Source organism: Hyperolius riggenbachi, chromosome 12 (genome assembly GCF_040937935.1).
Source record: "Hyperolius riggenbachi isolate aHypRig1 chromosome 12, aHypRig1.pri, whole genome shotgun sequence".
NCBI lineage: Eukaryota > Metazoa > Chordata > Amphibia > Anura > Hyperoliidae > Hyperolius > Hyperolius riggenbachi.
In genome coordinates this window covers 49,681,020-49,953,425 of record NC_090657.1, presented here as the reverse complement: position 1 = coordinate 49,953,425, position 272,406 = coordinate 49,681,020, and the positions used below count along the sequence as shown (strand labels likewise).

At 45.3% G+C, this 272,406-nt stretch overlaps 2 protein-coding genes across 5 annotated transcripts; both read left to right on the top strand.

Annotated features, from left to right (window-relative positions):
• The first annotated feature begins 48,274 nt into the window (after nucleotides 1-48,274).
• Nucleotides 48,275-195,231, top strand: NDRG3 (NDRG family member 3). Of its 2 annotated transcripts, XM_068263740.1 has the most exons (17): nucleotides 48,275-48,389; nucleotides 117,148-117,240; nucleotides 125,294-125,329; nucleotides 130,881-130,986; nucleotides 132,454-132,574; nucleotides 135,526-135,588; nucleotides 139,570-139,630; nucleotides 143,579-143,665; nucleotides 145,185-145,241; nucleotides 150,728-150,831; nucleotides 162,931-162,993; nucleotides 166,712-166,763; nucleotides 168,445-168,492; nucleotides 171,679-171,714; nucleotides 174,839-174,890; nucleotides 178,052-178,090; nucleotides 190,873-195,231. In XM_068263740.1, exons 2-17 carry the CDS (start codon nucleotides 117,184-117,186, stop codon nucleotides 191,052-191,054), a joined length of 1,164 nt encoding a protein of 387 aa, XP_068119841.1. In that variant the 5' UTR covers nucleotides 48,275-48,389; nucleotides 117,148-117,183; the 3' UTR covers nucleotides 191,055-195,231. The 2 variants fall into 2 exon arrangements, with proteins under 2 accessions (XP_068119841.1, XP_068119842.1); XM_068263741.1 differs by lacking the exon at nucleotides 178,052-178,090.
• A 15,591-nt stretch (nucleotides 195,232-210,822) lies between these two features.
• On the top strand, nucleotides 210,823-256,086 carry SLA2 (Src like adaptor 2). Of its 3 annotated transcripts, none has more exons than XM_068262012.1 (8): nucleotides 210,823-210,920; nucleotides 238,146-238,265; nucleotides 241,352-241,448; nucleotides 246,194-246,280; nucleotides 248,904-249,007; nucleotides 252,670-252,819; nucleotides 253,424-253,553; nucleotides 255,673-256,086. In XM_068262012.1, exons 2-8 carry the CDS (start codon nucleotides 238,190-238,192, stop codon nucleotides 255,809-255,811), a joined length of 783 nt encoding a protein of 260 aa, XP_068118113.1. In that variant the 5' UTR covers nucleotides 210,823-210,920; nucleotides 238,146-238,189; the 3' UTR covers nucleotides 255,812-256,086. The 3 variants fall into 3 exon arrangements, with proteins under 3 accessions (XP_068118113.1, XP_068118111.1, XP_068118112.1); XM_068262010.1 differs by having other exon boundaries at nucleotides 241,349-241,448; XM_068262011.1 differs by lacking the exon at nucleotides 210,823-210,920 and adding an exon at nucleotides 222,574-222,625 and having other exon boundaries at nucleotides 241,349-241,448.
• Nucleotides 256,087-272,406: the final 16,320 nt, after the last annotated feature.

Sequence of the window (272,406 nt, the reverse complement as noted above, 5' to 3'; positions counted from 1 at the left end):
CCTACAGTGTGTTAGAACCGGGTGGACCTGGCAATTCACACTGAGCTAGATTACTCTCGTATGTTATGCTATAGACTAGTTCCAGGGTGTTGTGACTACGGACCTCACACCCAAGCCTAGGATACTGTGTCAATGCTATGTTATGCTATAGACTAGTTCCAGGGTGTTTTGACTACGGACCTCACACCCAAGCCTAGGATACTGTGTCAATGCTATGTTATGCTATAGACTAGTTCCAGGGTGTTGTGACTACGGACCTCACACCCAAGACTAGCACTGAGTACTTGTATTACCTTAGCCCGTCTCCAGGGTGTAGAGAGCTAGGATCTCACATCCAGTTAGGGCAAGTCTGTTCATCTTCGCAGCAGGGCATCCTGCAACCTAGCCTAGGCCCCTCTCCTAGGGAGCCTTTAGCCTATAGTGATTCACCCATAGTCTGGGGTGAATTCCTTCCTTCTTCTAACCTCCAGCTCCTCTGGTGGTGCTCACTCAAAGTGCTATTGTTACACCAAACACTCATATTGCAGGTGTCCAGAGGTTAGACATACCTGGATTATTGGTGATTCTGCAGATCATCCATAATCTATTGTATATCTGCATTACTGGTGATTCTGCAGATCACCAATAATCAAATTCTCTCTGCGTGTTGACACCAATCGTTACAATATATATATATAAAAATTGCGCAAAAGGTGGATCAGCGCAACACCAGGCCGCCTCCGAATGGCCTCCAATCGGAGGTGCGCTGAGCCCCCCCAGAAACTACAAATGCACCTTGAACCCAAACAGAAGCTCTGCATATACACCAAAAGCATGGCTGTTAAGTGGGAGCAGCTGACCAAAAGCGAAATAAATTAGTACATAGCAAGGAAATGAACAGCGCTACTTAAAAACAGACAAGTGCCTACCTGCAAAAGAGTGCAAGCCCCACTTGTGGGATATAATACACACCGAGCATACACATGACCTGTCTACCACTAGAGGAGGATGTTAGTTTCCTGTAACAGCTTGCATGCAACCTATTAAGTACTCGTCCCTCCCACTGCATAGAAGTCGATCCTCCATGGGAGGGGCCTAACACTAACTAAATCCTAACCTAGTTATTTTAAAGAAAATATGAAAATTATCTCCTCAGAGATAACGTGGGGAAAAAAGTTAATTGCATATGGGCCTTACACTGAGGAACATTAGTACCCTCTGCTATGTCACTATTGCTGATTTCATTGTATTTATGCATATTTACAAATGATACATAATTTTAGCTTTTGAGTGAAAACTCTAACCCAAGAGGTTGGTGGTTTCAATATTTATAAAATCTTTTAAGATATCAAGCTTGAACTTATATTAACTTCTCTCACGCTGCAGTAAACGCCGCTAAACAAGTTTCCTAATTTAAGGACGTTTGAAGAACTTTAATAAATATTGCATTTTTAATTTTATTTCAGTGGTTCACTTGTCCTTGAAAGGGGCCCGTCCATATATTTGAACATCTCCATTAATAGGCTGTTGTAGAAGCAGTCATTTGTTCACTCTATTGAGTGGCACCTGCAATTTCCAGGATGTAGAATTAGCATTTTTTTGCTTCACATACCTGGAAATTTGTGTGGGAAGACGTAGAGAATGACTCCTTCCACAAAAGCCCAGTCACAGAGATAATTGGCTTGGTGATATATTCCTTTTAAAGAGAACCTGTACTGAGTAAAAATATTTAAAATAAACAAATGAGGTAACTTCAAATGAGCATTACATAGTTACCTTGCCATCAGTTCCTCTCAGAAGCTCACCATTTTATTCTGACAATGATCCCTTCCAGTTCTGACAATATTTTGTCAGAACTGAAATATATCAGTTGCTGTCAGTTACAGCTAAGAGGAGAACTGATGTGTCCATGTTTCCCTATGGCTCAAGTGGGCGATGTTACAGTTTAACTGTGAACTGACCAGAAAGCTGTTATGGGTAATGGCCATTTTCAAAATGGAGGATGGAAAATTCCATTGATCACAGTGAACAAACAGGACACGGGACAGGAGAAAGACACTGGGGAGTAGATTACATGGAAGGTAAGTATGACATGTGTATGGTTATTTTGACTTTTAATTTTCAGTTCAGGTTTTCTTTAATGTGGAACTGTAGTGAAAATATTATAATGAATAAAATTGCTTATTGTTTACAGTATTAACTTATACATTATTTAGTCAGTGTTTGCCCCTTGTAAAATCTTTCCTTTCCCTGATTCACATTCTGACATTTATCACTGGCGGTGACATCTTTAGTTCTGTCAGGTGATTTGTACGGAATGTTGGTGACATTTTTAGTTCTGTCACGTGATCTGTGTGGAATGTTCTTTACTGAGAGTTCTATACACAGGGAGATATTGCTTGCTTGGCAGTTAGAGAAAGCCGTTATTTTCCACAATGTAACAAGGTTCACAGACAGCAAACTGTCAGGGCCTTGGTCATGACATCACACTGTGGGAGGGGTTTCACCACAATATCAGTCATAAACAAGAGATTTCTTGTGGGATAAATATGTGGTGATCTGCAGAATCACCAATAATACTAGAATAGCTAGACACAGGACACCCAATGTGGTATAGTGTTTTGTGCAACAGTAATTGGAGAGGTTATCTCTCGAGAAGCGGGAGATAGAGACACTACTGCAGCCAAGGATTCCCTGAGGGGCAGGGAATCAGACTGTACTGCAGCCAGTGGGCACCTGAGGAGCAGGGACCACTGACTGGAGTGATATGATGAGGATTGGTCTGCAGCTAGGGATTCCCTGAGGAGCAGGGAATCAGACTGTACTGCAGCCAATGATTCCCTGTTAGGCATGGAATCAGACTGTACTGCAGCCAGTGGACCTTAGAGAGGTAGAGACCCACTGACTGTGCTGCCCGATGGTCTCCAGAGGAGCTGGTGACCATAAGCCTGATATTGCAGCTAGTAACCACCTGAAGAGCAGGTGTCACAGGTGTACAGTAAGACTGATCACCCAAGGGCTAGGTGACAGCCAGAAAGGTCAGACAAGCCAGGTCGGCAACACACGGACAGACAAAGTACAGAAGCGGAAGACTGATTCGTATCCAGGTACAGGCAATGTTGGCAACAGATAATCAGATGGACGGAAGTACCGAATCAAAGATCAGGAGAGTAGTCAGGAAAGCCAAAGGTCATAACAGGTAACAATAATGTATCACAGTCCTAGTCTTAGGTGTGAGGTCCTTGGTCTCAAGACCTGTCTAATAGATAAACAGTAGCAATGTAGTAATCTCCTAGTCTTAGGTGTGAGGTCCTTGGTCTCAACACCTGGGAACTAGTCTAACACATAAACAGTAGCAAGCAATAGTACTTTAAAGCTATCAATGGAATCTGACTCAGTGTGAATTCCCAGCTCCGGCTGGTTCTAACACACTGTGGGATCTGACTCAGGTCTTATATTATTTATATTTGCTGAAAAATCTATGTATCGCTATTGAATGTTGAAAGTACATATGGTGGTGTGCTCTAACATATTGACAGTATACAGGAACAAAGTCTAAATAAGGCTTATTCGCAGAAAGATTACTTTTTTCCTTTTAAGCCAATAAATGGTATCATCCTGATTCAAAACTCTCTGCTTTCACTGATGGCTAAGATGATACAATGCTTTACTGCTACAGGAAAGGAGAAGGATGCCAAACCATACACACTAGCATAGAGGTAGCAACAGCTCAGGTGACAGTGACAGTTTAGCAATGAAAGGAAAGCAAACAGCATTTTTATTCCTGCAGTTCTCATAGATGGTAGGAACTGAAGGACAGAAAATGAGTCAGGAAAAGAGTTAACTGAGACCACTGCTGGCTAGGAAGAAAAAAAAACCTAAAGCCATACATTTAGGTAGACTAGAGATAAGAAAGTGTAATTTACAGCTTGTCAGGATTGATAGGGTTACCTCTGCAGCAGGGAGCGGTGCGGCCGCCGCTCCGGCGTCTGACGTCACCGTAGAGCAGGTCTTTCCAGGGTGCATCAAAGCAGAGCGCGCCAGGAGACAGGACCTTTATGCTTTGAGGAGGCGGGTCAGCTGACAGCAATGGGTTGGTTCTCGCCGCCGATTGGCTGGAAACCGCGGGGCGGAACTTTCTGAATGTCCTTTTATATTTAAGGCCTGAGGCATCAGTGGCTCATTGTCTGCTGTTGCTGAAACTTTGCAGTGAAAGCTCTCAGACCTTAGTCAGATCCGTGTGTGTGCTTGATCCGGCAGGATCCCGGGGATTCGCACTTAGACTAGGAAAAAACATATCATTGTATTTATTTATGTGTATGACTCTTTGCCTGAACTTTCGATTATTCTTACTGCCTCTCGATTCTATACCTTGCCAATCTGATCTGTCGCCGACCCCGGCCCGAACGCCTCTCTGATTTAGCCTTCTGATTCTGTACCTTTGCTCATCTGATTGTTGCCGACCTCGGCTTGTATATTGACTACGTATTTACCTGACGGTACTGTACCGCTGCCTGACCGATTTGTTACCGACATTTGCCTGTACGACCACTCTATCCAGTGATAGTCCCTACAGCCAAGGGCTATCACTTAGGAGTACTCCTACATCACTTACTGTGCACAGTAAACACGTGTGATCACACTCTGAATAAAATACTGACTATTGTACTGACAGAGGTAGCTCTGTTCTGATTTACGATCTGCTAGTGCCCCTACACTAGCAGATCATTACACAGCTACTGGGGTCAGTGACACAGCTGTAAAGGAGAAAGCGAAGAAACTAGCAGAGCTCACTATTGTCTGTGAATGCCTGCATTAAAACTCAGCGGAACTTAGTTCTATCTGCTTTGTAATGTAAATCCCTGGTATTTCTCACATCAACTTGTATGTCCATGATACAGAGGAAAAGATTATCAGGAGTAGAGATGTCGCGAATTTCCGATTTTCGGTTCGCGAACCCCGAACTTTCGCGGAAGGTTCGGCTCAAGCGAACTTTCGCGAACCGCAATAGACTTCAATGGGGAGGCGAACTTAAAAATTTAGAAACATTTCTGCTGGCTAGAAAAATGATAGAAAAGATGTTTTAAGGGGTCTAATACCTGGAGGAAGACATGGTTGAGTGAAATACACATCAAAAGTCCCAGAAAAAAATCTGGATTTGACACAAAGCAGTGTTTTAAGGTCAGAAATCTCATTGAATGTTCAATTGCAGGCCTACACTGCTTTACAACATCAGGCAGTGTATCCTCACTCCTTCCTTCTCGCGGAGGGAGGAGGGTCTTGTCTTCTAGGGAATTGTAGCATTTCAAAAGCCAGCTTACATACCTTGGCCGGGAGTTGAACCCAGGTCTGAGTGCTTGGTAGGTAGCTCTCTTCACCACTAACACTACATGCTGAAGCCAGCCTAGCATGTATCATTATGATATATCCAAGAGAAAAATGAGCTTGCTTAAGGATTTGTAGCATGTCAAAAGCTAACTCACATTGGCCAGGAATAGAACCCAGACCTACTGCTCTGTAGGCTGCTATCCTAACCATTATACCACCAACACAACACACTACAATGCTACATGCTGAAGCCAGCCTAGCATGTACCATTATGATATATCCAAGAGAAAAATGAGATTGCTTAAGGATTTGTAGTATGTCAAAAGACAACTCACATTGGCCAGGAACAGAACCCAGGCCTACCGCTCTGTAGGCTGCTATCCTAACCATTATACTACCAACACAACACACTACAATGCTACATGCTGAAGCCAGCCTAGCATGTACCATTCAGGTATCGCGTGTTGGCCTTGGGGCCCCGGTCAATGAGAGAGGTCTGGGGCCCCTGGTCATCGTGTGAACCAATCGTGTGTTTTTAAACATTTTCTTTCAGCTCTAGGACATGGCGGACAGGTGAGCGGTTAGGGAGGGACCCCTGTGGGAGGGATGCCTGCTCGGGGCGGCCCTGCTAGCGACGCAATCTTGTGATGGCGTCCAACTGAAGCCTCCCACCTGAATGCTAATGCCTGCTAGATGTGGTATGGCAGGTAAAGGGTGTATGACAGTGCATCCTGATTGGCTGACGAGCACCTGCTGACCACTTTTAAATGTAGCTGGATGCATGTACTGCTGTGTTCTATTGTTGGTGTGTGTTGAATTTAGCATTCAGTATGGAGGCAGTGTTGGTGGGTTTTCTGATGTGAGAGGTCCAGAGCCTGGGTTGTGAGAGGTCCAGGCCACCTGCACTCCCCTCCAGGTATCGCGTGTTGGCCTTGGGGTCCCGGCCAGTGAGAGAGGTCTGGGGCCCCTGGCCATCGTGTGAACCAATTGTGTGTTTTAAACGTTTTCTTTCAGCTCTAGGACATGGCGGACAGGTGAGCGGTTAGGGAGAGACCCCTGTGGGAGGATGCCTGCACGGGGCGGTCCTGCTAGCGACGCAATCTTGCGATGGCGTCCAACTGAAGCCTCCCACCTGAATGCTAATGGCTGCTAGATGTGGTATGGCAAGTAAAGGGTGTATGACAGTGCATCCTGATTGGCTGACGAGCACCTGCTGACCGCTTTTAAATGTAGCTGGATGCATGTACTGCTGTGTTCTATTGTTTGTGTGTGTTGAATTTACCATTGTGATATACCTAAGAGAAAAATTAGCTCTCTCTCTCTCTCTCTCTAGGACTTGATGCCATTGAAGTGAATTTGCAGCTTAAAACCATCAATGGATACTGGCAGAATTTCACAGGCAATTTCGGAATTCCGCTGGATTGAAAAAGCAATTCCGTTCTGACCAAACGGAATGGAATGACCAATTTCCCGCCTAAAATTGCTGAAAATACAATTCCGCGGAAAGCGGTGACCATCCCTACTAGAGAGAGAGAGAGGGCCATATGCAATTCACTTTTTCACCTGGGTTTTCTCCTAGGTAATATTTTTAAACGAAGGCAAGAACATGCTCAAAATAATTTTGATAGTACTTTTGAAGCAACTTTTTGGTACATTTTTAGTTGAAAAGTACTGGAAAATTATTTAAAATCAAAGATGAAAAATTATCTCTCTCTCTCTCTCTCTCTCTCTCTCTCTCTCTCTCTCTCTCTCTCTCTCTCTCTCTCCTCTCTCTCTCTCTCTCTCTCCCTCTCTCTCCTCCTCCCCCTCTCTCTCCTCCCTCTCCTCTCCTCCTCTCTCTCCTCCTCTCTCTCTCTCTCTCTCTCTCTCTCTCTCGAGAGAGAGAGAGAGAGAGAGAGAGAGAGAGAGAGAGAGAGAGAGAGAGAGAGTGAGAGAGAGAGGAGAGAAGAGAGAGAGAGAGAGAGAGAGAGATATGAATCTACATGGCTATCTGGGTTCTCTTCGGACAACTGTTGAACACAAAAAGGCAAGGCCATGCCTGGTTGGGCTTGAACCACCAACCTTTCAGTTAACAGCCAAACACGGTAACAAATTGTGCCACAGAGACTGTGTACCATAAAGACTGTGCACGCAGTTGCTGTTGAATGATTTTATGGGGATGTATGTGTGTCTTTTGGAGGAAGGAAGTAAGTCTGCTCCAAGAAGTTTCAGCATGTAGTGTTGGTGGTATAATGGTGTGGATAGCTGCCTACAGAGCAGTAGGCCTGGGTTCTATTCCTGACCAATGTGAGTTGGCTTTTGAAATCCTACAAATCCCTAAGCAAGCTCATTTTCTCTTGGATATATCACAATGGTACATGCTAGGCTGGCTTCAGCATGTAGTATTGTAGTGTGTTGTGTTGGTGGTATAATGGTTAGGATAGCAGCCTACAGAGTGGTAGCCTGGGTTCTATTCCTGGCCAATGTGAGTTGGCTTTTGACATACTACAAATCCTCAAGCAAGCTCATTTTTCTCTTGGATATATCATAATGGTACATGCTAGGCTGGCTTCAGCATGTAGCATTGTAGTGTGTTGTGTTGGTGGTATAATGGTTAGGATTGCAGCCTACTGAGCACTAGACCTGGGTTCGATTCCCAGCCAATGTATGTAAGCTGGCTTTTGAAATCCTACATTTCTCACTAAGCAAGCTCATTTTTCTCTTGGATATATCACAATGGTACATGCTAGGCTGGCTTCAGCATGTAGCATTGTAGTGTGTTGTGTTGGTGGTATAATGGTTAGGGTAGCAGCCTACAGAGCGCTAAGCCTGGATTCTATTCCTGGCCAATGTGAGTTAGCTTTTGACATACTACAAATCCTTAAGCAAGCTCATTTTTCTATTGGATATATCATAATAGTACATGCTAGGCTGGCTTCAGCATGTAGTGTTGGTGGTGGTATAGTGGTGAAGCGAGCTACCTACCAAGCACTCAGACCTGGTTCAATTCCCGGCCAAGGTATGTAAGCTGGCTTTTGAAATTCTACAATTCCTCCCTAGGGAGGAATATAAGGAATAACAATCAGCTAGGAACAAGCCTACAAGAGCCTAAGTAAGTTTTCCCGAGCAGAGTCTGTCAGCAGCTGTCCCTTAAAGCGGATCCGAGATGAAAAACTAACTTTAACAAGTAACTTGTCTATGTATCTTATCTAAAGTTTAGATGGTTTACACAGCAAATCTAGCTGCAAACAGTTTTAATAGAATATGATTATTTATTCCTGTGATACAATGCAGCAGCCATGTTGTTTGTAAACATTACACAGAGGCAGGCTTATCTGTATCTTGAGCCATTAGCCGAATCCCTCTCCTCCTCCCCTCTGCCTCTGAAATCAATGGCTAGTAACACCTCCCCCTCCTCCTGCCCAGACTGAGCTCCCATGAGCCCTTGCTACTGCCAAGGCTCTCTGAAAACCAGTGGGCGTGGGCTTTTTTTAGTTTATAGGGAATTCGAGTATTAAAACAAAACCAAAAAAGTATTTGGCTTGAGGAATGCCCTATAAACAATAGGAAAGGAACACATAATGCAATGTGAAAAAGTTCACTTCGGATCCACTTTAACTAATTACTGTAGGCAGACGAGTGAGTAAAACGACAGGAGAACCTTGCCTTTTATAAGGGGGGTGGGGCTCCAGCAGTGAGTGTAGTCTGATTGGCGACAATGTGCCTGCTGACTGTGATGTAGAGGGTCAAAGTTGTGCTCAATGGAGCATTATGGGGCAAATCGAACTTCCGCAAAAGTTCGCCTTCGCCGGCGAACACGAACCACCCAAGTTCGACTGGAACTGTTCGCCGGCGAACCACATGGGCCATCTCTAATCAGTAGGTGACAGCAGATGTTGATTGTCATAACACAACCAGAATTGTGAGAGAGAGATGCAGGGATGGGGAACTGTGGAATTCAGCTATTAGTGCAGAGCAGGCGCTGGCTGACTGCTGTGCCGGACAAGAAGAGGTGATGACCTCTTCTCTGCCGCCCTTCTTATCTTATCTGATGTTATCGCCCTAGGCCATGGCCTTTGTGGCCTTCCGAGAAATCCGGCCCTGAATCAATAGGGTCAGGCAGATGACAGTCACAGATCACAACAGATGCTGGCCTGTACACAGTCAGTAACTAAAACAGTACTGAAGCTAATAAACTCACAGACTACAGCAGTACAAATTAACTAAACTAGTACTAGTACACAACTAACTATAATCCTTAATAGAGTTGGGCCGAACTAGCCCCTGGAGCCACTCCCCCCCTAATAAAAGGCAGGCAGCGGCGGCCATTACGCTCACTCGTGTGCCTGCGTTAGTGAGAGTAGGGCGAGCTGCTGCAGACTGTCTCTCAAAGGGAAAGATTAGTTAGGCTTAGCTGTTCCTGGCTGCATACCTGTTCTGTTCAGTGAGCCACCATACCTGTTCTGTTCAGTGAGCCCACTGGATACCTGCATACCTGTTCAGTGAACCTGCCACTGCATACCTGTTCTGTGAACCCACCACTGCATACCTGTACTGTGAACCCACCACTGCATACCTGTCAGTGAACCCACCACTACATACCTGTTCAGTGAACCCACCACTGCATACCTGTTCAGTGAACCTGCCACTGCATACCTGTTCTGTGAACCCACCACTGCATACATGTTCTGTGAACCCACCACTGCATACCTGTACTGTGAACCCACCACTGCATACCTGTTCAGTGAACCCACCACTGCATACCTGTTCAGTGAACCCACCACTGCATACCTGTTCAGTGAACCTGCCACTGCATACCTGTTCTGTAAACCCATCACTGCATACCTGTTCTGTGAACCCACCACTGCATACCTGTTCTGTGAACCCACCACTGCATACCTGTTCAGTGAACCTGCCACTGCATACCTGTTCTGTGAACCCACCACTGCATACCTGTTCAGTGAACCTGCCACTGCATACCTGTACTGTTCAGTGAACCCGCCACTGCATACCTGTTCTGTTCAGTGAACCCGCCACTGTATTCCTGTTCAGTGAACCCACCACTGCATAACTGTACTGTGAACCCACCACTGCATACCTGTTCAGTGAACCCACCACTGCATACCTGTTCAGTGAACCTGCCACTGCATACCTGTTCTGTGAACCCACCACTGCATACCTGTTCTGTGAACCCACCACTGCATACCTGCTCAGTGAACCCACCACTGCATACCTGTTCAGTGAACCTGCCACTGCATACCTGTTCTGTGAACCCACCACTGCATACCTGTTCTGTGAACCCACCACTGCATACCTGTTCAGTGAACTTGCCACTGCATACCTGTACTGTTCAGTGAACCCGCCACTGCATACCTGTTCTGTTCAGTGAACCCGCCACTGTATTCCTGTTCAGTGAACCCGCCACTGCATACCTGTTGTGTTCAGTGAACCCGCCACTGTATACCTGTTCAGTGAACCTGCCACTGCATACCTGTTCTGTGAACCCACCACTGCATACCTGTTCTGTTCAGTGAAGCCGCCACTGCATACCTGTTCTGTTCATCAGCCAGGCGACCATATGGGCTGTAAAGCCACCAAAACCTGCACTCTCGCCATGGTGCGCACCAGTCCAGCACGGCCGTCACTACACAAACAGCTGTTTGCGGTGCGTTACACGGTGAGTTTGGTGTGTCAGCAGTACCTTAATTACACTACCTAATATATGTATACACATGCAAGATGTTTTAAAGCACTTTAGGCCTGTCATTTAGCATTTAATGTGATTTCTGCCCTTAAAACGCTGCTTTGCGTCAAATCCAGATTTTTCCCGGGGACTTTTGGCATGTATCCCACTCCTCCACCTGGGGGTCCAGGTGTTAGACCCCTTGAAACATCTTTTCCATCACTTTTGTGGCCAGCATATTTTTTTTTTTTCAAAGTTCGCATCCCCATTGAAGTCTATTGCGGTTCGCGAACTTTTACGCGAACCGAACCTTACGTGGAAGTTCGCGAACCGGGTTGGCGAACCTAAAATCGGAGGTTCGGCCCCACTCATTCCTTAACCTACCTAAGCTAGTAGTAGGCTAAGGCTACCTAGGCTAGCAGGCCTAGCCTGCACACAGACCTAACACTAGCCTAGCACAGTATAGACTAGCTGACTGAAAACAATCAAATTACTAGCTATCTAAAATGAGTACAATATAAGTGTTCAGGAGGTGTAAATTAGCAAAAACGCTGGGTTTAGCACAAGAAAAGCACTTGCTAAGACACACAGCAGCACTGGAGATGCTCTCAGTACCGTAGTCACAAGCAAAGACGGGCTCCCTAAGATGGCCGCTGCCTTATATAGAGGAGGGGAGGGCCAGGCTCCCCTCCTCTGATTGGTTGCTAGTGCCTCGACTGGGGGCCTTCGGATTGGCCCAATAACGACATCCCCTGGATACCGAAGCCGAATTCGTGATCACGTGTGATCCGGTCGAATTCGAGAGTGACTATTCGGGTACATTCGAATTCGGCAGCATCATCGCTCTTCAAATTCGAATTCAAGTTCGACAACCATGAAAATCTACCCACGATCACGGGTAAATTCAAATGGCGATCTCCGGAGAGCACCCCAGGTGTGTATATACATATATATATACATATATATATATATAATATAATTAATGCAGAGGGGCTGCAGCACACAACAGGAAACAGTTTTATATGCTTAACTGTGCTAGAGGTGGGCGTGGCTATACAGGCTTACATGGGAAATTATAAACAAATACCAAGGGGTGAGCAGCACAAACCAAAATTTAATGCAATTTTTTTTGCAAAGTATGCAAGCAGCAATGGAGATCCCCAATCTCCACATAAAATATATAATTAATGCAGAGGGCTGCAGCACACAACAGGAAACAGTTACAGGGGCTCTTGGTTACGCTTAATGCGCTTAAGCTCACCAACTGCGCCAAAGTGTCCCCAATCTGGTGAGTCCTACTCTACCATGCAAAATGACAGTTTTTATAAGCAGTCTAGTGGAACTAATCCAAAACCCAGAGTCCACTAAATGGAAGAAAAAGAATTAAAAACACCTCACCTTTCACTAGCTACCAAATGAACTCTCTGAACATGTGCTATGCACTAATTTATATGCTTAAAGAGACTATGTAACGTCAAAAAGATCCCCTGGGGGGTACTCACCTCGGGTGGGGGAAGCCTCCGGATCCTAATGAGTCTTCCCACGCCGTCCTCTGTCCCACGGGGTCTCGCTGCAGCCCTCCGAACAGCCGGCTACAGAGCCGACTGTCAGTTCAATATTTACCCTTGCAGGCTCCAGCGGGGGCGCTGTGGCTGCTCTCGGCTCCAAAACTACACGGAAATACCCGATCTCAGTCGGGTCCGCTCTACTGCGCAGGCGCCGGAAACTTGCGCCTGCGCAGTAGAGCAGACCCGACGGCGATCAGGTATTTCCGTGTAGTTCGGAGCCGACAGCCGTCAGAGCGCCTGCGCAGGAGCCAGGAAGGTAAATATTGACGTCATTATTCTCGGAGGGCTGCAGCGAGACCCCTGAGGGACGGAGGACGGCGTGGGAAGCCTCATTAGGATCCGGAGGCTTCCCCCACCCGAGGTGAGTACCCCCCAGGGGATCTTTTGATGTTACAGATCCTCTTTAACTGTGCTAGAGGTGGGCGTGGCTATGCAGGCTCACAGGGGAAAATTATAAACAAATACCAAGGGTAAGCAGTACAAACCAAATTTAATGCAATTTTTTTGCAAAGTATGCAAGTAGCAATGGAGATCCCCAATCTCCACATAAAATATATAATTAATGCAGAGGGGCTGCAGCACACAACAGGAAAACAGTGATAGGGGCTCTTGGTTATGTTTTAACGCATTTAAGCTCACCAACTGTGCCAAAGTGTCCCCAATCTGGTGAGTCCTACTCTAACCAGGCAAAAATGCTAGTTTTTATCAGCGTTCTAGTGGGAACCATGCCAAAAGCCCACGGGTCCAGGGCGTAACTAAGAGCCACCGGGCCCCCCTGCAGAAATTCTGAGCGGGCCAACCCCTCCCCCGGGCCCGCTCGTGGCTGTTTTGGGGGGGCTGGAGGGGACACAGCATGAGGGGAAAGCTATGGCCACACTCGGCGGGGAGGGGGGACGGTCCCCTCCCCCCCCCCTCTCACCTCGGGTTTTCCCCTCTGCGCTCCCTTCCAGCTTCAATAGCTATATATGTGCAGCGGAGTGGCGGGCAGTGGCAGGCAAACATACCTTCCATGCGTCCGGGCGCTTCTCGCTCTAGTGACTGATGGGACTTCCTGTTTTGTACAGGAAGTGTTACTAGAGCGAGAATCATCCGCGCTGGAACGCACGGAAGGTATGTTTGCCTGTCGCTGCCCGCCGCTCTGCTGCACATATATAGCTATTGAAGCTGGAGGGGAGAGCAGAGGGGAAAACCCGAGGTGAGGGGGGGGGACCGTCCCCCCTCCCCGCCGAGTGTGGCCATAGCTTTCCCCTCATGCTATGTCCCCTCCAGCCCCCCCAAAATGGCCACAAGCGGGCCCCAGGAGGGGGGCCGGGCCCCCCGTGGGCGCAGTGGCTGCATCCCCTATTGTTACGCCCATGCAAGGGTCCACTAAATGGGAGAAATGAAATTAAAAACACCTCACCTTCTACTAGCTACTAACTGAACTATGAGCACTGCTCATTTATATGCATAAAGAGGAACTCCAGTGAAAATAATGTAGTAAAAAAGTGCTTAATTTTTTTACCATAATTATGTATAAATGATTTAGTCAGTGTTTGCTCATTGTAAAATCTTTCCTCTCCCTGATTTACATTCTGACATTTATTACATGGTGACATTTTTACTGTGGGCAGGTTATGTAGCTGCTCCTAGCTGTTTTGGCTGTTAGAGACAGCTGTAAACAGCTAATTCCTGTCTGTGAACATTGTTACATTGTGGCAGTTTGCCCAGAGTACCGCGGTACTCAGAGCTTCTTGTGAGAGGGGTTTCAGCACAAGATCAGTCATACAGCGCCCCCTGATGGTCTGTTTGTGAAAATCATTATATTTCTCACGTAAAAGGGGGTACCAGCTACTGATTGGGATAAAGTTCAATTCTAGGTTGGAGTTTCTCTTTAACTGTGCTAGAGGTGGGCGTGGTTATGCACGCTCACAGGGGAAAATAATATATCTCAGGGGATGAGCAGCACAAACCAAATGCATAGTATATATATATATATATTTATTTTTATTTATTTTTTTTTCAGCACTAAGCAGTGCCTCAATTTATAGCTTTAAAAGCACTTTAGGGAGCCACATTGACATAAAATGATAAATATCATTTTGACATAAAACGATATTTATTGTTTTATGTGAAAACGATTTTTATAATTCCATAACACTTTAGCGGCGCCATCATTTAACCGGCACCATTTTTCACTGTATACTACTACTACTACTGCTACTGTTACTACTAGTAATACTACTACTACTGCTTCCTGTGACGTCACAGGAAGCAGGAAGATCAGAGGAGATCCCGGTACGCAGCGGAGAAGCAGTGGTAAGACTTACTGCCCGCTCCGCTGCCCATATTACTGTGCGGGGGGAAGGGGACACTGGGGGACATATTAGGAGGAGGGAGAAGGATAATGATGGTGGCGGCGGCCATCCATGCCGCATACCGGGCGGGCTGGTGCCTCGATCGGCTTTTTCCCCCCTCACTCCCCAGCGGCCGGGACCAGGGGGGGGGGGGGGGGGGGGCAGCGCGGGACAGCGGGGCGGCCCCCCAAAATCGGGACCGTCCCGCCGAAAACGGGGCAGTTGGGGGCCCTGCTCTTAGTCTATTAGCAATCAGTGTATAACGGCTCGGGAGGCAGGGATGGAGGGGCGCACTTTGTTGTCTCAGCCTTGGGTGGTGGAGGACCTTGTCCCGGCTCTGCATGCAAGCAAATAAATGCTGCCAGACCCTGCTGAGCGAGTCCTTCCTTGGTGTCATCAGGGCTCAGCCTCCCGGCAGCAGTCACATCCGCCAGCTGAACGGCTTGCTTGCACGGGCCATGTCCTCCCAGCTCCTCCCGTACTCCTTTGTGCAGGAGGGGAGCGACATGCGTGTGGTCCTGCAGTGTGCAGTACCGGATTGGCCAATCCCCAGCCGCCACTATTTTGCACGCACGGCCATGCCAGCACTGCACCAGTTTGTGGGCTAGATCATTCGGTGGGTGATCAGGTCCACGTGACCATGGACTCATGGAGCAGCTGGTTCAGGACAGGCTGCTACCTGTCCTTCACGATGCATTGGGTCGCTTTGATGGTAGGGGGTGAGGAGGGAACAGCAGCATTGGGCACAGCAGCAGCACCATCAACCCAGTAGGTGGTGCCACCCGCAGCAGTGTCAGGGGAAGTGCAGCAGGTTCCTGTGATCAGGTTCCATCCTCCGGCACAACCGCCGCCAAACACCCCCGCCTCAGCAGCAGCGTGAAGGCCCGCCACTGCCAAGCGCTGATGGAGATGGCCACCCTGGGGAAGAAGAAGCTGACGGCAGCCAACTTGCTGCACTACCTCAGGGAGCAGGAGAAGAATTGGCTGACCCCCAGAGGCCTGAAAGTTGGAGAGGTGGTCTCTGACAATGGGGCCTACCTGGATGCCGCCATCGATAGGGGAACCTCACCCACATCCCCTGTCTGACCCACGTCCTGAACCTGGTTGTGCTGAAATTTCTGCACACCTACCAGGGAATGGATTGTCTTTTGAAAGCGGCAAGTAAAACCATGGGTCATTTTCGCCGCTCGGGTGGTGCCTCAGCGTCCCTGGAAAGCGAGCAGGACAAGCTGAATCTGCCACGGCACTGGCTGATCATAGACGTTCCAACACGCTGGAATTCCACCCTGGTGATGTTGGAGCGGCTGGTTGAACAGAGGCAGGCTGTCAACCAGTACCTGGCTGGCCAATGCCACCGTGGCCTCCACCTTGTGGACAGGCACCACCAACCTCCCAGACATCATCCCCAGTGTTGATTGGGGGCGAATGCAGCAGGTGTGCTTGGTGCTGGCACCCTTCCTGGAGGCCACCAACACAGGGATGAGCAGAAACTACGCCAGTGCGAATTTACGCATCATAGTTCGCATCTACGCATCATAGTTCGTAGGTGAAGTTTCAAAACTACGCTTACGAATTTACGCGTAGCGAAGTACCGCTACGCGTAGCTTACACTCACTATGCGTAGTTAACATGTGTATTGCGTAGTGAACTACGAATGCGTTACCCACGGCTAATTTTCCACATGCGATTGTATGCTTGCAAATTTACGCATTGGGAAGGGGAATGTACGCATAGAAGAGTTCCCGGTACAAGCATTTACCAGAGGAATTAATGCGTAAAATTTTCTGCATATGTGCATAAGTATCTGCATACACTACGGTTCACACTACGGGTAATTGCGTATTTTAACGCGTAGTCTACGGAATGCATACGAAGCGAATATTTGATTTCGAAGCCGTAGTTTGGTGAAGCGTAATTGCGTAAAACTACGCGTAGTTCAAGCGTAGCGAAGTTGGCTGACTATGACCATCCCTGCGTGACCAACATGGTCAGCCGGGACCGTGCGTTGGTGTGTGAGTGGGTGACCGTGGTTTGCATGCTGGACAAAGCCCTCTTTGCTCCGCTGGAAGAGGGAGAGACAGCCATCAGCCAGAAGGAAGCTGCACAGTCCACCTCTGTGCGGGAGGAGGAGGAGGACTTGCAGTTGGAGGAGTTGGAGGTCCTTGACCTTGACGATGACCTTGACGATGAGGAGGCACAGCCGAGTGCAGCTGCAGTGGTGCGGTGGTGGAGAGAGCAGAAGGCTCAGGGGTCAGAGGAGGACAGTACTGTCGGCTTTGAGGGTGACGACGATGTGTCTCGTGTGGCGTCCCTCTTCCCCATGGCAGCACACATGCTGCGGTGCCTGCGCAGGGACCCAAGGGTGATTCAGATGCGTGCTCGGGAGGACATCTGGATCACCATGATGCTAGACCCACGGCTGAAGGGGAAGCTGCGGCAGTACGACAGCTTCCTGGAACCTCACTATTTTTATGGTTTAACCGTGCTGTGGTACCAACACTAGGTGCCATGGACTATTTATGCTGCCACACGTTACACTCCTCCTCCTGTCTCCTGCTGTCTGTGCTCCCACTGTCAGGGTGGCTCAGGCCACTGCTGCTGCTGCTACCTATTATGCCCCAAACAAAATTGCTATGGTATTGTAAAAAAACTAAAATTGTGTAATTTTTGTGGAGGTGTCTGGATAGAAAACTGTGCTGTCTAAGTTGTGGGGAGGCCCCAACTGCGGCAGTATGACCGCTTCCTGGATCCTGCCACCAGTCTGCCACCAGCTATTACGCCACTACAATAGCTGCATCTACCTCTTCTTCCTGCTGTGTCAGTCTGTGTTACCCACTGCCAGGGTCCACACCAGAACTATATCTTCTGCTTCCAGTCTGCCACCAGCTATTACGCCACTACAATAGCTGCATCTACCTCCTCCTCCTCCTGCTGCTGTCTGTGTTTCCCACCGCCAGGGTCCACACAGAACTATATTCTGCTGCCAGTCTACCATTAGCTATTACACCACTACAAATAGCTGCATCTACCTCCTCCTCCTGCTGTGTCAGTCTGTGTTACCCACCGCCAGGGTCCACACAGAACTGTATCTTCTGCTGCCAGTCTGCCACCAGCTATTACGCCACTACAATAGCTGTATCTACCTCCTCCTCCTGCTGTGTCAGTCTGTGTTACCCAACGCGAGGGTCCACACAGAGCTATATCTTCTGCTGCCAGTCTGCCACCAGCTATTACGCCACTACAATAGCTGCATCTACCTACCCCTGATGCTGCTGTCGGTGTTTCCCACCGCCAGGGTCCACACAGAACTATATCTTCTGTTGCCAGTCTGCCACCAGCTATTACGCCACTACAATAGCTGCATCTACCTCCTCCTGCTGCTGCTGTCTTTGTTTCCCATCGCCAGGGTCCACACAAAACTATATCTTCTGCTGCCAGTCTGCCACCAGCTATTACGCCACTACAATAGCTGCATCTACCTCCTCCTCCTGCTGCTGCTGTCTGTGTTTCCCACGCCAGGGTCCACACAGAACTATATCTTCTGCTGCCAGTCTGCCACCAGCTATTACGCCACTACAATAGCTGCATCTACCTCCTCCTCCTGCTGTGTCAGTCTGTGTTACCCACTGCCAGGGTCCACACCATTACTATATCTTCTGCTGCCAGTCTGCCACCAGCAATTACGCCACTACAATAGCTGCATCTAATGCCTCCTCCTGCTGTGTCAGTCTGTGTTACCCACTGCCAGGGTCCACACAGAACTGTATCTTCTGCTGCTAGTCTGCCACCAGCTATTACACCACTACAATAGCTGCATCTACCTCCTCCTCCTGCTGTGTCAGTCTGTGTTACCCACTGCCAGGGTCCACACCAGAACTATATCTTCTGCTGCCAGTCTGCGACCAGCTATTACGCCACTACAATAGCTGCATCTACCTCCTCATCCTCCTGCTGTGTCAGTCATGTTACCCACCGCCAGGGTCCACACAGAACTATATCTTCTGCTGCCAGTCTGCCACCAGCTATTACGCCACTACAATAGCTGCATCTACCTCCTCATCCTCCTGCTGTGTCAGTCATGTTACCCACCGCCAGGGTCCACACAGAACTATAGCTTCTGCTGCCAGTCTGCCACCAGCTATTACGCCACTACAATAGCTGCATCTACCTCCTCCTCCTGCGTCAGTCTGTGTTACTCACCGCCAGGGTCCACACCAGAACATTATCTTCTGCTGCCAGTATGCGATCAGCTTTTACGCCACTACAATAGCTGCATCTAACTCCTCCTCAGGGGCGTAGCAATAGGGGGTGCAGAGGTTGTGACCGCATCGGGGCCCTTGGGCCAGAGGGGCCCCGTAGGGCCCTCCCTGAACTGCAGTATTAGCTCTCTATTGGTCCTGTGCTCATAATAATTACTTTTATAGATACTTTGAATAGTGATAATCATTAACAAACTGTTCCCCATCCCCTTCTTGCACCTCTGACACTGTAGTTGCCATTGGCAAGTTTTGGCGCGCTGTATCAATTGTTATGTATAGAGTGCTTGGGGGGGCCCCATGTAAAACTTGCATCGGGGCCCAAAGCTCCTAAGCTACGCCACTGCTCCTCCTCCTGCTGTGTCAGTCTGTGTTACGCACCGCCAGGGTCCACACCATTACTATATCTTCTGCTGCCAGTCTGCCACCAGCAATTACGCCACTACAATAGCTGTATTTTGTTGAAGAAAAAAAATAAAATGTTTAATTTTTTTGAAATGAAATGTAAATATTAGTTAGCACTGTCGGCTATACTAGGTTTGGGGTAAATATTAGTTAGCACTGTCGGCTATACTAGGTTTGGGGTAAATATTAGATAGCACTGTCGGCTATACTAGGTTTGGGGTAAATATTAGTTAGCGCTGTCGGCTATACTAGGTTTGGGGTAAATATTAGTTAGCACTGTCGGCTATACTAGGTTTGGGGTAAATATTAGTTAGCACTGTCGGCTATACTAGGTTTGGGGTAAATATTAGTTAGCACTGTCGGCTATACTAGGTTTGGGGTAAATATTAGTTAGCGCTGTAGGCAATACTAGGTTTGGAGGAAATATTAGTTAGTCCTGGAGGCTATGCTAGGTTTTTAGGTGGAGGGTAGTATTTAGCATCGGGGAAGCTATGTTTGCATTGGGGAAGATTAACATCAGCAACTAGGGACCCCAAGCAAAGTTATCTTGGTGGGGCCCCCAGCACCTCCCAACATGTCTCCCATCCCCCTGCATCATGGTCTGACAATCCACTATCACAACACATCTGTAGAGGCCAGCTGTTTTGCTCCCCCTTTTGTGCAGAGTAAGCACAGGGAGCACTGTTATTTTTACCAAGTCCACCCTGCATCTGGTCTCACCTTCCTCTTGGCATCTGCGCGCTCTATGCTACCATCCTGAGGCACCTGATGATGTCACATGCATCAGTAGCTGGAGGATATCAGCATACAGCGCACAGATGCCAGGAGGAACAGGAGACCTGATGCAATACCCCCCCCCCCCCCTTCCCCCGCGGTTGCTTGGGTATTGTTATGCCATTGATACTGGGAGCTCAAAGGCTAAGTTAGTAAAAACCAACAGTAAAAAGCTGCATTTAAAAACACCAACAGCTCAGATTAAGAGTAGACAGTGTTAAGCTATTGGAATAAAGTTGTCAGAATACAATTTCAAAATCAATTTTCCTGGATTCATCTCAGCAACTCTATGATCTGATTAGACCCAGTTGAAGTCAATCGTACAAAGAAATTCTACGGCGCACGACCAAACATAATGTAATATGTTTATCTCATCATGTCACATATCGCCTCGGGTACACTTTAACTTAATGTAACAGGAGTTTATTACTGTATAAAAAAGTATAAATGTAGATTTATGCATCCTGCAAGGCCAGGATTTTTTTTTTCTGGTCGCTTGAGACTTCTGGTTAACCGAGTTCTGGATAACTGTTTCACTGTATAAAGAAAACTAGTGCAGCACTGCCATCTTGTGGCTGAATAAGGGTAAGAGCATGATTTATAAAAAAATTATTATTATTATTTACATACACCAACAACTTCTGCAGCGCGTACAGAGTATATTGTCTAGTCACTTAAAGGGACACTTAAGTCAAACAAAAAAAATGAGTTTGACTCACCTAGGGCTTCCAATAGCCCCCTGCAGCTGTCCGGTGCCCTCGCCGTCTCCCTCCGATCCTCCTAGCCCCGCCGGCAGCCACTTACTGTTTCGGTGACAGGAGCTGACAGGCTGGGAACGCGAGTGATTCTTCGCGTTCCCAGACACATTAGCACCCTCTATGCTGCTATATGGTATATGATATATGCTATAGCAGCATAGATGGCGCTACTGTGGCCAAGAACGCGAAGAATCACTCGCGTCCCCAGCCTGTCAGCTCCTGTCACCGAAACAGGAAGTGGCTGTCGGCGGGGCCAGGAGGATCGGAGGGAGACGGCGAGGGCACCGGACAGCTGCAGGGGGCTATTGGAAGCCCCAGGTGAGTAAAACTCATTTTTTTTCTTTACTTAAGTGTCCCTTTAACTTTCTCTCAGAGGAGCTCACAATCTAATCCCTACCATAGTTTTATGTCTGTATCCTAGTCTAGGACCAATTTATTTTTTTTATTTTTTTTTAGGGGAAAGCAAATTAACTGATCTGTATGTTTTTGGGATGTGGGAGAAACCGGAGTACCCTGAGGAGATCCACATAGACACAGGGAGTACACACAAACTCCTTGCAGATGTTGACCTGGCTGGGATTCAAACCGGGGACCCAGCGTTGCAAGGCGAGAGCACTAACCACTATGCCACTATACTGTATATTAAAAAAAAAATACTCAAGAATTGGAGGAGAAGGAAAAAATTATGGCAAACATTAGTATGAATCTCAGATGAAAACACTGAACTGTATCATGGGATAGTTCCAGGAAACAGAAAGGCGATAACCTGTGAAATGAGTGAAAATAATGTCCACTGAAAGCCAGGTATAGGGTCATCAGTGCTGACAGGGACTCAGGTAAAGTCCTAAGAAAAAGTAGCCCTTACTTTCTAGTATCAAGAAGTCACCTGCTCCATGCTCCCATGTGTATCCTGCTCCTGCATTTGTCCATCTGTTCTCACCCTTTTGTGTCATGGAATGTTATTAATGTAATTGCTTGCACACTGTTAGACATTTATACATTTTAGTCATCATGTTAAATCAAATTGTAATCAGCAGTGCTGTATCTTGTATCAGTGTTCATATTTGATGTATATCATTGTCTGTATCATTATGTATCCCTTGTTTGTTTTCTTACATTGTACAGCGCCACGGAATATGTTGGCGCTTTATAAATAAATAATAATAATAATAATAATCTGTTATATAGTATTTATTACTAACCTAGTACAGATAACAGGGGCGTTGCTAGGATCCTAAGAGCCCATTTCCATTAAAAGCAGTGCGATGTAGCTACATAACCACATCGCACCACAGGTGTCCGGAACCCAATGCACGGCAATGGAACAGTTTCCACTGCGTGCAGATCGGAGCGATCCGTCCGCTGTCCCCTCCATAAACTTGTGACATGGACGCCATCGGAAGAGATCCAGGGCACTTTTGGACTCCCCAGCCAATAAAATGGGTGTGGCCATGCACCGGAATGAGAGTGTGTTCATAGGTGGAGCCAATTTTACACAAACTTAACAGCGGTCTAAGTAGGCCTGCCCAGCAAAATGTAGGATGAAGCCCACCTCACCCATGCTGGCTGGTCTGGCTTTCTGCTAGGAGGGCTGGCCTGCCGACCAGGTTGTCTGGCAGCCCACCCATAGCATTCCCTGACCTGCCATTAAGGCACCACAGCACCTGCATGACCCCATAAAGGCATCAAGGCATCCCAGCACCCAGCATGGCACCAAAGCACCCAGCATGCCCCCCCCCCCCCCCCCCCATTGATTCACCACAGCTCCCAGGTGCTGCCAGATTCCTGAATCTGCTTGGGGGAACATCCGGGGCACAGCAGAATAGATCCGGGGCATATGCCACTGATCATTGGGGCTAGCAACACCCCTGATGGATAAGATGGATGGATAAGATGGATAAAATATATATTGCCTTTTTCTCCTGGCGGACCCAAAGCACTTCAGGGCTGTAGCTTTCTGGGCACGCTTCCTGGGCAGACAGGATCATTAGGGAGCCTTGCCTGAAGACCCCTTACAGTTTTTCATACTGGCTTGAGAATCCTTCACACAGTTCTGGAAAGTATAACCAAATTTTCCATGTGAAGATTTATTTCCCAGTTTTATGTGTACGTAGTTTCAGTAGTTGCTGAATGCCTTATTCTTGCAGTAATGTCTTATGATTGCTATCATGCCATCTGCAAACCTGTGCACTACACCTCCATTACGAATCTTGGTAGTTGTCGTATTTTGGTTGGGATTGCTTGGCTTGTAGGTGCTCTGTCAACACTTAAAGAGAACCTGTAGTGAAAATGAAATAATGAATTGAATAGCTTATTTTTGGTTTTACTATATTAATTTAAAGATTATTTAGTCAGTGTTTGCCCACTGTAAAATCTTTCCTCACCTCGATTTATATTCTGAGATTTATCACTGGTGGTGACATCTTTAGTCCTGTCAGGTGACTTGCACTGTTACGGAATGTTTGTTACTGAGAGTTCTATGCACAAAGAGTTTGTTACTGAGAGTTCTATGCACAAAGGGACTAAAGCCGTTATTTCCCACAATGCAATGAGGTTCACAGACAGCAAACTGTCAGGACCGTGGTCATGACATCACACTGTGGGAGGGGTTTCACCACAATATCAGCCATACAGACCTCCCTGATCTATTAGAGAAAAGGTAATGATTCCCCAGCTACTGTTTGGGATGAAATTCAATCCTTGATTAAAGTTCTGTAATAAGTACTTTAATTCAGTACTTATGATCTTCACAAAAACCTTCTATGGACCTAAAGCCATTGACCATTTTGTGTGCGATACTGTCCCTCAGTTCAGACTGTCCTGTTCATACTTGTTTGTCTTTCAAGTTATTAATTACATACTCTCTGTTCCCTTACTCCTCAAACCATTTATGTTTAACATGATAACCTACTGTATATCTGTATCTTTCTAACCATTGGCCAGATTAAAACCAAAAACAGAAGTAAGAAGACCTGCGCCACCTGCAGCCAGGGTCCCATTTAGGACTAGGGACTGTAGGCTTGGGCCTACAGGCGCCTTGTCCTTGGATAGGCAGCAGAGGTCATCTGTCACATGCTGACTGATATTATCTGCTTACCACTAAAATATACCATTTACTACTTTCCACTAGAATCAAATGATCCCTGCCTGCCACTAGAATCGCTACCAACAAGCCACTAAAATCAACAGATTACTACCAGCCTGCCACAAGAACCTAACACTGCATGCCACTGCTAATATCTGCATATTGTTGGCATTATCTATTTGTCTTTGTTAATATCTGCATTACCTTGCATGTTTTTATATCAAAAGACAGGGGGTTTGACTTGTGTGGGGTGTGGTCTATACTGAGGGGCGGAGTTTACGGCACCAGAATTTCTGTGTTCATAGGCTCCTGAGCTTTAATTCCGGCCCTGCTTTCAACTTACACCTGACCTCAGTGTGTGTGTACTATGGTACCCTCATTACTGTCTATATTGTTCCTAACAAAGAACATCTGATACACACCAACAAGGTCCTGTTTCTTCTTTACACAGTGGTGACTTCAGCAGGGCCGAATTTACCATAAGGCACTGTAGGAGTGTACCTACAGGCACCTTATGGGGCAGAGGTGGCTCCCCTCCCTTCTCGAATGTCCCCTTTCTCAGCAGAGCTGGAGGGCGATGTCACTCACCACCCAGCTCCAGTCCGGCAGCCGTAGGCACGCACTTAGGGGTTGAGATCCAAGGCTTAATCAGTTTCTCCTGTGGAAGTGAGCGTAGCATGGTGGGCGGTGTGCATCTTTCTACCTCTGTCCCTGCATGCACCAGCTGCAGACTAGATCAGCTGTACACTTTGGCCATACACACTGCCTTTTGCCACCTGCTCTTCACATCTTAGTGGGGGAGGACTTGAGGCAATGTAAGGGGGTGGCTTAGTAATATGTAGCCCCATCCCAGATTCTGTGTAGCCTCTTTTGTAAGGTAACTTGGTCCATATATATTTATATATATATATATATATATATATATATATATAATTATTATAATTGTTTTAATTAAGTAGAGGTGGTCTTACCCAAGATATTGCTGGGCAGGCCCACTCTTTGAATTACACCATTTCTAGGTTCATGTACATTTAGCTCTTTATGTAATGACGATAAGGGCCAGGATTGGGGGTGTGGTCTGTTTAAAGGGGCGGAGTTTAGGGGGCTAGAATCTCTATGCCTACAAGCTCCTGAAGTGTAAATCCGGCCCTGGACTCCAGTATTCCATTCAATTATGGCCCATGGCTCATGGGTAGAGATGGCCCAAACGGTTCGCATGCAAACTTATTCGCGCGAACAGCGGTGGATCGTACACGAACTTTATGCGAGTTCAACCCGCCCCCTATACTACATCATTGGGTTAAACTTTAACCCTCTACATCACAGTCAGCAGACACATGGTAGCCAATCAGGCTACACTCCTTCCTGGAGCCCCCCCACCCCCCTTTATAAAAGGCAGCTGCGTTGACCATGATCTCACTCTGTGTGCTGCGTAGTTAGTGAGAGAAGGGAGACAGTTGCTGCAGAGATTAGGGAAAGCTTAGCTAGGCTGTTGTTAGGCTTGTTAGCTTGCTCCTTGCTGATACTTATTGCTAAAAAGCACCCCAAAACAGCTCTTTTGAGAGCTAATGTTCTTGTGATCTGTTTTTTTTTTTGTGTGGCCCATTGACACTTGCATATACAGCCCTGTCAGTCGCAGCTGGCCCTTGCTAATTACTATACTGTGTCAGGCCCAGCACATTCAGTGCCTACCTTTTCACTGCATCTGTGTGTGACAGCTGCACCTTTGTAATACCAGTCCGTGCACACCTGTTCATGTTCACTGCACCTGCATGACAGCATGCAGTGTTATATACCAGTCACTGCATACCTGTTCAGTGTACCTGTGTGTGTGACAGCTGCACCTTTGTAATACCAGTCCGTGCACACCTGTTCATGTTCACTGCACCTGCATGACAGCACGCAGTGTTATATACCAGTCACTGCATACCTGTTCAGTGTACCTGTGTGTGTGACAGCTGCACATTTGTAATACCAGTCTGTGCATACCTGTTCATGTTCACTGCACCTGCATGACAGCACGCAGTGTTATATACCAGTCTCTGCATACCTTTTCAGTGTACCTGTGTGTGTGTGACAGCTGCACATTTATAATACCAGTCCGTGCACACCTGTTCATGTTCACTGCACCTGCATGACAGCACGCAGTGTTATATACCAGTCACTGCATACCTGTTCAGTGTACCTGTGTGTGTGACAGCTTCACATTTGTAATACCAGTCTGTGCATACCTGTTCATGTTCACTGCACCTGCGTGACAGCACGCAGTGTTATATACCAGTCTCTGCATACCTTTTCAGTGTACCTGTGTGTGTGTGACAGCTGCACATTTGTAATACCAGTCCGTGCATACCTGTTCATGTTCACTGTACCTGCGTGACAGCACGCAGTGTTATATTCCAATCACTGCATACCTGTTCACTGCACCTGTGTGACAGCTGCACATTTGTAATACCAGTCCGTGCATACCTGTTCATGTTCACTGCACCTGCGTGACAGCACGCAGTGTTATATTCCAATCACTGCATAACTGTTCACTGCACCTGTGTGTGTGACAGCTGCACATTGCATTGATACCAGTCACTGCATACCTGTTCACTGCACCTGCGTGACAGCATGCAGTGTTATATACCAGTCACTGCATAACTGTTCACTGCACCTGTGTGGATGACAGCTGCACATTGTATTAATACTAGTCACTGCATACCTATTCACTGCACCTGCGTGACAGCATGCAGTGTTATATACCAGTCACTGCATAACTGTTCACTGCACCTGTGTGTGTAACGGCTGCACATTGTATTGATACCAGTCACTGCCTACCTGTTCACTGCACCTGCATGACAGCATGTAGTTTTATATACCAGTCACTGCATAACTGTTCACTGCACCTGTGTGTGTGACAGCTGCACATTGTATTGATACAAGTCATTGCATACCTGTTCACTGCACCTGTGTGGGTGACAGCTGCACATTTGTAATACCAGTATGTGCATACCTGTTCACTGCACCTGTGTGACCACACACTGTTTTATATACCAGTCCGTTCATACCTGTCAACTGCACCTGTGTGACAGTTGCACATTGTATTGTAATACCAGTCACTGCATACCTTTTACTACACCTGTGTGACTGCACATTGTATTAGTCAAGTCAGTGCATACATTTCACTTCATCCCCCCCAATATGAACAAAACAGGCAGAGGCAGAGCCACCCGGCAGGTCTGTTCAAGGTCGTACTGACATGATTTCGTGCGGCCCTGGATTAAAGTACAGTGCTCAGAAGAAGGCATGTGCCATCAACTCCCAAGATTGTCAGGATGTAGTTGACTATTTAACACAGAACACCTCACCTTCCGCAGCCACCAGCACTACTCCAAGCACCACATCCGCTACATTTGACACTTCGCAGGAGTTATTTGGTATTGAATTAACTGATTCACAGCCATTATTGTTACAAAAAGATGAAGGCGCTAAGCAAGTTACACCATCTCATATGTCTGAGTTAGGCATCACTATGGACATAAGGTGTGAGGAGGATGATAAAGTACCTGCTGTTGGTGCAGTTTATGAGGTGTTTGATACAAGTGAAGCTGTGGAGGATGATTATGACGATGATGATGATACTGGCATGGATGTCACGTGGGATCCTAATAGACATGATGACCAGGGGGACAGTTCAGAGGGGGCGTCAGAGAGGAGTAGGAGGAGACGATTTGTTGAAAGAAGCAGGGGGAGCTCGTCATCAGAAACAGCTCGTGGCAGTGTATGGCGGCATGTATCGCCACCTATGGACAGCCAGCCAACATGCCCTCCACCATCAGCTGCTGACACCACCATAGTGCCATCACCCCAGGGCTCAGCGGTGTGGAATTTTTTGTGTGTGTCTGTCTCAGATGAGAGCAATGCCATCTGTACTCTCTGCCACCAAAAATTGAGCCGTGGAAAGGCCAAGACCTGCGTAGGGACAACTGCCTTACGAAGGCACATGACGAAAAAGCACAAACTGCAAAGCGAAGACCACCTGAGCAAAAGCAGCACACAAAAGCAAAGCCACCTTCCTTCTCCTCTTCCTCCTTCAGGTGCATTATCTTCAGCCACTTTCTCCCTTGCACCTTTACAGCCACCCTCCTCCAGTCTGCCTCTCACTTTGAGTGGTTCCTGCTCCTCTGCCCACAGCAGCAGCCACAGCCAGGTGTCCGTGAAGGAAATCTTTGAGCGGAAGAAGCCAATGTCTGCCAGTTACCCCCTTGCCCAGCGTCTGACAGCTGGCTTGGCGGAACTGTTCGCTCGCCAGCTGTTACCAAACCAGCTGGTGGACTCTGAGGACTTCCGAAAATTTGTGGCGATTGGGACACCGCAGTAGAAGATAGCAGGCCGCAATTATTTCTCAAAAAAGCCGATACCCTAACTGTACCATGAAGTTGAAAGACAAGTGGTGTCATCTCTGGCACACGGCGTTCGGTCAAGGGTCCATCTGACCATGGATGCCTGGTCTGCAAAGCACGGTCAGGGCAGGTACATTACTTACACAGCCCATTGGGTCAACCTGGTGACCGCTGGCAAGCAAGGAGTATGTGGCTGTGCAGCGGACCTAGTTGTGACACCTCCACAGCTTGCAGGCAGGCCTGCTGCCACCTCCTCTGCTTCTCCTCCTACTCCTCCTGCTACATCCTCTTCGCTGTCATCCTCCTCCTCCTTGGCTGAGTGGCAGTGCTACTCTACTGGTGCTGTGATTTCCTCTCCAGCTACACAGCCCCAGCTCCCCAGGGCCTATGCTGCATGCCAGGTACGACGGTGTAAAGCTATCTTAGATATGTCTTGCCTCAAAGCCGAGAGTCACACTGGAGCAGCACTCCTGGCTACTTTGAACAAACAGGTGGATCAGTGGCTGACCGCACCAACTGGAGATCGGCAACGTGGTGTGTGACAATGGCAGCAATCTAATTTCGGCTTTGAATTTGGGAAAGTTGACACATGTACCCTGCATGGCACATGTGCTGAATCTAATAATTCAGAGATTTGTGTGTAAGTACCCAGGCTTACAGGATGTCCTGAAGCAGTCCAGGAAGATGTGTGGGCATTTCAGGCGGTCCTACACGGCCATGGCATGCTTGGCCGATATTCAGCAGAGAAACAACTTGCCGGTGAAGCGCTTGATTTGCGAAAGCCCGACTCGCTGGAATTCAACGCTCCTGATGTTTAGCCGCCTGCTACAACAGGAGAAAGCCGTCAACCAGTATCTCTACAACTACAGTAAAAGGACATGCTCTGGGGAGATGGGGTTGTTCTGTCCGAAGTACTGGACACATATGCGAAATGCTTGCAGGCTCATGCGGCCATTTGAGGAGGTGACAAACATGATGAGTCGCAGTGAAGGCGCCATCAGCGACTTGATCCCATATGCTTTCTTCCTGGAGCGTGCCGTGGGTAGAGTGGTGGATCAAGCTGTGGAGCGTGAACAGGAACAGGAGGAAGAGTTGTGGGATCAATTATCAGCAGAACCAGATGTTTCCTCAACACCTGTGGCAGCACAGAGGAGGGGGGAGGAGGAGTAAGAGTCGTGTGGGGAAGAGGAGTCAGATGAGGAAGGTGTTTTTTTTTAGGAGGAGGCGGAAGAACAACCACAGCAGGTGTCGCAGGGGGCTTATGCTGTTCAACTTTCCCATGGTATTCTTTATGGCTGGGGGGAGAAGGAAGAGAACCTACCTGACATCACTGAGGAAGAGCGAGAGGAGATGGATAGTACGTCTGCATCCAAATTTGTGCAGATGGCGGCTTTCATGCTGTCCAGCCTGTTGAGGGACCCCTGTATAAAAAAAACTCAAGGAAAAATGACCTGTACTGGGTGGCAACACTACTAGACCCTCGGTATAAGCACAAAGTGGCCGAGATGTTACCAACTCACCAGAAGGCAGAAAGGATGCAGCACTTACACCACAAGCTGGCAAGTATGCTTTACAGTGCACTTAAGGGTGATGTCACAGCACAACGGAATAAAGGTGCCACTGCCAGTAATCCTTCTCCCACGTACACGCAGGCAAGGACAGGACGCTCTAGCGATCTCATGGTGGTGCCGGACATGCGGACATTCTTTAGTCCAACACCTCACCTTAGCCATTCCGGATCCACCCTCCACCAACGCCTCGACCGGCAGGTAGCTGACTACCTGGCCTTAAGTTCGGATGTAGACAACAGCGATGAACCCCTGGACTGTGCAGGCTTGACCTGTGGCCAGAGCTGTCACAATTTGCAATCCACCTTCTGTCTTGCCCTGCCTCAAGCGTCCTGTCAGAAAGGACCTTCAGCGTAGCTGGAGGCATTGTCACTGAGAAGAGAAGTCGCCTAGGTCAAAAAAGTTTTCAGTACCTCACCTTTATCAAAATGTATGAGGCATGGATCCCGGAGGGCTACTGCCCGTCCGAAGACTAAGTCAGTCCCCGCACACAGCATCTCTGCCTGCACGCTGTGTGACTGCCTGCCCCAAGACTAAGTAGGTCCCCAGTCCCCACATAGCATCTCTGCCTGCAAGCCACTTGACTGCCTTCTCCGCCACCACCAACAGGGTCCAGGACTCCAGGTGGATTCCTGAATTTTCTCTGGTGCGTGTACATGCCTGCCTAATTTTTGCTGGCTGCACTGCGGCTGCAACAACAAAACAAAAGGCATGTACATGTGTCAATTCCCCTTTGTAATCATTACCTTGTCGCGGTGAAGGGGCTTGCATATCACAATGAAGCAATGACCGCCGGCTATTATTATTATTTATTTATAAAGCGCCAACATATTCCGTGGCGCTGTACAATGTAAGAAAACAAACAAGGGATACATAATGATACAGACAATGATATACATCAAATATGAACACTGATACAAAATACAGCACTGCTGATTACAATTTGATTTAACATGATGACTAAAATGTATAAATGTCTAACAGAGTGCAAGCAATTAAATTAATAACATTCCATGACACAAAAGGGTGAGAGCCCTGCCCTTGCGAGCTTACAATCTAAAGGGATGGGGTGGAAACAAGAGGTGGGCTATATGAAAGTGTTGGGGGAGCGGGGGAGGGCACACCCAAGATAATAAGGTTGCTGCTTCATTGTGGACAGACCAAATTCGATCAGCTGGACAGTCACTGTTATTCTATCATTGAGCTACCTCAGCCCGGCGACCATATGGTCTTGAAAACCACTGTCGCCAGCACTCTCGCCATGATGCGCACCAGACCAGCACGGCCATCAGTGAGTTTGGTGTGTCAGTGTGAAGCAGAACTCTAATTACACTTCCTGATTGATGTATACACATGCAAGATGTTTTAAAGCACTTTAGGCCTGCAATTTAGCATTCAATGTAATTTCTGCCCTTAAAGCGCTGCTTTGCGTCAAATCCTGATTTTTCCCCGGGACTTTTGGCGTCTATCCCACTCCGCCATGCCCCCCTCCAGGTGTTAGAATCCTTGAAACATCTTTTCCATAACTTTTGTGGCCAGAATTAATGTTTGAAGCTTTGAAAGTTCGCCTGCCCATTGAAGTCTATTGCGGTTCGCAAAGTTCGTGCGCACGCAATCTTTTTCGGAAGTTCGCGTTCGAGGCTCGCAAACCTAAAATCGGAGGTTTGAGCCATCTCTATACATGGGTAACGTGAGCATTGCGACGTTAATGCTCATGTTACTTATGTACAGCGAGTCCAGCTAATTGGGCAATGCATGGTACTCTGCTGGTGGTACACTGCTCTTCCCTCCTCCTTATCCTTCTTTCTCCTATATGCAGCTCTAGCCATGACCTTATTTATGCCTTAATTATACTGGCCATCTATGTACCCAATCCAAGCACAACTATGCGGAATTCCAGAGTATACGGTGATTACATCGATCCCGTCCCTACCACAGCATTGTTGCTATGGGAATGCGGAGGCTCCGGGTACTGAACCTGCACACTACTTTTGCGCAGATGCAGTACGTGGCAGGTGACGTGGACGCGTGGGCACAAATGCCCGCACAGGCGCAGAAAACCTGGCCCGCTGACATGGTCAGGACCATTACTGGCAACCAGCGAGACAACACGGAGGACCAGGGCCGCGGCGAGGGACTGAGATGGCTGCGAGAGGCTGGAAGAAGCCCCAGGTCAGTAAAATATACATTAGCTTTTTGACATCGGAAGTCCTTTAAAGAAAAAGCTGATACAAATTCTGCAATAAATCTGCTGCATATCTACTTCCTGCTTTCAAGGAAGCAGACATAGGGTGAACATCCTGTGTTTACAACATACTAGCTCTGCCATGGCAGAGAAGATTCCTGAGCTGACACAGCTGAAGCGATCTAATCACAGTGGCGATTAGTCATACCGTAGATGAGGGACTCATACAGGGTGCATTTCTATATGTTTTCCTTCTTTCCTGTGCAAGATAGTTCAGGTCCACTTTAATAAGCTGTTCCGTCATAGAAACTCTCTGAAAGCCTAAATGCATTTCCATTAACACACCACTTGGTGGCAGGCGTATACCATGTTACTGAGTTTCACAAAGCTCTCATCAAACCAACAAAAGTTGATTCAAGTACAGTAAAGGCGCGTACAGTAGTGTTGGGCGAACACCTGGATGTTCGGGTTCGGGCCGAACAGGCCGAACATGGGCCAGATGTTCGGCATGTTCGGCCCGAACGCCGAACTCAATGGGAGTCAATGGGACCCCCGAACATGCCCATTTTGGGGGCCCCATGGGGTCGCAGGCATAAGGGGGGAGCATGCCCCGGTCGCGGGGGGGGGGGGGGTCGGAAATTCCCCCCACCCCCTCCGCTAGCGCTCCCCCCTCTGCCCGCTTCCCCATACAAAAAGTTTGAAACAAGTTCAATAGTACCTGGGCTGGTGGCACTGGCTGGCAGTGGAGTGAGGAGGAGGAGGAGTCCGAGTAGCAGAGTGACGTTGAGGCCGGGCAGCGAGCGGTTCAGCGCTAGTACCCTTGTGGTACTTCCGCCCTTTCTCTGACCTCACGTCCTCTGCGTGATGACGCATACGAGGGTACGCGTGATGCGTACCCTCGTATGCAGAGGACGTGAGGTCAGAGAAAGGGCGGAAGTACCACAAGGGTACTAGCGCTGAACCGCCCGCTGCCCGGCCTCAACGTCACTCTGCTACTCGGACTCCTCCTCCTCCTCACTCCACTGCCAGCCAGTGCCACCAGCCCAGGTACTATTGAACTTGTTTCAAACTTTTTGTATGGGGAAGCGGGCAGAGGGGGGAGCGCTAGCGGAGGGGGTGGGGGGAATTTCCGACCCCCCCGCGATCGGGGCATGCTCCCCCCTTATGCCTGCGACCCCATGGGGGGCAGTATTCGGCCGAACAGGGCCCTGTTCGGCCGAACAGGGGCCCTGTTCGGCCATGCATTCAGTAGTTCGGCGAACCCCGAACAGTTTGGCCGAACACCACCAGGTGTTCGGCCGAACTCGAACATCACCCGAACAGGGTGATGTTCTGCAGAACCCGAACAGTGGCGAACACTGTTCGCCCAACACTAGCGTACAGACACCATATTTCCGCAAACAACGGGTCCGCCAGGCCCTCCCTTTGGGCGGACGTTCAGAAACAGACCTATCAGTCTGCTGACAGCGCGTACACACGTGCTACTGTCGGCTGAACGTCCGCCCAACAGGAGGGTCTGGCGGACCCGTCTTTTGCGGAAAAAATGGCGACACCTGAAGTGAGAGGGATATGGATGCTGCCATATTTATTACCTTTTAAACAATGCAGATTGCCTGGCTGTCCTGCTGACCCTCTGCCTCTAATACATTTAGCCACGCACCCTGAACAAGAATGTAGATTAGATGTTTGTCTGAAGTCTGATTGAATTATCTGCATGTTTGTTTCAGGTGTGTGATTCAGACACAACTGCAGCCAAAGAGATTATCAGGGCAATGCCAGGTAACTGGTATTGGATTAACCACTTAAGCCCACAGGGTTTTTTTTTTTTTTTTTTTTTTTGCATCTGAGCAACTTTCACCTCCCATTCATTTGCCAATAACTTTAAAGGGACACTTAAAGAGAAACTCCGACCAAGAATTGAACTTTATCCCAATCAGTAGCTGATACCCACTTTTACATGAAAAATATAATGATTTTCACAAACAGACCATCAGGGGGCGCTGTATGACTGATTTTGTGCTGAAACCCCTCCCACAAGAGGCTCTGGTACCGTACGGTACTCTGGGCAAACTGCCACAATGTAACAATGACACACACAGGAAATGGCTGTTTATAGCTGTCTGTTAAAGCCAGAACAGCTACATAATCTGCCCACAGTAACAATGTCACCATGTAATACATGTCAGAATGTGAATCGGAGAGAGGAAAGATTTTACAATGAGCAAACTCTGACTAAATCATGTATACATAATTATTGTAAAAATTAAGCATCTTTTTATATTAAATTATTTTCACTGGAGTTCCTCTTTAAGTAAAAAAAAAAGAGTTTTACTCACCTGGGGCTTCCAATAGCCCCCTGCAGCTGTCCGGTGCCCTTGCCGTCTCCCTCCGATCCTCCTGGCCCCGCCGGCAGCCACTTCCTGTTTCGGTGACAGGAGCTGACAGGCTGGGGACGCGAGTGATTCTTCGCGTTCCTGGCCACAATAGCGCCATCTATGCTGCTATAGCATATATCATATACCATATAGCAGCATAGAGGGTGCTAATGTGTCTGGGAACGCGAAGAATCACTCACGTCCCCAGCCTGTCAGCTTCTGTCACCGAAACAGGAAGTGGCTGCCGGCGGGGCCAGGAGGATCGGAGGGAGACAGCGAGGGCACCGGACAGCTGCAGGGGGCTATTGGAAGCCCTAGGTGAGTAAAACTCATTTTTTTTGTTTGACTTAAGTGTCCCTTTAACCTGCTGGGCGGTCCAGTACCGCCGGAGCCTGCCGCTCAGGCCCTGCTGGGCCGATTTGGCTGAAATAAAAAGCAGCACACGCAGCCGGCACTTTGCCAGCCGCGTGTGCTGCCTGATCGCCGCCGCTCTGCGGCGATCCGCCGCGAGCAGCGGCGAAAGAGGGTCCCCCCAGCCGCCTGAGCCCAGCGTAGCCGGAACAAAAAGTTCCGGCCAGCGCTAAGGGCTGGATCGGAGGCGGCTGACGTCAGGACGTCGGCTGACGTCGATGACGTCACTCCGCTCGTCGCTATGGCGACGATGTAAGCAAAACAAGGAAGGCCGCTCATTGCGGCCTTCCTTGTTTATTCTGGGCGCCGGAGGCGATCGGAAGAACGCCTCCGGAGCGCCCTCTAGTGGGCTTTCATGCAGCCAACTTTCAGTTGGCTGCATGAAATAGTTTTTTTTTTATTAAAAAAAAACCCTCCCGCAGCCTGCCTGGCGATCTTAATAGAACGCCAGGCAGGTTAACACTACTCATCAAAATGAGTATTTTTGATCTATATCTTTTCCGCCACCAATTATGCTTTCTTTAGGTGATACATTTTGCTAAGAATTAATTTATTCTAAATCCATTTTAACAGGTTATTAAGAAAGAAATGGAAAAAAAATCATTATTTCTCAGTTTTTGGCCATTATAGTTTGAAATTAATACATGCTACGGTAATTAAAACCCATGTATTTTATTTGCCCATTTGTCCCACTTATTACATCATTTAACCACTTCAGCCCGCTGGGATTTTTCACCTTATGCATCAGAGCAATTTTCACCTCCCATTCATTCGCTAATAACTTTATCACTACTTAACACTATTTATTGATCTATATCTTGTTTTTTCCGCCACTAATTAGGCTTTCTTTGGGTGGTACATTTTGCTAAGAATTATTTTTTTATAAATGCATTTTAACAGGATTAATAAGAAAAAAATTCATTATTTCTCAGTTTTCGCCCATTATAGCTTTAAAATAATCCACGCTACCATAATTAACCACTTCACCACTGAGGGGTTTTACCCCCTGAGCACCAGAGCAATTTTCACCTTTCAGCGCTCCTTCCATTCATTCGTCTATAACTTTATCATTACTTATCGCAATGAAATGAACTATATCTTGTTTTTTTCCGCCACCAATTAGGCTTTCTTTAGGTGGGACATTATGCCAAGAATTATTTTTTTCTAAATGTGTTTTAATGGGAAAATAGGAAAAATGTGGGGAAAAAAATAATTATTTTTCAGTTTTCGGCCATTCTAGTTTTTAAATAATGCATGCTACTGTAATTAAAACCCATGAAATGTATTTGCCCTTTTGTCCCGGTTATAAAACCATTTAAATTATGTCCCTATCACAATGTTTGGCGCCAATATTTTATTTGGAAATAAAGGTGCATTTTTTTCATTTTTGCGTCCATCCCTAATTACAAGCCCATAGTTTATAAAGTAACAGTGTTATACCCTCTTGACATAAATATTTAAAAAGTTCAGTCCCTAAGGTAACTATTTATGTATTTTTTTTAATTGTAAATTTTTTAATTTTTTTTTAATTACAAAAAAAAAAAAAAATTGGGAGTGTGGGAGGTAATGAGTTAATTTTATGTGTAAAAGTCATTTATTTGTATGTGAAAAATGTGTAGGGTGTAGTTTACTATTTGGCCACAAGATGGCCACAGTAACTTTTTGTTTTAATGCGACCTCCAAGCTTCCTTCCGGAAGCTTGGAGGAAGTATAAGGAGGCTGGACACGTGAGTTTTTTCTCACAATGATCGCGCTGCCCATAGGAGAGCAGCGAATGGATTTTCCCGTTCATTGATCTCCGGGCGAGCGGGCGGCGGCGTGTTTACTAGCGGCGGGCGGCGTGTTTACGAGCGGGAGCGCGGACAGCGTCGGGAACGCGGAAAGTACGTATTTCTCCGTCCCTGGTTGTTAAAGGATGGAAAAAGGGGCGGAGAAATACGTGCGCGCGGGGGTAAAGTGGTTAAAACCTATGTATTTTATTTGCCCGTTTGTCTCGGTTATGACACCATTTACATTTTGTCCCTATCACAATGTATGGCGCCAACATTTTATTTGGAAATAAAGGTGCATTTTTTCCGTTTTGCATCCATCACTATTTACAAGCTTATAATTTAAAAAATGTTCGTAGTATACCCCCTTCAAATGCATATTTAAAAAGTTCAGACCCTTAGGTAACTATTTATGTCTTTTTTTTTCTTTCTTTTTTTTTTAACTGTAATTATCATTTCTAGAGACTGCAGTGTAATTTGTGTTACAAGTTCAGTGTCTGATTGGATGCTTGGTTTGTACACCGCTACCGTGTGAAAGTTTGTGTGTGTGTGTGGCGTTCCCGTATTTTGGCCTAAGCGCGAAGCTGACCCAAATATGAAAACGCTGGACTGAGTGCAGGCCACTTGACAGCAGGGTAGGAATGGTCGAAATGTCTAGCAGCTGCTAGTGGTGGCAGAGTGTGGGTTGTGAGAGACAACAGCCTTGTGTTAGCTTGAATAAGGCTGCCCCCCCTCTCGATCTGTCGAAAGAAACCTGCCAGCGAACACCACTGGTTACTGCTGCAGGCTTGCCGTGGGGCCGGTTCCTGACTGGCCAATCGACCTTTTCATTCAATAATGATCAAATCGAATGCCAATCAGTGCTGCCATGCATTTATACTGTTACCTGTTCGCCGGGCGATTGCCTGCTGAGATGACCATTCATCATCTGCTTTTCCATTTGCACCACACTCGCTGCTGGTGTAAAGGCACATGACATGTATGAGACATCACTCTCCCCTAGTGCTATATGCTGGTAGCCACATGGGGTGGCAATTGGGAAGATGGTAAAGTATAAATGTACGGACAGGGGAGCACATTTACATTAGAGGGGCAGCAACAGAGGCAGCAGATGTGGCATCACAAAGGCCGATTCCAAGAGATTTCATGCTGAAATTGATTGAGAATTGCCCTGCAGTGTATGGGCCAGTATAGGTAACCAGGTATAGGTGCCCCCAGTATAGGTAGCCAGGTGAACAGCCAGGGTACGAACAGCAGATGAGTGGGTAATCAGATACTCACATTGCCGAGATCCAGAGCCACATGTATTAGGAAGCGCTATTACTATGAGAAGGAATGGAGGACCAGGAAGTAAGTAGTGCATGCGGTGCTGGATCCCAGCAATGTGTGTATCTGATTACCCTCTCTATGTGCCCGCTGCTGCGCCCCCCACGTAGGGAGGACAAGTGGGGGCCCCCCTGGGCCTGGTTGCAACAGCGACCTCTGCAACCGCGGCCCCTACACAACTGCCCAAAATACAGTTTATTTGCTATGAAAGCTGCTGTTTCTAACTGTATACTAATTGTAGCAGACAAAGGAATGTAAATGAAAGATAATGTTATCACCTCTTCAGATGTGGCCAGAAGCTGCCCACTGAAGCAAGGAGCTTTCCGCTGAAGAACAAAATGATGTGTTTTACTGTCTGAATGCTGTCCTGCAATAATTTTCTTTGTGGAAGTAGATTTTATGTTGTAAATAATCTTTTAGCATGAGGAAATGTTGCGTTACATACTTTAAACTCTACCCAGACAGACCAGGTCAGCAAGTACTGCTCTATCTAGTCCCGAGACAAGAGGACCAGTCCTCCCATATCAGCTATAGAGTCAGGATTTAATGGAAGGCCTTCCACTGAGAGAAATAAGGACCCTTGCAGCATCAAGCTGGTGGACCGTAATTTAATTATTTTAGATCTTAATAGGATCAGTAGTATCACGCAACAGAAGCGGTTGGGAGAAAAAGGCACCATGGCAGAAGAAATGTGACCCCCCGCGCCTTTTTTAACTGTCTCGTCTGTCACCAACCCAATTAATTGTTGGTTGCAGTAAAGCACACACACACAGGCTGCAACACAGCCCACACAGCTTGTAGCAGCCTTCACACAGGTTGCAGTACAGTACACATCACACAGGTTTCAGCACAGCACATACCACACCGGTTGTAGTACACACAACACACAGGTTGTAGTACAGCACAGGCAGGTTATAGTAGAGCACACATGTTGCAGTACAGCACACACCACACAGGTTGCAGCACACACCACACAGGTTAAAGTACAGCACACACCACACAGGTTACAGTACAGCACACACCACACAGGTTGCAGCAGCCATCACACAGATTGCAGTACACACACACCACACAGGTTGCAGCACACACCACACAGGTTGCAGTACAGCACAAACCACACAGGTTACAGAACAGCACACACCACACAGGTTGCAGCACAGCACACACCACACAGGCTACAGTACAGCACACACCACACAGGTTGCAGTACAGCACACACCACACAGGTTGCAGTACAGCACACACCACACAAGTTGCAGCAGTCATCACACAGATTGCAGTACACACACATCACACAGGTTGCAGCAGTCATCACACAGATTGCAGTACACACACACACACACACACCACACAGGTTGCAGCAGCCATCACACAGATTGCAGTACAGCACACACCACACAGGTTACAGTCCAGCACACACCACACAGGTTACAGTCCAGCACACACCACACAGGTTACAGTACAGCACACACCACACAGGTTGCAGCAGCCATCACACAGATTGCAGTACACACACACACACACACACACCACACAGGTTGCAGCACAGCACACAGAGCCGGATTAAGGCTAAATGGGGCCCTAAGCAAAGTAACTGATTTGGGCCCCCCCATCATGTCGTAATAGAATCAGAAGATGCAGCTGCACAGCAATATGCCGCACACACCGGGGCAGCCGAGCTACTGGTTGCTATGGGCAACAGCCCGCTTTCCTCTGTGGGTGCACAATGCAGGGAATAGCAGCGGCAAAATGCAGAGTGAGAGATGAATGGCTGGGACATTTGCACTCAGAGGCTGGGGCACCCCTGTGAAGAGGGTGCCAGATATCACAGCAGCTGCACTTTCCCCCTGCATCTCCAGCCTGGCAATAGCAGAAAGCTCTGGACACCACCAAACCGGAAGCCGTTCCCCAGACAGAATTACATAACCACTCCCACCACCGAACAACCAATTTCCTCCCAAACTAGACAGCCACCATGCAGCCTCCATCCCAGTGAATACGATAGTCCAGCAGAGAAGGCAGCCGCAGTGGGGGAGAATGACAGCACCAGATGACTCACATTCACCTATTGCAATCCAAGCAATAGAGGTCCCGTCATCCGGAGCCCATCTGTCTCCTCTAGAGTGCTGCCACTCTGTTACTACTACTATTACTACTTCCTGTCTGATCTGAGAATCAGGAAGTTCAGAGCGAGCGGCTGCACTGTAGAAGAGACAGATGGGTTTCAGATGACGGGATCTCTATCGCTTGGATCATGGATAGGTGAGTGAGCGTTTGCCATCTGCTGCTATCATTCTTGCTGCAGCTGTGGTTCTCTGTGGGAAGGGAGGGTGGAGTGGGCAGTGGCAGAGCGCACAGTAGCAGGAGGGGGACCTAGGAGGAGAGCCTGGCTCTGAAGACAATCAGCAGCGCACGGCATCATTTGACAAGACAAGACAAATAACATTTATATCGCGCTTTTCTCCTGGTGGACTCAAAGTGCCAGTGCTGCAGCCACTAGGACGCGCCCTATAGGCAGTAGGAGTGTTAGAGAGACTTGCCTACGGTCTCCTACTGAATAGGTGCTGGCTTACTGAACAGGCTAAGCCGAGATTCGAACCCTGGTTTCCTGTGTCAGCGGCAGAGCCCTTAAAGGGACTCCAAGCAGTGCCTGTGGATATGCCTTTAAGCATACCCACAACTAATTCATTACATCCTCACACCTACCAGCATGATGTTTGTAATTATATCCCCCTGGGTTCCTTATATTTTATTGCATTGTGCTGAATCGAGCTGCCAACTTTGGAGAAAAGTTGTCCTGTGGCCGTGATTTCGATCGCGAAAATATCGAAAACTAAAAGGCATAGAGCAGCCGTTTATATATCATTGGAAAGAGGAGAAAGAGAGCTTTAAAATGATATGCATCTTTCCATAGTTACTGCACTGCTCAGAGTCCCTTTAACCATTATACCATCCAGCCACCGCTGACAGGATGGCAAGGGCTGGTTTATGTGCTGATGGGGCCCCTTTGACTCTGAATGGGGCCCCAAGTGACTGCTTTTGTTGCCTGGTCGGTAATCCGGCCCTGACAGCACACACCACACAAGCTACAGCAGCCATCACACAGGTTGCAGTACAGCACACACCACACAGGTTGCAGCAGCCATCACACAGGTTGCAGTACACACACACCACACAGGTTGCAGCAGCCATCACACAGGTTGCAGTACAGCACACACCACACAGGTTGCAGCAGCCATCACACAGGTTGCAGTACAGCATACACCACACAGGTTGCAGCAGCCATCACACAGATTGCAGTACACACACACCACACAAGTTGCAGCAGTCATCACACAGATTGCAGTACACACACACACACACACACACACACACACACACACACACTACACAGGTTGCAGTACAGCACACATCACACAGGTTTCAGCCCAGAGCACACCACACAGGTTGCAGGTGGCACAGCTCATAAGGTTGCAGTACAGCACACACCACACAGGTTGCAGCACATTACACACCACACAGGTTGCAGCACATTACACACCACACAGGTTGCAGCACAGCAGACACCACACAGGTTGCAGCACAGGCACAGCACAAACCACACAGGTTGCAGTACACACCACACAGGTTGCAGCACACACCACCAGGGCCGGATTTCTGGGAAGGCCACAAAGGCCATGGCCTAGGGAGATAAAAATCAGATAAGATCAGAAGGGCGACAGGACTTGGAGAGAGAAGAGGTCATATGTCAAAGTAAATCACCTCTTCTGGTCCCGCAGTGCAGCCAGCCAGCGCCCTGCTCTGCACTAATAGATGAAATCCAGAGTTCCCCAATCCCTGCATCTTTCTCTCACTTCCTGATGTGTTATTACAATCAGCATCTGCTGTTACCTCCTGATAATCTTTTCCTCTATATGATGGACATACAAGTCAATGTGAGAAATACCAGAGATTTACATTACAAAGCAGATAGAACTAAGTTCCGCTGAGTTTTAATGCAGACATTCACAAACATCAGTGAGCTCTGCTAGTTTCTTCACTTTCTCTTTTACAGCTGTGACACTGACCCCAGCAGTTGCTAATTACACTCTTATCTCTACCTAAATGTATGGCTTTAGGTTTTTTTCTTCCCAGAACACCTGATCTGTTACTACCTCTATGCTAGTGTGTATGGTTTTGGCATCCTTCTGCTTTTCTGTAGCAATAGAGCATTGTACCATCTTAGCCATCAGCGAGAGCAGAGAGTTTTGCATCAGGATGATACCTTTTACTGGCTTAAAAGAAAAAGAGTAAGCTTTCTGCTAATAAGCCTTCTTCAGACTTTGTTCCCGTATACTGTCAATATGTTACAGCACACCGCCATATATACATTCAGCATTCAAAAGAGATACATAGATTTTTCAGCGAATATAAATAAATGTCATTCAGATGCTTTAAAATGGAGCTGAACTGTTGCACAGGACAGAAAGAAAACATAGAGAAATGCACCCTGTATGTATTTAGAGAGTTTAGCCTGTCTAATTTCCCCTCATCTGTGTCTAATCACAAGTTGTAATTTCTACTCTGTGTCATCTGACTGCCGTAACAATTAAGCTCATTTGAAAGCACAGGATGTTAACAATATGTCTGCTTCCATGAAAGCAGGAAGTAGACACACTGCAGATTCATTGCAGGATTTATATCAGCTGTAACAAAGAAATGTTTTTCTTTAAAAGTTATGTTGTTGCATATCTTTTAGAGCAGGGAGGAAGTTCTGAGTTCAGGTCCCCTCTAATTACAACAAAACATCCAAAGTGGGTGTTGACAGGATGGTTGCTACTTACCTGTTCTCCCTGCAATTTCTCGCTCCTGCCCAGATGTGCACTGCAACCGAGGCCAGTACAGTGTTATGCATTCTTGACAAGTACCCACTGGCATACCTACTGGGGATGCAGCCCCATCAGCCGCAGGAGGGCCCGGGGCCGCTCTGGGGCCCGCCAGCCGTGTGCGGGGGGAAGCGCTGCCGCCCCCCCCCCCGATTGTGGGACCTCCCCCAGCCAGGAACTGGCAGCAGCGTCTAATAGACGCTGGGCCAGTTCATTCCCTGCAGCCCCGCAGTCTCCCGGGAGGCAGAGCAGGCGGCAAGATGGCTGCCGAAGCCCTGCACTGGAGACTATTTATATCTCCAGTACAGGGCTTCGGGAGCCATCTTGCCGTAGCCCTGCACTCTGCCTGTCAGCGCAGGAGATGTGCTGCAGGAGGATCGTCGGGGAGCTGCGCGCCAGATGCTGGGAGAGGAGACTTCTGCCAGGTAAGTGAATTGTTTTGTTTTTTCACAGGTGCAAATTTTTTTTTTTTGCGTTCTGCTGCCCACATTGTTATTTTCTGGTGTCTGCTGCCCACATTGCGATTTTCTGGTGTCTGCTACCCACATTGCGATTTTCTGGTGTCTGCTGCCCACATTGCGATTTTCTGGTGTCTGCTGCCCACATTGCGATTTTCTGGTGTCTGCTGCCCACATTGCGATTTTCTGGTGTCTGCTGCCCACATTGCGATTTTCTGGTGTCTGCTGCCCACATTGCAATTTTCTGGTGTCTGCTGCCCACATTGCAATTTTCTGGTGTCTGCTGCCCACATTACGATTTCCTGGTGTCTGTTGCCCACATTACGATTTTCTGGTCACTGCTGCCCCACATTGCGATTTTCTGGTGTCTGCTGCCCACATTACGATTTGCTGGTAACTGCTGCCCACATTGCGATTTTCTGGTGACTGCTGCCCACATTTCGATTTGCTGGTAACTGCTGCCCACATTACGATTTTCTGGTGCCTGCTTCCCACATTGCGATTTTCTGGTGCCTGCTGCCCACATTGCGATTTTCTGGTGTCTGCCGCCCACATTGCGATTTTCTGGTGTCTGCTGCCCACATTGCGATTTTCTGGTGTCTGCTGCCCACATTGCGATTTTCTGGTGTCTGCTGCCCACATTACGATTTTCTGGTGTCTGCTGCCCACATTGTGATTTTCTGGTGTCTGCTGCCCACATTACGATTTTCTGGTGTCTGCTGCCCACATTACAATTTTCTGGTGTCTTCTGCCCACATTGCGATTTTCTGGTGTCTGCTGCCCACATTGCGATTTTCTGGTGTCTGCTGCCCACATTGCAATTTTCTGGTAACTGCTGCCCACATTGCGATTTTCTGGTGTCTGCTGCCCACATTACGAATTTTTGGTGTCTGCTGCCCACATTACGAATTTTTGGTGTCTGCTGCCCACATTGCAATTTTTTGGTGTCTGCTGCCCACATTGCGATTTTCTGGTGTCTGCTGCCCACATTACGATTTGCTGGTAACTGCTGCCCACATTGCGATTTTCTGGTGCCTGCTGCCCACATTGCGATTTTCTGAAGTCTGCTGCCCACATTGCGATTTTTTGGTGTCTGCTGCCCACATTGCGATTTTCTGGTAACTGCTGCCCACATTGCGATTTTCTGGTGTCTGCTGCCCACATTGCGATTTTCTGGTGTCTGCTGCCCACATTGCGATTTTCTGGTGTCTGCTGCCCACATTGCAATTTTTTGGTGTCTGCTGCCCACATTGCGATTTTTTGGTGTCTGCTGCCCACATTGCGATTTTCTGGTAACTGCTGCCCACATTGCGATTTTCTGGTGTCTGCTGCCCACATTGCGATTTTCTGGTGTCTGCTGCCCACATTGCGATTTTCTGGTGTCTGCTGCCCACATTACGATTTTCTGGTGTCTGCTGCCCACATTGTGATTTTCTGGTGTCTGCTGCCCACATTACGATTTTCTGGTGTCTTCTGCCCACATTGCGATTTTCTGGTGTCTGCTGCCCACATTGCGATTTTCTGGTGTCTGCTGCCCACATTGCAATTTTCTGGTAACTGCTGCCCACATTGCAATTTTCTGGTAACTGCTGCCCACATTGCGATTTTCTGGTGTCTGCTGCCCACATTACGAATTTTTGGTATCTGCTGCCCACATTGCAATTTTTTGGTGTCTGCTGCCCACATTGCGATTTTCTGGTGTCTGCTGCCAACATTACGATTTGCTGGTAACTGCTGCCCACATTGCGATTTTCTGGTGACTGCTGCCCACATTTCGATTTGCTAGTAAGTGCTGCCCACATTGCGATTTTCTGGTGCCTGCTGCCCACATTGCGATTTTCTGGTGTCTGCTGCCCACATTGCGATTTTTTGGTGTCTGCTGCCCACATTGCGATTTTCTGGTAACTGCTGCCCACATTGCGATTTTCTGGTGTCTGCTGCCCACATTGCGATTTTCTGGTGTCTGCTGCCCACATTATGATTTTCTGGTGTCTGCTGCCCACATTGTGATTTTCTGGTGTCTGCTGCCCACATTACGATTTTCTGGTGTCTTCTGCCCACATTGCGATTTTCTGGTGTCTGCTGCCCACACTGTGATTTTCTGTTGTTTGATGCCCACATTGCAGCTTTCTGGTAACTGCTGCCCACATTGCGATTTTCTGGTGCCTGCTGCCCACTTTACGATTTTCTGGTGACTGCTGCCCACATTACGATTATTTTCTGATGATTCCTGCCCACATTATGATTATTTTATGGTGACTGCTGCCCACTATACGATTATTTTATGGTAAAATGCTGCCCACTTTACGATTATTTTATGGGGAAATGCTGCTCACTTTACGATTATTTTATAGGGAAATGCTGCCCAATTTACAATTAATTTCTGGTGAAATGCTGCCCAATTTACGATTAATTTCAGATGTAATGCTGCCCAATTTACGATTAATTTCTGGTGAAATGCTGCCCAATTTATAATTAATTTCTGGTGAAATGCTGCCCATTTTACAATTCATTTCTGGTGAAATGCTGCACAATTTACGATTCATTTCTGGTAAAACATTTCTGCATTAGGATTATTTTATAGTGAAACGCTGCCCCATTACGATTATTTGACGCCTATGGGGGGGGGCCCCATCCTCATTTTCGCAGGGGAGCCCAGTGATTTCTAGTTACTCCCCTGCAAGTACCGGTCATACATCAGCGTCATTTCTCAAGTATGCATGCCCAGAACACTATCGGCTGCTGTGCACATTCGGGCAGGAGCGCAAATTACAGGAATTATTTGTTGAATGGGAGGCAGAGCAGCACAACTGAAATGAGCCCATTCAAACCAACGATCGCTAGTCAGAGTGTTGGACAGAATGTTTTTTGGTGGTGGGGCGCGGTTGGTGACAGCAGGCCTAGGGCACTAGAAAGTACAAATCCGGCCCTACACACCCCACAGGTTGCAGCACAGCACACACCACACAGGTTGCAGCACAGCACACACCACACAGGTTGCCGCACAGCACACACCACACAGGTTGCCGCACAGCACACACCACACAGGTTGCCGCACAGCACACACCACACAGGTTGCCGCACAGCACACACCACACAGCTTGCCGCACAGCACACACCACACAGCTTGCCGCACAGCACACACCACACAGGTTGCCACACAGCACACACCACACAGGTTGCCGCACAGCACACACCACACCACACAGGTTGCCGCACAGCACACACCACACAGGTTGCCGCACAGCACACACCACACAGGTTGCCGCACAGCACACACAACACAGGTTGCCGCACAGCACACACCACACCACACAGGTTGCCGCACAGCACACACCACACAGGTTGCCGCACAGCACACACCCCACAGGTTGCAGCACAGCACACACCACACAGGTTGCCGCACAGCACACACCACACAGGTTGCCGCACAGCACACACCACACCGGTTGCCGCACAGCACACACCACACCGGTTGCCGCACAGCACACACCACACCGGTTGCCGCACAGCACACACCACACAGGTTGCCGCACAGCACACACCACACAGGTTGCAGCACAGCACACACCACAAAGGTTGCAGCACAGCACACACCACACAGGTTACAGCACAGCACACACCACACCACACAGGTTGCCGCACAGCACACACCACACAGGTTGCAGCACAGCACACACCACACAGGTTACAGCACAGCACACACCCCACAGGTTGCAGCACAGCACACACCACACAGGTTGCCGCACAGCACACACCACACCGGTTGCCGCACAGCACACACCACACCGGTTGCCGCACAGCACACACCACACCGGTTGCCGCACAGCACACACCACACAGGTTGCCGCACAGCACACACCACCCAGGTTGCCGCACAGCACACACCACACAGGTTGCCGCACAGCACACACCACACCGGTTGCCGCACAGCACACACCACACAGGCTGCAGCACAGCACACACCACACAGGTTGCAGCACAGCACACACCCCACAGGTTGCAGCACAGCACACACCACACAGGTTGCCGCACAGCACACACCACACAGGTTGCCGCACAGCACACACCACACCGGTTGCCGCACAGCACACACCACCCAGGTTGCCGCACAGCACACACCACCCAGGTTGCCGCACAGCACACACCACAAAGGTTGCAGCACAGCACACACCACACAGGTTACAGCACAGCACACACCACACCACACCGGTTGCCGCACAGCACACACCACACAGGTTGCCGCACAGCACACACCACACAGGTTGCCGCACAGCACACACCACACAGGTTGCCGCACAGCACACACCACACAGGTTGCCGCACAGCACACACCACAAAGGTTGCAGCACAGCACACACCACACAGGTTACAGCACAGCACACACCACACCACACAGGTTGCCGCACAGCACACACCACACAGGTTGCAGCACAGCATACACACCACACAGGTTGCAGGCAGCACAGCTCATAAGTTACAGCACAGCACACAGGTTGCAGTACATACCACACACACAAACACTACTCAGGACGCAGCAAAACATAGCGCAGCGCACACAGAGCGCATAGAACGCACAGACTGCAGCCAACTCTACGCGCCGCCCCCGCCTGGCAATCACAATAGCGCTGTGTATTAGCTGTCTGCGCGGCCACACATGGAAATGATGAAGCGGCCAGTGCGGGCCAATCAGCGCGCGTCTCTCACAGCTCTGGCGCGACCACCTGTCACTGACCGCCAATGGGAAGCCGCGTACCATAAAGCATTTATAGACGCGCAGAGGGCGGCGCTGCTGCTGGTGACAGTTTTCTAGTCTCTTCGCCGCTAGTCTCGGTTTGATTAATTACTGCCCCGCATCCGCCCCATCCTGACCCTCACCCGCCAGAGCAGCAGGTAAGATGGGCAGGAGGGTGGCAGCAGGGAGAGGGAGGGGGTGCCTCCTGCGCTGCGCTCACCACTGCTGCTGTAGCCTGCTCGTTCTCCATGGTAGAGTGATGGCAGTGCTGCCCATAGACAGGAGGAGGGTAGGTGCAAGGAGGCTCAATACTCACCTGAGGATGGATTGGGGAGCCTCACAGCCATGCCTCCCAATGAACTACGTTCCCCATCCATCTTCCTACCCATGGGAGTATGTGATGGTACAAGATGGGCGCAAATGGGAAGTCAAGCGATCGCAGTAAATTGCGCAGGAGTTGTCGCAGATCGTCCAGATCCGATCCATTGCGACAGTTATTGCCGCCTGTTGCCAAGTGTCATTTGTGTAAACGTGGCTCAACCAACGCCGTGATAACAAGTGATCGCTGGAAAAAATCGCTCGTTGTTGAAAATCACCTTGTGGGTACTGGCCATTCATCTGATGGCGGATCAGTCATCCCATTTGATGATCTAATCTGATGCAAATCTGTGCCGCCGCAAGCATGCCTGATGGATAACTTGACAGATTTTTTTGACCTGAAATTGGGCGAATATATTGATTGGACTTGCTGGGAAATCTCAGGCTGATGTGGTCAATCTGGTGCATGGTGGCAATGGTGTGCAATTGGAATGAGTGTTGACACCCCTGGTGCTGCCCCACCAATGCAGATGTGCCCCCCTCTGCATTTATACTTTAGCCGTCTGCCCAGTGCCTGTTGCTGTGCTCATCCATCCATCTTCTGCACTTGTGCCATGCTTGCAGCTGGTGTATAGCAAATGGCATGTGTGTGAGATCACACGCGTGCCACTAGTGCTGTATGCTGGTAGAAATATGGGGTGGCATTGGGGAAGATGGATGGGCACTCAGTGGACTGGTAAAGTATAAGGAGCTGGTTCACCCGGACGCTTGGAGTTTACTGCCCAGCATCTGGGACTCGTCTGTAAATGCGCCCATTCAAGTGAATGGGAGTGTTTACATTGCACGGTTACTGTTGATTGTGCAAATGCGTTGTTCCGATCCTGAGTTTTCACGGTTGTTTCAGGTGTCTCTGGACGCCTTATGCAGCTTCTAGTGTAGTTTCACCGCCGTGTCTTCATGTCCCCTTGCGGGGACAAAAAAGACGATCGCCGAAGAAATCCCCCAAATGAGAAGCCGCGAGAGTAGAAAAGATGACACGCCGGAAGCCGCCTGACTGAACTGGCCTGAAATGTGTGGACAGGGCCGCACATTTACATTAGAGGCGCAGCAATGCAGGTGGCAGATGTGGCGTCAAGAGGGCAGTTCCCAAAAGATTTAATGCTAAATTTGATTGAGAATTGGCTTGTGGTGTTACAGGCAGCCAGCAGATCTCTCTCTAAACAGATTCAGAGATCTTTGTCTGTTGGTTGAATCTGCCCATAGATGGCTAGCTGTGTAGGCACATTTACCCAGACCAGCCAATGCACAGTGTCAGCTGGCCTCTTGGACGGCCACGTCAGTTGGCACCTGTTCCATTTGTGTGTTAATATAATGTCCAATTAAAAAAATAATTTAGTGCAAAATGGATTTGCCATGTATCTTGTGCCTTTACTGCAGTTTTCCCATTGGAAGGGTTTCCATTCACTACTCCTAACTTGTATGACATTGACTTGTACCTGAGCTTATGAAATCTGACAGAGTAACTGTGCCCATACACTTGATTGATTCATCCCAGCAGATTTGATCATTATTATCAAATCTGTCAGAGATGTTGGCTGTTGTTCGTGATTTTGATTGAAACTATTGATTGTGCAGGCTAGAAGCCTACTATATATGTATTTCTGGATGAGAAGTTAGTACTGAATGCATGATGGGTAAGCGCCTAGAAATAACTTATTGTTGTTTATTTTGATTAAGCCTTGTAACCTACCACTGTGCCACATTTTACACTATTTGTGAAAAATGTCCAATACCCTTTTGGTGTGTAGAGCACTGTGCTGCTGCTGTAATCGTATTGTATTGTTTACTGTTGTATTGTTTTTGTATCCTTATGTACAGCACAACAGAGGATGCTGGCACTACATGTTGTTAATAATAAGAGTAAAGACAGAGGTGTGGCTTAGGAGCTATGGGTTCAACTGAGTTCTATACATTGGGCCCACTTCAAGCACGCTAGAACAGCCTCTGTGACCTGTGAAGGGCATTTGCCTTGTCAGAGAGGGGTAAGCAGGGGAGGGGAACAGTTTAATGATGATTACCAATAGTCAACAACAACAACAACAACAAATAACATTTGTAAAGCGCTTTTCTCCCGTGGGACTCAAAGCGCATAAGCATGGCTCCGACCATCGTGGTACAGGGGAAGAATTTTATAAATCTGGAAATGCCAGGCTAAACAGGTGGCTTTTCAGTCTGGATTTGAATAGCTCCAGGGATGGTGCTGTCTTTACTGGGTGTGGTAGGGAGTTCCAAAGAGTAGGGGCAGCATGACAGAAGGCTCTGTCTCCAGATTTTTTGAGGTGCACTCTGGGAGTGACCAAGTTTATAGAACTTGCTGATCTGAGGTTGTGAGAGGTGTGGTGCAGCTTCAGCAAGTCCTTCATGTATCCAGGGCCCAGATTGTGCAGGGATTTGAATGTCAGCAGTCCAATCTTGAAGAGTATTCTCCATTCTACTGGTAGCCAGTGCAGTGAGCGAAGGATCGGTGTAATGTGACAGTGGCGAGGCTGGTTTGTTAGCAATCTGGCAGCAGCATTCTGCACTAATTGCAGGCGACGCAAGTCTTTTTTGGGGAGGCCAGCATAAAGGGCATTGCAGTAGTCCAGCCGTGATGTGATGAAGGCGTGGACTAGGGTTTGAAGATCCTCTGGGGGAATCAGATGTTTAATCTTTGCAATGTTCTTCAGATGAAAGAAGGAAGATTTAACTACAGATGAAATTTGGTTTCTGAAACTCAATTCCCCATCGATTAGTACGCCAAGGCTGCGCACAAGGTTGGAGCTGTTTATGTCTGAATTCCCAATCCTGATTGGTGTTGCTTTAGGATAGAGCTGTTTTGATGGCGAGCACTGGCTTTGGACAAACAGGACCTCAGTTTTGTCAGCATTCAGTTTCAACCAGTTATCATTCATCCATGCCTGAAGCTCAGCTAAGCAAGAGTTTATTTTTGGGGTAGGGTCTGTTCCACCAGGTTTGAAGGACAGGTATAGCTGTGTGTCATCGGCGTAGCAGTGGTACGTCAGGCCATGTCGTTGGATAAGTGTACCGAGTGGCAACATGTAGATTGCAAACAGCAGAGGGGATAGGATTGATCCTTGTGGCACTCCGAATTGTAGAGGTGCAGGTTTGGACATTATAGGTCCTAGGGATACTCTCTGTGTTCTGTCAGTCAGGAATGATCTGAACCACTGGAGGACTGATCCACTGATGCCACAGTACTCCTGCAGTCTGTTAAGCAGGATTTCATGGTCAACTGTATCAAAAGCAGCTGAGAGATCCAACAGGATTAGGATGGAGCATTCCCCTCTGTCCCTTGCCATGAGCAGATCGTTGCAGACTTGGATGAGGGCTGTTTCACAGCTGTGGTGTTTCTTAAAGCCAGATTGTAGAGGGTCCAGGATGTTGTTTACTGACAGCCTGGTTTCAAATATATTGAGAGGTAATCTTCACTAGCATAGCGCCAATCAAAAGCTAATACAGCAATTTGAGGGCCTCTGCTTCCCCTTTTGCAATACCACAGAGTAGAAGTATCTTTGTACCGGTTTCCAAAATGGCCACCTTGCTGGGTTCTTTGCTCTATGGTAACATATGGTGGTGGCTTTAACCAACCACGGTCTTAAACACCCCTAGTGACAGGCTATTTTTTTGCAATTAAGGCCACTGCAGCTTTAAAGGCCTCGCTGCAGGGCCGTACAAATCAGCACACAAGTGATTGCCCCCCCCCCCCCCCTTTCCTGCCCACCAACAGAGCCTGCTTTTTGTTATCGGCTGTGTTGAAAGCTCCCAGGATGTTTTTTTTTTTTTTCTTTTTTTTTTCTAAATATTTATTTTTTCTTTTTCAAAAAATAGTAATCTATTTATTTATTTTTTTGGTACCACCCCTCCCCCCGCCAGCCAGTCAGCGCAATTGGCTGTCATAGGCTTCAGCTTATGACAACGGATCGCATTCTTGCCGCCCTGGGGGACAGCCGTGTCACATGGCTGTCCCCAGTACAGCGCTGCCATAGATTGCATCGCTGTACAGAGTACATGGACTCCTAGCCGCAATTGCAGCTGGGAGACTGATGGCGTAGCTCTGTCATTGAAGTGGAGATGCGCACACATAGGCGGGTGCTATCGCCTGCAAAACCCCGCCCCAGGACTTCACGCCAATTGGAGTGGTCCTGGGGCTGCCGTACATTCACGCCAATCGGCGTGAAGCAGTAGGCAAGGGGTTAAAGAGAATCTGAAGTGGAAATAAACTTTATATAATAATTTGTATGTGTAGTACTGCTAATAAATAAGCACAGATATGAATCTCGTATTTCCTGTACAGGAAGAGTTAGGCCTTGTGCATACCACATGCGATTCAGATTTGTGATTTTTGAATCGATTTTCAAATGCGATTCCGATTTTTTTTTTTTTTTTTTTTTTTTTTTTTTTTTTTTAATCGGTACTGCATGCTGTTTTTTTCAGCATTTTTCTTTTGCTAGCATCCATTTTTTGCAGAGAAAAGTTTAAAGGTTCAAAGTAGCCTGCTCTGTGAAATCATTTGAAATGCTGAGTATATTGTGGAAACTGCAGTTAGAGAATTATTTATTTGTTGTATTTATAAAGCGCCGGCATATTACGCAGCGCTGGACATTAGTTTAGGTTACAGACAATATTTAGGCGTGACATACAGCAATATGACAATACAGGAATACAAGAGAAACCAGATCACGCAGCACAGTAGGAGTACAAGGTAATGCTTAGTCAGTCACTGGATGGGAGCATGGGGATTAGGAAAGCTGAGTTCACTCAGATGCATAGCATGGGTGCACATTAATGGAGGTGCATGATCAGGTAGGACACAAAAGGAGGACCCTGCCCGAAGGCTTACAATCTAGAGGAGAATGATGCAATGTTAAAACACTATTTTCTTTGCTACTAATGTTCTACTAATTATCCGTACTACACAACCAATTCATTATATCATGAGTTGTTCCCTCCCCCCCCCCCCCCCCCCATCCTTAGCAATATTAGTGACTTCACACCACTACTGCTACTTGAGCAATGGAAAGATGTCATGGGGTGTGACTAGAGGAGCAACAGCCAGAAGGTCGTTTGTTGGCTATGCAAGTACAGATCATCCCTCACTTAAAAAGGAGTTGGGTTTCAGAGATAGTTGTCTTCGTGTACATAATATACAATACTGGGTTTTTATTGCATGTTTTTGTTGCAACATGTTACAGTATTGTATAAACTGTTAAGTAGTACAAAACACTATAAAAGCACACCCAAAACAACCAAACAGTTTATACTGTACGTTTTACCATGAAGAACCCAGGACTCCACTTACAAATTCAACTTGTTAAGAACAGAACCGGTTTCTTAGTAGGCAGACTGTATTGCTTTTTTTTTTTTTTGCCCTCGAAGGTTACCTATGATTTTTGCGTATGGACGGACTTTTAAGCGCAGCCTTATATTACCTTGTGGTACCTGATTTGGAGAAGGTTTCCCCTGCAGAGCCCTGTTTTGTCACTCTTAGACTTTGCACATCTGTCAAGTAGATGTGCAGGTGCCTCCTTCCACTTACCTCACCCAGCATCTTCCTCTTCATGAATATGGAGGAGAACGGTCCAATGTGAGTCCAACTACCTGAATTCTGACCCCTCTGGCTAATTGATAGAGTAGGTCCTAGGTTCTCAACAGGTGGTACATGCACCTCTAGGGGTACTTGGGCTGTGTTTTGTGCGTACTTCAACTTTTATTAAAGGGAACCTGGACGAGGTAATGGAGGCTGCCATGTTTATTTCCTTTTAAACAATACCAGTTGCTAGCTGTCCTCCTGATCTATTTGGCTGCAGTAGTGTCTGAATTTCTTACCTGAAACAAGCATGAGCTAATGTTATCGGATTTTGTCACACCTCTGATCTGCATGTCTGGGTCCATCGGCAAGCTCAGTTCAGCCTCCCATCTGAAAGAGGCCTAAAATTATACCGAAGCCACAACGTTAACACCTTATTTGTTATAGCCATCCAGCTATCAAAACCCAGTTCTGTCCTCGCCCTTCCTCCCTTTGATTTTCACAGAACAGATGACCAGGACTCCACATACTCCTTGATGGGAGTCTGCAACGTAACTGGTCACAGGGCTGCTCTTCTGCGCAGACTTCCAGTCTTCCTGGGGCAACCAGATACTGGTCCATACTACTAACTGTGAAGGGAGGATTGATTGAATGGCTGCTCGCCTATCCCACAATCCTCTGCCTCACAGCCCAGGAGTTGTTGCTGTGCTGGTGGCTGGTAGGGATGCTGGTTGGCGCCGGTAGCCATGTCGCCAAACTAAGGCAGGTGAGTTGCGTGTGCCACGCTTCTCCCTGACTGTACGGCAGGTGTGGTGACACAGCAGCTTGCCTGCAGACCCCATCACCCATAGTTACTCATATGCAGCAGAATCCTGAAGATGATCAATGATTGGATTGTAGATTGGCATTGAGCCAAATGCTTCAGCTACTTGTGTGATCTGCACGCTAACATGGAATATCTTCATCCCATCAATCTCTTCTCTTGAGATGATGGAGATGTTGATTTTAAGTTTGTTGCGAATATAGCAGTAGCAGGGCTGTAGAGTCTGTCGGAGCAATTTTGGGTACCTGGAGTCGGTGGTTTGGGTTTTTATTTTATTTTTTTTGTTTTGTACAGACTCCCTGGAATATACTGCTACTCGAAACTGAGTGAGGCCTCTCTTCCACAGACGGCTGTACTGATTAATTGTCCAGCAGTGATGGGTATATAGAAGCTGTCCCAACTGCCCCCCCAAAGATCCACCTCAGGTTCTCTTTAAGCAATACCAGTTGCCTGGCCGCCCTGCTGATTTATTTGGATGCAGTAGTGTCAGAATTACACCAGAAACAAGCATGCCGCTAATCCTGTCAGCTTCTTGCAGCCACCCAAAAAACATAGAACCAAAGCACCAGTTTAGCTGCACTCAAAAAGAGAACCATTTATTGCACATCAATATGCTTCACTGTTTGAAAATTTCAGCAAAAACCCCACTACAATATAGGGTAAAAATTGCGTATGTCTAAAATACGACAAGAGCTACCGTAATTAGGGCACCAATTCATTCACCTGAGAACAGCCACCAACACTCGCACCTCACTCACTAATTGCATAGATACAGACTAACCAGCAAGCTCATGGAGACCCAGAACTCATTGGAGTGTGTAAGGGACTACAATGGTCCTAAAAGCCCCCTTACTAAGATGTTAAGAAAAACAAGTTTGCTTTCCTAAAACAGAAAGAATTTGCGATAATCCAGGTTGGAGTGAGCTTGAGATGTCTCCTAGTGCAACACTGCTGAATATATGCAAATTAACCATTGTACCCTTAGAAGCTAAACACACCTCCAGAACCGCTGGAATGCAATGATGTCAGTTTAATTTGTACAGAGCCATAATAATCCAACATGCATACAGACTGTTTCGGATTGTTTGATCCTCATCAGTGCATGCAAGTAGTGACGTGACTGCACACTCCAGTAATGGCTTCCAAATTCGATGTGCCCGGCCAGTGATCCAGCAGCACCCTGGATACTACAGCTCAACAGAAAGGCTGAAGCCGGCACCATCTATTCAATTCTTCTGCTCTTTTATCAAAGCATTTCCAGTAAAGAAAGCAACGTTTCAAGGCTGCACGCCTCTTTATCAAGCTTAGCTGGAAGTTACAAACCCATAACAAACACACTGACATTTATACTATACATGGTAAGTAGCAGCCAATCAATTCAAATCCCTATCCACCAATCATAATGATCCTAAGCTGTCGGACCTGATGGGGAACTTGCATGCAGCTGCTGTGATAGGATATGGAGACTGAACCTTCCCATCTACTCAGCCCCTCCTGGCCGCATGACCCACGACCTCCTGGGTCCGCCTGTCAGCACTACGACTCCATCCACCCGCCCTAGGCAGACCCTTCACGCCAGGGGCGGCGCCAAAACGCCGTCCCAGCGTGTCTAGGCGGATACTTGGGAGGCGCGAGCGGCAAAAGGCCGCTAACGTCATCCGCTAGATGTTGAGAGGACGGAGCCACCGGCCAATCGGCGCTTTCCTATGCTAATGTGACATAGAGGTCGCGTCAAAACATACGGATATACGCGTCCACTCAGACGCATCCACATGGCTAATTTACATATATGCAACGCTACACTCGTAATAGGCATAGAAAGTATTCAATATCAATAGGCAATGAATATGACTATCAATGAAACACATTACTAAGGCTGGGCACAATGGAGCAATTTATAAAAAGGCAACAAATCAAGTTCTCTATTTAGACCTCTAGGCTCCATTGTGTCCAGCCTTTTGATCCAATATGCTTCCCTCCAGAGCAGCTTTCTCAGTCATACTTCTCTTACATATGTTGTATATGATATGTAGATCCGACAGTATTTAATTGCATCTTTATTGAATATAGTATATACCATTGTATACAGTTTGGGTATCTTGAATATTGCTGTGTAGTAATGGTGTACTGACTTTACCTTGACTTTACTTACTTTTTCTCTTCCTTTTGACTCAACCTCTGTCGCATTAGCATAGGAGAGCGCCGATTTGGCCGGTGGCTCCATCCTCAACATCTAGAGGATGACGTCAGCGGCCTTTTGCCGCTCGCGTCTCCCAAGTATCCGCCTAGACACGCTGGGACGGCGTTTTGGCGCCGCCCCTGACGTGATGTCACACAGGGCTCCTATCCGGTCTGCCTAGGGCGGGTGGATGGAGTCGTGATGACAGGCGGACCCAGGAGATCGTGGGTCATGCGGCCAGGAGGGGCTGAGTAGATGGGAAGGTTCAGTCTCCATATCCTATCACAGCAGCTGCATGTAAGTTCCCCATCAGGTCCGACAGCTTAGGATCATTATGATTGGTGGATAGGGATTTGATTTGATTGGCTGCTACTTACCATGGATAGTATAAATGTCAGTGTGTTAGTTATGGGTTTGTAACTTCCAGCTAAGCTTGATAAAGAGGCGTGCAGCCTTAAAACGTTGCTTTCTTTACTGGAAATGCTTTGATAAAATAAAAGAGCAGAAGAATTGAATAGATGGTGCCGGCTTCATCCTTTCTATCCTCATCAGTGCATGGCATGGATTAATTTGGCTCTATGCAGTAGGGCTTGTAACACCGAGAGGTACAGACTAACCAGCAAGCTCATGGTGACCCAGAACTCATTGCATAGATCTAATTAACTGACACTATATGTATAAATTATGCAGTAACCTAATGATGGTGATGTCCATCGTCCATGATTGGCCAATCAAAAATCGATGAGATAAAGTGCACTTTATATTTAGAAAAAAGCATATGCATGAATAAATATATGGTTCCTGAAAGATGCTTCTCAGTACTCCAAATCAAATGTACTTGCTGAAGGAATTCCTCCACCATGATGCTTTCACTTGACAAAGAGCGGTTTATCCGTTCGAAACGGCGACAGTCCGTTGTGACTAGAATTGGGCTGCAATGGAGGCGTAACCTATTCTGGAGGAAGTCCTCATGCCATTGTATACAGCTAAGAGCTATACTTACTACCAAGAGCTATAGTTACATTCTGGGAGTCCGGATATCATGGCTATTTTTATTCACTTTTTTTTTTTTTTTATATGTGAACAAATATTCTGCTTTTTAAGAATTGGCAAGTGCTGGTCATCTTTTTACTTTTTTGCTTGCATCAAGTCTGTATCAGCCACACAGGCTAGACCTGGCACAGCCGTTGAAGCAAGATAGGTGTGCTGTCCAAGAAGTACGAAATATAAAAAAAAAAAGCATACAACCTGGATAAAGAGGAGACCTTTTTTTTTATTTTTAATTTTTTTAGGGGCAGCTCGACCAAGTGCAATTCAGCATACTTCCAAGGTATTTGTGTAAATCACAGAACCTCACCGATTCAATTTGTCATCTTTAGCTGATTGCGGTAGTACCCCGTTACCGGAAGTTCACATGGGGGCGGTTGGGTCACACCATATTCTTCTCCCAACCCTCCAAACGAGTGTACAGACACCTGCCTTTTTCATCTGATTTGTATAGCGTGTAATACTTCCGTATGTGATGTTAGGAAGGGGGGTTTCTACCACATGGGAAATGCCCATACCATAGTCATCCACGAGGCGTGCTAGCAATGGCCATCGTTAATGCATTTCGCCCCCGGTATGCTTAAAAAAAAAACTTTTTGAGCATACCGGCCTTTTTTTTCTTAGCTTCTTGCAGCCCCCTGCAGTCATTCTGTGCCTGCACCATCCTTCTGGAACCTTCCAGTCAGCAGTGGTGATCCCTCACAAAGCTGTCTGGCCATGCATCTCATTGTGCCCACGTGCACAGCAGCGTATGGTGCATGCGCAGTGTGGGGAAATGACTACCACGCAGGTTGCTCCCAGCAACAGGAGTGCTATCAGGATGCAAGGGGCCACGGGGGCACAGTAGCCTGCGACTGGCCAGCTTTGAGGGGGTTGCCACTGCTGACTGGAGGAACCCAGGACTGCCCAGGCACAGGATTTATTGGGGGGGGGGGGGGGGGGGCTGTAAGAAGTCCCAGGTATGTTAAATCCTTCTCTCTTTTTTTTTTTTTTTTTTCCCCCCTTAGTGGTCTGAAACTCTGACATAACATTCACTAAAAATGTGTTTTCCAACTTTTTATAACTCGTACAGTTATCATATTTGCTTTTGTGCATAAGTAATGTTGTCTGTTTACAACTTACAAGTTTCCAAAGTGTAGTTTATCTTGCCCTAAAAGCTGTCATTGCATTTTATTCAAACTGCTTTTTATCCTATATTAACATCTTCTTCTAATTGTTCTGAACAGTGTGTGTGCTTGAAGCACAGAGAGCTTCAGAGAGCTAGTTTTCACTTGTTACACTGTGATTACACACACATGTAGCAACATTGGAATGTAAACCAAGATACTGTTATATCCAGTTTGGATGGGGATTTGAAGTTGAATTGCAGGACAAAGTGCTTTGTTTAACCATTTCAGTGATGTTCTGCTAAAACAAAATTCTGGGTTAGTAGCTTTCAAACTGTGAGGAATCTTTTAGAGCAAAGTAGAAATGCTGACTTTCAGACCACTTTAACAGGCTTTACAGTATCCCTTTAACCCCCCTGGCGGTATGAAAAATACCGCCAGGGGGCAGCGCAGCAGTTTTTAAAAATTTTTTTTTTATTTATTTATTTATTTTTAAATCATGTAGCGAGCCCAGGGCTCGCTACATGATAGCCGCTACTCAGCGGCATCCCCCCGCCCGCTTCGATCGCCTTCGGCGATCTCCGTTCAGGAAATCCCGTTCAAAGAACGGGATTTCCTGGAGGGCTTCCCCGTCGCCATGGCGACGGGGCGGGATGACGTCACCGACGTCGGGACGTCATTGGGAGACCCGATCCACCCCTCGGCGATGCCTGGCACTGATTGGCCAGGCAGCGCACTGGGTCTGGGGGGGGCCCGCGCCGCACCGGATAGTGGCGATCGGGCGCGCGGCGGCGGCGGCGATCGGGGTGCTGGCGCAGCTATCAAAGTGCTAGCTGCGTCCAGCAAAAAAAAATTATTTAAATCGGCCCAGCAGGGCCTGAGCGGCACCCTCCGGCGGCTTACCCCGTGTCACACACGGGGTTACCGCTAAGGAGGTTAAGGCCCTTTAAGAGAGAGTACACTAGACTTGATTTATACTTACCTGGGGCTTCCTCCAGCCCCATGAGCAGCACTGAGTCCCTCGCCTTCCTCCTCAGCCCCTCTGTCCCGGCACTGACTGCTGGTAATCCGGTCGTGTGCACGACCCCTCATTGTGTTCCTGTCCCCTGGAGCGTTCTGTGCCCACGCAGTAGTACTGTGCAGGCGCAGAATGCTCTAGGGGACAGGAGCGCGACAAGGGGTGCGTGCACGGCTGTGCCTCGGATGCGCAGAAGGCCGTGACTGCCTGGATTACTGGGAGACATAGCGGCTTAACTGAGGGGCTGAGGATGGTGAGGGACTCTGTGCTGCTAATGGGGCTAGAGGAAGTCCTGGGTAAGTATAAATAAGCGCTAGTGAACCATCTCTGGACCTCTTTATGTGATCAGTTTGTTCTGGGGAAATTTGTAAGACATTCATTTGGTGTATCTCTATCTGCTTTGGCCTATAAGGAAAAAGACAATCCTGACCAGCAAATCCACTTTCACCTGAATAAACTGACCATGTGCATCCCCATGGATTCTAATGCACATGAGCATTAGAAACTTGCCATAGTAATTCAGTTTTGTTAACCCATTTTACTTTGAAACCTGTTAAGTTTACTCCCTTCTGTGCCACGCCAGGCAGTTGTACATTTTTAATGTTTAACAGGTAGGTGTCTGTGGCATTCAGTTGCTGCTTATGTCATTTGAGACATCATTGGAAGCTTGTATTAATGTATAACAAACTTTAAAAAAAAAAATTCCCCTACAAGCTCTGTTATATGGTAACTTGCAAATGCTAATATTTGTTCACAGTGGGAAATCTGTGCTAGAAATGGGTCCAGTGTACACAGATTTGTTTTGCTTTTGACTTGTGTTTGGGAAATTGTCAGTGGGTTCTGAAGCAGAATCTTTAACTGATCATAACGGTTACGGAATCTAGTAAATGTGTTGACCAAATGTTCACTCAACTGAAAAACTGGCCAGTTAGGTTATAACTATTTCCACATGTTTCTGCCTGTTCCATGCCAATTCACACACACACAGAGGAAGTCAAGTGAAAATAATGAAAAAAATGCTTAATTTTTACAATTATGTATAAATGATTTAGTCAGTGTTTGCCTGTTGTAAAATCTTTCCTCTCCCTGATTTACGTCCTGACCTTTATCACATGGTGACATTTTTACTGCTGGAAGGTGATGTCACTGGGAGAAGCTGCTTGCATGTTTGGCACTTGGAAACAGCTGTTATTTCCCACAATGCAACAAGACCCCCACAGTGTGATGTCAAAACCATGGTCCTGACATCATACTGTGGGAGGGGTTTCACCACAATATCAGCCATACCGAACCCCCTGATCAGTTTGTGAAAAGAAATGCCCCCTTTCCCACGAGAAATCTATCAGCTACAGACTGGGATGAAGTTCAATCCTTAGTTACGGTTTCTCTTTAATGTGTATTGTGGGAGGGTGCAAGGTTTACACATTCAAAAATAAAAGTATAACAGCACTGATCATTTTGATCCGTGATTACTGCGTTGAGTACCAAAGCCTCAGGCTAGGAGCACACTTGTCATGTGTTTGTGTTTTTGTGTGTCTTGCATTCTTAATAAAGATTCATATTCAACAAGGGGAAAATATGCATTTTTTTTCTTACAAAATGATTGCATCTTTGATCACTTTTAGGCAGGGCTGGTGCAAGTCATGCAGGGCCCTGGGGCAAAAGTAACCCACTACCAAGGGGGGTGGTTGGGCGTGCAACATGCAACTCTGACTCCTCAGTTTATGAAACCTCTGTTGTGCTGACTCCGACGCCTTGGTTTAATTTTTACCAGGGCTGTGGAACTGGAACAAAAATCTTACGACTCAGTTTATTGCAATAACTTGATATTTTGATTGGACCTACTGTACACATGCTAGGTTTGCAGCAGGCGCCCTTATCTGATAAAAATCTAGCGTGTACAAGGCTTTACTGTATGACCCCCTAAAGTATTTTGTTTGTATATCTCTTCAGCTGATAGAAGGCCTTCATCTTGGTATATTTAATATTCACCGTTTACACGCAGCAATAAAAGCCCTGCTTACTCTGGCCTGAGAACAGAGAAGGAACATTTCCAGGAACCCCACAGCTTCTCCTCAGACTTGGTGTTGCAGGTCAGAGGGAGGTGTAGGGGGGCCCCTGTAATCCCCCTTTACACTCGCCTGTGACTCTCTGCACATGCCACATAGGCTCACGTCATGTAGAACAATAGAATATTTACATTTTGCTGGACTGACCTACTTTTGGCGTGTCGTCGCCACTACCCCCCCTCCCTGACGTAGTACTATAAATATATGCAGCTTGCTGTGCCAGTAACCTCCTTGGATGTGTGTTCTTTCATTTGTCTTGTGAGATCTATAGGTACAAATAACCTGCTCTCCGCTGTTTGGCAAGAAGTCAGCCACTCTCATAAGAGTACTAGTAGAATGACAAGAGCTGCTGGTTTGCCACAGAAGGTTACAGGAGCATTCTTCCTTAACCCCCTTAGCGGTAACCGAGAGTCAGACTCGGGTTGGAAATCCGCACGTCTGTGATAACCCCCCCCGGCATCTAGACGCTGGCAGCCATTCTTCTTCCGGTCCTCGAAGGCTCTCTCTCCCTCTGAGATCGCCATCTATAAAGCACCACCTGGTGGGCGGAAGAATTGCAGCACTGGATCCAGGGGCGGGGAGTGAGATCTGTGGCAGCCCTGCACTATGTAGCGGTATATTTGTTTTTTTTTTTTTTTTTTCCTTAGTGATTCTTGTAAGCAATTTTTTTTTTTAATATATAATTTTATTTAAAAATACTAAAATAGAACACACATTGGGCGTTGGTTTTTATTGGCAGTACTTATTAAATTGACAATTTTTGTACTATATGCAAATCAATAATTGTGTTTCTTATTGGGTGTGTAAGCCCACCCTTACCACCCATATATTTTACTGAATTTTAATTGGTACTACTTTTATTCTATTGGCACCTCTGTATATTATATTATAATTTGAGCCACCTGGTGGATGGGTGTTGATACCCTGATTTTTTCTTTCTACGGAGAGCGACTTTTTAACCTGAGCGAGGACAGGTCTAATCTCCTCATCTGCGATTTGAAGTGATTGCCCTGCATCGGCAACCCAGACTTGTGAGTAGAATTCCTATCATCCTATCATTTATGCGAATTATACAACAGTAATACACTATCGGGGGCTCTCAATTGTCTTCTTCTTCTTTTTTGTTACACATTGGGACCATCCTACCCATTACATTTCCAGTTGGCAACTGCAGTAAACGTCCACATTCTCTTACATGGTACTTCTAAAGGTGCGTACACACATGCGACTATAGTCGTTTGAAACGATCGTTCCCCGATCGTTTCAAACGACGATCGTTTAAAAATAAAGCAACCAACGATCATTAAGTCTAACGCCGGACGAGCTAGCTCCTTAAAAACGAACGATCTAGCTTGGCGGATTTTTACCAATGACGATCGTTTGCAAAAGTAGTACATCGTTGGAAACGGTCGTTCGTACTAGACTTGACATGCGCATATCGCCATTTCTCCATGAAACTTCTCATTTTTATGCGCAAGCGCAATAGTTGCTTTACGTGATGTAACGTTCGTTCTAACGATCAGATCGTTACACACAATTTAAAACTAACTTTACTTAGGTCGTTCTTTCATCAATTAAAAGTTCGTTCGTCGTTCTCAACGAACGATCGTTGTCGCATGTGTGTACGTAGCATAAGTCTTGTGATTGGGCTAAAATTTTCAAGTCTCAGTAATGCAGAATTCCGATTTTCAGCTTTCCGCTGAAGGGAAATGGATCTGAATTTGCGTAGCACATTGCGCTGTGTGGGAACTGAGCATAAAGCTGGGCTTAATCTTCACAATTAAATTTTGTTGCTAGATTAGACACATTGTCCAATTGGGCAAAAATTGTAGCTTTTTGTTTTTTGGGCGGTACCCTGGTTGACATCAAAATACAGAACTGCAATGTTGGTTCTTGGTGATGCCGATTATGAAAACGTAAAAAAATAAAAAAAAAACAGTTGTATAGCGTGTCCCACTTAAAGAGACACTGAAGCGAAAAAAAATTATGATATTATGATTTGTATGTGTAGCACAGCTAAGAAATAAAACATTAAGATCAGATACATCAGTCTCATTGTTTCCAGTACAGGAAGAGTTGAGAAACTCCAGTTATCTGTATGCAAAAAAGCCATTAATCTCTACGACTTTCAAAGTCGTGGAGAGGGCTGTCTTCTGACTTTTATTATCTCAACTGTAAGTGAACAGTTTTCTTTTTATCTGCCAGAGGAGAGGTATTAGTTAACAGACTGCTCTGAAAGAATCATTTTGAATGCTGAGTGTTGTGTAATCTGCACATATTAGAGAATGATGCAATGTTAGAAAACACACTATATACCCGAAAATAAAAATATGAGAATATTTTCTTTGCTGCTAATCGTCTAGTAATTATTCATAGTACACAACCAATTCATTATCATATATTTTTTTCCGCTTCAGTGTCTCTTTAAAGTGTTCTGAAAGCCAGCATTTCTATTTTGCTCTAAAAGATTTCTCACAGCTTGAAAGCTACTATCCCAGAATTTTTAATTTTTTTTTTTTTTTTTTAGCAGAACATCACTGAAATGGTTAAACAAAGCACTTTGTCCTGCTATTCAGCTTCAATCCGCATCCAAACTGGATAACAGTATCTTTGTTTGCATTAATATGTTGATACATGTGTGTAAACACAGTGTAGCAAGTGAAAAGGAGCTCTCTGTGAAGCTCTCTATGCTTCAAGTACAGAAACAGCTCAGAACCGCTAATTAGAAGATGTTAATAAATAATAAAAGGCAGTTATAATAGAAAAAGAATAAACTGCAATGGCAGGCTTCAGGGCAAGATGAACTACACTTTGGAAACTTGTAATTTGTAAACAGACAATATTACTTATGCACAAAAGCAAATATGGTAACTGTATGAGTAATAAAAAGTAGGAAAACACAATTTTATTGAATGTTATGTCGGAGTTTCAGGCCACTTTAACACTGTATAGGTCTGCTCTGTTGAAAAAGCTGGTCTTGCCTTTCTCCAGTAATGTGAAGCTGATTAGTCAGTTATTGCCTGTCATAAAATTGTCACCTGATGAGCAGGTGAGGTGACCTTTACACCTCTTCCAGATAGTAATGGCCGTGATTGCTGTATGCCTGCATCTGCCTAAGTAGGCGCTTCCAGTCAAGGAAGGTCATTAAAGTGACTTTTGTGGATTTCCCTTCGTCAATGTTGAGTATTATATGGTACTGACACTACCTAAGGCCCGGTTCACACTTGCGGTCGCCCTCCGGAATCGCCGTGCCGGATCCGCACCGCCTGCAGAACGGACGGAACGGACGCACGGCATAGCAATTAAAGCCTATGCGTCCGTTCACATGGGTCCGTTCTGCAGAACCGGAGCCGGACCGGATCCGGGCCGGATCCGGACTCCGGCCTCCGTTCCAACATGCGCTATTTTTTCATCCGGCCCCTCCGGCAGCCGTATCCGGGGCGGAGCCGGACTGCACCATCCGGCCAATACAAACAAATGGGAACCGGAGGCCGCACAACACACTGGCTGAGAAATCCGGATGTTCTACCCCACTTCCTATGCGGATTTTTGCGGCGATATTGGCTGGGGACACATGGGCAAGCATTTTGGAGTGGAGCAGCACGAGCTGGAGGTGTTGGCAGGATGTTGGCAGCATGTCGGAGGTGGAGGTGAGTGCTAAACAGCAGAGGGCCTGATTCCACAGGTCCCCCTTCTGCTGACCTCCCAGACCCCAACATTTTTTTTTTTTTTTACGTTAACTTTGCCAAACGGATCCGGATCGCATCCTGATTACCACCTGATGCAACCTGACCGGATCCGGATCGGATCCGGATCAGAACCGTACGGTTCCGATCCGGATCCGGTCCGGATCCGGTCAGGTCATCCGGTCCGTTTGGCAAACAACCGCTAATGTGAACCGGGCCTTACTTGCCATGCTGCTAATTGTCCCTTGGTTTTTTTTTTTTTTTTTTTTTTTTTTTTGTAGCACAAGATCTCCTCCCTACCATAGTCCTAAGAGCGGTGCGGTCAGTTCTGATGCGCTGTACAGTGTGTCTGAGATTTGCATGGTTACACCGACGTCCTCATAGGCTTAAATTCACTAAGCATTACCGTATGCAGGAAAGTAGAAACTGACTTTACCAAGCATTTTAGCTACGGTAGGTTCACAGTGGGAGTTGTGTTCCATTCCCTGTAACAGCAGGAATGCAATGAGAAAGTGGCACCATACGTTATCTGTGCGCTGCATACAGCCAGTGTGCTTCAGGGCCGCCTAATGGAGGATCCAGGCAGTGCAGGAGGACGGCGAGGGACCGATCAGCCTGAAGGAGGCTGAAGTCCCAGGTATGTATAATTTTATTCATAAATGTGTTATGTTTTTTTTTTTCTTTGTTACTGGTCTCTGGTAAGGGCTAAGGACTTCACACATTTCTGGCACAGCTTTGATAGGTCTAAATCGGGAAAGGTGTGGTTTGTCAAGTAGAACACCTTTCGCCATTTCTTAGACTTCTGCTGCAGTCTCCTTACCCTTTCTATCCTGGCAGCTGCCTAGTCAAGAGCAGAGCCAAGTAATACCCAGAATGCCTGTGGCCAGGGAAGGTGTGGCAGAGCGGAATGTAAACTGGAGATGGTTGGTTTGCCAGTCGGTTTGTTTCACAATATTCATAATTCTACCTCACTCCCATAGTTAAGCTAACACTAAGGGCTGGTGCACACCAAAACCCGCTAGCAGATCCGCAAAATGCTAGCAGATTTTTAAACGCTTTTTTTTATTTTTATGAGGCGTTTTGCTAGCGTTTTGCGGATTGCTGCTGCGGTTTTCAGTATAGTAGATTTCATATATTGTTACAGTAAAGCTGTTACTGAACAGCTTCTGTAACAAAAACGCCTGCAAAACCGCTCTGAACAGGCGTTTTTCAGAGCGGTTTGCGTTTTTCCTATACTTAACATTGGGGCAGAAACGCATCCGAAATCCAAAAAAGGCCTCACCCAGGCATTTTTCGTTTCTGCAAAACGCCTGCCGCTCTGGTGTGCACCACCCCATTGAGATACATTGACCAAGCAGATCCGCAGCCGCAAACGGATCTGAAAACGCGGAAAAAGCCGCTCGGTGTGCACCAGCCCTAACAGATCACCTTCAAGTTTGTATAAGAGGACAATTGTCCAGTTTCTCAAGGCGTTTCCAAACTGATTCAATAGTGGAAAAATCCCTTCAGGACGCTTTGTTGCCCAGAAAACTCATGGAGCTCATGGAATAAAGTTTAGGGTTGACTCATCAATCTGCTGCATAATTTGCTTCAGTTAAACAAGGTATCCTGAGCTTACAGATTGTATAGCCAGAAGGGCTCGATACTTAAAGGTGTGACAGCAATGTCATTTCCTCAAGCTAATGCTTCGCTAACTTGTGTGGCCAGTCTTATTTTTTTTCATGTAGGTCTATGAAACTGTATAACGGCGATGGGACAAACCGTTCGCCTGGCCCTGTGAAGAACTGTTCGCCAACGAACAGTACCTGCAGCCAATTCTGGGTCGACAAGGTTTTTAACCACTTGAGGACCAGAGGTTTATACCCCCATAGTGACAGGCCAGTTTTTACAATTCGGCACTTCACAACTTAAACGGTTGAACGAGGGATTTTTTTTTTTATATCCCTTATCAGCTGATTGTGGCAGGAGCTCGAGGGAGCATGATCTCCTGTCTAATCTTGCTCCTTGTGAGATGGCGGCGCTGAGGAATAACATATCCCCTCTGCCGCCACCAATCGGCGTTAGGCGGTCGGCAACAGGTTAAGTAATGTACTGACCGACAACACGTGTTTTTGATTGTGCAGCCAGGAGCGCTCTGCATGTGCACAATGTTGTCGTATGCCGTCAAGCACAAGGTGCACCTGACCGCATGATGCATGACTGGGGCCACCATCTGCGCATTACTTGAAGACTTGCCGATCCAGAAGTAGCCGATGGTGCTGTTCATTGCCGAACAGCTTGTCACAGGGCCAGGCAAACTGTTCGTCCCATCACTACTGAAGAATGGTGTAGGCAGTAAAGGTGGCCATACACAAATCTGTGTTTGATATTCATCTGATTTGAACAAATCTGCTAGACATCAATGCCCTAAACCAGCCTTTCTCAACTTTTTTTGGGCCGAGAAACCCTTATTTTTTTTAATTTTTTTAACATCTCAGGGAACCCCCTGCATGAGAATGCTGAGAAACCTCGCCATACAATGTAGCAATCACCCCACATATAATTTGCACCAATCAACAGGGGTGCCCCAGTATAGATAACAAGACATGGGGGTTCCCAGTATAGGTAGGCAGAATTAGGGGCCATCAGTAAAGGTAACCAGGCATAGGTATTCCCAGTATAGGTAAGCAGACATAGGTGTTACCAGTATAGGTAGACAGGAATAGGGCTGTACAAAATATGTAACTAGGCATAGGAGTTACCAGTATAGGTAAACAGGAATAGGGCCCCCCAGACATGTGTTCCCATAGGCAGGGAGGCATAGGTGTTCCCAGTAAAGGTAGGCAGGAATGGGGACCCCCAGTAAAGGTAACCAGACGTGTTCGCATAGGTAGGCAGGAATAGGAGGTGTCAGTGTGTGTGTGTGGGAAGTAACAAACTGCCTCCGGTGTCCCGCACAGTCTCTGCTTATCAGCCACCCTCCGACTACAGTGCAAGTCATACTCACCCGGTGACTGCCTCCCGCCCTGATTCCTCTCCCCCGTCTCCTTTCTGCTCACTGCCATCTCCATTGCCTCCTTACGTCCTTCACGCTCGCTATCTTAAGTAACACTGAAGGGTGCGAAAACTGCCCTGTAAGAGTGGCATGATGTGCTGCGGATTGAATCAGATGGTCGCATCAGAGGGTGAGTGGGACTATCTTGTCCCACTGAAGGGGAAAGCGGCACAGATTTATATTGTGCTTTTCTCCTGGCGGACTCAAAGCACCAGAGTTGCAGCCACTAGGACGAGGGTTATAGGCAGTAGTAGTGTTAAGGAATCTTGCCCAAGGTCTCCTCACTGAATAGGTGCTGGCTTACTGTACAAGAGCTGAGATTCAAACCCTAGTCTGCTATGACCGAGGCAGAGCCCTTATTACACTTAGTACACTATCCAGCCAAAAGCCTTGAAGTAGGGCGATTTCAAGTGACTATTCAAGACTTGATGACTATCTGAGAAATGGAACATTCTCATCTTTTCTTTTTTTAATTAGTTTACTTTAGGAGTCGGTGCATTTTTTTTTTTTTTTTTCTAACTCCAGGTACCCAAAAATTGTGCCAACTTCTCAGCCCTGCTTGTAATTATTAGAATGGCCTTTGCCAGAGTGGTGTTTTTTTTTTTAGGTGTAAGAACTGAGGGAATTCTTGGCTATGCAGCTCCTTTGGGTATGTAAGCTTGGACTGGGCATTTCCTCCACATAGAGCTTGGATCCAATGCCAACATATAGCTTTACATAGCACAGTATCTGCTTACATGGCTGGATCAGTTTCCTCCTCTATCCTGAGTACTAGTGAGGTGTTGCGTAAAACAGGTTATGGACATTGGGGTGTAGGTCAGATGTCTGGGAAAGATCTGATGGTTAGCGTCCATAACCTTCCGCTGAGCTATATTTTTGGATGTTGCCTAGTATGTTATGCCTGGCACACCCTATGCAATTTCCTGTCAGATCACCAAATCAGATAAATCCATTTGTGGCATGTCCCATCTGCACCTGATCGAACGGGATCAATTTTGTCCAGTACTGCTCTAAACGTCGATCCAGTTCTCTAATGGGAGCAGATCAGACTTGCTGGAAATGAGTTTTCAACCTGTCGATCTGGTGGGGAATTGCATTGCGTGTGCCAGTCATTAACCTCACCATTGGATTAGGTGTGAATTTTATTTAATTTTTCTTTACTATAGTTGCAGTCCTTTTTTTTTTTTTATTTATTTATTTTTTTTTTTTTTCACGGGCATAGAAAGAGCTGAAATGAAGGTAGGCCTCAGTGAGTAGGCTCTGGACTGGTATCTCTGCCTCTTGCTGCTTACACTGCAATGAGGTGGGGCTCAAATGTGACGTCATGTCACACAGTTCTGGAACTCTGTTCCGGGGAAAGGTGTGACTGAACCTCTTTAGAGACTCTGTAACAACATTTTCAGCCTTAGTTCTTCTATCCTATAAGTTCCTTTGGCTGTTCTAATGTGCTCTGGCTTACTGCAGCTTTTCCTAATTGCACAGTGGCTGTGTTATCTCTGTTATATGATCTAATCTGCTTTCTTCTGTCGGCACAGTCGGGCTAAGGCTGGAATGTGTGGAATGTGCAGGGCTGCTTGTGATTGGTAGAAGCTATACACACCCCCTCCAGGCCCCCTGCAGGATCTGTATGACTCACACACTCTGCTTATGTGAGCCTATCACAAGCTGGTTAGTTTGTAAACACTGCCTAAAACTGGCAATTACAAGCCAGGTTTGCAGCAGAGAGTGGCAGAAACAGCACAGAGGGGCCCAGGAGAACCTAATGAATAGAATGGTGTGCAGATTCTCTAAGTGAACCGAGCAGCATTTTTAGCTCCCAGGGTATCTCAATAGCACATTAAAAATGCATGCATAAAATCCATTCTACCACTTTTTACGTTTAGATGTTTGTTAGAGGCTTTTATTACCCTAATTATGCGGCCTGCTTTCTACAGTAAGAGCAGACAGATGAGGACCACTGTAATTGGCAGTAGCAATGAGCAAAAAAAAAGCCTTCATCAGCAGGGGTGGGGAGGTAGGACACTGTTCTTCAAACAGTTTATTCACACCTTCCCCTGGATAAATAAGTGTGTGGGTGGGTGGGGGGGGGGGTGGGGGGTCATGCATACAAGATCATGAGAAATGATCTTGTATGCATGACCAATCACTGCTACAGAATTTGTGGCACTTAGTGACTTTTAACAGATAATAAACCTGTGATTAGCTCATAAAATTCCTACCCAAAATATGAGGCACTCTGTAGCTGCTCACTTAAAGAGGTTAGATTGCCCACCGTGAAGCAGATGTGGGGTTATTGCATGAAGACCCCTCATCATGGAGTCATTGGTAGAAATGTCCACTATACAGCAGTGGCTGGATAGTGTACTAGATAAGGGCGCTGCCTCTGACACAGACCTAGATTCAAATCTCTGCTCTTCCTGGTCAGTAAGCCAGCACCTGTTGAGTAAGGAGTCATTGGGCAAGACTCCCTAACACTGCTACTGCCTATAGTCTTGTGGCTGCACCTCTGGCACTTTGAGTACCCAAGGAGAAAAGCGCAATAAAAATGTTCGCTTTCTTTTCTTTTTTTCTTTTTTTTGTGGAGTGAAATTTTAACAAGGAACCTTTTCTTTGTTCTACAGTGAGGCTGACCTCCCGTGGGCTGAGTCAGATCTCTGCACAGGTCTAATCCGGTTGTGAAAGTTAATGATTGATCCCTGTCGACTTGCTTGCTTAATTAGCTGTTCAGTAACCATTGGTGTTTGAAAATTCAACAATAGATCATTTAATTCACAGTACTACAGATTCAAACACCCTAGTGGTTGGAGAGCTTGCTTATTTTTAATTCTTATCTTTTATATACCCACGTCTAAACAGGAAAAAGCAGGTCTTAATGGCCATAAACCTACTACACAGTTAGTGCTCGTTCACACTAAGGGCCTTTTTGCCCTTTTTTCAAACGCGGCCGATTTTCAAAATCTCCAGAATGCTTGTGCAATGATTCTGTGACAGTTCACATCTGAGCGGTTCGTTTCCAATCCATAACGCAAAACCATCACAAAATCGCTTTGTGCAGTGATTGCGTTGGCCTTTTTAAGAATAAATACATTGTATTTATTTTCTGGGTCAAAGAGTTTACTTCCTGACTTGCAGGAAGTGAATTAATAAACCGCTCAGGAAAAAACGCTTAGAAAACAGCTTAGCACAAAAACGAATTGCTTACCCCAGCGCCAGGAATCGAAAAAAGATGCGTTAAAAACCACCCAATGCTAACGGCCACGCGAACGGAATGCAATGTGAACAAGGCCTTAAAGCAAATCAGAAGTGGCGCTAAGATCACGACTGATGAAATAGATCTGGTCTGTAGGACCGGTTGTTCTAGTGGAAGAAATATGGCAAGCCTTCCTTTAGTCTAAGACGCACATTTTTCCCCCTCAAAACTGAGAACAAGTCCCTGCGTCTTATAGTCCAAATACAGGGAGTCCCTAAGTTACGAACGCCCCCGCTGATATGACCCGCTGTGATGTCAGACTCCCCTGCCTTCCCCAGGGTCATGCTACTCTCCCCTCGTGCAATGTAAGTAGTAGTGGCAGCTGTGTGCATCACTCACCTGACCTGATGGTGGCTGCGGCGATCTTCTGCTTCTCTCGCTCACTGTCCCCCCCCCCCCCTCTCCCCCCAGTGCTGCTATTTCCTGGTTGCGGCATTATGCAGTACTAGGGGGAACAGCTGATCATCACGGGCACCCTTTGGTCAGGTGAGTGACTGCTGCTACTACTTGCATTACACAGGGGACATGTGGAAGGTCACAATAATTGGGGGGAGAGAACATCTACAAAATGTCCATGGACCATCGACGTACCAGGTCTAGTGTATCTATATCCTATAATGCAGGGGCCAGGAACCTTTTTGGCTGAGAGCCATAAACGCCACATTTTAATGCAATTCCATGAGAACCATACAATAGGTTTCAAACTGGAACAGTGTGCATGCGCACCAGAGAGCTCATGTTCCTGTTGCCATTATGTGTATACAGTTAATCCGCCCCGGCAGCGGAAGTGTCAGACACGTCTTCAGCTTCTCTTGGATTTCAGCAACGTCAGCAATTTCCCCAAGAACCGTACAAGAGACATACCGACTAACCGCTTGTACAATTAGCTAGCTGACTTGGGGGTTAATTCACTTCGTAGGGCGAGATCCCTGCACTTTGGCCCAATAGTCTGCCTGTCAAGTGACAGAGAGCCTATTGGACAAATCAAAGTGCAGGGATCTCATCCTACAAAGTCACTGGACCTGACCGCATCCAGGGTGGGACAATTGAAGAGGCCGTTATTGCTTGCATGCTACAGCAGTAGCGTGCCTACTTTGACATTTTTACTTGTGCTGCCACACTAAGCTTTGTTGCTTCAGCGGTGTAGCTTAGTGCACCCCCTACCCCTACTGATTTGTGTGTGAGCCAGATGTAGCCATGGAAAGAGCCACATTTGGCTCCCGAGCTATAGGTTCCTTACCCCTGCTATAATGTATAACCTATAATCTATATCCTATACTCTATTTTTTTTTTTCTACTCCCTAGTTTTTGTCCTCTAAACCTAGGCGCATCTTATAGTCCGACAAATCGGGAATTAACTCGCCAAAATGATAGACAGGGTACAGTTGTATGTTGCAATAGTGATGTGTCAAAATGAAAAAAAAAATCTGGTACTTGAGGAGAGGGGTTGATTGATGGATTGTGTTGATGGTTGACTATTGTGAATGTAGCAGAGTAAATGAATAAATATAAACACAAACTTGGCCACTAAGATTTAAAAAAACTGAGTATGTGTCGGTGACAGAAGAATGTCATTCTTAGGCAATAATAGGGATTGATTCACGAATGATAGTTCAGCGTAACAGCGCGAGTAAGCTATCGTTGCGTGCAGTAGTGAATCACGGCGACTTAATGTGGCTGGATAGTGGAATGCTTAAGGGCTCTGCCTCTGACACAGGCGACCTGGGTTCGAATCTCTGCTCTGACTGTTCAGTAAGCCAGCACCTATTCAGTAGGTGACCTTAGGCAAGTCTCCCTAACACTGCTACTGCCTATAGAGCGCGCCACAGTGGCTGCAGCTCTGGCGCTTTGAGTCCGCCAGGAGAAAAGCACGATATAAATTTATTTTATTTTTTTTTGTATGTGGTCTCCATGCATGCTAGTGGCAGCGTAGCGAGCGTTACCTAGCAGCGACCAATGCATTAATTGGCCGCGCGGTAGGGACTTATCGCTGCCGCGATACTTCACTAGCGCGACCACTACTAATTAATTAATGTAGTAGCGGATGCACTAGTGAAGTATAACACTAGCAATATGTCACTACTGCGCGGCCAATTAATGCATCGGCCGCTGCTAGGTAATGCATGCTATGATTCCACTAGTGCGTATTAAGTTGGGGTGATACACTAGCGTGCGCAACAATAGCTAACTTGTTTTTTTGCACTGTGCTATCGTTAGTGAATCAAGCCCATAGTGCGGTCACTATGAATTTGATTTTGCTTTTTGTTCCTTAAGTTTTTTCTTTGTTTTTTGTGCATTCCAGTGTTCTCCCCAGACTCTTTTAGCCGGGTGCTCCACCCGGCTAGATTTGGTGACCATCCAGCTGTCGGCTCACCACCTCCTATGCTGTAAGCAGAGTTGCCCTGCATTTTCATCTCTCCCCACCCGGCTAATTTTTCATGCCACCCAGCTACTACTTCATGCCACCCGGCTGGGAAAAAATTCTGGGGAGAACACTGCATTCCCTGTTGGGTATGTGTTTATCTATAATTGAAGCAATAATTGTACTAGAATACCAATGTAAAAAAATTATACAGAATAAGATAAAAAAAATCTGAAGCGATGCAGAAAAAAGTCAGATACTTGTTTTTTTTTTGTTTGTTTTTGTTTTGTTTTTTCCCCTCTCCCTTCAGTGTCGTTTCAGATTTGTGCTTGACCTGTAACTAGTAAAAATCTGTACGTATGTCAGTATTGTAACCCACCACAGTGTTGCAGAACACTTCCTGTGATGAAATGAAGGCTACTTTTTGAACTTCATATAGTTCTTAAAGTGGACCTGAGTTCTTGCACGAGACAGAAGGAAAACCTAGAGTAATGCACACTGTATGTATTGTTTAGCCTGTTTAATTCCCCCTAATCTGACTAATCACAGCTGTAATTTGATCTCTCAGCGGTGTCCTCTCTGGAACCTCGGCAGTCCTCAGCAGAGCAGCTAATTTGTAAATACAGGATGTTAAGCTTATGTCTGCTAACATAAACGCGAGAAGTGGACACACTGAAGGTTTATTTCAGGATTTTTCTTTAAAAGTGGTTATGCTGTTGCGTGTCTTTTTCAGCTGAGAGGAAGATCTTGTGATGAACATTACGGAAGTCGTGCTTAGTCGCCAACGACTTTCGTAATGGCCCAACCCCATTACTGTTAGTCCTGTGTAAACGTACAACAGATGTCTTTTCTTCTCTTTTGAAAGGGAAGGTTCAGGGAGGGGATTAAAAAAATAAAAATAAATTTCCACTTACCTGGGGCTTCCTCCAGCCCGTGGCAGGCAGGAGGTGCCCTCGCCGCCGCTCCGCAGGCTCCCGGTGGTCTCCGGTGCCCGACCTGACCTGGCCAGGCCGGCTGCCAGGTCGGGCTCTTCTGCGCTCCATTTCCTGGCACTTCTGCGTCCCACGCCGGTGCGCTGACGTCATCGGACGTCCGCCGGGCTGTACGGCGCATGCGCAGAACTACTGCGCCTGCGCAGTACCGCCTGGCGGACGTCCGATGACGTCAGCGCGCCGGCGTGGGACGCAGAAGTGCCAGGAAATGGAGCGCAGAAGAGCCCGACCTGGCAGCCGGCCTGGCCGGGTCGGGCACCGGAGACCACCGGGAGCCTGCGGAGCGGCGGCGAGGGCACCTCCTGCCTGCCACGGGCTGGAGGAAGCCCCAGGTAAGTAGAAATTTTATTTTTTTAATCCCCTCCCTGAACCTTCCCTTTAAGAGCTCCATCCCCCAATTTCCTGCATTGCTAGGTAGCGGGAGGAATGTCAAACGTGGCTGGACCTCCTGCTGAGACCACTTGGTGCTTACAGCCCCTCTCCACAAACCAGATAGAACTAGCAGAGATAAGAGATTCCCTCCATAACTGTGAACAGACAATAGACCAATTTCATTTATTAATAATTCAAGATGTAATTATCTAACACAAAAGACAAATTTTCAGGTTCCTAAAAATCAGCCTAATGGCTCATCCAAGTTATAGGAGTACAGCTGCTAGGGAACGAGAGCTACCGTATGTGTCACTAGCAGACCACACATGCTAATCTAACGGTATTTGGTGTCATCGGATCACACATCAGCCACAGGTTACGAATCTGCCCTCGGATTCGCTGTGTGCCAATCCAGACAGAAATGGCGCAAGTTGTTGGCAAATTGTGTCATTTTAGGCTTGTACTTAAATCCTGCCCTTTTTGCTGGCTGGGGGATAAACCCACCCACTTTCCAGGTAAAGCCAGCCCAAAACTCAGATCCTATAAAAGTTGGGGCAGGAACAACCCCGCCAGTTCTCCAAATTTCATCGACCAGGACTATCCATGCATGCGTTCCAGGAGGACCAAACGCATGCATTGTTCCAAGGACTCTTACCATTAACCACCCTGGCGTTCTAGTAAGATCGCCAGGGCAGCTGCGGGAGGGTTTTTTTTTAAATTAAAAAAAAACTATTTCATGCAGCCAACTGAAAGTTGGCTGCATGAAAGCCCACTAGAGGGCGCTCCGGAGGCGTTCTTCCGATCGCCTCCGGCGCCCAGAATAAACAAGGAAGGCCGCCTTCCTTGTTTTGCTTAGATCGTCGCCATAGCGACTAGCGGAGTGACGTCATGGACGTCAGCCGACGTCCTGACGTCAGCCGCCTCCGATCCAGCCCTTAGCGCTGGCCGGAACTTTTTGTTCCGGCTACGCTGGGCTCAGGCGGCTGGGGGGACCCTCTTTCGCCGCTGCTCGTGGCGGATCGCCGCAGAGCGGCGGTGATCAGGCAGCACACGCGGCTGGCAAAGTGCCGGCTGCGTGTGCTGCTCTTTATTTGATGAAAATCGGCCCAGCAGGGCCTGAGCGGCAGCCTCCGGCGGTGATGGACGAGCTGAGCTCGTCCATACCGCCAGGCTGGTTAATGCCCAATTTAAACCGGACTCTTTTTTTTTTTTCTTCATTCTCCAAATGGACTGCTCAGCCCTAACTAAAGCAAGAACTTTCTAATGTTATCCCTTTTATTTTTAGATATGTGTCTGAGTTAATCTGTATAAATGTATGTAATGCAACTTTATTATTAACCACTTCAGGATTCTGCGTACGCATAAGTACACCCCTGAATCCTGAAGTGGTTTCCATGGAGTTCCATGTCAGTTCACGGAGGGTGTCTCCGTGAACACCCAGCGAGCCTCCGATCGCGGCTCGCAGGGTAAATGTAAACACTGTGCACATACATACGGCGCTGCTGCGTAGGCCGGGGATCGCCGGCATCTGATAGGCTGAAGCCTATCTGAGGCTGCGCAGGATGGAAATCCGTCCTGCGCCGCTCACAGGGGGAGGGAGGGAAGGGGAAGGAGGCCAGAAAGCGCTGCGGAGGGGGGCTTTGAAGAGCCCCACGCAAGCGCAAACAGTCGGCGGCGATCAGACCCCCCCCAGCAGGACTTCCCCCTAGTGGGGAAAAAAAAGGGGGGGGGGGAAGTCTGATCGCCCTGACTGCTATCTGATCTGTGCTGCGGGCGGAAGAGCCCCCGCAGCACAGATCAGCAAAACCACCCGAAACCCGGAAGTGGTTAAAACGTTTAAAAATCGTTTAGCGGTTATGACCTGTTGCTGAACATACACAATTGTACTTACTCCTCCGAAAATGTTAACTAAATTTAGTATGCTGTATGACTGGATTTGGAAAATACTGAGACTGTATCCAAGAATTATTATTATTATTATTATTATTATTATTATTATTATTATTTATAAAGCACCAACATATTCCGTGGCGCTGTACAATGTAAGAAAACAAACAATGGATACATAATGATACAGACAATGATATACATCAAATATGAACATTGATACAAGATACAGCACTGCTGATTACAACTTGATTTAACATGATGACTAAAATGTATAAATGTCTAACAGAGTGCAAGCAATTGAATTAATAACATTCCATGACACAAAAGGGTGAGAGCCCTGCCCTTGCGAGCTTACAATCTAAAGGAATGGGGTGGAAACAAGAGGTGGGGGAAGTATACAGTATATGTACAGGCAGTGCGTAATTAGGTTATTTAGTGGGTGCGTGGCCTAAGCTAGAGAATATGCTTGTCGGAAAAGGTGGGTTTTGAGGGAACGTTTAAAGAATTATGAGAAACAAGCATGCTCTTCAATCCAGTTAGCCTGCTCTGATAAGAGGTAGAGTGTAAATTGCGTGCAGCAGATCACATGACCTTTCTGTGTTTAATTGGCCCAAATCCAAGCTCTATACAAGATGGGGTTGATGCATCAAACGCTGGTAATCCTGCGTAGCAGACACAGCGCACATTGTCTTTACTTCTGCCTGCAGCACTGCGAGTTGTCATTAGCACTACTCGTGGTACTAGAGTAACGCAGCCATTGCTGGGGTTACGCAGTGGTGTTACCGTAGCAACTGTAGTGCTGCAGGCAGAAGTCAAGGTAATATTGTGCGCTATGTGCACCGCAGTATCACTGACATTTGATGCATCAACCCCAATCTGTGATAAATGGTCATGCCGGCCAGAATCGGCATCTTGCTTGATACTGTGTAGATTTGTCGGAGAAGACTGTTGTGTGTAGCGGGGCTGTCTGGGTGAATGTTTGTAGATCATGTTCCAGAGATGCCTCTCAGCCAAAGGGAGAGGAAATATCAGTGCCTATAGGATGAAGGTAAACTGGAGCCTAATGTGCAGTATCGTTAGGTGAAGAGCATGTACAAAATTTGTGGGTAGGGATTGGATACTGGTAGTCCCTGATTTATGAACGGAGTGGGCTGGTATAAAGAAAATTTTAATATGCAGAGGTGTCTAACCTCCTATGATGACTCACATAAGAAATTTGGAAAAAGGAGTCTTTAACCACTTTAGCCCTCAGTCGTTTTCACTTTATGCATCCGAGCAATGTTCACCTCCTATTCATTAGCCTATAACTTTATCACTACTTATCACAATTAACTGATCTATATCTTGATTTTTCCGCCACCAATTGGGCTTTCTTTGGGGGGTATATTTTGCTAAGAGCCACTTTACTGTACATGCATTTTAACAGGAAGAATAAGAAAAAACTGAAAATTCATTATTAGTTTTCGGCCATTATAGTTTTAAAATACATGCCTCAATAATTAAAACCCACGTATTGTATTTGCCCATTTGTCCCTGTTATTACAGTTTAAATTGTGTCCCTATCACAATCTATGGCGACAATATTTATATTGAAATAAAAGTGCATTTTTTCAGTTTTTTGCATCCATCACTATTTACAAGCTTGTAATTAAAAAAAAAAATTATCTTTACATTGATATTTAAAAAGTTCAGACTCTTAAATGTTTTTTTTGTTTTTTTTTATTGTAATATATATTTTTATTTAAACATTTTATGTGGGTATTTTTGGGATGTTGGGATGTAAATTTTTTTTTTAATGTAAATTTTTTTTTTTTTTTTTTTTTTTTTTTTACATTTCGATGTATTTACTTTTTGGCCACAAGATGGCAGCCATGAGTTCGTTTACATGACTTCACGCTAAGCGTAACATGTACGCTTAGAGGGCCGCAGGGGTACACGAGGCAGAAAAAGCGAGGCTTCCGAGAGAAGCGGTCGCTTTTTCTGCAGGGGAGAGGAATTGATCATTAGGCACCATGTCCCGATTGATTCCTGGGCTAACGATCCACGGCCGGGAGCAGGCGTGCAAGCGCGCGATCTACATCCAGGAGGCTTAAATGGTTAATTTAATGTTCAAAAAGGGTTATGCTATTAACGCATTTCACAGGTCCTTGCCTACTTCCCCAATACAAAGAAACCTTATCTATGAACTATGTGGAGTGTGGGCATCTATATAGAGGCCACAGGCACCCATGCTGAGGTTTATCTGTTTGTATTGACCTGAGGAAGCAGGCAAGGACCCATGAATCATGATGTCAACAGTGTAACAGTTTTTAACATTGGACTCAAGCCCCCCCCCCCCCCAAATTTTTTGTGAGTAATCGTTGGAGGTTCGACACCTCTTTTTATATAAATTTTCTTCAGTAAACCAACCCACTCCAAACATACACGTTAGCTGCCTTCCCATCATCCCCATTCCCTATTGTCTGGGTGAATGGCATCTGAATCATAAGACTGGCTGAAGAGAATGGCAGATCTTTTAGTCAGCTTAGAACTTTCTTATACGCTTCTTCTAGAGAAAGCAGAGAGTGCTCCCGCTGTGTAGATCTTCCTTTGATAAAGCACACTTTAAATATAGGCCGTGAGAGCAGCTCCATCGGGTGGGAATATTGCGGTTTCCTGCTTTTGTTTTAGCTGTCTTCTCGAGGCTGGCGTTGTCTGGGGTGGTTGGAGGTGAGAATGGCTGCATGGAGCTCTTTTCTTATGCTGTGTAATTATAACTCCTTAATAGGGTATGTTCTAGGTGTAAGTATTACATGAGAGCTTGCAAATTAAAGCCACTTTCAAATCCTCTCATTGGAGCTGTGATTGTATTCATTATCACTCTGTGAGTTAATGCAGCTGTTGGCTTCTGTGCCTTGCTATTGTATATTCGTCGTTCTACAAAACTGCTTTCTGGCATACCTTGTACAATGGGAGAAAATAGGACTCTTAAAGGGGAACTTAAAGAGGAACTTCAGCCTAAACAAACCTACTGTCATTAAGTTGTATTAGTTATGTTAATTAAAATAGGGAATATAATCCCCCACCCTGTTTTAAAAGAACAGGCAAATGTTTGTGATATTATGAGGGTAGCCGTGTTTTTTGAAAGGTAACGGGGAGCATGAGACACATTTCCAACTCTCCTGTGTCCTGATCAACCCTCCCAGCTGCGTGCATTAGGCATTGAGCACATCAGAAATCCCATCATGCTTTGCACAGCATCAGGGGAAAAATGCCCAGGCAGATTTCTTTGAGGCAGAGCTTAGCTTCTATGCAGCTAAAAATGAGACTTAGGTAAAAAATGGTTCTGATGCTGTGAAACTGTTAAACACCAAGCATTTTCAGTGCTGCTGAGTAGATTTTGTCTGGAGGTTCACTTTAACTTAATGTAAATTCATATTTTAAATTTCTTATTTTACAACATTCAAGTTATTTAAAGAGGAACTGTAACAAACGATAGAACGTCATCCCAATCAGTAGCTGGTACCCCTTTCCCATGAGAAATCTTTACCTTTTTTCAAATAGGTCACCAGGGGAGTCAGTATGGCTTATGTTGTGGTGAGACCCCTCCCACAGTGTGATGTCATGACCATGGTCCTGACAGTTTCCTTTCTGTGAGCCTTATTGTATTGTAGGAAATAACGGTTTCCAACTGCCAAGCAACCATTCTCTCACTCAGTGAATATTTATATCTATAAAAAAAAAGTGCAGGCTGATTGTGGCTCAAAAAAGAACAAATTACATGGCGCATATCGATCGTTTCTTGATCTCTCATTCGTGTGTGTATATATGCATATTATCTTCTCACTTTGCAATGTAATGCAAGTTGGAAACCGTTATTTCCAATGATGTGGGCGTCAGAGTGAGGCGCGTTGTGCAGCTCACTCTGGCGTCCGTGATGCCGCGATGCGTACTCTTGGACGCATGCGTCATCACGTGGTCCCGCCAGCCAATCGCCGCACAGAGCGGCACTCCAGGAAGTAAACACTGCACGTCACACCGAGCAGTGAATATTAATTAGCCATGTGCCTGGCCGAGGAGGAGGAGGGAAGACCTCCTCCTCCAACACTACTGAGCATGTGCGCACAGTCAACGCACAGCATGCAGCACTTTCAACGTACGTGCTGCGTTACAATGTAATGCAACGTAGGCACTGTGAACAGCCCATTGATTAATCATTGCTGTGCGGTGGGGTGCGTTACAGGCTGCACTAACGTGCACCTGTAACGTCTTACTGTGAAAGCAGCCTTAAGGGAACCTAGAGAAGGATATGTATTTTTCCCTTTTAAAATAATACCAGTTGCCTGACTCTCCTGCTGATCCTGTGTATCTAATACTTTTAGCTGCAGCCCCTCAACAAGCATGCAGATCAGGTGCTCTGACTGAAGTCAAGACTGGATTAGCTGCATGCTTGTTTTTAGGTGTGATTCTGCTATTACTGCAGCCAAAGAGATCAGCAGGACTGCCAGGCAACTGGTATTGTTTAAAAGGAAATATCCATATCCCTCTCACTTTAGGTTCCCTTTTAAAAAGGGGTGGAGGCGCCCCAATGCATAAAAGATGGACTAATAAGCAGAGAAGCTTGCTTGCTACGCAGCCATAGCAGTTAAAGCGGACCCAAACCAAACATTTTTTTAATTAAAAATATTTAGTTGCACCACTCGGACACATACAAAGATAAACACTCCCTTAAGCCTATGATCATTTCAGTGCATGCTTTTCACCCTTCTCTTTTCATAGCTAAGGGTTATACTGGGGGCAGCCATTAGCAATTCCTCCATTGCCGGACACCATATACTCCACCAGTTTGCCTGGAAAATTCTGGCATTTTGAAAGGAAGGGAGGGGTTCCTCCAATAAATGTAAAATATTTTATTTGTCATCATGCAGCTGAAAAAAAGGCTGCTATTTATTAATATAATTTAGAAAATAGATTTTATTTCTGAAATCTTGTATTTTTAATTTGGGTCCACTTTAAGGCACCTGGTTTTTTTCATTGACCTGAGGAAGCGGGCAAGTACCCGCGAAACGCATTGTCAATCTTATGTGCTTGAATAAAAGACTTTTTTTTTTTTTTTTTTTTTTTTTTCAATAAACTGGTCCAAATTCTTCGAGAGGTAAGATTCCCTCTCTGTTTATAAGAATAGGTTATTAGCCTATCTCTTATGCATTGGGCGCCTCCACCCCTGTTTTAAGTGTCTTGAAACAAAGGTGCCAGTACAAGTATAAATGTTTAAAAAAAAAAAAAAAAAAAAAAAAAAAAAGTTTAAAAGAGGTAGTGCTGGACTTGCTTCTCTTGCTTCTCTAAAGTAGACACAATTCTGTTTTATTAACAAGTAGCATTATTCAAAGTATTGGAGTACTGTATATGAACTAAACTACTTGTTGACAATCATACCAATTATAAGCTTCTTGTTAACAGTAATACTACTACCTCTTAAATGGTTAATACATTTTTATACTTGTGCTGGTGCCTTTGTTCCAGCTTTTACAGTTGATATTACAGTCCCCCCTTGGTGGAGGGGTGCAACCCCCTTTTTTCCTGTTTGAGAGCAACTTCTTAACCTGAGTGGGTTAGATCTAATCTACCCACCTGCCCATATAGTGGTTGCCTGAATGGTAACCCATGTTTGTAAATACTGTGTAATTCATTTATCTTTATTACTCCACACCTGAAATCTAACATACTACACCATTGTGGGATCTGTTTCCTTTGTGTCTCTTGTACACAGAAAACTTAGTCCAGTCAAAACCTTTCTGCTCTGTCTAGTGTGAATTCTCTTCCAGCTCTTGAACAATCCAATCATTTTGGTTCAGAAGATAATTTCTGCCTGAATGCAGCATGTCTAATTGGCCATTCACACGAGCAGAGGGCATTCCGTGAGTGTTCTGCTGGACATCACACACTCTGACCGTTAATTGGTGGCGTGGCTTCCAAACTGCCGCGAAATGCATTGAACTTGGCCACATTTACATTGGAATTCCCCCTTTCTCCTCTCCCTGCTTCCGAACAGTTGGGAATCACCATGGGCTGTGGTTGCTTGTCTGCATCCTTGGCCTTGAGGATTCATTTATGCATTTGGTAGTTTAGAAAGGAAGCTCTTTACTTATAGAGTAGGTCTTAAACTCTTGAGGAGCACTGTTGTGAACCACTCTGTACAAGTGATGGTCATGTCTTTGAGACCTCATGGAGAAGCATTTTATCAGTTTGGTCAGGTGATGGATATGTAAGTATTTGATTTGCTAGTTGTGATCCAAGCAGATCAGATCTTTGCAAACCTATCAGCTGATCTAACAAATGACCTGCTTCTCAATGAGGAGTCCTAGACATGATCATCACTAGGCTGCACTTTTCTTCTATTAGGCCCGGTGCACACCAAAATCCGCTAGCAGATCCGCAAAATGCTAGCAGATTTTGAAACGCTTTTTCTTATTTTTCTATGGCGTTTTGCTAGCGTTTTGCGGATTGCTGCAGCGGATTTCAGTATAGTACATTTCATATATTGTTACAGTAAAGCTGTTACTGAACAGCTTCTGTAACAAAATGCCGGCAAAACCGCTCTGAACTGGCGTTTTTCAGAGCGGTTTGCGTTTTTCCTATACTTAACATTGAGGCAGAAACGCATCCGAAATCCAAAAAATGCCTCACCCCGGCATTTTTCGTTTCTGCAAAACGCCTCCCGCTCTGGTGTGCACCACCCCATTGAGGTACATTGACCAAGCTGATCCGCAGCCACAAGCGGCTGCAGAAACGCTGAAAAAGCCGCTCGGTGTGCACCAGCCCTTAGAGGGAATAAGCATTACAAGGAATGAAGGCACATCTTCTCTATTGAAGATGTCCCTTGTCTGGTTGTCGTCTTTCCCTCCTGTACCGAGCTCTAGCAAGCATCCAGCCAGTCCATGGGAGCCGCTGACAGGTGGTGAATTTGCCGCCTTCAGCCTCCTGACAGAAAGATGCCTTAGGAAACTTGTGTTTGGAGTTGATTTCAGTCCAGTGTAAGGTGAAATCCTACAACCTGTTTGTGCACGCTGATCTCAGACAGGACATAGATTTCACCTCTGAGTCATGCGCTCCCGACGTGATCGCACCGCCGTCACTGCTAACCTCAGCTCTCTGACAGCTGAGTACCATGTGCCAGTCAGGAGTACATTTCAGTGGCTCCTCACCCCATTAATTATGCATAATTTCTGCTGAGCGCTGCAGTTTGGTTTCCTCATACTGAACAAAATGGAGCTTTTATTCTTGCACCTTTGGGGGGAGGAGGAAGGGGAGAAGTGACCCTTGTTACCACCTATAGCAGATGCGTTCCCCGTAATGTTCAGTTTCTCCAATATTTCCTCCTTCAAACCTGGAAGGAGGAAGTCCTGGAATGTGGAACACTTCAGCTATAGGTGGTGACAAAGGTGAGCAGTCAACCCTCTGCTGCAGCTGCAAGTTTAAAGAGGAGCTGTTAGGTATAAGGTCTCAGAGAAAATAAACACATATATCAGTAGCTAAAGATTGGCTGTACTTACATTACATATGCATTTCACTGTCCACGTTTGGATTTCACAGAATTTGTATATAGTATATGCAGAGATAGATGCTCATGGCAGGCTCCATGTTTTTCTGTCAAATGTGTCGTCATGTCCTGCCTGCTTCCTGATCACAGAAAAGCTCTTACTGAATAACACAGTGTGCAGTGAATATTAATGAGCTAATGTGGCTAGGAACAATAGCTGACTCCTGCAGTGTACTCTGCCCGGAGATTTATCAGTGCTACGCGCTGGACTGATTACAAGCTGCTGTAACGTCTCATTAGCAGCCGAGGGGAGGGCCCCAGAATGCTTTGCAGTATAGTATGCGGCTTGCGTCCTGCTTGGGTCTAACAGCTTTGCTGATAAGCACACATCAAAGGTAACTGAGATTTTTATCTTCACTAATGCCTTTTTGGATTCCTTCTAAACTGTTTAACACAGGAGAATAGAGGTTTAAATTAGCTTCTGCAGCCTGACAGTTACTCTTTAAAGGCTCAGTTTTGTTTTGGAACGTGGAATCCAAATTGTGGGCTCATGTCTACCCATTATCACTGTGAGCCAATCAGTGGTCACAATCTAAATCTAAAAAATAAAAGGCACTGGTCCTTAAAGGGGGGCATTATGGCTAAAAATCGTAAAATTTAAAATATGTGCAAACATAGACAAAATATTTTATTTATTTTTTACAGTAAAATTAGCCATAAATTACTTTTTCTCCTATGTTGCGGTCACTTACCGTAGGTAGTAGAAATCTATCTTAACAAGTGACAGGTTTTGGACTAGTCCATCTCTTCATAGGGGATTCTCAGCAAGGCTTTAAATCCTTTTTAGGGAATATCTTTATAAAGAATTAAAGTGAACCACCAGACTAAAAATCTACTCTGCAGCACTGAAAAGGCGTGGTGTTTCTTTAAGTTTCACAGCAGCCTCATTATTGGCTGCACAGAAGAAAACTGCCTGGGCATTTTTCCCCTGATGCTGTGCAAAGCATGATGGGATTTCTGATCTCCTGTTTTGGAGCAATTTTTTTATTTTATTTTGAATTTGACATTTGAAGCTTAGTGCGCGCAGCTGGGACACAGGACAGTTGGACAGCAGGACACAGGTCAGTTGGAATGGTGCCTCATGCTCCCTGTCGCCTCCTTTCAACCAAAAAGATGGCTGCCCCATGAAATCACAAACATTTGCCTGTTCATTTAAAACATGGTGGGTAAGAGATTATATTACCTATTTTAATTAACATAACTAATGTAACCTAATGACAGTATGTTTGTTTAGGCTGAAGTTCCCCTTTAAATGATGCTTGCCAGCTTCCCTGCTTGCTACAGTTTTTTTGGCAGTTGGACAGAGCAGCTGCCATTCACTAAGTGCCTTTGAAAACAAATCCCTGAGAACCCCCCCATGAGAAGATGGACTAGTCTAAAACCTGTCGCTTCTGTCATTTCTACTACCTACTGTAAGTGACAGCAACATAGGAGAAAAGAAATGTATGGCTCATTTAACTCTGGAAAAAGCATACTTATTTGTATGTGTTTGAACATATTTTAAATTTAACATTTTTTACCATAGGGCCTCTTTAAGGGGGGCAGAGCCTTCATGTCTTCAGGTCAAGTTTATACACCAATCAAATGCAGCATTCCGTGCTTTTGTGATTGGCAAAAAATGAAGTGCATCGGTGGAAAAAGGGTGCCCTCGTGATCGGCAAAACGCAGCGATCCAAAAACTCATTCAGAAACGCGGCGGGTATAACAGGGCTGAAAAGCTGATGTGAGCAATGAGGTTTCTCCCCTCGAGCTCTTCTATCTGTTGGGTGCTGTACAGTATCCTGTGTCTGCACCGCATTGTCAGTTTTAATATAGCCCATCAATCTCCCACCAGTGCGGGAAGCCTTTCCTTATTGACTTTTTCCCAATGAGTGTTGATGGTTTTAAGAAGGCAGCATAATGAATCCTCGCAGATGGAACGCAATTAGCTGGAAATCCCATGGCTGGTTTCCATGGTGAGGAAACTCAGAAGAACCGGCTGGGTTTCTGTACTTTCTGCATCAATCTTCAAGACTTCCTTTAGTTTGGGGAACGGAATGGGCAATTAGGAGCAGCAGCAAGCTCGCTACATATCATTTTATTTTTTTTGGGGGTTTTTTTCGTACAGACAAATCCTGTTTAGTTGAATTTCTCTGAAGTAGATTGTATCCCCTTTGGAGGGCTTCAAGTCCCCGGTTATGTAATGGACTATTGGGGACAATAGTCTGTTTAATGTTTTATTGAAAAGGTTCTGAGAGTCCAGTAACTCCATTCTTTCCACTTACCAGTATTTCTATGATTGCTCTCTCAGAGGTGATAAAGGATAAGTTCAATTTATCAGGCGTATACTAAATCCATCCAACTTCTTAAAGCAATCCTGAATTGAAAAATAAACGCAATATCATACAGTACTTGCCTCCCTCGTAGTCTGCTTTTCAGTCTCTCGCCTCTTCCACATCCTTTGTCCACTGTGACTAATGGAATTCTCCATTCTTTGTTTAAAAAATGGCAATGACCCTGTAGCACCTTCTAGGTCAGAAGCCATAGGGAGACATGGACATTATCTTGCTAATTTAGTTGTCCTTTCAGTTATAAATGACCTCAACTGAGTGGAAAAGTGCCCTAAGGCCACATACACACATCAGACCATAGTCTTTTGAAAATGAAAGATCACAGACCAAATTTTACCCCCTTCCATGTAGTATGAGAGCCATACTCTACACAGTCTTTTCTATGGAGCTGAACTCCCCATCAGAAAAAAATCTTTGCAAGATGCTGCACACACAGATGCTGTACAGACACAAAAGATCAGTATCTGCAAAAGATCTGTTCCTGCCAAAAATCCATTCCTGCAAATTGCAATGATAGTTAAATCATGTGTGTATGATGATCTGCAGATCTCATAGACTATCATTGCAATTTGCAGGAATGGATTTTTGGCAGGAACAGATCTTTTGCAGATACTGATCTTTTGTGTCTGTACAGCATCTGTGTGCAGCATCTTGCAAAGATTTTTTTCTGATGGGTATTCAGCTCCATAGAATAGACTGTGTAGGCATGGCTCTCATACTACATAAAGGGTGGTAAGATTGGTCTGTGATCTTTCATTTTCCAAAGACTATAGTCTGATGTGTGTATGCACCTTAAGGCTTTCAGTTCTGACTCAATCTAGTCGGAACTGGAGGGAATCGTTGATGAAAGAAAATGGTACGCTTCTGAGAAGATTTGACTGAGGCAAGTATATAATATCGTTTGGCAGCTACATCTGTTTTTTGTTGTTAATTTTACTTGGTTAAGGTGCCCATTAATGGTACAATTCCATGAACTATTCTTTCCCATTTTTTTTGGGTGGGATTCGATCGATTAGTATGCAAAATTGTACTATTAGGCTGCTTTCACAGTAAGACGTTACAGGCGCACGATAGTGCAGTCTGTAACGCAGCCCCACCGCACAGTAATGAAAAATCAATGGGCTGTTTACAGCGCCCACGTTGCGTTACATTGTAACGCAGCACATCCGTTGAGTGCTGCATGCTGTGCGTTATGCGCGGCTAAGCCGCGTTAGACTGTGCGTACATGCTCACTAATGTTCGGGAGGAGTGGAGAGCGGCCAGGCACATGGCTAATTAATATTCACTGCACGGTGTGACGTGCAGTGTTTACTTCCTGGAGCGGCCGCTCTGTGCGGCGATTGGCCGGGCGGGACCATGTGATGCCGCATGCGTCCAAGAGTACGCATCGCGGCATCAGGGACGCCAGAGTGAGCTGCACAACGCGGCTCACTCTGACGTCCACATCAGAGAGCACCAGGTGTTGCGTTAGGGGCACGTTATGTGCCCTATAAAGTCCCCTAAATGCAATGTCCACACAATACAATCGTATAGTAGCAAGGCACAATCAGGCACTGAACTTGTAATGTAAATTACACTGCAGTCTCTTTCTAGGCTATGAGCTAGTTTAGTACATCAGAAGTCAAACTTATTAAATAAAGATTTAATATTCCAGAAAACAGTGGAACAATGCAGAAGTATATACAAAAGATTTACAAAAACAAAGTAAAAATTACAAAGATACACAATAAGACAGTTTGCATAAAATAAATGGGGATAAACGGTACCAGCATATAGATCTAAGCGTTGCTGCACGGAGAACACTGTTCTGGTCAGACCAGGATAGTCCTAGCATCTTGCTATCTCCAAAGAACTACAACTCTGTCTTCCTAGCTGAGGTTTTGTAGCCAGATTTATGGCCCGTCCCCACTTAGATGTTCAGTCCCAAAACTAATGCAATTTCCCAGATAGTTTGCACAGAACGCTTCTCATATCCTGTCTGTGATATGCAACTTCAAAGCTCTCCTGTTTTAGCTTTCCACTGTCCAGACTGTTAGTCCGGATTGTATATTTGGTCAACAGGTAGCTGTTTACGTGAATACAAAGTTCAAAGTAATGCAACACCTTTTCAGGATGCAGGACAAGAGGGGGTCGTTATCTAATTACCTCTTTCCTTGCTGGGGGCACAGGTTATAAGTGACAAACCCATCGGTGACAGTATTTCCTAGCAGATCAAAGATAAGGACACTGCTGCTATTGGCCTAATTAGCCATCTCCTAATTAGAGGCTAGGTAGACAGTTCCTAATTGAATGTCTAGGTTCATTTGCCTATCCAACGTAATTGATCTTTTCAATGCAGACAATGGTAGCTCTTCCTGCTGGCCACTGAATACAGAGTTAATTTACGTTTACATAAGGAACTCCATTGAGCCAGCTGTTAGACTGGCATACATACACCTCTGAAAGATACACAGCAGATAGAAAATTGAAAAATATGGCTTCCACAAGATACAATATGGCTGCTATGTTCTACACAACCTTACATGGAACATCTTGTATTTTTTTAATAATGCTTTGCACTGTAGCCGCTAGAACTTGAAAAACTTTAAAAATGGCTTTCTAGCCCTTTCCTGACTTGTGAGCAGCAACAATGCGCAGCCACAGGTCATCACTGAGCTCCTTTGTCTTAACCATGACTGCCCACAAACCAACTGCAGAGAGCTGCTGTTTTTCACCTGTTGAGTTGATTAAAACAGCTGTTCCCAATTAATCAGGATAATTAGGATGCTTTAAAACAACTTGGACTATTTGGAATAGTACAGAACTTTGGATTTTCCCAGACAGTTTGTGAAGGGTATGAATGATTTTGGACTGGACACTTTTTGCTCAAATGTAAATAAAAGCTGAGAAATGTTGCTGGTTGAGTAAAAGTAATTACCGTATTTTTCGGACTATAAGACGCTCCGGACCATAAGACGCACCAAGGTTTAGAGGACAAAAACCAAGGAAAAAAAAATATTCTAAACCTGGTGTGTCTGGTGCTGGGGTGTCTTATGGACATTTTCCTTACACTGTCTCTATTTAAGCTACAATATCTAAATTACACTAACCCCTGCTACACCCCAGCTACAGTAACCCCATCTATACTAATCCCCACTGTCCCCAGCTTCAATAATCCCCACTTACACTAATACACAATGCCCCCCCCCGTAAAGTAATCCCCACACCCCTCAACTACAATAATCCCCACTGACCCCAGCTACTGTAACAAACCACCTACACGAATCCCAACTGCCCTCCCAGTTAAAGAACCCCCACAGCTCCTCAGCTACAATAATCCCCACTCACCCCACACTGAGAGAGCAATCTACATATACAGACACTGATGTGACTCCCCGCACCTACGAGGTGTGCGGAAGTGTTCAGAGGTCCAGCTTGTGGAAGGTCATGGTCAGCCAGGTGCCCCAGTCGCGTTGTGGAATATTACAGGAAGTGTCCCATTCAGAGTAGGAGAAGCCGCCGATGTGCTACTCATCCTCCGCTGCAGTGTCTGCACCCGCTATACACAGCTCCTCATCCTCTTTCCGGGCGGGCTCTTTCGCAGCTTCTTGTGTGTTCCTACACATGCTGGGATTACACTGCGCGTTATGCTCTCGCGGGACTACGGTAATCGGGTGATCAAAGGTTGTTGGAGCTGCCGATGCGGTTCTCATCCTCCTCTAGTGTCGGCACCCGCCATACACAGCTCCTCATCCTCTTTCTGGGCGGGCTCTCTCGCAGCTTCTTGTGTGATCCTACACACACGCTGGGATTACGCTGTGCGTTATGCTCTCGCGAGACTACAGGAAGCCGGTGATAGCGGTTGTGGAAGCCGCCAATGCACTCCTCCTCATCCTACGGCTGTCCGCGGCTCATCAATGGATTTCCAGACTCTCTTGTGGCTCTCCGTGTGTGGATGCAGTCGCCATTCTTCAGCCATGCCTGGCTCCCCGACTCCCCCCTCAATCTTCCACCTGGCCAGGCTCACTCGGTAGCAAATCCGAGTACACTCCGGTGCTGTGGCCGACCTCACAGCACAGTTGCCACAAGCGCACCTCTGGCTAAGGTAATTGATCTTCTAGACACTTAGCGGGGGAAGGCAGCAGCGGTGATAGCAATATGCGGTCAGCTGACGCAGGTCCAAATTGTAGTATTCGGACCATAAGACGCACTGACTTTTTCTTCCCTCTTTTGGGGGAGAAAAAGTGCGTCTTATGGTCCGAAAAATACGGTAAGTCAAAATTTGCCAGGGGTATGATTAATTATGGGCAACACTGTATATAGCTGTCTGTTCCAACATCTTGTGACCAAACAGGATTGAAGTCTGACTAAGGCTGCATAGCTGGAAGCTTACTCTTATGCTACGTAAACACTTGCGATGAGTTACAAGGAACGATAATTGCCAGATGATCAATATTGGAATGCAACAATGGGATACAGCAATCGTCATACACATATTAACGATCATTCTCGTAGAAAAGAACGATAAGAGGGAAATGTTGGGTATATATTTTTATAAAATAAAAAAATACACACATGGGGTTACAACAGATGAAAATGATAGTTGACCTGAAAACCGTTAATTTGAAATTTATAACGTAACAATCATAATGGGCTGCGCTACACAGGAAGTACGGAAGCTGGGAAACATACAACGTAGGCGGATTGGCCCATGTAACAATCGTGCTCGGCAGAGAACTGTACACGCTATAGTTTTGTAATGATTGTCCAATATGATCCGTCCTGTTGGAATTTTTCATCATGCCGATATCGTTTGTTCGTCGTCGTACTTCATGATCGTTTGGTAAACTTCTTTAACTGATTGTCAGCAGACTGATAATTAAGCTGCTGCTGGGTACGACCATAGTCATAAGTGTGTACATAGCATTATTCTTTTAAGTTGGCCAGTAAGTGGTATAATCCTCCTGACTCAAAACATCTTGATTTAAATACATGATTGGAGGGGTTTTATTGTTCTTTGCATTATTTTTTCTGCGATTGTGTAAAGAACAGTGGCACTCTTGCAATGTACAAAATGCAAGCAATGCTGGCAACAAATCCAGTGTGAAGGTCGCTTTTTTTTTTTCACATGAGCATCTAAGAATAGGCCGTTCTCTGCACGGATCTGCTGTGTCTTCCCATCTTGTGCATGATTACAGCGTCCCTAAGTGTAGCCACAAAATCCATTGTGAAGGCAGAACAATGGTGGCGGAGGCTGTCGGGGGCATTCTCCTGCGGCCTGTTGCCTTTGTGTTGTGTGCTGTGATCCGCTGCCGCTTCAGCCGTGGTCTTCACAACAGGTTTTATTTCTTCCTCCTCTTTTTCAGTATGAATTATTTATTGGCACCGTCTGTTTGCTATAGGAACAAGGATTAAATTAACTTATCTTGCAGGAAGAGCCTCTCGGGATCGAAAGAAAATTTGATGTTTGGAAAGCAACTCGTGAGACAAGTGCAGCATATTGTAGGTTTTGTAGATGATGATTTGGTGGTTAATAAAATTTGACCTGTGCAATAGTATTGTAGAAGATGATCAAAATCCATACTGTAGCTACTATCTTATCTCCAGCCACTGGTTAAGGCTGGCAGCCCATCGACCATCTAATTCGATAAATATTGAATTGGATGGAAATTTGTGCCCCCAAGAACATGCCTGATCCACAATGTGACCATAATTGGCCCAACATGCACCCCCAAATGTAAAATGTTTCCCCTCGGTGCAGAATGCTTTACCCTTCTGTGTCTGCTGCTGGCTCCTTCTACATACATGCGTACCATGAGGGTAACTGACACTCGCACGGTTCCCAAGAAGACCGCATATGCGCCATTTAAGTCAAACGCAAATTTCATTGCAAATAGCAGAAATTACATTTGAAATTAACTTATTGTTTTTTCTTCCCTGGCTCTGCTAGCAAGCACTGGCAGTTTTTTTTTTTTTTTTTTTTAAATTAGGTGTGTGCGTGCGTGCGAGCGTGCGTGTAGAGCTGCTCTCCTCACCACATGGGACACCCTGGAAAGTTTATAGGCCAACCATGGAGATTAGGTGGACAGAAGTTCATAAAAAGCATCCTTCTCTAGACTGTTAGGAACCGACCCAGCAGGTGTCCGACACGTAGCTGCTTTCTGGCCTGACTTGAAAAGGACGCAGGAGTGATCCTTATCACTTCAGCTGGGGACTCCCAAAAGTTCCACCAACCTTAAAAACTATATTTAATAATATGCAAAGGGTTTTTTTTTTGTTTTTTGTTTTTTTAATATTCCCTGTGTTACAAGGCTACCAGGTCCTTCAAATTCAGAGTGTGTTGGACTTCACGTGACTTTGGTCCTGAGAGATTTTCAACCACCAAACTCCTCATCCATGCCCTCATAATTTCCTGCCTTAACTACTGCAATGCCCTGCTGTCTGGTCTCCCTATGACCCGAACAGCCCCACTGCAGTCCATCATGAATGCAGCAGCCAGAATTATCCACTCCTCCCATTGCTCCACCACGGCAGATCCCCTCCTAGAATCCCTCCACTGGCTTCCTATCCAGTCCAGAATCAGATTTAAGATACTGTCTGACCTACAAATCTGTCCACAAAACCTGTCCAACCTAAATTTCCGATCTTACTCAGAGGTACACACCTAGCCGCTCACTCCGCTCTTCCAATGAACTTTTGCCTAACCGCTCCCCGCATCACCCAGTCCCATGCACGCCTCCAGGACTTCTCGAGCTGCTCCAACACTATGGAGCTCCCTACCTCCACCCATTAGGGCAGCCCCCTCCTTCAACATCTTCAAGAAAGCCCTCAAAACTCACCTTTTCACTCTGGCCTACTACCCCTTACAAGAGCTCTAAACCCACAGCTGAACTCTGGTCCCCTACCGTGTCCTTACCTCTCCCTCTAGATTTTAAAGAGTAACTGTCAGGCTGCAGAAGCTAATTTAAAATTCTATTCTCCTGTGTTAAACAGTTTAGAAGGAAGCCCAAAAGCAATTAGTGAAGATAAAAATCTCAGTTACCTTTGATGTGTGCTTATCAGCAAGTCTGTTATTCTTAAGAAGACGCAAGCCGCATATTACTGCAAAGCATTCTGGGGCTCTCCCCTCGGCTGCTAATGAGACCTTACAGCAGCTTGTAATCGCGTAGCACTGATAAATCTCGGGCAGACTACACTGCAGGAGTCAGCTATTGTTCCTAGCCACATGGCTCATTAATATTCACTGCACACTGTGTTATTTAGTACAAGCTTATCTGTGATCAGGAAGCAGGCAGGACATGACGACACATTTGACAGAAAAACATGGAGCCTGCCATGAGCTGTCAGGAGCATCTATCTCTGCATATACTATATACAAATTCTGTGAAATCCAAACATGGACAGTGAAATGCATATGTAATGTAAGTACAGCCAATCTTTAGCTACTGATATATGTGTTTATTTTCTCTGAGACCTTATACCTAACAGCTCCTCTTTAAGCCTTTGGGCAGGGTCCTCCTCCTTTTGTGTCATACCTGATCATGCACCCCCATTACTGTGAACCCATGCTATGCATCTGAGTGAACCTAACTTGCCTAATCTCCATGCTCCATCCAGTGACTGACTAAGCATTACCTTGTACTCATACTGTGCTGTGTGATCTGGTTTTCTTGTATTCCTGTATTGTCATATTGCTGTATGTCACCCCTAAACATTGTCTGTAACCTAAATTAATGTTCAGCGCTGCGTAATATGTTGGCGCTTTATAAATACAATAAATAAATAAATAAAAAAATCTGGAGCTTCCAGAACCAGTGCTACAAACGGTGGAAGTCAAAAACTGTTATGAGCCATCCATGGTCATCATGTTTAGGATCAAATGATTTCTAAAATTATGCTGAGTGTGAATATGCATTCTGTTTCTTGGTGTGACCTATGGGCACGGAGAGACCTGACAAAACAGGAATTGGGCTAAAATCTCTGTCTCAGAACTGCCCCTATTCAAATTTCACAAGGATAGAGTTGTACGTGTCATAACCCCTCCCAACTACAGTGAGGATCAAAAACACGACACGGAGTCCCAGCGAGGGTCCTTCGTCTAAAATCTTTCTCGAATAACATCCCAACAGCCAGCTGGACACTGGCAAAATCACTTGGGCTATTTCCCAAAAAGAGCATGTCAATCGGCTATCTTGGACTTGCGTTTGCCTTCTGGGCACTGTTCTCGCTTTTGGGGTATAGGCCACCCCGCAGCCTCACTGGCAATCCACTCTCAGGTATCCCAGGTCTGTGTAGGCAAAAAAGGGGCTCCACATAGAGTAAAAGTGTACTAGTTTATTAAAAAACTTTATCTTCAAAAGCAAGTAAAAATGTGACCAAAAAGTTTTAGAGAATTTAAAGTTTAGAGAGCCTATCACATACAATCCTGCCGCGTTGGCCGGCGCTATGCGCATTGACGTCACTCCGTTGCTCCGCCTAACGTTTCGTTGCCTTAGCAACTCTTCAGGGTCTCATGAGTTACTAAGGCAACGAAACGTTGGGCGGAGCCACGGAGTGACGTCATTGCGAACAGTGCCAGCCAGACGTGGCAGGATTGTATGTGCGAGAGGCTCTCTAAACTTTGATGCAGGCAGCTGCGTAGTGGGTATGCTAGATGCATGCACCTTGTCACCAGCTGAGTGCAGTCTGATCCCTGTATCCCCTAAACCCACTATATTAGCGGTTACGTTGTAAATAGAGGGGCTGGCTGTTTTGGAATGTTTTGGTCACGTTTTTATTTGCTTTTACAGGTTTTTTTTTTTTGTTTTTTTGTTTTTAAACTGTACGCTTTTATGCTATGTAGAGCCCCTTTTTTTGCCTACACAGAGCTGGGACACCTGAGAGTGGATTGCCAGTGAGGCTGCGTGGTGGCCTATACACCGAAAGCGAATGGGCCCAGAGAGCCGTGAAGTCTAGTGAGCCTTTCTCCGAAGGGGGGGGGGGGGGGCTGGGCTGTTTGTTTCATCTGCCATTTGAAACACAAGCATTGTAGAGCGCTTATCAATTCATTTTATGAACTTTTGGGCTCCATAGCTGCCCAAGGTTAGTAAACCTTTCAATTGCTGTATTTTTTAACATTTTGTCTCGAGTTCGTGGTATATATTTTGAGTGGGGTGTAGTCTGTATTAGCTAGACCTATTCATAACCTTGAGACACAAGCAACCAGAAAACACTTATCTGGTATAAGCTGATCTCCATCAGTGCTGGGTAACCAAGACACTGCTGTACTTAACATTAAGTGCAGAGTAACGGCTTGTACTGTACATGTTGGGGTTGACGTGTGTGTGTGTGCGCTCAGTAATAGAGGCAGGACAAGTGGCCTGCTACAAATGTTACTGCAGTGCACCATTGGAGAGTGGGTGCAGTCTGCCTGTTGTGTATAGTGTAATGGTGAGTGAACGCACTGGGTCCAGTTGTTCTGCAGCACCTAGTTTCCAGCAGCTGGGGATGAACTGCAGTGGGCAGCCGCTTACTTCGACGCATGTATGGACTGTGGTTGAGGTGCCCATACGTGGTGGTTAACGGAGACAAAGTGGGAGAACGTGCACTGTGTGTGTGAATTATGAAAAGTGGCCATCCGACCGTAGAATGATCTCGCCTCAGAGTAGTGCTGGTTAGCCTGTGTGGGTGTACCAGCTCGCAGCCTTTGTCCCTTTGAGCCAGGGACCAGGCTAGTGGCAGCGGGGATTCCTTCGTTCCTCTCCTCTCGCAGCTGTGGATAGCGCCACTCGCCTTGCAGTCACCAGAGTTCTGCACTATGCAGGAGCTCAGTGGCCATGGCGGACGGAATCCCTGTGTATTGTTTGCACGGATTTGCACTTCACCCTTGCCAACTCCTTTCTACACTACCAGCTAACAAGTGCCTGCAGCGTGCAGGAACCGCTTGTGCTGAAAGGTGGACAGCTTGCACACCGATCCCTCCACTAAAGGGAAGATGCTCATACAATTGGCACTTGCCATGGCCCCTGAGCACCTGCATAGTGCAGAACGCTGGTGACTGCAAGGCGAGTGGTGCTATCCTCAGCTGCGAGAGGAGAGGAACGAAGGAATCCCCGCTGCCACTAGCCTTGTCTCTGGCTCAAATGGACAAAGCCTGCGAGCTGGTACACCCACACAGGGTAACAAGCACTACTCTGAGGTGAGATCATTCTACGGTCAGCTGGCCACTTTTCATAATTCACACACTGAGTGCGCTTTCTCCCACTTTGTCTCCATATATCCTAGCCGTCCTGCACGGAAATTGTGAGCTGCACCAACTATACACAGCACACCTCTGATCGCTTTTCCAGACCTTCCGGAAGTTCATTCTACTTTACTACATACATGGTAGATGGGGCAGCAGATTAAAGCATCAGATCCCTCTCTTATGACCCATTGAGTGGGCAGTGTAGTTTTGGCCCACCTGTTAGCTCATTGTAGCTGCTGATGGGTATAGCTGTGCAGTGTGCCCTCAGTGTAGCTGCTGCTGTGTATAGCTGTGCAGTGTGCCCTCAGTGTAGCTGGTGCTGTATATAGCTGTACAGTGTGCCCTCAGTGTAGCTGCTGATGGGTATAGCTGTGCAGTGTGCCCTCAGTGTAGCTGCTGATGGGTATAGCTGTGCACAGAGGACTCTTGATGTGTATAGCTGTGCAGTTTGCCCTCAGTGTAGCTGCTGCTGTGTATAGCTGTGCAGTGTGCCCTCAGTGTAGCTGCTGATGTGTATAGCTGTGCAGTGGGCCCTCAGTGTAACTGCTGATGTGTATAGCTGTGCAGTGTGCCCTCAGTGTAGCTGCTGCTGTGTATAGCTGTGCAGTGTGCCCTCAGTGTAGCTGCTGATGGGTATAGCTGTGCACAGAGGACTCTTGATGTGTATAGCTGTGCAGTGTGCCCTCAGTGTAGCTGCTGATGTGTATAGCTGTGCAGTGGGCCCTCAGTGTAGCTGCTGATGGGTTTAGCTGTGCAAAGAGGACTCTTGATGTGTGTAGCTGTGCAGTGTGCCCTCACTGTAGCTGCTGGTGTGTAGCTGTGCAGTGTGCCCTCAGTGTAGCTACTGATGTGTGTAGCTGTGCAGTGTGCCCTCAGTGTAGCTGCTGATGTGTATAGCTGTGCAGTGTGCCCTCAGTGTAGCTGCTGATGTGTATAGCTGTGCAGTGTGCCCTCAGTGTAGCTGCTGATGGGTATAGCTGTGCAGTGTGCCCTCAGTGTAGCTGCTGATGGGTATAGCTGTGCACAGAGGACTCTTGATGTGTATAGCTGTGCAGTTTGCCCTCAGTGTAGCTGCTGCTGTGTATAGCTGTGCAGTGTGCCCTCAGTGTAGCTGCTGCTGTGTATAGCTGTGTAGCTGCTGCTGTGTATAGCTGTGTAGCTGCTGCTGTGTATAGCTGTGCAGTGTGCCCTCAGTGTAGCTGCTGATGTGTATAGCTGTGCAGTGTGCCCTCAGTGTAGCTGCTGCTGTGTATAGCTGTGTAGCTGCTGCTGTGTATCGCTGTGCAGTGGACACTCAGTGTAGCTGCTGATGTGTATCGCTGTGCAGTGGACCCTCAGTGTAGCTGCTGATGTGTATCGCTGTGCAGTGGAACCTCAGTGTAGCTGCTGATGTGTATAGCTGTGCAGTGGACCCTCAGTGTAGCTGCTGATGTGTATAGCTGTGCAGTGGACCCTCAGTGTAGCTGCTGATGTGTATAGCTGTGCAGTGGACCCTCAGTGTAGCTGCTGATGTGTATAGCTGTGCAGTGGACCCTCAGTGTAGCTGCTGATGTGTATAGCTGTGCAGTGGACCCTCAGTGTAGCTGCTGATGTGTATAGCTGTGCAGTGGACCCTCAGTGTAGCTGCTGATGTGTATAGCTGTGCAGTGGACCCTCAGTGTAGCTGCTGATGTGTATAGCTGTGCAGTGGACCCTCAGTGTAGCTGCTGATGTGTATAGCTGTGCAGTGGGCCCTCAGTGTAGCTGCTGATTAGCGCTGTGCACAGAGGACTTTTGATTTGTGTAGCTGTGCAGTGTGCCCACAGTGTAGCTGCTGATGTGTGTAGCTGTGCAGTGGGCCCTCAGTGTAGCTGCTGATGTGTATAGCTGTGCACAGAGGACTATTGATGTGTGTAGCTGTGCAGTGTGCCCACAGTGTAGCTGCTGATGTGTGTAGCTGTGCAGTGTGCCCTCAGTGTAGCTGCTGATGTGTGTAGCTGTGCAGTGTGCCCTCAGTGTAGCTGCTGCTGTGTGTAGCTGTGCAGTGTGCCCTCAGTGTAGCTGCTGCTGTGTAGCTGTGCAGTGTGCCCTCAGTGTAGCTGCTGCTGTGTATAGCTGTGCAGTGTTCCCTCAGTGTAGCTGCTGCTGTGTATAACTGTGCAGTGTGCCCTCTGTGCACAGCTATACCCATCAGCAGCTACACTGAGGGCACACTGCACAGCTATACACATCAGCAGCTACACCGAGGGCACACTGCACAGCTATACACATCAGCAGCTACACCGAGGGCACACTGCACAGCTATACACATCAGCAGCTACACCGAGGGCACACTGCACAGCTATACACAGCAGCTACACCGAGGGCACACTGCACAGCTATACCCATCAGCAGCTACACTGAGGACTCTTGATGTGTATAGCTGTGCAGTGTGCCCTCGGTGTAGCTGCTGTGTATAGCTGTGCAGTGTGCCCTCGGTGTAGCTGCTGTGTATAGCTGTGCAGTGTGCCCTCGGTGTAGCTGCTGATGTGTATAGCTGTGCAGTGTGCCCTCGGTGTAGCTGCTGATGTGTATAGCTGTGCAGTGTGCCCTCGGTGTAGCTGCTGATGTGTATAGCTGTGCAGTGTGCCCTCGGTGTAGCTGCTGATGTGTATAGCTGTGCAGTGTGCCCTCGGTGTAGCTGCTGATGTGTATAGCTGTGCAGTGTGCCCTCAGTGTAGCTGCTGTGTATAGCTTTGTAGTGTGCCCTCAGTGTAGCTGCTGATGTGTATCGCTGTGCAGTGTGCCCTCAGTGTAGCTGCTGATGTGTGTAGCTGTGCAGTGTGCCCTCAGTGTAGCTGCTGATGTGTATAGCTGTGCAGTGTGCCCTCAGTGTAGCTGCTGCTGTGTATAGCTGAGCAGTGTGCCCTCAGTGTAGCTGCTGCTGTGTATAGCTGTGCAGTGTGCCCTCAGTGTAGCTGCTGCTGTGTATAGCTGTGCAGTGTGCCCTCAGTGTAGCTGCTGATGTGTATAGCTGTGCAGTGTGCCCTCAGTGTAGCTGCTGATGGGTATAACTGTGCAGTGTGCCCTCAGTGTAGCTGCTGATCAGTGCTGTGCACAGAGGACTCTTGATGTGTATAGCTGTGCAGTGTGCCCTCGGTGTAGCTGCTGTGTATAGCTGTGCAGTGTGCCCTCGGTGTAGCTGCTGTGTATAGCTGTGCAGTGTGCCCTCGGTGTAGCTGCTGATGTGTATAGCTGTGCAGTGTGCCCTCGGTGTAGCTGCTGATGTGTATAGCTGTGCAGTGTGCCCTCGGTGTAGCTGCTGATGTGTATAGCTGTGCAGTGTGCCCTCGGTGTAGCTGCTGATGTGTATAGCTGTGCAGTGTGCCCTCAGTGTAGCTGCTGATGTGTATAGCTGTGCAGTGTGCCCTCGGTGTAGCTGCTGATGTGTATAGCTGTGCAGTGTGCCCTCGGTGTAGCTGCTGATGTGTATAGCTGTGCAGTGTGCCCTCGGTGTAGCTGCTGATGTGTATAGCTGTGCAGTGTGCCCTCAGTGTAGCTGCTGATGTGTATAGCTGTGCAGTGTGCCCTCAGTGTAGCTGCTGATGTGTATAGCTGTGCAGTGTGCCCTCAGTGTAGCTGCTGTGTATAGCTTTGTAGTGTGCCCTCAGTGTAGCTGCTGTGTATAGCTTTGTAGTGTGCCCTCAGTGTAGCTGCTGATGTGTATAGCTGTGCAGTGTGCCCTCAGTGTAGCTGCTGTGTATAGCTTTGTAGTGTGCCCTCAGTGTAGCTGCTGTGTATAGCTTTGTAGTGTGCCCTCAGTGTAGCTGCTGATGTGTATAGCTGTGCAGTGTGCCCTCAGTGTAGCTGCTGCTGTGTATAGCTGTGCAGTGTGCCCTCAGTGTAGCTGCTGATGTGTATAGCTGTGCAGTGTGCCCTCAGTGTAGCTGCTGATGGGTATAACTGTGCAGTGTGCCCTCAGTGTAGCTGCTGATGTGTGTAGCTGTGCAGTGTGCCCTCAGTGTAGCTGCTGATGTGTATAGCTGTGCAGTGTGCCCTCAGTGTAGCTGCTGATGGGTATAACTGTGCAGTGTTCCCTCAGTGTAGCTGCTGCTGTGTATAGCTGTGCAGTGTGCCCTCAGTGTAGCTGCTGATGTGTATAGCTGTGCAGTGTGCCCTCAGTGTAGCTGCTGATGGGTATAACTGTGCAGTGTTCCCTCAGTGTAGCTGCTGCTGTGTATAGCTGTGCAGTGTGCCCTCGGTGTAGCTGCTGATGTGTATAGCTGTGCAGTGTGCCCTCAGTGTAGCTGCTGATGTGTATAGCTGTGCAGTGTGCCCTCAGTGTAGCTGCTGATGGGTATAACTGTGCAGTGTTCCCTCAGTGTAGCTGCTGCTGTGTATAGCTGTGCAGTGTGCCCTCGGTGTAGCTGCTGATGTGTATAGCTGTGCAGTGTGCCCTCAGTGTAGCTGCTGATGTGTATAGCTGTGCAGTGTGCCCTCAGTGTAGCTGCTGTGTATAGCTTTGTAGTGTGCCCTCAGTGTAGCTGCTGATGTGTATCGCTGTGCAGTGTGCCCTCAGTGTAGCTGCTGATGTGTATCGCTGTGCAGTGTGCCCTCAGTGTAGCTGCTGATGTGTGTAGCTGTGCAGTGTGCCCTCAGTGTAGCTGCTGATGTGTATAGCTGTGCAGTGTGCCCTCAGTGTAGCTGCTGATGGGTATAACTGTGCAGTGTTCCCTCAGTGTAGCTGCTGCTGTGTATAGCTGTGCAGTGTGCCCTCAGTGTAGCTGCTGATGTGTATAGCTGTGCAGTGTGCCCTCAGTGTAGCTGCTGATGGGTATAACTGTGCAGTGTGCCCTCAGTGTAGCTGCTGTGTATAGCTTTGTAGTGTGCCCTCAGTGTAGCTGCTGATGTGTATCGCTGTGCAGTGTGCCCTCAGTGTAGCTGCTGATGTGTATCGCTGTGCAGTGTGCCCTCAGTGTAGCTGCTGATGTGTGTAGCTGTGCAGTGTGCCCTCAGTGTAGCTGCTGATGTGTATAGCTGTGCAGTGTGCCCTCAGTGTAGCTGCTGCTGTGTATAGCTGTGCAGTGTGCCCTCAGTGTAGCTGCTGCTGTGTATAGCTGTGCAGTGTGCCCTCAGTGTAGCTGCTGCTGTGTATAGCTGTGCAGTGTGCCCTCAGTGTAGCTGCTGATGTGTATAGCTGTGCAGTGTGCCCTCAGTGTAGCTGCTGATGGGTATAACTGTGCAGTGTGCCCTCAGTGTAGCTGCTGATCAGTGCTGTGCACAGAGGACTCTTGATGTGTATAGCTGTGCAGTGTGCCCTCAGTGTAGCTGCTGTGTATAGCTTTGTAGTGTGCCCTCAGTGTAGCTGCTGATGTGTATAGCTGTGCACAGAGGACTCTTGATGTGTAGAGCTGTGCAGTGTGCCCTCAGTGTACCTGCTGATCAGCGCTGTGCACAGAGGACTATAGCTGTGTATAGCTGATGACTCTTGATATATGGTGGCAGCTCGGAAGCTCTCAGAGCGTCATGCGGTGAGATGTGCCAGGTCTCATCTGGCGTCTGAACACACTGCACACTGTCCTGCATTTAATGTCAGCATAATTCTACCAACTGAACTGGTTGCTGGGTGACTGCAGTGACGCACGCAGCCGCTGATGAATGCGCTCCCCTCTGAGATTTAGGCTATCTGGACAGGCTTATTAAAACGGGAAGATATGGAGTGTTATCTGCAATATTGCTCTACTTTTAATGCAGAAAACTGTAATAGTAGGGCTTGCTGTCTGTATTATTTTTTTGTGTATCAGTTTTTAATGCCTATTGTGTGCAATATCAATGGGCATTTGTATGTATTATTATGATGTATTATTATATATATTTTTTTTATTATTTTTTTTTTTACATTGTCCGGCTAAGTTCATGATGCTGACTCCGAGTGCAGGTGTCAGGTGCAGCTTGTACTGAAAACAAGACTGGGTCAGTCCAGCCAAATGCTACACACACACTTGAAAGATTAATGAAAGATCACAGACCAATTTTACCCCCTTCCATGTAGTATGAGAGCCATACCTACACAGTCTTTTCTATGGAGCTGAACTCCCCATCAGATAAAAATCTTTGCAAGATGCTGTACACATTCAAAAGATTAGTATCTGCAAAAGATCTGTTCCTGCAAAAGATCCGTTCCTGCAAATTGCATTCATAGTCTGATATCTGCAGATCCTCATACACACCTTGTTTAACAGACATTCATCTGCAGATCTGAAAATCCATCCTGGTGGATCTGATCTGCAGATGAATTTTTGTTAAACAAGGTGTGTATGAGGATCTGCAGATCTCATAGACTATGAATGGATCTTTTGCAGGAATGGATCTTTTGCAGGAATGGATCTTTTGCAGGAACGGATCTTTTGCATGTGCACAGCATCTTGCAAAGATTTCTGTCTGATGGGGAGTGCAGCTCCATAGAATAGACTGTGTAGGTATGGCTCTCATACTACATGGAAGGGGGTAAAATTGGTCTAAGATCTTTCATTTATCTTTCAAGTGTGTACACACCAAAACTCTTGCCCCTTGTTACCATGCAAAGTAGAATTATTGGGATTATGTGGCGCTCACTGACCATTTTGTAACGTGTGTGTGTGTGTGTGTGTGTACTGTATGTATATATAATATATCTATATCCTATTTCCCCCTTTAATTAAGACATCAAAAGTAAGCCCTAACAAGAATTTCAAGCACATGCGAAAAACATAAGCTCTACCCCAATGGTGATCCCTAGCGGCAGTAAGTGGGGAAAGCATGGCAACTTGTGTTACTACTGGAGCCGATGGTCTTGCGGGTGGAACCATGGCTCTGTCATTTGGGCCAGTCACTGAACTCGCTGCTGCTCAGTGAGACAAGCGGCTCCAGTAGAAAGACAAGTTGCCATATTAATTCCCCATAGGCTGCAGCTGGGGGAAAGAGGATGCAGTGGAACATTAGGGGACACAAAGATTAGATAGAGGACATGGTGGCTGAGGTAGACACCAGGAGGACACTAAAGGTGAAGGTGCTGCGTAATATGTTGGTGCTTTATAAATACTATAAATAAATAAGGGGGACATGGAAACCCGAGAGGTGGATCCAGCAGAGGAAGAGGCAGCACAGTGTGTAAGGCAGGACACCTAGCAACTAAAATGAGCCCTAACACCTCTTTCAGCGCAACATTAGTCTCCCCCTCCAGGCGCGGCTGGGCAGGGAACACAGGGCTGCTCTCTCATGAGTTCCATGCGAGGGAGCTATGGTTTCTTCTATCTCCCCACTAGCTTTACTTCTGCTAATCGGGGGGGGGGGGGGGGTGGGGGTAGAGTGAGCGGAGACAGAATACCGGAGCTGCCTCTTATGGAACCCAGAAGAGGTGAGTAGTCTTGTGTTCCTTGGCTTGCTGCTGTATTTTCTGGAGGAGGGAGCGCTGAAGGGGGTCAGAGGTGAGCCTCTCCCTCAACGGCTGTGTGCCCACTGTTACCCCCTCCTGCGCTGCACATCTGCCCCTAAACAGCACTGGGTCTGCCCCAGAGCTTGCGCCCCCTCCAGGCATCTTCCAACTACCCCCCCTCCCCCCCCCCTCCCAGTGGCATCCACTAGGCGGGCGATTTATGCTACTGCATGAGCAGCTCCAAGAGCCGTAACGATTAAGAGGGTCCCAGAAAAGTATCCATACGTGCCTGAGGCTTCCTCCAGCTCCCTTCAGGCTGTTGGCTCCCTTGAGGGCAGCCTCAATCCTCCACTGTCCACCCTGTTCATTCTGTCAGTGGCTGTATGGTGCGCATCTGGTGACCTGGTCTTGTGCACTCCTCCATCACGGTCCTGCCGCCGGTAGGGTTATGAACCTGTGCAGTGGTACTGTACAGGTGCAGAATGTTCTTGGCGGGGGCATGTGGCCAGACCGTGCATGCGCAGTATGTGGCGACTGATATACCGATATGGACAGCCAGGCGAGGATCGAGGTGGCCCGGGATGACTGCGAGAGAGCCAGTAGCCTGGAAGGGGGCTGGAGTAGGCCCCAGGTATATGTGGATTTTTTTTTTTTGTCTCAGGTTTCCTTTAAGGGCCCAAGGTCCTCACATGTTTGCAGAGCTCAAGTTAATTGATGGGCAATCAGGAAAGTTGTGGTTCATCACGTAGAACACATTTCTTCATTGCGCAGTCCATTCTATACACTGGCATGGATATGGCCCTCAAGGACTGGACTCGACATCCCTGATTTACAGCATCCAGGGCATTTTCATGTTCCGCAGAACACAGGACTTGATTTACTAAGCTACTGTTGCGCGCACTAGTGAATCAGTGCCTTAATTCTCTCACGGCACGCTACGCACACACGTGGCAGCGTAGCGTGTAATCAGGAGCGAGCGCTAGTAACGGAGTCTGAAGCCTAATAAAGTTCTTTTTACCTGCAACTTATTTAAAGCCATATCAGCAGTGCTGAAACACTGCATTCCTGTGGCAGAACCAAGGGATTTACATCCCCAAAATCCCCGAACCAATAATCGGGGAGCCACCTGTAAGAGGCAGAGCTTTGCGCTGTAGCTCTGCCTTTACTGCAGTCAGTCTCTGCCAATTGCTGCTTCTCCCCGCCCCTCTTTCTTCTTTCACTGAGAGGGGGAGATCCGCACGGAGATTGACTCCTGTAGAGGCAGAGCTACAGTGCAAAGCTCTGCCACCCCGGGCAGCAAAATACACAACCTGGGAAGCTGTGGAATTTTGCCCCGGGATTTGGAGGGTATAACTCCCTCGTTCTGCCGTGGGAATGCAGTATTTCAGCACAGCTGATATTGCTTTACATAAGTAGCCGGTATTAGACTTCAGACTCTCTTGAATGTCGGCTCCACTCCTCCCGCCCTGAGCACCTTCAGGTCCAGTCACATTAGAGAACCTGATTCCCGCACTCTGATTGGCCCAATAGGCTGTCTGTCACTTGACGCCACTTAGTGAATCAAGCCCATAGCATTTCAGCCAGTGTGTGGTAAAATTACATTTTTCCAGAGTGCTGATTGGATGGATTTCAATCCTTGCACAACAGTTGTCTTTTAGTCGTAGCTTCCGGTCATGCAGGCTTGTAGTCCTTGCAGCTCTTATGGCACGTACACACTTGTGACTATGGTCGTTTGAAACAGCAGCTTAATGATCGGTCTGCCGACAATCTGATTAAGAACTTTACCAAACGATCATTAAGTACGACGAACGAACAAGATCGCCATGATGAGAAAATCCAACAGGATGGATTATATTGAACAATCGTTGCAAAACTATAGTGTGTACCGTTATCTGCCGAGCACGATCGGTACAAGGGCCAGTGCGCCTGTGTTGGATTCTGCCCAGCTTCCGTACTTCCTGTGTAGCGCGGCCTGTAAAGATTGTTGCAAACAAAATTTATTTGAAATTTGTAATGTAAGTTAACTAACATATACTTATATCTATTGAAACCGCATGTTAGTGGTTTTTATTATTTTATTTTTTATAAATATGTACGTAACCTTTCCCTCTGATCGTTCTTTTCTGCGAGAACGATCGTTAAAATGTGTGATTGCTGCATCCCATTGTTGCATTCCAATCGTTCCAATATTGTTAGTCTGGTAACTATCGTTGCTTGAAAACGTTATCGCAAGTGTGTACGTAGCATAAGTTTCTGTGTGATGCATATTGTTAGTGAGGCCAGCAGTAGCATGTTAGCTTAGGATGTCCAGAGATGCCTTGCTGAGCTGCCATGTGACACTGAACAGTAAATCCACCTTCATGTGAGACGTCCGGGGTGGTTTCCTCCCCTCTTTATTGGTCTCTTGGTATGTTGCAATGTATGTGTCCTTGAATTTACATTGAAGGTGACATACATCTTGCATGAGGCTGTGCTTTCCTCCCCCACATCCCACAGGAATGAGAGATTCATGGTTATTAATGGATGATGTAGTGCACAGTGTGCCTCCCGTGGTTGCCGCTGTGTGGATTACTACAGTCAGCCATGAAGAGTGAGAACAGGGACACCTGCAGAGGCAACAGCCTTTGTGTGACACTGACACACAGGTAGCTGAAACGCTGCTAAGATTTCCTCACCTGAAGTGAGGGATATGGAGGCTGCCATATGTATTTAGTTTTTGTACACAATACCAGTTGCCTGGCATCCTGCTGATCCTTCTGGTATCAGTAGTGTCTGAATCACACACCTGAAACAATCATGCAGCTAATCCAGTCTAAACAAGCATCAGGCATTTCTGACTGAAGTCAGTCTATGGCTGAGAGTATTGGAGGCAGAGGCTCAGCAGCCCAGCCAGGGAATGCACATTGTGTAAAAAAAAAAAAAAAAAAAAAAAAGTCACCTTTAATATTCCCCCTTAGTTCAGGTGTGCTTTAAAGGGAACCAGAGACTAAGCACCCTCATGTATTTTACCATATATGTCAGTGGGAACATTAGAGAAAACACCTACCCTGCTCTGTTTCATTCTTCACTGCACAGCCTGCTTGTTATCAGCCCTGATAAAATCTCTGACTGAGCATTCAGTCTGGCTTTGCTCAGAAATCATTATAGCGGAGTCTGTCTACTGTCTTTTCGAAGCCCAAGCCTGCACCCTTCTGGCTCTGCTATAATGACTCTGCTATAATGATTCCTGAGCAAAGTCAGACTGAATGCTCAGTCGGAGATTTTATCAGGGCTGGTAACAAGCAGGCTGAGCAATGAAGGATACAACAGAAAACAGGGTAAGGGTTTTCTCTAATGTTCCCACTGATATATGTGGTAAAATACATGAGGGTGCTTTGTCTCTGGTTCACTTTAAGGGCCCGTTCACGTGCACTTTCTTGAAGTTTTTTTTTGTACTGTTGGCCGCTGTGCTTGTTGTTTCAGTGCCGCCAATTCAAGTGAATGAGCAGGGCCAGGAACGTCTTTTACTGTTTGCAAAACAGTGCATTTTGATCCTTACTTTTCCCATCATTTGAGATGACCCTGGTAGCAGCAGGTTGCTTGCAGGGTCGCTTACTCTTGCGCTCCCAAGTCTCCTGTGGAGGTGAAAAACTATTGTGCCGAAAGCCACTAAATGCTTTTCTGCACATTTGCTGAAAAGCATTTCACCGAGATGCTGCCTGAAGCCAGTGTGAACCAGCCCTTAAAAAGCTGCTTTTATGACCACTGCTGACAGTCACTTCTGCAGAGTGGACTTCCAGAGTTCCTGGCTGAGTGTCAGTCCTGCTTGGCTTTCATTGTGCTTTGTAGGCAGGTTTCCAGAGGTTATTGGGCAGGGTGCAGTCAGGCAGGAAAACGGGCATTCCTCCAAAAATGTTCCGCCTGTTGCCTCTTACATACCGTAATGTCTCTACTGCAGTGATCTTTAACCACTTAAGGACCGCGGTGTTAAACCCCACTAGTGGCCAGGCTATTTTTTACAAAATAGGCTACTGCAGCTTTAAGGGCTCGCTGCAGCTCGGTACACAAGTGATTTGCCCCCCCCCCCCTTTTCTGCCCACCAACAGAGCTTACGGTTGATGGGCTCTGGTCTCTGCTGTGGTGCTTGTGTTTTGTTTTTAAATAATGCTATTTTTGTATTTAACCACCTGCCCTCCCCTGTCAGCCAATCAGTGATGGGCTCTCATAGACATTGGCCTATGAGAGCTGATCATTTCCTGAAGGCCCAGAAGGGACAGCTGTGTAACACGGCTGTCCCCAATACAGTGCTTCCTTAGATCGCAGCGCTGTACAGTGTAAATAGACGGCGCTTTCGCCAGGGCTGTGGAGTCGGTCCAAAAATCCACCGACTCCGACTCCTCAGTTTAGGATTCCACCGACTCCGACTCCGACTCCACGACTCCGACTCCTCTAATTTGCATATTACAATTTTGTTGATTAAAAGTATGTAACATGAAATTTGTCTCATAACTGCCAACGCTTAGGAATTTTACAAGACAACTGAAGTGAGGATATGTAGACTACTATATTTATTCCCTTTAGACTAAAACTAGTCCTTAGTAATAGTACTTGTAAAAAGTACAAACCGGAACAAAGAACATCTATCAGGCCCTAGGCAATGTAAGTGTGGGTACATGTAAGAATGATGTGCAGGTACTCTGCAGGGGAATGAGGAGATTGTAAACAGACAACACCTCTGTGTTCAATGTGCACAGCATTCTCAGTGGATTCCCTGCAGCTCTGTGAGGAGTGCTGTAACAAAGTAAACCTGAGACAGATGAAATTAAAGTTTTATACATACCTGGGGCTTCCTCCAGCCGCCTTCAGGATAATCAGTCCCTCGTTGTCCTCCTCCACCACCTGGATCTTCTGCTATGAGTCCAGGTACTTGAGCCAGTCTGGCGTAGTGCGCATGAACACACTCCACCGCTAGGAGCATACTACACCTGTGCAGCACTATTGCGCAGGTGCAGAATGTTCCTGGCTGTGGGAGTGGCATGCGGCCGGACTGCGCTGACTGGCTGAATTACCAGGACTCATAGCAGAAGATCCGGGTGGTGGAGGACAGTGAGGGACTGATTAGCCTGAAGGGGGCTGGAGGAAGCCCCAGGTATGTATAAAACTTTACTTTTCATCCGTCTCAGGTACCCTTTAATTTGTAGTCACCAAACCAAATTTTAATAACATATCAAATTATTTGATTTCATCAGCAAAGGGAGTGCATACATTTGCATAAATCAGCATCAGTGCAGAATTATTTCCATCTCATTGACCATCTCTATTAGTGACACAGCTACACATCAGGCTTTATTCTTACAGCATAGATGTTGTTTAGTATATATAAGAGATTCCTGTGTACGCATCATATATACAGTCACAATCAGATATGTATATCTGACCTTAAAAATACGGGGACTGCTTTATTGAAGCAGCACAAGTAACTAATTTTGATTGGTTTATTTCATTTTTGTGGACTAAGCACAGCTATTACTGTATATATACATTATTTTTAATGACTATTATCTGAGAAATAGAACATTTTATCATATTTTCTATTTTAATTAGTTACAAATTCATTCGGAGTCGGTGCATTTTTTCCCGACTCCGACTCCGACTCCAGGCACCCAAAATTGCCCGACTCCACGACTCCGACTCCGACTCCGACTCCACAGCCCTGGCTTTCGCCATCTAACAGTCCCTAGCGGCGATTGCTGGGAGACTGATGACTGAGCAGGGCTCTGTCATTCCGAGGATGCGCGCGCATGAGCTTGCATGATCCCCTGCTATCTCTGCCCCTAGGACTTCAAGCCAATTGGCATGGAGTGGTCCTGAGGCTGCCGCCACGTTCACACCAATCGATGTGGAGCAGTTGGCAAAAGATTAAAAACTAAAATGGTGTGTACCTAGCATGGCATCAATTCATCAAAGGCTGCTAGGTACACACCCTACATTTTTTCTGTGGGGGGGGGGGGGGAGAGGGGGAAGAATCTGACCAGTAAATCTACAGAAAATGGTATGGTGTGTACCTAGCAGTCAAGCTTTTCAATAAATCACAATACACTTGCAACAAAGGTTCCAGAGGCCATTCTCTGATCGTTTAGAGACACTTAAGCCAGAAAAAAAGTTTTACTCACCTGGGGCTTCTACCAGCCCCCTGCAGCAGTCCTGTGCCCTCGCAGCCACTCACTAATCCTCTGGTCCCCCGCCGCCAGCTACCGGTAATTTCGTTTTTGCCGACAGGCCCGTCAGGACTGGCCATGCATAGCTTTTTCCGCATTCCCGACTGTAATTAGCGCTATTGTGGGCCGCAACGCGTACAAAAATACGCGTTGCCGCATTACGAACGCATAGATATGTGGCAACGCGTATTTTTTTTACACGTTGCGCCCCACAATAGCACTAATTACAGTCGGGAATGCGAAAAAAGCTACGCATGGCCAGTCCTGACGGGCCTGACGGCAAAAACGGAACTAGCTGGCAGCGGGGGACCAGAGGATTAGTGAGTGGCTGCGAGGACACAGGACTGCTGCAGGGGGCTGGTAGAAGCCCCAGGTGAGTAAAACTCATTTTTTTTTTCTGACTTAAGGTCCACTTTAAGGTGACATCTCAGTACTACAAGCTGCTACTTTCCACAGCACAGAGCTGCTTTGCACTTGAGCAGACGTCAGAGTGAGGTAGCCTCCTGTATGCTCTGGAAAAGCACTAGTCTATAGAACTCCTTTCAAGCAACTGAAGGCCCGTTTCCCACTTGTGCATTGCTGCTGGTGTTGTCCGCTACCCACAGTGTATGTGATGCGTAAGGATATCAGAAGTGCATAGACTGCATTGGTCTGCTTTCAACCTTGCATTTCAGTGCGATAACTCAATGCGTGGTTGCCTGCAACTTTGCGCAAACGCAGTATAATTCCAGTCAGGAAGAACCGTAACAACATAATAGAATGCAGTAAATTATTCAGGCTATACACTTTTACATTGTCAGCCATAAAATAAAAATTCCATTTACCGGTACCTACTGCTCCACATTTATTATGCAGTCTACAACCTGACCTATAATCAGTTCTGCTGTAATAAATTTTAATCATATTTGGTACATTGCTGAGGAGAGAGAAGCTTATCTCCCCTCGCACAGTTCTTCTCCTCACTGATTGGCTGAGTTCAGTTAAGTTTCGCACAAGGCTGAGGGAGTAGCTGTTGAAATACGATTTTTGCTGTGCTCGCGTGTTTACAAAGCAAGCTAGATATGACAGTGCAGTTTCCAGGAGAAAAGAGTAAGGGAGGAAATTACATCAGGAATGGCTTCAGTCAGAGATGGTAAATATGGAAAATGCCTGAAACCGTACACTTTGCTATATAAAATTCACTGAAATATAAAATTCACTGAAATTAAAACATTAACAGTATAATACATATGCAAGTATGCAAGTATTTTTTTTGCTTTTTTATTTGGATAATATGACTGTCCCTATGACTTTAAATAGCCTACAGGTTTCGGCACCAGAAACTCTACCTATAGCTATATATTGCTGTATATTGGTATGTAGCCCCACCCTCCCATTGAGGCTTAGCCTAGGCCAGTGATGGCTAACCTTAGCACTCCAGCTGTGACAAAATTAGAGCTGTCAGAGTATTTCAATGCCTCATGGGACTTGTAGTTCCACCACAGCTGGAGTGCCAAGGTTAGCCATCACTGGCCTAGGCTGTTATGCAGCATTCTCCCCCCAACTTCAGAACACCACAAATGATTCGCAGTGATGACCCTGCCAGCAATGAAGGTGTCGCCACCTATGATAAATTTCAGAAGGGGCGAACATTGACTCATTTATAAATGAATATTGTAAAAACATAACATTTTTATTCGGTCATTGACTACAGGTACTCTTTAATTTCAAAGGATGGGATCACAACCCCGCATCGGGGAGGCTCACATAGTGACTAAGGTGCTGTGCGATGCTATGACCACCTGTGTTGTACGCATGCAGAGAAGGGGCTGAAGTTGGTGGCATGAATGAGCCTTTAGCCACTGAATGATCGGTTTATTGTCTATTATTTATAGAGCACCAACATATTCTGTAGCACGGTACAATGTGCAAAACCTAAAACAATGGGGAGCATGGATACATGAGCAGTTGAAGATACTGAACCAGTTAGGACAACCATTGGCACAAGTACTGATACATGCAATTGATGTGCTGTTTGAAATACATCCCCAACACTTAGGCCCCATTCACACTTGCAAAACGCCAGCAATTTTGCTAGAGTCTTGCTCTGGTGATTTTTGGCGATTAATGCCAAAAATCGCCATTCACACATGGGGCGATTTTGCACGATCGCGATTAGCGTTTTTGTAGCACTAAACGTGATCGCCGGAAAATCGCCTGAAAATGGTGCAGGATACAAATGTTTTTTTGGAGCGATTAACGCAAATCGCCTAAGTGAGAACGGGCCCATACGTTTCTATTGCACTAGCGATTTCAAAAGCACTAGCGCTTGTGCGTTTGCCGAAATAGCTGGCAAAACGATCAGGTGTGAACTGGGCCTCACAGATGTTCGGTTGATCAATTGCACAGAAACAGGGAACACAGGGATAAAGTCCTTGTCCTTGCCAGCTTAGCTTGTCTTCTCAATGGACAATTGTTTGTTTCTGTTAAAATGCATTTAGAATAAAGTAATTCTTACAAAAGGTACAACCCAAAGAAAGCCTGACAAAAACAAGATCTAGATCAAGGGTCCCCAAACTTTTTCGGTCAAGGGCCGGGTCAACATACTTCAGACTGCTAAGGGGCCGCAGTATACATAAAATGATGTAGAAAAACATTACATCTTACCTAGGTATTGTAGACAGTGTCTATTAACATGTGCAGCCCTGATGTCTCCCATTTAACCAGACCATTTTAACATGTGCAGATAGTATGCCCCCCAACTTAGCAAGTGCAGATATTGTGACCCTAACATAGCAAGTCATATGATGTGAGCCATAATGTCACCAAATGGCCTACAAAATCCTGCAGTACAATTCGAAGAAGTCTTTGTAGGCCAGACAAAGAAGCATACTCAGGTGACAACCTGCCATCCAATTGGACAACCGTGAATGATTGGAAGCCAGTGAATTACTACTTTCTGGCTTCCATGTGAAAGGGTGGTGCCAGCACTGATATTCTATATGTGGGCTGCCAATATTTAAAGAATCAGTGGTCTGCATCTATAAGTAATACATTTTATGAGTGAGGGGCCGGTAAAAAAGCTTCAGAGGGCCGAATTTGGCCCGTGGGCCTTAGTTTGAGGACAACTGATTTAGATTATTTTGCTGTGATAAGTAGCGATAAAGTTATTGGCAAATGAATGAAAGGATTGTTGAAAGGTGAAAATGCTCCATCCTGTTGTTCCTCTGCCGTCCCTGGTTGAAGTTATTCGACCTGATAGGTCGAATAGTTCACTGGTACTCTTCAGGCAGCCTTTGAAACAGCTTTTGCCCCAGAGTAGTTTGGCAAATGAGTGCATCTGTATTGTGCATGCGCATCCTGGCTCGTGTATGTGCAGTACGGATGCACTTGTTTTTGGAAATACTTGGACGCAAGTAGTTCTGAAGGCTGCCCAAGGAGTGCTAAAGACCTAAGATGAGTAAATTCAAAGGCAGATGGTGCAGGAATGACTGGGAAGGCTCTCTGCTATCCAGAGCCTTCTCTCTACATAGGTATCTTTGAAAAGTCAAGTAAATATGAAGTGAGAAATTCAAACCATTAGGGCCCTTTCACACTGGTGCGCACATTTTTTTTTATAAAACCTTGGCGTTGCGATGTCGCTGCGCACTTGCGCGGAAGCACATTTTTACAATACGCTTCCGTGCCACATACCTGAAGCAGGAAGTGACCGCAAGCGCGTGTCACTTCCTGCTTGGCCCAATGCCAGAGAGGGAACACTGTGTACTGAAGCATTGAGTTCCCTGAAGGCCTGTTATTGGCGGTGGGTGCGTCACACCACACCGCTAACTCCAATACACAGTGTAAAACCAGCCTGAGGCCTTGTTATCAATTGTCGCAGATGGCTGTGCGATCGGAACGCAACACATACAATTGCCAGCCATCTGCGCTGCTGATAGTATTCATTACAGTGAATGGGTCAGGGCTGCGTTTCTCGAAAAAATGCATGCAGCAGTGTGATAGTGCATTGCACTGCTGCGCAGATAACTGTATAAGGGCCAGTGTTCTCCCCAGAATTTTTTTCCAGCCGGGTGGCATGAAAAAGTAGCTGGGTAGGAAGAGATGAGAGAATGCAGGGCCGGTGCTTTTGTGTGCAACTCTGCTTACAGCATAGGAGGAGGTGAGCCAATGACAGAAGGGTGCTCACCAAAACTAGCTGGGTGGAGCACCCGATTAAAAGAGCCTGGGGAGAACACTGAGGGCTGTCTATGCCCTTCTACCGTTATTGCATGTCGCACACTATACACATTGCCGAAATGTGCACAGCAGTGCATATAGTGGGAAAGAGGCCTTACTGTTAACCCGAAATGGCTGTAGCTCATCTGGTTTTCAGCAGTGGTAAACTGGACTTCTCTGTATTTAGAAGCCTTGCTTGGGTGAAGGGTGCTTTGGAAGAGTTTGGAAGGAGCAGGGCAATATCAGAACTTGGAGATGCTGTCTCTTTCAGGTTGAGAATCTCACTTTTCCTGTTCCTCTGAAGGTCATACATGAAGTGAAAGCTCCTCCAAGGACATAGAAAACAATAAAGCTTGCTTAGCACCTGCCTGATTCTGACATTGTAAAGGGCAATGCCCTTAGTCCCTATCCTTTGATAACTGTGAGGGACAGGACTCTAAATGCACAATTCATGCTTATTGTAGGAGATGGACTATTAAAACTTAATTTTTAATCTTTAAAAACAGGTGTTGCATGTACTGCTTATAATAAAGTTTGACATAAGAGGAGAGTGGGGTGGCAGAGACTGGACTCTCTCAGCTGCAGAGATGGACACTTTCTAACCTGCCTCACCCTGTATAAAATAAGGGAACATTGCCAATTTTAAGTTGCTGTGTTGAGATAGAAGTTGATCTAGCAAAATGGCTAACCAGGTTGTCCCGAAGTGCATTGTGGGGGTTTCCAGCCAGGGACCCACTGAGGGCAGCACTCGCACTTTGCACAGCGTTTTTGGCATGTTACGGCACGGTTTGCAAGAGCTGCAACTTTTTTTTTTTTTAAATATGCTTTGACTAAAGTTTATCTACATGTCGTTGGTCTCTTGGTGTCCATGTGCAGCAGCACCTGGAGGGTTGCCCAACCCCCTTGCGCAAAGGGGAGGAGCTACATGTTGGAAGCCAGTGCACATGGAAATGAAGAGACCTGGCAGTTAGGTAAAACCTTTATTCAAACCGCAGCGCTCCTATACTTTGCATTGGCACGTAATTGTCCGAAAAATGCTGCTTGACTGTTGCGATTTGGCATCCCTCTAGTAGTTTTTCCTTCAGACCTTCTTTGGCAAAGCGCTTTTTGGAATTGCTGATTGTTGGTGGTCTAAATAACACTGCCAAAATTGCTCAAGAGGGTCCCAGGCTTTACCTGTATCATGTGATTTTATTTATTGTATTTATAATGCGCCAACATATTACACAGCGCTGGCAGCAATGTATCTATTAAATGTGTAACCTAGAGAGCACTGAACCAATTTGTTTATTTTTTTCTCTTTTCAGAATTTAGACTTGTAAAGTGTTTACTACATCTGAAGTATGGATGAGCTTCAGGATGTCCAGCTGACAGAGATAAAACCCCTGCTAACCAATAAGGTAAGGTTTAAAGTGGAACTGAAATCAATTCATTTAAACATGTAAACATTGCTGCTTTAAAGTGGACCCAAATTAAAAATATAAGATTTCAGAAATAAAATCTGTTTTCTATAATCATAAATGGCAGCCTTTTTTCAGCTGCATGATGACAAATATAAAATATTTTACATTTATTGGAGGAACCCCTCCCTCCCTTTCATATTGCCGGGACAAAATCTGGCAGACTGGTGGAGTAGATGGTGTCTGGCAAAGGAGGAATTGCGAATGACTGCCACCTGTATAACCCTAGATATGCAAAGAGGGTGAAAAGCAGGCACTGAAATGCATATAGGCTTAAAGGAGTGTTTATTTATCTTTGTATGTGTCAGAGTGGTGCAGCTAAATATTTTGAATTAAAAAAATTTTTGGTTTGGGTCCACTTTAACAAACATTGAAACGTGTGTGCAACCATTGCCGCCATGTGGTAGGCTGGGGAAAAAAAAGCTTTCACAGTTGTAACTGGTTTTATTACAATAGTAAATGTGGGTTCACAGCCACTTTAAAGTCTTTGGGAATCGTTCTTAAAAAAAAAAAAAAAAATTCCCTCTCCTTTGCTAGTGCCTGTTCCAGCACAGGATCCGCCGTAGCAGCATTCAACCAATTTGGTCAAATGCTGCTGTATCCGCACCCAAAGGGAGGCTTTGGAAGTCTTTGGGAGCTCGAGCGCTCCTGACTGCGTGAGGGCCCTCCCTCACGCACTGGCGCATGCGCAATATGGAGCAGTCTGTCTTTAGGAAGACTCAGCTCCCGAAGACTTCTGCAGCGGGGGAGTCAAACGGGGGAGCTCGAGCTGCACTGGGAGAGGAGCTGGAAGGCTTATTAGGTCCAAGAGCCTTCCCTCTCCTTAGGGAAGTATCATTTTTTGTATTTATTATTTAAGCTCTGTACAGATAGGGTTGCCAGGTGTCCGGTTTTAGACCGGACAGTCCGGTTTTTGGCCGCTGTGTCCTGTCCAAAAAGGCATGTTAAACCGGACAATTAAGATGTCCGGTTTTATGCCTTTTGCCACTTGCCGCCACCCGTCCGCCAGCGCTGCGCGACCGCTGATTCGCTGCCTGGCTGTCAGTCAAAGGCACAGCCAGCCAGCTTACGCGGCGTAAGTTACGCCAGCTTAAGTACCGCCCCCGAGCCCACGCTTCCCGACGTTGCTACGGCAACGTCAACGCTGCGTTGCCAACGCACGCATGACGTGCGTCACTCACGTCATTTGCAATGCGATTCTGCATCTGCGAAGGAAGCAAGGTAAGGTCAGGAGTCTGGAGATATGGTGAGTGAGTGACCCATAATTCTCTGGTGGTATTTCCGCTCTTTGTGTGCATTGGCTCCGCTCTATCTCCCCTCCGTATAGTCCAGGCGTGACTTTCAATCTCATTCAATCTCGCCTGAGCCCGCTGCTCTATACTATACTTTACACTTGAATTCATACTATTGTACAACGCAATTTATACTGTTATATTTGTTATATTTGCTCAAAATGTGTACATGCATGTATGCGCAGATTTATATTTTAACTTTATGCCTATGTATGTCCACTTTATTGTTCTCAATAAAAAATTTTGGTGGGAAAAAAAAAAAAAAATTTAAAACTTCCCGCAAGAAATCGACCACTTCACTGTGCAAAAACGCCATAAATGCATTGCATTATTTGCATAGTTTTCCAGTTTTGTAATAGTTTTCTGCTCTGTCTCTTATTATGTGCATTTACTGGTGAAAAGCGGTCTCTTATGTGCATGTACTGTTGAGGACAGTTAGTGACATGGCTATGTACTCTGTAATGTGCTGCAGAAGATGTCAGTGCGATATAAATACTGTAAAAAACATTTTTTAAAAAGCCCATTGCTTAGCCCCACTCTACATAAAAGTGTGCTTCTGACTCCGCCCCTAACTCCACCCCCTGTCTGGTTTTCTCCATCAGCCGACCTGGCAACCCTATGTACCTGGCAATACTGTGACTGTCAGAACACATGTGAAACAAACAAGATATTATGCTGGAAAGTCAGTGTTGGCACATGTGTTGGACACAGCCAGGTGACGTGCACTGGTCTGAGGAGCAGGAGGCTCCCCATAGTGCCCTGTGACCAGGTAATCTTTTCTTGTCTCCAGTGTTCAATGGAGAAACCTGTAAAGACAACTGATGGCCATGCATTTACCAGGCAGTGAAGAACACAGATGAGCAATCAATTGCACATTTTCTAGATGCAAATTTGTTTCAGTCTACATACAAACTGCAATCAGAATCCTTTGCTGTCAGACCAATCAAATTCAAGGGCAATCTGCATACAAATGTGAATCAATGCTGAAATATTAGCACCTCGTTGATTTTCTATAGTGAAAAACAGAATACAATTTTGACTTGACACAACCACAGCAAAGGTTAGGAAGATGTCGCAGAAATGCTACAGATACAAGTGAATGATGGTCACGTTTTTGCAGCATGTTGTAAGTTTCCACAAGGCAATCCTACAATCTGCAGCAATAATTTGGACGCAGGACTTATCGCACTGGCAGCTTCCTCAGTGGTTTACAGAGTGCATAGTCCTGCTATGGACTATGGTGGAGATTAGATTGAGTCCTTCTGAGGGAAATGGTCTGTCACTTTATCATAGTCTAGGGCAGTGATGGCCAACCTTGGCACTCCAGCTGTGGTGGAACTACAAGTCCCATGAGGCATTGCAATACTCTGACAGCTCTAAGCATAACTCGGGGAGGCAGAGGCATGATGGGATTTGTAGTTTTGTCACAGCTGGACTGCCAAGGTTAGCCATCACTGGCCTAGGGCCAATTTTGGTTAAGGGCATATTCACAGTGAGACGTTGCATTACAATGCAATGTTAAAGTCATAACGTGTCTGCATTAAGTGGTAATGCATTGCAAGCAGTGAGTTAGTCACTTTGAAAATGTTGCGTTGTGGTAACGTCGCACTGTGAATGGCCCATAGGATTATCATTGCAGTGCCCAAAGCTGCGTTAAGACTTTATAACAAAGCTCCGCTATGTGGCACAGTGAATGCGACTTAACTGTTAAAGGACAACTGAAGTGAGAAGAATAGAGGTTGACCTATTTATTTCCTTTTAAACAATACCAGTTGCCTGGCAGCCCTGCTGATCTACTGTATTAGGCTGCAGTAGTGCCAGAATCAGAAATGCCTGATCTGCTGCATGCTTGTTCAGGGTCTATAGGTAAAAGTATTAGACAGGTGATCAGCAGGATAGCCAGGCAACTGGTATTGTTTAAAAGGAAATATGAGAGACTATCCCTCTAATTGCAGTTGTCCTTTAACTCCTCTGTTTATGGGATGTGGGAAGAAACCAGAGAATCTATATGAAGCCACGCTAACCTCCTATGGCAGGAAAATTAGAGGGATCAGATTAGCTTCTCTGAACGACAGTGGCGCATAACTACAGTGGAGGAAATAATAATTTGACCCCTCACTGATTTTGTAAGTTTGTCCAATGACAAAGAAATGAAAAGTCTCAGAACAGTACCATTTCAATGGTAGGTTTATTTTAACAGTGGCAGATAGCACATCAAAAGGAAAAATCGAAAAAATAACCTTAAATAAAAGATAGCAACTGATTTGTATTTCATTGAGTGAAATAAGTTTTTGAACCCTCTAACAATAAAAGACTTAATACTTAGTGGAAAAACCCTTGTTTGCAAGCACAGAGGTCAAACGTTTCTTGTAATTGATGACCAAGTTTGCACACATTTTAGGAGGAATGTTGGTCCACTCCTCTTTGCAGATCATCTCTAAATCCCTAAGGTTTCGAGGCTGTCTCTGTGCAACTCTGAGCTTGAGCTCCCTCCATAGGTTTTCTATTGGATTAAGGTCCGGAGACTGACTAGGCCACTCCATGACCTTAATGTGCTTCTTCTTGAGCCACTCCTTTGTTGCCTTTGCTGTATGTTTTGGGTCATTGTCGTGCTGGAACACCCATCCACGACCCATTTTCAGTTTCCTGGCAGAGGGAAGGAGGTTGTCGTTCAGGATTTCACGATACATGGCTCCGTCCATTTTGCCGTTAATGCGATTAAGTTGCCTTGTGCCCTTAGCAGAAAAACACCCCCATAGCAAAATGTTTCCACCCCCATGCTTGACGGTGGGGACGGTGTTTTGGGGGTCATAGGCAGCATTTTTCTTCCTCCAAACACGGCGAGTTGAGTTCATGCCAAAGAGCTCTATTTTAGTCTCATCAGACCACAGCACCTTCTCCCAGTCACTCACAGAATCATTCATGTGTTCATTGGCAAACTTCAGACGGGCCTGCACATGTGCCTTCTTGAGCTGGGGGACCTTGCGAGCCCTGCAGGATTTTAATCCATTGCGGTGTAATGTGTTTCCAATGCTTTTCTAGGTGACTGTGGTCCCTGCTAATTTGAGGTCATTCACTAACTCCTCCCGTGTAGTTCTAGGATGCTTTTTCACCTTTCTCAGAACCATTGACACCCCACGAGGTGAGATCTTGCGTGGAGCCCCAGAGCAAGGTCGATTGATGGTCATTTTGTGCTCCTTCCATTTTCGAACAATCGCACCAACAGTTGTCACCTTCTCTCCCAGCTTCTTGCTAATGGTTTTGTAGCCCATTCCAGCCTTGTGCAGGTCTACAATTTTGTCTCTGACATCCTTGGACAGCTCTTTGGTCTTTCCCATGTTGGAGAGTTTGGAGTCTGCTTGATTGATTCTGTGGACAGGTGTCTTTTATACAGGTGACTAGTTAAGACAGGTGTCCTTAATGAGGGTGACTAATTGAGTAGAAGTGTCTAACCACTCTGTGGGAGCCAGAACTCTTAATGGTTGGTAGGGATTCAAAAACTTATTTCACGCAATGAAATGCAAATCAGTTACTATCTTTTATTTAAGGTTATTTTTTCGATTTTTCCTTTTGATGTGCTATCTGCCACTGTTAAAATAAACCTACCATTGAAATGATACTGTTCTGAGACTTTTCATTTCTTTGTCATTGGACAAACTTACAAAATCAGTGAGGGGTCAAATAATTATTTCCTTCACTGTATGTACTAACAGCGTGAGTAGCACTTGGCGGTAGACCTGAAACGTCTACACCGGGGCTACGGTCTGTGGTCCAGCCTACAGTCATTGCAAAGTCCCATCTAATACAGTACGGTTTGACCTAGTTCAGTCAGGTAGATAACCTTGACCTCAGGTACTGTTAGACCTTGTTCGGCAGTAATGTAACTGCAGCGGTCAAACAGCATCCATGGATCGTGTTTGAATGCCAAACTACCCTTTCCACTGGCACAAGTTGGTACTGTAATATAGAGTTTACAGCCATCTAGAACTGTGGGGTGGCTTAAGCCTTGTAGGCACATAACAGTTATGTCCCCAGAGAGGGAGCTGGACTCTATCCCTAGGGCCTATACAGTAGAGGGTCATGGTTCTACATACGGTTCTGTTGTGATGTGTGAGGTAAGGGCACGGTCATCGGAGCGGATGGAGTGAGAGAAGAATGTCCTTAGCCAGCGCTCAGCTGGGGCCATACTGAACAGGCATTGGTGGCTGTGCATTGTGGCAGAGAGGGTCATCCTATTTATGTTGTTGGCTCTCCTCACTGCACACTGCTCCATCCTTCTGACTGAAGGTGGAAGTGTCAGAAAGATGGTGAGTGGAGTGCAGTGACAAGATGTTGCACCATAGACTAGTTAAAGTTAACTGAGCACCATTTTTAAACCCCCCAGGGCATCTCAGTAACTCATTTAAAATTCATATGAACAATGTGGCTCATTACTTGTAAAAAAATAAAAATTCCATTCTTCATTTTCCATGGAAATTGTAGGCTTTAATTGCTCTACTTCCATGGCCTACCTTCTACAGCAGTCCTTCTCTGCCTGCTCCTTCTGCAATTAGCAGCAGCAATGAGCAAACAAAAGCTTTCATCAGCAGGGAGGATGGGGCGATATGGCTCTGTGCTTCAGCTTAGTTGTACTTTATTACATTCGCACTTTCCCCTGGATAAATAAGGGCAGAGGGAAGGAGGAAATGGCAGCTCCTACAGTTTATAGAATCCAGGACAAACTGCAGAAAAAAACGCTGCTTGGATCCCTTTAACCCTCTGCACCCACTAACACGCCCTTTGGAGTTTTGTATTGCAAAACTAAAATAGTTTCTTCACCAGTCCCAAGTAGGTAAATGGTTTGCAGGCCTCAACATAGCTTTTTATGACCGGATGGGCAAAATCACTCACACAGGAACAAAACACACAATTGTGTCTGCTTTACAATGTATGCCTGCTAAGAAAAAGACCATTTATCTCTGCCATGCTGTGTGCTGTGACAGGGTCTCTTTACCATGCAGGCCAGGCTCTGGAAAGCGTTTGGCGCTGTTCTTTTGACATTGAGGAAGTGATGAATCGGGAAGAACAAACGCTGCTCTGTTGGCTTCATTTCCATGATTTGATCTTCACGTTGTGCTTGTCAGTGGAGCTCTGGTACATCAGCTCTGCCTGAACAAGCCCTTTGTATGCTGTGCGCTCATTCCACCGACACAAGACCACTTCATTGTGCTGAACCAATCTACGTTATGGCCGCTAATCAATTCCTGTCATTTTATTAGGTTGTGTGCAGGCACGATATTGAATTATAGCGGAGACCCCTTGGTGGAGTAGAATCTACAAGAAGGAAAGTGGTTTGGTGTAATAACCTCAGTCTTCTAGCTGCATAGAGAGCAACCTGTGGTTTGGGATTAGGTTATCTTTAACCTTCCTGGCAGCAACTCAGTCAGGCTCTGGGCAGAAAAACGCAGCTCAGAGCATTAACCCCGAGCCTGGCTCGTGGTAGCTGCCAGGAGCTCTATGCAGAGTATAGTGCGCAGCGGGTTTTTCTGCTCTGCCCCGGGTTCCAGCCGCTGGCAGCCATTCTTCTTTCTGTCATCTGAGGCTCTGCATCCCTCCAGTGAGTTTGGAGTGAGGATGAGACTGCAATCTTGCTATAGGGTTACAGCACCACCCAGAGGATGGAGGGAAAACTGCAGTGCTGGATTCCAGAGAGGTGAGTAAATGCTGGGCTGCTGCAGATCTCTGTGCGGTATGATTTCTGGATTTTAGGGTCTGAAAGTGTGCTTTTAAAAAAAAAAAATAAAAAAAAAAAAATTGCACTAATTTTAGACCCTAATACCGCCAAGGAGGTTAAAGGGAACCTGAAGTGAGAGGTATATAGAGGTTGCCATCTTCATTTCCTTATAAACCATGCAGGTTGCCAAACTGCCATGCTGAGTTTTTGGCTTAAAGGGTTATTTTTTGCTTTTTGCAGCCCCCTGGAGTTATCCTGTGCCTTCCTTCCGCAACCTTCCAGCGAGCAGTGGCGACCCCCTCGAAGCCGGCCAGTCAGAGGCTACTGCGCTTGTGCGGCCCCAAGCTGTGCGCACCCTGATCACATTCCTGTTGCCTGGCATGTTCTGCAAATGCGCAGTAGCAATTTTCTTGAACTGTGCATGCACAGAATGGCGCCGTGCATGGGGACACAATGAGGGAAGAGTCACTGCTTGCTGAAGGGTTTTTTGGAAGGATGGCACAGGGTGACTCCAGGGGGTTGCGAGAAGCCACAGGTAACTTAAACGGACCCCCCCCCCCCCAAAGTATTCGACCGCTGGGCGGAATACTACTTTGCCGTCACGGTTGGCTTTGGGAGCCCTAGTGCTCCCAAAGACAGGTGGCTCCGTACTACGTGAGCACACGCAAGTGTGCACTCTCACAACTGTGCTGTACAGAGCAGCCTGTCTTCAGGAGCCTTCTGAAACCTCCTGTGGTGGCATATTCAGGGGGGGAGGGGGGGTAGTGTTAACTGGAACCAGGGGACTGAGTGGAACAGGAAATCTAGGGTCCAGAGCCAAGCCTGCCTCCATAGGCAAGTATCTTATATATTATATTGTCTGCTGCAATGCACCACTGTGAAAGTAGCCTGACCTCCTGATAAACCATTTTAAAATCCTCTGTGCAGTTGACCTGACTGAAACTTGCATATCATCTTTCTCATTTAAAGTTTTTGTGTTTTGTCTTAGAACGCAGGTCAGAGTTTTGAAGACTTCGATGGACAGGTGAGGATGGTTTTCCTTTGTACACATTTTTCTCTGAATTGGTTAGTGAAACTGTGTACTTTTTAGAGCACTGACCTCTTCCACGGCACTTTACCAATACTTGATAGTTTTAAAGCCCTCCACCCAATGTACATGTAGACCAGCTGGAAGCTGTCCAGCTGGTCTAAATGTATATTGGGTCGAGGGCTTTAAAACTATAAAGTATTGGTAAAGTGCCGTGGAATCATTTAAGTTGGGTACACTCTTTGGAATAAACTCCAGCATGCTAGATCTTTAGTGACGCCCAGCTGGTAGCTGTACATGGGACTTCCTGACAACCCCTTCTCTCCCAAAAAAGCTCTGGACCCATCTTAAGACTAGGGTCATACCACATTAATGCAGACAGTCGTTCTCCTCAGTCTTGCTGCATGGAAGGAGGAATCCAGCGTCTGCATTTGATGTAGTATCTCAATCTGGGTTTGGCCTGGACAGCGCAGGACCTTCCTTGGTAAAAAACAGTATGGTGGGTTTGGCCTGGACAGTGCAGGACTTTCATTGGTGGTAACAGCAGTGTAACAATGAAACTGGGAGCTGTTAAAGGTCCAGGTCTGTGGGGAAAACCTCAAGAACAGCTCAACAAAAATGCCAAATATCTTTGCAGGCTAACTACTTATACATCTGTTTTAGTGGTACTTTTAGAATTTGGATTCAACTGCAACAATTAACAGGAAAGTCAGTATGCTTGATTTCCCGCATGGGCCTTTAATGCTTTGTTTACCACATAGAGATGGTAGACGTGGCTTCTAGAAGTAACTGCGTCATATATACGTGTAACGTGTGAGTTTCTTTTATACCATCATCCTCCTTACAAGCTGAAAATCCAATTAGTACAACACTAATCCCCTCCGCTCCAGCATTACAAATGTTTTTCTACTGAACATAGAGGGAAGTGAAGCTACTGCCTGGGGGGATAGAAGGGCCTCGTGTTCAAATGGCTTATTTGGATATTGATCATATATATTTAGCCCTGGAGCTTTTGGTGAGTAATCCTCAGTCTGCAGTTGTGTGGGTTTGATTTTTTTTTTTCTTTTGTTTTTGGAAGGCAGTTTGAAGAGACTATTTGGTGAAAAATAACCATATGACCGATCCTCTTCTGTTATAATTACCTCCTGGGCCTGTTTACTCTCTTCCCAAGCCTTGTGTGTGCTGGCTTCCAGTGCGTTACCCTGTCCCTTTTAGGTAAACTCCATGGCATTCGCTCTACTTAAGAGGGTGCCATAGAAGCGCTACAGCATTTCTCTATAAGGGGGCGGGACTACGTGATCATGTGTCATGCGCCACACACTGGAATTGGGGAGGGTGTTGGAAGAAACGAATCCAGGAAGTCATTTATAATGTAATACTAGTCAGTGTAGAACATTCCAGGGCTGTGGAGTTGGTCCAAAAATCCACAGACTCCGACTCCTCAGTTTAGGATTCCACCGACTCAGACTCCTCGACTCCGACTCCTCTAATTTGTATATTACAATTTTGTTGATTAAAAGTATGTAACATGAAATTCGTCTCTTAACTGCCAACGCTTAGGAATTTTACAAGACAACTGAAGTGAGAAGGATATGTAGACTACTATATTTATTCCCTTTAGACTAAAACTAGTCCTTGGTAAGAGTACTTGTAAAAGGTACAAACCGGAACAAAGAACATCTATCAGGCCCTAGGCAATGTAAGTGTGGGTACATGTAAGAATGATGTGCAGGTACTCTGCAGGGGAATGAGGAGATTGTAAACAGACAACACCTCTGTGTTCAATGTGCACAGCATTCTCAGTGGATTCCCTGCAGCTCTGTGGGGAGTGCATATGTAGAGTATAGTACTACTGTGTAACAAAGTAAACCTGAGACAGATGAAATTAAAGTTTTATACATACCTGGGGCTTCCTCCAGCCGCCTTCAGGATAATCAGTCCCTCGTTGTCCTCCACCACCTGGATCTTCTGCTATGAGTCCAGGTACTTGAGCCAGTCGGGCGTAGTGCGCATGCACACACTCCGCTGCCAGGAGCATACTACACCTGTGCAGCATTATTGCGCAGGTGCAGAATGTTCCTGGCTGTGGGAGCGGCATGCGGCCGGACAGCGCTGACTGGCTGAAGTACCAGGACTCATAGCAGAAAATCCGGGTGGTGGAGGACAGCGAGGGACTGATTAGCCTGAATGGGGCTGGAGGAAGCCCCAGGTATGTATAAAACTTTACTTTTCATCCGTCTCAGTTACCCTTTAATTTGTAGTGACCAAACCAAATTTTAACATATCAAATTATTTGATTTCATCAGCAAAGGGAGTGCATACATTTGCATAAATCAGCATCAGCACAGAATTATTTCCATCTCATTGACCATCTCTATTAGTGACACGGCTACACATCAGGCTTTATACTTACAGCATAGATGTTATTTAGTATATATGAGATTCCTGTGTACACATCATATATACAGTCACAATCCGATATGTATATCTGACCTCAAAAATACGGGGACTGCTTTATTGAAGCAGCACAAGTAACTAATTTTGATTGGTTTATTTCATTTTTGTGGACTAAGCACAGCTATTACTGTATATATACTGTATATATACATAATTTTTAATGACTATTATCTGAGAAATAGAACATTTTATCATATTTTCTATTTTAATTACAGTTACAAATTCATTAGGAGTCGGAGTCGGTGCATCCCGACTCCGACTCCAGGCACCCAAAATTGCCCGACTCCGACTCCACAGCCCAGCCTGTTTCTTCCAGACAGACATCCACTGTGAAGCAAATCTTTCATTGTGATGATCCGGATGATTCGACTAACAAAAAAAATCCGGATCAAATGAACGATTTGTTCATGATCCGGACATCACTACCAGTAGCACCACAAGTCACCACAGTGCAGTGAATATCAATTAGCCATGTGGCTAGTCACTGAGCATGTGCAAGCAGTCTAACGCAGCTAAAGCCCAGTATAACGCACAGCATGCTGCACTTTCATTCAACGTGTAGCGTTACTATGTAACGCAACATGTGCACTGTGAACAGCACATGGATTTTTCATTACTGTGAGTTAGGCTGCGTTACTGGCTGCTGTAACGTGGGACTTTAACGTCCCACTGTGAAACCAGCCTTAAACCATGCCTTTATATACCTGCAGAAAAAAAGTTGAAATCGATTGTGTAGGCAGATAGCTTCCAAAAACTGGACTCTAAATGGTATAGTGGCAAATTGCAGCAGCCAGTAGGGAATGTATGAGTCTTGCTGGGGTGGGGCAGTATGTGGTAGCCAGCATGTGTACTGAAAGTACAGACCACACCCCTCCCCTTGTACAGATGCAAGTTAAATCAAATCTCCATCTGAGTAATCCCTAAACTGACTGCGATGGCAGGAAGGTAACGGATAGTCTACAACACAAATGAGCATTAGTCATTACTTTATGAACTCCTTAATTGTCTTAATCACCAAGCCAGCAATGGTTACACACATGCATAGCAAACAAGGAGTTTCCCAACACAGGCCAGGGATTACATAGGAATGTAACAATGCATTTTCTTAAAGTGGACCTGAATTCTTGCACAGGACATAAGGAAAACAGGGAAGTGCACCCTGTATGTATTTGGAGGATTTATCCTAATCCCCCCCCCCCCTCATCTGTGACTAATCACAAGTTGTAATTTGACCTCTCCCCTGTCACATGACTGAGATGGCAGATGAGCTCATTTGTAAGCAGTTAATATGTCAGCTTCCATGAGTCAGGAAGTAGAAACTGTGCAGAATTATTGTAGGATTTGTAGCCGCTGTAACAAAAATGTTTTTTTTTGTTTTTGGGTTATAATGCTGTTGTGTATCTTTTAGAGCAGAGAAGACGTTATGAGTTCAGGTCCGCTTTTAAAGGGCCACTATCACGAAAAATTTTAACCTCTTCACCTGGAAGGGTTTTTCCTCTTAAAAAATCCAGAGCAATTTTCACCTGTCAGCGCTTCTTGCATTCATTAACCTACAACTTTATTGCTACTTCTCACAACGAAACAATCTATATCTTGTTGTTTTCACCACTGATTAGGCTTTTTTTGGGGGGTACTTTTTGCTAAGAATTATTTTATTGTAACTCCAGTTTAATGGAAATAATAAGAAAAAAAAATTGAAAAAATTAATTTCTCACTTCCCAGCCTTTCTAGTTTCAAAATAAAACATGGTACCGTAATTAAAACCCACACATTTTATTTGCCCATTTGTATCGGTTATTGCAACGTTTAAAAAATTTTTCTGTAGTACAATGGATGGCGCCAATATTTTATTTGGAAATAAAGGTGCATTTTTACAGTTTTGTGTCTTAGATCAATGAATGGGAAAACAAATCCCATTCAGTGATCTAGCGGCGGGCGATCGGTGGTAATGAGCGGCGGTACCGAGTGCGGGGGGGGGGGGGGGGGGGGGCGAGCGCTGGGACGCGGCGGGAGGGACGTAGTACCTACGCCCCTGCGCAGAGTTGTGGTATTTTGCAGGGGCGTAGTTACTTGTCCCAGGGGAGGAGAAATGGTTAAAATACTTATTTGTGTATGCTTACCAATATATTAAATGTTTCTTCCAAAGTAAAATAAGCTATAAATGACTTCTCATATGATGCTGTGACTTACAGTAGTAACCCCCCCTCCCCGCCGACCACAGCCACCCCCGTCCTGGCTGCTCCCCCCCCCCCCCTCTCCCCCTTTGCCTATACCTGGGGACACCACCTATGCTGAGGGGAGGAGCAGGCAGTAGGCAAAACTGATCTCCCTCTGTGTCTGTGTAGAGGTAGGGCCGTTTTTGCACTGCCCGCCACTACCCCTCCGTCTATCAGGATCCATGTGCGGTCCCTGACGTCCTGACAAGTCTGGACCCTGTGTTCAGTTTTTGAAAACTGTTCACCTGGAATGCACACGGATCCATTTTGAAACTGAATGAAGACTGCTGATATTTTTAACATTTCTATCTGGGCAGGGGTTGCATTTTAGTGGTTCAGGTTTTTAGTTTGGTAGTGGCAGGTACGGAAGTGCTACCACATGGGGGATAGAGGGGGTGCCTGGAGGGGACATTTCAATACAGCTCTAAGTGATGCGGCAGCAGTTGGGCAATACTGCTATACAGAGCTGCATAATTAAAAAAAAAAAAAATAGGTATAAATCCTTGCCATGGATCTAACTACTGGGGAGCAGTCCCTGCCACTTCAGGGGTGAGAGATGTGGGAGGGTCCTAACTACTAACCTACCCTCCCTCAGATACTCCACATCAGGTGTTTCTGTGGCTACACTTGTTATGGGTGTGAAGATTCTGATGATCACACTTGTTGTATGACCCTTGTGAGATGGGCTCCCAGGCTATGAGGGTCACCAGGGGGAGGCAAGGGAATGGTTGTAAACATTAACAGGGCACCATCAAAGTTTTTGTTTGTTTGTTTGTTCGTTTTTTGTTTTGCTGGGAAGGCCCATGATTTGTAGTTATGCCCCTGATCCCTGCCTACAGGTACAGCTTACATTTAGCGTTTGTTTCCCCCTCCAGGAACACGACGTTGAAACTCCTCATGGCGTGTTACATGTCACCATGCGAGGTGTTCGGAAAGGGAACAGACCGGTCATCCTGACCTACCATGACATCGGCATGAACCGTAAGGGGTTTTGTATTTTTTATTTCAAGAGTGCTCCCTGGCACAGTCTAATTTCAAATATGCCACCTACCCTGCCCACTTGTGAGCACACTAATCTTTCTGTGTGAATGTGCCACTGCTGCCCAGGGAGTGATGATCAGGGGTGTTTGGATACCCCTTTTCAGAATCCGAATTGATCCGGATACCCAGATGTCTGGATCCGAATCGGATATCCAAATCCAAACTTTTTGGTATCCGAGTAAACTCTGATATCCGAACCCAATATCCTGGATATCCGGCCGGATTCGGATATCCGAATAGAAAACCGGAAGTGATCTGAAAATGACTTAAAATGCTTCCAAAAATCTCTTAAAATGGTAAAAACCCCTTTTGGAGGTCTCTCTCGCCCTCTCTTCGAAAGGGATTTCTCTAGGCATGACTGCCTTCGAAAGGGATTTTTGCCATAGAAGGTGATTTTGGATTCTGCTTGGATATCTGAACTATCTGCTCGGATTTCAGATGGGAAATCAGTTTGTGCGATAGTGCTATTCGGATTTTAAAAAAATATCCGAATTGCTATTCAAGGTTTGGATAGTGGAAAAAGTTAGGATTATCTGGGTAGTTCTGATACCCGAATATTGGATGAGCTCAACTGGTGATGATGTAGTGATGTAAATAAAATTCTGAGCATACTCCGTAAAGATATGGATTGGTCCTAAACCTTGCCAGAGGTTGCGCTGTCACAGTAAGACCACCTACTGTAAATGCTAGCTACATGGGAAACAAGTCACCTACAGAGAACTTTATTCTGGGACAAATGTGCATCATGTATGTATGTGAACATATGTCAGTTTTATCCCACTTTAAACTAGATAACATTCAATGTATACCTACTTTTTATTCCCCATACAGTTATCATATTTGCTTTTGTGCACAAGTAATATTGCCTGTTCACAAATTTCCAAAGTACAGTTTATCTGCTCTGAAAGCTGCCATTGCTTTTTATTGCATAGCTGCTGCATTTATATATTAAAATCTAGTGATTACTTCTAGCATGTGTGCAAGTTAACTGAGAAGTGGAGAGCTCTGTTAATGCTTACTAAATGTATCTGACAAAGGAATGTAAACAAGATCATGTTATCACCTCTTTGGATGCAGGCAGCAGCTTTTCCTCTGAAGCAAGGAACTTTCTACGGAAGAACAAAAAGCTGTGTTTAATTGTTTGGGTGATGTTCTTCTACATTTTTTTTTCTTTGTGGTAGTAACTTTTTATTTTAAAAGATTTACAGCATAAAATCTAATTAGATTTATGCCACTTCACATTTTAACACTTGTTGTTTTACTGATTCTCTTGTTTGTTTTCTTTCTTTGGGGGAGGTATGTTGTGTGTTTTTTTTGTTTTTTTTTTTTGTTTTTTTTTTTTTTTTTTCTTCTCGTTTAGATTGCAGTGGGGCTTTAGGCATCAAGACCTGTTTTGTGTTTTTTCAGATAAGTCCTGCTTCAACTCATTCTTCAACTATGAAGACATGCATGAGATCACTCAGCATTTTGCTGTCTGTCATGTGGATGCTCCTGGGCAGCAGGTGGGGGCGCCACCATTTCCTGCTGGGTACGTAGTTCAGTTATGATACCCTTGCTCTCCCTACATGTACAAACCGGTGTATACATCTGGGCTCTCCACAGTGGCCAAAGAGAATGCACGGTCTGGAAGAGTTCAGCAAAAGTTTCCAAACTTTTTGCTGAACAGGATCCAGAAAAGACCGGCCAGATGAAAACTGCTGATTTACTGGCAGCTGACAGGTTTACACAGCTGTCAGCAGATCAGATCACTGCTAGGTTGTGGTGAAAGGAAAGCTGCGTACACAGAATGTGACTGGGCTGTTGTAATAACTAGTGGGTGGGGGAGAACTACAGGCTATGCGTGAATGTCCAGTAACTGATCAGAAATTGATGGACAATTTTCCAATTAAAAGTCATGAACTCTTAGTGCATGCATAGACTTTATGCAACGCAACCTCAAATTGCAGCAATTGCAACATTCAGCATTTGTCCCTAAAATAAAGATAGAAGTATTAGTAAGGGCCCTTTCCCACTTGCAATCGCTAGCGTTTGTGCTAAACGCTAGCAAATGCAATTCAGCTAGTTGCAAATTTTTTTCAGCAATTGCAATTTTGCTAATTAATGCACTGCATAGCAAAATCGCGGTAAAAATCTCTCCAAGCCGCGATCGCGCTGTGGAAATTACCCACCACTATGCCTATGTTTAGCAAACCCTAGCGATTTAAAAATCACTAGCAATCTGCGATTTTGCGATTTCAGCATCGCAATTGCCGCAACTGGAAAAGGGCCCTTTAACAAACCTGCACGAGTCGATTTGTTGGTTAGGGCCTATTTACACTAGAAGTGCATTTCTGAGCGTTTTGCGATTGATTAGCGTTTTTAAATCGCTCCCATTCAGTTTCTTTAAAATTGCGGAAAAATCGCAGCGATTTTGCGTATGCAAAAATCACAGCTTTTTTTTTTTTTTTTTTTAACCAAGTTTTTAATGAAAGTGAATGGGAGTGATTTTAAAAGCGCTAATCAATCGCAAAAAGCTCAGAAAAGCGCTTCTAGTGTGAATGGGCCTTTAGGCCTCGTTCACCTAATTCAGCGCAGATGGCTGTGTGATCGGAACGCCACGTGTACAATCGCATGCCATCTCCGCTACTAAACGCTGCCGATCCCATTCACTACAGGGAATGGGCTCTGCACTGTGATTCCCAAAAATGCTGCTGCACAGCACATATGATGGGAACTGTAGAAGGGCTGTCTATGCCCTACTACCGTTCTTGCGTGTCGCACACACTTATACGCACTGCCAAAATGCACACGGCAGCGCGCATAGTCTGAACGAGCCCTTAGTATGGATCCTGACCTTGACTGTAAAATGGATATAAACACAACAGCCTCATTTGGACTGAAAACCTTTAACGAGTAACTTAAACCCAGGATTTAACTTCCTTTCCGATCAGTAGCTCATATCCTCTTTCCCACCAGAAATCTTTACATTTTCTCAAATCAGAGGGGGTCTGTGTGGCTGATGTTGTGGCAAAACCCCTCCCACAGTGTGATGTCATGACCATGGTCCTGACCGTTCTGTCTGTGAACCTTGTTGTATTGTGGCAAATAATGTCCGGTTCCAACTGTGCATAGAACTTTCAGTAACGAACATCCCATACAAATCACCTGGCGGGACTAAAGATGTCACCACCAGTGATGCATCTCATAATGTAAATTGGGAGAGGAAAGGTTTAACATTGGGCAAACCGTGACTAAATGTAAATGAATATTGTAAACCATAAGCAATTTTATTTTTCACTACCGGCCCTCTTTTTAAACATGTGAGGGGAAAGAAAATGCTAATGTTAGATACTTAGAAGAGGGAAGCCTCCTGGATGATCCAGCGGTTTCTCCAGTGATGCTACAGCCCACCGTATCTTGCCAGGACCCTCTTTACATCTACGCTCCCATCTGTGTACGAGCATGGCTGCACTGTGCAGGCACAATGACTGCCTGCGCGGAAGGAAGGAGCCACGCAGAGGTTAAAGCCATGTGCTACTGCGCAAGCGTGGGCTGTCCTTGCACCTGCTCAGTGCATACACGCTCCTACAGGAATGGGAGCATGGCTGAGCGAACCTATTTGACAAGTCCTTGTAGAATTGGTTCAGAGGGTCCAGCACTGGATCAGTGGGGTGATAGAAGAAGCCTATAGACCAGTGATGGCTACAAAACTACAAATCCCATCATGCCTCTGCCTCCCCGAGTTATGCTTGGAGCTGTCAGTATTGCAATGCCTCATGGGACGTGTAGTTCCACCACAGCTGGAGTGCCAAAGTTAGCCATCAGTATAGACTATCCAGAGGCTTACCTCTACTAAGGGGAGTATCTTTTGCACTTTGTCACAGGTACACGTTAAATGGCTCAGATAATGGCTTAGAGGAACTCCAGCCTAAACAAACATACTGTCATTACGTTACATTAGTTATGTTAATTAAAATAGATAGGTAATATAATCTCTTACCCACCCTGTTTTCAAAGAACAGGCAAATGTTTGTGATTTCATGGCGGCAGCCATCTTTTTGAACTGTCCTGTGTCCTGAGCACCTCTCCCAGTTGCTAGGCAACGTGAATAACATAGGAAATCCCATCATGCTCTGCACAGCATCAGGGAAAAAAAGCCTGGGCTTTTTTTCTTTGATGGGTGGAGCTTAGCTAAAAATGCAGCTAAAAATGATGCTTTGGTAAGAAAAACAGTTCTGATGCTGTGAAACTGTTAAAGAAACACCAAGCCTTTTCAGTTCTGCTGAGTAGATTTTTAGTCTGGAGGTTCACTTTAACCTCTACAAATTATATACACTGCTTAGCATCAGTATAAATGCATGTTGTACTTATTGAACGCTTTAAACCAACTCCTTATACTTGTTCAGTAGCCTGTAAGTCATTCTTTATAATGTTTTGAATATTAGAGTAAATGGTGTTTTGTGTAGTCTGCAGCCAAATCACTTGTGTTCTTGATTCCAGGTTCCAGTATCCAACCATGGATGAGCTTGCTGAGATGTTGATGTCCGTCATAACACAGCTGAGGTAAGGAGCAGCCTTCAGTTACACTGGAAGAAGCTCTGGAATGCCAACAAGCTAATGCTGGAGTGTCATATGTACATAGTGTCGTCCCTGCCTGGGCTTGTAATGGTGTCCATCTAGTACTGTGGTATTAGTTAACCCAGCGGTAAGGATATCAGAGTTGATACTGGATTATCCAAGTTTATGCTGCTTAAAAATGGACCAATCTAATCCCGCCAAGGTGGAATTCAGTTGGTCCATTCTTCGAGCTGCGTAAATCTGCACAATCTTGCATCAACTCAGAATGATTTGCTTCTCAATGTCTATCACCACCCATCCACACAGCACTAGCTTTGTAAGTGGATTCTGTGCGGTTACTGGCCTCCTATCTGCCAGTGAGAAACACTCCCTGGTCACTGCTATGCCTCCCACCCCTTTAGCCTGGCAAGTGCACATGTGCTGTGAGCACGGCTGATTTATGACGTTCCAGTCAAAGCCATGGTTTCTTGTTTATGTTGGTGCCACTTCAAGTAGTAAGGGGAGCTCCCATCATAACTAGGTGACTTTTTTATTTTTTTCTCCTCCACTTAAAAAACGAAAAATCCTGCAGTGTCCCTGTATTAAGCTATTTATACCCGAGCAGCCTTGTCCTGCGAAGCCGCCCCAAAGACCCCGCTTCACTCCACTTCTGGCGCCTGGCCCGCCTCTCCCCTACCCGGAGAACAATGCCAAGCCATTTACTGCAGTAAATAGAAACCTGTTTTCTTTGAGTAGAGGTGGAGTTAGGTGCTGGAGGTTGTGATGCTGGGTCTGCAGGACAAGGCTGCTCAGGAAAATATATCTTATTACAGGGATGCTGCAGGATTTTTCTATTTAGTATGGAGAGTCGCTTTAAAGAGAACCTGAACTGAAAATAAGTCAAAATAACCATACACATGTCATACTTGCCCCCCATCTGGTCTACTCCTCAATCTTTCTCCTCTCCTGCGTCCCATTTGTCCACTGTGATCAATGGAATTCTCTGTCCTCTGTTTTAAAAATGGCCTTTACCCCATAACATCTTCCTGGACAGCACACTATTAAACTGTAATATCTCCCACTTGAGCCATAGGGAAACATGGGCATTACCTTGCACATTCACTTGTAACTGAGATCTGCTGATATAGAACTGACCGCAACTGGTATATTTCATTTCTGACAACACTTTGTCAGAACTGGAAGGGATCACTGTAAGAAGAAAATGGTGAGCCTCTGAGAGGAACTGACGGTGAGGTTAGTATGTAATATTCATTTGCAGCTACATCATGTTTATTTTAAATAATTTCACTTGCTTCAGGTTCCCTTTAAGGCAATTATGTGGTCACAATGACTGTTGGAATTAACTGTCAGTCAGGTAGACTTTTGTTGCAATGCAGAGACAGTATCATCGTAATGGTATTCCTTGTACTTTTGCATGGTGTGGCGGGTTTTGACTAACATAAAGCATGTTGTGCATGAACCTGACAACCCATCATGCTTTTAGTGGCAGTGAAGCATTGTACTGTAAGTGCTTTGCTGTATGGTGCAACTTTTTGGCAGTGGTGCAATTGTATCACAAAATGCAATTTGCACCAGTGTGAAATGGCTCCTAAAGGGAACTTGAGATAAGAGGGATATGGAGGCTGCCATATTTCCTTTTTAAACAATATTAGTTTATACCAGTTGCCTGCTTGCCCAGCTGATCCTGAGTCTTAATACTTTAAGTTAAAGACCCAGAACAAGCATGCACATCAGATGTTTGCCAAAAATCCTGCATGCTTGTTTTCGGGTTGTTAAAAGCACTCCTGCAGCCAAAGAGATTAACAGGACTGCCATGGAACTGGTGTTTTAACCACTTCTCTACCACGGGGTTTTTCACCTAAAAACCACAGCAATTTTCACATTTAAGGGAGGCAAGGGTTAATGGGCTTAATGGGGGTATAATTTATTTAAAAAAAACCTCACTGATGCTGATTAGTCACTAATGCTGTGTTAGTTATCTGAGATCCTCTCACGAGTGATCTCAGTAACTGTAACAGCATAGTGACTGATACAATGTTTACACACATTCTGCATGAATAAGCACTGTCATTGGCTTTGTGAACACATGTTCACATCAGCCAATCACAGACCAGCGGGTGCCCGACGCGTATGCACGTCCGCGTGCACGCGAACGCGGACGCGAACGCGATCGCGCACAGCAGGAAAATAAACAGGAGTTGCCTATCTACGCCCCTGTGACTCAGGTGAATTTTAAAGGGGCGTAGATAAGCGTGGCAGAGGTTGTTAAGTGGTTAAAGAGATTTTGAAAGTCTCTCAAAAAAAGGTTTTTTATTTCACAAATATGTTTAATATCTTAGCCATCAGTAAACCGCCGCATTCACGACGCTGTAAACTATCTAAATCCCCCCCCCCCTCCCCCAAATTCCCCGGGGGCAATCCGGGCAGCGCTTCCATGAGGCAGAGCTATGAGCCGCAGCTCTGCCTCTCAGCGCGTCTATCAGCCCGGATCTCCGCCTCTCCCACGCTCCTCGGTCTTCCTTCACTGAGAGGGGCGGGGGAGAGGCGGAGATCCGCCGCTGACACACATGTGAGGCAGGGCTGCAGGTCGTAGCTCTGCCTCACACGGAAGAGTAGAGGGCAGCAAAATCCACGACCAATAAAGTAGTGGATTTTGCAGGGGAGAGGGAGGGTGAGTTAGGGGGGATTCAGATAGTTTACAGCGGTGGGAATGCGGCGGTTTAGTTAGGGCTAAGATATTAACCACTTTACCCCCAGCGGTGCGGATATCTCCGTCCCTTTTTCCATCCTTTCACCCCAGGGACGGAGTTATCCGTACCTCCTGCCGCTGCCTGCGTTCCCGCTCGCTCTTGTGCATGCCGCCGCCCGCTCGACCGGAGATCAATGAACGGGGAAAACCATTCCCGTTCTTTGATCTAAACCCCCGCAATCATCAGCTGCTTCTATGAGAAGCAGCAATCATTGTGAGAAAAAGTTTCCCAGCCTCCTAACCCTTCCTGCAAGCGTATTTCCTGTACGCTTGCAGGTCGCATAAACAAAAAGTTACTGTGGCCATTTTGTGGCCAATTAGTAAGACTACACCCTAAAGCATTTTTCATACACAAATACAATAGTTTTACACTAAAAATTAACTCCTTGCCTCCCACACTCCCCAATTTATTTATTTTTTGTAATAAAAAAATAAAACATTTTTACAATAATAAAAAAAATTACTTTAGGGACTGAACTTTTTAAATATTTATGTCAGGAGGGTACAACACTGTTACTTTATAAACTATGGGCTTGTACTTAGGGATGGACACAAAACTGAAAAACATGCACCTTTATTTCCAAATAAAATATTGGCGCCAAACATTGTGATAGGGACATAATTTAAACGGTTTTATAACCGGGACAAATGGGCAAATTTCATGGGTTTTAATAACAGTAGCATGCATTATTTAAAAACTATAATGGCCAAAAACTGAAAAAAAATTCCCACTTTTTTTCCCTATTTTCCCATTAAAACACATTTAGAATAAAATAATTCTTGGCATAATGTCCCACTTAAAGAAAGCCTAATTGGTGGCGAAAAAAACAAGATATAGTTCATTTCATTGTGATAGTAATGATAAAGTTATAGACAAATGAATGGAAGGAGCGCTGAAAGGTGAAAATTGCTCTGGTGCTCAAGGGGTAAAACCCCCTCAGTGGTGAAGTGGTTAGACATATTTGTTAAATAGACCTTTTTTTAGACTTCAGAGTCTCTTTAAAGAATAAATATGGCTGCCAGTGCCTCCATATACCTCTTGCTTCAGGTTTCCTCTGAACCTAATGGGAGGTTTATGACAAGAACAGCTTCAGTAATCCTGAGATCATGAGCAGATGAGGGTGCCAGAGAAAGGGGGGCGTCAGGTGGGGTTTCTCTACTATAACTGGGATTGGAGGTAGGAGAACCTGCTGTTTGACTTTGTCTTTTTCTTTCAGCCTAAAATCCATGATAGGAATTGGTGTTGGAGCTGGTGCCCATATCCTGTGTAAATTTGGAGTAAGTCCTTATGAAAAATCTCTTATGATCTGTGCAAAGTAAAGCAATTTTAATGTTGGATAAATGGAAGCTTTTTTTTTTCTTGTTGGGTGAGTGCCCTGTTGGAACTTTTAATGGCACTTCCATGTAGTATGAGGGCCAACAGATTTTGAATGGACTACATGGAAGTGGTAAAATTGGCCAATCAATAGAAGCTGTGTACACACCCTAAAGCAAAAATACAAATAAACAAGCCTGTGTAATTTTTGCATACCTGAATTTTTAACCTTTTTAGGCAGAAAAAGGAACAGCTTCTCTCCAGTTGGACATAGTTGAACTATAGTAACCCTCACTGAGGGCCCATTCACACTAGAAGCGCTTTTTTCAGCGTTTTGCAATTGATTAGCATTTTTGAAAATCGCTCCCATTCACTTTCATTAAAATGGCAGTAAATATTGCTGAAAAACTGCCACGATTTTCCCCGGATTCTCTAACTGGCTGGGGCCCCCAAACCACCATGCATTACCTAGAGGGAAGTGCAGGTGGGCCCCAGACCTCTCACCACCAGGGAATTCACCCCCACTGCCTCTATACTGAATGCTGACTGCAACACACACTTGCTCACTCCCAACTCTAGCAATTTCCTACTGTTTTCTGGTCAGCAGGCGCCTGTCAGCAAATCAGGTGCACAGGTATACACCCTTTGCCTGCCGTAACAATTCTAGCAGGAACTGCATAAAGTAGGCAACATTCAGGTGGGGGCTTCGGTTGGACATAATTGTAGATTGTCGCCAGCAGCACCACCCCGTGCAGGCATCCCCTCCCACAGGGGTCTCTCCCTAACCACTCACCTGTCACCTGCATCCTGGAAGCTGCAAATGAGGGAGGGATGTCTGCAGGGGGCGGTCCCGCTAGCATCCTAATCTACGCTTGCGTCTAACCGAAGCCTCCCACCTGAATGCGGCTTAATTTATGCAATTCCTGCTACATTTGGTACGGCAGGCAAAGGGTGTATAACTGTGTTCCTGATTGGCTAATCAGGCACCTTCTGACCAAGTAAAGGTAGGAAATTGCTATAGCTGTGTGAGTGTGTGTTGCAGTTAAAACAAATCTATCATTTTCAGGACTAGGAAGATTGATATAATTTTCTCCATCAGTTATTCACCTCTGGTTTCCGTTCCTTGCCTTCCTTGCCACAGAAATTATAGTAGACAGGGAAACTTGCAGGCATCCGGCGCCACCTTGTGGTAAACTGGGAAGATGTGCTAACACAGTTGATATGGATTTTATTAAAATAGTACTCAAAGCTACCATACTTGCAAGGCATGCTGTTTGAATCCATACATGTAGATGTAATTGGCACATGCTGCTCTTTCTTTTTCTTTCTTTCTTTCTTTCTTTCTTTCTTTCTTTCTTTCTTTCTTTCTTTCTTTCTTTCTTTCTTTCTTTCTTTCTTTCTTTCTTCTTCTTCTGTCTCCTTCCTCCCTCCCTTCCTCCTTCCTCCCTTACTTCCTCCTTCCTCCTCCTATTGAGTTGCTGAGTCAAACAGTTGACAGTTTTTTTTTCTTTCTGTGTCTAAGAGTTAAATATCAGGTATGTAAGTGGCTGACTCAGACAGGAAGTGACTACAGTGTGACCCTCACTGATAAGAAATTCTAACTATAAAACACTTTTTCTAGCAGAAAATGGCTTCTGAGGGCAGAAAGGAGATAAAAAGGGTCAATAGTTCATAGATTATAGCTATGGCACACTTCAGTGAATGTCATTGAGCAAACACAATAAAACAGTTAAAACTTAACCACTTGCCGACCGCGCACTCATACCGCGCGTCGGCAAAGTGGCAGCTGCAGGACCAGCGACGCATTTCTGCGTCGCCGGCTGCAGGCTAATTAATCAGGAAGCAGCTGCTCGCGCGAGCGGCTGCTTCCTGTCAATTCACGGCGGGGGGCTCCATGAATAGCCTGCGGGCCGCCGATCGCGGCTAGCAGGCTAAATGTAAACACAAGCGGAAATAATCCGCTTTGTTTACATTTGTACAACGCTGCTAACAGTAGCAGCGTTGTACTGGATCAGCGATCCCCGGCCAATCAGCGGCCGGGGATCGCTGTCACATGACAGGCAGGAGCCTGTTAGAGGCTGCACAGGACAGATCCGTTCCTGTGCAGCCTCGGATCTCCGGGGAAGAGAGAGAGGAGAGGGGGGAATCTTGCGGTGGAGGGGGCTTTGAGGTGCCCCCCCCCCCCCGCCAACCATACGCAGGCAGGAGCGATCAGACCCCCCCAGCACATCATCCCCCTAGTGGGGAAAAAAGGGGAGCGATCTGGTCGCTCTGCTTGGTGTTTGATCTGTGCTGGGGGCTGTAGAGCCCACCCAGCACAGATCAGCAAATACAGCGCTGGTCCTTAAGGGGGGGGTAAAGGCTGGGTCAACAAGTGGTTAAAGAGAACCCGAGGTGGGTTTGAAGAATGCTATTAGGACAGAGGCTGGTTCTGCATACCATCACCAGCTTCTGTGTCTGTACTGTCACCCATAAAAAAAAGCCATGCTAGCGACATGCACCTTGTCGCTAGCTGGCAGTTTACCTTAATGCTGCCTGTCACTGCTGCTTCCCGTCTCCTCTATCGTGGCTCTCCGCCTGCGTCCCTTCCCTCCCCGCCTCCGTAAGCTTCCGATGACTCGAGCGGGAGCGTGCATTATTCGTCTTGTTAGACGAATAATTGCCTGATGGTGACGGAACGGTAGATCGGAGGAGGGCGGCATGGGACATTACTGCTACAGGGGGCTGATATAAGCCCCAGGTAAGTGTCTGTTTTTATTTACAACACCCCCCCCCCCCCCCACAACCCCTTTAAATTGCACACTCGCATATGGAATAGAAGAGCCTCCCATGGTTTTAACAAGCTCTACCCCGTGCGTGAGCCACCTGGCTAGCCTAAACTCTCCACCCCACCTTCTAATTGAGGTATATGCTCGAAGAGTCCAGTCTCAAAACAGATGATTTGAGACTTGACAGAGGAATTGTGACAGGCTGGGGATTGCCTTTAAGGTTTCCTGGAGGTGCTGCAGACCCATCGAAAAAGGGGTTATATACAAAGGGTGAGTGCCCACTTTGAGGGTGAGGTGGTGGCCGTCACTTGGGTTTAGGATCACAACCGGTCACTAGTGATCTGTGGAAGTTCAGTACTTTATGGAGAAGATGGTCTCTATTGAATAGATCACCTGGGACTTGAAGTTTGAATGCTTTCCTATATACAAAAACGCTTTTATTGTAGCACCATGCAACGCATTTCATAGTTCACACCCACTTCCTTAGGTAACACCCCCCACATATTAGTTTAAAACCAATTGCAGGACCTAGTGTGGTGGGGGTGTCTTGACACCTTGTAGAAAGACACAAGAAACAAAAACTGGAGCCCAATAGTGTGGTATGTAGAGTAAAAATATAATAGTATTAATTGAAGCACTACTCACAGGGGGGGGGGGGAGGGGGGGGTGGTTGGTTGCAAGGGGGATTGGGGGTTGCAAGGGGGAAACCAACCACAGTAAGTAGATCTTAAACCAGTCTCCACTCGGGGTGGCCCTTTCGGACCTGGCTTTGGTCGCACTCCTGGAAACAAGCCGGGACAGGTGTCCACCGTGGTGAGAACCACGAGTGATCGATCCCCACCCCTCGAACAGAATATGTAGGGGGTATCTAATATGCACAATTTGGGAAATAGGCGCCCTGGTGTATAAAGGCTTTTAAAAGCAGTTTAAAATTGAAAAAGAAACGAGGTAGCTTACTTCAATGACAATCTTTATAGTAATACGTTTTTTTTATTTAGCTAATTAAACTAGTATTTTAGTATAGATATATGTGGTGTATAGCTATGTGGTGACCTTATTACAGCTGGATGGATGTATATATGACACTTAATGCGCGTTTTCTATGGATTTGAATCTGATAAGAGCTTGTTTTGTGTCTTGCAGCTGGATCACCCTGAGCTGGTGGAAGGCCTTGTACTCATCAACATTGACCCCTGTGCAAAGGGATGGATGGACTGGGCAGCTTCTAAGGCAAATATTGAATTTCTGTTACAGAAGTAGCACAATAACTTCTTATCTGTATCTCATGTGCCTAAAGCCCCGTCTTTTTTCTTTTTTGCACCAGCAGTATTTTAATCCATAAGGGTCCAGAGATTGCTGGCTTAGATGGGGGCAGGTTTGAAAGTAATGTTGCACACTATGCAGCTTTTCTGTCTTGGTGCCCTGGCTACTGTCAGTAACTGATTCTGAGGAGTGATCACGGAGTCCAGACTACAGGCTCTACAGCCAAGCCTGCCACCATCCACCTCACATCTACCTGGACTCTGCATAGGTCAGACTATGCCAGCCGGGGAGAGGGGGGTGTGTGGCCCTGTTTTCAAATTAGGAAGACTAGTCAAACACTGGGACTTGCTATGGTTTGGTACAGCCTCACTTGGAGGCTGCAGCAGCAGGCGCAGCACATGGCCATCACCACCACTTTGCTGTCCTTTGGTCCTCTACAGGGTTGCCGTATCTGTTGTGCATTTATTACATTGATCAGGGTTGTGCATTTATTACATTGATCAGGGTTGTGCATTTATTACATTGATCAGGGGCGTAACAGAAGTCCAACCTCTAAATTGAGAAATCACGATCAAGCGTGGCTTTACAGCATAACTGATCATCCATGAGTAATTGATGGGTGGTTGACTTATGCTCTACCAAGGTGCCCAAAACTGGTTTCAAACTATTTTAGGTGTGAAAGAGCTATCCGGGCACCAGATACATCCATCACTTTTTCATCCCACCGCAGACACAGATGTATGGCGGCCTGACAACCATTTCCCGAGCTAAATGCTCGCTTCCTCAGAGGAGGTCGCCATACATCTGTGTTTGCGATGGGATGAAATGGTGATTGATGCATTGCAACTCATCTGGTGCCCGGATATCTTTCTCTCCCTACTATTGGATAACTTGTTCTGTCTGGAGGCATAGTGAGTTGCCCTACGCCCGGGAGTCTGCTTGGTCACATCTGGTGCTGATCTTTTGTCGCTAAACATTCAATTATTTTTGCTGCCCAAGGCTTTGATTTGGTCAAGTTCTTCTTCCCACCTAGACATTCTACTGCACCCTATTCTACAGGCCCCATTCACACTTGCTGATCGCAAAACGCTAGCGCTTTTGCTAGCATTTTGCTATGACTATTTTTATTTTTTTTTGCGTTGAGTGCAAAAAAATCACCTTTCACACTTGGCAATTTTTTAGCAATCGCGTTTAGCGCTTCTATAGCATTGGAACGCGATCGCCGGGAAATCGCCTGAAAATGGTGCAGGCTACGCGTTTGCGTTTAGCGATTTTGGGCGATTTGCGGCGATTAGCGCAAATCGCCCAAGTAAGCACGGGCCCATAGGGTTTCATTGCACTAGCGCTTTTAAAAAGCACTAGCGTTTGAGCGTTTTGCCGAAATCGAAGCAAAACGCTCGAGTGTGAATGGGCCCTTAGTGTGTTTATTGGTTCTGTCAGTTTGATAGATTCAAATAAAAATTTACTGTGTGCTTCTTTATTTCAGATCTCTGGCTGGACCAGCAATACAGTGGACATTGTGCTGGCTCACCTGTTTGGTGATGTAAGTACCGCATTACGTTTTTAAATGAACGCATTGACTCAGTATTTGTTGCTCGCACATCTATGGTAAGAAAGTGGGTGCAAGATTACGGTGTGACTTGTTCCTGGTATTGCTTGACATTCATGCTTCCTTGCGTATTCCTTTTAGTCGACCACTAACTAGCCTTGATGGCATGCTACAGGGACGCTTAATCAAAGTACTCTCCTAAAGATTGATCAGGGGTACATGGCGGCAATGCAACAAAGAAGCAACCGTGGGAACAAATGGGCTCGAATGATACATCACATGATTGTGGTTCTTAGCGCAGAAGTCTGTGGGGATCAGAATGATAGTCCGGGTTAGGATCCGTTGTGACTGTCACGTTTTCTGCACATTGCTAAACATCGTTTAACTAACTTTGGTAAATTATGTTGCACGATATTGCAAAAACCTTTTGTCATGAAAAGCTTCCGGTCGTGGGAAAACTCCACAAATCTTGTGGGTATGGGCCTTGAAGCGAGATTGTCATCATAAAAATCGAATTTCAACAGCAACTGGTCTGTGTATTAAGTGATAAAGATGCTAATCTTGCATTCAAAACTTTTTCTGCTGTTATGGTTTGGAGTTATCACATACTTTAGAAGCACTGGCCCTTTAATAGCCATTGCCATTCATTTGCATGCTGGGGGTTCTTTTTATCTATAATATATTCCTCCTCTTCCCTTTATTTCCCTGCCCAGCTGAAACATGATCCTCTGCTCACTTGTCTACAAGCAAGGCTGAGGTGACTCAGCGATTGGAGGAGAAAATAAAAAAGTTAAGGGAAGAAATGACCTCAGTATTTAGCCTCAAACTGTGGGCAAAAGACATGGTTCCCACCAGGAACAGAATTCTCTTCATTTACTATATAAAATTCACTGAAATCAAAACGTGGACAGTACAATACATGTTATGTAAGTTGGTCAAGTATTTATCTTATAGGGTGTTAGCAGAGACGTAGGCCTTCAGACGCTGTGAGCATATAGGAAGTTTTTATAGGAATCAGCAATACAAGGATTTGGTGTTCATTTTAGTTGCATAATCATCATAATGAATCAGAAAGCAAGAAGCATCTTCTACATCAACAAGCCTAACTTATAACATTACCGATCTATCCTACATACAGTAAGACTCCTGGATTACGCAAGTGTTTAGTCCCATCTCATTGTGGTTGGGCTGAGGATGAGGTATACTGTAGGTGTTCCTTAAATTAGAAATTGTCCATTGGATCGTACAATTGATATGTTGTTGTCCTTGAGATGTCCACTAACCTGCTATAAATTTGTATCTTGTACATATGTTGGCAGGAAGCAATAGTGGTGTGCAACAACTTTCCAAACACTCAAGCGTCACTTATACATAGATGTATAGTTCTCCAGTACGTTGCTATGTATAGTAATGCAGAGACTGAATTTCTCAGCATATTTTCATAGGGATGATGGCTTCAGCAGTATAGCTAAAACTTAAAGGGGAGTATCCATTAGGGCTATGTGTAGATGAGTGTTAATTCAGTATTCCCCAACCCTGTCCTCAAGGCCCAACAGTGCATGTTTAGTGTCTCAGCAGAGCTGATTAACCACCTCTGTGGATTTCCACAAAACATGTACTGTTGGTGGGCCTTGAGGACGGGGTTGGGGAACTCTGGGTTAATGGATGGAGCAGGTTAACCATGGCTTTATTAGTTTAAACCTCATGAAGAGGTGTTTGTTTGTGTGGAATTTTCCTTTTTGAAGAATGCTGAAAGAGGAACTTCAGCTTAAAGTGAACCTCCAGACTAAAAATCTACTCAGCAGCACTGAAAAGGCTTGGTGTTGTTTTTTTAACAGTTTCACAGCATCAGAACTTTGTTTTTCTTATAGAAGTCTGGTTTTTAGCTAAGCTCCACCCCATCAACGAAAACTGCCCGGGCTTTTTTCCCCTAATGCTGTGCAAAGCATGATGGGATTTCCTATGTTCACATTGCCTAGCAACTGGGAGGGGTGATCAGGACACAGGACAGTTGGAACTGTGTCTCATGTTCCCTGTCGCCTTCTTTCAACCAAAAAGATGGCTTCCCTTATGAAATCAAACATTTGCCTGTTCTTTTAAAACCAGGTGGGTAAGAGATTATATTACCTATCTATTTTAATTAACATAACTAATGTAACTTAATGACAGTATGTTTGTTTAGGCTGAAGTTCCTCTTTAAACATACTGTCATTAAGTTGTGTTAGTTATGTTAATTAAAATAGGTAATATAATCTCTTACCCACCCTGTTTTAAAAGAACAGGCAAATGTTTGTGATTTCATGGGGGCAGCCAGCGTTATGGTTGAAAGTAGGTGATTGAGCATGAGACACAGTCCCAGCTGTCCTGTGTCCTGATCACCCCTCCCAGCTGTGCACGCTAGGCTTCAAATCTCAAATTCAAAATTAAAAAAATGTTCACCAAAACAGCAGAATGAGAACATCAGAAATCCCATCATGCTTTGCATCGGGAAAAATGCCCAGGCAGTTTTTCTTCTGTGCAGCTAAAAATGAGTCTTGGGTAAGAAAAACAATGTTCTGATGCTGTGAAACTGTTAAAGGAACACCAAGCCTTTTCAGTGCTGCTGAGTAGATTTTTAGTCTGGAGGTTCACTTTAAATTGCATATGAAGTCATTTACAGTGGAAAAAGCAGGGCTGTGGAGTCGGAGTCGGAGTCGTGGAGTCGGGCAATTTTGGGTGCCTGGAGTCGGAGTCGGGAAAAAATGCACCGACTCCGACTCCGACTCCTAATGAATTTGTAACTGTAATTAAAATAGAAAATATGATAAAATGTTCTATTTCTCAGATAATAGTCATTAAAAATAATGTATATATACAGTAATAGCTGTGCTTAGTCCACAAAAATGAAATAAACCAATCAAAATTAGTTACTTGTGCTGCTTCAATAAAGCAGTCCCCATATTTTTAAGGTCAGATATACACATCTGATTGTTACTGTATATATGATGCGTACACAGGAATCTCTTATATATACTAAATAACATCTATGCTGTAAGAATAAAGCCTGATGTGTAGCTGTGTCACTAATAGAGATGGTCAATGAGATGGAAATAATTCTGCACTGATGCTGATTTATGCAAATGTATGCACTGAAATCAAATAATTTGATATGTTATTAAAATTTGGTTTGGTGACTACAAATTAAAGGGTACCTGAGACGGATGAAAAGTAAAGTTTTATACATACCTGGGGCTTCCTCCAGCCCCCTTCAGGCTAATCAGTCCCTCACTGTCCTCCACCACCCGGATCTTCTGCTATGAGTCCTGGTAATTCAGCCAGTCAGCGCAGTCCGGCCGCATGCCACTCCCACAGCCAGGAACATTCTGCACCTGCGCAATAGTGCTGCACAGGTGTAGTATGCTCCTAGCGGTGGAGTGTGTTCATGCGCACTACGCCAGACTGGCTCAAGTACCTGGACTCATAGCAGAAGATCCAGGTGGTGGAGGAGGACAACGAGGGACTGATTATCCTGAAGGCGGCTGGAGGAAGCCCCAGGTATGTATAAAACTTTAATTTCATCTGTCTCAGGTTTACTTTGTTACACAGTAGTACTATACTCTACATATGCACTCCTCACAGAGCTGCAGGGAATCCACTGAGAATGCTGTGCACATTGAACACAGAGGTGTTGTCTGTTTACAATCTCCTCATTCCCCTGCAGAGTACCTGCACATCATTCTTACATGTACCCACACTTACATTGCCTAGGGCCTGATAGATGTTCTTTGTTCCGGTTTGTACCTTTTACAAGTACTATTACTAAGGACTAGTTTTAGTCTAAAGGGAATAAATATAGTAGTCTACATATCCTTCTCACTTCAGTTGTCTTGTAAAATTCCTAAGCGTTGGCAGTTATGAGACGAATTTCATGTTACATACTTTTAATCAACAAAATTGTAATATGCAAATTAGAGGAGTCGGAGTCGTGGAGTCGGAGTCGGTGGAATCCTAAACTGAGGAGTCGGAGTCGGAGTCGGTGGATTTTTGGACCGACTCCACAGCCCTGGGAAAAAGAGCTGCTAATTTGTGCATGTAGCCATCTGGTTCTTCTGACAGGGTCTTTCAGTGATGGAGGGAGAGGTTTCACTTCTCTCTCATTTGCGTTTGCTGGATCTCTTGCCCCTCTTCCACCCTGATCATTGATAAGTAGGAACATCATTCAGATTCCATGTAATTGAAATTTCCGCATTCCCAATTGGAAATCGTAATTTCTGATCAGAAGACTGAACTCTGAAATCAGATTTACCTGCAACTCAGTAATTGTATCCCCTTCGCAGAGCTGTGAAGCATTGGACCAATCGGAGACTACAGCATTTGTTTCACGGAAGCTGGTTTACTGCTGTGATTCTAGACCAATCACAAGACTGAGTACCGCAGAAATTCTAGGCCAATCGCAAGCCTCAGGAATAATCGGCAGATTGTTGCAGTAAAATTCTGCATTCTCTGATTGGTCTAATGCTTCCGCGTCATCTCAAAAGTATTTAGCCAGAAAATGCAAAAAGACGAGACTTCTTAGAAATTGGAAAAATGGAGGTCTGAATTTCAGTGGAATTGGCATTTTTCCACATCCCTAGTGACCAGAAACGTTCCCTTTTCATAGGGAAGTATCTTATTCATGTTTTTTTCCCGCATTGGCTTTGCTTTAAAGAGATCCCGAAGCTCCAGATCGGGGGCCGTCGGCTCCAGCTTACTGCCCATGCACAGCGGGCTCACGCGACCTCAATAGAAGAGCTGCGTGACTCTGATGTAATTAGCGACAATGCTAACTTTCCAGGGGGGGGTGGTGTGGGGGGGTTCTTCACTCAGCAACGGCAGTGAGGGAAGTCTAACAGTATCCTGAGGCATCCCTATCTTTAGGTAAGGATCTCATTTTGTACCCTTTGGCTCGGGTCTACTTTAAGTTGCTGTAGGCAACTGCTCCATCTTTGCTTTCTACCTGTCTTGGTAGATCAAACCGTGCCTCTGACTTTATACCACAGCTGCAGCATTTCTTTATTGACAGATTGCTGGATAATTTCACTCGTTCATGTAAGTCTCTAGTCAAAATTCACCACAGAACACCACTTGAAATGTCTTGCATTATCCAAACACTGAGGTTACAAATTCATAACCATCCCATAAACTAACTAAATATCTCCACCTGGGGATCGTTAGAGGATGGTTTATGGCCCGTGCAAGGTTATGAATTTGGTAATTTGACATTTTTGTGGTACGTTCTTCTTCTGTGGTTTGTATCGTGCAGAACTTCACGTGCCTGCCATCAATGTTCATGTTGCATTTGTGTAACTGTATACGGCATAAGCATGTGGTCTCTGTGACCTAGATTGTGACATGACTGCTGATCAACAGTGCTTTGCTGTTCTGTAGTCATTCTGTACTTTAGATTCAGTGACTTCAGGTAATTCAGGTCGCTTTGTATTACTTCATATTTCCTGTTACAGGATGAACTGGAGTCCAATATGGATCTGATTCAGACGTACAGATTACACATTGCTCAAGACCTCAATCAAGACAACCTCCAGCTTTTCCTAAACTCTTATAACAGGTAATTATGCTGCTTTGTAGTACGGTATTTGCCTTTTACGCCTTGTCACAGCCTTTTCTATCACATGCTGTGCTCACATCAAACATTTATTATACCTAGAAATGTTCCCCCTGAAATAGCCTGTAGTTGATTGGCTGGTTGTCTTTGTATGTGACAAGATGTTAAAGGAATCCTGAAGTGAGAGGGATGTAAAGGCTGGCCTACGGATTTCCTTTTAAAGGATACCTGACTGCTCGTAAATTGTAAAATGGCGTGTGGCTGGCGGGGGGGGGGGGGGCAACTCAGTCCCCTCCACTGCAGGATTCCCCCTCTCCCTCTCCTCCCTCCCTGCCCTGGAGATCGGAGGCTGCACAGGAACGGATCTGTCCTGTGCAGCCTCTAACAGGCTCCTGCCTGTCATGTGACAGCGATCCCCGGCTGCTGATTGGCCGGGGATCGCTGATCTAGTACAACGCTGCTGCTATAGCAACGTTGTAAAAATGTAAACAAAGCGGATTACTTCCGCTTGTGTTTACATTTAGCCTGCGAGCCGCGATCGGCGGCCTGCAGGCAATTCACGGAGCCCTCCGCTGTGAATTGACAGGAAGCAGCCGCTCGCGCGAGCGCATGTTTCCTGATTAATTAGCCTGCAGCCGGCGACGCAGATGTGCGTCGCTGGTCCTGCAGCTACCACTTTGCCGATGCGCGTTATGAGTGCGCGGTCGGCAAGTGGTTAAGTGAACTTCCTGCCGGTTTTAATTGACCCAATTCCATTTGCTCCCTAGTCTGAAACGCATCTTACCATCTGTAGTGGTCATGTGATTGTTTCAATCGTTAATCCTATTACACTACTGAGAGAGGAAGCAAGGTGGTGGGCCCATAAACCATGTGGTTTGTATATTGTGTAGTTATAATTACTAATGGGGATGGTCAGTTTGAGTCTGCAGCTGCTGTAACCTGGGGAATTTGCACAAGAACCATGGCTACAGTGCTGGGCTTGGCATTGAGTGCACAGAATTATCTTCTCTCTCATTGGATCATGGGGCTGCTCGAGGCAACAAATAACCAATTTTACCATTTACCACCTTCCATGTAGTATGAGAGCCATACCTACACAGTCTATTCTATGGAGCTGAACTCCCCATCAGACAGAAATCTTTGCAAGATGCTGCACACACAGATGCTGCACACAAGGATGCTGTACAGACACAAAAGATCAGTATCTGCAAAAGATCAGTATCTGCAAAAGATCAGTATCTGCAAAAGATCAGTATCTGCAAAAGATCAGTATCTGCAAAAGATCAGTATCTGCAAAAGATCAGTTCCTGCAAAAGATCAGTTCCTGCAAAAGATCAGTTCCTGCAAAAGATCTGTTCCTGCAAAAGATCTGTTCCTGCAAAAGATCTGTTCCTGCAAAAGATCTGTTCCTGCAAAAGATCTGTTCCTGCAAAAGATCTGTTCCTGCAAAAGATCTGTTCCTGCAAAATACATTCATAGTCTGAGATCTGCAGATCCTCGTACACACCTTGTTTAAGGCCTGGTGCACACCAGAGGAGTTTTTCTGAGCGTTTTGATGTTTTTAAATCTGCTGCTAATGTTATCCTATGTGTCTGTGCACACTGGAGCAATGAGGTTTTGTAAAAAAACCCATAGCATTACATTGGGAAGAGCTTTTGAAACCTCTAAAAGCTCTTCCCAATGTAATGCTATGGGTAGAGATGTAGCGAACGGTTCGCCGGCGACCGGTTCCAGGCGAACTTAGGGGGTTCGCGGTCGCCTGCACCAGGCGAACTTTTGCGGAAGTTCGATTCGCCCCCATAATGCACTATGAGGGTCAACTTTGACCCTCTGCATCACAGTCAGCAGGCACATTGTAGCCATTCAGGCTACACTAAGCCCTGGAGCCCCCCCCCCCCCCTCTTATATAAGGCAGGCTCGCCGGCCATTACACTCACTCATGTGCCTGCTAGAGAGTCCTACTAGGGACAGCTGCTGCAGACTTGTTCTTCTAGGGACAGATTAGTTAGGCTATTGGCTGCTTATCTTGCTCCTGGCTGATTGTTATTGCTTTTAAAGCACCCATCAACAGCAACAGCTCTTTTCAGAGCTCATCCTGTACATATTTTTTTTTTTTTTCTGTGTGTCAAACTGACACTTTTGTTGCATGCACAGCCATGCTAATTGATAGTGTGTGTGCCACTGCCAGCAGCCCAGCACATTCAGTGACTACCTGTGTGTGACAGGGAGCTGCACATTGTACTACCCAGTACTGCATATACCCCAGTACCTGTTGTGTTTACTTAACCCACCTCATCACTGCATATACCTAGCTTTGTGTTGAGTGAACCCAGCTCACTGCATCTAACTACCTGTTAAGATGCAGTGAGGTGGGTTCTCACTCAACACAAGTACCTTTACTGTTCAGTGAACCCAGCTCACTGCATCTTACTACCTGTTGTGTTGAGTGAACCCACCTCACTGCATATACCTAGCATCCCCCTGAGATGGACAAAATGGACAAACCAGGTAGAGGAAGAGGTAGAGGCAGACCCGGAGGAAGGCCATCAGGCACCGGCGGGTCTGTGGCTGTGCGAGGTGGTGTTGCTGTGATTTCGTGCGGACCTGGCCCAAAGTACAGTGCTCAGAAGAAGGCACGTGCCATCACTTCCCAAAATCGTGAGGAGATGCTTGAGTATTTAACACAGAACACCTCATCTCCCGCAGCCACCACCGCTACAACAAGCACCACATCCGCTGCATTTGACACTTCACAGGAGTTATTTGGTGGTGGTGAAATCACTGATTCCCAGCCACTACTGCAACAAGAAGGCGCAGGTACACCACCTCATACGTCTGTTAGGTGGCGATAGAATGGACGTAACGTGTGTGGATGGGGATGATGGACCACCTGAAGTTGGTGCAGTTGAGGAGGTATCTGAGGAAAGCGCAGCTGGCCAGGAGGATTATGATGACGATTATACGGATACCACATATGTTCCCGGTAGAGGAGATGACCAGGGGGACAGTTCAGAGGAGGAGTCAGAGAGGAGTAGGAGAAAACGACTCCATGATAGAAGCAGAGGGAGCTCGTCCTCAGAAACAGCTGGGGGCAGTGTCCGGCGCCATGTATCGCCAGCTATGGCCAGCCAGCCACCATGCCCTTCAACGTCAGCTGCTGATGCCACCCTAGCGCCATCACCCCAGGGGGGCTCAGCGGTTTGGAATTTTTTTCACGTGTCTCACATCGGAGCAAAGCCATCTGTTGTCTCTGCCAGCAAAAATTGAGCCGTGGAAAGGCCAGCTCTCACGTAGGGACAAGTGCCTTACGAAGGCACCTGGAGAGAAGGCACAAACAGCTATGGCAAGAACACCTGAGGAAAAGCAGCACCCCTCAAAAGACAAGCCACCCTCCTTCTCCTCTTCCTCCTTCAGGTGCATCGTCTTCATCCACTTTCTCCCTTGTACCTTCACAGCCACCCTCCTCCACACCGCCTCTTCCCTTCAGCGGTTCCTTCTCCTCTGCCCACAGCAGTACCCAGCTGTCCGTGAAGGAAGTATTTGAGCGTAAGAAGCAAATGTCTGCCAGTCACCCTCTTGCCCAGCGTCTGACAGCTGGCGTGGCGGAACTATTAGCTCGCAAGCAATTACCATACAAGCTGGTGGAGTCGGAGGCTTTCCGTAAGTTTGTGGCCATTGGTACACCGCAGTGGAAGATACCAGGCCGCAATTATTTTTCACAAAAGGCCATACCCAAACTGTACCGTGCAGTTGAGAGGCAAGTGGTGTCATCTCTGGCACACAGCGTTGGGTCAAGGGTCCACCTGACCACGGATGCCTGGTCTGCCAAGCACGGGCAGAGCCACTACATTACATACACAGCCCATTGGATCAACCTGGTGACCGATGACAGCAAGCAGGGAGTACGTGGCTGCGCAGAGGACCGACTTGTCACACTTCCATGGCTTGCAGGCAGGCCTCCAGCCACCTCCTCTCCACCTGCTATCACCGCTTCGCTGTCCTCCTCCTCCTCCTCCTCCTTGGCTGGTGCCGCGATCTCCTCTCCAGCTACACAGCCCCAGCACCCCATGGCCTATTCTGCATGCCAGGTGCGACGGTGTCACGCAGTGTTAGACATGTCTTGCCTGAAAGCGGAGAGTCACACTGGAGCAGCTCTCCTGGCTGCTCTTAACAGGTGGAGCAATGGCTGACCCCGCACAAGCTTGAGATCGGCAACGTGTGTGACAACGGCAGCAATCTCATTGCTGCGTTGAATTTGGGAAAGCTGACACACATACCCTGCATGGCACATGGACACAAATCTTTGCACGACCAGATTCAGCACAAGTACCTAGGCTTAGAGGACGTCCTGAAGCAGGCCAGGAAGTTGTGTGGCCATTTCAGGCACTCTTACAAGGCCATGGCACGCGGACATTCAGCGTAGAAACAACTTGCCGGTGAGACGCCTGATTTGCGATAGCCCGACTCGCTGGAATTCCACCCTGCTGATGTTCTCTCGCCTGCTAGACCAGGAGAAAGCCGTCACCCAGTACCGGTATCATTACAGTACAAGGACACAATCTGGGAGGATGGGGATGTTGTGGCCCAACAACTGGACACTGATGCAAAATGCATGCAGGGTCATGGAGCCCTTTGAGGAGGTGACCAAACTGGTGAGTCGCGATGAGGGCACCATCAGCGACTTGATCCCCTACGCCTACTTCCTAGAGCGTGCCATGTGTAGAGTGGTGGATACAGCTGTGGAGGAGCGTGAATGAGAAGAGTTACGGCAGCAGGAGTCGTGGAAGCCATTTACACCCGAACCCGATGTTCCCACAACACCTGTGGCAGCACAGAGGGGGGAGGAGGAAGAAGAGGAGTCGTGTGGGGAAGGAGAGGAGTCAGACTCTGATGATGGTGATGATGAGGAAGGTGTTTATGTGGAGGAGGAAGAGGCGGCGGAAGAACAACCGCGGCAGCCGTCACAGGGGGCTTCTGCTGCTCTACGTTCCCGTGGTATTGTTCGTGGCTGGGGGGAGGAAGAGGAGTTGCGTCCCGTCACTGAGGAAGAGCAAGAGGAGATGGAGAGTACGGCTGCATCCAGCTTTGTGCAGATGTCCTCTTTCATGTTGTCCAGCCTGTTGAGGGACCCCCGTATTAAAAAACTCAAGACGAATGACCTGTACTAGGTGGCCACGCTACTAGACCCTCGGTACAGGCACAAAGTGGCGGACCTCTTAGCAACTCAACAAAAGGCGGAAAGGATGCAGCACTTGCAGAACAAGCTGTCGATGCTGCTTTACAATGCGTTTAAGGGTGACGTGGCTGCACAACGAAATCAAGGTACCACTGGCAGTAACCCTCCTCCTCCCAAGTCCACGCAGGCAAGGACAGGACGCTCCAGCGATCTTAGGGTGATGTCGGACATGCGGACGTTCTTTAGTCCAACTCCTCGCCATAGTCCTTCCGGATCCACCCTCCACCAACGCCTGGACCGGCAGGTAGCCGACTACCTGGCCTTGAGTGTGGATGTAGACACTGCGAAAAGCGACGATGAACCCTTGGACTACTGGTTGCGCAGGCTTGACCTGTGGCCAGAGCTGTCCCAATTTGCCATACAACTTCTCTCTTGCCCTGCCGCAAGCGTCCTGTCAGAAAGGACCTTCAGTGCAGCTGGAGGCATAGTTACTGAGAAGAGAAGTCGCCTAAGTCACGACAGTGTTCATTACCTGACCTTTATCAAAATGAATGAGAAATGGATCACGGAGGGCTACTGCACGACCGAAGACTAAGTCAGTCCCCACACACAGCATCTCTGCCTGCAGGCCGCTTGCCTTCTCCGCCACCACCAACCGGGTCCAGGACTCTAGGCGGATTCCTGAATTTTTTAGGCCGCTGCTAGCAGCAGCGGCCGCTACACTAATTTTTCTGGTGTGTGTACATGCCTGCCTAATTTTTCTGGCTGCACTGCGGGCAGCTGCAACAAAAAAACAAAAGGCATGTACATGTGCCCATCCCCCTTCGTGATCATTACCTTGCCGCGGTGAAGGGGCTTGCGTATCACAATGAAGCAATGACTAGGGATGGTCGGAATGCCAATTTCCGATTCCGCGGTAAATCCGCATTCCGTCATGTACCAATTACCGATTCCGCTTTCTGCTACCAATTTCCGCATTCCAATGCGGAATTTCTGCCGGAAATCGCGGAAATTCCGCCCGGCTTTAACATCGATTTTCTCAAAAACTATAAGGTCTTTTTGAAAACTTTTTTTTGCATCTTGTTCAGACGATTCTGTTGAATTTTTGCATTTGCATTCCGATGCGGAAATGCAATTTCCGATCGGAATTTTGGAAATTGCATTTCCGCGGAATCCGAATGAGCATTCCAATGACCGCCGGCTATTTGAGTGCCTCGGGTGGGGGTGGCACACCAAAGATAAGAAGGTTGTTGCTTCATTGTGGTCAGACCAAATTTGATCAGCTGGACAGTCACTGTTGTTCGATCATTGAGCTACCACAGCCCGGCGACCATATGGGCTTGAAAAACGCCACGGCCTACACTCTGGCCACGGTGCGCACCACTCCAGCATGGCCGTTACTACGCAAACAGCTGTTTGAGGTGCGTTACACAGTGAGTTTGGTGTGTCAGTGTGAAGCATAACTCTAATTACACTCCATGATTGATGTATACCCATGTAAGATGTTTGAAAGCACGTTAGGCCTGCAATTTAGCATTCAATGTGATTTCTGCCCTTAAAACATTGCTTTGCGTCAAATCCAGATTTTTCCCAGCGACTTTGGGCATGTATCCCACTCCGCCATGCCCCCCTCCAGGTGTTAGACCCCTTGAAACATCTTTTCCATTACTTTTGTGGCCAGCATATTTTTTTCTAGTTTTCAAAGTTCGCCTCCCCATTGAAGTCTATTGCGGTTCGCGAACTTTTTCGCGAACCGAAAATCGGAGGTTCGCGACATCTCTATGGAGTTTTTTACAAAACCTCATTGCTCCAGTGTGTACAGACACATAGGATAACATTAGCAGCTGATTTAAAAACTCAAAACGCTAAGAAAAACTCCTCTGGTGTGCACCAGGCCTAACAGACAATCTGCAGATTAGATCCACCAGGATGGATTTTCAGATCTGCAGATTGTCTGATCTGCAGATGAATGTCAGTTAAACAAGGTGTGTATGAGGATCTGCAGATATCATAGACTATGAATGCATTTTGCAGGAACGGATCTTTTGCCAATACTGATCTTTTGTGTCTGTACAGCATCTGTGTGTGCAGCATCTTGCAAAGATTTCTATCTGATGGGGAGTTCAGCTCCATAGAATAGACTGTGTAGGTATGGCTCTCATACTACATGGAAGGGGGTAAGATTGGTCTGATCTTTCATTTTCAAAAGACTATAGTCTGATGTGTGTATTTGGCCTTGGACAGAAACACCTGACCTTCATGCTGCTTCTGGGTCTATGGCTAAAAGGATTAGAGGCAGAGGATCAGCAGGACAGCCAGGCAATCTGCATTAAGGAAATGTCAGCCTCCATATACCTCTCACTTCAGCTGTCCTTTAGGGCCCATTCACGCCAGGGATCACAAAACGCTAGCAAAATCACTAGCGTTTAGCGTTGGGAATTTTCTTGCGTATTTTTGACTGTACAATTTCGAGATTTTTGAGCGATCATAATTTGCGTTTAACATTGTGATTGCTCTACAATCGCAAATGTATTTATTTTTTACTTCATATCGCCAACGATCGCGGCACTGAGATCACTGCCATAGACTTTTAATTCCACTAGCGCTTTTGAAAGTGCTAGCAATCGACTGTGATTTAGCAGTTGGCTGTAAACGCCTGAAAATCCCCCCCCACCCCCCACCCCCCCCCCCCCCAGTGTGAATGGAGGCTAAATAGTTTCTCATTCCCCCATCCCCCCTAAGACTACTCTTGTTCTATCGTCTAACCCCCAGCTAGATGATCTTGGCTGGGGTGATTATTTGGGGCGGCCTTAGCTGAAAATCTAGCGTGCACAGCTTCCCAAACAGTCTTGGTAATCTGCTGCGACTAAACTTCAAGTGACAAGTGAGCAGCGTTGTCCTTTGTTCTGTGCTGCAGGACTCTGCTTGGTGCTTTGCTGTTTGCTCGCTCTTCTGCCCCCTCTTCAAAAGAACCGCATGCTTTGCTTTAGCATCACAGCATGTCTGTATAGCCTGCGTTTCCAAAACTCTCACGCTGCTGATTTTCATGAATGTTTGGCTGATAAGCTTGGCCTGTGTATGATGCTTAACGTGAATCTGAAATATAAAAAAAACTGGCTCAGACCCGTTGCACACCAAAAATCTCTAGCAGATCTGCAAAACGCTAGAGGTTTTTGAAGCAGATTATAGAGCGATTCTAGGCATGTTTAGAGAGATTTTCTAAACATGCCTTGCGGTTTTTTGAGCGTTTTTGTGTAGCAGATTTCATATATTGTTACAGTAAAGCTGGTACTGAACAGCTTCTGTAACAAAAACGCCTGAAAACTGCTCTGATCTAGCGTTTTTCAGAGCGGTTTAAGCGTTTCCTATATTTTAACATTGAGGCAGAAACTCCTCTGCAAACCGCAAATGTGGCTCCTGCAGCATTTTTGCAGCTTGCTAAAAGCCTCAAACCGCTGGTGTGCACCATCCCATTGATACATTAGCCAAGCGTTTTTTCACTAGCGGCAGCGTTTTGAAAACTCTACCAAAAACGCTTGGTGTGCACCAGGCCTCACTGTAGTAGTAGGCAAGTAAACCATTTTTTTTTCTTTGGAAAAATGTGAAGATATGAAACTGAGAGCCCAATATGGTGTAGTACGTCTTAATGAGTGGAATAAGACAAAACATCAACGAGTAATATACTCACAAGTCTGGGTTACCCCTAAGGCAACCACTGGAAACGCAGATGGGGAGAATTATGACCTGACCCCACTCAGGTTTAAGAAGTCGCTCTCTGTAGACAGGAAAAAATGGGGATACACCCCTCCACCAAGGGTGGACTAGATCAATGGATAATAGGGAGTAACAGAGGCGCCAAATTAGAGTAAAATGTTTTAAAAACAGCTTAAAAGGAGGGGGGTTGGTGGTTACCACCCTCAAGTATATAGTGACCAGCCAATGAGTCGTGTGTATGTATCTATATATATAACAGTTGGCGCTGGAGCTTCTAATTGACACAGTCGTGTATATCTCCAAAATTGATTGCCTGATGAAGCGGGCTCTAGACCCGTGAAACGCATTGCTTGCCTGGAGATTTTAAAATAAATTGCATTATATATATATATATATATATATATATATATATATATATATATATATATATATATATATATATATATATACATACACGACTCATTGGCTGGTCACTATATACTTGAGGGTGGTAACCACCAACCCCCCTCCTTTTAAGCTGTTTTTAAAACATTTTACTCTAATTTGGCGCCTCTGTTACTCCCTATTATCCTTTTTTTTTTTCTTTTACTATGTTCGGTACTTATCCGTTAGCCGGGCTCATCCGGCAGGTGGCGCTGTTGATGTTAATTCCAATCATAATTACTTCACGTCAACCTGTGAATGTAAACCACCGGATGCGCCCGGCTTAAACAGATCAAGCCGCCGGCTTGCTTCGTGAGTGTCTCGCTCTCCTCCCCCTCTTGCCCTCTCTCGTATGAGCCTTGGAGAGGGGACATGCGTGTCCCCCCAGAGTCGTTCGTCGCGGCATTGCGGATACGGATAAGTACCCTATGTTCATATTGTGGTTTTTGTTTTGTTTTGTTTTTTTTGTTTTTTTTTTTGTTTTTTTACGATGACATTCATATAAGTGTGTATGCCAGGCTTTTCTTGATTCGCGTTGTTGCAGAAGAACTGTATTTGTGCAGACTATTTCTTTCAGTGTATGTATAGCTTTGGCTGGTGTGCTGCAGATCTTTTATGGATCATTAATGTCTGACTGAATTGGCCACATGCAAGTTTCAGGTGTGTGTGGTTCAGACTTCAGTAGAGCATCTGATCTGCATGCTTGTTCAGTGTCTAAAGCTAAGGCCTCTTTTCCACGAGCACTTTAACTGTGTGCTCAGCAAGCAGTTGCCAGCGGAGCAGTGCTTTTTGGCGCTGCTAGATTTTGGCGCAGCCGGCCCCACCATAGACTATAACAGACATCACAACTGAGCGGCGCTCAGGGAGTAACGTCGGCACTGTCAGACGGAGCCAAGGTTGCTTAAAAAAACCAATTCGGCCTCCAGCAATTGCTGGAAGCCAAATGATCTCATTCCCCCACTATCCATGGCGGCCTGGAGGGGGAATAGTAATTAATACGGCCCTGACTTGTGCAGAAGCAGAATCTGCCATATACCGGCTGTATCCTGTGCCCAAGTCTACCGGCGCCGATTTCAAATGTATGCGTTACCAGGCAGAAGTAAGCAGCTACCAGGCAGCAGTGTGTAGCTGTTGGAGTTTGAGAGACATTTCACTGCCTATCAACTGTCGGTGAAAAAGACGTCTAAGTAATACTCAGAGGCAAGGGCGTAGCAATGGGGATAGCAGCCAAAGCGTTGCTATGGGGCCCTGCGGCAGCCCTACGTCACAGGGGGCCCGCAGCTGAGGACTTTTTCTTTGTTTACTTTTTTATTTGTTTCATGCCACGGTGCCCCCCTCCCTCCCTCACCTCGGCGCCCCCCTCCCCTCCCTCACCTTGGCGCCCCCCCCCCCCCCCGCCTCACCTGGGGTCCACCCTCCTTCCATCAGCGGCGAGAGAGTGGCACATACAGGAAGCTCCGCGGGGTAATCAGCCGCTAGAGGTTCAGCTACCTCCGGGCTACGCTGTCTCCTCTGTATTGCTGCTCGCACCGCTTCCAGGTTTATTGCGAGCAGCAATACAGAGGAGACACCGTAGCCAGAGAGGCAGCTGAACCTCTAGCGGCTGATTACCCCGCGGAGCTTCCTGTATATGCCGCTCTCTCGCCGCTGATGGGAGGGGGGGCCCCAGGTAAGGCAGGGGGGATAGGAGTCGGGCCCCTACCCCACTAACTACTCCGCTGCCCACCCTCCTACCCGGCTACCTAACTGCCCACCCGGCTACCTAACTGCTCACCCTCCCACCTGGCTACCTAGCTGCCCACCTGGCTACCTAGCTGCCCACCTGGCTACCTACCTGGCTACCTAGCTGCCCACCTGGCTACCTAGCTGCCCACCTGGCTACCTAGCTGCCCACCTGGCTACCTAGCTGCCCACCTGGCTACCTAGCTGCCCACCTGGCTACCTAGCTGCCCACCTGGCTACCTAGCTGCCCACCTGGCTACCTAGCTGCCCACCTGGCTACCTAGCTGCCCACCTGGCTACCTAGCTGCCCACCTGGCTACCTAGCTGCCCACCTGGCTACCTAGCTGCCCACCTGGCTACCTAGCTGCCCACCTGGCTACCTAGCTGCCCACCTGGCTACCTAGCTGCCCACCTGGCCACCTAGCTGGCCACCTAGCTGCCCACCTGGCCACCTAGCTGGCCACCTAGCTGGCCACCTGGCCACCTAGCTGGCCACCTAGCTGCCCACCTGGCCACCTAGCTGCCCACCTAGCTGCCCACCTGGCCACCCTTTTACCTAGCTGCCCACCTGGCTACCTATTTGCCTACCCTGCCACTCTTCTACCTAACTGCCCACCCAGTGCAGTGCCTGAAGCGCGAATAGTGTGCCAGCCTGCCCAACCACCCTCCCTCCAGGTAATTAATGTTAGCCCACTATAGACCTAACTACATATACTGCATTTTGTGGGGAAATTTGGCGACAATCTGATTGCAATTTGTGGGGAAATCTGCCGACAATCTGGTTGCATTTTGTGCGGAAATCAGATTTCCCCACAAAATGTTTGGGTGGGAGGTCTGAGGTCCGTGGGGTTGAAAGGTCGTGGGGGGGGGGGCATAATTTTTTATTTTTATTTTTTGCTATGGGGCCCAGTCATTTCTAGCTATGCCCCAGCTCAGAGGATCAGCAGGACAGCCAGGCAATGTGCATTGATTAAAAGGTAATGTCAGTGGTGCTTTAACAGAAATCCTCTTGCAGGTCTTCTAATGTGGCTAATTTTTTTTTTCCCCCCCTCCTCCCTCCTTTATAGCCGTAAAGATCTGGACATTGAAAGACCAGCGATTGGAGGCCATAATTCTGAGGGCACATTAAAGTAAGGAATGTTTTCAATGTTTCATTAAAAAGTTACCCCTTATCCCCATATTAAAATTTACTTATGGGGACTCCCCAGTTCCTGGTGAAAGCTGCTTTTAATGTTGTACTTGGCCCCCTGAGACTTTTTTTTTAACACACACACACCCACACACCACACACCCACACACCACACACCACACACCACACACCACACACACACCTTGATTCACTATCCGGCGCTGGCTTGCCGGTATTAGTGCGCGGTGCGAAGATAACGTCGCACCCGCTGCCCTGTAAATGTTGCGCCCTGTGCGACAAACAGCGCATTGATGCACGGTTTTGGGAGCATCGGTGCGACATTTACTGGGCAGCGGGTGCAACGTTATCTTTGCACTGCGCACTAATACCGGCAAGCCACGCTGCGCGCGATGTAGTTAGACTTGTGCGCACAAACCACCTAACGCTGTGGTTTGCACCCACTAATGGTTAAGGCCTCCTAACTGGCTTAATGTATTACAGATGCAGTCATCTACATCTTTAAATATTGGTGGTTTGCATATAGAATGAAGCCGGAAAGCAGTAATTCGCTAGTTTCCAATCAAATTCCACATCAGGTGACACTGTTGTCCAATTGGACTGCAGGTTGTCACCTGGGTATGCTTCACTGTCTGGTGCACAAAGACTTCTACATTTATTTTATGTATACTCCGGCCCCCCAGCAGTATGTTGACCCGGCCCTCGACCCAAAATGTTTGGGGGCCCCTGATGTAAAGTATCTGTCACTAATCCCAAGCTCTGCCTCAAGAGGCCCTTGGGGTAACTTTTATGCACTTGTAAGAATTATTTCTATGGTTTTTGAGGCTGGTCTGTCATCTGTACCATATATACTAGTGCAGTGTTGCTTAACATTTTATCATGTACCCCTCTTAAAACCCTGTACTCCCAAGTACCCCCTAGCATAGTAAACATTATCACAAGTATCCCTTGACAAGTATGTATGTATGTAAACTCTAAATTTGTTCTTGGTTAAGTATATCAAGGCCAAGTACCACCTGGAACCACCAGAAGTACTCCCTGGGGTACGCTTACCACATGCTGAGAACCTTCTGATGCAGGCATGTGCAATTCTCGGCAGGGGTCACACACGCACACAGTGATGCATGCCAAAATGCGAGTACAGCTAGCATCTCCCAGACTACATCTCTCGCCATGCATCATGGCATATGTGCGATATCCCTGCCATGCATTACAAATGTCTGCTGAAGCGGTGGTTGTCTTCAGAACATGGAGAATACCGAACAGGCTGGGAGCCAGAGGGGCAGCACCCCGCAGGTAACGGCGCTCTCATTGCCTGCGGCACATAGCATTATGAACATCCCTTTGGGGAGGTTCATATATTTATTTTTTCATTGAAAAATGACTGCTCAGATCGCTTTAACGGAACATATCTGCTTTGAAGGCCATCCCTTATGGCAATGGTCAAACTTGAGGCCCGCTAACCTAATCTGCCTGTCTTGCCATTTTATGTGGCCTGGGCATGATTGGGCATATGGGCATGATTTCAAGCAATAAAAAAAAGGAAATTGAGTACCAACCTGTGCTGTATATATGCTCACAGCAAACTGGAAGTTACAAGCTAGTACTAGCGGCATCTGGCATTTCTCTGGAGATGGCAGATCTTAGCCGATATACAGGATCTTCTCAAAAAATTTGCATATTGTGATAAAGTTCATTATTTTCTGTAATGTACTGATAAACCTTAGACTTTCATATATTTTATATTCATTACACACAACTGAAGTAGTTCAAGCCTTTTATTTTTCTTATAGATGAATTTGGCATACAGCTCATGAAAACCCAAATTTCCCATCTCAAAAAATTAGCATATTTCATCCGACCAATAAAAGAAAAGTGTTTTTAAAACAAAAAAAGTCAACCTTCAATAATTATGTTCAGTTATGCACTCAATACTTGGTCGGGAATCCTTTTGCAGAAATGACTGCTTCAATGCGGCGTGGCATGGAGGCAATCAGCCTGTGGCACTGCTCAGGTGTATTGGAGGCCCAGGATGCTTCGATAGCGGCCTTAAGCTCATCCAGAGTGTTGGGTCTTGCGTCTCTCAACTTTCTCTTCACAATATCCCACAGATTCTCTATGGGGTTCAGGTCAGGAGAGTTGGCAGGCCATTTGAGCAAAGGATTCCCGACCAAGTATTGAGTGGATAACTGAACATAACTATTTGAAGGTTGATTTTTTTTTTTGTTTTAAAAACCGTTTCTTTTATTGGTCAGATGAAATATGCTAATTTTTTGAGATAGGAAATTTGGGTTTTCATGAGCTGTATGCCAAAATCATCAATAAGAAAAACAAAAGGCTTGAACTACTTCAGTTGTGTGTAATGAATCTAAAATATATGAAAGTCTAATGTTTATCAGTACATAACAGAAAATAATGAACTTTATCACAATATGCAAATTCTTTAAGAAGATCCTGTATATGCAGGTTTTTTTTTGCTTTGTGCATGCACTTTGCCCTCTCCCATTGTGTCAGATGGTAATGGTAAGAGACTATTATACAGTTGGAGTGCATGTATAAAAGCATCTCTGCAAGCATGCTGCGTGCAAGCGCTCTTTTTTGGGGGGGCAAAACAGCTGTCCAATCAGTCAACAGCTATCCCCTACCTGCCTGGGACAAATGTATTTTTTTTCCGTTTTTTGTGTGTGTGTATAACTTAGTTTGTCTATTAAAAAACGTGAAATCTTATGGTGCCCATCCATGGTACAATTTTAACATTTTTTTTTTTCAATTTTTTTTTTACTGGATAATTTGTTGGATTATTCCATTAGATCAGATTTTTATTGAAGAAACAGGATAAGGGCCCATTCACATTTGAGCATTTTGCCGAAATATTTTGCCGACTATTTCGTCAAAACGCTCAAACACTACCGATTTGAAAGCACTAGTGTAATAAAACCCTATGGGCCAGTTCTTAATGGGCGATTTGCGGTAATCGTTGCAAATCGCCCAAAAACGCAAAATGCAAATGCGTAGCCTGCACCATTTTCAGACAATTTCCCGGCGATCACATTTCAGTGCTATAGAAGCGATAAACGCGATCGCAGAGAAATCGCTGCACTGTCCAGCGATATTTTTTTTTCCCACGTGAAATCGTGGAAAAATCACTCCCGCAAAACACCAGCAAAAATCGCCGGCGTTCTGCGTTTCTAAGTGTGCATGGGCCCTTATCGCTTTTCTTGGTTGAATTTTTTTTTTTTTTCATGCAATTCGATCGTTTTGGTTGAATATGTGGGATAATCTAATGTTTTTTTATTGTACCGTGTATGAGCAGCATTTGGCAGCAAGCACACTTCGCAATGGAATTCCTGGGCTTCTGGCGTCATACGTTTGCACCTTGATTGAATTTTCATGCACATGTTTTGGCAAACAATGTGCAATTCCTTAGCAGGCAATTGACCACAATAGTGGGATTCAAATAAATGTGCTTCCTGCCTAAATACACAATTTGGCCCGACACTTAGACTATTCGGTTTGATTCGGGTGTCAACGCGATCACAGAAGAAGCCAGTGTTATGGGAATCTGCTGCTACACACTGCCATCTGTAGGTTTGTAAAGGCACCACCTGTCTGTCAGCTGCTGCAATATTATACATGAACTGGTGTTTTCCGATATTGTAAAAGTAGCTCACTGAAATCTGTTAATTGTTTTATTTATACAGGTGTCCCGCTCTGCTGGTCGTTGGCGATAATTCTCCTGCTGTGGATGCCGTAGTAAGTTTGAGAGCGTACGAGAGGAATCGGCGCAGGAGACTTGGGCGCAGGATACAGCCTATATGTCTTATCTTGCTCCTGCACAAATTCCCATTGATTTTAAATACGATTCCCCCTCCAGGCCGCCATGGATAGTGGGGAATGAAATAATTCAGCTTCCAGCAATTGCTGGAGGCCGAATTATAGTGTTTTATAAGTAACTTCAACTCAGTCTTCTGACTGCGCTGAAGTTACTCACTGCTGCGCCCAAGTCTCCTGCGCTGGAATGGCAGTGTTCGAGATTGAGATCAGTAGGCTTACACTGGTATTATATTGTATCCCTGCCTCCTTCAGAATTTAAAGAGAACCGGTAACAAAAAAAAGTTCCCCTGGGGGTACTCACCTCGGTAGGGGGAAGCCTCAGGGTCCTAATTAGGCTTTCGCTGTAGCTGCAGGCAATCCAGCACTGGCTCCCCCGAAGTCTCCGGTAATCCAGGCTCAACAAACCTGATAAGCTAAATTTACCTTCCCTGGCTCCAGTGGGGGCGCTGTTGCGGCTTTCAGCACGGAGATAGACGGAAATAGCCGATCTTCGTCGGGTCCGCTGTACTACGCAGGCGCAGGCGACTTGTGTCTGCGCAGTAGAGCGGCCTGACAGCGAGTTGCTATCTCCGCCTATGTCTCAGCGGAAAGCCGATGCTGCGTCTGCGCTGGAGCCGGAAAGCTAAATATTTAAATCCCCGGTGTTCGGAGGGCCAGACCGAGACTGCTGTGGGACACAGGAGGACGGGGGAAGCCTCATTAGGATCCGGAGGCTTCCTCCTATCGAGGTGAGTACCACCCAGGGGAACTTTTTGTCACAGGTGTTTTTTAAGACATTTTATACACTGCTTTTATAAAAAAAAGTGTATAAAATGTCTGGCCTGTCCATGAAGTCCATTGGTTCAGATGCTTCTAGGAAGCCCAGACAGTCCTGTGTACAAACTGACTTTAGATTTGCTAGCATGCAGTGGAGTAAACTAAACCGGTAAAGACTTTTTGATTGGATATTGAAGAGCATGAAGAGATATTTAAAGAGGAACTCAAGTGAAAATAATGTAGTAAAAAAAGTGCTTCATTTTTTACCATAATTATGTATAAATGATAGTCAGTTTTTGCTCATTATAAAATCTTTCCTCTCCCAGATTCACATTCTGACATGTATTACATGGTGACATTGTTACTGTGGGCAGGTTATGTAGCTGTTTCTAGCTGTTTCTAGCGGTTTTGGCTGTTAGAGACAGCTGTAAACAGCTAATTCCTCTCTGTGAACATTGTTACATTGTGGCAGTTTGCCCAGAGTACCGCGGTATTCAGAGCTTCTTGTGGGAGGGGTTTCAGCACAAAATCAGTCGTACAGCGCCCCCTGATTGTCTGTGAAAATCATATTTCTCATGTAAAAGGGGGTATCAGCTACTGATTGGGATAAAGTTCAATTCTAGGTTGGAGTTTCTCTTTAAGATATTGAAGAGCATTATTTTTTGTTTTGGGTTTTCCCCATAATTTACAGTAAAGTACTTACTGTAACTTTTAAGATGGCCTTGGTTTATTATTTAACATGGCAACATTTTCACAGCTCTCAATAGGAAATGTAAGTAGTTGAATAGTTTTTTTTTGTTTGTTTTTTTTCTTCTCTTAATACTCAACAGTGCTCTCTTTCTAGGTGGAATGCAACTCTAAATTAGACCCAACAAGGACCACGTTTCTTAAGGTACAAACCTGAGCAGATACAATACTGTGGAAGTGGTCATTGGATGATTTGTCCTATTGTTGTTTTTTTTTTTTGTTTTTTTTGTTTTGTGTGTTTTTCACACATTACTGGTTGAACGCAAACACAATCGCTGTACAAAGTGATTTTTGTGAGTTTTGCGTTAGTCCTATAACTTCCATTGAGGCGGAATCGCCTAAAAAAAATGGTACATGCACCACTTTGCTGAGCGGATCGTGAACAAACCGCTCAGCTGTGAACTCTGTCATAGAGAATCATTGCACAAGCGTCAGGGCGATTTTGAAAATCGCCTGCGTTTGGAAAAAGGGCAAAAAATGCCCTTAGTGTGAACGAGGGATGGGTCACACTTCGGCAATCAGCAAAGCGCTATGCTAATGTATCCCTATGGAATCTTTCTCAATGCAACGTTTAATCACAAATGTGCTGCATGCAGTGCTTTAGGTGCGATTGCAATGTGATTCTCAATCTATCGAACAGGAATCACAATGCAAATCGCTGAAAAATCGTGACACAATCATCAGATCTGACAATGTCAAACCCGTGATCTGCTGCTTGCTTGTTCAGGGTCTATGGCTAAAAGAATTGGAGTCAGAGGATCAGCAGGACAGTCAGGCAACTGGCATTGCTAAAGAGGGATTGTCAGCCACAAGATCACATTCCATGTACCCACTGCTCGGTTTCTAGTGCTTGCAATGCAGGGTCAGGCTGCAGGCTTCATAGTAATCTATTCAGAAATGTTTCTGCTGTGATAAATCTTCAGTCAGCCTGGCTCTATTTGGAATCCATTTCCATAATGGAAATATGGCAGCCTCATATACCTCTTGCTTAAGTTGTCCTTTAATCCATAAGAGGGAGTTAAACACACACACAAACCTTAGCCATCTATTTAGCACTGACCCCTTCGCCGGGACCTTATATAGTACTGTCTAGGCCAGGCATGGGCAAACTTGGCCCTCCAACTGTTAGGGAACTACAAATCCCACAATGCATTTCCCTTTGAGTCATGACTGTGGCTGTCAGACTCCTGCAATGCATTGTGGGACTTGTAGTTCCTTGATGGCTGGAGGGCCAAGTTTGCCCATGCCTGGTCTAGGCACTAACTGCCCCTTATGCTTAGTACACACCATACAATTTTCTGTAATGCTGGGCATACACGGTTAGTTTTTTATTATCAATCGAGCCGCATTGATAATATCCAACGTGTCCGATGACCCGCCGGATCGATTCCGCGTTCGATATCGGCGGGCAGGACAAAAGAAAAAATGAAGCACAGATAAGGAAGTGCCCGCGGGGACGAGTGGGAATCAATCTGGCCCCACGGGGACGCGCCGGGATCGAGCCAGCGGCTCTATTCCGGCGCAGAAAACGAGCCGTGTATGCCCGGCATTGGAAATTATCTATCTGGCAGGTAAATCTAACATGTTGGAAATTATCTAACAATCTATCTGCCTAGCAATTAGGCATTGTTCTACTCAGCAGGAGATAACCAGAAATCAATGCACCAGAGATAATGACCAGTCTCTACCAGTACTTTACAGAAAATAATCTAATTACAGAAAATCTTTCAGAAAATCTAACAAATTGTATGGTGTGTACTAGGCATAAGTGGGGCTTACCGTCTAATCTCTACCATAGTTGTTTATGACCTGTGTAGTCTAGGGCCACCAAAATTCTAGTACTAGTTTAGCAATCGGCGCTGCTGAACAGGTGTCTCCTCACATAATCTAAAACAATTGCAGCATCTGCCAAGAGATTTGAAAGTGACTTTTGAAATACACCATAAAGCAGCGTACACACGCCGGACTTTAGGCAACGACGAGTCCGTCGTTGCCTCCCGCTGGGTGGGCGTGCCAGCGATAGTCCGGCGTGTGTACGCTCTGTCGTCAGACTGATACGGCTGTTTCTGAGCGATCCGCCCGGCGGATCGCTCAGAAACAGCCGTGTCAGTCTGACGACAGAGCGTACACGCGCCGGACTGTCGCTGGCACGCCCACCCAGCGGGAGGCAACGACGGACCCGTCGTTGCCTAAAGTCCGGCGTGTGTACGGACCTTAAGACAGTGAAAGAACAAGTTGCATACTTGCCTCTAGACTTTGGAGGCTTCTCGATGGTCCTGAAACTTCCTGGATCCTCAGCTCATTGTTCCAGTGCGTTATCCCTCTCAATCTTCTGGTTCCACTCCCAGCTGTGGCCAAAGTACATCCAGGCTGGCCATGTGGGAATAAGGCCTGCGCATGTCCAACAGAACGAGGCTGCTTCTGCAGGGTTGTTTTTCTGTGTGCAGGTGTTTTATGCTACTGGGCAAGCTTTACTTGCTTAGGCCCAGTCGAGAGGCACTCATCCACAGCTGTGGAAGAAACCTATTTGATTGGTGCCAGTTGGTTAGGTCTGCATGGACCCAGCACTGAAGTGATCGGCTGCAGGAGGATTTGGGAAACATCTGGGCCATCTGCAGAGTTTCCAACCCTGTTCTCAAGGCCTACCAACAGTACATGTTTTGCAGGAAACCACAAACATGCTCAGGTGAGGTAATTAGTGTCTCTGTGGAAATCCAAAGAGGTAGTTAATCAGCTCTTCTGAGACACTAATTACCTCACCTGTGCATGTTTGTGGTTTCCTGCAAAACATGTACTGTTGGTGGGCCTTGAGGACAGGGTTGGGGAACACTCTTCTAGAGGCTTCTCACTACTGAGGCAAGTATGTATGCATGTATGTTGTACACTGATTTAAAAACCTGCTTTTGCAATTGCGCTTTTGATTTTCAATTTTTTTTTTGTGCGCTTGCGATTTTGCTGAGGCTATCTTTTCCTGGCTTCCTGATTGTTAATCTAAAAAAAAATAAATAAACATGCATTGCATCTTTCCTGCAGTTTTTTTTTTCAAATGCAGCATTTAAGAAGCGCGGCCGTGACTGCGATTGGTACGATGTGTTTTTAGAAAAACGCAGTGTACAGGTCATCATGATTTTTAAATAGCTTGTGATTTTAAAAACTCATGTGATTTAAAAAAAAGACACAAACGCAGGCCCTTAGGTGTCCTTTTGTAAAAACATTTCATTTTAGTTTGTGAAAGTGCTTCAACCATTACTTAACATTATAAACGTTTACTTTTTGCCTATCGACACTTTTTTTTTTTTTATCATGCATTTGTTTTTTTGTCTAATTTTAGATGTCAGATTGTGGCGGATTACCGCAAGCTGTACAGGTTAGTCATTTTTATTTTATTTTACTGTAACCAACAGGGTTACAGGGTCCAAGAAAATGAGTTTACTGTTGCAGTGATGAGATTGCAGACATAGTCACACTTTGTTTTTTGCAGTGTACAATTACGTATTTTTAACTGGTGGAATTCCAAGCTACATTCACTAACACTCACATTTTTGGGAAAAGATCCCACAGTCCAACCCCTTCCCAACCGCCTACTGCCAATAGTCGTTGGGAAAGGTGGAAGCCCCAGGGCCGCCTAACACCGACCGGCGTCAAGAGCGGTGGGCGGAGATTAGCGGGGAACGCGCACACCAAAAAAAAAAATGCTGGATGCATATAATATGCTGTAAATAATGTTTTAGAGTACAGATGAAATGCAGGGTTATATTCCACTTTAACCACTTAACTACTTTGGCCTCCTGGACGTACTAGCTACGCCCAGGAGGCCATGTGCGCGTCCGCGCGCTCCCGCGGCCGATCGCATGCATGTGCGCTCCCGGCCGCGGATCATTCGCCCACGAATCAGTGAATCTCGCCTTCCTCTGGATCAACAGGGATATGTGAGGGAGCAGGCTGTAGTTGTACTTTGTACTGGTTGAACTCGATGGACGTATGTCTTTTTTTCAACCAAAATAACTATGTAACTATGTAACCAATGCGTGCGCATCCTTGCTCACGTAACGGAGTGGAGCTCCATCAACAGTCTGCCAGTGGCGATCACCGCTAGCAGACTGAAAAAAAGTATTTTCTTTGTGCAGCGCTGTACTGGGGACAGCCCCGTCACTTGGCTGTCCCCTGGATGGGAAAGACTAAGGACCCCTGTCATAGGCTGATACCTATGAGAGACGATCCTGCTGATTAAATCTCAGAGGGAGAAATAAATTCCATTAAAAAAAAAAAATAATAAAAAATACTGCCTGCAGCAGTGATCAGAGCCCACCAATAGAAAGCTCTGTTGGTGGGCTGAAAAGGGGCGGGTGGGATTCATTTGCGTGCTACCTCGTATGGCTCTGCAGCGAGCTGTTGCAGCTGCAGAGTTGCTGAATTGTAAAAAAAAAACAAAACCTGGCCACTGGGAGAGAAGGGGGGGGGGGGGGATCTAGCCTGCGGTTCTTAACCACTTCAGCCTTCAGTCGTTTTCACTTTATGCATCCGAGCAATGTTCACCTCCCATTCATTAGCCTATAACTTTATCACTACTTATCACAATGAACTGATCTATATGTTTTTTCCGCCACCAATTAGGCTTTCTTTGGGGGTACATTTTAAGAGCCACTTAACCGTAAATGCATTTTAACAGGAAGAATAAGAAAAAAACGGAAAAAATTCATTATTTCTCAGTTTTCAGCCATTATAGTTTTAAAATAATACATGCCTCCATAATTAAAACTCGCGTATTGTATTTGCCCATATGTCCCGGTTATTACATCGTTAAAATTATGTCCCTATCACAATGTATGGCGACAATATTTTATTTGGAAATAAAGGTGCATTTTTTCAGTTTTGCATCTATCACTATTTACAAGTTTAGAATAAAAAAAAAAATATAAAAATATTTCATCTTTACATTGATATTTAAAACGTTTAGACCCTTAGGTTAATATTTACATGTTTGTTTTTTTTTATTGTAATTTTTTTTTTTTTTTATATTAAACATTTTAAATGGGTATTTTTTGGGAGGGTGGAATGTAAACAAGATTTATAATTTAAATGTGTGTTTGAATTTTATTTTTTTTGCATTTAGTTGTAGTTTTACTTTTTAGCCACAAGATGGCGGCCATGAGTTTGTTTACATGACGTCACTCGTTACGCTTAGAGGAACGCATGTGGGACGCAACAGCCAGAAAATGCGGAGCTTCTGAGAGAAGCTGTCGCTTTTTCTGCGGGGGAGAGGAATCAGTGATCGGGCACCATAGCCCGATTCACTGATTCCTGGGCTAACGATCCGCGGCCGGGAGCGTGCGGACGCGCACATGGCCTCCTGGGCGTAGCTAGTACGTCCAGGAGGCCAAAGTAGTTAAGTGGTTAAAGTAGAATATAACCCTGCATTTCATCTGTACTCTAAAACATTATTTACAGCATATTATATGCATCCAGCATTTTTTTTTTTTTTTTTTTTACTAGACCAGCATTCGAGGGGTTACACACAGAGCTTGAAAGTTCAGTGCAGTGAAATGCCGACGCACTTTAGATAATGTTATCTTGTGTTTACTTAAATGTATCAAGTGAGGAATGTGACACATTCGCTGACTGCAGAGAAGTTGCTGGAGACAGACACTGAAAGCGTGTCTGCCTGCAAAACTGCGTTTTATTAATAAATGGATTTATTCATTGCTAAGTCAGTTCACAAAGCAAAAAAATGTACTTTTGGAAACCTATAACTTCTAAATGAATACTACTACTTATGCACAAATGCAAATATGATAACCGTATGGCAAATAAAAAGTAGGTAAACATGTTTTTATTGAATATTATGTCAGGGTTTTAAACCGCTTTAAGTTTATATTTAAATCTACTTTATAAGTAGATTATAAATATATAGGCTTTCATTCTCAGCTCAATGACACATTCATTGAAAATGTGTGCATGTATGTATTTTAAATGTTAGTTTGTCGCCGATGTGCCCTTTTTACCACTTGTGTATCAGCGTACCCTTAAGGGCCAGAGACTGCTGGTACCAAAAAACGGGGCTTACTGACGAATCGCCGCACTGACGCCACACACCTGCCGCTGCAGACAACTTGCTGACTTCATCGGCTCCTTACCCTGTGAACCAATGAGTACCTCCCCCTGGGAGGGGGGGTGGAGCCTCTTTAGGATCCAGAGGCTATGGTAAGAGTACAGAGAGGAGCAATGCAATTGGCCATTGCTTAAAATTCCAGTGTCCATGTCATTTTTAAGCTACCCCGTGGGACTCTTGTAAATCTGCATCTCAGTCAAGACTTCCCTGAATGGCTGCCATGGGCAAGTTTAGTGTTTTGTGGAAGAGGAGGGCATTTGAATTGTACTTGGTTAATCCTCAAATGCCAACTGATTAAATTATTGGATTGTGAAAATGTGCTCAGGTACGTATAGTGCTATTGTGGCTGCTACCAAATACTGATGTGTATCTTTCTTTTTAGCCTGGAAAACTTGCCGAAGCGCTCAAATATTTTGTGCAAGGAATGGGATACAGTAAGTAATGTTGTTTATATTTGTGCGATGTAGCTTCTTACAAAATAAACCCCTTTTCACTGTCAAGGACTACATTAACCAGGATGCTTATGTGCAAGGCCAAAATATTTCCTATTCCCTGGTTGTAGACCGCTGGGCAAGGTCTGGATCCCTGGTCAGCTTGAATGCATCCATTCTTATTTGGTACTGCAGAGTAAGCAGCAGCATACCTAGATTCTGAGCTGCATCTTAGCCTGGCCTTTGTTTGCCTTCATGCCTACTGTGCCTAGTGGCAAACGCCTGCCTGCAGTAGGTACAGGAGAGCAGCTGGCAATGGAGCCAGCAGAGTTTTTGCAGTAAAGGCTCTAAATCGCTACCGAGCGCCTCACAAAAAATGGCAAAAGTTCCGCAAATGTCCATCAGTCAAAAACACTTTCCCTGAGAACTGAAGGACCATCAGAATGTTTATATTTAAAGAGGAACTCCAGTGAAAATAACGTAATAAAGTGCTTAATTTTTACAGTAATTCTGTATAAATGATTTAGTCAGTGTTTGCCCATTGTAAAATCTTTCCTCACCCTGATTTACATTCAGGCATTTATCACCTAGGATCTCAGCGTGGTACGCGTATTGAACTAGTGTTTGAGCTTAATATTTTACACAGAGGTGAGGTTTATTCAAAAACAAATCGCAGCAAACGTGCATTTACATCAAGCACATACTTCATGAAGTAGTATTAGAACCTTCTCTAGGCCTTTGCTGTGTTTTGAGTACATTTACCCCTAAGACACAAGAGTAAGATTGATCATCATGCTTAAAAAGAATGGAGGGAAAAACATTACACCTGTATATGCAAACTCCCAGTGAGACAACCACTGCTTCCTCAGGTTCTTTGCTACTCAGTAGTTCAACTCTTCTGCCCTGGAACTATTGAAAGAAAAAGCAGTTCAAGAACCTTCACTGCTAAGACAGCCACTACACCCCAACAGTCTTGGTAGACACTCTAAGCTTAAAGAAAATCTAACGAAAGTTCCCCTGGGGGTACTCACCTCGGTTGGGCGAAGCCTCCGGATCCTATAGAGGCTTCCCCCGTCCTTGTGTGTCCCACGACGGTCTCGCATTGCCCCTCTAAACAGCGGGGATGTAAATCTTTACCTTCCCGGCTCCAGCGCAGGCGCAGTATCGGCTCTCCATTCAGAGACAGGCGGAAATAGACGATTGCTGTTGGTCCGCTCTACTGCGCAGGCGCAAGTCTCCTGTGTAGTAGAGCAGACCCGACACAGATCTATTTCTGAGCGGAGAGCTGCAACAGTGCCCCTGCTGGAGCGAGAAAAGGTAAATATTACACAGCCTGATAAATTGTCGGCTGTGCGTTTCGTGGGCTGCAGCAAGACCGCTGTGGGAAACAGGAGGATGAGGTAAGTCTTGATGGGGTCCAGAAGCTTCCCCCCTAATGAGGGGAGTACCCCCTAGGGGAACTTTTTTTGTTAGTCTCTTTAAAAGGGCCTCTACCCACTTAGTATGATAGAAACCGTAAGATGAACAATGGACTTTAACCACCCTGGCGTTCTGATTAAATCGCCAGGGTGGCTGCGGGAGGGTTTTTTTTAAATAAAAAAAAAACTATTTCATGCAGCCAACTGAAAGTTGGCTGCATGAAAGCCCACTAGAGGGCGCTCCGGAGGCGATCTTCCGATCGCCTCCGGTGCCCAGAATAAACAAGGAAGGCCGCAATGAGCGGCCTTCCTTGTTTTGCTTATATCGTCGCCATAGCGACGAGCGGAGTGACGTCATCGACGTCAGCCGACGTCCTGACGTCAGCCGCCTCCGATCCAGCCCTTAGCGCTGGCCGGAACTTTTTGTTCCGGCTGCGCAGGGCTCAGGCGGCTAGGGGGGCCCTCTTTCGCCGCTGCTCGCGGCGAATCGCCGCAGAGCGGCGGCGATCAGGCAGCACACGCGGCTGGCAAAGTGCCGGCTGCGTGTGCTGCTTTTTATTTCATTAAAATCGGCCCAGCAGGGCCTGAGCGGCAGCCGCTGGCGGTGTTGGACGAGCTGAGCTCGTCCAAACCGCTCAGCTGGTTAAAGAGACACTGAAGTCTCAAGAAAAACATTTCAAAACAATCTTTTTATTTAAAAAAATGTTTAATATGCTAGCCCTACCTAAACCGAGCCATTCCCGCCGCTGAAATCTATCTAAATCCCCCCCTAACGCCCACCTTCCTTTCCCCCTCAACATCCACGACTTTCTTGGGCGTGGATTTTGCTGCTATAGGAGGCAGAGCAATGAGCTGCAGCTCTGCCTCTATGCCTGTCTATCAGTGGCGGATCTCCGCCTCTCCCCGCCCCTCTCAGTGAAGGAAGACTGAAAGGGGCGGGGTAGAGGCGGCGATCCATGCTGACAGACTCGCTGAGGCAGAGCTGCGGCTCATAGCTCTGCCTCTCACGGAAGAGCTGCCCGGATTGCCCCCCAGGGAGTTTGGGGGGATTTAGATAGATTACAGCGGCGGGAATGTGCCGGTTTAGGTAGGGCAAACATATTAAACACATTTTTTTTAAATAAAAAGATGTTTTTATAGAGACTTCAGAGTCTCTTTAAGAACTTTAATTTTCAGACATTTTCCCTGGTACAAGTGAAAGTCCAACAAGAGGACAATACACCAATGTAGATGGCTATTCCTGATGTGGCTTAGTATTTCTAAAGACAGCAGAGTTCCATACCTTGGTCAGAAGCAATTTTCATCGACCTCTGATCACTGTGAGCCCATAACTATAATCAGGTAGGGAGAAACTGGAAAAAGGCTCTGGTCCAAAACGGGCCCAGAACCTTTGGTACTAAAGTGGTTAAACTTTATATCAAAACAAACTCTAAATGCCTAGTAATGGTAAGTACTGAATCTGTTCCCAGCTCTGCCCATTGGTCTTAATCTTTCCTTATGAAAACTGGAAGCCTGTTAGACTGGGTCAACTGGGCAGTTTGGAAGGAAGTTGAACTGGTCCCACACTGTGTAATCCTCTCTGATATGTTCTGGTATTGTAATGTAAAGCAAAGGTCATTTCTGTGGCTTAATGTTCTTCCTTAACACTTTTTTTTTCGACTTTCTACTTGACCTGCATGCTATCTGAAGTCTCTTCGCCTACTAACCTGTTTGTCTGTCCTTTTTCCCTTGTTTAATGTGCTGCAGTTCCACATGTTCAGCTCAGTCATCTGGGCATTGACGCAGGTACCTAGGACTTGTTCAGCATGTGTTTGGGTTGAGCAGAGTAGACTTGTGATTGGCTGGTGACCTGATCTAGAAGTTCCATTCTTACATTCAGGAACTTGAGCCTGTATGCACCTCCTTGCATCAGACAGTAGTTTAGCATGTTCCTATTTATCTTTAGCTTGTTGTGATTTGTGACCCTGTGCACACAACTGCATGATGGCTGTAAATGTATTGTCATTTTTGTCTTGGGAAAGCATGGTGTGAAAATACAAAGGGGAGGAAGGATTTCATAACAGTTCTATTGTTCTGTCTTCCATGTTGTGTGTTTTGCCTTGCTTCCAGTTAGGGGAAATTACCGGTGTATAATTTGTGGATGTTATTGGCATTAATATACTAGTTTCTATAAACTATCCATACACAATTAATTAACTGTTGAAGAGGGACAACCTGCCCACAAATAAAACCTTCAAAGGGCTACTAGACAGGAAATGGGCTCTTGGGTGCACTCCATAGTCCTATTTATAATAAAACACTAAGCACAAGAAATGTGAAGTACAGTATATGTTTTTAATATACATTTCTGGTGCTTAGTATCTTTGTTATGAATGGAGAGCTTTTTGCTTGACATTATGGAACAGAATATGTTTGCACCTTATAAATCAATAATAATATGGAAACTGTTCACGCATGGATAAACGGGCCATACTCGCAAAAATAAAGCTAAAACCCTCCTGCGCAATAGTGATCAGTTCTTTGTTTTCTCTTTTCTTAAATTGTCTATGGCTTCTGTGGGAGAGTCTTTTGTGTAGCCTCAGACGAGACTGCATGATGGGACCTCTTAGAGTGGGGAAAATTTTCACTTCAAAACAGCTGTCAACCATTACATGTACACTGGTGCAAGTGAACAGAGGTGCCAATAGAGTAAAATATAATAAGTTTAAACCATGGAGGTGGTAGAGGTGGACTCTGATCCGCTCCACAATATTGTGGAGTGTATGAATACATTACACTTGCCTGTTGTTAACACGTGCCAGTGGTTGTGTCCTTTGGAGCGGATAAGAGTCCACCTCTACCACCTCCATGTTTTAACATATATTTTTTTTATTATTTTACTCTATTGGCCTCTGTTCACCTGCAAAAGTTACCACTCCACCCTTGGTGGAAGGGCGGAAATCCTCACGTTTTCTTCCTATCTACAGAGAGCAATTTCTTAATTCTGAGTGGGGACAGGCTTGTTCTCCCCACCTGCCGTGACCTGGGTAGGGCCCAATTGAGCCGACCTTACCATCTACTGTAAAAGAAGCTATGACACTCAATTGGAGTTTAAAAGGCCACAGCTTTATTACAGTATTGAACATTAAAAACAAGCAAATTTGAAAATCAAAACAAATTAAAATAAAACACAATAAAAGATGACGTGGGCGCTCATGCGCTCTGCCCGGTCCCTTGACAATGCCTTTCCGTACTGGCCACCAGCCTTCGGCTTTCATTATAACATTATACCATTATACCACTTAATCCATTCTTGATATTATCCATTATACCGTAAGTTTTTATTATCTATTCATCACATTATGCATTAATTCATTATGCCAGCTCGGTGGGTACTTCTTTTTCTCGCTGTCCTAAGAGAAGGCATTGTCAAGGACCCGCCACAGCATTCGTACTTGCCCCCTCAAGAACGAATGCCCGCCCAATGCAGAGCGCCCTCCAGATTTCTCTAATAGCGTATGCTATACCCCCAGACTTGCGCTTGAACTAGGATATGGTTAATTTTGGTGCCATGCTAGCCTGGGGACTATTTCTGACCAAATTATGATCTGTTGAGGTAATTAGCTTCCAACTTGCCTGAATGGTGCGTTTATGTCGTACATCAGTAACTCCAACGGCATAGTCCCGCTGGCTTTATCCCCTATCTGTGTCATTAGTACACCAGCCCTATTTACGTTCCCTCTGGAATAGATCATTTCTGTATGGGAAATTTGAGGGGGGGGGGGGGGCGGGGGGGGGGGCTGGGAAGGGTAGGCTCCTTTCAGTCTCAAACAAACTCTCTGAGCAAGTTATGGGTGACTGCTGGAAAACTGCCCTTTAAAGGCGCTTGCAGTGTTTTTTTTTTTTTTGTTGTTGTTTTTTTTTGTTTTTTGTTGTTTTTTTTTTTTTTTGTCCCTCTTAACTGTTATTGCAGTGTCCCACCCAGTGACCTCAACATTATCTCTTACCTGCCCAAGGTGCCAACACCCACCCCCTACCCTTTATTGCAGCCTGTGCTATGAATGAGTGGCTCGTAGGCCATTACCTTTCTACCTGGTGTCCTGTTAACGGGGAATATCTCAAGGGTTGTGCATCCGCCAGCTTGCTAGAAATTGGCCGTTAGTGGCCGTTGCAGTAGCGCTTAACGCTTGAAAGCACCATCTGTGGGGTAAGTGACCAGCAAGTATGGTTATGCTTAACAATTCAAATTTCTTTATTCACTTTATTTTATTTTAGTTTCTTATATACTTACCGGTACCACCTTGTACCCCATCTTGTAGCATATAATGCATTTTCCAGTCATAAAACATTACCTTAGGCCCGGTGCCCAGTTTTTGTTTGAATCGTGATAATCTAAATAAAATGGCCAATCGTGGCTGCATTGCATTGATTTCAGAAATATTTCATGAGGGAAAGTCACTGATCCTTTTTGCACTTGTTGACACTCCTATGTAATCTCTACCATGCAATGATCATTTATACTGTATATACCATATGATGCAGTAACCTTATGGGTCATCCACTGCCTGCAGAAGAAGGCCTGCGATCCCCCGACCTTACGAGGACTGTAGCGCAAAGGTATATTCGGTCAACTTTGTACTGAACCTATAAGGTACCCTACATACCATCAAGTACATGAGTCAGATATGTTTCTGCTGATCCCTTGACAAATGCCCTTCCATACCAGCCACCAGCCTTCAGCTTCCATTACACCACCACTCCTCACTCCTTAATTGATATCATCCATTAACATCCTCCGTCGTCGCATTAAATTGATTATGCCAGCTTGGTGGCCATTATAACATTATACATTAAATCGCCAGCTTGGTGGCCATTATACCATTATACACTAAATTGATTATGCCAGCTCGGTGGCTGGCCACCAGCCTTTGGCTTCCATTATAACATTATACATCCGTTGCATTAATTGATTATGCCAGCTCGGTGGGAAATACTTTTCTCAAAGTCCAGAGATGTGGCATTGTCAAGGGTAGCATACTATTTTTCTATCTATCTATCTATACATACATATATATATATATATATACCCACACACACACACTTATCTACATACCCATACATTTATACCCATACCCACCAATACATACACGCTTGTCTATGTATATATATGCATACACACCAACACATATATGCTGTATATCCATACACACCTTATTATTATTGATTTGTAAAGCGCCAACTTATTCCGTGGCGCTGAACAGAGTCAGAAACTAACCTGGGGTATATAATACAGACCATGCGCGGTGGCGTACTGGTTAGCGCCCCGCACTCGCTGGGTCCCCGGTTCGAATCCCAGCCAGGTCAACATCCGCAAGGAGCCCATACGTTCTCCCCATGCCTGCGCGGGCCTCCCCCGGGCACTCCGGTTTCTTCCCACATCACAAAACACACAGACAAGCCAATTGGCTTCCCGCCTAAATTGTCCCTAGACCACGATACATGCGCTACGTGATATAGACATATGACCATGGTAGGGACTAGATTGCGAGCCCCTCTGATGGACAGTTAGTGACCAGACAGTATATTTAATCTGTACCGCGCTGCGTAATATGTCAGCGCTATATAAATACTTAAATAAATAACATTAAATAACTAAATATACAAATTGGTGAGGGAAAATAGACTAAATTGGTGACAAAATAAATTACATACATATATATATATACATACCTACATACCTACATATATCTCCGTCCGCTACACATGCACCTGTAACAAAAATCCACTCATATGTATCCACTTACACATACATGCCTCAGCGCTGTGAAGTTTGTTGGCGATCCCTAAATACCATAACCAAGTAGGTAGTAAATAAATACCTACTTATATACCACCTCTATGGTAAAGCAATAGTAATGACAAGTTTAATTAACAGCCCTTCTATGTGTGTACCTGTATTGCTGGGATCACAATGTAAGACCAGATCACTGATCAATGTTGTTGGTGTGGAAGACAACAAAGAGAATTAGCATATCCTTGTGATCAAAGTCAACCAAAACTCACTGCAGATGGCTTTGTTTGGGGGTAATGTACTGTAGCCTGGGAGAGTGAGGACTGCTCAAAGAACAAAAGATGAATGGATTTATTGGCCCGACCCTTGAAATGAGACGAGTGAAGGAGTGAGCAAAAGGAAAACATTATGTCTAAAGGAAAATCACATTATATAAGTAGACCTATCATACAGATGTAAGGGATGGGACTGCTCCAGTGTTATCTAGAAACAGTACATAGAGTCCTAGTTACCCAGAGCTGTGCAAGTTTGAGAGGGGCCTTATACTTTCTCCCTCCCCCTCCCCATAAACATACACACACCTCCCACAAGCAAACTCAAGGCAGACTATATTGTCCAGGAGCAATGGCTGGTGCCTCAGAGAACAAAAGCTGGCTAGATTTTTGGCCATCGCTTTGACTAGAATAAATTAATGCAGTGGTAGCTCTGGCCGACATTATGATACTTTAAAGTGAACTTGTATTTGATAAGTAGAAGCTTGCATTAAATTCTAGCTACTGACATCAGAGTGCTATAGGAACAATTTATCGCATTTCTTGCACAGCGTTCTGTGTGAATGGGGCCTAAACCTTTGTATGCATGGAAAATTACCGTGCTACCGCTGATGTAGCCATACATTATAGAATTTTCTTGGACCTTCATCAGAACGATAGTAAACTGAATTGGGTTTAAGTATAGATCGCAATTACCATCGCAGTATAAAGACAGACAGACTGCGCTGCATGATCTGCTGTACTGGCTACTTCAGCAGGAAAGTGCGGGCTAGATTGGAACCTGACACTTCCTGTAGGTAACTGTAGCTTTGTTTTATAAATTGCCCCCATATTCCGTGGTGATTCACAGAGTAAAAATAAATAGGCAAATGCTTTACAGAAATAATGTGAAGTTTACCTCTCCCGTATGCGTGGTCACCCCCGACCACCGAGTCCAGAGCCGCCTGAGAGGGCTGGATAAGGGGAGTGGACCCTTGTCCGTTCTTTCTGGGCTTGCCTGTCTAAGAAAGCTGCGGGCGGTGCGGACTGTTTGTGCGGGCGGGGGAGAAGATTTGGGCTGGGGTTTGGCTCTGCGGCGTCATTGTTTCGGCGCAGACCGCTGGAGGTGGTCCGGCGGCCATCACCCTGAGTCCGCCGCCATCTTGCTGGGGCCCACCAGATGGTCGTGATGCAGTGGCGGGCTGAGGGGAAGGAGGCCTGGCAGTGGGGGATACGGAGCTGCTGCAGGGGTGGCCGGGCATCGCGTGCGCTTGGATGGCTGGTTCTCCTCCCAGGGATGGAGCTGCAGGGGGGGGGGGCGGGGGATGGAACGACAGGGCGTTCGCCGTGGGCCAGGTTGTAGTGCGGCGGCGCCCATATTCTGGACGCCGCCATTTTGCTTAAGGCCGGGCGCGGGCTGGCGGCCGTTTTGCTGGGGGCAGAGAGCCGGAAAAGAGGCCTCCTAGAAGGGGGGTGATGCATGGAGGGGTACTTGGGCCTAGTGGTGGGGGTAGGGGTTGATTGAAACCCTCACCAGGCCTATGCTCCAGCGCTGAGAGAAGTTTGCTGCATCCCATGTGAATCTGAGCCTGGCTCAGCCTGAAGCTGTCTGGGATGAATGGGGCAGGAGGGCTGGCTCGGCCTGAAGCTGCTCGGGATGGATGAGATGGGATTGCTGGCTCAGCCTGAAGCTGTCTGGGATGGATGGGGCAGGAGGGCTGGCTCGGCCTGCAGCTGCTCGGGATGGATGAGATGGGATTGCTGGCTCAGCCTGAAGCTGTCTGGGATGAATGGGGCAGGAGGGCTGGCTCGGCCTGAGGCTGCTCGGGATGGATGAGATGGGATTGCTGGCTCAGCCTGAAGCTGTCTGGGATGGATGGGGCAGGAGGGCTGGCTCGGCCTGAAGCTGCTCGGGATGGATGAGATGGGATTGCTGGCTCAGCCTGAAGCTGTCTGGGATGGATGGGGCAGGAGGGCTGGCTCGGCCTGAGGCTGCTCGGGATGGATGAGATGGGATTGCTGGCTCAGCCTGAAGCTGTCTGGGATGGATGGGACAGGAGGGCTGGCTCGGCCTGAAGCTGATCGGGATGGATGGGATGCCTGGCTCAGCCTGAGGCTGTCCGGGATGGATGGGGCAGGAGGGCTGGCTCGGCCTGAGGCTGCTCGGGATGGATGGGATGGGATTGCTGGCTCAGCCTGAAGCTGTCTGTGATGGATGGGGCAGGAGGGCTGGCTCGGCCTGAAGGTGCTCGGGCTGGATGGGATGGGATTGCTGGCTCAGCCTGAAGCTGTCTGGGATGGATGGGGCAGGAGGGCTGGCTCGGCCTGAAGTTTCTCGGGATGGATGGGATGCCTGGCTCAGCCTGAAGCTGTCCGGGATGGATGGGGCAGGAGGGCTGGCTCGGCCTGAAGTTTCTCGGGATGGATGGGATGCCTGGCTCAGCCTGAAGCTGTCCGGGATGGATGGGGCAGGAGGGCTGGCACGGCCTGAAGCTGCTCGGGATGGATGGGGCAGGAGGGCTGGCTCAGCCTGAGGCTGCTCAGGATGGGAGGACTGTGGTAACCTGGGGCAGCACTGGATGGATGGGATGGGGGGCTGGATATAATGAAAAAACGTTTGCACTTACCCCAGCCTTTGTTCCAGCGAAGAGAAGTTTGCTGTATCCCATGTGAATCTAAAAGGAAGTAATCTTCCAGCTCCAGTGCTCTAATAGTGCCCCTGGCCTCTGGCCAGCATACTCCACCCCCTTAATCCACACCTGAAACCCTATCATTCCTGGTCAGTCCAGCTCTGGGCCCACCCGGTCACGCCCCTTCTCGCCCTAGCTGTGCTCAGCTCTCAGGTTACTTTACAGTGGTTGCCTTAGAGGTAACCCTGGTTTGTGAGTACTTGCCTTCATACTTTACTCCCCCTAATCCAATACATATTACACTATATTGGGCTCTCGTGTCCCTCTGCCTCTTTGTTCCTTCATTACATACACACGTACAAGTGGACTAAGGGCTCTCTGACATAGAAGACTTGGATTCAAATCTCGGTTCTTCCTATTCAGAGAGGCTGTGTTCCCACTTGAGCAGAGAATGGACATTTTTGTCCTCCACTCCTTGCTGAATGGTTTAATAAACGCAATCTCTGCAACAATCTGCTGCAGTAAGCACACTGCACTTCTGTGCAATCTGCGATAATACAGGGCAGCTGGAATGCGTCCACCCCCCCCCCCCCCCCCATATAGCCTATGTGGGTAACGCATCTGCCTTGGGCTGCAGCTGGAACATCAGAGCGGTAATTACACACTATGCTCCTGCTGATCCAGCGCAAGTGGGCCAGCACCTACTTAGTATAGAGTTTTTGGGAAATACCCCCTAACACTGCTACTGCCTCCTGTGTGTGTGCTCTAGTGGCTGCCTCACAAGTGCTTTAAATCTGACAGGAGAAAAGTACTATACAAATATTTGGAATTGTTATAAATACAACATTAGGGATAATCTGAGATGCATATTTCTATTTGATGCAGAGTTATGCATCGAGAGTGGACCAATTAAAGGATACGAAGCGACTTGTGACATGAGACATGTTTGTACAGTGCCTAGCCCACAAATAACCATGCTGTGTTCCTTTTTTTTTCTTTCTCTGCCTGAAAGAGTTAAATATAAGGGCAGGTAAGTGGCTGACTCAGCCCTGACTCAGACAGGAAATGACTACAGTGTGACCCTCATTGATAATAAATTCACCTTTTTTACCTCTTTCTTGCTCTCAGAAGCCATTTTCTGCTAGGTAAGTGTTTTGTAGTTGGAATTTCTTATCAGTGAGGGTCACACTGTAGTCACTTCCTGTCTGAGTCAGGATTGAATCAGCCACTTACATACCTGATATTTAACTCCTTCAGGCAGAGAAAGGAAAAAAGGAACACAACCTAGTTATTTGTGTGCTAGGCACTGTACATACCTGTCTATCTCATGTCGCATGTCACCTCGGGTATCCTTTAAAGTTGAGGTGGGATATGCAGGTTTTTGTTTTGTTTTTTTAGGTTTATGCTGCTTAAATATGGACTGATCTAATTTTCCAACTCCAATTATCTCATTCCCTATCTCTAGAGGGCGCTGTTGGCAGTGAACCGCAACGCAGCCCTATGTGTGGCCTGGAGTTCAGTTACTTTGTCACTGCCATCTGTTACCTGACCTTTGTTGGCTTTGCACGGATGATTGGCATAGTTGGGTTATCCTGAGTGTCAATAGACACTGCTGCTTCCACCCACATTATCCAAAAATGTTGAATCGGCACACCGCTATATTGAACGGTTTATTCAGTCATGGTGTATGTGGAAATAGCGTTATACTGATGTTCTAACCCTGATCTCGCAAGTAAGAGGCACTATGGTGAAAATTACGCTGTTCCATTATCCCCAGCATCAGTTGTTCAATAGGGACAGCATAATTTTCGCCATACAGCTTGTATTAAAAACATAGCTCCTAACACCAAATCTGCTCTTGTACACTGCTGACCTGCGTCAGCACATCCGCTTTTCCAGAGGGGTTAGCAATGGGGGGCTGGCTGTCATCTGCTCTCTTCTAACTGCAATCAGCCTTCCGTGTCTTTGGCTTCGCACAGCTATGAAGTAACTAAACCGGTTCTATTCCTGCTAGTCTCAAAATATTTAGAGCCTGTTTATTTAGTTACATTTGAGAAGTCTGCTGTGTGAGCACAGTAATAAATCAGCTGTGTCAGAGGCATGGAAGGCTGATAGCAGTTCCCCAACATTAAGAGCCGATGTGATGACGCAGCTCAGCTGTGTACATAAGCAGATTTGGTGTTAGGAGCAATTTTTTTTATTTTATTTTTTTTTATATACACCCAGGCTCTATGGAGAAAATTTTGCTGTCCCTATTAAAGGGACTGAGGAGGATAATGGAACAGTATAATTTTCACCATAGTGCCCTTCTAGATAAAATTGATAGATTCCAAACCTCTAAAATGTCCAAAATCTTAAGTTCCTGAATCCAGTGTGTACAGTTTTTGGATTTGGTATTGACCAGACCTAATAGTGGTCAACGAGGTGCGAATCTATCCGGCGCTAATGCAGGAATATGCAGATTGTGTATTGTAAATATGCAGCTTGAAAGCAGATTAAAGTGGACCTGAACTTGCACAGGACAGAAGGCAAACATAGAGAAATGCACCCTGTATGTAATTAGAGAGTTTAGTCTGTCTAATTCCCCCTCATCTGCGACTAATTATACGTTTAACTTAATCTCTCAGCTGGCTGCCTCGGCAGAGCAGTTAATTTTTTAAATGCAAGATGTTAACCCTTGGTCTGCGTCCATGAAAGCAGGAAGTAGATTTTTGTTACAGCTGATACAAATCCTGCAATAAATTTGCAGTGCTTCTTTTTTTCTGTAACGGTTATTATGCAGTTGCTTATCTTCTAGAGCAGAGAGGAGGTTCTGAGTTCAGATCCGCTTTAATTAAACTCTTCCTTAGTGAAGTTTGGTATTTGCATACGAAATGTGCATAATCCTGCATCGATTTGCATCTCCTCAACCATCCCTAGCCAGAACGGTTTTTTTTTGTTCTCCTTCCATAGCAGCCATTTATTGTGGCCTATGGCTGCAGCCCTATAATTTCACTGCATTGCTACTTGTTAACATTTTTGCTGAATGTTCTTTGGTATGATGCCTGAGGAAGGCGGGGCCATCCAATGCATAGACCACACCTTTAAATTTGTAAGTAGTGTAGATCTCTGCTGATTACCTGAGAGGCTGTCCATATTTCCCATAGCTCTGATGCATTACAATGAACCTACATTGGCCATTTTCTTGTTTCTTGTGGGCCACAGCTACAGGCTCATCCCCTCACCCCCTGCATTACTTAGGGCGGAAGTGGCCTCGGTGGACCCCCTTGTAAGGACTTTGATCTGTTATATGATCTATTCTGCTCATTAACACACATTGCCATAGCATATTTAACCCTTGCCATTCCTTCCTATCCTTTAGTTTCTCCCTGGATTGTAAAGGGTAAGTGTTTCTGACCCCCCGCCCCTCCCCTACTAAGTGTCTCCATTCCTTTGTTTTCAACTCTGTCACATTCACATGGTTCTCTAGACATGACTTTGTGAGCGGATTCAGATGGTTTTTCACTTTAGGATGTTGTGCCATCTAACTGGTATTTTCTTTACTGTAGATGAGTCACTTAGGGCTGGTTCAGATGGGCGGCTGCTGTGTATGGCGTGTAGCTTTAGCATTCTCTTGGTCCCACATTGAGATCAGTGGCAGTGTTCAAGCATTCGCACCGCGGTCAATAGGCTTTTCTGAGACGCTGCGTATAGTGTTTTCTGTGTTCGCAGTCCAATGTCCCCTAGGGACTCACGACTCGACTCCAAAAGCCAGGAACCAATGCCAAAAGCTTTTCTGCTAAATGCTTTTCAGTAGCAGGGAAGTATTTTAGCATTGGCTAAACAAGCCGCCGGGAGCCGTCCGTCTGAACCGGCCCTTACGCTTCAAGGTGATGGCTACATTCCTTGGCACACTGGGGATCTCATGTTTGTTTTGTTTTGGTTTTTTGGAAGGGGGGGGGGGGGGGAGTTACACACCAGCAGTGTCTACCTTTTTTGGTGCTTGGGAGTTTCTGATTTGCACTGTTTTCTTTATTTGGTAGATGCGTTATTTTGTCTTGACAGACCTGTTGAGGTGGTCTTGAAACATTAGGGTGGATATGCTCTGATTGAATAATCCATTCGTTATAACGGAGTGCCGACTCAACGTGTTATTTCCGATTACTGTGGTTGTTGTCACCACCAGAAGAATGAGCACTTGTCAGAGAATGGGCTTACAACATGAGGAATGAGAGTTAAAACTCATGCTTCTGCCACATGTTATTGAACCTTCCCTTCACCAGCATGCGTGGATGGACTGGTAAGGGATGGCCCAGAGTGATGTCACAATATGGGTGGAGGGAACTACATTGGCTGCCCTAAAGGAAACCATAACTGAGAAGACTATGAAAGCTTACACTTGTATTTGTCCGACTTTTAGAAGAAAACAAAAAATAAATCTAATCAAACCAATGTGTACATTTACTGCACAAAAGTGATGGCTTCCTGTCATGGAGTTCCTGTCCACTTCTTCTCCAGGCTGTACCTACCCTTCTGATCCCGCCTCTTAGGGCTGGTTCACACCAAGAGCACTTCTGAGCACTTTCAAAAGCGTCAGGGTTTTGAAAAGCATTTAGCTTATGTTTCTATGATTTTTTTTTTTCTTTTCTATATTTAACATTGAGCCAGGACCGGATTTGAGGTAAGGCCACAAAGGCCATGGCCTAGGGCACCAGGAAGCAAAGGGCAGATAGCGGGATGGCACACTAAGGTAGTTAAACTGCCAAACATGTAAACTTCAGCAGTCTCAAACCCAGTCCACTGCCGCCCTGCTTCCAAAGGGGTGAGCAGTGGAGAACCCTCCAAGCACCGCACTGAATGGGGGAAAGCACAGGACCAGGGAAGTACACAGGATGGGGGGAGCACTAGACTAGAGCACAGGACCAGGGGATTAAACTGGGGGGGGGGGTGCAGGATGGGTGGTGCACAGGATGGAGTGGGTGGGGGGAGGCGGGGTTGTGATAGTGGCTCTTGGGCGGGAAAATGTCCAGATCCGTCCATGCATACCTAAAGGCGAGGGAAGCCTCGGGATCATAATGAGGCATCCTCTGGTCCTCTTTTGCTGCCCAGGACCCCCCAAGCCAAAGAGGAGCATGGCCCTGATCAGCTGGAGTATGGCCACACCTGCGCACTAGCACAGGGCCATGCATGAGTGGCTCTAGCTTACTGCACATGCATGGCTGTACTTGCACAGTATCAGTACAGCTGTGCTCTTGCTTGAAGAGGAGTGCAGCCCCGATCAGATTGCCGACAAGCCCTTATAGGCAATCTTTTGGTTGGTCTAGGAGTGGCAACGGGACCAGGGGATGCTGAGGGAAGTCTCCGCAGTGTTCCCCAACCCTTTCCTCAAGGCCCACCAACCGTGCATGTTTTGTGGAAATCCAGAGGTAGATGATCAGCTCTGCTGAGACACTAATTACCTCAAGTGTGAATGAGTGGGGTTTTCTGCAAAACATGTACTGTTAGTGGGCCTTGAGGACAGGTTTGGGGAACACTGTCTATAGGATCTTGTGGCTTCCTTCAGTATGTGATTTTGTTAAACTTAGGCTCCGGTACACAGCACCTATTGAAGCACGTGTACATGTTCAGATCTTACATTCTATTTAATACTAAAAGTTGTGTGAAGCTGGCAGCTATTTTCCCACGTGTCAATTAGCTTCCTTGCAATTGACCATGATTTCCCATGCATGTTGGATGAGCATGCTTCTTGGGAACAGACAGCAGTAAACTGGTTGTCCTTTATTACTTTGTTATAGGTAATGCAGTGTTGGGATGGAAGAGAAAAACCCTTTAGGTGGAACTTTTTTTTTTTTTTATGTGGGGTTCTTAACTGGAAGCAAGAAGACTCTTCAGAATTGCTCAAACTTGCTAAGCCAACTCACACTTCTTGTTTTCCAGTGCCAACGGCAAGTATGACCAGACTCGCCCGCTCTCGTACTCACTCCGCCTCCAGCAGTGGATCATCAGAGGTCCCCAGAAGCCGTTCGCAAACCAGTCACGGCCAACTTGAGACCACCCCAGGCACTGCCGTGACGGAGGATGTCCAAGAATCTGCACAGACAATTGAACTATCTTGCTGAAGCTCTTTCCTTTTTTTTTTTCCTCCCCGCAACAGTCGAACAATGGGCCACTCCAAACCAGCAACTCCAGAAGACAAAAAAAATTCAACTTCCTTAATCTTATTGTGCATGAACACTGAATACATAACCAACTAGTCAGGATACTAATTTAAAAAAAAGTTATTCCTCTGTGTAAAAAAGTGGATCATGGAGAAGTGGTAATCCCCACCCCATGCCTGTTGCAGTGCCACCTGCTGGTGAAATGTCAATTATGAGCCAGACTGAAGTCCCCAAGCACTCTTAAGGTGGATATTTTGTGAGGATGGGGGGACCATTTTACATTTCCACCTTTCTCAAAGCTTCCCCTCCTTCCCCTTCCACCCACACTCACTAAATATTTATAGTGTTTTTTTTTTTATATTGGTTTATAATTGTATGGGGTTTTTTTTCCCGTTAGGGTCATTTTTCAGTTTTTTCTTAATTTCTTCCGTGTGGGATAAATACACTGCCAGCGCATGAACCTTAGCGTTAGAAAAGCTTCCTTATAGGCAAAGGATAGTAAATTCTTGGCAGGTTGGCTACTTTGAGTGGAATTAGTTCTAAATAAGATTTCTCAAAGATCTTCAGCAGGGTTTACCATAGCCCCTCCTGTTGGTTGTGTTTTGATACTGTAGCCAGGGCAAAGCTGCATTTTCTGAGTGTACCAATAGAACTGTTGGCCTGCACTCTTGACGACGACAGCAATGACATGCTTTAGGAGGGACATTGTCCTACAGTAATTGTCAATGTAGGTGGAATTGTGTAACTGAGGTCTTTATCTGTACTGGAGCACCTGTTTTTATTGGATTTGCAATTATTTATTTTTGGCACTTTAACTCTGTCACACTAAAAATACCGGTCCTGCAAATGTTCCTACTTGCAAGCATGTTTGCCATGTGCAGACCAATTTTTTAAAGACCCTGGAAATTGGAGTAGAAAGGGTTCACCCCATGATCACACTAGAGCCAAAAAATTCAAGGTTTCAGAGCAATATTAAACTTGGCCAGCCTTATTCAAACTCCTCTGTGAAAATCTACTCTAGCTGGGCATTGTCTCCACTGTTGAAGGGTGCTGGCTTGTGATATCCACATGCCTGTGTTACCCAACCATTTCTGTAGGTGAGCAGTTATGTGGAATTCTAAACCTGGGTGTCTTGCAGGTGCTCCTGTGTTTTCAGCTTTTGAATTCTGTACTCTATGCGCAATCCCACCTTTTTATGGGTAGGACATGCAGAATGGATGCCAACGCTCAGCTAGGTAGGGTTGAAGGGGTCCACTGAGAACCAGAGAAGTTATTGCTAGAGCTGTTTAATGCAGCCCTGTCATATGGTCAGTACAGACCTGTGCAGGGAGTAATAGATTTGGCAATGAAAACTTAGTTTAGTCTCCAAGGATAATATAATGGTTCTGCTGCCTAAATGTCTACTGCACCTACGCTAGCCTCTACGTTGTGTGAAGGATCAGCCAAGTGCCAAGAATGCAATAGAACCACTTTTTTTTCCCGTGGTTAGGACAGGAGCCAATAAGACCAGGTGCCCTTTTACAGAGGTTGTGTCATCAGTTGGAATGGTTAACGTGCTCCTTCGATGGTCTGAAATACCTTGGTGGTTTATCCCACCTTCGTTATCTACAGCTGTACAGTATGTGTTCCTTTGCCATCTCATTCCCAGGTGTCTTATATGCTAGTGCAGATTATTTATGAATGTCTTAAACTACAGAAGGGAGCAACAAATACTAACCCAAGTGTATTTTTATTGATGTCGTTAACTGTTTATATAATATTAAATATTGTCCACTACAGTGTTTACTTCTGTATAACGAGCAAGCAATATATGGTTATAGGGATGCCTTACTGGGAAAAATTTAAAGGTGATTTTCAAGTGTAGGGGCATTTTACTCCGGTGGAAAACGGGAGAACTTTTGAGACCCTGAAGCATATCTGGTGGGCTATGACTCGCTTCTCTGTCTTGATACTTGAATGTTCTTGTGTTGAAAATGGCTGAACAGGCGCTAGCATACACGGACCATTGTTCTACTTTTCAGTTCATATAGTAGTGAACTGAACACAAACTTAACAGTGTTCAGTTTGCATGGAGGACAAATCTATGTACGCTAGTTCAAATTCATAAACTGGCTGTTAACTGCACTTAAAAGCTCTGCCCATGCCCTTACTAAGGTAAGTGAACACAAGGGATTCAGGAGACTTGGGAGTGGGATTGTATTGGGTGACAAGTCTATATGCCTTGTCTAGGCTATACCAGAATATAATGTAAACGTTTCTGGAAGGATATTTCTGTGCTATTATAGTTGCATGCACCTTCCCACAGCTAGAACACCGCTTTAATTCTTGATTTTAAAATGAGTGCTACTGTAGTGTGAAGATTTACCATGTTCTGATATGACGCAGAGCTGTACGCTGCCTGATTCAGTGTTTGGGGAAACAATTCTGACCCATTAGTGAGGGACAAGGATAGCTCCATGTTTATTTTTAAGTGATGTGTACTGTACTTGCCTAGCTGTTTTGCTGATTCTTTTTGAGTCTGTGGTTTAAAGTACTGAGGCAAAACATGGAGTTTAGTTGCTCTGACTAAAGTTTGACCTCATTGATTCATACTCCTGAAAGAGACTAACCACCACTGAAGCTAGAAATCAACATATCCAAGAAAAAAAGATAAGGCCAATGTGTCCTCTTAATATCCCGCACTACAAGGTCACTAAAAGTTCCTCAGTGTTCTCCTTCCATTGTGAATAAACTCTGAGGAATTGGTGCTCTTGCTGTATAAGATGTACAAAAAACAACTTTAAAGGGAACCTTAAATAAGGGATATGGAGGACAACTGAAGTGAGAAGAATTTGGTGGCTGTCTTGCCTCCCTGGCAGCCCTGCTGGTCTATTTGGCTGCAGCAGTGAGTGAATAACACCAGAAACCAGCATGCAGCTAATCTTGTCAGATCTGACAATGTCTGAAACACGTGCTGCATGCTTGTTCAGGGTCTGTGGCTGAAAGTTAGGCAGAGGATCAGCAGGATAGCCAGGCGTCTGATATGGCTTAAAAGGAAATACATATGGTAGCCGCTGTATACCTCTTGCTTCATGTTTTCTTTAGCCTTCCCTCCTGCGTAGTTACTACTACTCTTGCACAAGTTTAATGCAAATCGTATGTAGTTTGGACAATCTGAACGGGCAGCAGCACATTTGATTGGTCCAATTCCAAGCTGAATGCGGTTTGTCTTAAATTTTCAAGTCTGAATCCTTTACATCACATTGACACACTCTACTTGAGAAGTTATTGAATGTGGGACCTAAAAGTCCTAACTATGGCTTGCTCCTACCATTTAGAAGTCCTAGGTAAGGGCTATAAGGTCTGATATTGGACTGAAATCATGGGACAAAGTGATTAGCCATGGAAGTTCCACTTGGGCAGTCCTTATCCCAGCTGATTGCTATGGTCCAGCTACATTGGTAAAATCTTTAGATTTCCTAGGAGCCCAGTGAAAAGACCTTTTCAGCTAAGCTGCTGTAGTCATGAAGCAAAGGGGTTTTCTCTCTGTTCCATAGATGTTCTTCTAATGGTGCAAGACTCTTCTACAGAATGCCCTGTGGTGAGCCCACCAGATTAGACTAGGAACTTGCATATGAATGGAATGGTGGTTGCTTATTTGCAGAGGGACCATACTTCACCCCACCCCACTCCTTCCAAAATGAGGAAACGTGGACACCCATGGGAAGAGTGCATGCATTTAACATTGTTTGTACCAAAAATTCTGGTGGTGATTTCTCAGAAGGTCTGAAATGATTACATTTATTTAATATATCTTAGCCTCCCCCCACCCCCTTTTTTGTTTGAGGTTTGTATTGTCTTTGTGTGTGTGACCAGAGTCTGGAGTTCCTGGAGACCCTACACTTTAGTCTTCGGTATAGACCTACAAATATGTGGTTTAACTATTGATATTTTTAGTTAACCGAAATGTTAAACCTAAAGGGATTGTTCTGAATTTGTATCTTATCAAACAACCTATATATATTATATATTTTTCCTGTAGTTGGGCAAGAACGTAGACTTGAGTATAACTGTTATAAAACATTTTTTGCTGTTTAAATAAAGGCGTTGTCAGTCTAATTGACTTTGTACTTGCTAATAAAAATGTCTCTTGTTTTCACTCGAAATGTACACTTTTATGGAGAGCCTGGCCTGTATTGGTAGAAGTAGAGTATTCAACCTTCTGGATCCAGTAAACGGTTCTTTGAATAGTGGTGAATATAGATGAAGATGAAGAATTAGGCCTGGAATCCACTAGAAGCACTTTTCTAAGCGCTTGTGATGTGAAAAGCTCTTGCTAATGTATGTGTGTGATCCCACTTGAGGGATTTTTTTTTTAAATCCTGTTACATTAACAAGAGCTTTTAAAAAAACAAGCACTCAGAAAAGTGCTGCTGGTGGTTCCTAGGCCTTATCAGGAGAAGATAGTCCTACAAAGTCTACATTAAAAAAACAAAAACCTGTGCGAGTTTGGTACAGAATGACGTTGTCACCAATTCAGAGTGTGCTGAGGTGTATATGAATTTTGCATGCACACAACCATTTTTGATTGGCCAATTTTTTTCCACACGCATTTTGTGTTAACCCATAACGTGCATGTTAAAGGGAAGGTTCACGCAGATTACAAAAAAGCAAACGGCACTTACCTGGGGCTTCTTCCAGCTCCTGGTAGTTTGATCGGTGCCCTCGCTGCAGCTCCTCTCCCTCCCGGCGTCCAGCGGTGAAGAAGCCGACCTCGCTAGGTCGGCTTCCAGGTCGGCTTCTGTGCGCTCCGGCGGGGGGTCATGTGGTGTAGACGTCATCGGGTATCTACTGCGCAGGCGCAGAACTACAGTTAGTAGAGACCCGATGACGTCACATACACCACGTGACCCGCGCCATGGAATGCACATGATGCCGACCCGGCGAGGTCGGCTTCTTCACCGCTGCACGCCGGGAGGGAGAGGAGCTGCGGCGAGGGCACCGATCAACTACCAGGAGCTGGAAGAAGCCCCAGGTAAGTGCCGTTTGTTTTTTTTATATAATGCGCATTCCCGTTCGTTGATCTAAGCCCCCCAATGATCCACTGCTTCTATTAGAAACAGCGCGATCATTGTGATCTTCTCAGCCTTGTACTGCTTCCTGTAAGCGTCCTTAAAACTACCGTAATTAAAACCCATGTATTTTATTTGTCCAGCTTATTAAATCGTTTAAATTGTGTCCCTATCACAATTTATGGCGCCGATATTTTATTTAGAAATAAAGGTGCATTTTTTCAATTTGCGTCCATCACTATTTACAAGCTTATCATTTTAAAAAATGTAATAAGATGCTCTCTTGACATGTATATTTAAAAAGTTCAGACCCTTAGGTAAATATTTATGTAGTTTTTTATTAAATTGTAATTTTTTTATTTTGTAATTAAATGTATTTGGGTAATTTTAATTTGGGAGGGAAACAGCCAATTTTAGATGTAATATAATGTAATCATTTATTTAAAAAACGTATGTGGGTGCAGTTTGCTATTTGGCCACAGTCCTGGAGCGTATGATCACGCTACCAGGAACTATTAGGAGGCTGTAAAAAAAATTCTTCGGGCAGAAATACTGCACTCGCTCAATAGAAAGCGTCGGTATTTCTCCGGGGAACTTAGATCGGGAATGGGTATTATATTCCCATTCACTGATCGTAGGGGTAACGGCAGGCAGCGGGAGCGCGCCCGATCGCGCGCCTCACACAGTGGCAGCAGCACACTCTATCTGGACCTATATATCCGTCCAGATAGACTTAAGTGGTTAAGCAATACCAATTGCCTGGCTGTCCCGCTGATTCTCTGCCTCTAATACTATTAGCTATAGACCCTGAACAAGCATGCAGAAGATTAAAGGTTTCTGACATGTTCAGATCTGACTAGATTAGCTGCATGCTTGTTTCTGGTATTACTCCTGAACAATACCAGGCAGCCCTGCTGATCTACTTAGCTGCAGTAGTGTCTAAGGAAATAAATATGGCAGCCTCCATATTCTTCTCACTTCAGAGGTCCTTTAAAAAAAAAAAAAACCCACATAAATGGTTACCTTATAGACTCAGCCTTTTTTCTTAATATGTCATGAGAATATACTGTTACTGTTATTTTGGCAAATGAGGGTTTATACTTGTGGGGTAAAAAACACACCCTTATTTCCACATTTGTCACCATACATTGTACTAGGAACATGATTTAAATTTGTTATGTTTATTTGAAAACTATAGGGGATGGAATTTGAGAACTTGTTTTTTTTTGTTTTCAATTTTGTTGTCAACACATTTTTAAAGGGGAGAAACGGGAAAAAAAAAATAAAAAAAATAAACTAATACCACCCCAAAAAGCCTAATTTGTGGCAAAAATAACAAAGTATAGAGGTATAGATCATTTGTGTGATAAAGTTACGTTCAAATGAATGAGGAGTGCTGACAGGTGAATATTGTTTGGAAGGGTTTCCCCTTTCCCAGGCTATATGGGAAAGAAAAAAAGATATCAGTCCAATGCATTATTTCATGCTTTTTTTTTTTTGTTGTTTTTTTTTTTTTATAGTATGAAAACATTAAAACCTTTCACAGAAACTTAGTGGAATAAAACTGCCATGCAATAAAAATGTTTTTCTTAGTTTTTATTGCCCATAAAGTTACCATATTTGCTTTTGTGCGCAAGTAATGTCCATTTATAAATTGCAAGTTCCCAAAGTACAGTTTATCTGCTCTGAAAGCTGCCATTGCATTTTATGCACAGCTGCTAAAAATGATATATTAAAGTCTTCTAGTGAGCTCCTCTGAACTGTGCGCATGCTTGAAGGAGAGAGTTGTTACATTCTTAGCTAAGCTCAAAACCAGCTGAGGAATGTAAACAAAAGACGTCATCTCCTCTTCGGATGTGGATCATAAGCTGAAGGGGCTTTCCACTGTAGAGCAAGGTGCTGTTTGAATGCTGTTCTGCTAAACTATTTTTTTTTTCTGGTAGTAGGTTTAAAACTTTAAGTTCTTATAGAGCAAAAAAGAAATGCTGAGTTTCAGACCACTTTAACCTCCCTGGCAGTACATTTCTCTCTGGAGTCAAAAGCGGTACAATTTTTTTTTTCAGGAATTTTATGCCTCCCATTCTTAAGGGCTCGTTACCACTAGTGCGGAAACCGGGATGAATCCAGAGTTTCCCTGCAGGCAAATTGCGTGGGGAAATTCTGCCATAGAGAACAATGGCAACGCCGCCCAAATCGCTTGCGTTAGCAAATCTGCCAGCATTTCCATCCGAATCTGTGCGAATCCCATAGCCGTGCGTAGCGCGGCTCATGTAATTTGTCTGCATAACCGCACATCCGGAAGTGCCGCTTCGCGAGAGAAGCGTGTGCGGCTGCAGTGGAAACTGGCCCTAAGTCTTAATGCACCAATATATATATCAGAGTAAAGGCCGGGTAGCCGTTCTGCATATAAATAGAAGACTAAAACACAAATTTGTTAAAATAATAAAATTGTATCAATAAACTGAAAAAATAGGAAAACTGTACAAAGCAACAGATAAGTATACACTATGTACATGTACATGTATACCTAGTACACCTCCCATGTATGATGGACTCTGTGCAGTTCCCTGCTTTAAAATCTAACATTGCAGTCAGGACAGTAGATGCTGTGACGAATCAAGGTTTATTTGTCCTAAATAAGTAGAGGCTTATAAAATATTCCCTGTCGCCACTATTGAAAAGTGACCGCAGATAGAGAAAGGTTTAATTTACAAAAGATCAGGGAAGCCAGGGGTTAACAATTCCTCTCCCTGGTCAAATGTAGCAAACCCTGGCTCTTTGGTAGCTTCTAATTACAAAATCTCTCACCTACATGGGACAGGGTGTTTCCTGGCCTTATGTGGCCCCCTTGAGAGTTTATAAGCTCATCCATCAGATGAGGGGTAGGTATTAGCTGACAGAAGCTCATAAATTGCCGTTTTCTCTAGACTGTTTGGCCCCAGTCTCAGCAGGAGATCTGACACCTAGGCTGCTGCCCGAGCTTCAAAAGACTTCTGACCTTAGGAAAACCTTTCTGTGACCTCACAAATATGAAATCCCTCTTTTGTCATAAAGATGACTTTCCAAATAGGCAACGGCCTTTAGAACCCGCTTATTATGACATTTGGAGCAAACCACACAATTGGATGTTTCTGAATTAACGGTAAGTCCTGCCAAAGCAGAGATATGCATTTTGGGGTCACCGTTCACTCTAAACCCCCCCCAAGTTTGGTATTAGCAGATTCACACACTTGCGCTGATTATGAATATTTATTCGGGTTCTTGATATTACCCATGGGCAGGCAGAGAGTGGGCAAAATATGAATTGGCCCAAACCTCCACCTGCCTAAAGGGACACTGCCTTATTAAAATTGCACAAGGCTGGACTTGTATGTGTCATAACTCCTCCCACCTACAGTGAGGAGCAAAACTGACATGACCCAAAAGTCCAGGCCCTTCACCTTTCATCTGACGTCGAAGTAACATCAAATCGACCAGCCCGCAGGACACGGGCCCAAAAACGACATCTTGGACTTTACGCCAAAGACTTGCGATTGCCGCATGGACTACCAATAACGGTATTTGAACTGTATATCCAGACATTCTGTTTCTTTTTATCTCTACTCTCTATCAAACCAAACTGTTCTAAAGTAAGCTGTGTGTATGTAGTTTAGAAATAAACTAACGATTTTTATTGTTCAGTCTTGTGCCTGTTCTGGTCATCTGATTGCTGCTATAACGAATCTGCCCTCTGAAGAGTCAGTCATACTACCGCATTGTTTTATTACTTGCTTATAAATTGTTGATTTGCTAGCTAGGTTGTAAATAACAGTTTCTTCCTTCTAGGATTAGCTAGTATCCGATTTCCTGTGCGGAATCAATAACTTTAGTTTTCTTGATTGGAGACAATCGAGATTGCATCATATATGGACCCAGTAACCTTTCTTTAACGTCGCATTGCTCACAGTCTTTAAGCCTTCGGAAGTGACTATTCCCCGACCAGTGACTAGAGCATGTCGAACATGATTGGGCTGGCTACCGTATTATGATAGCGTTGGGGTCTGTTCACAGTACTTCCTGCGTATGCTAACGGGAGCAGATTAGATGGGATTGGCACGCTCTGTTGCCCTTTTCTTTCTTCCCTCTGACGATCCAGCAACTGGTCTCGTTGTCCGTCTGCACCCGTACTTCCTGCGTACGCTAACGGGAGCAGATCTCGACGGGATCGCGGGGCTGGATTGTCACAGATGCGTGACTACATTCTGACATTTTTAACACTGGTTATCTGTTCCAGAGCAGCAAACACATGGGGGGGGGGGGGGGGGTATAAATTCTGGTAAGTGACTGCCAGTGAGTCGCTCTGAGTTCACAACATAAGGGGCACGGTGCCCCACTGGCATCTGCTGCAGTCTGGCATCTCGAGCAGATGGATTCGCACATCCTCCATACAAAGTCCGCATGAGAAAGTAGCCTGTCACAATGCTTGTTGAATAGGATGAATGCATTCCAGAGATGCCGAAATATATTTGTATTTTTTATTTTTTTTTGGTCTTCTGATGGCGATGTAAAAGGTCATCACCTGGTCGGCTCTGTCCACTCCACCCATCGTACAATTGTAGTTGACCACGACCTGCGGTTTGACGATCTCTCCCTCGTCTCGTTCGTGTGGGGACAGTGGAGGTGTCGTGCACTGAGAGACTCATCCTTTTTTTTTTTTTTTTGTTATCCTGCCATCGGAGTCCCAGCATCTTCTGCCAAAACAGCTATGTCTCCAGGCTTCAACTTCTGCTTCGCAAAGGCTGCTGGCATCTCACACCTGTAAGGCCTCATGATGCCATAGGCATCAGTCCTATGCTTTATTAGGATTTCAAAGCGCTCAGGGGAGCTATAAAAATTGTCCGTGGTGACATGGTAGCTTTTGTGCAGTTACTGCTCAACAAGGGACTGTACTGACTGTTGCCAATCCATAGTCGCTGAACCGGGGGTGGTTCCCTTTCCGGTGTACGACGCGGTGTTCCAAATGTACCCGGTACCTGACTCAAACAGCGTGTATGACTTGATCCCAAAGCGGGCCCGCTTGGAAGCGATGTATTGGAGCCAGCTCAGCCTCCCCTTATAGGCTATCAGGCTTTCGTCCACGCTGATGTCCCTCTCTGGAACGTATATCGTCCTGAAGTTGTCCACCACCATCTCATAGACCTCACAGATTTTCTTTAGTTTTGGACCAGGATGGTTGGCTTCTCAAAAGTCTATTTACAAAGTGGAGGAACATCATGATGAGGGTAAACCTGTACTCGGACATCACTGTTCCGAAGAAGGGGGTTGCAAGGATTTTTTTGGTTGTCCAACACCACTTTTGCAGGGGCTTCTCCACCACTCCCTGCAGAATGATTGGGCCCAAGAACAGCCAGATGTCCTCTCTGGTGACCGGCTCCCATGTCCTGCTCCTTGAAAAGAGCCCTCTTGGAGCAGCCAGTGGTTGGGTGGCATACCGATTAGTCTCCTACACAATCTTATCAATAACAGCGTCTGTAAAGAAGAGCTTCAGGTACGCCAGGGGGTTGTGCTCACAATCCTCCTTCAGGCCAGGCTCCCCAGTAAAAGGGAGATGTGAGGGCGGTGGCGGAGCCTGAGAAAGGTCACCAAACCCGAACATCACTGACCTTGGTGGTGATTGAGTCAATGTCGCTACCTGGGTCGGATGACAGGCGCTTCCGGGTTGAGACTCCTTCTGGAAGAGTACGCCATAGTAAATGGCAGAGGTCGGTGTAAACTGCAGGCAGAGAGTTGTCAAATCCAGGCAGAGGTCAGTACAGTCAGCAGGCAAAGAGTAGTCCAAGGTCCAGGCACAAATCAGCAACAGGTATCCAGCAAAATCGGCAGTAACTTAAGGATCACAGCAGCTCACAGCACAGCTCAGTCGCAGCCAGGGAGCAAATGGCTACATTGCATTGGATACAAACTTACTTGTATCCAATACAATGCAATTTCATTTCTCCCTCCCCCATGACCCTATGCCCCCCGACGCTGCACCGCCGCTCAGTTATCCTGATTGGCCGGAAGATCAGAGTGGTAATTGGGACTCCAGCGGACGGGGGAAGAAGCCTGAGTCGCGCTGTGCAGCGCGGATTGCGCGCGGGACCAGAACTATGCGCAGGAGCTACTTTTAGCCAGCCTGACCTGAGCATGGGCTTACCTCTCCTAGCACACAAAGCGGAGCCCGTGCTCAGGTCGGGATTACTTCCAGGGGGTTAAAGGGAGACTTCAAGGACATCTGAAGTGAGAAATATATGGAGGCTGCCATACCAGAAACATGCATGCAGCTAATGTAGTCAAATCTGACAGTCATGTCAGAAACCCGCTGATCTGCTAGTATATCAGCAGGATAGCCAGGAAACTGGTATTACTTAAAAGGAAAAAAAAATGGCCGCCTCCATATTCCTCTCGCTACAGTTGACCTTAAGTGTTAAAAAAAAGCAGTTTAACTTACCTGGGGCTTCTTGCAGCCATCCTGTGCACACGCTTTCCTTTTGCCACCTCCAGTAAGCAGCTACGACTCCCTCAAAGCTGGTCAGTCGCAGGCTACTGCACATGTGCGGCTCTTAGCCACATGCATCCTGATTGTGCTACCACGGCCGTAGGAGTAGCAATTTTTTCTGTACGGCGCAGAACACTGCACCATAAGCGTGATGAGGTGGCGGGTTGCCGGCCAGCTTTGAGGGGGTTGCTACTTCTGACTGGAGGGTCTGCAAGAAGCTCCAGGTAAGTTAAAGAAAATTTTAAAACAAAGGGTATACAAGTTCCGTGAGCTGCCCCAGAAGTATAAAGACCTCAGATCAACTCTGTGTAGATACAACCAATCCAACTTCAGCGCTGCATAGTCCCAGGTTTCGCTAATGCCTCCTCTGGGGCTTCAAAAAGCGGTTTTGAAGCCCCTGAGGACACAGTGAAACCTGGATCAGGCAAACTGATTGCAGATGGGAGCGCGACACCCCACTGACACTTTTATGTGATGCGCTATTTCTGCGGAGGGTCCCTGTCACAAGGGCCCTTATGTGAGTATCTGGAAAACTTTTATGCTTGTGAATAAAGGTGCTTGTCTTTAAACTGTGAGCACTTAGATTTGTTTTTCTTTGGTATTATAAACACGCTGGGAGTATTTGAACCATACGAAGGATGACAACTGGTGCATCTGCAGTTTGAGGAGAGCTTGGAGAGGCCTTGATCGTTGTGGAGATCTATTACACGCTTCTTATGCAGAATTACTGATCAAACAGTTTGATCAAACTACTGTTTTTATATCTATTACTCGCTTAGACCTTATAATTTGGGTCTGTTTTGAAGCCGGTAAGCCTGCACTTTGAAGGGTGTTGATGATGGATAATATTGTAAACGACTATGCAGTGCTGAAGTTGAATTGGTTTTGCAGAAAATTTTAATTGAAATTAAAAACAAAACCCAGTTTAAACCGGATTATTGTACTGTTAAGATTTGTGGCTGACTCAGAACACACAGGCTTGTGCAGAGAAAGGCAAAATGAAGGTTTCTGCCAGACAAATGCATTGGATTAAGAGACCAGGGCCTATATGCAATTCACTTTTTCACTTGAGTTTTCTCCTAGGTGATAATTTTAAACTTGACAATAAAATGCCTTTTTAAGCCACCAGAAAGTAAGAAAATACTCAATAATTTTGATAGTACCTTTTCACCCACTTTTTTGGTACTTCTTTTTTTTTTTTTTGTTGAAAAGTACTGGAAAGTTGCTTTAAATCGAAGATTAACAATTATCTCCTAGGTGTAAAGTCAGTTGAAAAAGTGAATTGCATATGGCCCCGGGGCCTATATGCAATTAACTTTTTCTCCTGAGTTTTCTCCTAGGAGATATTTTCAAATTTGTCAATAAAATGTCAACCACCAGCAAACAAGAAAATACTTAAAATAATTTAAATAGTACTTTATCTCCTACTTTTTGGTACTTTTTACGTTGCAAAGTGCTGAAAAGTCAGTCTAAAGTTTAGACTGGCTTTTCAGCACTTTGCAATGTAAAAAGTACCAAAAAGTAGGTGAAAAAGTACGATTTAACCATTTTAGACTCTAAACAGAATATGAAAAAATGATCTTCTAGGAGAAAACTCAAGAGAAAAAATGAATTGCATATGGGCCCAGTTGCTAAAATACAATTTAAAGCAGCAAACTGGTATTTGATGGAACTACAGAGGTACCAGCAGCTTCAAAGTGCACTATCTTCCAGAGGACTGAAGTTGTGCATAAACCACCTATTTGGCCACCCCTAACCAATGCTCACAAGCGGGAACAACTTGCCGTGGGCACAGCACTACATGAAGACTAATCTTCTGTTTGTTTACTGATGAGTCCCATGCAACCCTGGATTGTCCAGATGAATGGAGTGGTGGATGGTTGGTTGGACACATGTTCCTACAAGGCTGCCTGCAACATCAGCAAGGAGGTGGCAGAATCCTGTTTTGGTCTAGATTCATGGGGAGAGAGCTGTTGTGCCCATTTAGGGTCCGTTAAGAGGTCAAAATGACCTGAAAAGTGCGTGAAGTTTCTTGCTGACCACTGATAAAATTATGTTCATGCATGACAATGCACCACCTCGGGCTGCAAGGAATATCTCTGCATCATTAACTGCTATCGGAATAAAAGGGGAGAAACTCACGGTGTGTCCCCCATTCTCACCTGACCTAAATCCTAATGAGAATCTTTGGAGCGTTCTCAAGCAAAAAGATCTAGAAGAGTGGGAAGCAGCAAAAGGCGTTGGAAAATGTGTGCGCACGGTGAAGCCAAAAAATGACTCGCCCTGCTATTTCCCAGCAGCGCAGTTTACTACTATTCACCTTCCAGGCCGCCATGGACTCCTTGGTAAGATGCAATTCGGCTGCCAGCTATTGCTGGCGGCTGAATTGTACTGTTTTTTTTTTTTTTTTTTTTTTATAATTTGGGCTCCGTCCTTTGCCAGCGCCCAAATTACCCTCGAGTGCCGTAATTCATGTTACAGCCTATAGCTGCGCCCAAATGTCTGGTGCCCATTGTCAGCTCTGGAAAGCTATTCTGACATCCTGTAAACAAATTCAAGCAGAAACGGCACGAATTGTGAAGCTGCTATCAAATAATGGGTTCTTTATTAATATGCAGCTTGACTTGTTAAAGGATACCACAACCGAATGGTTGTGGTAAAATTGATTGCTGCACTGTGTAGGGGGTGATGAGCGCATACCTGCATTTCCTCCCGCCCCCCTCCGTCTGCCGCCGTTCATATGTTATACACTCCGGTGTGCGGCGACTTGCTTGACCTCTGCCCCGGACATACTGCGCCCTGTGTGCGCAGTATGTCCTTCCCCCTTCGCTTCTGGCCGGCGCATAGTGCCAGGCTCAGAAGCACGCTGTCCCCTTTTTGCTGCGTGTGCGCTCCATCACACCGAGCGTCACATGATTAGCATGTGACGCTCGGTGTAATGGAGCGCATCTCAGCAAAAAGGGGACAGCGTGCTTCTGAGCCTGGCACTATGCGCCGGCCAGAAGCGAAGGGGGAAGGACATACTGCGCACACAGGGCGCAGTATGTCCGGGGCAGAGGTCAAGCAAGTCGCCGCACACCGGAGTGTATAACATATGAACGGCGGCAGACGGAGGGGGGCGGGAGGAAATGCAGGTATGCGCTCATCACCCCCTACACAGTGCAGCAATCAATTTTACCACAACCATTCGGTTGTGGTATCCTTTAAGATGGTTTTGATTGAAAGAGCTAATGTTTTCAGTAAATATGACCTCCTAATGCTGCCAATTCAACAAATGACCATTTCTGTTGTTTTGAAACTCTGGTGTGCAATTTGGAAATGAGCAGTGTCAGGAATATAGCAGCTAGTTATGATGTTGGGATAATACAGGAGTATATTTTCATTTTTCTATCTGCTGTGTATTAGGTCAGAGATGTAGGTATGCCAGGCTGACAGCTGGCTTCATGTAGTTCCTGTATGTACATGTAAATTAACTCTATCATTGTCTGCTTCTAATTAGGAAACACTTAAGAGCAGGGAATGCTAAATGGATTTGCTAGCCTCTGGCAAGGAGATGGCTAATTGGTCAAAAGCCACTCAGATCCTTACCTTTGATATGCTAGGAAATACTGTCACCAATGTGTCACTGGTAACCTGGAGACAGTGGAAGCTAACACAGGAATGCTTGAAATTTGCATATGACAGCCTACTGGAAGTGGGTGAAGGGTTGAAGTCCTTTTGATACAATTTTTACCTGTGGTAAGTGGATTTTATGGAAGTGGTTTGAAATCTCTGAAAGATCCAAAACCTAACACAGAATTGCTTTGAAGTCTGCAAAGTGTGACAGGAAAAGCCTTGAAATTCGCATGTCACAGCTAGCCCAGATGTGACAAGGAGCTCGGCAGACCATGATGTCACAAACGGGGAAATCACGTTAGTTTTGGGGATGGAACATTCAATGCCCCAGGCCCCCAAGTGGACTATATAACTCAAGCCTGGGACAGTCACAAATCTTCTCTTGGAGGTAGCGCATAGCTAGAGGGATCCTGAGCGAATTGGAACGGCGTTCTCCCGCCAACCACGTTCTAACCTACGCGGTAACGTTATTTGCAACTTGTCTTGTTGTGTATCCTTGTAACTTTTACTTTGTAGCTTTTTTACTTTGTTTTTTGTACATCTTTTGTATATATTATTTTCTGCATTGTTCCCCTTTTTTATTTCTGGAATATTAAATCGTTCTTTAATAAGTTTGACTTCTGCTGTACTAAACTAACACTCATAGCCTAGAAGAGACTGAAGTGTAACTGTGTATAAGTCTATGCCTGATTGTACGTTTGAGCAACTCTACCGTATGAGATTGTAATTGCATTGTGTGCATGGGGCACTTTTGCGCTTGACAGCAGAGTGGCTAACAGTATCTTTCGGAACGACTGTTAGTGGTTTTGCTGCACTACAGTGTAACGTGCATTACAAGTCGGTGCCTGATTGTGCCGTGTTACTGTACAACTGTACTGTGTGTACGTGGCATTCCCATATTCGGCCTAAAGCGCAAAGCTGACACGAATACGAAAACGCGGATTGCGCGCTGAGCACTCGACAGCCGAGTGGACGTGTCTAGCAACAGCTAGTGGCGGCAGTAAGAAGCGTTTGAGGGGTCACAGCCTTGTTTTTAGCTTGAATAAGGCTGCTCCCCGCTTAATATGGTCAAACTCGCAGTCAGGAACCGTATACGCAGACATGCCGCGGGCCGGTTCCTGACGAGCAGTTTTTTGGTGTGTGTGGTTTTTTTTTGTTGTTGTTTTTTTTCCAGCAACATTCAATTTACGGTTGATGACTCAAGAATTATGCTGACACTTGCAATGACTGTTTAGGAAAATATCATTTGCATAATAATTTAGAACATGGTTAAAATGTATAATCTGCCTATAGATTTCAATTTTCGAGATTGCTATACCCGGACCTTCACTAAAGGCACGTTCCAGTTTTCTGTGCTTTAATACTACTATGTGTACTGTGAGGATTCACTACCTTTCTGGTCTTCTGCTGAACTATCTGTTTACTTGTTCATACATCTGTCAGCGACTCTGGTGAATAACTCTGTTCTTCAATCACGGAAACTGAAATCTATGCCATATGTAAGTTTTTATTAACCGGAGTGCTGACCATTCACGCTACTCAGAAAGATCTGACTACCACTCTAGTGGCAGCTACTGCGCATGCGCGGTACCGTCCACGTGTCTCCTCGCTCCCGTCACTGGGAGTGCAGTTAAGAAGGTGCACAGATAGGGCCGCCTATGCACTGTAGCTGAGAGTAGATTTCCAGTCGTAGATCTTTCTGAGGGCTCAACAGAACATAGATGGGGAGAGCACCAAGGGACCTGACCGACTATGTGAGACTAGAAGAGCCCAAAATCCATTTTTTTTTAATTTGTCCCAATTCAGGTGTGCTTTAAAGGGTCTTGTAATTTTGTTGTTAGGCCTGTTCCACTTGAGTACACAATGCTGAAGTCGGTCATATCTCTCGAAGATTAGAGAAGTGAAAATTATTTCTAACCTCTCTCAATGTAAATGATTTCTGTGAAGATATTTTGCATAGATACGGAAGGGAAGAGATATCCTGTGTTCTTACAGTAATCTGGTGAAAGTACTAGAAGGTTGAGGTTACGTCTCGTAAACACAAAACCAATCTTTATGGTACGCTGATTTTCTGATCCGGTGTAATACTCTTCATTGAACTGCTGGGGGCAGGGGCGTTTAATGTTTGATGGTGTTAATGATGATTGCTTTGCTGTCATTTTAAAGTGAGCTTGAAGCAATTTTGAAATAAAAAGAAAAAATAAATACTTGAGGGGGAAGGCTCTGGGTCCTATAGAGCCTTCCCGTTCCTCTCCTGTGCCCCTTGTTCCAGCAATGTCACCCCTGTTAGCGGTCTTGGGTCGAAGACTGCTTTCTCCCGCCATGGGAGGCTCCAGATGTCTTTGGGAGCTCAGGTGATCCAGAAGACGGAGGCTCCATAGTGCGAGTCTTTGGGAGCACTTAGGCTCTCCTGAAGTCTTTCAAAGCATAACACAGGCGCAGGAGATTTGAACAGGAGAGACTGCGTTGGAACAAACTGACCGTAAGAGGAATGGGAAGGCTCTATAAGACCCAGAGCCTTTTCCCTGCTTAGGTAAGCATCTTCTCTTTATTTCAAAATCTCTTCTGGTTTGCTTTAAGGGTCCTTTCACACTGAATCGGTTGCTGTCCGTTATAAATGAAGAAACAAATGGTATGCAGCTTAGTGTCCATGTTTCCCTATAGGACCCTCCAACCAGGAGCGGCAGCCCCCTGAAAGCTGGCCAGCCACAGGCCTCCTCGCTGTGTTCCCGTGCACGGCAACGTTCTGCGCATGAGCAGTACAGGAAAATTACTACTGTGCATCTTCAGATCGATCCCGGCAATGGGTAGCGAGTTAAGGGTACACGCGGCTCAGGGCCACACTTGGGCAGTAGCCTCCGACTGGCCACGACTGGCTAGCTTTCAGGGAGTCGCCGCTGCTTGCTGGAGGGTCTCAAAAGGATGGTGCAGGCACAGGGTGGGGGGGGGGAGGGGGTGGAGGGCGCTGAAAGAAGCCCTAGGGAAGTCGCTGTCTCTTTTTGGCTTTTGTTTTTATAAGCTTAAAGAGGTTCTGTGGAGTTTAAAAAAGGACACCTGGGGCTTCTATTGGCCGCCTGCAGCTGTCATGTCCCACCCTGTCCTACAATGCTCTGTTCCCTGCCCCTGGCACCGGTCAATTATTCGTCTAACAAGACGAATAGTGTGCGCTCCCGCTTGCATCTCCGGAAGCTTACTGCGTAGGGCCACAGCCGCGCAGCCACAGTCTTGCTGAAGGGATAATTAGACCGGGTTCGGCGGTGGGGAACGGAGGATCGTAGGATGGCGCGGGACATGACAGCCACAAGGTGCACATAGAAGCCCCAGGTAAGTGTCTGTGTTTTTACTCCAGAGAACTCCTTTAAAGTGAACCTAAAGCCTACCAAAAAAAGAGATTAACTCACCTGGGGCTTCCCTCAGCCCCCTGCAGCCGATCGGTGCCCTCGCAGCCCCGCTCTGACGCTCCAGGACCCGCCGGCGAACACTTCCGGTTTGGCCGTCACCGGCCGACAGGCATGGGAACGCGAGTGATTGTTCGCGTTCCCAGCCTGCATATCGCCCCCTATGCTGCTTTTGCGACGACCTGGCCGCAATAGCAGCATAGGGGGCGATATACAGGCTGGGAACGCGAACAATCACTCGCGTTCCCATGCCTGTCGGCCGGTGACAGCCAAACCGGAAGTTGTCGCCGGCGGGTCCAGAAGCATCGGACCGGAGCTGCGAGGGCACCGATCGGCTGCAGGGGGCTGAGGGAAGCCCCAGGTGAGTTAATATCATTTTTTTTGGTAGGCTTTAGGTTCACTTTTAAAGGACAGGTGTGTGCAGGAAAAAAAATCTTTGGGGCTTAGTCCAGCCCTTGGCAGCCGATGTGTCCCTCGTCGCAGCTCTGGTGTCCCAGGAGCCTCTCCGTTGCAGGTGCCGACCTGCTGAATTGGCATATTCTGTGAGCTTGCAGCTGCACAGCCCTTGATCATGCTTACACGGCTTTGTAAGTAGAGTTTTTTTTTTTTTTTTGCCCCCTGCTCACACCTGTCCTTTAACACTTAGACATCAGGTTTAAAAAAAATAAATAAGTTAAATGTTCCATGATTTTTACTTTTGCACCGGAAAATGCCAGACTGATATGGCAGTCCATCTCAAACTTTAAACCAGACTGGCCTGGCCAGGTAGCCACCCTGCTCGCCCTCTCAGAACGTATCACGATCTCCGTTACACCTACATACACTGACTTCTGTATTGCCACACTCGTGTATGTGTGACGTGCACAGCACACAGAAATCACCTTTCCTTCTGTCTTTTTAAAGAGCCTTCAAAACAAAATGTACTTTCCACGACCTATGGGAGCTGTGATGTTGCGCCATACGATCCGTGACACGTCGCTCGCTAGGCTAGCACGGTTTCAGGCCCTCCTACATGTGTGAGCCCTCAGGTCTTCCCTAAGTCTTCTGGGAGTTTAGTCACAGCCTGTGGATGTTGTGTGGGAACGCGGCTGTGCACTGCTGAAGAGACGTCCCACTTCTGAATCCTCATACTGAGCTGAGGCTGAATGAGACAGCTCACATCTGTCCCCAGACGCACACTGGATACTTCCTGTCACTGGCAGGTGTACACAGACTTCTACCCAGCTGATGAAAACATGCTAACAAAGTAAGTTTTTAGTTTTATATTATCATTTGTCCAAGTATTTGTCATTAGTTTTTTTATTTTACAGCTATCTTGGATAAGTAAGAAAAGGCTTACTACACTCTTTAAAGTGAACCCAAGGTGAAAATAAACTGATAAGATAAACCAGTATATTTATCCTCCTACTAATAAATATGACTCTCTTAGATATCTCATGGTTTTATTTTATATTTAAACATTTACAAAGTAGGTTGAATTTTTTTATGGCCTATAAACCGTGGCAGCCTATTAAGTGTCCCAGAGTTGAGGCTCATACACACATCAGTATATTGTCTTTGGAAAATGAAAGATCACAGACCAATCTTACCACCCTTCATGTAGTATGAGAGCCATACCTCCACAGTCTTTTCTATGGAGCTGCACTCCCCATCAGAAAAAAAATCTTTGCAAGATGCTACACACAAAGATGCTGTACAGACACAAAAGATCAGTATCTGCAAAAGATCTGTTCCTGCCAAAGATCCGTTCCTGCAAATTGCATTCATAGTCTGAGATCTGCAGATCATCATACACACCTTGTTTAACTGACATTCATCTGCAGATCTGAAAATCCATCCTGGTGGATCTGGTCTGCAGATGAATGTCTGTTAAACAAGGTGCGTATGATGTATGATGATCTGCAGATATCATAGACTATGAATGCATTTTGCAGATACTGATCTTTTGAATGTCTACAGCATCTTTGTGTGCAGCATCTTGCAAAGATTTCTGTCTGATGGGGACTGCAGCTCCATAGAATAGACTGTGTAGGTATGGCTCTCATACTACATGGAAGGGGGTAAAATTGGTCTGTGCTCTTTTTTATTTCCCAAAGACTATGGTCTGATGTGTGTATGAGCCTTTAAAAAAAGTCCATAGTATGCAGAAAGTCATGTATTATTTTTATCTCTCCCTGCCCTCAGTTGTGTTCTGCCAGGAAAACTTTTTTGGCTGTAAATAGTTTATTGGTGATTTTCACTATATTCCTGATAGGTACTGACAAGACAGGAGCTGTCACTTGCATGACTGAAAATTAACTCTTTCAGGCAGCAAAATAAAACAAGTAAAACAGTCTTGTTATTTTGTCCTCTACACACACATGTTTATATCCTCAGGTCAAATATCGCCTTGGGTATACTTTAAGGGAAAATTCAAGTCTTTTGCAGTCTTAAGGTGCCCACTAACAGTACCTCATTGATCGTTCCGTTGATCTGAATTTTGAAACTATTCTTTCAGTCTGATCAGATTGCCTATCATTTTTCCTCCATTTCGTGGCTCGAAATGATTATTTCTAATCGATTGCTCAAGCGAATTTTTTTTGGGTGTAAAAGTCTGTTATTGGACATCCAATTTCATGAATGATTGACTGTTCGATCTGATTGTTGCAATCAGATAAATGCGATCGGAAATAAAATGTTGTAAAACATTGATTATTTCACCATCAACAAACCAATCTGTGCTTCCAGACCTCCACAACAGATTATGAAAAAACATTTTTCGGATCGACTAAATTCTCCTTAAATGATCACCTTTAGAATTGTTTGCAGTCGATTTTGGACATCGAAGTTTATTTTTTGCCAATCTGATTGCATTTATCTGATCGCTTGTGTGATTCTTCGGGGTAAATTGTACTGTTATTGGGCACCTTAATGTTAATGTAAATTATCTTCATTAATTTTACCAAGAGATTTTCTAGGGGAAGTTTTATATCAGATTTCTCTTTTGCAAACATGCTTTTTGGATTGCATACTGCACAGATATCCCCGTTTTACAGTATGATTAATTGGCTGCAAGGGTTAGGAGCCACTGTTGCTCATTTTCTACATTTGCCACTAGTTCACTGTCTGGCAAATATTGACACTTTTGTCTGTAGGTTCTGATATATGCAATATGGAACCTGTGGTTTAAACGCACATAAAAACAAAGTGAACAAGGTGAAATATTAGCTGCAAATCTTGCAATGTATAAAGCTGAGCTGAAAACAGTGAGGTTTTTTTTTTTTCAACTTAAGTACAATTTTCCTTTCTAGGACCACAGTAGCAAAACTAGACTGTACTCTTTCCTGCAATAGCAGCAGAATAAAATCTTCAATTTATGTCAAAGGCCACTTATCTGAATTTGATAAACTTTAAAAATTGCTTACACTTGAAAAAGGGCGAAAAACTTCTCTAGTGTGAACAAGTCCTTAAAATCGCCCCCAAAGTGCTTGTGTAATGAATGTCTATGAGATGGTTCATATCAGTGCGGTTCGTGCGCTGTGCGTTCAGCAAAACGGTGCCTGGACCATTTTTGGGGCGATTTTGCCCATGATGGAAGGTATAGGAAGAGCGCTAAACGCTCACAAAATCGCTTTGTGGGGCGATTTGCGTTAAGAATAAATACATTCTATTTATTCTTTTCCGGGTCAAAGAGTTCACTTTCTGACTTGCGTCAGGGAGCGAATTAAAAAAAAGTTTGGGAAAAGCGCTTTTCACAAAGAGATCCCCCTTTTCACTTGCTCTCTTTCACCTGATAATAGTTCAAACTGTAATTGGTTCTCTGCACACAGGGGGCTGACTTAATAAACCCAGTGCAAGGAAAACTATAGAGCACAGCTGATGCAATCATGGAACAGCTGCTCAAAGTGATCAAACTTCTTCATCACATCTGTTCCACTTTTTGGCCTGGTGCACACCGAGCGGTTTTTAAAGCATTCCGCAAACCGCTCCCGCCTTGGAAAACGCTTGGCTAATGTATTTCAATGAGCTGGTGCACACCGGCGGTTTGCGGTTTTTAGCAAACTGCAAACGTGGGTCCTGCAGCACTTTTTTGCGGTTTGCAGAAGCGTTTCTGCCTCAATGTCAAGAATAGGAAAAGCTCAACCTGCTCGGAAAAACGTTAGATCAGAGCGGTTTTTGTTGCAGTAGCTGTTCAGTAACAGCTTTACTGTAACAATATATGACATCTGCTACGCAAAAATGCTCCGGAAAATGCTAGGCATGTTTAGAAAACGTCTAAACATGCCTAGAATCGCTCTAAAATCTGCTCCAAAAACCTCTAGCGGTTTGAGGATCTGCTAGCGGTTTTGGTGCGCACCGGGTCTTTCTCTGGTTTTGATCCAATTTTCTTTTCCCCGATTTTGATAAAATGTACCCCACAGTTGCTGACTTTATAGTTACCGTAGTGAATAACTGTTGGAAAAAGTGGGGAAATTGCTGCCATGCTGACAGACATTAATAAAGATTTTGTAATCTTCAATTTAGAATACCTTTTCAGAACTTTGCAATAAAAAGTACCAAAAAAAGTAGATGGAAAGGTACTATCAAAACTATTTTAAGCGCGTTCTTACCTGCTGGGAGTTTAAAAGGAACTTTGACAAGTTTGAAAAGATCACTTAGGAGAAAAAGTGAATTAAAAAAGGGCATATGGCCCATATGCAATCAACTTTTTCTCCTAAGTGATATTTTCTCACCTTATCAAGAAAATACCTTCTAAGCCACCAGCAAGAAAGACAATACTCAGAAGAATTTTGCCAGTCATTTTTCACCTACTTTTTTTTCAATTAAGTTAATTGTTTAAAAAGTTATTTTAAACAGAAACAATCCTCCTAAGAGAAAACTCAGGATAAAAAGTGAATTGCATCGGCCCTTTTCTCCTGAGTTTTCTCCTAGGAGATATTTTTTTAATCTTCTGCTTAATATAATTATTCGGAACTTGCAATTGAAAAAATACCAACAATAGGTGAATGAGTACAATGAAAATGATTTGGTTTATTGTCTTGCTTCCTGATGACTTATAAGGCATTTTATTGACCAGGAGTAAAAATATCAGTAAAAGTGAATTGCATGTGGGCTAAGCTGAATTGAATACGGGACAAAATATTTTAAAGGACTCTGGGATATGCTAAATAAAATAATCCCCCCCCTATTTGTATTAACTCCTTCTATTACCTTTCAAAAATTGTAAACTTTTGTGATTTACATACATCGTGTATTTTGTACAGTTACATCAATTTAGGGAGTTAGTGTCCCAGTTTCTAGCAGACCTGCTTGTGGCGTTTAGCTGTTTTGCCACAATCTCTCTTGAACACAGTGTGGTGTATCGCTCTGACACCTTATATTTTTAACTGCGTTAGTTAATGAGGAACTTTATTGAAAACCATCCTCTCTGCTCCAATAGGTCAGCCACACCATAACCTCTATAAAGAAATACTAGATAGTTAATTAAAAGGTTAATAGACTGTGTTTCACTTTGCTTAGAAGTTAGCAGGTGCACACAGCTTGAACTAGTAATCTTTTGATACGAATTGTAGTAGATAAGGGTGAGTAAACAAAACTGAGAGAGTTTGTTTTTGCAGTATTCAATGTGACTGTAAGCAGAGGAAAGAGGGTTGTTGGTTTTTGTTTGTTTTTTCAATGTAAACGTATCCTGAATTAATTTGATATAATACAGTCAATTGCAATCAATTATTCCAGCCCTGCTGTAGTCTAATGGTGGGGGCGAACTTGTGATTTTTACATGGATGACATTACTTTGGGACAATATAAGGTAGGATAACTGTATGGGCAATATAGAGTAAGGAAACAAGTGTTTTTTTGTTTGTTTGTTTTTTTGTTTTTTATTGAAGGTTATGCCTGGCTTCAAAAGTAAATTCCCATATAATACACTACCAGTTCTTCTCAAACTGTCAGAGGGGCTTGTCAAAGCCAGCGTCTAACACTGGAAATGGGTAACAAGGTGTTTTTTTTTTTTTTTCAGTATTCAATTGCAAAAAAGATGTGCAGCAGTGATCTACGTTTGTAGCACATTTTGAGCTTTCACTTTAGGGGTTGTTAAAGTCTGAGAAAGGCAAAAGGAGACCTCGGCATTGAATATTGGCAGGGCATGGGTTGATTCTGTTGTGATTGGGTCGGGTCCTTTTCCTCTTCTGTCATGTATTTTTTTTTTTGCCCTGGTCATGCATGGAAATACTGTATGTCCTTTGCACATTCTTTATAGAACAGTTGTTTTGGGCTTTTACAAGTGTAATTAAGAGATAATAGTAATACTGTCAACCTGTTATGATGAGGAGTGTATGTACTGACATCACAAAACAAAAAAACAAAAAAAAAAAACACTTTAGGGCACACAACTCTAACAACATTTTAAAATCAGTCTTCTGAATAGTTCCTAAGGCGGTTACAGAATGCTATAGTATAAAGTCGATTAGTTGCCCAGCAACCATACAGAGATTTCAATTGATGTGAGCTATACATAAACACACCAATGGATATGTTTATTCTAAAGACGTAGGACAATTATTCATTTATAATGTGCCAACATATTTGGTGCCGCATTTATTTACTATTTGCATAAGTGAATTAAAATTTCTGAGCCCCAATAGAGGTCACGTTGTATTGCCCATGTTAGAGGTCACGTTGTATTGCCCATGTTAGAGGTCACGTTGTATTGCCCATGTTAGAGGTCACGTTGTATTGCCCATGTTGGAGGTCACGTTGTATTGCTCATGTTGGAGGTCACGTTGTAGTGCCCATGTTGGAGGTCACGTTGTATTGCTCATGTTGGAGGTCACGTTGTATTGCCCATGTTAGAGGTCACGTTGTAGTGCCCATGTTGGAGGTCACGTTGTATTGCCCATGTTGGAGGTCACGTTGTATTGCCCATGTTGGAGGTCACGTTGTATTGCCCATGTTGGAGGTCACGTTGTATTGCCCATGTTGGAGGTCACGTTGTATTGCCCATGTTGGAGGTCACGTTGTAGTGCCCATGTTGGAGGTCACGTATGTCTAGTCAGGAAACCTAATTAGAGAAATTGTAAAGATGGATTACAGAAGGTTATCATCTCACCGCTCTGTTAAAGTGAACCCGAGGTGAGGGTGATACGGAGGCTGCCTTATTTTATTTCCTTTAAGCAATACCAGTTGCCTGGCAGCCCTGCTGATCCTCTGCCTCTAATATTTTTAGCCATAGACCCTGAACAAACGTATATGCAGATCAGGCATTTCTGACATAATTGTCAGATCTGACTGAATTAGCTGCATGCTTGTTTCCGGTGTGATTCAGACACTACTTCAGCCAAATAGAGCAGCAGGGATGCCAGGCAACTGGTATTTTGAAAAAGGAAATAAATGTGGCAGCTTCGCTATCACTCACCTCGGGTTCACTTTAAAGAGAACCCGAGGTGTGTTTAAAGAATGTTATCTGCATACAGAGGCTGGATCTGCCTATACAGCCCAGCCTCTGTTGCTATCCCAAACCCCACTAAGGTCCCCCTGCACTCTGCAATCCCTCATAAATCACAGCCAATCATATATATTTTATATATTTTTTTTTTTTTTTTTTAGGACTACTCGGAACTATGTACAGTATATCTATCCCTCAAACACACCAACAATCTAATGACCCTGAACAAACACTACAGCTAGATTTTGGGAAAACGCTAGTTAATGTAGAATAGCATTTTCTAACCAGAAAACTCTCCATTTAGTTAGTGTTTTTTATATTCTAAATTAACACAGATCTATCAATGGCTATTGCCATGAAAGGTGTTTAGCACTACACAAATGAATCACAATAATATTGCACCTTTGTGGCACAGCATTACAGGATGCATTACATTATATAATCTCTACATTTACATCTGTATTGGAGAAAACCAGGTAGAGTGCAGCATTTTATAGTGGGCAGCACATTGGTGTAGTGGTTAGCTCTATCGCTTTACAGCATTGGGTGCCTGGTTCATATCCCAGCCAGGGCACTATCTGCATAGTTTGTATGTTCTCTGCCGGAGTTTCCTCCCACATCCCAAAAAACATTCAGATAAGTTAGTTGGCTTCTCCCTAAAAATTGCCTCTAGACTATAATACACACTACAGGACACCGATGACTATGGTAGGATTAGATTGCGAGTCTCTCAGAGGGACATGTAAGTGACAAGAAAATATGCAGTATACTCTGTACAGCGCTGTGGAAGATGTTGGCGCTTTATAAATACTAAAATAGCAAAATCAGTCTCGCTTAATATGTAATAAAAACCGTACTTGACCATAGTTATTCTACCTGCCTTAATCTAAAAGCGAAGTGCAGAAAGTCGCAGCTACCTAGGTCAGTTTTGTGTGGTCCGGTGTTGTCATGAGGAGAATCCGAACATATAATAAGAATATGGGCTGGAGTTGTACTTTGTACTGGTTGAACTCGATGGACGTATGTCTTTTTTCAACCAAAATAACTATGTAACTATTTAACTATAAGTTGTTTAGGTGATACCTTAATTGACCATCTGTATAAGGTTTATTTGCAAGCTTTTGAAACTTAGTTTTTTTTTTTTCTTCTGGCACGTTACAGAACTGGATCAGAACTATAAAAAGTAATGTCAAATACAGAAGCTTAGATATGATTTTTTTAGGGTTTTTCAGAAATATGGCATGTGATGGATCCCATCAGTGCTTAGATTTCTTAAACCCTGAGAGAATGTGACAGTAGGTAGACACAAACCATAATCAAATTGGCTATCCGAGAACAACCGGTAATAAAACAGGGAATACAAGATGGTGAAGTCTGCCAGCAAGTCTTGAGTCACGCAGAACACAGTTACTAAATAAGCAATGTAGTTGCCTAGGTTAGAGTTTAGCCAGAACTGGAAGCTGCTATTGCTTGTATATATTATATACCAACCAATTGTAAGCTAGGAAAAACAGTAGTCTGCTACTCCTAATCGGTGTAGCTGTCACATCAGTCACACGGATAGAATCCCAACATCATTTGATTTGTAAACAATTTTATTTGCCATTTGTACTAAAAGGAAAAATCTGCTGCACAACTTGGAGAGTCTCAAGCTAAGAACAAAGCAGGCAGTTAATTCGATAAAGTCATTGTTCTCTCGGAATGCTCTTTCCAGGTCTTAATTATTGAAAGCGTAACCTTTGGCTCCAGGGAAAAGTGAAAGTAAGTCTTCTTAACCATTCCAAGCAATTATTTTAGTAGTGATAAAACTTTGGACATTTTTTTGGAGCACAGGTACATTTTCACTGTGCACAATATGGGCTTGATTCACTAACTGGTGCTAACCTAGTTAGCACGCCTAACTAGATCTGTCTGTGATTCTTGTTTACTGGGCCTCAGGACAAGCCTATTGAGTTGCGCTGCAGTTAGAGGCAGTTTCAAAAGTAGAGAACAATGACTACAATAAACATTTTTTTAAACCCTTTATTAGCATATTGTACGAGTATACAGCAGAACTTAGGTCATATTTAGAATATACAGGCATGCAATAAACATATTTACCAGTTATTTAATAGACAAAGTATAAATAAGATCTTTAGAAAGAAATGTTTTAGATACTGTTACAGCGACTTTGTAGTAGGATAGGTTGCTTTCTGTATTTAACTTAAAGTGTACCCGAGGCGATGTGACATGATAATGATGATGATGATAGATTTTGTACTGTACATACACAAGTTTAATAACCAGGCTGCTTTAATTGTTTTATATTGCTACCTTACAGAGTTAATTTCTAGGCATGGGAGTAACCGCTTCTGTTTTGTCGGTACCTTGTCGGGAATATAGTGAACATCACTGATAAGCAAATAACAGCCATAAAAGTTTTCTTGGCAGAATACAACTTTTGAGGACAGGGAGAGATAAACTACATGAACTATGGACCATTACACTCCAATATTACCCATGCAAGGGTTGTACATTTCTGCGAATAGCTCACATTTTTAATACACAGAGGCCAGTTTGGGTGACTTATACATGTTCTCCAGCCTTAGTACATGAACGCCACATTGTCCGTGGCAGGAATAGAACCCGGGACCCCAGCGTTTTGAGGCCAAGGAGCTAGCTATCCACACAATATGCAGTCCTGCAGAAATACTATACAGTCACTAGCTTGTTGGTCATGTCTGACAATTTATTATATTTTTCACAAGTAGTCTTATTTACGTGTGCTATAAAATGCCGTTGGCTGATGCTGTAATGGTTAAGGGCTCTGCCTCTGACACAGGAGACCAGGGTTCGAATCTCAGCTCTGCCTGTTCAGTAAGCCAGCACTAATTCAGTAGGAGACCTTAGGCAAGTCTCCCTTACACTGCTACTGCCAATAGAGCGCGCCCTAGTGGCTGCTGCTCTGCTCTGGCGCTTTGAGTCCGCAAGGAGAAAAGCGCAATATAAATGTTATTTGTCTTGTCTTGTCTATAAAGCATGTTTTTAGCCTGTCCGTAGTGTGTTTTTTTTTTTTTTGAGATTTATATTGAATACTTTTTCTAACCATAATCCCAATGCTATGTATACTGCGCAAACCGTGTACTTTGTGCACAATGTTGGCCATCAACTGCTCATTAACTGAATTACCTTAGAAACACATTGCTTACCCTTTGTACTGTGTGCCTAAAAATCTTAGGCTATATACAGGTAAAACTTAAATGGACTTTTGCACAATATTTAAAAAATTTTTTTTTTATTTCAATAAGTCAACTTAAAAGGTGAAACTACTATATGAATAGACTTATTACATTCAAAGTGAGATATTTCAAGCCTTTTTGTTATAGTTTTGATAATTATGGCTTACAGCTAATGCAACTCCCAAAATCAAAATCTCTGAGCCTAGAATATTGAACATTTTCACAATATTCTAATGATCTAAGTCCAAGAAATACAAATCAATGTCCTGCACTATCTATTACTGTGTACACATTAGTTTGTGTTGCCTTTCGTTGGTGCACTATGGCTTCTCTCTGGGTGGAACCAGATACTTGGATGAAAAAAAAGAGAAGAGAAAAAGTGCTCCAATAGTGCATTAATACTTTTAATGAGAAACATGCAATGTTCAATTGCACTTACATTGCCTTTGCTTTAAAATCAAACACCTCTGCCACGGTCTGGCCAGGACCCGGGGCCGCTCCAATGTTTCTCTGCTACTGCGGGCAAGCGAGGAGGGAATAAGGGGGCGTGGTCACTTCACGTAACAGCCTCTACGTCACTACCGGTTTCGGCATTTGCCACGCCTTCTTCAGGTCCCCCTCATTCCCTCCTCGCTTGACCACAGCAGCGGAGAAACATCGGAGTGGCCCCGGGTCCTGGCCAGACCGCGGCAGAGATAATTGATCGCTGGGAGGTCACAAACACGCTGATTTTAAAGCAACGGCAATGTAAGTGCAATTGAACATTGCGTGTTTCTCATTAAAAGTTTGAATGCACTATTGGAGCGCTTCTTTTTCTCTTCTCTTTTTTGCATCTAATGGTCTTATGCTGCGTACACACTGGCGACTACGGTCGTTTGAAACAGCTAATTAACGATCGTCCCACCGACAATCGGGGAAAGAACTTTATCAAGCGATCATTAACACGAACGACAAAAGAACGACATCGGGAAGATGGAAATATCCAACCTGACGGATTGTATCTACCGACAATCGTTACAAAACTATAGTGTGTACAGACATCGGCCGAGAACGATCGTTACAAGGGCCAATGCGCCTGCGTTGAATTCTGCCCAGCTTCAGTACTTCCTTTGTAGCGCGGCCGTAAAGATTGTTACATTGCTCATTTCAATTAAACTTTGCTTTCATGTTAACAATCATATATTTGTATCGTAACTCCATGTCAGAGTTTTTTTTTTTATTTTATATAAATATGTACGCAACATTTCCTTGTGATCGTTCTTTTCTGCGAGAACGATCGTTAAAATGTGCATGATGATCGCTGCATCCCATCGTTGCATTCCAATCTTTCCAATATCATTCGTCTGGTAACTATCGTTCCTTGCAAACGATAGTTATCGCAAGTGTGTACGTAGCTTTAGTGTCAGACCCTAATCGGCTAATCAATACAAAACTGCTAAAGGCTGCTGTTCCATAGTGACCGCTGGCCTATTCACTCTCCAAGGCATCTCTGAAGGGGCTGGAATCTGGGGAAGCCACCAAGGCCTGGCCCTTGGATGGCTGAGCCCAATGGGGCACCTGAATATGAAAGAGGAGGCTAAAAATGGGGAGGAACAATGTAAAGAGGGAAACTTATTCTTAAGGGAGCGGAGCTGCAGTACATGGATGATACACATGGAAGAGGGGCTGCACACAGAATGGGCGCTGCTGCACATAAAAGCCGCATACATGGCCTAGGGGCACAAAAAGTATAAATCCGGCCTTGATCTCTGAAACAGGCATTCATGTTATAAAAAATATAACTTCTTTGGAGCCTGGCTGGTGAATGTTACTTTTTCAGTGTTAAATGGAAAAAGATGTGAACCGAAATACTAACCAGAGTTTGGCCAGTTTTCTGTGTAGGATTGCACAACTCTCCTCACGCTCACAATCTAATACCTACCATAGTCATGTGTCCATCTTAGTCTAGGGCCAAGTTTTAGTGCGAAGCCAATCGATTTATCTGTATGTGTTTGGAGTGTGGGAAGAAACTGGAGTGCCTAGGGGAAATCCACACAGACATGAGGAGAACATAAAAACTCTGTAGAGATAGCACCTTGGCTGGGATAAAAACTGGGGAAGCAGGGCTGAAAGGCAAGAATGCTACCCATACCACTGCCCAGTAGATTGCACTTTTAGACAATAAGGCACTGCAGTATTTAGTCATATCAACCAATCAGAATTCAGTTTACTGCTGTGTGGTTGTCTTGAGGAGGGGCTTCATACAAAACTGTTGCATTTGTACTGTTAAGCTGAAAATGCACAATGGCCTTAAAGGGAATGGAAAATAAGGTACATTATGGATATCTGCTTTAAATTAATGAGGTTTTTTTTTTAGCTATTATGTGACAAGATAATACAGTTATCACAAGCCAAGGAGTAGCTGTATGTAATGTTTGTAATAGGCTTCGATTCCAATCCTGTTAGTCAGTCTCTGCCTTTATTTTCTTCAACTTTAATGGAAATTTAACGTGTGTGGAATACACCACAACTGATGACTGTATTTTTCTTTAAACAGCTACGTTTTATGTCTATTGCTTTGTTCCATCCTGCCCGGTTATACCATCTGATGAAATATGCAAATCATTATATGGATTTCTATAGTGCTGACATTTTCCACAGTGCTTTACAGAGTAATGGATGCTGTCTTATATTGCTCTTTACACAGTAGGGTTAAAACAGGATAGGTCTCCAATCCCCTCAGCAAAGATCTGTGCCCCCCCTTCCCTCACATGACAATGGCTTTCAATTGCTCCCTGCCTTGCTAAGTCAGTTTCAGATGCCATTGCTTCCCTCCTTCCCCACCTGGTAAAGGATACCAGAGCTGAAATAAAAGTAAAACCGGGTGGAGCAGGTATGTATATATGAAGTAGTCCTCATGCCCACCGCTCCCGCAACTTCCTGGTTGGCTCCCTGGTCGGCTCTCGGGAATGCTCTGCACATGCGCACGATGCAATGACTACATTGTGTGCATGCGCAGAGCGCCCCCACCCACAGGCTTGCGGTCGAGGAGAGCAGCCGAGCCAGCTCCTGCGTATTTAGTGGGTTGCAAAAGTATTCGGCCCCCTTGAAATTTTCCACATTTTGTCATATTACTGCCACAAACATAAATCAATTTTATTGGAATTCCACATGAAAGACCAACACAAAGTGGTGTACACATGAAAAGTGGAACGAAAATCATACATGATTCCAACCATTTTTTACAAATAAATAACTGCAAAGTGGTGTGTGCATAATTATTCGGCCCCCTTTGATCTGAGTGCAGTCAGTTGCCTATAGACATTGCCTGATGAGTGCTAATGACTAAATAGAGTGCACCTGTGTGTAATCTGTCAGTACAAATACAGCTGCTCTGTGAGGGCCTCAGAGGTTGTCTAAGAGAATATTGGGAGCAACAACACCATGAAGTCCAAAGAACACACAAGACAGGTCAGGGATCAAGTTATTGAGAAATTTAAAGCAGGCTTAGGCTACAAAAAGTTTTCCAAAGCCTTGAACATCCCACAGAGCACTGTTCAAGCGATCATTCAGAAATGGAAGGAGTATGGCACAACTGTAAACCTACCAAGACAAGGCCATCCACCTAAACTCACAGGCCGAACAAGGAGAGCGCTGATCAGAAATGCAGTCAAGAGGCCCATGGTGACTCTGGACGAGCTGCAGAGATCTACAGCTCAGGTGGGAGACTCTGTCCATTGGACTACTATTAGTCATGCACTGTACAAAGTTGGCCTTTATGGAAGAGTGGCAAGAAGAAAGGCGTTGTTAAGCATAAGAAGTCCCGTTTGCAGTTTGCCACAAGCCATGTGGGGGACACAGCAACCATGTGGAACAAGGTGCTCTGGTCAGATGAGACCAAAATGGAACTTTTTGGCCAAAATGCAAAACGCTACATGTGGCAGAAAACGAACACTGCACATCACTCTGAACACACCATCTCCACTGTCAAATATGGTGGTGGGAGCATCATGCTCGGGGGTGCATCTCTTCAGCAGGGACAGGGAAGCTGGTCAGAGTTGACGGGAAGATGGATGGAGCCAAATACAGGGCAAACTTGGAAGAAAACCTTTTGGAGACTGCAAAAGACTTGAGACTGGGGCGGAGGTTCACCTTCCAGCAGCCAATGACCCTAAAACATAAAGTCAGGGCAACAATGGAATGGTTTAAAACAAAACATATCTATGTGTTAGAATGGCCCAGTCAAAGTCCAGATCTAAATCTAATAGAGAATCTGTGGCAAGATCTGAAAACTGCTGTTCACAAACGCTGTCCATCTAATCTGACTGAGATGGAGCTGTTTTGCAAAGAAGAATGGGCAAGGATTTCAGTCTATAGATGTGCAAAGCTGGTAGAGACCCACCCTAAAAGACTGGCAGCTGTAATTGCAGCAAAAGGTGGTTCTACAAAGTATTGACTCAGGGGGCCGAATAATTACGCACACCCCACTTTGCAGTTATTTATTTGTAAAAAATGTTTGGAATGATGATTTTCGATCCACTTCTCACATGTACACCACTTTGTATTGGTCTTTCACGTGGAATTCCAATAAAATTGATGCACGTTTTTGGCAGTAATGTGACAAAATGTGGAAAACTTCAAGGGGGCAGAATACTTTTGCAACCCACTGTATGTCTGACCTGGCCAAACAGGAAGTAGCTGAATCATGAAATTTGGGCGCCTGGGGCTAATGGACTATTTGGGCTCAATTATAGGCAATAATGCAAAATATCAGCTATTGGGCACCAAAGAAATTTGGCCGCCTGGCCCAGACAATACATTTTTTTTTTTCATTAGAATTGGTGTTTCAACAAATATTATTTTGAAATGTGTTTTGAGAATTATATCATATTATCGTTTTTTAACTTTCTTAGAAATGTATCACTTTTTTGTATTACCCTTCTTTGCAGCGGACAATGGGGGTTTTAGGGTTAGCCATCAGGAAGGGTTTTTTTAGGGTTAGACTTCAGGAAGGGGGGTTTTAGGGTTAGACTTCAGGAAGGGAGGGGGGGGGGGGCTTAGGGTTAGGCACCACCATTACCATTATTTTCATTTTATTTTTCTATCTCAGAAAAGATGAAGATACAATTAAAAAAATATTGGTTTAGGCAATATCTTAAAATTTTGGCTATACCCTGCGCCCTTTTTTTCCTGGCGCCCTTATTTTGATGTATGTGGATGTATGTAGCTGCTAAGGGTATTTGCGCAAGGAAGCAAGGGGGCCGGAGAAGGCGGGGAGAGGGGGAGCTGTGGGCATGAGGAGTATTTCATAGACATGCCAGTGCCCCACATCTTTAATTTTCATTTCAGCTCTGTTATCTTTTAAGCAGGGCAGCAGTGGAACTTATTACATTGCATGCAAATCAGAAAAGGATTACTGCGTGCACCTTCCGTCAAGTTAGTGGTTTATTATCATCAACAGCGACAGCCAATGCTTGAGGGTACAGACATCTAAGACACTGTATATAATACAAAACAGTCCAACGTGATGTAAACCATTTCTTACGTATCCATAGGTGCAGGCTCAGTGATGCGGGAGGTGGGTGCGGGCACTGAAAGGTGGGGCGACGGCCGTTTCGCGTCTATCTGACGCTTGGTCACGCGTTCCACTAAAGTGAAGAAGTGAGTCTTCCGGTATATGACGGGATAAACCCCGCCCCTTCCGGGATCGTCACTTCCTTTGGTGCAAAGCTTGTAGCCTTGGAGACCGAGACTCCTTCCTCCGATATTGCTGGGTAAACAAACCCAGGTGTGCCGTTGCCATAGACATGACACGCCATCAAACTATAGGCAGCGCGTCATGTTAACAGCCGGGCGGAGCACCATTCTGTGCTACACATATTATGGCTGCGGCGGTCCGTAATATTTAAACGGAAACTAGCTGGAGGGAGAATTAACCTCCTGCTACCGCTCACTGTATGTTGCGAATAAGACCTATCGCAACTACATGCTATGGAAATGGCCAGTATCATAAATGGGTGGCATCAAGGTCTCGCAGGCCAAAACAAAGTGAACATAAATTGTGACAGTGGGTTAAAATGGTTAATTTGCTAGGAAGCACATAACGGGGTCACACCACGATACTGGTATCTAGCAAGGGGCACAGGGGTACTACAAGTGGTCTCAGATACACCAGTATTAATTTTCCCTGGGATACCAAAAGCCGGTGCTAGCCAGTGAGATCCATTTTGTGCTGTGTAAACACACTTACACTCACGCTGCATGTGGGAAGTGCCACACTACATCTTTTTCTTTCTTAGATTAGAACTTAATTAGAACTTATTAAATTACCTGCCCCACTGGCAATGAGCTGCACTGAAGAGCAGTGAGGGCAACCTGTCCTAGGTTGCCCTCACTGCTCTTCAGTGCAGCTCATTGCCAGGCTTTGCAGCTAATCACCATGCGGTTCTGGATGCCTGTCACTGAGAGTTACGTGGTGCTGCAATGCGCTACACTGAAGAGGAGAGAGGAGGACCTGTCCACCCGCTGGGAGCAGGTAATGTAATATGCTCCAATGTGCTGCTTGTCCACTAGATTTATACACAGGGACCCATATGCAAATAAAGTTTTTTTTTTTTCCTAGGTGATATTTTCACACCCTGTCAATAAAATGCCTTTTTAAGCCACCAGCAAGCAAGAAAATACTCCTGAATAATTTTGATAGTACTTTTTTTTACCTACTTTTGGGTACTTTTTCAACTGCAGAGTGCTGCAAATTTATTTTAAACAGAAGATAAAAAATTATCTCCTAGGAAAAAACTTAAGAGAAAAAGTGAATTAGGCCCAATGGCCCGTATGCAATTCACTTTATCTCCTGTGTTTTCTCCTAGGCGTGGTTTTTGTCTCTTATCAATAAAATGCCTTTTAGGCCACCAGCAAGCAAAAAAAAGAAAACTCAAAATAATTTTAATACTTTAACTAACTTTTAAGTACTTTTTCAACTGTAAAATGCTTAAAAGTTATTTTAAAGAGAATAAGAAAATAATCTCCTTGGCGATAACTCAGGAAGAAATAGTTAATTGCATATGGTCCAATGGCCTGATGCAATTCACTTTTCTCTTAAGTTTTCATCTTCTGTTTAAATACCTTTTTTAGCCATTTACAATTGAAAGTACAAAAAAGTGGGTAAAAAATACTTTCAATTTTATTCTGAGTATTTTCTTTCTTGCTGGAAGAGATGGCCCGAACCTCCGATTTTCCGGGTTCACGAACTTGCGCAAAAGTTCAGTTCGTGCGAACCGCAATAGACTTCAATGGGGAGGCGAACTTTGAAAACGAGAAAAATTTATGCTGCCCACAAAGGTGATGGAAAAGATGTTTCAAGGGGTCTAACACCTGGAGGGGGGCATGGCGGAGTGGGATACATGCCAAAAGTCCTGGGGAAAAAAATCTAGATTGGACGCAAAGCAGCGTTTTAAGGGCAGAAATTACATTGAATGCTAAATTGCAGGCCTAAAGTGATTTAAAACATCTTGCATGTGTATACATCAATCAGGTAGTGTAATTAGAGTTCTGCTACACACTGACACACCAAACTCACTGTGTAACGCACCGCAAACAGCTGTTTGTGTAGTGACGGCCGTGCTGGATTGGTGCGCACCATGGCCAGAGTGCAGGTCGTGGCGGTTTTCAAGCCCATATGGTCGCCGGGCTGTGGTAGCTCACTGATATAAGTGACTGTCCAGCTGATCAAATTTGGTCTGTCCACAATGAGGCAACAACCTTATTATTGTGGGTGTGAAACCCCCCCACCCCACCCCCGGGCACACTCATATAGCCGTCGTTCATTGTGATACGCAAGCCCTTTCACCACGGCAAGGTAATGATCACGAAGGGGAATTGGCACATGTACATGCGTTTTGTTCATATTGGGGGGGGGGGGGGATGAAGTGAAAGGTATGCGCTGACTTGACTAATACAATGTGCAGTCACACAGGTGCAGTTAACAGGTATGCACAGAGTGGTATATCACACTGCGTGCACTCACGTAGGTAGGTAGGTGCACTGAACACAACAGGTAGGTATATGCAGTGATGGGTATTACAAATGTGCACCTGTCACACACAGACAGGTACTGGATAGGCACAGTGACACTGCGTGCTCTCACATGGGTAGGTGGGTGCACTGAAGTGAACAACGGGTAGGTATATGCAGTGATGGGTATTACAATGTGCACCTGTCACACACACACAGGTAGTCACTGAATGTGCTGGGCCTGGCAGTAGCACACACAGTAGGAATTACCAAGGCTGTCTATGCAACACAAGTGTCAGTGGGACACACAAAAAAAATAAAAAATAAAATAGATCACAAGAACAAGATTAGCTCTCAAAAGAGCTGTTGAGGGGTGCTTTTTTAGCAATAAGAATAGGAAGGAGCAAGCTAAGAAGCCTACAGCCTATAGCTCTCTATGCAACAGCTCTCCCTTCTCTAATTAATGCAGGCACAAAAGTGAGTCCAAAGCCTGACGCTGCCTGCCTTTTATGGGGAGGGAGTGGCTCTAGGAGGGAGTGTAGCCTGATTGGCTACAATGTGTCTGCTGACTGTGATGTAGAGGGTCAAAGTTGACCCTCATGATACACTATAGGGGTGAACCGTATTTCCAGAAAAGTTTGCGGCTCTCCGCGATCACACACCCCGGAAGTTTGCCGGGAACCAATCGCCGGGCGAACCGTTCGTGCCATCTCTACTTGCTAGTGGTTTAAAATGCATTTTATTGACAAGATGTAAAAATTCACCTAGGAGAGAACGAAGGAAAACAAGTGAATTGCATCAGGCCCAATGTCTTAATTAAGAGCTCAAAAAACACATTTTTATACTTGCATACTTACAATGTATGTTGTAGCACATACTTTAATACGTTATAAATTATTTATCATCAAATGAATGGATTTAAATACGTACAACCAAATTATAAATCGCTGTACATTATACGTTTTCTCAAAAATGCTAGTGATAGGACGCAGTCTACATAATCTAGTCTCTGAAGTTCTTGTGGGCTTTCTCTGAGCAGTCTATTTTCTTCCCTCACCCCCAAAAAACATTCTTGCATTTGGCATCCCCTCCCCCCCCCAAAAAAAAAAAAAATTTGCTCCTGCGCCATAGGCCATGTGTTGGTGTAATATAAATCTGTAAAAGTGAAAAATAAACTGGGACAGGAACACCAAAATACTAATCTGGTAGAAGCACAGGCCAGCTTGTCAATTTGTCCGCCCACGTCATGTGATCCGCCTACAGCTAGCAGCAGCCTTGAAGTGGTCACCACCTACGCCCCCGTGATCGCCGAAACCTCAACCAACATGTTTTAATTGTCACTTCAACTTTGTGTTCTTAAAGCAATATATTTTTCCTTGGTTTTTTTGTTTTTGTTTTTTATGTTTACAGTCTATAAAGCTGCTGTGAGGCACAAACATAAGAGATACATAAGCAGAAAAGATGTACTTTAAAAAAAATGTTGCTTATGGAATTACAAAGTTAATATTTAGGCTAGTTGCACACATGGGGCTTGATTCACTGAAGCGTGATAACTGCTATCACAGCATTGCGTTGCGCGCCAACGGCGTTACGTTGCGTGACGCAAGTGATGTCATACATGTCTGACATTTAAGTCACAAGCACGCTTCCAGACAGGTGTTATGAGACTTCTGGAATGAATGCACATGTGCACCGCACTGCTACCGCAACAATCCAGTGCCTTTGACTCCAATGCAATCACTCGTCGAGTGGTTCTGCGCGCTGCAGAGTCTGCGTTGCCTCTTTGTTGTCTCAGTGTTCTTCTTGATGTTGGCGCATACATCCATGTGGATTGTTTTATTCTACGGTATCACAGACTGTTTTATGGTTTCTGGTGCGCCTCTGATGTCAATTATACCATGTGCCTTTGAGGAAGCGGCTTTTAGCCGTGAAACATGAGTTAGGCTGTGTTTTTGTTGTACATTGGATATCTGCTTTGTGCACTTGGTCTTGAATCCACATGTTGTACTTAATGGAAAGCAGAATCAGGAATACAGATTGATATCGTTATTCATGATAATACGGTGTTGATTGGCTCCAGAAAAGCCTCAAAGTAAACTGAATGTTCTTTTTCGTTTGTTTGAATATAATAGGGGTGGGACCTAGACTATCTACTTTTATTGTAAGGCTATATATACTGTTGCCTCTGCTTCCGTAGCATCGTGTCGCACCGCAGGTACTGTGGCCAATCTCATTGAGATTGAGAACACCTTGGCCAGCACTGCCAGATGTCGGCATCCACAGCAGCGTCAGCCATCGCCGCAGGTTTCTTTCAGGGGTCATCACTGCTGAACCTTTGCCTCCCTCTGCCCCCCTGGTCTCCTTAGGGATAACAGATGATTGCCAAGTGCAACTGGTGGCGCCATAGTATGGCAGCCTCAGCTCTCGACTTTCACACCTTAACCCCACTCTATCCTTCCAGAACCTGTATGAGCCAAAACCAATTCCGGGTACAACCCCCCCGTTTGTACTTGGCGAAATAAATGATTCTGATTAATGGCCACAGTGGCGAGAGAGCGTACCGTGAGGCTATTGTGTGCTGCAGTAGCAATGTACCCCAGGTAACTTGTAATGCGCAACACGTGGTACTCTCAATGCTACTGTAACAGTGCTGTTAGTACCGGAAATAATGCTGTGCGCTGCCTGCAGTATGTGAATCGGGCCCTTGGCATACAACTTTCTTGCCTTACCAATGATTTTAATCTAAACACAAATGCAGGAAAAATGCACCATGCACTATGATTGTCATAAAATATATAGGTATATATATAATTATAATTATTTTATATATATTTTTTTTCTTAATGCAAACTTGGTGCCCTTGCAATAGACAAAGATTTTCAGTTTGGAACACAGTCAGAGGGAAAGGATATTACTAACCCAGGTGTTAGGCCTTGTTCACATCATAAATCGCAATCGTTAATTAGTGATTTTTAGTGAAGTGCTTTTGCAGAGTGAACCCAGAATAGAATAAATACAATGCATTTATTCTAAAAAGCACTCGGGAAATGGCTATACAAAGCGCTTTTTCAAGCATTTTGCGATTTCCTTATTTTATATATTCTTATATTCTCTTATTCTTAGTATATTCATTATAGGCAAATTGCCCCAAAAAATGGTACAGGCAGCGCTTTGGAATCCAACCGCTCAGATGTGAACTCTCATAGCAATTCATTGCACAAGCGCTTTTAGGGAGATTTTGAAAATCGACGGTGCTTAAAGGGAACCAGAGAGGAACGGGCTGAAAAAAAAAGAACAAGCCTTTATACATACCTGGGGCTTCTTCCAGCCCCATAAGCCTGGATCGCTCCCACGCCGCCATCCTCCGCTTCCTGGAACCGCCGTTACCGGGCCCGTCACTTCCGGCGGACGCGGCCAATTGTCCGCATCACAGGGGCTCCCTCCATACATGTACGCATGCGGCTGCACAGCAGGCAGCCTCATGCGTACTTGTATAGAAGGAGCTCCGTGTGATGCGGCGAATCGGCCGCGTCCGCCGGCCGACTGGCCGACTAGCGGCAATGACGGGACCCGGTACCGGCGGATCCAGGCAGCAGAGGACGGCGGCGTGGGAGCGATCCGTGCCTATGGGGCTGGAGGAAGCCCCAGGTATGTATTAAAGCTTCCCCCCAACCTCTCTTGTTCCCTTTAAAAAAACAAACAAAAGCGCTCTTAGTGTGAACCAGCCCTATAAGAGGGACTGTAGTGACATATAGTAGAAAGCAGTAATTATTCAGGATACCCACTTTTACGATAATTCTCCTGGTTTCAATATCAGAAACACTTCCTATATCTACAGTATATATTGCTGTACATTAGTATGTAGCGCCGCCCTCCCACTGATGTTTAGCCTAGGTGGTTTAGCTATTCTCCTACCAGAACATTCTGGTAGATTGTGGGTATGGACCTTAAAGTGGATCCGAGATGAACTTTTACACATTGCATAATTGTTCCTTTCCTATTGTTTATTGGGCATGTCTCAAGCCAGATACTTTTGTTTTTTGTTTTAATACTCTAATTTCCTATAAACTAAACAAGCCACGCCCACAGGTTTTAAGAGAGCCAAGGTACTTTCAGACAGTAGCAAGGGCTCATGGGAGCTCAGTCTGGGCAGGAGGAGGGGGGAGGTATTACTAGCCAGAGATTTCAGAGGTGGAGGAGGAGGGGGGATTAAGTTTTTTTGTTTTGTTTTTCTTTTTTGCTCAAGATGCAGATAAACCTGCCTCTGTGTAATGTTTACAAACATGGCTGCTGTCATTGTATCACAGGAAGAAATAATAATTTTCTATTAAAGCTGTTTGCGGCTAGGTTTGCTGTGTAAACTATCTAATCTTTAGATAAGATATATAGACAAGTTACTTGTTCTAGTTAGTTTTTCATCTCTGATCCGCTTTAAGATTTTGCTTAGGGCATTGTGAATCACCACAAGGTCAGTCCTGCAAACATAAGAGAGACTCTTAGAGACGCTCATGCTTACTACTTTCACATGGATAGGCACAACGTTTTTGAATAGACCCGAGGAAGCGGGTGAGTACCCGTGCTATGCGTTATCTTTTGTCGATTAAAATCAAGGCAATTACCTTGTTATGGATATACCATATAGTTTTAGCTAGGAACCCACTATAAATACACAGGGCTCCTCCATCACGGTAATCGGTCACAGAAGAGAGACTGTCGGGTGTAATACGCTGTGGATTTCACATCTCTCTGAAGTCTGAGTTGGCCGCTCTCCTGTGATGAGTAGAATGGGGAGTGCCTCGTATAATCAGGAGGTTTATAGACGTGCTCCTCTGTGCATTGTACGCTGGACTCCCAGTTCTGTTTTCACTATCACAGTTACTTCTCAGCACAGTTTTACACTTCTGATAAACCTCAGTTGGAAACTCTTCTTACTCAGCAGCCTCATCAAATATGGCAATCATCGAACACAGAATGGTGGAATCCCCTTTAAATTCTCAGAACCCGAAAAGCAATTGTTTGCTTATACTGTACATCAGGTGTGAGTTCTGAAACTGCTGAAATGCATTTCCAATGCTACCTCAGCTGAAACTATTTTCTCTGGTATTTTACTCTAGACTGGGGGTGCCCATTGCGTTGATCCCCATCTACCAATAGATCGCAAAGGGCTGCTGGATAGATTGCGGTCTGATGCTTTAAAATAGTGCACCGCACGCTGACAGTGCAGTGCCGGCGCACCATCTAATTGTGCTGCTCTGCTGCCTTATGCAGAGCTGCGCACAGCCAGTCAGAGGCAGCGAAGGAAGAGGCGTGGCAAATGAGTGTTCCCTCCCCTCCAGGCTGCAATGGGGAGCAACGTGGCCACACACACCCAGCAGTTCCTGCGTGCCAGAAAGCTGAAGAAAGAAAAGGGGCAAGTGAGCATCTGACATTTTCTAAGTGGGCACTGTGTGTACTGAATACCAATGTGGGGGCCCAAGATTTTCTTTTTCCTTTGCAGGTGGGGGGGGATGCAGAGTCTGCAAGTCTGCCTGATAATGTGTATGGGGGGGAATTCTGCATCTGCTTGATTGTGCTTTGATGGAGGAGGGGGGGATGTTGGTAGATTACTTAGAATTGGTCATTTTAAAAGTAGCTCACGACCCGAAAAAGTGTGGGCACCCCTGTACTAGGCAAATAAGTTGGCAGACTGAATATGTAAAAGGCCATTATCATTATTGCAGTTCTAGTGCAGATGTGAAGACCTAAACCGGTTTTATGATATCTTCCTGTTTACATTACGATGGACCTGGATGGATTACAGGGTACAAATTAAATTGCACAGTGTAAATAGTAGGAACAAATCTGCAATTCTCCAATGGCTCTAATAAAACTTCCACTTTATTTGGTAGCAAAACAGGACAGACAAAATGGGTGACTCATTTCAGACAACCATGTGTCTTTATTTACGATATGAGTTAAGACACACTGATGTCTGAAATATGTCAGCCATATTGGCCTCAATTCACTAAGCTTTTCTCCTCTCTTTAATAACTCTTCTAGAGTTGTTACCATGGTGATAAGGCATGTAGTATTCAGGAAACATTTTACCTCAGGCAAACCTAAAGTTAACTCTTCTGTCTTTAAGTTAACTCTTTAATCCTTAAAATAACTCCAGAGTTAAAGACAGGCTGTTCATTAACTGCGTGTGAAAATAACTACAGAGGAGGTAAATTAACTACAGAGGAGGTAAATTAACTACAGAGGAGGTAAATTAACTACAGAGGAGGTAAATTAACTACAGAGGAGGTAAATTAACTACAGAGGAGGTAAATTAACTACAGAGGTGGTAAATTAACTACAGAGGTGGTAAATGAACTACAGAGGAGGTAAATTAACTACAGAAGAGGTAACGTAAGGAATTAAGAGATAAGATAACTCTCTTACTTGCCTTATTATCTCCAGCATGATCTTAGTGAATTGAGGCCATTGTCTGACCGTCTTGATTTACAGAAGTACTTAATGACCGTTGCTCAGTCCAACTGCCAACAAAGTGTTCAAACGAATAGGCAGGCATATTGTATAGATCCTTTCCAGAGATTGCTTTTGTAAAGAATGATGGTCAATGACATGCAAATAAGCTTTCTTAAAATTCAAATTTCATGTAAATGATATGCAGTTTGAACTTGGGCCAATAAAAATTGGCAGGAAGTTATTCCGATTGGTCCAATTTCAAGCTGAAATCTTGTATAGATCCCCTCCAGGAAGTGCATTTGTAAAGAATAAACGTAATACTGAGAATCCCCCGTGAGTAGATGGAGTACTCCAAAACTATTCCAGCTATTTACTATATACGATAAGTGACAGTGACATAGGAAAAAAAAGTAAATTATACTGCGTTTTTTTTTTTTTTTTTTTATTTTTTGATGGGGTCCTTTAACACTCCCTTCATATCACTTTAATTTAGGTTCTGTGGAGTATTGCTTTTGTAGCCTCTTCTTGTAAAGGAGATGGACATTTCTGCATTACTTACCGTCCTTATCGAGTTATTTGGGCAGTGATGAGTTTTTAATATATTGCATCAGTACAGAAATGTTCAAAAAAGTTTTCTAGTAGAGGGGCTGCAGTAGCACTTTCTCCTCGCTTGAGCCACAGGTTTTTCCTATGGTTAGACCCCAACGCCTACTGGTGGGAGGTATGATCTAAATATATACCTCCATTCTAAGTATTCTTAAGTGACATCCTCCCATTGCTTTCGTGCTTTAGTAAATCCAGTGTATTTTATTGTTATATACTTGGCTGCTAGCCTAAAGGTGGTCATACATAATTAATTTGTTTGTTTTTTTTGTGTTAACCAGAGAAATGATTTTTTTTCTGCTCGATCAAATAACCGGGAAAATCTAACCTATATATCATACTTATGATCGATTTTTCCAAATGATCAAACAAATGATTGAATAGAAATTTCATTTTTTTTAAATAATTTTTCTATCTAATTTTTCCGACGTTCGATCAGATTTTCATAGAAAAAAATGAATTGTTAGTTTTTTTGGTTTTTTTTTTTTTTTTCCCTTGATGGAAAAAAAGGATTCTTTTTGCGTTCCTCTATTTGATCATTTTGGTCAAATATAAAAATCAAACAATTTTATTGTACAGTGTATGGGCAAGTCTGATAAATCATGTGTGTCATCAAGTTGGAATAAGGCTTTTCGAACCTCATAGGCAGTGTTCACACTTGTTGCTGTTTTTGTTATTTTGCGATATGCATCCCCCACACACCCAATGTTGATCAGTGGGCGGCAGTCAACATTTACGCAGGCTTTATTTTTTTTTGTATGTGGGGAAAGATTTTGAACAGCAGGTTGCATTTTTCTGACATCACATTTTTTTTTACTTTAGCTGCTTTTAAAAAAACACAAATATATTTTCACATGTACAAAATCAGTGGGAAAAATGTTGCGTGGTTTCCACAAGGGTAATATATAGACATGGAGGTTTGGGGCGTTCAGAACACTTCCAGGTTCTTTTTTTAGCAGACTTGGATTAGGAGTTGTGATTTTTTTTCTCCAGAATACTTTTGTCCTTATTCAAGTCCTTTTTTTCTCAGACACTGAAGCAAAAAAAAAATTATTATTAAATATTTGTATGTGTTGTACAGCTAAGCAATAAAACACTAGGATCAGAGACCTAAGTCTAATATTGTTAAGAAACTCCAGTTATCTATGCAAAAGAGCCACTGAGGTCCATGACTTTGAAAATCGCAGAGAGCTCTGTCTTCTGAAGCTTATTATCTCAAGTGTCAATCACTTTTTTTTTTCTGCATAGGACAGTTCAAAAGTTCACTAGCCTGCTCTGTAAAATCATTTAGAATGCTGAGTAGTATGTAAACTGCAAATATTAGAGTATGTTGCAATGTTCTAAAAAACACTATATTACTGAAAATAAAATGAGAATATTTTCTTTGCTGCTAATGTTCTAGTAATTATCCGTACTACACAACCAATTCATTATATCATAATTATTTTTTTTTATTCAGTGTCTCTTAAAAGGGAACCTAAACTGAGATGGATATGGAAGTTTCCACTTAAACAATACCATTTGCTGGCAGTCTTGCTGATCTCTTTTGCTGCAGTAGTGTCTGAATCACACACCTGAAACAAGCATGCAGCTAATCCAGTCTGACTTCAGTCAGAGCACCTGATCTGCATGCTTGTTGAGGGGCTGTGGCTAAAAGTATTAGAGACACAGAATCAGCAGGAGAGTCGGGCAACTGGTATTCTTTTAAAAGGAAAAATCCAAATTCTTCTCAGTTTAGGTTCCCTTTAAGTTTCTTCCTAGGTTATGTTTTTACACCTTATCAATATAAATGTTTCTTAACCCTCCCACGTGGGGGGCGGCGGCAGCAGCAATCATTTTTTCCTCAGGCGGCAAAAAGTCTAGGGCCGGCCCTGGTCCTACGTCCATGTATCATGTAGTGTATGTATATCGTAGTCTAGGGCCAATTTAGGGGGAAGCTAATGAACTTAGCTGTATGTTTTTGGGATGTAGGTGGAAACTCGAGTGCCCGGAGGCAGACACGGGGAGAACGGCGCTGCAAGGAGAGGGCGCTTACCACTGTGCTGCCCATTACTAAATACTCCCCCCCCCAAAGTCCATACACGGCTTGTCTTCCTGGCAGTCTGAGCTAAGCACCCCTTCAGAAAAGACTGCTGCTGATTGGTGGATTCGATAGTTTGGGTCATGTCCCATCCTTTGAGGCATTGCAGGAGGTTGAAGCGGGCCTGAACTCAGAAATTCCGCTCTGCTCTAAAAGATAAGCAACAGCATTAAAACCTTTAAAGAAAAACACAGCTGATACAAATCCTAATATAAATCTGCAGTGTATCTACATCCTGCTTTCATGGAAGCAGACAGTGTTCACATCCTGTGCTTTCAAATTGGCCTTTCTGTCATGGAAGTCAGCTGATGCAGCTGAGGGATCAAATTACAACTTGTGATTAGACACAGATGAGGTGGATTAGACAGGATAAACTCTATAAATACATGCAGGGTGCATTTCTCTGTTTTCTTTCTGTCCTGTGCAAGAGTTCAGGTCTACTTTAACAGGGGCTCAGTATCTCACTGGAGAACAAGTACCCCACCTCCAAAACTAGCGGTGGTAAGGTGGAAACTCCTTGCAATAGCCTTATGACCTGTGACGTTCAGCAGTGAGAGAAACTTAGTAAAATATTTGCATATTTCAGCCTCTGTACTATGAATATGAGATTTAACTGGTTGGTGTAATGATCTCTCTCTGGTTCTCTGTACTACGAATATGAGATTTATCTGGTTGGTGTAATGATCTCTCTCTGGTTCCTAACAGATTTACATTACTGGAGAGTTTTCACAAGTGAATTAGCAGGATCAATGGGGAGCTTACCCAGCAAAAGAGGATATTCCGCCATTCAGACATCACTAGCCAACTCTCAAGCTAATCTCACTGGTAAGAAGCCTTTTATCTTTATACCTGTTCAATGTAGCCTATATTATTGTATCTGGTTCAAGTGAACCCCAAGTGAAAATAAACTGAAGAGATAAACAATTGTATCTATCCTCCTACTTCAAAAAACTACCCTTTTTTAAGATATCCCATGATTTTATTTTATATTTAAACATTTGCAAAGTAGATTGAATGGTTTTTGTTTGTTTTTTTGTTTTTTTTGCCTTTGCTCAGTGGAAGTCTATAAAGTATCCCAGAGTTAAAATAAATCTTTAAAATAATAAATAAATAAATCTCCTTCTACTCTTAGAAGCTGTATTCTGCCAGGAAAACTTTTCTATGGCTGTAATTTGCTGTCAGTAATGTTTATCATATTCCCGGCAAGGTAGTGACAAGACAGAAGCTGTCACTTCCATGCCTAAAAATTAACTCTTTCAGGCAGCAAACTACAAGGAAAGCAGCCTGATTATTTGTTTTGCACTGTACATATACGTTTATCTTATCATGTCGGTTGGGTACACTTTAACCACTTGCCGACCGCGCACTCATAACGCTTCGGCAAAGTGGTAGCTGCAGGACCAGCAACGCACATCTGCAGGCTAATTAATCAGGAAACAGCCGCTCGCGCGAGCGGCTGCTTCCTGTCAATTCACTGCGGGGGGCTCCGTGAATAGCCTGCGGGCCGCCGATCGCGGCCCTGGTCCTACGTCCGTGTATCATGTAGTGTATGTATATCGTAGTCTAGGGCCAATTTAGGGGGAAGCTAATGAACTTATCTGTATGTTTTTGGGATGTAGGTGGAAACTCGAGTGCCCGGAGGCAGACACAGGGAGAACATACAAACTCCTTGCAGATGGTGCCCTGGCTTGGATTCAAACCAGAGACCCAGCGCTGCAAAGGAAACAATGGCGTCGCCCAAATTGCACGGTTTATGGTATTCCTCAGGGTTCCTGCAGACGAAGTGCCGCGCGTGTCTCCCAGACGCGCGCGGCACTAGTGGAATCGGGCCCTTAAGGTTTCTAGTTCTTAGGAAATATTGTGAGGATAACTTGTGTTGTGGACAATGAGTGAGACCGCTTCCTTCTCTGTAGGGTAAAGCTCTATAAAGCAATGGTTTGCTGCAGTATAATATGATGTTTCATGGAGAGCAATACTGGCTAGTTGTCTGTCATCAAGTCTGGGGACTTTGCTGTCATAATGCTAGAGGCTTGTTGGCTGGAAACTTAAAGTGACTCTTTCTTTTGGTCATAAAAAATATTATCAGGTAGTTAAAAGTCTGGCTTTGCTCAGGAATCATTAGAGCTGATTCATTATAGAGAAGACACTCGGCTATAATGATTCCTGAGCAAAGCCAGACTGAATGCTCAGTCGGAGATTTTATCAGGGCTTATAACAAGCAGGCTGAGCAGTGAAGAATGAAACAGAGCAGGGTAGGTGTTTTCTCTAATGTCCCCACTCACTTTAAGTAACAAGCTTGTCTAATGAAACTGAAGTATAATTTTTTTTTTTTTTTTTTGTAGTGCCGGGTACAGTATGAATTAAAAAAATTTTTAATCTTATTTTTCCTTTTTTTTTCTTTCTTTTTTCTTTCTTTTTTTTAAATTATATATTTTAGAATTAATGTCAAAAAAGGAAAATAATTGTAATAAAGAACCATCACACACACACACACACACACACACACACACACACACACACACACACACACACACACACACACACACACACACACACACACACACACACACACACACACACACACACACACACACACACACACACACACACACACACACACACACACACACACACACACACACACACATACACACATACACACATACACACACATACACACACATACACACACATACACATACACACACACATACACACACACACACACACACACACATACACACACACACATACACACACACACATACACACACACACATACACATACACACACACACATACACACACACACATATACACACACACATATACACACACACATACACACACACACATACACACACACACATACACACACACACATACACACACACACATACACACACACACATACACACACACACATACACACACACACATACACACACACATACACACACACACACACACACACTTTATTTTTTACAGTAGATAATTGTTGTTGTGATGTTGTTTCTAACAATCAGCATATTGATTCAATATTATTTTAGGTAAGGACAAGAATATGTGTATTCTTGAATTCTATGGCAAGATTATTATAGCTTCAAATGAGGGTTTAGAAAGTATTACAGGCATGATCAGAATTACGGCCAGTAAAATTAGAATTTTGAAGACGTGAGACAGTTTTTAATGTTTTGTAATGACAAACGTACATGTGAATTAGTTAATATCTACATTGTGTTAGTTGTATGTGGGCTGGGGTTAGTTATGGAGAGAATCCAAAGGTTGTTTAGGTGATACCTTTAATGACTAATATTACAAAATTTCTTTGGAAGGATTCTGAACTTTAAGTTTCTTCTTCATGCATCATACAGAACTGTGTTAGAACCGTTCTGGTCTAGTTCTGCATCATGCCTGGGTACAGTTCTGAGCCGGTTCGGATTATGTCTGGGTACTGTTCTGATCCGGTTCTGTATCATGCCTGGGTACAGTTCTGATCCGGTTCTGTATCATGCCTGGGTACAGTTCTGATCCGGTTCTATATCATGCCTGGGTACAGTTCTGATCTGGTTCTGTATCATGCCTGGGTACAGTTCTGATCCTTTTCTGTATCATTCCTGGGTACAGTTCTGATCCGGTTCTGATTATGCCTGGGTACTATTCTGATCCGGTTCTGATCATGCCTTGGTACAGTTCTGATCTTGTTCTGTATAATGCCTGAAGAGGAAACTTGAAGTTTTGAAAGTTTGCAAATAAAACACAGCGAATAAAGGTTTTATCTAAACAACTGTTTGTTTTTAGGTCTTCTTTATTTTGTTAACTTGTTTTGATGTTTTTCTCCTTGTCGTACGTCATATGGTTTGTCAACCGGTATTGTGCAAATGTGTGATCGAATACTTGTTTTTCAGCAGTGGACAAGTGCATTTTTGTGGCTCTGTACAACTTCCCGGCCAGCGGTCAAACTGATCTGAGCGTTCGAATGGGAGAGCAGCTGAACATCCTGTCAGAGTGAGTGACCTCAGGCTCTTTGTGTCTTTCCTGGCTAGACTGGATACGATACATACTATCTCTTATCTCTGCAGCCGACCACAATCTGTGTGCAGGAACATGCACTGTGGCACACAAGCACGGCAGTTGACATAATTAGACAACGACATTGTGAAATTGTTTTATAGATCACCTTTAAAGAGGAACTGTAGTGAAAATAACATAATAAATAAAATTGGTGATTGTTTACAATATTCATTTATAAGTTAAGTCAGTGCCCATTGTAAAATCTTTCCTTTCCCTGATTTACCCTCTGAAATTTATCAGTGGTAGTGACATTTTTAGTTCTGCCAGGTGATCTGTACAGGATGTTATTGAGAAGCCCATATGTCCTCGGCCGCGTAGTGCCCCCTTTACTGACTCGTGATCAGCACCACATATAAGAAAATATTTACCTTAAAGTGAACCTCCAGACTAAAAATCTACTCAGCAGCACTGAAAAGGCTGGGTGCTTCTTTAACAGTTTCACAGCATCAGAATTTTGTTTTTCTCACCCAAGCCTCATTTTTAGCTGCACAGAAAAAAAACTGCCCGGGCATTTTTCCTCTGATGCTGTGCAAAGCATGATGGGATTTCTGATGTTGTTCTCCTTTTACTATTTTTGTGCAATTATTATTTTTTTTTTTTTTTAATTTTGAATTTGAGATGTGAAGCCTAGCACACGCAGCCTTGGAGGGGTGATCAGGACACAGGACAGTTGGAACTGTTTCATGCTCCCTGTCACCTCCTTTCAACCAAAAATATTGTTGACCCCATGAAAAAGATGGCTGCCCCCATGAAACCACAAACATTTGCCTGTTCTTTTAAAACAGGGTGGATAAGAGATTATATTACCTATTTTAATTAACATAACGAATGTAACTTAATGACAGTATGTTTGTTTAGGCTGAAGTTCCCCTTTAAAAAAACTTGTTGCTTCCCTTATAGCAAACCTTAAAGGAACACTTTTATGAAAAATTGTAAAATTTAAAATGCATGTATACACATAAATGCCAGATGTACTTACACTATCTCCCAGATTAAAATGCAATATAAATTACTTTACTCCTATGTTCCAGTATCTTACAGTAGACAAAAAATCTGACAGATCTGATAGGTTTTGGACTAGTTTTCGGACTAGTTCATATCCTTATGGTCCATGGGGGGATTCTCAGGCCTTTCATTATTTTCAAAAGCCTTCACTGAATGACAGTTGCTCAGTCCAACTGTCAAAATAGTGTGCAAATGAGTGGGAAGGCTGGTTGACATCTTTGTATAGTTCCTTTCCAAAGAGTGCTTTTGTATAGAATAAAGGAGATACTGAGAATCCCCCACGAGGAGATGGACTAATCCAAAACCTGTCAGATCAGTGATATTTTTACTGCCTAATGTAAATGATAGGAAAATAGGAAAGTAATTTGTAGTTAATTTTACACTGGGAGAAATGTACATCTTAAATTGTTACATTAAAAATGACATGCATATATCTTAAATATAACTTTTCTGGAACCCCATAATCTCATTATGGTTATATAGGTTAAAAAATAAATTCAAAATTAAAGCGTTAACAGTTTTTTATGCCTATCCAGCTCCCATACAGATAAATCTTCAAATGTTGGACATTGTTTCCCTGCTCACAGACGTGACCGCTACATGAGTTTTATGACCTCTAGTTACTAATTAGTGACATTCACATTGCAATCCCCTGGGAGAATGCCATCATAAGCCTTATAGAATTAATCTTTGGAAAATGGGGGGCACCAGTTAGTTCTAAGTAGAATTGGGGCTGCACATACAGGTGTTTATCTCATCGTGTTACATGCCACTTCAAGTACCTTTTAAGGACAACTGTAGCAAGAGAGATATGGAGACTGCAATGTTTATTTCCATGTAAGCAATGCCAGTTGCCTGGCATGCTGATCCTCTGCCTCTAATACTTTCAGCCATAGACCCTGAACAAGCATGCAGCAGATCAGGTGTTTCTGACATCACTGTTAAATCTGACAAGATTAGCTGCATGCTAGCCATATAGATCAGCAGGGCTGCCAGGCAACTGGTATGGTTTAAAATGAAATACATATGGCAGCCTCCATATACCTCTCACTACAGTTGTCCTTTAAGCATGGAGGTAAAGAGGTGGAAAGCATTCTTCACTGGGAGGCCTGTTAAAATGAGGCGTACTCTTCCATTATAAGTAGAGCACTGTAAACTGAACTCAGGTTCCTCATTTTCCTTTCAAGTATCCCTAAAGCATTCTTAAAAATAAACAGATGCTTACCTAGTTTGGATTGTCCAGTGACTTCTTGTACCCACTTTTCTGGAGAAGGGACCCTCTAAACCTATTTGATTGACTGGAGCTCATTGAATCAGCTTCTTCTGGCCACATGCCGAGTAGAGTGCATGGAGGAAATATGGTAAACTGTGCATGAGTAGCTTCACTCTACTGGGCATGCACGGACTGCACTCACACATGCCCAGTCGGAAAGCACTCAACCATGGCCAGGAGTGCAGCCAGGAGATGATGACTTCAGTTGAATAAGTTTAGGGATCCTTTGATGGAGCATCGGAGCTGCGCTGAGCTGTGAAAACCACCTCAGTAGTGAAGTGGAAGAAACTGTAGATTACGGTAGCTTATAAGAAATTCCATATAAATTCATAAAACTTTCTGGCAATCAGACAGGATGCCATTTTTGTCCAATGGTGATTGTGTACATGTCCTGATGCAAAGTGTAACGATTGTGGAATTCTCTCCGTAGTCAGCGCACAGGATGCGCGCTGACACTGCGGAAATCCTCCACAAGCGTATAATCTGAGAGAACCCAGCAAAACGTGCAATGCACCTGTAGAGGGGAATTCCTGCCGGCAGATGGAGCCGTGGAGTGCAGAGGACCAGATCCTCTGCCCTGCCACAGATGCCAGATAGGAATTGTACGAGGGGAAGCAATGCAGGGCAAGATAGCCCTTAACCTCCCTGGCGGTCTATTAAGATCGCCAGGGCGGCTGCGGGAGGGGTTTTTTTTAATTAAAAAAAGACTGTTTCATGCAGCCAACTGAAAGTTGGCTGCATGAAAGCCCACTAGAGGGCGCTCCGGAGGCGTTCTTCCGATCACTTCCGGCACCCAGAATAAACAAGGAAGGCCGCAATGAGCAGCCTTCCTTGTTTTGCTTACATCGTCGCCATAGCGACGAGCGGAGTGACGTCATGGACGTCAGCCGACGTCCTGACGTCAGCCGCCTCCGATCCAGCCCTTAGCGCTGGCCGGAACTTTTGTTCCGGCTGCGCAGGGCTCGGGCGGCTGGGGGGACCCTCTTTCGCCGCTGCTCACGGCGGATCGCCGCAGAGCGGCGGCGATCAGGCAGCACACGCGGCTGGCAAAGTGCCGGCTGCGTGTGCTGCTTTTTATTTCGCTCAAATCGGCCCAGCAGGGCCTAAGCGGCGACCTCCGGCGGTGATGGACGTGTATAGTCGTCCATACCGCTGAGGAGGTTAAAGAGAATGAGCACAGGGACAGAATGTATGTGTGTGCACCAATCTAGTTGCCAACCCGCGACGGTGAACACACAACAGCAGAAACAAAGTAGGAACGCAATCGCGAGAGAGGCGATTGCCAGAGGTGACACAAGACTGAGCAAGACAGAGCACGAGAGTAGCAAAGGCACAGCAAACAGCAATGAGAAGATGAGGAAAATAACAAACGCTAGCTAAACGCGAACACTGCACTCATTCACAACAGCAAACGCGTTTACGGCGCGGTCTCCGCACGATAAGCGCAACAGAGACAAGCACGCCACCCTAACCAACCAACGCCACACAAACACGAAACAGTTCGTATCAGACAAGACAGAGAAGGAGCAGCCAGCAGCAACCGCAGCTCTGGCCTACACTCCCAGACAGAGTTCAAAAGGAACCACCGCTGCTACCGTTAGAGCGAGTGCGATCCAGACAGACAAACGAACAGAAACAGGAATAGGTCAGATAAGATCCACCTCTCTTCCGCCAGAGTGAGTGTGATCTAGGTTCAGGGACAGAACAGGAAGGATCCACTGCTCTTTCCGCCAGAGCGAGTGTGAACCAAGTAGGGAAACAGAGCTAGCAGGATCCACTGCTCCTTTCGCCAGAGCAAGTGTGATCCAAGTACAGAAACCGAGCTTAGCAGGATCCACTGCTCTTTCCGCCAGAGCAAGTGTGATCCAGGTTCTGGAGCAAAAGATTCACCATCGCCAACCGCTGGCGACAGTGCAATCGCAAGGACAAACAGAAGACAGAACAGGCAATACAAATAATACAACCTGACTGTACTAGAGGGTTGCCTAATGCAGTCCCCAGGAATACTCTAAGATGATCTTTAGCAAACAATAGCAAGGCTGACACTCCAGGAGTGTTTAACCAGTAACAAACCATGATGACCAGCAAAGGATTGTGGGATCACATGGTATTTATGCTGCAAGCCTTCAAGGGAGGCCACTAAGCAATTTGCATAATCAGTATATGCAAATTCCTCAGCAGAGCACGTCTGAAGCTTGCAAAGCAAAGACAGGTCTCTTATCCAAAGATCTGCATCCCACAGACTTAAGGAATGGTCAAACAGCTGTCTGCCTGTGCAGCCAGCTGAGCGGATCATTACACAAAGACAACTAAAGTCTCTGGGAGCCTAGAAATTGTTTTATTTATTTATTTTTTTTTTAATTTCTACTGATTTGATTTCTGTTTTCTTTTGTGTCTCCAGGGATGGTGACTGGTGGAAAGTGAAGTCTATAACTACTGGAAGAGAATGCTATATGCCCAGGAGTTATGTGGCCAAAGTATATAACAGGTAACTCTACAACTACAGTGTGGAAACTGGAACCTTTCAAATTTATCCTAACTGATCACATGCTTTTCCATGTGCTCTGGTACACAGGGGGACTATATGGCGATAAGCAAATGTTCAACTATTTTACAAATTATCTTAACCGGCAGAGCGCAAAACATGCTCTAACTGTTGGATTAACTTGAGTTATCAGTCATTGGTCGCCTCTTATCAGTGATAACACCTTGTCGTTTGCACGTCTTTTACTTGACAAAGGTTGTCCAACTTCTTCTTCAAGTTGTTTGATAATTGCGCATTTAAAAGACTTTTGTTGAGCGCGTGTATGAGCCTTAAGAAAGAGTTTGCAAAATTTTACTGAAAAACAAACACACACTTTAACCAGAGGAAAATGCATCAGCTTTTTACAAAATATGTTCTATGAAAATAGAATTTTTGCAATGCTTTTTTATATGTTCCCCTTGGTAACAATTTTTTTTTTGTGCAAGAAACTTCCCCCAACTTCTACATCACTTCCTCCAATACCGTGTTTCCCCCAAAATAAGACACTGTCTTATATTAATTTTTGCTCCAGAAGATGTGCTAGGACTTATTTTCAGAGAATGTCTTATTTTTTGGGGTAGTTTTCCTATACAAAAGCAGTATGCACAGAGCTTGTGGTCTTCAGATATTGGCTCTCACTTACAAGAAAGTGATTCTGCTGATCATGTGCGTAAAGCCCCATCTACACCATATCTTTTTTTTTTTTTTTTTTTTTTTAACGATTCGATTCAATCTGACATGTCTCATCGGGATTCGATCCAATTTGCCATTTCAAAACAATGGCAAATTGAATTGAAGCGAATCCCGATCAAACATGTTGGATTGAATCAAATCGAATCAATGAAACAAAATGAATCGGACAAAAAATTGTATGGTGTAGATGGGGCTTAAGAGTCTATTTCTTACAGGCAGAGAACTCTGTCAGACTCCCCAAAGCCATGGATAGGATAAGCTGTGTCCTGGGAAGAGGTGAAGTGCTGCTGATGCTTATCATGACAGATCAGGAGGGCTGGCTCCAACAAAAACACAAATTGCCTGACACATATACAGGACTGCAGAACTTGCATTATACTGCTTCGTTCCTGTATCCAGGCTTTGTATTGAGCGTGACTTGCTGGTGTCTGCGTGTTGCTCCTAGGTAGGGCTTACATTCAGGAGGTGTCTTATACTTCAAGCATGCTAGGAATTCCTTCTAGGGCTTAAGGTGCCCAGAGGCGCTAAGCTGACGAATCCTACATACAAGTGTTATACTCCGTTCCATAGCCTGATGAAGTGGGTTGAACCCGCGAAACGTGTTGCAAACTATTGGAGTGTATGGTTAAACATTTTCTTGTTGAAAAATCAACTTCTTTCTTGTTTTTATATTGGGAAAGGTGAATCCACCCATCACCTCCCGTTTTTAAGAATTTTATCTGTTTTTTTATACTACTGGCGCCTCTGTACCTTTGTTACCCATACACTCGTCAGATTGGCAGCAGATAGATAAGAAATGCATCTGATGATCTATCTGATGCGTTTTTAGAACATTTTTTACCAGGATAGAATTCCAATAGATTTCAGTTTTAAATCTATTGAAATTCGATCTGATGGCATTTTTTTGCCATCAGATTTCCATTAAGGCCAATGCAAAATGATAAGCAATCTCATCAGATCGACCTAGATTTTCCACCCTGCCAGTTCGATGGAAAACCATCGAAATCGGCCATCGATCGGTCGATTGGCCAACCGATTTGCAATCGATCAATCGGTCGGCCAGAAAATCGGCTGAGTGTATGGGCCCCTTTATTCTCAGGGGATGCCTTTCTTTAGGGGAAACCCGGTATATGGGTCCATCCATCAGATCAGGTGTTTTGTGGCTCCACTCATAGGTGTGAAGATTATGATGTCCACATATGTTGGATGGCACTTGTAAGATGGACCCCCAGTGTGCGAGGGTTACCAAGGGAATGGATGTGAACATTGGAGGGCAGAGGCGTCACTAGGGTTGGTGTCACCCGGTGCGGAAACTCAGTGCCACTCCCTCCTACCCCAACAAACTCCAAACTTCACCAGGTAGTAACGTTGCTTGTTATGGGGGGGGGGGGTGTTAAAATGATCACCATGTGGCCCTGTTAGCCTCTAAACTCTGTTATAAGCTCAACAAGGAGCAGCCAGACAGGAGTAGAGCAGGAGAGAGAAGTCTATCAGACAGTAGCCTGGTCAGTATCTACATAGCCTTTTCCACTCTCCCTTAGCCTGGAGCTTGGCGTCGCCCCCTCTGCTGGTGACACCTGGTGCGGTCTGCACCTACCGCACTCCCCTAGTGAGGCTACTGTTGGAGGGTGTGCAGGGGGGCCCCATGACTTGTAGTTACGCTACTGCATATACTTATTATAGTTACGGTACTTATATAAAGGGGACTCTTCTAAAAACACTTTCAGTCGAGGGTGAAGGTGTGCTTTTTATGCTGAACCATGTTCCCTGAAAAAATGGGAAATGGTAATAAGCCATAGATACTGACTCTGACATTGGGCTTATGTATATAAATAAGACTTCATGTGATATGTAAGGAATCGAGCAGTTCCTAACCACAGGTTCCTTATTCTAGGTGGCTATATAAAGGAATAAACCGGGAGAAAGCAGAAGAGTTGCTTCTCGTGAGCAGCAACAGCAGTGGTTCCTTCCTGATCCGGGAAAGTGAAACAAGAAAAGGTAAATGGCAATCATTTCGTGTTTTTCTTCCTCTTAGGAAACCTATTTGATGCCACAAAAACATGTGAGAACTGAAATATCAGGCTTCTTGTAGCAAATCATAGTTTTAACAGTTTGCAGTGGTGTAGCAGCCCCACCAGGGCCTCTATTCTCAGTATTTCCTTTATTTTTTTTATTAGCGATGGTCAATGAGATGCAAATAAGTTCTCCTAAGAATGAACCTTGCATTTTTTATTGGCCTAAGTTCAAGCTGCATATCATTTACGTGACATTTGAATTTTAGGAGAGCTTATTTGCATCTCATTGACCATCTCTGTTCTTCTCTGGAATGGATAAAATCTCAGGAATGGTGAGGATGTGTCCTTAGTTGAAGGTGCTTACAGCTACCTGATGTCTCTGCCCTAAGCAGGTGCCAGTTCATGGGACTTCCTACAAGCTAAAGGACCTTTCAGGGCCTGCCACTTTCCCTCCAGCTTGCAGTCGAGTGGTCCACAGTGAGAGTGTGGCGTGATCTCCGTGTGGGTGTGTGCGCAGGGCTTTTCCTGCAGTGTTGTCCCAAGCTTAGATCAAGCTTGATGGGGCTCTCCGCCCATCGGGTCACATGTGCTAGTTTTTCTAGTGTGGTGGGTTTCTGGGTTGGGTTTGTATGTTGCGGGGGGGGGGGGGGGGGGGGGGACTGGGAGCGGTTGCTAACTCAGCATGCAGTAAATTTTTTGTACACGATTTGCATATACTTTATTTCCCCAAAACTCTGTTAAATGGAAAAGTAGACAGAAATATGTTGAAATGTGCTTCCTGTTCACGGGATTGGTGAGGGCATTACAATGCTTCTGCTCTTTGCAGCTACATAATTTTTGCAGCAAAATGAGATTCTGGGCAGTCTGTCCTCCAAGAGAGATCACTGTTGCCATGGTTTAATCTTGCTCAGGGGCGCAGCTAGAGGGGAGCAGCACCTGCGATCACAGGGGTTAAGGCGATCCATGGGGAGGGATACAACTACTAACCTTCCATTGGTCGGATACAGGGGACTATGCTTCACATCAGGTGTTTTTGTGGCTACACTTGTTATGGGTGTGAACATTATTACTATTATTTAGTATTTATATAGCGCCAACATCTTCCGCAGCGCTGTACATAGTATATATTGTCTTGTCACTAACTGTCCCTCAGAGGGGCTCACAATTTAGTCCCTACCAATGTCACATGTCCTATGTCCATGTATCGTGTAGTGTATGAGTTGCAGTCTAGGTCCAATGTAGGGGGAAGCCAATTAACTTATCTGTATGTTTTTGGGATGTGGGAGGAAACTGGAGTGCCCGGAGGAAACCCATATAGACACGGGGAGAACATATAAGTTCCTTGCAGATGTTGACCTGACTGATTCGAACCGGGGACCCAGCGCTGCAAGGTGAAGATCCTGATGCCCACACTTGTTTGTGACCCTTGTGAGATGGGCTTCAAGTCCATGAAGGGCACCAATGGGAGGCAAGGGAAGGGGTGTGAACAATGGGGGAGGGGGGTCCATCACAGTTTTGCTGGGGGGTCTCATGAATTCTAGCGATGCCACTGATCTTGCTGTCGGTTTTTGAAATTCAGAGTTGGCTGAAGATTGAGGACGAGGATAATTTTTCAATAACCTTAAATTGCAAAACACTTGCAACATAAATCTATGTTCATTGGTCAATAATATAATATGTGATTTCCTTGGCCTTCTCTTCCATATTTGTATGCCCTATACCCATAACTGTGTTAGGGGGCCCGAGCATTACATTTCATGCACAGCCTCAGGAAGTCTTCTTCACACCTGTCAAACATGATGTGGTGCGAGTTGTGGAAACAATGCACTGTACACATTAGTTACAGGAAACCAGATAGCCTCATGTGCACACACAGGTGCATTGTGCTGATCTGAGTGTGCTCAACCTCTGTGCTAGCCTTGTGCCATATACTACTGGATGCAAACACTCAATCTCACACTACCACTCACACATTACTGGAACTAAGACCTCTGAAAGGTTTAAATGGATTTGGGAATCCACATTATAAACAAAGTAGGCTAAAGGTGGGTACACACGCACTGCAGCAGCAAACGACTGGTCCGTCGGACCCTCCCGTATGCACTGTCGGCGGACTGATAAGGCTGTTCCTGAATGATCGCTGAGGGATTGTATCTTGTATCTTGTATTGGCTGATGCCGGATGTGCTTTCTGGTTGCTTGAGACTTAAATGTTAAAATAGTCCTAGCTAATATAGTGGTATACCTCACTCTATATACATACCATGAACTCTGTATTAACCTCCTTGGCGGTAATCCCGAGCTGAGCTCGGGGTATGCCGCCGGAGGTCGCCGCTCAGGCCCTGCTGGGCCGATTTCAATTCTGAAAAAAGCAGCACACGCAGCTGGCACTTTGCCAGCCGCGTGTGCTGCCCGATCGCCGCCGCTCCGCGGCGATCCGCCGCGTGCAGCGGCGAAAGAGGGTCCCCCCAGCCGCCCGAGCCCAGCGCAGCCGGAACAAACAGTTCCGGCCGGCGCTAGAGGCTGGATCGGGCGGCTCTGACGTCAGGACGTCGACCGACGTCCATGACGTCACTCCGCTCGTCGCCATGGCGACGACAAAAGCGAAACAAGATAGGCCGCTCATTGCGGCCTATCTTGTTACTTTCGATTGCCGGAGGCGATCGAAAGAACGCAACAGGAGCGCCCTCTAGTGGGCTTTCATGCAGCCAACTTTCAGTTGGCTGCATGAAATATTTTTTTTTTTATTAAAAAAAAACCACGTTGCAGCCTCCCTGGCAAAATAAATAAACCGCCAGGGAGGTTAAATGTTTGAATACAGTCATTGAAAATATATTAACCTTGTGGGAGCCGTTGAACCCAGTCTTTAAAGGACACCCGAAGCGAAAATAAACGAATGACAAACGGTTGTATCTATCTTCCCTCTCCTAAAAATGACTTTTTAAAATCTACTTTTTAAGTTTTTACAGTTTTGTTTTTGCTCAATGGCACATTCATTGAAGTATGCCAGAGCTAAAAATCTATGAACTATTGACCCTTTTTATCTCTTTCCTGCTCTTAGAAGCCACTTTCTGCTAGGAAAGTGTTTTATAGTTGCAATTTCTTATCAGTGAGGGTCACCCTCAGGACTGAGTCAGCTACTTACATACCTGATATTTAACTCTTTCAGGCAGAGAAAGAAAAAAAGGAACCCAGCATAGTTATTAGTGTGCTCTGCACTGTACATACACATGTCTATCTCTTCATGTCACATGTCACCTCAGGTATCCTTTAAGCACAGCAGAGCCCACAAACAGCCTAAGAAATTGGTCTTCACCACTGTGAGTACTGTGCTGGTTAGTTGCATTCTGGATAACTTGGACGCTACTGTATACAGCTATATTAAGTGTTTCTGATGCTGATACCAGGGTATTTAACATAGAAGAATGCAGTAAATTGTTCAGGATTCCCACTTTTACATGTCGTTACAGTTCCCCTTTACACTTCATATGGATATAGACTACCGGTGGTTCTCCTGCCCTTGTTTCTTTTCTTCTTTGCTGTGCTCAGTTGGTTCCCTTATAATAGCATCTATTATGTCTCCTATAACACTTTGCATCTACATTTGTGGCCTGCTTAGTAATTGTTTAATTTATATTTCCAACAGGAAGTTACAGCCTCTCAATCAGAAAAACCAATCAAGTCACACGGGATTCCATTAAGCATTATCGCATCAACCAACTGGAGAATGGGTGGCTTTTTATCTCCCCAAGACTGACCTTCCCAACACTCCAAGAGATGGTGGATTACTACTCTGGTAAGTATTTTGTCTCAGAAAGAAGGCCTTACTCTTGGATCTAAAACAAACTTTGATTATTTAATGTTCTCACTTAGCATCTTTTATTTAGCCAAAGGCCAGCTCAACACAAAGCATTTTTTTTTATTTTGGTTGAAGCCAGTGGTTAGAGAGAAATTCAGAGTCAAGCAATAGTTTGGGCCCCTGCAGAGTCTTTGGCAGGGTAGCGTCTTACCTGTGCTGGCGTGCGCTCTCCTCTGTCAGTCTGTGGCTCTGCACTCACCACAACTTCATCCTCACAAGGGTGCCTCTCCATGACCCGGCACAAGCTATAATGTAATAACATGCAGCAGGTCATACAGAAGATGTGGCTATTGGTGGATAAAGACAGGAATGCATGGAGCCACAGACTGAAAGAGGAGTGCGCCTGCTGAGGGAGGTGAGACGCTACTCTGCCATGGACTCTGCAGAGGGCCCCTACAGGCTCTGGGGAAATTGTCCCCTTTGCCACTATAGTAGCACCGGCCAATGAAACAACTTGCAGTTTCTCCTTTAATACAGATGACCGCTTCCCTTGAGGTCTAACTGTTATAGATAACCTGTGTCCTGTGTTTATCTTTTAAAGAAACGGCAGATGGGATTTGCTGCATCCTACGGGCGCCCTGCATCGTTCAAGGCTTTGCTCCTCCTGTCCTTATGAACTCTCAACCCATCATTGTCAGGAAGCCAACACTCAACTGGAGAAACTTAGATAGGTGAGTATGTACAGTAACCTCGCACTCACTAGGTAATCAGTAGTGTAACATAGGTGGGCAATGAATCAGGTAGATGACATCACGCCCTTCTGCAGATGATCTGTATTATATCTACAGAATTGGCACCCAGAGGTTCTTTATCAATTCTCGTTTTCTCCTATGTTTTCTCATAGGAGATAAAATAACTTTTCAGCACTGAAAAGTTTTGCAAAGTTTTTGCCATTAAAGGACACCCGAGGTGAAAATAAACTGACAAGATAAACAATTGTATCTATCCTCCTTCTCCTAGAAATGACTTTTTAAGAAATCCCACAGTTGTATTTTATATTTAAATCTACTTTTTTTAACCACTCAAGGACCAGGGCTTTCTGCAGTGATCGGTGCTGCGTGGGCTCTCCAGCCCGCAGCACCGATCAGGATTGAGCCTTGGCGATCAGACTCCCCCCCCCCCCCCTTTTTTTCCCCACTAGGGGGATGTCCTGCTGGGGGGGGTCTGATCGCCACCGGCTGTTTGTGATCTGCGGGGGGTGCTCTTCAAAGCCCCCCTCCGCAGCGTTTTCCGCGCTCCCTGCCTTCCCGTCCCTCCCTCTCCCTCCATGGGCTGCGCAGGATGGATATCCGTCCTGCGCATTGAAGGATAGGCTTAAGCCTATCATATGCCGGCGATTCCCGGCCAATCAGAGGCCGGGGATCGCCGATCTACGTCACGGCGCTGCTGCGCAGCAGCGCCGTATGATGTAAACAGCGGGGATTTCTTCCCTACGTGTTTACATTTTGCAGGCGAGCCGCGATCGGCTGCTCTCCGGCTGTTCACGGAGACACCCTCCGTGAACTGACATGGAAAGGCCGTTTCCATGGTAACCCACTTAAAGAGAATCTGTACTCTAATATTCTTACAATAAAAAGCATACCATTCTATTCCTTATTTTCTCCTGTGCCCCTCTGTGCTGTTTCTGCCACTCTCTGCTGCAATCCTGGCTTGTAATTAACAGTTTTAGGCAATGTTTACAAACAAACTAACCAGCTTCTAATAGGCTCAGCTAAGCATAGTGTGTGAGTATGCAGGGGGCCTGCAGAGGGTGTGTATCGCTTCTACCAATCACAAGCAGCCCTGCACATTCCACACAATCAAGCTTTAGCCCGACAAACAGGACAGAGGAAAGATACATTGATTTATTACAAAGACAGTGCAGTTAGGAAAGACTGCAGTAAGCCAGAGCAGATTAGAACAGGCATAGGAACTTATAGGATAGAAGAACTAAGGCTGAAAAAAATTGTTACAGAGTCTCTTTAAGACCTGCTGATGCCTATGGGCGTTAGCTGGTTCTTAAAAGTTTTTTTTTATTGTTTTTTCTTAATGACCCATTCATTGAAGTATTCCAGAGCTAAACTCTATGAACCATTGACCCTTTATCTCTTTCCTGCTCTGAGAAGCCATTTTCTGCTAGGAAAGTGTTTTATGACTGTAGTTCCTTATCACCGAGGGTCACACTGTAGTCTGACCCAGTCCTGACAGGAACTGCCACTTACATACCTGATGTTTAAACCTTTGAGGCAAACAAAGACAAAAAGGAACACTGCATAGTTATTTGTGCGCTAGGCACTGTACATACACGTCTATCTCATCATGTCACATGTCACCTCGGGTATCCATCCATGTGGGGTTTTTTTGATGGAAAGGAAAACATTTTTGTGATGGTGGACTCACTATCGGCGATGTGCACAGTCCCAGCATTAAAGTCCTCACACTAAAGCAACAAAATATGTCTAATAATGCGCAATTAAAATAATTCCAACATTACCAAACACTCTGAGTGCCAATTATGAAGATGTGATACTGATTGGATAGGTCAAACATGTATTGGCTGGAAAGTGTACTGGTTGAGGGCTCTGCTCAGTAAAGAGACCTTGGGCAAGACTCCCTAACACTGCAACTGCCTATAAAGCATGCCTTAGTGGCTGCAGCTCTGGCGCTTTGAGTCCACCAGGAGAAAAGTGCTATATAAATGTTCTGTGTCATAGCACTGTATATTGTTTACAATTCGTATAACTCGACAACAAACCATATCCCTGTGTTCGACTACAGCATTCAATCTATTTTCCTCCTCTCGTTTCCCAGCACTGCATTGTTTACTGAAGAAAGCGCTCTGAATGATGACTGTCCGGTCAGTCTTGGTCTCCGGGAAGCGGTCAACTCGTACATGTACATGACAGAAGACTCGGACTCGAGGACAGCCCTGTGGAAGAGGAAGACATAGACATTCTTTGCCTGCATAGCAAGGATCTTCAGGTTGCTTCATCGTTTGGGAGATGATACTACAGACATTTTTATAATGAAAACTTTTCGATGAGTAATTGAAACTGCTCAGTGCCTGTTCAGCAAGATGTTGCAGGTCAATACTTCCTGACTTGTGCTGCCAATGGACTTAACCCTCTGTATTTATTGCAGCTGTGCTGCTTTTACATTATTATTTTTTTGCGTGCAATTTTTTTTTTGTCTGTGTGTTAAATAAAAATAACATTTGAATGTAAACGTGTTTGTTTATGTAAGAAAAGTGAAGACTTGTAGCTACCGTAATTAATTTATTCCACTGGATTAGGGATGGTCAATGAGATACTTATAACATTTGCATAATCACAGAATTATAATTCTATGCAAATGTATGCAGCTGGACCAATTGAAGGGAGTAGCTGATGATGGTCGAAAGCCTTTACAGAATACATGACTTTTCTGGTCGGGAAAGTTACACAAAATCCAGGCAAAAAGGTTGCCAGTTTCCATATATAATGGCCATATGCTCACAAGGTAGTACCAAGATGAACATGAGACCATCTACTATATGTCAGTGTGCAACAAGCCCCATGGCTCCCACTGATAATGCTGGCATCCTACCCAATGGAGTCTGGAGACCCCTTGCCCTCCCCCGGGACGAGAATCTGCATCCCTGCAAATCCCTCTTCACCTCGCCACTGTGCACTCCCGCATGCTCCCGCGCTCATTCTCGACGCTGATCGTTAGAGGGGAGAGCAATAAATGGGAACACAGTTCCCATTCATTGATCTAAGTCCCTGTGTGAGTGATCACCAGCATCAATGAGATGCCTGCGTCATTCACAAAAGCTGATACTTGCACGTCCACGCATTACTTCCTGTTTGTGTACTAATAGTACACACAGGAAAGTTTTATGTGAGAGTACATCTTGTGGCCAAATAGTAAAATTACACCTTTACACTTTTTTTTAAAACCTATATTTGCATTTAAAATTAGCCTCTCACCTCCCACACTCCCCAAAAGTTACACATATAAAACTTTTGTGAAATATATGTATACCTTAGGGACTGAACTTTTTTTAATATGTATGTCAAGAGGGTATATTCATTTTACTTTTTAAATTATGGACTTGTAATTAGTGATGGACACAAAACTGAAATATTTCCCTAGTACAATGTATGGCACCATTATTTTATTTGAAAATAAAGGTGCATTTTTTCAAACATTACAATAACTGGGACAAATGGGCAAATAAAATGTGGGTTTTAATTATGGTAGCATGTATTATTTTAAAACTATAATGGCCGAAAACTGAGAAATAATGCATTTTTTTCGTATTATTCCCATTAAAATGCCGTTAGAATTAAATCTTAGCAAAAAGTACCACCCAAAGAAACCCTAATTGGTGGCAAAAGAAACCCAATGTATAGATCATTTCAGTGTGAGAAGTACTGATAAAGTTATTGGAAGATGAATGGATGCAGGTGAAAGGTGAAAATTGCTCTGGTTTTTTAAGGGGAAAAACCCTTCGAGGTGAAGTATTTAAAGGGAACCTGAGATGGGCAATTACCAATAAAATATACATACCTTGGGCTTCCTCCAGCCACCTTCGGCCTGATTGCTCCCACTGTGTTCTCTTCTCCCTCTCTGTTTGCCCATCTCAGGTGCACTTTAATCAGACCAAGAGTGCTTATTGGTTTGCTCTAAATTCATGGTGATTGGAAAGCACCATAAACTCTTTTTTTCTGTGAGTGAGTAGACCAGTGTTTCTTAATCCTGTCCTTGTGACTCCACAACAGTGCATGGTTTGCAGGCAACCTCACCTATGTACAGGTGGGGTAATTAGTGTCACAGCTCGGTGGTTTCCATATAGATGAGACACTAATTACCCCAGCTGTGCATGGGTGAGGTTGTCTGCAAAACATGAACCATTGGGGAGTCATGAGGACAAGTTTGAGGAACACTGGAGTAGCCTATCAGACATGGTGATTTGTCCACAGATTCCTCATGCCCACTATTGTTGGTCATAAGAAAGTTCTTGGAATGGAGTGAGGGGCCACCTTCACTGGTGGGACAGTTATTGAAGGGGTGGATATGTTGCACATCCATCTTGGAGCCCCACTTCTTCTGCTGGTGGTCACTGGACTCTTTCAACAAAAGGGGCTATGCGGTTATAATTATTTTGCTGGCTTTTCATAGAGCTAAACACCTTCAGCATCATAAAAATTTTCTCATGTTGGGGTATCTAAAATGAAAGTATGTCTCACTTCCGGGTTGAATGCGCACAATGCATTCCAGTACTTTCATCATCCTGACGGGACCCATTGCACCACACTGTAATCAATGTGATCGCACCATAGGACTAGGGGTGAATGGGCACAGGAAGATGGCTGTGGCTGAGCCTTCTAAAGTGTAGGAGGACCTTATATGTAGGGCATTGCAGCTGCCAAGGTAAAAAGGATAACCTGCCACTTGAGGTGCCCACTAGGTAGCTATGGGAGGAGTCAGAATTTAACAATATTCCTTACGCAGCCTTCTAGAGGGAGCCTATTTCTGTCAAAATGACAGATGAAATTTGTGTCCCCTGCTGGTGACTGAGCTGCTCTGCAGGTACATCGGAAACTCAGAAGTAAATACATTAATATAGGATGTAGCCACTTTTTCTTGGACTAACAGACACTCCAGGCTATAAAACACACTTGGGTTTAGAGGTCAAAAATCAGGGAAAAAAATACTAAACCTGTTTCTATAGTGAAGAGGCGTCTTATGGACCTTTTAACCCCAAGCGGTCTCTAAGCCACTCTATCTAATCTACACTGCCTTAACGCCTGCTGAACCCATCAGCCCACTGCTGCCCACTATCTACACAAACTACCCTAACCCCTGCTGCCCCACCAGCTAAACTACACTACATTAACCCCTGCTGCCCACCAGCTAAACTACACTACAAACTAACTCATGCTGCTCTACCAGTTACACTACACTAGCCCCTGCTGCCCCACCAGCTAAACTACACTTCACTGCACTACACTTCCCTACACTACACTAGCTCCTGCTGCCCCACCAGCTAAGCTACACTGCACTACATTACACACTAACCCCTGCTGCCCTACCAGCTAAGCAACACTACACTAATCCTGCTGCCCCACCAGCTAAGTTACACTATGCTGCACTACCACTTCAGTACTTCAGCTCACCCACTTCCAGCCCCCCCCCCCCCCCCCCCACCACCCCCCATTTTAGAGAAAAAAAGGGGCATATTATATTGCGAAAAGTATGGTATTATAAAACAGATTTTTCACAATAGTGGGCCTTTTAACCAAATGGTTCAAAAATGCGTATTGGTCAGGTATCTAAAAAAAAAAGTAGTCGGCTCCATCAATACTACGCCTTATTGCAGCTATTGTGTTTCTTTGGTGGTAAGTCCATTCTTTCCTACATTTTACATGGTTTTTAATTATTTTATATTATATAAATATATTAACTTGCCTACCATGAGTAGGAAGGTTTCATTTTTTTCACAACTTTTTGTCATTGGGAGTGCAAGAAGCCTGGTTCCTCCCTGACTTGAGTGGGAGCAGGCAAGTCCTCTCCACTAGACCATTCATTGGTTACTGAGCTGGCAACCCTTACTTGTGAGTACTCATTGTGAGTAACATCAATTATACTGCTTGACTTATTGTGCTATTGTGGGCTCTCAATCTTCCCTTTTGTCTTTCGAATATCTATTCCAGGACACTCCTCTCCATAAATCGATTAAAACCCCTTAAAGAGTACCTCCAGTTTTATCAGTGTCATGTCAGGATCTGTCGTAATGCTGTAGGATCGGGGGGGGGGGGGGGGGGGGTTCTCGAGTATAAATACTTACCTCAGTGCCGGACTTACCATAAGGCACTATAGGCACATGCCTACAGGTGCCTGGTGATGGAAAGGCAGCTCACTCCCCTCCCCAAGTTCCTCCCTCCCGCCTTGCCTTTGCAGGGTCCTGAGTGGTGTGCACAGGGCCGAGGCGAGAGAGGCTCCAGCCTCAGGGTGCAGTGTAGGAGGGATGCACAAGCATACAAATGTAATCGGCACCGGGAGACTTGGGCGCAGTATACAGCCGGTATGGCTTATCCTGCTGCTACACAAGTCCCGGCGACGTTAATTACTATACCTCCTTTAGGTGCATGTGGATGGTGGGGAATGATATAATTCAGCTTCCAGCTATAGCTCCGTCTGACGGAGACGATGTTACTCAGTGTGCGGCGCCGCTATAGCCGTAATTCCTATTATGGCCTATGGTGGCGCTGGCTGCACCCAAATCTCCTGCGCCGAATACAACTTCTCCGGCACACAACTCACTCAGCTATCATTCCCCTATTGTGTCTGAAGCAGAGAGAAATAAGAAGAGGCTATATGGCGGTGACCGCAAGCCACATAATAATTAAGGTGTTGGGGTGCCTCTCTTGCTGCGCATATACGGCTCATTTTTAGCAGCTCGATTCTCCCGTTCGATCGTTTTTGCCTCTTGATTCTGCAGTCAATTCTCTTATCTTCCGCTCGGTTTTATTATCTTTTTCCATTCACTGCTGTCGGGATTCGAGCGGCGAAACGATCGAGCGGGAGAACGGACATGTTGGAAATTATCTATCGAGCCATCTAAATGGCTCAAAAACTAGCCCTGTATGCCCCGCATTAGTCTAAATAGCAATCAGTGTGTGACAGCTGGGCTGGGAGGGATGGAGGGGCGCAATTTGGTGTCTAAGCCTTGGGTGCTGGAGGATCTTGTCTCGTTTCTGGGTGTGTAAATGAGAGATTACTCACCCGGGTCTCGGCATCCCACTGACCAGATCTCCCTTCAGTTGGGGGCACCTCTTTCTATTTAATACTGAGAATAGCTCGAGCTACCTAAAACTAAGGGGCACCTGTAGCTACATATGATGGGCAAGAGAACTAAGGGAGAAGTGACCACGGGGCCAGCCAGCACACTTGTGTGTTGCGGTTCGGTGGGTGTATGTAGGTTCATGGAGGGCGAAGTCCAGTGTGCCAGCACATCTTTGCCTATAGGCTCTTGTGATGTAAATCTGGGCCTGACTTACCTGATCTGCCATCATTCGGACACAGATGCCACTCTTCCCCCTCCTCAAAAATATTTCCAAAGTCGACTGAAGCTCTTCTGAAACATCTGCCTGCATTGTCATGGCCTGCTGCTAGGTCACCAATTAGGTTGTGGCTGCCTAGCTTGGGGCAGGCTGCAGCTACACAGATGGAGTTGGACAGAGCCCCTTTCCCACCGGGAGAAATTTGAAAAAAAAAAACCTGCCACTGCTGCATTTTTTGAGGGGGTGAAGCAATTACCAGTATGAATGAATTACGCCGGATCAGGTAAGTGATAAAAACCTAAGCCCCCTCTCCCCCAGGCGTGCATCATCAACCTCTTCCCATTTTTGGACGTACTTTGCCGCTGCTACCGTTCACATGTGCACTCTTCTGATAGTGAATGATTGCTGCTACCAGCAAGAATTCACATAAAGTTTGGTAAAAAAAAAAAAAAAAAAAAAATCAGTGACAATGAGCCCATTTTTTTTTCCTTTAAGTTTTTAACCCCTACCAGACTAATAAAACCCTTGAGTCTCCTATACTTGACGCTAAGATTCATGAACACCTGTAATGGCTGCCACCCATAGAGATCACACGATCAGATACGACCACTAGGGAGACCGCTCGGGGACCCAACACTATATATAGATGCACCGAAATGTTGTTGCCTAGCAACGCATCTATACAGTACTGGGCTCCCCAAACTGTGCGCCCTAGCGATTGCATGCAAACACTACAGACACATAGGCTGGCGATAATGGAATGCTACATGCCCAACTATGGCATATATGGTATCATTTTAACTGGGACAAGCAAAATAATGTATTTTGAGAGTTTTTACCATTGTGGTACCCATCATGTAAATATTAGGAAGGAGGAAACATGAAAAAATTTATAATTTTTGTGTTTACGCCTAATTTTTTTTGATTAAAGAAACCTGTAACATCAAAAAAGTTCCCCTGGGGGGTATTCACCTCGGGAGGGGAAAGCCTCAGGGTCCCAATGAGGCTTCCCATGCCGTCCTCCGTCCCTCCGGGGTCTCACTGCAGCCCCCCGAACAGCAGCGATGTAAATATTTACCTTCCCGGCTCCTGCGCAAGCTCTGTGGCGGAGTTTCTCTTTAAGTGCCTGTTGAATTAAAAAATACAGTATACTCTGGCATATAAGGCTACTTTCTAACTCGGTCGGGGGTCATCTTATACTCCAGGTGTTTTCTTATTGGGCAGTTGGTGAAACTTCCAAGTCTGATTGGAGAATCTGCGGTTGTCGCATACTGTGGGGGGAGCTCGAAAACGTCCGAGGCCGCATCCCCTCCGTATGCGGCGACTGTATGAAAGCAGCAAGGGCGGTGCTGTACAAGTATGGTAGAAGAAAATCCACTCACCAGGATTCCTGGAAATTAGTGACTTAACGCGGTCCTGATGACGAGGTGAGGGAAGGTGTAAGTGAAAGGCGGAGCAAGCTGCAGGTGTCCAGGACACAGGGAGTATGAAAAAAGATAGAGTGCTCAAGAAAACACCCCTCTTTTATCCATCTGTCCCGCCCCTGTATCCTATTACCACACCTCCATTCTGGCTCTCACTCCTGAGCAGGGCTGCTCTCACGAGTAATCACGAATGATTACTCGTGATTCAAATGAGGCTCAATTGGTGCAGGTGTGCGGCGAGGATACAAGGGGTTATTTACCCATAACTCTGCCATCCACCCTGGATGGCGTGACAGGCTCTGTCTCTTATACTTCAATTACTCTTTAAGCCAGTACATTTCATTATTGATCACAGCATCATTCTGAAACATTATAGCACATTTACATATAAGAACACAAACACTTAACTACATTCCATGTATGCATCACAAAGGGACAATGTGGGCACTTTTGCATTGTGTAAAAGCAACATCATGGTTTAGGACGGAATCCCCCCTCCCAGGGGTAACCCCACTACTTTCAATACATTTCTCAGGTTGGTGATGAGTCAGTGAGTCTGCTAACTGCTATACAGGGGTTCTGAATACTTGCTCTACTTTTGCTCACATTTTCTTTGCACCTGTTCTTGTGAATCAGTTTCAGTGCCTCGAACTAAAAACAATGCTTAACACCAAACATTCACAGTTAGCAATTCATTGACCAGTAGAGCTTGTGGCAGAGGTCCCGCTACAAGAGATTTTCAGGCACTTCCTGATGACCTGAGTAAGCGGGGATCTTCTGGAAACACAGTGCCTGCTGTTGTGTCTATTACACCTTAGCCTCAACAGGTTGTTTTTTCTTTTGGAGGTAAGTCCACCCCCTACGCTCCATTCAAACTGCTTTGTATTACTTCATACCTATTTTCACGGCCTGTATATTGATTACAACTGTTACCTACCTTTGGTGGGAAGTTCAGCATAGTTTTATGCTCCTCAACATCCTTCGACTTTGGTCTTTATATTGATCTCCAAGGTAGTTGGCCTCCAGAGTCAGGATGGGTGTGTGATCCACAGTTGTCCTTGGTGGTGGTCAGGAGACCACTGCTTAGGAGTATTCATTCACCTTTTGTTTTAATAACTTTCTGGGCTCTTGATATCTGTGTCTTGCTTTTTATTTGAGGATCATCTTTGGACATTCTAAGCTCCACTGCTGATGAAGGTTGCCTTACATGGTTTTACAAACTGATTGATTTTTCATTATTTTGATCAAATATGCCCAAGATGCACTGGAGATTATTTCAAGTTTCCAACAGGGTAAGGAGGGCTAGTAGATAACATTCTCGTCCCGCAGCACTGGGCCCATAGGCTGATTCTGGACCAGTATACTATCTACATGGAGTTTGTAGATCAGTTAAAGAGAAACTCCGACCAAGAATTGAACTTTATCCCAATCAATAGCTGATACCCCCTTTTACATGAAAAATCTATTCCTTTTCACGAACAGACCATCGGGGGAGCTTTATGGCTGATATTGTGGTAAAACCCCTCCCATAAGAAACTCTGAGTATGTACTCCTGGCAGTTTCCTGTCTGTGAACCTTGCTGCATTGTGGGTGCATGCAGGATATGTATTAAAGTCTATGCCCAGGCTCCATTGCAGTTCACACTCATAATGTGTGCATTATGCAACTGACCACTGGGAATCCAGCCCAATTGGCATTTGAGAAATCTTATCGAATTTACCATTTTTTAAAAACTGAGGTAGATTGGGAGTGGTGGATTTTTCAGCTAAATGTTTATGAAAATTGAATGGTGTAGGACAGATTGATTGATTAATAAACCAAAGACATTTTTTTCATATTTTTTTTCCCATAATTGGGAAATGTGTGTGATACATTGGTCAGATTTTTTTTTAATGTAACGATAAATCTTACAAATAGATTGTAATTCTTGATTGTAATTTTTGAATTGAAAAGACATTTAAAAATTGTATGATGTGTGGCCACCTTTAGAGTATCATGGGGCATAGGATTATGGTAGGAATTCGATTGTGAGCCCCTCTGAGGGACAGTTAGTGACAAGATTATATATACTCAGCATTCATACAGCGCTGACTTTATGCAATGCATTACAATCTACAGTGGCGTAGGGCCTGCGGTCGCAACGGTCGCCGTGGCGACCGGGCCCGGCTCCTGAAGAGGCGGGGGAGGGGCTCGGGGGGCCCATGTCTGTTTGGACTAGTGCCGACCGTGCGTGCTATTGGGAGGGGGGAGCCGCAGCGCGGGGAGGGCAGCCCGACCTCTCCCTCCCTTCCTCTCCCCGGGGCCCCCCCCCTCAGATGCAGAGTGAGCGGTGCACGGAAGCGCTGTAGGCAGAACTCACCTCTGTCCCTGCGTTCCAAGCGCCGCTGATCTCCTCCCGCTGTATAGATGCTGATACACACTGCTTCCAGCTAAACAGGAAGCAGTGTGTAACAACATCTATACAGCGGGAGGAGATCAGCGGAGCAGGGACGGAGGTGAGTTCTGCCTACAGCGCTTCCGTGCGCCACTCACTCTGCATCTGAGGGGGGGGGGCCCGGGGAGAGGAAGGGAGGGAGAGGTCGGGCTGCCCTCCCCGCGGCTGCGGCTCCCCCCTCCATATACAGAACCTACCTACCTACCCTATCCTGGGGGGCAGCTACCTACCTATCCTATCCTGGGGGGCAGCTACCTACCTAACCTATCCTGGGGGGGCAGCTACCTAATCTATCCTGGGGGGGGCAGCTACCTAATCTATCCTGGGGGGGGCAGCTACCTAACCTATCCTGGGGGGGCAGCTACCTACCTAACCTATCCTGGGGGGGGGCAGCTACCTACCTAACCTATCCTGGGGGGGGGGGGAACAGCTACCTAATATAACCTATCCTGGGGGGGGCAGCTACCTCATCTAACCTTATACTGGGGGGCACCTACCTCATCTAACCTATACTGGGGGGCACCTACCTCATCTAACCTATACTGGGGGGCACCTACCTCATCTAACCTATACTGGGGCCAGCTACCTAATCTAACCTATACTGGGGGGCACCTACCTATCTAACCTATACTGGGGGCACTTACTTATCTAACCTGTATTCGGGGCACCTAGCTAGCCTATACAGGTGGTGTCACAGACCGCTAGGCCGGTCTGCGGGTGGGTCAGTCGATCAGCGTCAGAAATCCTCTCACACGGTCATTTGTTCATCACGAAGGGTAACCCGCGTTCGCAATTTGATGAACTGACTCGCGAAGGGAGCGTTCTGATACCAACCGATTCACCACACACATACAATTCAAAGATCTGCCACCAAGCGAGTTACACAACCCGCTACTGTAATTTTACTAGGACTTCGAGAACGCTCTATTAACCCTTAGCAGTATGCAAGAATCTGGGTCAGATCGTTATATCTGGGCCGGGTTCTCGCATACGGGTTATAAGTGTGTACTTCTATTAACCCTCCTGGTGGTTTGTCAAAATCCGCCAGGGGGCAGCAAATACGTTTTTTTTTAAAAAAAAAATTTCATGTAGCGAGACGAGGTCTCGCTACATGATAGCCGCTGCTGAGCGGCATCCCCCCAGCCCCTCCGATCGCCGCCGGCGATCGGAGATCAGGAGATCCCGTTCAAAGAACGGGATCTCCTGGAGGGCTTCCCCCGTCGCCATGGCGACGGGGCGGGATGACGTCACCGACGTCGTGACGTCAAAGGGGACTCCGATCCACCCCACGGCGCTGCCTGGCACTGATTGGCCAGGCAGCGCACGGGGTCTAGGGGGGGGGGGCGGCTGCGGCGACGCGTATAGCGGCGGATCGGCAGGTAGCGGCGGCGATTGGGCACTGCACGCAGCTAGCAAAGTGCTAGCTGCGTGCAGCAAAAAAAAAATTATGCAAATCGGCCCAGCGGGGCCTGAGCGGTGCCTTCCGGCGGCATAGCCCGTGCTCAGCACGGGCTTACCGCCAGGGAGGTTAAACACAGGGTAGCGATTTCAGGAGAATGGGTACGATTGTGTATGTTCAGCAACAGGTCATAACCGTTAACCAGTTCGGCCTATCTGGACGAGTTTCCTCGTCCAGATAGGCACTGCTGTTTTCCCTGCATTGTGCGCGTGATCGGGCGCGCGCACCCGCCGCCCGCCGCTAGCCCCCCGATCAGTGAATGGGAATATAATTCCTATTCACCGATCTACCTTCCCCGCAGAAATACCGACGCTTTCTCTCCAGAGAGCGCGGTATTTCTGCTCCCAGGAAACTTTTCCCCAGCATTTTAGTTCATGGATGCGAGATCGTTCGCATCCAGGACTTTTCACTGTGGCCATCTTGTGGCCAAATAGTAAACTGCACCCACATACATTTTTGATTAAAAAAAAATTATAATTTTACATTTAAAATTAGCAGTTTCCCTCCCACACCAAAAATTACCCACATACACTTTTTTTATTAAAAAAAAAAATGCAATTAAAAAAAAACAAAAACAACATAAATAGTTACCCAAGGGTGTGAACTTTTTAATTATGCATGTCAAGAGAATATGTTATTATATTATTTAAAATTATAAGCTTATAAATAGTGATGGATGCAAATTGAAAAAATGCACCTTTATTTCTAAATGAAATATCGGCACCATAAATTGTGATAGGGACATCATTTAAACGGTGTAATAATCGGGACAGATGGGCAAATAAAATACATGCATTTTAATTACGGTAGCATATATTAATTTCAAACTATAATGGCCAAAAACTGAGAAATAATGAATTTTTTCCGTTTTTTTCTTATTCTTCCTGTTAAAATGCATTTACAGTAAAGTGGCTCTTAGCAAAATGTACCCCCCAAAGAAAGCCTAATTGGTGGCGGAAAAACAAGATATAGATTAATTGTGATAAGTAGCAATAAAGTTATAGGCGAATGAATGGGAGGTGAACATTGCTTGGATGCATGAGATTTTCGGCACTGCGGCGCTGAACCGGTTAAACGATTTTTAAAACGTTTAATAACAAAAATGCATTACATACAGTTATATACACCTATTAACATATAAACACAGAGCTTAAAAATAAAAAGGAATAAAATCAGAAAATTCTTACTTAGCTAGCTGAGCAGTCCATTTGAAGCATGAAGAAAAATAGTCCAGTTTAAAGGTAGGCATTCAGGTTAAAAGTCCTTTGTACACAACATGCGCCCGGTTCTCCTTGAGCACATGTCTGGACTTCCCTGGTCGATGGAAATTGAAGAACTGAGGAGGAGTTCCTCGCAAACACTTTTTACTGACCTGAGTTTTGGGGCGGTCACTACCTGGAAAGTAGGTGTGTTTAAGGCAGGGTTACCTCCTGGCAGTCAGGTTGCCACCCACAGACTCAGAGCAAGGAATGTACCAATTATTAATAATTTGTGTGACTCCGCCCAAGATTGGTGCATTGCAAATCCGAGACCATATTCATCAGCAGCATGCGACTCTGTATTAAACGAGGCTATACATGCCTAGTCTAACGAATTCGCTCTACGCATGCTGGATAAAGTGGTTTCTCTGCAGATTCCTGATAGCTAGAAAATTGTAATTTAGGTGACTGATAGAACTGATTTCTAGACATCAGGAAATGTAATTTTTGTCTTGCTGTGCCAAACCTATTTTGAATTATTAATAAAGTAAATGTTCCCTTTGTTTGAAGCTATGAGCTTGGAGGGAAATTTGAATCTCAACCAGTTTGAGGTGGTTTGGTGGAGATGAGCTGAGTGACCAAATGACCTCTGCCCAGGGAAGCTACTGGGGGCACCTACCTATCTAACCTATGCTGGGAGCAACTATTCTGGCTACCTATATTAGAGGCACCCACCTAGCTAACCTGTACTGGGGGCACCTGTCTATCTAACTTATACCGGCGGCGCCTGCCTATCTAACCTATACTGGCGGCAACTATACTGGCTACCTATGCTGGAGGCACCTACCTGGCTAACCTATACCGGGGGCAACTATACTGGCTTACCTATGCCTGGCTACCTATACTGGGGGGACGTATAGCTGGCTATAGGGATTCGGATATGTGTGTGTGCGTCGGGTGTTGCCGGGGGAGGGGGGCTGTTGTGGGGGGGGGGGGCCCACATCCAGATTCCGCATCGGGGCCCAGAGGTTTGTAGCTACACCACTGACAATCTATATACATTTTCGGAATCATATAGCCAAATGGAACTTAGAGGTAATCCCAGATAACATAACAAAAAATATCAAATTTCAAGTGGGAGAGTAGAGCCCCATACTTTAATAAAAAAAAAAGTTATCACAATCCTTACATACTGTAAATTTAGATTCTTTTTTTTGTTTTCACTTATGCACACAGGAAGAGCACGTAAATTTTACCAGGAGTTACGCAAATTCCGTAATGTACGTTATATAGTGTACATAATTTGCATTAAGGCTGCTTTCATGGTGAGACGTTACAGGTGCACGTTAGAGCAGCCTGTAACGCAGCCCACCGCACAGCAATGAAAAATCAATGGGCTGTTCACAGTGCCCACGTTGCGTTACACTGTAACCTAGCAGGCAAAAACAAAGTGCTACGTGCTGTGCGTTATGCGTGGCTAAGCCGTGTTAGACTGTTTGCACATGCTCAGTAGTGTTGGAGGAGGAGGTCTCCCCTCCTCCTCCGCGGCCAGGCACATGGCTAATTAATATTCACTGCACGGTGTGACGTGCAGTGTTTACTTCTTGGAGCGCCGCTCTATGCGGCGATTGGCTGGCGGGACAACGTGATGCCGCATGCGTCCAAGAGTACGCATCACGGCATCACAGGACGCGTGAAGAGCCGCTTAACGCGCCTCGATCTGACGTCCAGCCTGTACCCCACTATGCGTTGCGTTAGGTGCATGTTATGCGACCATAACGTAGCATCTAACGCAACGTCTTAGTGGGAAAGAAGCCTAAACGCTCAACGTGTATGCTGTTTGTGTAGACTATGCAAATAATGTAGCGTGCATTATATAAACAGCATATGCCTTCTATGTATAATATGAGTTATGCTAACGACTTATTGTACAGGATGTTATGCAGTTTACATACCTCCCAGTTGAATGTAAGTGTGCTATTTGCGCATGTAAATGTTACCGGCCATTATCGAATAGACTCATATGGCTCCCACTCTGGCATTGCTCTCGCTCTGCGTGGCTCGCGAGCTGCAAGGAGGGAGTTCATTCCCCCCTCTTATGCTCAGTGGGTTAAGTGGATGAATGCCTATCTTAACCTCCTTGGCGGTGCATTTCTGTCTGGAATCAGGAGTCAAAAGCGGTACATTGTTTTTCAAGAATTGTAGGCCTCCAATTCTTAAGTCACAACTCACCAAAATATGCCAGAATAAAAGCCTGGTAGACATTCTGCATATAAATAAAAGATGAACACAAATTTGTTAAATTGATTAAATTTATGAATAAACTTAAAAAATTGTGAAACTGTACAAATAAGGCAGGCAGAGAGTAGTCAATATCCTGGCTGAAGTCGGTGCATGCGGCAGGCAGAGAGTAGTCAAAATCCAGGCAAAGGTCGGTGCAGGCGGCAGGCAGAGAGTAGTCAAAATCCAGGCAAAGGTCGGTGCAGGCGGCAGGCAGAGAGTAGTCAAAATCCAGGCAGAGGTCGGTGCAGGTGGCAGGCAGAGAGTAGTCAATATCCTGGCTGAAGTCGGTGCAGGCGGCAGGCAGAGAGTAGTCAAAATCCAGGCAAAGGTCGGTGCAGGCGGCAGGCAGAGAGTAGTCAAAATCCAGGCAGAGGTCGGTGCAGGTGGCAGGCAGAGAGTAGTCAAAATCCAGGCAGAAGTCAGTGCAGGTGGCAGGCAGAGAGTAGTCAAAATCCAGGCAGACGTCGGTGCAGGGAGTAGTCAAAATCCAGGCAGATGTTGGTGCAGGCGGCAGTCAGAGAGTAGTCAGAGGTTGGTCTAGATGGCAGGCAGAGAGTAGTCAAAATCTAGGCAGACAGTGCAGGCGGCAGGCAGAGAGTAGTCAAAATCCAGGCAAAGGTCGGTGCAGGCGGCAGGCAGAGAATAGTCAAAATCCAGGCAAAGGTCGGTGCAGGCGGCAGGCAGAGAGTAGTCAATATCCTGGCTGAAGTCGGTGCATGTGGCAGGCAGAGAGTAGTCAAAATCCAGGCAGAGGTCGGTGCAGGCAGCAGGCAGAGAATAGTCAAAATCCAGGCAGAAGTCGGTGCAGGCGGCAGGCAGAGAGTAGTCAAAATCCAGGCAGACGTCGGTGCAGGCGGCAGGCAGGGAGTAGTCAGAGGTTGGTCTAGATGGCAGGCAGAGAGCAGTCAAAATCTAGGCAGACAGTGCAGGCGGCAGGCAGAGAGTAGTCAAAATCCAGGCAAAGGTCGGTGCAGGCGGCAGGCAGAGAATAGTCAAAATCCAGGCAAAGGTCGGTGCAGGCGGCAGGCAGAGAGTAGTCAATATCCTGGCTGAAGTCGGTGCATGCGGCAGGCAGAGAGTAGTCAAAATCCAGGCAAAGGTCGGTGCAGGCGGCAGGCAGAGAGTAGTCAAAATCCAGGCAGAGGTCGGTGCAGGTGGCAGGCAGAGAGTAGTCAATATCCTGGCTGAAGTCGGTGCATGCGGCAGGCAGAGAGTAGTCAAAATCCAGGCAGAAGTCGGTGCAGGCGGCAGGCAGAGAGTAGTCAAAATCCAGGCAGACGTCGGTGCAGGCGGCAGGCAGGGAGTAGTCAAAATCCAGGCAGATGTTGGTGCAGGCGGCAGTCAGAGAGTAGTCAGAGGTTGGTCTAGATGGCAGGTAGAGAGTAGTCAAAATCTAGGCAGACAGTGCAGGCGGCAGGCAGACGTCGGTGCAGGCGGCAGGCAGGGAGTAGTCAAAATCCAGGCAGATGTTGGTGCAGGCGGCAGTCAGAGAGTAGTCAGAGGTTGGTCTAGATGGCAGGTAGAGAGTAGTCAAAATCTAGGCAGACAGTGCAGGCGGCAGGCAGAGAGTAGTCAAAATCCAGGCAAAGGTCGGTGCAGGCGGCAGGCAGAGAATAGTCAAAATCCAGGCAAAGGTCGGTGCAGGCGGCAGGCAGAGAGTAGTCAATATCCTGGCTGAAGTCGGTGCATGCGGCAGGCAGAGAGTAGTCAAAATCCTGGCAGAAGTCGGTGCAGGCGGCAGGCAGAGAGTAGTCAAAATCCAGGCAGACGTCGGTGCAGGCGGCAGGCAGGGAGTAGTCAAAATCCAGGCAGACGTCGGTGCAGGCGGCAGGCAGAGAGTAGTCAAAATCCAGGCAGAAGAATATATAGAACACATATACATATATATATATATATATATATATATATATATATATATATATATATACATACATATATATATATATATATATATATATATATATATATACACATGTACATACTTATGCATATACATGTATATACTGTGATGGTCAGAGCAGATGTCTGCTTGGTTCTGGTCTGGATTTGAAGGGGAAGGTTCTGGATAGTGTCAGTTGTTGCATGTTTACAACAAAGCTATCCTGTAGATTAGTATGGGATCCAGGACTGGCGTGTATTTGCAGAAGGGTGGGCCTTACACACCACTCCTCCAAGTCCAGGTCTGAGTCGGGCAGATGGAGGGTTAAAGGATACCTGAAGTGACATGTGACATGTGACATGATGAGATAGACATGTGCACGTACAGTGCCTAGCACACAAATAACTATGCTTTGTTCCTTTTTTTTCTTTCTCTGTCTGAAAGAGTTAAATATCAGGTATGTAAGTGGCTGACTCAGTCCTGACTCTCACTGATGAGAAATTCCAACTATTTCCTAGCAGAAAATGGTTTCTGAGAGCAAGAAAGAGATAAAAAGGGGAATTTCTTATCATTGCGGGTCCCACTGTAGTAACTTCCTGTCTGAGTCAGGACTGAGTCAGCCACTTACATGCCTGATATTTAACTCTTTTAGGCAGAGAAAGAAAAAAAAGGAACACAGCATAGTTATTTGTGTGCTAGGCACTGTGCATACACATGTCTATCTCATCATGTCACATGTCAATTGACAGTTTTAATTGGTTCACCTGCTGCAGTTGCATTAATTGCATAAGAGACTGCATCACTCAGTATGCAGTGGGC

Bases quoted from the DNA above. Each gene is read 5' to 3' on its own strand.
- NDRG3 (XM_068263740.1), top strand. From the start codon at position 117,184: ATGGATGAGCTTCAGGATGTCCAGCTGACAGAGATAAAACCCCTGCTA. The intron at 162,994-166,711 runs GTAAGGAATGTT...TTATTTATACAG, and splicing joins AATTCTGAGGGCACATTAAA to GTGTCCCGCTCTGCTGGTCG. The intron at 168,493-171,678 runs GTACAAACCTGA...GTCTAATTTTAG, and splicing joins CAAGGACCACGTTTCTTAAG to ATGTCAGATTGTGGCGGATT.
- SLA2 (XM_068262010.1), top strand. From the start codon at position 238,190: ATGGGGAGCTTACCCAGCAAAAGAGGATATTCCGCCATTCAGACATCA. The intron at 249,008-252,669 runs GTAAATGGCAAT...TATTTCCAACAG, and splicing joins GGAAAGTGAAACAAGAAAAG to GAAGTTACAGCCTCTCAATC. The intron at 252,820-253,423 runs GTAAGTATTTTG...TATCTTTTAAAG, and splicing joins GATGGTGGATTACTACTCTG to AAACGGCAGATGGGATTTGC.